The sequence below is a fragment of the Zonotrichia leucophrys genome, chromosome 2, assembly GCF_028769735.1.
Source record: "Zonotrichia leucophrys gambelii isolate GWCS_2022_RI chromosome 2, RI_Zleu_2.0, whole genome shotgun sequence".
NCBI lineage: Eukaryota > Metazoa > Chordata > Aves > Passeriformes > Passerellidae > Zonotrichia > Zonotrichia leucophrys.
Genome location: NC_088171.1, coordinates 118,756,909 through 118,971,023, shown reverse-complemented (window position 1 = coordinate 118,971,023; position 214,115 = coordinate 118,756,909). Strand labels below are relative to the sequence as shown.

Genomic DNA, 214,115 nt, shown 5'->3' with positions numbered 1-214,115 from the left:
GACTTGGAACACATCAGCCAACTCAGCCATGTCAGTGTCTTCAGTTTTGCTAGTATGAGTGGAATTGGATTGTTCTCCAGTGTCTTCCCACAAAACTGACTGGCACAGGAGAGCAGTGGGAAGAGCAAGGTGTGTGAGAGAGCCTCCTCTCCTTCAGGGCAATGTATCTGCCACAGGCATTCACAGCAGGCTCCAAAAGCAGTTCAGTGCAATAGCTATTGGAAAAGCCAGAAAAGGGAATTAAATGCTGTGACCTGTGGTTCAGAGTTTGCTCATAAAGTTAATTTAGGTGGAGCAAAACCAAATAGCAATTACCAGAGTCACAAGGGGTAGAATTGAGGTTATTTGAATTAATTGTAGCCTTTCCTCTTGGACTGTATTTTACTTGCTCAGTTTGTTGTGCTGTGCTTTAAACTTAAACTGCTGTGTTAGGCCGGACCTAAGGTCCTTGACAGTGACCAGTAATAATTTTTATGGTGAGTATAATGTGTCCCATCCTGTTCATTGTCTCACTCTCCCCCATGGCTTTACTGTTCTGAGACCATTGCCAGGGTGTCCCTGACACTGCTGCCCTGAGCACTGTTTAAACAGCCCCTGTTCCTTGTGTGTCTGCCCGATTGCTTCTACTCATCTGTGTTCAAGATAGAGCAGCGAGTACAATGAATTATCTAAAACCTTGGGCAGTTGGTGTTTTGGGGCTCTTTCTGGTTTTAAACCTCACTGCTTATTGTTTTGTTGTGTACTCCTCTTTAGTAAGGACATTATTCTTTTATAGCCTGGCCTTTTCATGCCTTATTTATTGCTCATGTGGAACAGGCCCCATAGCTGTTTAATTTTGGGTCATTGGGAGCTGAGCTTCGGTGTCATTGTAACTTCTGTGCCTCTCTTCAATGTTCTTGCAATGCCAGAGCAGCACCAGGTGTGCTCTGGGCATTGTGTTCAGCTTGCAGCTCTCTGAACACTCACATATAAGATCATTGTCAGAAATCTGGTTCTCCTTTAGTGATGTCAGCATCCATCAGGGCTGGGACTGCAGATAGATTTATTTTGCAGGTGAGGCTGTCAAGATAAAAGGTTAGGGAGGCTGAACTTTGGAGAGGCAGAGAGCACTGAAGAAAGATCTGGAAAGGGAAGATGCAAAGGATTCAGTGTCCTGGGTAGTGCCTAAGGGAGGGAAGCTGCAGGGAAGAGTGGAATTCATGGTGCTAAGGCTGCTGAGCACTGAGGCTGAAGTAACTGCAGTGGTTTCAGGGCACAGCACAGGTGAAGGAAGTAACTCAGAGGGGTTGTGCCACATCCTGGCCTTGAACTGGAGGAAAGGAATGCCCAGTTCTGATGGTCTGTGGCAGTTATGAAGCTTATTGCGGTGAAATGAGGGTGGCTTTTTAGGGAGACACTTCGGCTTCTCTCAGGAAAATCTCTGATTCAAATTAAGGAAATAATTAAACTGTGTGGGCAGTTAGATGAGGAAGAGAAATTCTGCATCTAGCCTGGAGTTGCTACAGTGAATGTGTCTCAAACTTCAACTTGTGAGGCAGCTGGAGAGAGCCCTCAGGGCAGGTGACAAAGTATAAAAGGCAGAAGGTGGACTTTGGCATGGGAGGGTGGTAAGTGTATGATTAGAAGGCATTCTGACAGTCTCGGGGAAGTCCAGCCTGAAGCAGCCTTGCAGCCTGAGGTACCTGCTCCAGCCCAGGTCAGGGATTGCCCAGTGCCCCTGCTTGAGTGGCCACAGCTGTCAGACCCACACTGCTGAACCTTCTCACTGCTGAGCTAGAAATTCTGGGTAAGAATTACCCTGGTTTGGCAAATCCTCTGGGAAGGAACGTGCTAAGCCCATGAAGCTCAACAGCACACAGGTTTGGAAGTACATCTGTGAGCAAGCAGTGCCTGCCCTCATCATGGAACTGCTGTAGCCTTCTGTCAGGTTTACAAAAGTTTGAAGGTGGCAATGTAGTAAAAACAAAAGACCTTGTAAAAAGTTCTTGTTTTCATCAGTGGTTTGTTAGGGTCATTTTTTCCCCTGTTGATCAGGTTTAGGCCTCTGGGTGAGAATTTCCTAACCAAAAGGAAAGTTGCAGCTTTACCCCAGCTTCACCTTGGTTGTGTAGTTCACTGAACTCCTAAAATCTTGCTCCAGTCCTTCTTGCTAAAGCTCTGTGCTCTTAGTGAAGAGATTTTCCATGTTTCCATGTGTTTTTATTTCTTTGGAGACAGCCTTAACACTCCAGTTTGTTCATGAGTAAATAAAAGCTGAAGCAAATAATAAATTAAGAAAATGGAAGTCGGCTTTCACAGTTTTTATAACAAAAATAATTTTAGTAACAAAATACTTTATTAACTCTTCAATCAGAAACATAAATATATTCAACAATATCTGTATTTTCAGCACACAACAAGTCAGGGAATGTAAGACACATTGTTAATAGTATTTTTTTTCCATGAAAGTGTAAGCTGTGATTTCATGCAGGACAGCCTTTATCCTGTATGAAAACCAAGTGTCCTTGTTCAAGTTACTCTTTGGGTAAAAACCTATTGCCCTTCTGCTCTTGGGCTGTTCTAATGCCAGAAAGTTTTGGAGTTTGACTATAAACCTAAAAAAATCTTTGATTTAATATCAAATTCACACACACCACACTCTGTTTCTGAGGCTGAAACTTCAGTTGTACAAAAAGTGCAAAAGCTGCCGAGCTATTCCTCCACGTCCCACGTCACGGAACAGAAAACATCCCTGCGCTCCACCTCCGTTCCACTGCAGCGGCTGATCCTTTATTATTGCTATTTGCAGTGACACACAGCTCCTCTCTGCACACGGGAGAGAGCTCTCCCTCCCTGCGGCATTCCCGGCGGGACCGAGCGCTCCCTCCCGGCGCTTCCCGGGCGGAGTCAGCCGTGCGCGGTGGAGAGGCCGTGCCAGCCCACGGGCATCGCGCTCTGCGGGGACAGCGGCCCTGTGCCCTGCGGGGACAGCTGCCCTGCCCCCGGCTGCTCCGCCAGCAGCCGCCGCAGCGTGGCCGACGTGCCCGGCCGCAGCCAGGGCTCCGTGTCGGTGGAGCTGGCCTGGGACTGGGCGCGCTTCAGCAGCTCATCCACATCCCCTAGGGAAATGTCATCACCTGAGAGAGGAGAGCAACACGGCTGTTAGACCGGACAACACGGCACGGGGCAGGCTTGGCTGCAATCAGTGCAGCAATAATGATTTAAAATTATATATATATATATATATATATATATATATATATGCATATATATGTATATATATGTATATGTATAAATGTATATATGCATATATATGTATATACACACATACATATATATATATATATACAAACACACATATATATATAAAATAATGCTTTAAAATTATATATATATAATGCTTTTAAATGACGTCTCTACTTAGCACACGTGTGCTGATGTTCTGGGGAACTGGGCCTCAAGAGCTCCTCCCCAGCAGCTCAGTGAGGGGATGAGGATACAGGCAGAGGTGGGTGGACTCAGCAGAGGGTTCTTGCTTTCCAAAAATCTTCTGTTTAGGGAGAATCTAATCTGTCAGTGCCTGTATGCATAAAGATGCATGTGAAATAAGGCCATTCCATTACAGTGGCCTGACTGAACCTTGTATAAGTGTAGGGGGATAGAATATAAGTAAATAAAGGTGGTATAGAAAGTAATCTTATCCCCGTAAGAGTTGCAGCTGGGTTCATTATTAAAGATTAGGAGCAGGCCTGATGTTAACAGGCCACAGCTGTAGCTGATAAGAAGAGTGTTATAAAAGAGTGGATTGGTTGGCTAAGGGTGAATTGGAGTCAGTTGGCTGCTGTGAGAACAAGGAAGAGTGAGCCCCTAGAGGAGCTGCCTACAAGAAACATCAAGGAGGTGTGAAACTCTGGCAACATGGAACCCCTGTAATGTAATGACAATAGAACTCTAGCAATATAATAACAACATATAAGTAGTCTCCTGCTGAGGAAGAATTGTTTTAACTTGGTTTAACAGTACAAATGCAAGTGAGCCTGTACATCACAGCCCAAAACCTCAGGGAATGTCATGCTGAAAGTGGCAAAGTTGGGAACTTCCAGCTACAAAACAAGCCCCACCTAACAAAAACCAGAACTGCCTTGCCATTGAACTTGGGGTTGTTATCACTCTGAACTCTACTGTTACTTGTTTCAGTTCTGTCAGCAATTATACATACATCTAATACCTTAAACAGATAGTGTGGATTATCAAACAACATACATTTTTACTATATATAAAAGCGTATAAAGATATTAGTTTCTCTGTGCTGTTCATTTTTTTTGCTTCACAGCATCTAATTTTTTACATACTTAAACAAACAAAAGATTATGCAAATCCCCTCTATCTATAACAACTGAAAAATGCAATGTTTTCCTCTTAAAACTGAATCGCGTCAATGAAGAGGTTCTAGTTTCTTGGTGATAAAGGTGGGCAGAAACATGTTTAAAGACTCTGGAGTAAGAAAAAAAAATCAACTTTTTTGCAGAAACATCCTAATTCAAGCAAAACAGAACTGTATATTCTTTAGTGATTAAATAATTAACCTAAGCAATTAATAAATGTCATGTAATTTTAGCATTTGGATGATTTTTACAAATTTCAGATTTTTATTCTGCAAAAAATAATAATGATATTTTTAAAAATAAGAATTTAAACCAAAGCAATGAGAATCTGAAGATTCACATTAAAAACTGAAAGTTAATGGTCTGAGCATGGGTGTGAAAGCCCAAGGCCTGGAGAAGCAGCAGGCAGGGGTGAAGGGAAGGACAGAACTGAACAACCCCACAGCCACTGGGAGCAAGGGCTGTTTCCCTCTCTGTTAGGTGGGATTGCAGGTTCTAAAACAAAATGCCAAATACTTTTTGTTCCAAAAGAACCTGGCAGGAATCATTAGTTCTGTCACATCACACAGACAGTGATCTGATCATCCTCCAAGCCCTCCCAGTCTGGTTAAAACGTGTCTGCAACACCAGAAGTGAGAGCAGACCTCCCTCTCTCTGGGGCCTGCCATCTCCTGGGCTTGAAGCTGGCAGAGTGAACCTCTTTGTCTCCTCAATCCTGGGTCACAGCCAATCTCTTGTGAGTTGGAACCCACAGTTTTTTGCATTTGTAGGTTTAGAGGGGTTAACAGCACACAGCAGGAAAAGTGATACCTAAAGAAAATAACTTTCTGTTTGCTGCTTTAAGAGATGATAAACAACAACTAAAATAAGGTTGCTTAGAGACAAACTGGGAATGTCCAGGCCAGGGGGCTGCATTTCCCCACATGTAACTACTTCTGCCTTTACAGCAAAGCCTTTAGATCCTGCAGATGCCAGAGGCAAGATCACAGTGCACATCACTGGATCAGACTCACTGGGTGCTGCTTTTAGAAAGCTCAGCAGATCAGCTGCACTGCAGAACTTCTTCATAATGAATTTCAACACTTCACACACTCCCTAAAAAACTGGCCTTAATTGGGACACACATCAAGACTCTGGCTAATTCAGTTTGCATGAGGAGGCTGAGGGTAAGGAAAGCTTTTCCTTAGCATGAAATCCTGCTTTAGAAATGGAATGGTATCTGGATTCCTGCAGAACACCAACAGCAGCACACCTTGTGTGCCCAAACCTGTGAGAATTCCCTCTTCTGCATCTGAGCCTGCTCTTGTTTATGCCCATAGAACACACATACCTTGCTTGACAGAGACTCCATCACCCAAACATTCACCAAGTCTACACTGATGGGGATTTTTTTGGATGAGTAAAAATGGAGAGGGCCTGACTCCTCTTGTCAAATTTTCCAATCAAGAAAACAATACTAGGATGCCTTTAGGATTCCCACATCAGTCCCATAGCAGAAAGTGAACTGCTGTGAACAGAGCCTCCTTATTGAATCAGATCAGCTCTGAATTTATCAAAGCCTGTGAATTGCCATCTCTGATCATTCCAAGGCAAGATAACCAGGTTCCTTAGTTATACATTTGAGAGATTTGTTTTCTCTCAGCAGTGTCTCTGAAGGCAGAGGAGAAATGACAGACCTGGCTGCTCAGAAAGCAAGAGGATGCCACAAAGGTTATTTCAGACTGTTAGGGAAAAGGAGTAAAAAAACTTGGCTTCACTCCTTTGTTCTGTAACATCCCTGAGCCAAGGAGGGAACAGGAGGGAAGCAGCAGTGCAGCCTGAACCATCTCAGCTGAGCAAGAGGATCTATTGCTGCCTTTCCAAGAGGCACAAATGCCAAGGATGAGTGATAAGTCCCCATGTGCTCCAGAGAACAAGCTACATACAGACATATAAATATATATACACACATATCAAAATTATATTTATCTAAAGGCTGAAGCTCTGGAGGCTGTGACAAACAGAAGGCAAGCAAAATAAAAAGTGCAGTGCATATGACAGGAGGTGAAATTATAAAAGAGGTGAAATACAATAAAGATACTGAAGTAGTAGTAGTTCATATAGCAAATATATCTGGGTGGAGTAAAATTAGTAAAGAGTTTATTTAGATTATAGAAGAAAATTAGTATGAATTGGGTTTATTTTTAGTGACTTAAAACCACAGTGAGATGGTTAAAACAAACAAAAAAAAAAGGATGAAGTGCTTGTAAGAGTACCCATAGCAACAGAATCAAAAATACTGCCAGCATCTGTACTCTCTCTAAGTTTATAAAAAGGATACTGATACTGTAATTGCCTAGACAGCATAGCAACTACCTCCCAAAAAAAGGGGAGATTTCAGACTCATATGAAAGAATCATTAGCACAAAGTGTATGAACTGGGTCTCAATCCATGTGAGAAATGAAAGGCCATTAATGGTTGCCATGATTGGTACTTCATACACAAAGGGATCTAGATCAGGCAGCCACCATTTGGAGATGCTCCAAGACAACTCCCAGCACCTGATGTAAGAAACTTGGAATGAATTCAAGTGTGTGTGCAGTGGAAGAGGTATCAGTATCAAATACTCACATACTCAAATACTAAATGATCATTCATATTAACAAACCACTAGAAAATCAAATTATCTACAAACTGAAGTACTTCATCATACACAGCTCTCTGGCATATCTTCATGCTGATTGCAGCACAGACATCTGACTCCCAGGAATGCCAACAGACTCACACAGGCACCTCATCACCATTCACCACTCGGGGGTTTCATTTCTTCCCACTGCCACTGCAGCTGTGCAGCTGGATATCCCCATCCTGCTGCTCACAGGACAAGCAGGAGTGGCTACCAGACAGGAATATGAGAATCTTTTCCTACTCTCCTCCTCTAAACTTAGTCTGGAGCAGTTGTGTTGAGGCGTGCTGGGGAAGCCCTTGTACCAGCTACAGAGCTCCACAAATAACCCCAGTGTTTGATCTGGTTGCTCACTGTTCTGCTACATGAAGCCTATTATTATTTGTTCCTTTAATTATTGTAATTACTCAGTGTTCACTGCATCATCTGTGCTACAGGGAGCATACCCAAGGAAGGAGATTTCTGCTGGAGCTCAGTCAGTCCGTGCAGTCGCTCCTCGTTCCTGCCTTTCCCCTGCTCCACGTCGAGGCTGAAGTTGGAGTGCAAGGAGAAGCTGTCAGGCTGCAGCAACGGGGTCTGCCCTGCTGGAACCTCCTCCTGCAGGGAACCCAAAAATGCACACATCCTTCAGTTCAACAGCACCCTTTTTAAAGGGCAAATAACTGCATGTGTGCTCCCTCAGGAGCCATGACACGGAGTCCCTGTGGAAGCACAGGAACTGGCTGACATTGCATCTGTCAGTTCTTACGTGTCCAGCACTCTCCACAGCTCTCTGCTTCAGTCTTCTCCTCTCCCTCGCAGAAAGTGGATGCTGTGGCAATAAATTCACTTCTTCTAAGGCAGAAAACATTTCCCCATTAGCACCTGGAAAAACAGGTGAAATCATTTTCAAACAAATTGAAATACCAGAGAGTGCTCCAACCTATTTATGTTTTGAAACAAGCCAATATGTTGTACGTGACTCCATCACAGGAGTGTATTCATTACAAATCTTGTTTCTACCCAGACCTTTAAGGTAAATGAGTACTCAAATGAGCACAGCACCTCTCCTTGAAAGAGAGAACACTTGGAAAATCAGAGTCATAAATAAATATGCTACATGACATATATAATAACATTACATGCACTGTGTTACATGAAATATGATAACAAAATCTATGCCTTAATCACACATCCTTGGTCATACCTCTGCCTTTTCATGTAACAAAATGTTACATTTTTCTAACAGAAAATGTATTCTTCTGTTCATACAAGAATAAATAACTACACTTTTTGATCATACTTGTATCACATCACAGTGGGAGGAGTTTAATCTTTTTTTATAATACACATGACCCCTAAGGTCATGTCTGTGCTTCACACTTGTCTATTTCCCCCTCTGTTGCTGACTCTGTTAAATCAAACACAAACTGTTTCAAACAAGTGCTTCTGTTTTTTCCTCCAGGAGAGCACCCCCAGCCTGGGGCTGGCTGCTGGCTTTGCTGGCTGCTGGTGCACACAGTGGGCTCTGTTTCCTACTGCAGCCCCTCTGGCATCCTCAGGAACAGCCCCAGGAAAAGGAAGGACTCTGCTCAACTCCACCGCCATCAACTACTCTTTGTGACAACAAAGTCATGGTTTGGTAAAGTGGTTAGTCCAGTATATCACATAAAATTAAAAAAAAAATTAAAGGACAAATGTATGTCAATTCTAAACATAAGAATTAAACAGTTCTTTTGATTGAAAATTGACATAATTAGGTTTGAAAAATAAATTTGATTGATATCAAACAAGTTCAGAATAATAAAAAGAAGTCTTTTTTAAAATTCTTTTATAGTGTCAGTTGTTTTTTTCCCTAAAAATACATTTTTTATTCTCCTCTCATCTTTTTTCCTCCCCAGTTTCACTAACAGTACTCATGCTCTTATCACTAATGTTTCAAATAAAAAAATCAAAGTATAATTTTGAAATGGTGTAAGGCTAACAAATCATGTATCAGAATTCCAGCTACAAGACCAGCTGAACTTCACTATATTCAAAACAGTGTTATTACTTGGAATATAAAAAATGGTTTAACAGTGTGAATTTGTCACAACAAAGGGCAAGCTTAAGAATTTATTTGTACCATTAGTGTATCATCAGTATCAGATGCTACCTGTTCCTGTGAGCATCCATCATTAAGATCCTACTTCACAGAGATGCTTTTAAATCATTACATTAACACTAATGGATTCTAGGGTTTCCAATGAGACAAAAAAAGGAAACAAGAAACTAATTTATTTCTAGCTGCCTCAAACACTTTATTTCTAACTGCCTCAAATTTCAGAGCCCTAGGAGATAAACTCATATGTAATGCTGACATAACAGATGTCAAAACTGAGTTGGATTTTAAACCCAACCAAAAAAAACCTCAAGCAAAACAGAGGGAAGTGTTGCACTGCTCTTAGGAAATGGCAAACACTGTGACCACAACCCCCTGTATTTCACCAAGGACCCTCAGACAATGTGAGCAGCACAACTCACAGAGAAGGCAGCCCACAGAGAGAATGACAGTTTTTATTTTTCATTTCAGGGATGGAAGTGACCAGATTAATATTCAGAATGTTAGTAGCTATTTCTAAAGCCCAAACAATGCAAAGGATAACATATTTTTAGTTAATGAATACAGCTCACTATTGAAGAACATGGTTTGCATCAGCCATAAATGATATGGGGGAAAAGGAATAAAGGGAGGAGGAATAAAAAATATGTTAGGTTAACTCAAACACCTCACTAAACTGCAAGTACCAGGTGGATGGGAAGAAGAAGGGAAAGGGTTAGAGGACTATAAATACCATGAACCCTAGGAAATAACCAAGAACACTCCATTACAGAGCTGGCAGCCTCCCAGCAGATGAAAGGACACAGCTCACAGAAGGCACAGGTTGGATATTTATCCACACAATACTGCTGATGGTGAACAGGGATTCAAAAATGCTAATTCCAGTTGGTGAAAAACAACCTGTGAAAGGCTTATGAAATGCAATCAGCCACAGCTCACTGGAAGCTGGAAGAGCCCTGCATGTGTGCCCTGCATCTTGTGTTCCTCTCCATGAGCCTGTCCTGGCTGAGATGGGATATTTGGCTCCAGCCTGGACTGGAGGGCTCTCCTGAGGCATCCTTTCACCACTGGGCTGCACTAACACACAGTAATGCCTAAGCTGAGAAGGAAGGTATTGCAGGGAGAACCAAATGCACTGAACAAGGCTGAAAGCCTCACCCTGTGCCACGTTCTACCCTGTACTCCAGGACTTGCACATTAACAGCATGGTTCAAATGAAAAATTCTGCTTTTCACCAAAGCCAGAGATAATAATAATCAGTTTACAGAAACACTGTTTCATTAAAAAGTACCTGCTTGACTCTACTGCATCTCCCCTACAGCAAAGAATAAAAACCTTGCAAGATGATTTCCCATAGATGACTGTAAGAAATTTCAAGATACTGAAATGGAAAATAACATGTAAAGGCCTGAGCTGGTTGGGTTTTTCTAGTAACTGGAAATAAAAGAGCCCTTTTACATCCACCCATATAAAGGTTGAATAGAGAGACATTACATGAGGCAGTCTATACAAAAATCTTTAGAAAACTGAAAATCTTCTGCTTCAGATGATGAATAAGTGACAATGTCTATGAGTGTAATGTTGCAAGTGAAATGAAATAAAATATGAGCAGCAGAAAAGTGACTAATTTAGCATGAATTGCTATTTTATACCCATATAATCATACTTAAAATCAAGCATGCTTGTAAATCAAAAGAGTAACCATGAAAAGAATTGCTGACTGTCTAAGACTTTTGTATTTCACTGTGGACAGACTGCAATTGTAAGCTGTGATTGTCAATAAATTATTTGCAGCAGAACAATAGAAAAGCATTGCCCGTGCTACCATTGTAACACATTTCCTGAATAAATATTGGCTTTTCCTTATCCAAAGCTGGGAAGATGTCAAAAAAAGCCTCTTGAAAGCCTCCCAGAGCAAGATGCTTTCTCATGAAAAGACGCAAGGTGGTAAAGAGCAACTGAGCACCATCATTAAATTTAGGTGTCATCTACACAATTTTGTTGCAGTGAAATTTCATAAATCTCTGCATTTTAATTTGGAGACATAACTTCCTAATACTTCAAACCAATCACCATAGCTACAACACTGCAATGTTTAAAACAATAATAATCATTTTAGAGACACAGCTTTAGACTAAACCACATGTCTGTACACCCACAACACAGTTATGGGGAGGTAGAAACTCACCAATAAAAGCACTATCCGATTCCAACAGGGAATTTTTCTGGAATTCATTAGATTTGTTCCTGAACTACAAAAGAAAAAGAGAAAAAATGGAAATTCAGAGGCTTTAATAAATTTCTGGGGCCAAATGATAATTAATGTAAATTAATTGCCAAACTTCTGCAAAGCAAAGAGCAGCTCTACAGTGTTAATGTTCTACTAACCCTGACTTTGTGGTTCTAAAAACCCAATAAATTTTTTAAGAATTCATATTCTTTTTAAGCATTAGGGTTTGGTTTTTTTTTCCTTTTCAGTATAAATCCCATTTGCTGAAATTGCCTACACATGACAGCTGTTGTGGTAATTTGTGTAACACAGACATTTCCATCAAGAAATTGATCTGTGTCACTCTGTGTAAGGTTCAGAACAGACAGTGCTCCAAGTGAGCTTTGCACTTAAGGTTTGTATGAAGTATTGACCAAATGAAGAATAATTTCTTATGTTTAACTTATCCCACCACATAGAATCTTTGACATTAAAGCATTAAAATAACAAATTTCTACATCATAATAGCAAGCACTAAGACCAATACTCATAGATCACATCACAGTTGCAACCATTTATTACAGAAATCCTACTGAGGAATAATTTATGTTGAAAACCACTCTAAAATCAAAGCAGTAGAAACTATCAGAGGAAACAGAAAAAGAGAAAACAAATCTTTTACTGCAAAGCATTGCTCTGAATGATAATTTCAGGCATTAAATTACAACTATAAAGTGCATTAATCTGATTATTTTTTCAAATAAAAACTGTTTCATTTCTGCATTTAGTTACAGTATAATCCTCAAGGTTAAAGTCTTTGCTGTTGCACAGTCTCCTGTTTTTCACTGCTTCACATTCCCATGAAATACAACTGAACTCTGTTATTCAGTATTTGGGGTTAGTGCAGGATAATTCTAATTTGATAGCACATTATTTTGCTCTTTTCACCAAGTCAGAAAATAAACATTCCATCTGAGAACAGATGCAATTATTGACTGGCAAATGGATCACTTAAACCACCTGAATTCAGAGCAACTGCTTCTGCTTGGTTTTTTCCACTAATTCTCACCCCCAGCAGCAATCTAACATCATATGAATATAAAATAAGCACCAATGAATATGAAAGGAAGAGAGTTAAAGAATCAGGCCATCTCTATAAGCAACTTGTATGTCAAGTTTAAAGAAGCTGTTGTTGGTGTGGACCAGAAAAAGAAGTAAATTAGTTTGCTGTCTTGTTAACTGTCATTCCTTTCTCCAAATCAGTGAAAGACACAATATTTCTCACACTTGAAAAAGTAATATAATAAAAAACCTTTTATTCTTACCAGGCCCATGGTTTGTGGGTAGCTGTCCAAAGCAGAATCCTCTTGATCATCAAAAGCTACATAGACAAGAGACAAAATGACAGGGTTGACATAAAAATAGTTAATAACAAAACATATTTCATCAGCTTATTATTGCAAAAAATGAAGATCAGTATGCATTACATCTTTAAATATACATAAATTGTGCTGAAGGAATGGGTTTTTAAAATGTTTGAATGCCATAATTATTCCAGTTTCCTTATGTAAATTTAAGTAGAATCAGAGAAATCAAACAGAAATCTGTAGTCTGTTACTTCTAATCTGTGTTTTGGCTCCTGGCAGGGAATAACAACCACAGCAGGGACTGCAGAAAGCCCCAAGAGCAAATGTACATTCAACATGCTAAGCACACCACACTTCCAGCCTTCAAAGGGAAGTTGATCCTGACAGAGATCATTTCACAGAGCAAAGTGATAAGAATATATAAGCTTTTATCTCAGGATAAAAATCTCAGTTCTGGAGAGCACAGAGAACCATCCTGAAAGTTGTGCTAACAGTGACCCAATGCATGCTGGAAATGCAAAGAAGCAGAACTGAAGTTACTTTTCTTATTTAGTTTAGATTTTCAAATAAATTATTTGATTAGATTGGTTTTGAGGCAGAGATGGGAGAAACACCACTTTATTCAGTGTGTAGCTGCCCTTCTGTGCAGCACCAGAGCACTGTCAGTCCTTCTGGCCTGAGCCCCAGCCCAGCCCTGTCACACTGCTCCAGGGTGCAGCACCAAACCTGCCCCTGGGGCTTCCCCTCACATCCCCCTGGATAACAATCATCCACAAGCCTGCAAACACTGCCTCCTTTATAGGGACACAGCTAGAATTTAAAATCTTGGCATATTTAAAACACTGATTTCTCAGTTTATAGTTTCATTAACAGTCAACATATTACTCTTTCACATAAAGAAAAAAACAAACATATTAGAGGGAAAACTGGATTAAAAGCATGTAAGGCAAAGAACACACACAGTGTGGGAAAGAAGGTAAGTCTTTGCCACAACAGCCCATAACACATTATTTCACCCACAGTATAAAAGTACATACTGCTTTAATTCATCTTCTTTCTGCCTTAAATCAGACAATAAAACCACTCAACTATTTTCAGCAAGAGGAAGGTGATGAATTTGTCTCTGAGGAAAATAAACTGGAAACAGAGAGATGGCAACTAATTCTCTTGCTAGGTACTCAGTGACAGACTATAAAGTTAAATTATGTTGTTAAGCAGTAGGAGAGAGAAAAAGCTGTTTAAGGAGCCTCTAGAAGCATCAGTAGAAAATACTTATAAAAATCAGCTGCCTGTCTATTAATTAATGTAAGTTAACCTGAACATCCTTTCCTTGGATGTCATCATGGAAGCCTACATTATCCATTAGCAGAAGTCTCAATGACTCCATGTGCTTGAAATTAATGGAAAAGGCAAATTTGCTTTCTAGATGGTGGAGGTTTCTCTGCAGAAAACATTAAATGAAAACTTTCTCAGACTGGTCTATTAATGGCAGAAATGCAGAACCAAGCTCCAGAGAGATCTCAGCTGAAGCCAGTGAATTATTTTTCAGCATTTCAGTCAATCTCATAAAGAGGAAGGCTGAAGTCAAGCCTATACATTCCATTTAGGCATTAAAAGATACTCACAACCATATAATTAACACAGCATGTGACACAGATGTGCTTATTTGCAAGTGTGATGTTCTATTATCCAACATGGCCCACATTGCTTGAACAGCAGCTCATCTGTCCAAGACAGAACAGGGATCATCTTTAACACTCAACAGGGAACTGAACAGAACACAGCTGTCACCCTTCACATCTTGCTATCAATGCTGTTCATCTCACAGGTCTGGCACCAGCTCAAAGCCTCAAAGCACCAGTGACCAGAAGAGGCACTCAGATTTTCCAAGGCAGTATGCAAAAGTGTAAATATTTTCCTTCCACGTGTGCTTGGTTTTATTTAATGCCCAACTTTCACCTAAGGCTAATAAAGTCTGAAGAGCTATTCCATGGGTGACTGTGGCAAGGTGGGGGCTGTGGGAAGATGCCAGGGGACACCTTGTGCTGGGCACAGCTGCTGCCATGATGGAGCTGCTGTGGGGGACAGTAGTGAAACATCTTTGTCATGCTTGTGATGCCTCTGCAAACAAATTAGAGCAAGAGCAAATCAGAGCATGGCAGTAGGACTGACAGATCTGTGAGAAGCAGCCCTGGAGGCACCAAGGCCAGAGAAGGAGGAGGAGGAGGAGGAAGTGCTCAAGTGCCAGAGCAGAGATTCCCCTGCAGCCCCTGCAGGACACTAAGGTAGAGCAGATTGAAAGGTGCCAGAAGACAGAAGCAGCAGAGAGAAACTGCTGTGTAATGGCCAAAATGCCCCTTCCCAAGGCTGACATCACTCACTGCATCACAGAGGTAGCTTGGTACCTCAGGTGGTACCAGGGGAGCAGGGACACTGAGAATGAAGGAGTGAAACTGGGCACAGGAAAGGGGCAGAAAAGGTGCAGGCTTCATGCTTTTTATTTTCTGCTACTCAAAGTCAGTTATCAAACATTTAGGCTTACAGTAACTAGGTTAATTTTCCCCAAGTCAGGTCTGTTTTGCCCACAACAGCAGCTGCTAACCAATCTCCCCATCTGCACCTTGGCCAACAAGCTTTATTCTTCCTGTTTCCCCAAAGGGCAGGAGTGAGGAGACATAAGCAAGAGAGCACTTGGGAGTCTGGCTGCTAGCAAAGGCTAAGCCACCACAGAAATAAAGTTACTTTCTCTTCAGAAATTTAGTTAGACCACTCTGAATTACAGAGGCAAACACTGTTCCAAGAAATCTGATTCTTTCACTCAAAACTGAGTTCATTTGTATAGCTTTAAGCAACTCTCATTATAATTTTAAATATTCTCTAAAACAACTGGAAATACTGCTCTTTCATGACTGTTTGTAAAAGATACCTGAATGAACCTTACATTTGGAATTAACTGTAGCCAAAAAAAGGGATATTACATCTACTTTCACTGCTTCTGCAATATGCAGCCAAAATATTTTTCATGTTAGGCTGCTAATGTTTACTATCTTAGGATCATCTCTATTTAGTGATACAAGCAACATTTTCCTTCCAGAACCTCCAAGTAGTTACAGTATCTCACATGTGGTTTCTAAAGCAAAGGCTTTTTATGGATACAGGTTTCTGAAACTTTAAAATAAATCAACCCAAGATAATGGAAATTAAAAAAAAATTCATCCATTAAAAGGAGACCAAGTTGAAGATACACTGGCTGTATTTTAATCCATTCACAGCTCAAAGTCATCCTACTTCCTCCATTAGAACTGAAAAATTGCTCCATGGAACTTATGTGCTAACACTTTTTTCACAGTTCAGCAAAAGTTTCACTGTTCTGTAGTTTTCTCCAATAAACAGCTGCAAAACCACTTTTCCTTTAGAATTTTTGAAGTATGAGGCACTAGTTAAATTACTTTCAGGGAATCAAAGAGAAGCAGTCACAAGTAATTGAAAAACCCCAAAACTAAGTACAAAACCACAAAAGCTCCCCCAAACTCTATCATTTTTATGTTTAGATTACAATAGACTTTCAGTGTTCTGGTGTTTTACTGTTTCACACTGCAGTGCTGACAGTGCACTTGAAAGAAGTGAAACTAGTGCTAGTGGGTTTCAATTCTTACCAAATACAAACCAAATCACTTCAAAGATTTTTGTTTATCTCAGAGCATTCACTCCTTACCTTCTGTTTCTCTCCTCATTCTCATTTTGTCAAGTTTCCTCTGCTGCTCCCTCAACAGTGCCTGCTGTTGAATCTCTAGAGTCTGGTCATCTTTTGGAGGATCAGGATACATGTGCCTCAAGACCATACGTGTTTCAGGATCTAGAGCATAGAGATGAAATTTACATTTATTCCCTAAATTAACATTTCTGAAAAGCATTTTAAAGAAATATCTAAGTCATAAAAAATTTTTTAGAAAATAGAGTCAGCAGCCAAGAGAATGAGCAACTTAGCAATGATTTTACAATTTTACTATATTAAAAATACATAAATCTTTTCTGGTAAAGAATAAACAGAAAGTTACACAGAAACATTATTTGTTGGTTGGTAAAAAACCCAGTCTATTTTCAGTAACACCATGATATCAAATGCACAAGAAGTTTAAGCAGCAGGGACAGGCCAGTGCTCTGAGTGATGACACAGCATTGTGAGGCCAAGAATTCCATGGAATGGCAGGAACAGCCCCACAGAGAGATACACACACACACACACACACAAAATATTGCCCACAAAGTCCATTGCATGGCCAGTAGCTCATGAAGAGCCTGATCTTTATTTTTGTCTTTAAACCCTGCATGCAATGGAAGGTGGAGGAGAAGGAAGATGTTTTCCTACCCTTCTTCATCAGTAACAAGAAGATCTACCTGCCTTTGTACTTAAGTTCATTAAATTCCCAGATATTCTGTATATTGACAGGATCTGGTGCCTCCTTCAAGGAAGGTCTCCGAGCTGGAGCTTGCAGACGAAGCCTGGCCATCTCAAATATGTCCCTTGGATTCTTCTCTCTCCTCCTGCTGGACAGGTTTGTAGAACAAGCAGAGAGCAATTTAACACCACACTGTTAATGAGTTGGATGGAAATATTGATAATGTTCAGATCTTTTATCTTTAAATAAAGCTATCAAAACAGGAAAATATATTTGAATGTAAAGACACTGCATACTGTGTTATAAAAAAGAGATAACCTACTTAAAATAAAAAAACCCTCATACTTTACAGAGTGGAACTAAGGCTGGTAATTAGATGTGCCATTTCCAGCTAATTGGTATGATTAGCTAATGCATTCTGGAAGTAAACCAAATTTATTAAATAAAGAGAATATGATTTTTCAGTAAGAAAGAAAGTACTTCCACAACAGTACAGTATTTATAAGCATATTCAGCAGCTGTAGTACTGCAGTTTGCAGGCACAAATCATGCCCTAGAAAAAAAGGTAATGAGATATAATTCTGCCTTAGACATCTGTTTTAGACCACTCTTCAAGACAGAGCACTGCAGCTTCTTATCTTACCAGTACAGCCACTCTTACAATAAATTTTAGCATGAGTCTTGGTAAAAACACAAACACACTAAAAAAAAAAAGAAAAAAAAATATTTACAAGTTCTACCTTGGTATTTTCATTCTACTCATGTATATTGGTCAGCTACACAGTAAGTTCCTGTGAAAAATCTAGCTTTTGAAAGAGAAGATTAAATTCTTACCGTGTAATTGGTACATTATCATGACTGGCCACATTTAGCAACTGTTCCTGCAGTCGCCTCTCTTCACTACGAAGCTGTTTCCTCATCTCTGACAATTCATTGATCACATTCTTCCTTTCCTCTGGAATTTAGCACAAATAATTTAAAAATAAAGCATATCAGAGCAACTTTGTTGTCTATATATAAACATAAGTAAAAAATAAAGGGAAAAAACAGATATGAGGAAATGTGGATTAAAAAAAGGATTGTACAAACACAAGAATCACAATATTTAATATACTAGAAAGATCAGAATTTATATTTTAAGACAGCACAAGGATGAGAACCCCTGAACAGCAGAAGACATACAAATGTCACTGGAAATGTTTCACTGTATTTAAAAAAGGAAAAGCTATGGGATACAAGTGGGTGTAGCCAGCAAAAAGGCTTAATTTGAAATATGCAAACCTACATAGTCCTCATATAACAGGAACTGCAGTGGTATCTGCAAGCACTCAGTATAACTTTTTTCCCTGACTCAAAAGTTGATATCTGTCTGCCTAGTGCAGATTCTCTTAAGTGGTCAAGAGTTCCAACTTCAATTTTTATTACATGCTTATGTTGACTTTTCAGACCTGCTTTGGATCTGTGCTTTTTTTTGTGGTCAGGACAGCATTCCTCCACAAGTTAAATCAGTTTCAGAAATTCCTCATTTTCCAAATAACATACTTAGAGCTGGATATTTGACTGACTTTTAGATTTTAGTGGCCAGAACTTAGCAGGCAAGTCTTACTAGTTTAAATCCTCAGAAATGAGACTCAGTTTATATGTCTTTATTTCTCTCTTGACAGAAGGTCTGAGTCAATCAATTTCCAAAGGCTGAATTAAGAACCACTCTGCTTTCCATTTAGTGGAAAATTCACAAATCCCTGGGATGGCCTCAGGTACTTTCTGCTGCAGGCTAGCACCATTTCTAGGCCATCACTAACATTTTATTTCATTTTACTTGCTGCTACATATACATATACAAGTACATTTCTTATATACTTGTAAAAAAAGTATCAGCAGAAAGATTACTGCTCTCCACCCACATATTGCCAGGATAACTAATATAAAAAAACCAAAGGAGATCCTTCCAGCACTTCTGAATTTTACAACAACCAGTGAAATCTAAGAGGAATGAGGAGAGGATCAGGCAGACTAACAAAGGTAGGTAGAATTTAAGGGTTAGAGCTGCAATGCTCTACACCCTATTGGTTTAATCTTTTACTCAGCCAATCCAAAACTTTCCCATTTTGCCATATTCTGGGCACAGTGGTACCACTGTTCCAAAAGATCCAGCACTTCCCACACAGACTATTCCATTACCAGAGTTTTTACAAAAACATGTTTCCTTATGATGACACATAATGAATGCATTTTTATTTTGTGTTAAAAACTCAGACATACCATACTAATACATTGATAGTACTAAGAGAGAAAACACCTAGACAGAAATGCCAACTTGAAAGGACTCTTCTTTTGCAGGCAAGAAAAGGACCTGTAACAGAGAAGGGGTTTGCTGTAATAGGAGCCTGCAATGAAGACAAATACCCACCTAATGAACGCAGCTGATTTCTTCGAGCAGGGACAGGTGGAGAGGGAGCTCTGGGCTGTGGAGGATCCTAGTGACAATCAATATCAATATCAAATGTCATTTGTAAAAGGAAGAAACTGCAGTACATTTTATTTCCTTATTGTACACTAACAGTCAGAACAGTAGCCTTACAGGATGTGAATGCCTAAGGTTTTTTAAATCTGATCTTTCAATGTATAATCCAAAATGACTATGACAATACCTATAATGCACTATTCAGAGTTCTAAACAAATCTATTCCAAGTACTACTAAAGAAATAAACTGACCTACCTCCAGAGCATTCTCCACTTTTAGGAAATTTAGGGAAAACAATGGTTTAAAGTGTCACAAAAAATATTCTCTAAAACTGCACTATAAAGTATTTAGCTCAGTTCAGACAAAGAGTTGGTAAAAACAAACAAACAAACAAACACTTTCTCAATAAAAAGACAAAAGTATAGCCTGAGATTCAAATATCATAAACAATTATTTAATCTACTCTCTTCTAGGAGAAATTTATTTTAAAAGCCAAAAAAGCCCCAGAGAAGACTATCAAGTAAAAGAAATGAGAGGTCTCAGAACCACTACTGTAACTCATTTGTGATGCAGAGAAGAAAGCAAAGCATATTGGGAGTAATAATCTCCTTGTACTTTAAAAAACATAAAGATCACACAAGAATGTCAGCAGCTACAAATCAACATTAAACTTCATGCCTGAGCAAAGTCCTTCTGTGAGTGAAAATGATGAGCTGCTCGATTATATGCAAACTTTCTTATCCTAAATCTTGAGATCATCAACCCCTGGTAAGGGTCTGGACAGTGTTATGTCCTCTCCAAAATGAGGTAGTCATTCCTACAGAAAATGCACATGCACAAAAAAAACGAAAATGACACATGTGCAAAAAAATTCTTCAATACTTGAAATAAAATTTAACCTTAACTTTCAGAGCTCCAAGACTGATTAATGTAAAGGCTGTCTCATTATCCGTGGCATTGCAGTAATAACTGGCAAACTTTAAAATCCTGGCATGATTTCATACCCATTCTTAAATAAAGCAGTAGAAGTTTGCTCTGACAGCCCTGTGCTCTCACATACTTGTGCACAGTAAGACAGACGGCTCTCAGCAGAGGGAATCCTCTCCTCTTTCCTCGCTGATTTGTTCTGCAGGGCGGGAATGACGGGTGAAGGTTGCCGTGACAGCTGCAGGGAGGAAACCAACACTGAAACTACATCCCTACAGCTTCTGAATGAAGTGTTCTTTTGGACAGGCAAAGTTTTGTTAGTGTTTTCCCTTTGACAGAAAGAAATGTTCCTAAGTGCATGAAACAACTGCAAAAATTATTTCATGAGATTTTTGTTTTCAACCTATAGAAATTTTAATACTTTTTTTCTATGCTGTAGGGTGGCTTTTTCTTAATTTATATTTCAGTTGTATATCTTTTTTCATCTAGACACTTCCTTTATATCTGTTTATTTTAGATAAATTAGAGAAATTTAGTACAAATTTTGTAAGAGAGTTTTAAAATTTACTTAGATTTTGTCCATCAGAATGCTATGTGATGGATTTTTAACATCATCCAGATGAAATGAAAATAATTAAATTTCCAAAAAACACCATTGTTTAAGATGAACAGTCCTACCAGTCCACCAATAAACAATTTTATTTGTATTTACACTTCAGCAAATGCAGGTCACAGTATTTCACAGCAGATATAAAAATCAACCATTGAGTGCAGATTATTAATCTTGCTTTTACTATTTTTAATGTAAATTTGATCAACAAGGTAAGTTTCTACTGCAGTATGACTGATTTTTCCATCAGCTGTTCTCTTGCATTAAGTATACTGCAGTTTCATAAATTGAGAGATGAACAACACTGAAGGTAGAGGCCTAAGAAGCCATGTGATTTCCTTAAAATCCAGTTATTTTTATAAGCTTTCTTAGCAAGTCACTTAAACCTACCATCTTCTTCTCCTCTTCCATCTTTTCTTTCTCAAAATATTGTCTAAGTTGTTCCTCTTGCTTTTCTTCTTTTTCTTTTTGTCGTTTTTCTGCCTCTTTTCTCCTTTCTTCCCCTAATTGAATTACTTCTTTATTTTTCAATCTTCTCTGTAACATAATTAATACATTAAAAAAGACTCAATTAATAATGTTTTCTTTCTCTTTGAGAAGCTAAAATTACACATCAAAGTGATTAGTATGAAATAAAAAAGCATATTTCATTAGTCTGACTTCAAATATCCAAACTCAAATATATCTCATGCAAACCTCAAATAGCAGCAGCCCTGGCTTTGCTAATATCATTAAACAGAATTCCTAATAACTTCTATAAACACCAGTGTGTGACCCCAGATCTGCCATCAGCTAAGGCTAAACTGTAGGAGTCATTTCCAAAAATTAGGATTCAACTAAAACATACTGCAGACATGCACCACACTATCACAAGACCACAGAGAAATTATCATCTGGTCTCAGTTTCAGTCCTGTGACTGTGAATAGCAATGACACCAGGTAGCTCCCAACTCTCTGCTAGAACAGCTCTGGTACCCAGAAGACAAGGCTCATCCAACTAATCTGCTCATACTGGGGAAGGAGAATTTAGAATGTAAGATAAATATTCTGTCTTAGAAATTTTCAAGTCCTACATCCTAATCTTATCTTCCATAATCCCACAGGGCACTAAAAGACTCTTCTTTCTCTAATGGCCTTGTGTCCTCTTCCTACAATTATTTATTATATTCTAAATAATGCAAATTTATTAAAAAATGAAAACCCAAGAAATAAAAATTTGGGGTATGAATTAAATCCATAGCTATTGATTTAGGTTTGAATTTACCTCCATGAAAACTACTCACTAGATCTGCTTGGCATTCATCAAAAACAAACAGTATTCTTATCTCTCTTGTCTCCTTGCCAGTTCTAAAAGTTTGTACAAATATTCCTGCATAGGTACATTTTTCAAATAATTCTATGAGAACTAGATTTAAGGCAAAAACTGGGATTATATTTTTTTACTTCACCAATTTGATAAAGCTTTTTATTGGCCTCACCACCAATTTCTTTTAGAGAGGAAAGCACCACTGTCATTTATAAAACTACAGGTTTTTTTCTTGAAAGAATTAACAATACTTCAAGTTTTCAGTATAGCACGAAGAGTGAAAAGAATGAGCAAGTTAATGCTGACAATCTTCCACCTCTCCTCTGCCTAATGCAGACCCATTTAAAAGCAAAGATCAATTCAAATGACACTTCTTGGCTTACCTTCTACACAACAGGTATTACAAAGGGTTAGTTTAGGATGGAAAGAAGTCAAAGTATCAAAATACTACACCTCCTCATCTTTCCTCCTCCTCTCCTCTAGCTCCTCTTCATATGCTTTTTGAATTCTCATCCTCTGCTCTGCGAGTCGTTTTTCCTCTTTTTCTTCTTCTATTCGAAGTTTTTCTCGCTCTGCTTCTTCCCTACGTCTCTTTTCCTCAATCTTAAAAATAAAACAAAGAAGTATTCAACTGTCAATAGCCAGTAGCAATCTGATTAACAACATTTACCACCATGATTTCTGCAGTACATACTTGCAAATCAAAAGCTATATGGTGCAACTGAAAGAATCCTAGAGCCTGTCCTATATTTCAGCTTCGGAACTCCCTTAAAACAAGATTCTATTTTCCCATTTCTTTTTTGCCATCAGAGCCATCCCTCTACAGGAAAATTATTTATAAACAATACTATTAAAACCAGAGTATTTCCTAACACTTGCTCTGTTCAAGAGGTGCTGGAGTAACACTTATACTCACTAGTTATATAATGGAAGATGGGAAACAAAAAAGATACGGCAATTATCTTCTTCTATTCCACTACTGCAGTATTATTAGACAAAGCTGTGATTTACTGAAGCAAAAGATCTGCCCATTCTTTAGTCTATTTGGCAGCCCTTTGCATGGAAAAAAACCTTAGATCTCTTCTTTTCAAGAGATCCACATCAAACAGTGCACAACTTTAGTAGTCTCTTAAATTATCTATTATTTCCTTGATAATGGTATTTAATTACACTGATATTTAATTCATGCAGCATAAGATTAAATGTCAAATATTATGGACAGAAGACATAAGCTGGTTGAGGACCAACCAGATTTTATATACCCATCAATAAATAACTACACAGAACTGATCACCATTTCATTTCGATGAATGTGCATTTTTGTCATGTAGACCTCCAGGGGCAAACATCTTGGTTTCTGTAGTCATTTATGTATGCAAACAGTTTCAGAACTCAATACTGTATTTAGAGAGCTGTACATAAAAAAATATATAGAGCCTAGATTATAGAAGCCAACTATTAAGAAATGCTCGTCTAAGTGATGCTATTAAGTAAGCCAAAATCCAAGAAACTCCACGGTATGTAGCTTTTAGTCCATCTCTTGTGTGCAGAATTGGCTGTGATAGCACAGGTAAGGTCTTTGGTGGGCAGTGATGATTTACTCTGAGTGCAAATCCTCTTTGTACAATTTATCTCACTGGATGATATCTGGCACAAGCATTCACCTGTAGACGCAGGAAGTTCTTGTAGGACTCCTGTCGCTTTAGCTGCTCTGGAGATGGAGGCTCAGCAAACACATTACCTCGAGCAAAAGGAGAGGCCTGTGCAAATGTAATACCTAAGGGAGGGGAAAGGTTACAGATAAAAAACAAACTTAAGACAGGAAGCCAGAGTGAGAAATGGGGAATCTGAGACACTTGTTTGAAAAGGAAGCTTATGGCAGTCGTAACTCAAGGCTATAGCTGGGCTTCAAAGCTCTTACTTGAACTGTTTAATACCATCCAAGTGAGCTGCATTTCTACAAAATAACACCTACTAAAGCCACCTATTCTAGTGTTCAATCTGCGGCTTAGCATCTAAGAACATTACCTGCAAATTAATTAGAATAGCAGATACTTTACACCTTTGTAACTTTACACCTTGTAACTTTACTGCTTGCAATCTTTTGACTTAGAACACACAGTTATGTTCCTCAGGTTTATTCACTCTTTAAAAACAGAGCATCCTAACAGAACAAATATTTACACAAAATAGCAAAGGATGCTACAAAACCAAAGCCCCAGACTGGCAAATAAAATTCTAAGCAGTCAGAAATCTGAATTCTGCCAGTATAAACTGGTTTTTGTACTATAAAGTTTGAAGCGTCAGGTTTCCTTTAGCCCTGAGTTACGACCACGACATAACCATACTGTCCCCAAAGCTCTAGATAGGAGGATTAATTCAGATACCACACAGAGCAGGTTTTGCAGAATGGAATCCCTACAAGAAGCAGAGGAGAAAGAAAGGAAGTAAAAGAAAAGCAGAGGAAGTTGTGTTCACTTTCCAGCTCATGCAGCATGTTCTTCACTCGCATCATGTCTGCTCTGAAGGATGGCGCCTCAAAGATGTGCAAGAGCAATAGCTCCACTGAGCTGAGATGAACATTACATTTCCCTATATGGTAACACCCAAGTCAGATGAAAGCATAAATAACACATTAAAGTATTCTCATAGGAATTCTCATGTTTACTGCTACAGCCTAGCCTTAGGAGGATATGTTTGCATACCAAGGAGTACACTTTGAAATTATTTTTCCTTACATGGAAGCAATGCTTGAATCCTACCAAAATCAAACTAAATTTACATGTGACTCTTTCATGATGGAGTTACTTACATATGAAAAAGCAGAATAAATTTTATATACCATTTAGATGGCATGGGTGCAAGACAGACAAGTTACTATGGAAAGTATCAAGGAAAATGCCTGCTGTGTACCAGCTACTATCCTGCAAGTTCCTCTTTTAACAGGGCAGTGTACCAAAAAAACTCCAAAAGTCCAAGTAACCAAACCCACCAAAACATACACAAAGCCACTCTACTACATGGCTGATCAAATTCAAGGTGCAAGACTATAAAGTTCCCATCACTGATCTGCACCACCTCCTGATCCCAAAATAAGTGATCTAAACAAGAGGCTCTTGGCTGTTTAACTTTATTACTTTAACAGCCTTCCTGTTTCACTTCTTACTAAATGGTTAAATATACAACCTGTGTATTGCAATACCATGTAATTCTTTATTAAGAAGTGCAACAATTCAAACAAGATAAGGAAAAGTACCATCTAAGCTGAGTTGAGAAGACCATCACCAAGCCTGGCCTTTGCCCATGCTAAACTAAGGACAGGTCTGGAGTAACACAGTGCTCTCATTTAGATGTCTCACAAAACGTTAGAAGATAAAAATGCATTGGTTTTAAAATATGAAAATAAATCAAAATCCTTAGAACTTGGAGGCAGTGCATAGGGCTCCATATGTACCCAATTTACCTGTAACTTTCAGACCTTGTTAACCTAATTACTGTACCAATCTCACCTGAACTTCTAACATCATATACCTGAAGATCTCCTTTTATTCCACAGTCTCACCTACTACACAGCTGTATTTTACTGTGCCATTTAAAAATAAGACAAACGTGTACAAAGATTTGATTAGAAACATCAAATCTGGAAAATTAATAAACTGATCCTGACTCTTCGGGGCTAAAACAGCTTTAGTTATCATGATGATAAGACAGATAAGATTTTAAGAGCACACAGTGACAGCAATGAAGAAATTTGGGAAATAAGCACGATACTGACTTCACAGGTAGAGAGCACTAACACTATATTAGGACTACCAGAAAGAGGTAAAGACTATGGAATTTTGATCACTAAGACTTATGGATAGTTAGAGGAGCAATACAGTATTCTTAAAAACCTGCTATTTTATTTGTAGATGCTTCTGAGTTCTCAGGTCTCGAGGAGGCCAGATTTAGGTCAACAATAGCCCTTTTATCTTCATTTGGTCTTGGCTCAGGATTATGATAAGCCTCTTCATTTCGCTTGTGCATGACAGTCAAGTCCGCTAAAGGAAAGGGGAAATAACTGTTTATAGTGTTTTAATCTCATCAAGGCATGCTCACTGTAGATTCTCCAAAATACAGGGGGTTTTGACCAGATTCCACTTTTCCTGAGCATATCAGCCATGATATGAAACAAAAAAATCAGGCAAAGACAAGAATACAGAGGCTAAGGGTGAGATTCTAATAATTAACTAGTTATTAATTAACAGATTAAAAGATTCATTTTGTCACTTTTCCTTTGTCAGGAATGATTCTTCACAACAAACCTCCCTTCTCCCCTGCCTCAAAATGCTATTAATTGGAAAGATAAAGAACTCAAAGACAAAATTGACTGTCAAGTCTGTGTTGAAATAGATATTTAGAAACCACCCTTTCTTCTATCTCCTTAAAACTGTAAAATACTTCTGAGTTTAGTATTGATATTTTAAGTGCTGAATCTCTCTAATTACTGTTGAGGGAAATAAGTGTAATTGAAGCACTGAAGCATATTTTGGTCTTCATGTCTTCAGTAATAATCCAGGTGCAGATTTCAATATGTAAGCAAAGCAACATTATGTGACACTTTCATCAAAATTTACATGGGGCCTTATCAAAGATGTTAATTTCAGCTGATTTTGAAATGTTACCATACTACACTTAGAAGGCTCATTTCAAAACAAAAAAGCACTGCACAGTTTTCAGATTACATTTTGAAATAGTGTTTCTGATAATTATGAATTACTGTAGTCATTTAAGCACACAGATTCCGAGAACTTTAAATTTCATGCCTCTCTGTAAAACAACCTTTGCATATATCAGAGTGTGATAAAAAGCTATTTACAGACATTTTTAAGAGGATAAAAAGACAAGTCACACCACATTAAAACGACGTGTCAGAAAGCATGTCCTGTTTCACAACACTCGACTCATAGCTTATACATCATGCTGCCAAGCTATGATGGGAAAAGTATTTTACATATTTAATTCAGGAAAACAAGGTAAGAAGCTTCTTTCTCTTGGTTTCTCATTTACAGACAGAGATAAACTTCTCAGCAGTTATGTGCAGGGCTCAGGTCAGTATGAGACCTTTACATTTCCAGCCACACCACTGCTGAAGCCTAGAGGAAGAAGCCAAACACATAAATACAGTGCCTGGAGTCAGGCAGTATGAACACCTCTATCTGCCCTGAGGATAAACACAAGCTTGGATCCTTAATACAAGCTTCTAAACTTTTAATTTGGCCACAAAATCTTTAAAAAGCATTTAAACTTTACTCACTACTCTCAAAATATACTATTAATTTTGACATGTTGCTCAGGTGTCATACAACTAAAACAAATTACTTTTGTATATAAACTGTTATCCAGTAAATATTAAACAATTTATTGGAAGGGTAGATTAACAACCTGGATTATAGCTATCCTCCAGCTCCCTACTCCCATCTTGTATAAAACAGCACTTGGAAAAAAGCAAGCCTTATAAAACATTACTGCTGAGTGCTCTTTATATAGCCATTTACCAGCAGTGTTACTTAGGGAAGTATAAATATTCCACTTAGCTTTGTATATTTATATAAACACATTTCCATTTTTCATATCACAAATAGAGATTTCTAAGCCTAGAAATCATTTTCAAAAAGAAAAAAAAAATCTAAAAACCTGTTTCCTAGGACATGCTTAAATAAAAAATCTTCACAACAGACTTTAACATATTTGTATTGCAGATAATTCTGACAGCTTGTTTTCCTCCTTCTCCCTTTACAACTGCATTGAGTCTTCACTTAAAGTTGACATATCCTGTGTTTCCCATTTTGTTTGGATTGTACTCTTTGAATGATTCTACAGAAATCAAAATAATAACTCAATTATTCCTGGAGTGCATCTCCTTGAAACAAGTCTTATTTGTCAAGGGCTACCAGTGTAACAAAACAAGGAATAACATGGCTGAATAGAGCTCTTACAAGAGCAAGAAAACATCAGCTTTGAAAAGACAACCCATAATTTTCACAAACATACTTATCAGATTTCCTTCTGCATCTTTGAGAGGAGCACCACCACCACCTCTTCCCCAGGGATTGTAATTCTTCATTTCTGCTTCTAACTTCTCCTTCTCCTCTCGCTCTTGCCTGCGTCGCTCTTCTCTCTCTCTTATCTGAAAACAATCCAACCAAAGTTAGTCCCACAATAATATCACTTTAAGTAGAAGTTGAATAAAAGTTAACAGAGCAAACTGAATGCTCTCATTATCTATTTCCTTTATCTAGAGCAAGAAAATCCAAACAGTTCACTGTCCACACTGCAGACAGTGCATCACGTTCTGTTGTGCTTGGTCAGTTGTGCATAATCAGAGAAACATCCTACACATCATAAAACTTCCAAGTTCCAGAAATGTCCACACGTGACATTTGCACTAGATCAAAAATTCCGTATCTCTGGATCTTTGATACAGATGTGTATACTGGCTGAAAATTAAAAAGGCAAAATTCTACAATATTGTTACACTTGCTTCTCTCAATCTGGTATGTTTTGTTTAACCAAAACTTAGACTGGAGATGACTCCTAATAATAAATGCCTACATAATTCCATAATCACTCATAATACAGTTTTCAGTGGTAGTTCACTATGATCTATGTGTGACACAAGAACGTTCATATGCTTTGTTCTTCTCTTTCTTCAAAATCATTTATGTAATTAAGTCTCCTAATTTATAGAATTTATAAAGTGAACAGCTGTTAAGAAGTCCATCTTTAACTCAAAGCTTTTAAAACATTAACTATTTTTGTATTTGAAATATCTTAATGTAATTTTCTTAAGTTTATTTCTCATGTGCATTAGAAAAACATTTCATTAGATAAATACAACTAGATAAAACACTATGAGGGTGGTGAGGCATTGGAACAGGTTGCCCAGAGAAGTTGTGGATGCCCATTTCTGGAAGTGTCCAAGGCCAGGTTGGATGGGGTGTCACACAGCATCATCTAGTGGAAGGTGTCCATGGCAGTGGGGTTGGAACTAGATGATTTTTAAGCTCCCTACCAACCTAGGCCACTCCATGATGCTACAATTTCCCTTTATCAAGTAATCCCAATTCCATAAGAGATATAACAAGTCAACAAAGCCCTTCAACTGTTTACAAAAACCATCAGTCAGGTCTATCTATAGCAAAAAGAAGAATATTCTGATTGCTTTCAACCATAACAACTATGAAAGGTTGTATCATGCCATGTTTATTAGACCTTTATGTCATATTGTGCAGTCTCTCATATCGCAAGGTAATACTTATTTAGGACTATAGTGAGAAAATGCCTTCAGAGAACCATATGTACAGTACCTGACACTATTCCTAAATGGTTATTCTATTCTCTATTTGCCCTTGGATGGCAGCCTTTCCTTTATCCCTTATGCATAAACATAATTAGAACGACAGTATTTTTATTGGTATTATTTACCTCTACCAAGGAAATACATGAAAAATCAGATAAGAAAACGTTAAGGGCCCCTGAACTGGGTACTAGGAAAATTTCTCCAAAAGTAACATATTTCATCATGGTCAAATACATTTTATAACTATAAACTCCCTCAAGATGCAGCAGTAAAAGGCCACTAAAGTGAGTATAGGACTAAGGTGTCTACTGGAACAGGAGACACAAAAAAATTGTCTAGTCTATCAAAAGAGAAGCTAAAAAAAAAATGAGACAATGCCTACAAACACACTGGAAATAAACATTTGGCAAACCTTTGAATTAGTGTCCAAATGATCATGAAAAACTTACAGAAATTAGACTGTTCCTAATAATTATAGCAATAATGGAATATCAGAACAATACAAGCCATTCCTTTTAAGATGCAGGTTCTTATCTTCATGAAAATAATTATATAAAGATACATGCCTGGAACTAATCTGTTTGCTGTAACATTCTTAACATTCTCTCTGCCTCTGACAAAAAATTTGAAGAGCTTACTGTCCACCTGAAGAGCTAAAATGAGCTAAAGCAGAGTCAGAGGAAGGAAGTGATGAAAGGAAGGAGAGTTAAAAAGCTTTTTATTTGTATGCTACATAAAGTTCTCTGAAAGAGTACTATAGTTAAAACCATCATATGCCAAAAAAATAAAGAATGAAGAGTTAGAAGCTTTATCACTCAGTACCTGCTGTTGTAATTCTTGTTGATAAGATAATGTTGCCTCTTTGGAAGGCTTTGTTTTTTCTTCAGAATACACTCCTATGCTTCTTTGTCTGTCTCCTGTATTCCTCTGTCCAATGTTGCTTCTAAATTGAAAAATCACACATATAAAAGGAAAACATCATAGGGTCCAGAGTGAGGTAAAAATTTTTTTAAAAATCCATTCCTGAAGTATTTAAGAGCTGTTGCTTCCCACAGCCTGGCAGTTTATAATCCCAAACATTTTCTTAAATCCATATGAAAATAGCAGTTGAATGAATTATTCTTTTATTGTCTAGATAGAAGTTTGAAGAGTTGTCATTAACACATTTTATTTCAAAGGTATATCTATTCTCAGCAAAATATTACCAACATACAAGAAAAATATCAATACAGATAAATATACATAAAGAATACAAATATAGATAATACTTACACAGGCTGCTCTACTGGAGCTTGGCCTAAAGGAGGATCCAGACTAGGTGTGGGTTGCATTCCCATCATTCCTGTACCATCTGCACAATAAAAAAACAGAACAAACCATATTTTAAATTTTGAATGCTCAGATAGAAATATTTTTCATTATCTAAAAGAACAGAGTTCACCAGTCAAACTCTGTGAGTATAGAACAAACAGAACTCTCAGCTTCTATAACAAACTCAGCTAACCCTTAATATGCCCTCTAAAGCAAGAAATACAATGCCAAGGTACAAATCTATTTCTTAAATTCAACTAAATCCCTTTAGATTTTACAAATTACCTCATCAATATATTCTATATCAAATAACAAAATTAAATTACTTGCTTAATGGTGACACATCGTCATTCTTTCCAAATGTCATTTAAATCAACTAGTAAAAGTGCTATTTTTCTAAGTTTTTTTCTCCTTTATTTTACCTTTTCTATGAAGATAGTACAAAAATTTTTAAAGTATTTCTGATTTTTTCTCTAAAAAAGAAAAAAATAAAAAAGATAAAAACGAACACCACATAATCCAGTCCCTCCCTACACAAATCACAATAAGTTTCAATCATGAAATCATCATGAAGTAAAGGACAGACAAAAAAGGAGTTCTTAAAATACAAAAGTAGACCACTTCATACATTATTTTAATATATTTAATGTATTAATAAATATCTTTAAAATATTGATTATTATATCTGAAATTGTAACAACACCTAAACATATAATTAATTATTATTTAAGTGATTTTAGGAAATAATGTTTTAATTATCAATATTATAAAGAAAATTATCTGGGAGAAGTAACAACAAAAAATCTGAGACTAGAGCTTGTTCAAGTGATGAACAAGATTTCAGGAAGTCACAGCCCGTTTTGTTGCTGGAGAAAATTACTTCATTCAAAAACAGTATTGGAAAAAAAATTTGATTCAATACACACCTTAAAAATGAGTTGAATTTGTTGTTACAAGTTCTACATTGTTCATAACTTAACTAGATTAAAAGCAATCATATGAATCACTCTAATAACCACCTAAAATCATCAACTTACAGTATGCAAGAGCAGGATCCAAGGGATTCCTAGCCCCATAAAAGTAATAAGCATCATCATAAGGTGTTTTATAGTTGTCTGTCAAAACTGGTGGTGGAGGCGGTGGCAACGGGGCAAGCCTTAAAGAAAAAAGGGACACAACTCCTTGGTTTGTTGCACAACTGAAAAGATATCATCAGAAGAAGTGGGGGGAGGAGAGAAGAGGGAGGGAAAGAGAATCAAGCAGGGATGGGGACAGAAGGAGAATTCATTATGGGAAAATTCTAGATTTAGTTCAGCTGAAGACCTCTCATTAGTGACATGCAGGAACAAGATACAATAAGTCTCAGCATGGAATTAACCTTCCCTGAGGGAGCAGTACATGAACCCAGACTATTCCAGAGATCTAAGAACACAAAACAAGCGCTCCTTCTTGAAGGGGCTCAGTTAATGGTACTTCCTGGCTGCATCAGTAGAGAAAACAAGGCAAGATCTGGTCAAAGGGTGAATAGCACAGCAGAGCTTCAGCCACGTGCCTTCTCTCAGTTTAGCCACAATCACAGCACCCAGTGGAAGCTGCCCTTGCCTACAGTGCATTCCTGAGCTCAGCCCTGGGAGACTGCTTAATTAATAGGAGCCAAACTGGTGCCACATCAGCCTTCTGAAAACATGGACTCTGCAGGGCATGGGCCCAAGCATTCTCACAACATGACTCAGTATTACAGACATGGACATAATTTCTACAGCTCAACCCTTGTCCTACACAAAAATCCACTATGAGACAGCTGCCTTCAGAGATAATCCAGCCTCCATGGATGCCTTCAAATAAACCATGAGGAAACTGACATTGAAAGTTTATTCCAGTACAAAGTAGTAAGTTTTCTGTTAATTGTCAAAATATTATTTCGACCTTCATCAGCTCCTTGGAGAAGGATCAAGAGTACTACTGAGCTCTAGCTCAGCAGTAATAACATGCTAAAAAACAATCTTATTTAACATGTAAAATGAACATGATGGTGAAGCACCTGGGAGCCACCATTTCCCCAAGACTGCTGACTAGACCCCTCTGAAAGTCCTTATCACTCTGAGAGTCTTCATTCACTGGAGAGGCTGAACGGGCTGGCATTGGAGTCTGGAAAGCCACCCTGGGCCTTTCAGGAGGTACCTTCTCTTCAAAAGCTCTTGCTGCGAAGCCAAACTGCTTCAATCTATTTGGCTGAAGGGGAAAAAAAAAAAAAGTAGTAGTAAGAAAAAGAGAGAGGAAAAAAAACCAAAACAAAACAGTTGCCTCATTACTAGGAAATATTCTGAACCTCCATTTACGCTGGGTTAAACACTTCACTGGATCTCAACTTTCAAATTTCAAATGTTCAAATTTCTAGTAACTGCATTTTTTTTCTTCCAGTGATCTACTGGGAATCCAGTATTACAAGGAAATTCAGAACTTTTATCAGAGATTTACAAAAAGCAACCTTGTCATTGGTTTCAGAAGTATATAAATCTAGTTAATGTCCAGAAAAAAGAACATGACTTTAGAACAGTTTATCTACAGCTATCAATTTTCCACAGTGACAGTATACTCATATTATGCAAAGAAAAGTTTCTGAAATCCCTCCCCCTCCAACCCAAGACTGAAATACCTCATTATCAGTAAAAACTAAAATACAAATACACAGTGGGACTTTTTCCAATAAACATTTCCTTCAATACCATTATTTTACTTTTAGAATTCTTTTGATCTTATTAATTTTTTTCAATCACAAAAATTACAAGTTTTTGGAGGGAGTTCTTTTTAAAACAGAAGTAGCAAATGTTTATTGATAACTGTCAGCCTCAGAAAAATGTCAAAAGCAACAAGCAAATAATATGAAGACATGCAAGTCAGTTTCAGAACTATCCTATCACACCCAGAAAGCCCTTACAGCAACTGCTCTGCATAACTATTCTAATGTTTGTTTAAATAAGGCAATAGAAGAATGGAAAAAAAATCATACACTGTATAAATAAAAGAGATTTTGTTCTGAATTTATTGGTCCTAATATTGAAGTTCTTCAACTAACATGCATTGAGAGAAAGTAATACCCGAAACCAGCTACATATTAATATCCACCAGAAAACCATATACCCTACAATATGGAAATATTTCAACAAAATATTAAATCTTTACCTCCTCATCATTTAGCTGCAAGACAGTGTATACAAGGCAGTTAGTACTCACCAATCAAGGAATACAGTGTTTAGACACAAATTCTCAAAATCTACTAGACATAAATATTTGCTTATAGTATTTAACTTCAAATGTCTAGATGTGAACACAGAATTGGATAACAGATACCAGCTAAAGCAATTGAATTTTATAAAGCAGTCTACAGACTTTTTGTCTTTTCAAATCCAATGTCTTGAGCTGCAGAACATTTAAAACAGCCTTTTTCACTAACAGCTTTAATATGAAAGCATTCCCAAAGTGCCCCACATTTCAGCTCTACTGCTGATTTCAGATGTGACTTCAGTACTCAGCTCATCCTGGGGATTGTTTCAGTTTAAACAAGCAGCACATACAACAGTCTACATTTATAGATTCTTAATCAGGCATTGCTATTTAACCAACCTGTAATTAATCAAGAAATGCACCTAATTAGAATCTCTCCCTGAGAGGCAATTTAAGGCTAACAGTGACTGATGCCTAATGAATGTAGCAATTCAATTTAATTGAAGGCTTTCAGCTAAATTAGTGCTTTAAAAACACTATGCATGCTGTGTACTTGCTCTGGATAGAATTCTGTTCCTACAACAGGCACTTTGCAGACTCTGACTGAGATGTGTATGGTGTATTGAGTGCTGCAGCACAGCATGCTGCTGCATAGTCAGCTTTGATTACACAGAACTGTTTACACTGACCTTGCAGCCTGCTGAGCCAGGAGAGCCAGCTCAGTTCTGCCTCCTGCCCTGCCTGCCTCCCAGCTGCACCCTCTATTCCTCTCTCTTTCACCATGTGAATCCCTGATCAGCCAGCTGACTCCTTTATACCAACTAAAGCAGCAAAAAAGATTCAGATTTTTGCCAGATAACCGAGCTGAAAGAGTTTGAAACAGGGACAATGAAACAAGCATGACAGACACTTTATGCAGTGAAGGCAGGAACATGCAACCAGACAGGTGTTTTTCTTCCTCATTTAGGAGTAAAAATTTTGATTCAGCTTCATTGCTTGTCTGTCTGCATTCTCAGTCTCCTGTCTCCCAAGTTTCATGGAAAGAAAGAAATGGCTTCACAGAATATTCAGAGTTGGAAGGGACCCACAAGGACCTGACTAATAGCATCTTACAGCTAGCTATTCATCCACCTTCATTTTCTAGCAAAGAGGACCTTCTTTCCCTTCTGCTGAACCCTCCAAAAATGGCACAAGTTTCAATCTGTGTCAAAGCATTCCCCTAAAAGAGCACTGGTGATAATTTAAACCAGTAACCAGTTACCTTAATAACCAGTCTATTCTTGCTTGAAACTTACCAGCCTACATCCTAAACAGCACATCTCCACCATATCCGACCTGCACTGGCTTTGGGCACATGGCAAGTACATGCAAATCACACAAGTTCTGTCAGTCTCTGCAGGATTATCAGTCTAATGTTATCAGATTATCAGTCATAATGTTACTAGTGCTGACAACCTGCTCCTGGATGCATGCTAATCAAAATTCTTCATGTAATCACCACCTTACTAAGAAAGTGGAGACAGTAGAAACTGCATTAAGTCTTACAAACAACACAATACCAAACAACTTGCTTTTTACAAAATCCTATAAAAATGCTTGTAATCCCAAGCAGTATATTGGATCACTTAAAAAAAATTACAAATTTTAAATTAAAAACTGTTGGAATGAGATCAACTCATCTGCAAAACAACCTTTTTTTTTTAATGGAGCGAAAGCTTTCTACAGCATACTTTGCATTTCCAAAGAAAGGTTACTACAGTGTGCATTTAAGAGGCTACCACTGGACACCAAGTAATTCTTTCCATGATACCCACTGTTGGTGGGTACCAAATTTCTATTTGGACACAGCAAAAGAAAATGTTCAATAATTTCCATGAAAATATTTTCCTCTGATGCTGAAAGTATGTTTAATGACTTACAGCCTGTGATGTTTCTGCCTGGGGAAGAGTCAATTTTTCCACAGTGAAGGGGGTGGGGGGTGTGGGGCTGTGTTTTGTATTTGTGCTGAACACAGGGTTGATAATACAGAGGTGGTTTTTCTATTGCTGAGCAGGGCTTACACAGAGCCAAGGCCTTTCTGCTTTTTCTGCTCCCACGCTGGTGTGGAGCCAGGGTGTGGCTGGGGGAGCTGGGAGGTGACACAGCTGGGACAGGCAACCCCAACTGACCAAAGGGATATTCCAGACCGTAGGACATCACACTCAGTACATAAAGTGGGGGGAAGAAGGAGGAAGGGGAGGATGTTTGGAGGGATGGTTTGTCTTCCCAAGATGTGTGATGGCTGAACACCTGCCTGTCCATGGGCAGCTCTGAATTAATTCCTCGCTTTGTTTTGCTGGTGCGTGCAGCTTTTGCTTTCCTTGTTAAACTGTCTTCATCTCAACCCTTGAGTTTTCCAGCTTTTACCCTTCCTATTCTTTCTTTCCCCAGTCCCACTGGTGGGGAAGTGGGCAAGCCGCTGCTCGTGAGGCTTTGCTGCTGGCTGGAGTTAAACCATGACACAGCCCCATCATCCTGGGCTTCAATTTTGTTGTACACTGATGCCCTATTAAACAGCCCAACATTTATCATTTTATAGAAACTCCACAGAGTTGTGTGACTAAGCAACCACAGTGTGCATGTGAGAAAAAACGAATAGGCTATATAGATGAAAGAAAATCCAAATTTCTTACCTGCTTTTCTGGGTCTTGAACTCCAGAGGCAGCAACTGAGAGCTCAAGTTCCTTCTCACTGTTTTGTTTTTGTAAAAAAAAGAATCAAATCAGAAAGCAATAACGACTATATTAATTCTTTCAAAGCACAAATTCACAACTCTGTAGTTAAAAGAACTCTAAAAATACAGGAAAACAGAAGACAATGATTCCACTTGAATTCTTCTGCAATCAGGGAAAGAAATTATATATTTGTAAATACAGAAAATTCTCAAGAAGTATCTGGCTATCACACATTTCACCTAGTAAAAATCCAACTACCATAAAAGGAGAAACCACTACAATTCTTATTTAGTACAACTTTTCAGGACATTCCTAAAAAATTGTTTTTTATTCACATTCAAGAAGTTAACATTAAACACATTAAAATGAATGATTTAAAAGTGCAGCAATAAATACTGTTTTGAAATTTCCGGGCTCAGGCATGTTCTGCATAGTATAATTTTTGTCACAATGAGTCAATAGTAACTAATTTTTAATTCCTCATCCCTTCTCTAATATTGCTGTGTGTTTTTATGTATTCAGATATAATTCAGTAGACAGTGACTAATAGGTAAAGAAGAATTAATATTTTATTATTCTGCATAAACCAGATGACCAAATGCTTTAAAAATGAAAGGTTACTTTCCAAAATTGGAGAGCAAAACCAAAATAATTTTCAACTTTGCCAACTATTTTGGAAATTCTGTACCACCAAAAAAAGATTACTTTAGTTAAAGCTTCTTTACCCTTAGGAAACTAAAAAAGCAGTTGTAAAAATGAAAAAGTATCTGGGTTTTCTTCGTTCCACTGAAAGCTTGTGAATATGTTCATTAAAAACGAAAGCTCTCATGACAATGAGTTTAATTAAATGCAATATTACTCAGCTGCCTGGAATCCCTTAGTTATGAAATTGCTTCTTACCACACTGAATTAATGGAATGCCTTTAAATTTCAGCCATTATCTTTTTAAAAGACAGTAACTTTCCATTACCGTCTCTTGTTCCGCTGCTGCTCAGCCATCTGCTCCATCAGTTCTTGTCTGTATTTCTCCTTTCTCCTCTGAAGAAGTTCTTGGTCCTGACCACCTAATGGAAATGACCACACACTTGTGTAAATGTTCCACAAAGTACACTAAAGGTACTGGACAAGAAAATTGCCTTTCAGCCAATTTAAAAACTGAAACACAGCAGACTGTACAAACACTGTATCTCTACTGACTAAAAAAAAAAAAGGTATCTAGCTTTAATAAACATTTTGTTTGGAGTATTGTGATCAAAACTACTAAAATTTTCATTACTATTTTCATTATTATTTACCTAGTTTTGGTAGGAAAATATAAATTTTCCTAATTTATAGGAAAAGGAAGCTATAAATTTCAAAGCTATTTGGTACAACAGCAACTATAAAAAGTAAACTAATTTTTTTTTAAAATCTAATATTCACCTAAGGAAGATACACTACAGCACTCCAAAATTATGAGGCACTGCTCTTTATAAAATTGAACATTAAAACTGAAGGGAGTCAAACCCATGGGGAGGAAAGTAAATGGTTCCAATTTTAGGATGGTTCCCATGACTACTAAGAAACAGCAAAGTACCGACAGATGTGGAAATGGTGATAACAGCTCACATCGATTTTAAGGAACACATAAAACTTTAAGTTCGTGGTGGTTCCTCCCCAGTAAGTGCAGAGGTCTTCTTTTATTTTAAAAACAAACTCCAAAAAACATCAGCAGCATCTTCTGTATTGTATGACTATCAGACACAAAGACTGTTAAGATACTCTGTACACAAACTGACTGGACTTCTGGTGAAGTAGATCTGAATAATAAAGAGAAGGAAGCTGGAAAGAATCTAAAACAAAAGCCAAATAAGGAACAGCAACAAAACCTGATGCATGACTAACTGATTTTTTAATTTAAAAATCAAATTTGTGATTTGTAGTCCCTGTTGTGCTGGGATTACAAAGTGACCAGAATGTGCAAGATAACCTCATGGTTTGTGAGTTTGGGAGAGTCTGAAATCACTTCCAATTTTGAAAAAATTCCAGTTTTAATTTACTTAATCTTTACACAATATAGTTTACAATACTCTTCTAACAAGGACTGCTAGGAGTACAAATTCACACCTCTGTGTCCTCAAGTTACTTCAATTGAGATGACTGGGCAGACCAGAGAGTGACCCCTATGACACCTCTGGTTTAATGCTGCCTTTAAACAGTTCCAAAAAACTGACCTGCTACATATAGCTTTGAAGATCAGGTCAATTCAAATGATAAAATTAACAGAAATTATTCTGACAACTGTTAATCTATTTTGCCATAATTCAAAGCTAGCTCGCCTTCAAAAGCTCCCATCCAAAGCACTACTAGAGTTCTTTTATTCTTGCCTTACATTTTCCTGAATTCAGCTAAGAATGCTATGTCTTCACCAGTATTTCTCTCTGTTACACTCAATACTAATGTTTCCTGTTAAATTTTCTGGCTACAGGAGAGATAACCAGAATAATTTTTCACAGTACCATTTTTCATATTTCTGAAATTAAAATTCACTGTAAACCTGTGTCTTTAACAATACAGAGGTTAAGATTTCTCCCATACTTCAATTTGTAAAATAATTTAATCACTTATCTGGGCCTTAAAAAGTTTATAAAATCTAAGAAAAAACTTGGGCTCTTCAAAATTAATTAGTAAGTCAAACATTAATTAGTAAGTTACATTAAGGGAGAAAAGGACTATGTTTTGCTTTAGCTTCTCTATGTAAATAACACTTATTTACCAGTCTTGGAGACAACTAACAGAAGGAAAAACAAATTCTCATTTTTCTAGTTTTTAACTATTCGCATGGAAAAATAACATATTGTCCTAGATTGCAAGGTAATGTGTGTATTCTATTTGCCATCTGTCAGAGGCATGGCAGTTATCTTCTGTTAATTGGGCAGTTTTCTTTATCTCTTCCACAAACCAATCCTCCCTCCAGGATATATCTTCTGTTACTGAGCCACTGAGTGTGACTGATAAAAATTGCAGCATCCCATTGTGAGAAGCTCTGCCCAGAAGGAGGAGCCAAGCATCCCTAACTGGATATAATCTGAGATTTTGGGACACCATTCCCAGAGAGCAGCTGCCTTTTCCACTGGATTTCCAGAGGAAGACCAGGCCCATCTACACCACCACTGGATCTTCAGAGGAAAACTCCACCCTTCTACAGGATCCCTGCTCCAACAGAACCACACCTGACACTCCAGGAGGACTGCAGGCACAATTCCTATTGGACTGCTACCAGCACCCTGACCAACAGGCTGTCAGGTTGTATTCTGACTCTGTCAGTGTTGTTTTGTATTACCACATTGTTTATTTTATTTTTATTTTCTTCCCTAATAAAGAACTGTTATTCCTGCTCCCATATCTTTGCCTGAGAGCTCCCCTTAATTTCAAATTTATAACAATTTGGAGGGAGGGAGTTTACATTTACCAGTTGAGGGAAGGCTCCTGCCTTCCTCAGCAGCCACCTGTCTTTTCAAACCAAGACACATATGCAAAGAAAGGCTAACTCAGTGTTATTAGTGAGGTTTTTATACATACCAAGAACAAGGCCTGTTGCATATCGCCTTTCACCTGCAGACTTGGCCTGTTCACTAGCTGAAGAACTAATCTGCATCTGATTTCTGGCAAAGACAAAAAAGAAAATGGAGTGATCAAACTCAAGAATTTCCTACACAGTCTGTGGGAACTATGACAGACTCACTTGCATCACTGTGTGACACATTTGTGACAAACAGTTTTCCTACAATCCAAAGAAATATCCCAAGCAAAAAAAGAAACTGCTTGGCAAAAAGGCATTTCTCACAATTCCCATTTGCCTGTGGTTTCTGAGGCCATCAGAAAAACTGCCTCAGTTGAGCACTTCACCATGCTGGCAGACTGAATGGTGCCAGTCAAGAGTTTATGTAAGGACTTTACAAGTGTTCTGCTTCCACCTCACCCACTTAGATCATTTCAGGGTGTGCAAAACCAAGACAAGAGGAAGAAAAGAAATTTTAAAACTACTATGAAAACAGAATTCCACAGTATTTGACCCAATAAAAGTCCTCTGTTGGAGAAAAAGTGCTCTATTAATTAAAAAAAAAAACTGGCATGCAAGCTTCAATGGCCATTTTCAGAGGAAACATGTCTTGTTATACTATATTCTAGCTTCAGGAAAAACTTTCAGGCATTTCAGACAATGTTTTGGGATTTGAAGTCAGCATTTTCATCTCACCATGATTTTGCAGTCCAATTATCAGAAAAGTACAGGGTATACCACACCTAGAATCTCCAGCTCTTGACAACGGCCGCACACGTGCTCTCTCCTTTAATTCATCTTCATAGTCTGCAGGTGCATCTCTTACCATTCCATTCAGATAGGGCCTTAAAGAAACAGAAAATACTCAGCTATGCTTGCCCAGAAACAGCCAATCTGAAATGGAAGGTTCAGCAGTTTTGTGCAAATGCATTTGCTGCCTGAATGCACACTGGACAGCAGAACCAGTCCTGAAAACATCACAAAATATTCTAGAAATAATTCACTTTGCTAGCATTGTCAGGGCAGCTCTCTGTCTGGAATGTGAATTCCCAAGCCTGCTTTCCTGCAGCCCTTATCTAATGAGTCTGGTTAAGAGTTTTGAAAGCTAAAGGGCTTTTGACACTCACACTGCATTAATTGAAACAGATCTTGCTGCTCTTAATCCCCAGGAGCCAGCAAAGTCTTCAACAGGTTTTGGCACACAGCTATTGGCTAAGTCTGGTGAAACAGCCAATTCAGATATGAAAAGCTGCTTCAATGGCAATCTACATTTCACTACACACCTGATAGACTTTAAAAGGGTGAGGTGACTGGCAAAAGACTGGCAACACCATGAACACAAAAATTCAGGAGCTAAAATTTGAGTCATCTACATAAGAAGTGAAATCATATGATAGAAACTCCAAGTAACTGCAGAGATGCCAAATATTGTATAGACACAAGAGATCTGTTCCTGAAAAGATCTGGGGTAGGAGAATTTGTAAACTTTTCTTGACTTGCAAAATAATGGCTTTATAAGGAGGACTTCAATTTATCATGACAAAAGAGGGTAAAAATAGGTATTCAATGAAAAACGAAGTACTCAACAAATGCTATCAAAATTATGCTTTTTCCAGAGCTGGAGAGAGCCATGAACTTCCTATTACACAAACAAACAAACAAACAAAAAAAACCCAAAAAAAAACTAGCTAAAAATAAACATGGGGAACAAAACCTCAATTTTTTTACATAAAAATAACCACAGCTCTGTCAATCCCTAATTTAAATAGAAGCCAATAATCAAAGGCAAAAGGATGCATGCTGGTTATTAAACATTGATCTGGCATCTTAACAACCCACCAGAACAACATGAAAGAGCATTTATCCTCTTGTCATAAAATGATCTTTCACAATGAAGTTCATCTTTATGACAGCAATCAATCTACTCCTTACAAGGCTGGTCACATAAGGCTGAAACACAGCCAGAAAATAGAAAGCCAAGTCTCCAGTGTAATGAAAGGATGTAAGAAGGAAGCAAAAAACAAACCTTGAAATTTAAGAGGTAATCTTTTTTTGTAAAAAGTAGCCAGCTTAGCAGGCAGGCCCAGACATGCTGGCCCAATTCAATCAAGAAGCTGCTGTCTCCTGTTTACAGGACAGACCTGACAGCTGGGGATGGACTGAAGCATTCCATTCCTGAGAGCTAAAACATTTTGCAATTCTTCTCACTTCCCAGTCACCACTTCTGTTTGTTGAAATACGTCACAGACCCTGCGCCTCCATCAAAACAGAAACCCTCCTGAAAAGTCCTGTTATGAATATCTGCCTCTCAAAACTAATAAACCCCATATAAAACCTAAGAACTTCAGTAGAGCAAATAAAAATATGCCTCCTTTTGAATTTAGTATCCATCATGAATCAAGTGTGTTTAAAGTTGACTTTGCCTGAAATGTAGAAAAAAATGCTAACTCTTCAGAAGCTGAGCTGTTAAGCTCCTCCTTGAAGAGAATGAATTTACTTCATAGGAGGTTAAGTGGAGCTCCTTTCAAAGGAGAAGGAAGTACTAGATTAAAAAACACATTTAATAAAGAAATACTGAAAATTAATTTTCAGTAAAAATTCATTAGTAGAAAATATACACAAAAACCCCCAAACAATCTTGTTCAGGAAATTCAGGTAATGGTCCAGCAGCTTCTTTTAAGAAGATGCACCAAGTCTGCCAACAGCAAAGATAAGACACTCTTCTGTATTGTCTTTTAATGAAAACTGGAGCTAAAGCAGTTTCAGAGGTCTCTCCAAATAACTCATGGGTTGCCTGGTGACATATTAGTCACAGATATTTATAAGCACCATCCATGATTTCTGGAATAACTAAAAACGAGTCTACTAATATTCAATATGATATCTGCTGTTAGTTCAAACATCATACTTGCTGATATTTTATTTATATAGTTCTGTATAAATTCTTTGTGAAACAAAGTAAACCCTTAAACATTATCAAATGGTTACTTTTATATAAATAATAGACTGTGTGTCCAACTGCATTAGACAGTGGCAAACAGCTACCTAATAAAAAGAGGACACTCATCCTTCTGAGTATTAACTAACACAGAATAAATACTGCTGTTAGTTTCAAAAATATTTTTACTGTCTTTGTCAGACACCAAGTTAAGCTTCTAACTGTTTTTATTTCTGAAAAGCTATAGGACAAGTCCACTCTATCCTAAAACCTCATTTACTCATTTCTACAAGTAATAAACAACAGAATGGAAGAAATTTTGAAGTTTGCAGTCTCTTCTCTGAATCTCAGCAGAAAACAGACAATCTTGTTCCTCTCATCTATTTAACCACTGTTTCCATTTGCTAGTCTTTTTCAGAAACACTGAGTGAATAAAAACATGCTTTTTAGAAGCACACCAGAACACACAGTCTGAAACATAGCAGTAACACATTTATTAGAGTCTGCCTCTCCCAACTACTTCCAGACATTTCATTTTTTCCACAAACTTACTTCCTTTACGATTACTTTTTTTAAAGACTGAGAAAGAATATCAAGAGCTATTTTTGGAGGAAAATTATTCTAACTCTCTTGACATTTGAAACTGGAAAAGAAATAGGAGTTCACTGAATTCAGAAAATACTTTTCTAGTTGAAGAGCATTTCCCCTCCTCCCAGTTATTAACTTGCATACTACCCAGAAAATTATCCCTGTAAACAATGACTCAAAAGATCATTTAAACCATCCACCAGCCACTAACAACAAAACATAATAGTAATATTCAACACTGTTGAGAATGGTACAATTTGTCTTTGTTAAGTGTTAATTCTAGAAAAAAGAAAAAGTGTTTATTTTGCCTTGCAAAGGAAGAACACTGGTGGTTCCTTCACTGAATCAATTGCAGGAAAAAAATTCTGGCAACAGGCTTAACAGAAATAAAAATAACTACAACACTCATGTTCCCAAGACCCAGAAAGGGAACAAATTAACACTTTTAAAATATTATTTGAAAATTTATTTACAATAAATTTACTGCTTTATTTAGCTGTATAAACAAATGTCAAGTTTGTTTATACAGCTAAATAAAGCAGTATTTTCACACCACAAGCCATCTGGTTTTAAAAGCAACCGGTTCTTGCAATGGAATACCTAAAGGTGGCCAGAATGCCAAACCCTGGATGACCAGGAAGGCTATAATTTCTTTTTTTTCTTTTAAATGAGTAAACTAGAAGAGAAAGATTAACAATTTATGTCAAAGTAACCCAACTGATGTATCAGTTAACATAGTAAAGACAATTTAATACTGAACAGTACATAGTATCAGTTTTCTCCCTGAATGATTTATATAAGACACCCTCTTTTGTTTGGTTTGGGCTTTCATAAATGCTTATTCAAACTGTGTAGTTATTACAGAGATTAGCACCTATTAAAACCATCAGGATTTGGTTCAACTACACAGACGTTTCAAGCCTGTCATTTAGCAAGACATGGATTCAAAAAGAAGATTTTTAAAAAATAGACTTTTACATTTTTTATACATAGTCACACATTCCAAAAATTGAAGCTCAAACCAATTTTGGAATCTGAACTGAATACTGACTTGTAACTGTAACTGTAACTATTACAGACTAAGGAAAAAGAGGTAACATTGGGTTCTCAGTGCAGGGGTTTGCTTTCAAATATATTTTCTGGCAAACCATTCTTCATAAAAATGAATTGTGGACTGCAGCTTCTGGGGTAATTTCTGTAGTATCCTTGGTTTGCTGTGATATACCAAATGCCTCTTAATACATGTATAGTCTTAGCAAATGATCTAATTCTTCAACATTTTTTCTATACATTATTGCAAAGGTCCTTTTGGTAAGTACAAAAGTACTTACAAAAATCCTGCTCTCACATGGGAATCTTCCCTAATATTTAAAGGGAGTAAACCATGGCCATCAGCAAGCACTAGAGAAATAAAGGAGAAAACAGAATGGCAGAATAGAGATAACAGAATTTAAGAATACCTTTCAGCATAAAAACCCCAGGGAGCTTTTCTGTCATAGGTGCTTTCAGATCTAAATCTAGGGTCCATTTCTGCATTTGCCTCAGGATCATAGTCCACTCTGTAGTATCTTCTACCAAAATCACCATCTTCATCAATTCTGTGATGCTTCCTAGTAGGAATTACAGATTGGCTAGTAAATCCATGATGTCTTTGATTTGGAACATCCAAATTCTCATCAAATCTTTTATTTAACAGTCAACCTCTCAATTCAGCCTCATCATCTAACCTGTGGTACCTGTCTTCCTCCATCCATCTCTTATTTAGCAGCTCTTCACAATGTTCTGTGGAAGTAAAAGCATCCTTCTTGGGAGGTTTTGCACCTGGATTACAGGGCTGGACTTCTGCATGTAATTCTGGCTGGAGCCTGGTAACAGCAATAGGTGCTTTATTCCTGTGCATCTCATTCTGTTTAATGGAAACAATATTGAGAGTTGAATATAAAGAAATCACATTGAGTAAAACCTTAGTTTTGTATTTCTTCAAATAAACCCAAAACAAGAAGAAAGTCAAGAGGTGAGCAAGGAAAATACTTCAAGTGCTTAAAATCTAGGGTCTTATTCATTTTTTTGGGGGGAAAACATGTAGTCTTCATTTTATCTAATGTCTTTCAGAAGAAAGGCTATCAATACTGGACAGATCTTTTATGAACTCCAATCTGACCTTCAGTTTTTGAGGTGCAAAGAATCAAAAAAACACTTCAAACTTTACTTCAAGAGACTAGGTATTCTCATTCTATCCAGATTCAGGCAAGTCTGTAATAGTTCTTACCTATAAGCACGGCCTTTTAACCTGAGCATTTCTTAATCTATTTCTTACTCCTCAGGAAATGTCATCATGAGAAAGGAGAGTGTGGTGGTGTTTGCAGGGGTCTCAGGATGAGGGAAGAGAAGAGAATCTTGACTTTATGCTTTAGAAGGTTGATTTATTATTTTATGATATATATTGTATTAAAAGAAAATTATATACTAAAACTACTAAAAGAATAGAAGAAAGGATTTCATCAGAAGGTTAGCAAGGAATAGAAAGGAATGGTAATAAAATCTTGTGACTGACTAGAGAGTCTGAGACAGCTAGACTGTAATTATCTATTAATTAAAAACTACTACATGAAACCAATCAAAGATGCACTTGTCACATTTTACAGCAACAGATAATTATTGTTTACATTTTGTTTCTGAAGATTCTCAGCTTTTCAAGAGAAAAGATCTTAACGAAAAGATTTTGCATAAAATATGTCTGCGACAGGATAGTTAAGCAATTAAAAAACAACCATATGACACTCTGGACTAGTATTCAACACACAGTCCTTAAAAACACAATGGTTTTACATAAAGATTAGTACATTTCTATGTACTAATCTTTGATCTATCCATTCCAGCATAGAATAAAGACAACACTAACTCATACTTTACAATAATTAATGAAAAATAAATTAGTGTCATGTAAATGACACCAAACTGGGAAGAAGGATCAACATCCTAGAGGATATGGCTGCCACTCAGAAGGGTCTTGACAAACTGGAGAAACATGCTGACAAAAAGCTCATGAAAATCAACAAATGCCAAGGCAAACCTCTGCATCTGAGACAGAACAGTGCCATGCACCAGGACAGGCTGGGCCCTGAGCACCTAGAGAGCAGCTCTGCAGAAAAAGGCCTGGGTTAATCATGGGCAAGCAGCTGAGCGTGAGGCAGCAGAGCATGCTTGCAGTGGTGACCGCCCACCACACCCTGGGCAGCAGGATCTGTGCAGGTCAAGGCAAGTGATCCTCCTCTGCTCAGTATTTATCTAATATTTAGGTTCTGTGTAGTGTGCCCAGTCTCTGCTGATGACCTGCAGAAAGTGCAGAGAGATGAGATGGTATCTGAGCTATTAAAGGAGAAGCTGACAGAGTTGGGTTTATTCAGCCTGGAAAAAGATTAAGGAGGATGTGTACAGGACAGGAGGAACTAGTAATTGCAGTCCCTGTGTAAAAGGTGGTTACAGAGATACCAGTATTCATGGTTTTCAAAGAACCAACAGCCACAGTTGCAGCAAAGGAAAATTCCAATGGGATACAGAGGGACAGAAGTTCAGATCAAGCAGTTAAAGCAGTGGAATGGGTTGTCCAGGACTGTGGATTCTCCATCCTTTCAGAAATCCACCAAATAAAGCCTGACCAGCCTAATCTAAACTGTGAAGATAACACTACTCAGAGTAGGATTTATCCTATGACTATCTAAACTGTTGGATCAAATTTTGGACATCACATATATAATTTGACTCTCACTCCAAGTTAAATACCCCTCAGAGATGGCATAACCCAAACAAATCCTAACCATTTTCTTCCTGTTTGTTCTTTTCTGATAGTAAAATTGTTTCCAACCAGAATAATACAAATGCAACTTAAAGGTCCAAGTAGATACAAATAAAGCAAAAAGAAAAACCGTTGACAGATTTCATTAGGTAAGTCAGCTTAGGAAATGTAAGTGCCCAAACATGCAGAAAAATTTTAGAGATTTTTAGATTCAGTTGCACAAAAATAAGCTACACTTTTGCCAGTATTTCCTAGGGATCACTGCTGTGTAGCACCTCAAACCTTGAAGAAGGAAGTAAGAATGAGATATTGAATTCCAACATCTGAAAGAAGCCTGAATGTTGCCTTATAGATGCCTTCACAAATTAAAACAGTTTTCAGCTATATGAAACTCAAGAGGACTTGAAGGAAAAGAGAAAGTTTTCTCTCATGAGAAAACAATCTTTCTAGAGATAGACAAGAAACAGTCTTCTAGACCAGAAATTACAAATACAGGGGGATTTGCAGTTGCCAACTGTTGTAAGGAAGATAAACTTCCATCTGCTTTGGGTACAAACACAAGATCTTTTACAGAATGCCTAGCTTTCACACTACTGTACACTTTAGAATTTTCATATTAAAAAGAAGTGGAAGGACTTCTTAAACCTTTCTTCTAAATCTTCTAAAAACTTTCACTAGATGAGAGTCCCAAATTATTACAGTCCATCACTAAACAAAAATATTTTTAAAAGGAAATTTACCTATTCTAGACAAAACTTTAAAGTTAAGATGATTTTACAGATCAATCTATTGCTTCCAGATTACTAAAACAAAGAGTCTCAGAACAATGTTAATCAGACCTAAAAATCCCACTGGCTGTTGCACTGGTTTTGGTTGGGATGAATTTCTTCATAGTAGCTTGTATGAGGCTATGTTTTAGATTTGTGCTGAAAACAGTGGTGGTAAAACAGGGATAATCTTATTCCTACTGAATAGCACTAACACAGTGTCAAGGGCTTCTCTGCTTCTTACACTGCCCCACCTGCAAGGAGGCTGCAGGTACACGGGAAGTTGGGAAGGGACACAGCCAGGATGGCTGATCCCAACTGACCAAAGGGATATTCCACTCTCTAGGGGGTCATGCTCACCTTAAAGGAAGGGGGATGTTCTGAGTATGGCGTTTGTCTTGCCAAGTCACAGCTGCATGTGACAGAGCCCAGCTCTCCTGAGCATGGCTGAACACCTGCCTGCCCAGGGGAAGTGAATGAATTCCTTGGTGTGCTTTGCTTTGCTTGTGTGAGCAGCTTTTAATTTACCTATTAAACTGTCTTTAACTCAATCCACACTATTTCTCACTTTCACTCTTCGGATTTTCTCCCCCTTCCAACAGAGGAGGGTGTGTGTGTGTGTGTGTGTTCCTAGCTGCTTGCTGCCATACAAATCAAAGGCCTCAGCTCAGATCTAAACCAGACTATGTCTAGTTCACTTTCAGCAGTAAAGACTTCTTGATTTTTATTCACAAATGTACAGCTCCATATTCTGTATGGCTGCTACACTTGCCTGGCTTTCTACGTGACAGAGGAAAAAAGCATCTACAAACAAAAGCTAAGGAACACTATGTGGAGTTCAGTATTTTGTTCAAGCAGATAGTTTTCTTGGATATCACTTTTATCATCAAAAACAACCCAGGGATTTGCTTCAGACACAGAAAGCATCAGAATAATGAAAGCATTTGCTTCAGAATAATGCAAATGAAAGCATCTTTCTAGCAGACAGACATGATGGAAGCAGGAACCAGAAACTGCACCATGTGAGCTGTAACCAGGACTTGCTTAGATGCATTAATAAAAATGCAGCCTAATTGAACAACATTATTTGTGTATTTTGTCTGACTTTGTATGTGAGTCAATGATAAAACTATAAAATTGTATTACCTCTCTGTTTTTCTTCCCTAATTTCCTTAGTCTTTCATTCCATTCTTCTTTATCCCTGAGATATTGATTGTACTCCTTGTTTCTTTCAAGCCGTAATCTCTCCTAAAATAGGCATTGAAAAGGGCATCATAATTTTGCATTTTTAGTAGCTTTTAACTTCAGAGAACTGCAGTACTAAATGAATAAATGCAAACTGTGTGTTTGCCTCCCCCCCACATTCTTTGTGATGTACAAGAAAGGCTTGAATTACTTTGTGGTTTTAGCTCATTTTCTCTTAGCATAGCACTTTCTCTTAATCTGAAATCTGTAAGTAGAAGTCAGCTTCTTGGGCACCAAGTCTAATCCTCAGAGACACTACTGTGTATCAAGGTCCATCTTTAAAACCAGACAGGTTTGCTCCTGTTAAGCCTATTCCAAAATTTACCAAAGCCTCACTCCAAGAATTAGGAATCACCTTCTAATTTCCAATTGAATGAATTTGCATCTGATTTTCAAACACACAATTTCTTTCTTTAACATTAGTTGTGATTTCCCCTCTCACAATTAAAACAGGGTAACAAATACAAGTGTAGACAAGATGTATCAATTACAATTTGAACTGCTAAATTCAAGCAGTTAAATGGACTGCAAAAAGTCAAAAGTGTGAAGAATGCAAGGAAAATCAAGAAAAACAGGACCTGTGCTTGTTGTCCTAGCTGCTTTTGCAACGTGATAACATTTATAATCAGCTTTCTCAGGTCTAAAAATATACATGAATTGTACATCAACAGCCTGATTATATAATATGAAATACAAAAGTCTCCAGATAAAGCAAATTTTAATTTGTATTATTTCTTGACTTCCCCATTTAGATCATGGGGTGTCTCTTATACTACCTCATTCCAACAATCATATAAAAGAAAAAGAGAATTATACTACAGTATTCTGAATGAGGCTCTTTTCCACTGCAGCATTTTCCAATAATAAAGCAAAAGTATTTACAAAATCTGAGCATCACACATAAATTTACTTTCTCATGAACAAATTTCAAATAAAAATAATTTATATCTCAACCACCACATAAATAGCAGATTACTAGAAATTTCACAGATTAGACTCATCCTCTCCAAAATCGTTTCATTTTTTTGGGTTTTTTTCCCAAGAAAAAAAAGTTTTCTATAGTTTTTCTAACAGTGACAATATACAGCATGTAGACATTTAACTGATGGCAAAACACTCAGCAGAAAATTCAATATGCTATGTGACTGCACATTTGACCTAATAAAGCAAACCAAAATGCACATGTTAACCTCTCAATATTCTGCCCAAAGGCCAACTGATTAACAGGGCACAGTGTGACACCTCCTGGCAGCTTTTAGGTTCTGCAAGAGCAGCAAACAGATGGCCAGAAAGGATACAACACACCTGCACAGAGCTGATATGATATAAACCCATCAATGATAAGACATGTTTCCAGTACAAATACATCATTAATTTCCACAGAATTAATCAAACATACTTTCTTTTTCACTGTTTCAGCACACATACTCGCAAAGGTTAATCTAAATTCATGAGAACCTGAAGCTAACACAAACTCAGTGCCTTTGCATGCTGCCCCTGAGGAGTCCTTTCCCCCTTCCTGGGTGTTTCATTCTTGCTGCCTCCTTTTTACACTTGTATAACTTGGAGTTTAGGGCTTTTTCATAAAAGCAATTTCCAATTTGAGTTCTCACCTGGCTCCTCCTACAGCCAAACCAAGAGCACCAGAAGGGCAGAAAGTTTAAGCACAAGGGCAAGGCCAACCCATGCCACAGCAGAATTCCTGCACCAGATTGCAGTGACAGCACAGTCCCAAACACTGACCAACAATGCAACTTGAAGGCAACAAAGGTTAAAAACAAAATAAAGAACCAACAAAACCTCCAAAAGTGCAAATGTCTGGTCCTCCTCCAGCAACACAGGTTATCTTATTGCCTTGAATCTCTGCAGTGCTATGACCAATCTTAACAACCAAAGAGTAGTATTTGTCACAAAAAAATTATTAATAAATTGTTGATAAATTACAATGTTTCTGCTAATTCAACTTCATGGATCAATTTACAAGCAAACACAAGAAAGAAACTGGGACTATAAGGCCAACAGCATGAGGGCAGGAGATCAGATCAATAGTGATTACTAAACAAAACTCAAGAGCAACCACTAGAGGTTTTGAACAGATCAAGTGCTCTAAAAGTGTGGATCAGAGGTAGCAAACCTCAAACTAGTATCAGTATACAATTAGATCTACATAATATAAACCAAATACCTAAAGCTTATGAATACAGGTAACCTAGGATCAAAATTTTTTTTAAAAATTGAAGGAACAGACTTTTCTGAGAATTAGTACTATTTACCACCTCCAAAAACATTCGTGTAAGAAAAAAAAGAAAAAACCCAACCAAACAAAAAAACTTACGTGGAAATATTTTTTCTGTGATAAGTTTTAACATCTAGGAACATTTTGAAGTTATACTCCATTTAAGTAATTTCCTTCATATATTTACCTTGGCAGATCTTCGCTCATCAATAGGAAGAGATAATCCCTGAGTATTTGGATCTACTTCATCAGTAGTCAGATAATTTTTCTACATTAAACAAAAAATATAAAAACATTCAATACATTTTAAAATACCAAATCTTAACTCAATCAAGAGTTGTTAGGCATTATATTTTCTGAAGTAATTTGATGAAATGAAGACTGAAGACAACTTTCACATTCTGAAAATGTAGGATGTTCTTGGAACACATAAATGAAGCGAAGTCAAGGAATGCAGGAAGTAAATGTGTTTGTCAAGTTTTAAGCTTGAGTTTGAAAGTGTTTGTCACTTCTTCCATGTTAAACTATTTCCAATATTATGTAAGTTAGTCTCCATATTAAAAAACCCTATTTTTATTCAAAGAAACCCCACTCAGTTCTTCTGTAGCATAAGCGTCTGTACAAAAATAAAAGGAATCTTCCAAGACACTTCCTTACTCAAGATCAAAAATTGCTTTTTCTAACAGCAGAAAACATATGTCTACCTCTTATTTGGACAGATGGAATTCATGCTAACAGAAGCACACCTCTCTCTCAACAGTGTTTTCCTCACCAGCAGTGCCCAAATTTCCCAGGATAATGACCCACCACCAAATCTGGTCATTGCTTATGGAAATCAGCCACTTTCAGAGCAGAATTTCCCATCAAAACCAGTAAGTTGTTGCTCCACATAGATCCCTGGGCTGCAGCTTGGGACCTGGGTGGTGCAGCAAGTCAAAGGACCAGCTCTTCAAACCAAATACCAGGGCTGATGCAGGCTGAGTCCAGGTCTAGAGGATTTGTCATAATCACTCCTTTTCTAAAGGCATATCCAGGCCATTTCCAGTCAATCATATGTTTTATAAATCTGATTAATAAAAAGGTCATCTATTTGTGTGTCAGGAGCTGAAGAGGGGAATGGTGAAATACAGTATTTCATCAAAGTATTTCACCAGCATTGCTTCCTTTCCTTATCTATGTTGCAATGTGGCCTAAATGCTCAGAGGCATGTCAGGAAGTAAGAGCTTGACCTGCTCCAGTACAAACCTACATCATTATAAATGATATTTCAAACTAGACATTAAAAGGTTTAAGGAACTTAATAATCATGCAAAGATATTTAAGCACCAAGACAACTAGATTTACTTAGAAAACCAAGTTATTTCTATTAGAAAAAGTAAATCAATTGTAATCCTCATTATTCAGTAATTCTTTGAATGCATTTTGAAGACGTCTCTAGAGAATACCTCTGATCTTGCAAATATCTTTTCCAAAATCAGAACCTGATAAGGAAGCTGCATTTTTCTACATAAGCAAGACTAAGCAAGTTATTAACAAAAAAATATCACTGAAAACTGCAAAAAGTTTCACCAGTTTTCTTTAGGTGGGAAAAAGAAATTATAGATTGCTATCTTAGTTCTTCCTCAGTCCTTACCAGCTTAATATAGCTAACATGTACCAGACACTACACATAAACAAAAAGGCCTTGTAAGCCATGAAGTCCAGTTGAGAATAAAACACTAGAAGTTAATGTAAAAATTCTATTATTTGGGTGCTTTGGTGATAATTATGAAACATTAAGTGTTAACATGATATTCTAACATTGAAAATAATCTGATGCTTTAAATTAAACAAGAAACAAAAATTATATAAGGAAGATTTTGGTTAGAGGTTAAGAAGACAGTTGCTGTTGCTAATAAAGAATTCTAGAGCATGCTAATATAGAAAATTTGTATCATATGCATGTTATTCAAAACCCCAGAAAAAACCAGAAGAGTGTGTTTCTACCACATTACCTCCTGGTCCTTCACCTAGGTTGCTCAATCTGAACAATTTGGATGGACAGCATTCAATCTCAAAATTATAGACACACAAAAGTAGAAAAATATTTTAAATTAAAATTAATGAAACAAAGCTTGTAAAAATGACATCAGAGGTGTTATTTTATTCCTCATAATGCTTGTTTGAATTCTTGCATTCTGGCCAGTAGGTGCTAAATAAATGGTTCTACTGCTCCCCTAAGCACTACTGATGAGTGCAGACAGGGAAGAAAAAAGCCCTGACTCTGGTTGTGATGATATATTTAATATTTATAGAAGTTACTATTTTATTCTAGGCTTATAAAATATGTATACCAGGAAAAAATCCCCAAACTCTTACTACCTACATAACTAATAATCCTTGAAGCATATGTCTACTAAAATAAAAACTATTGTAGAGCCAGCATTAGACAGCAACAATGGCAACTGCAAAGGGAAAAGGAAATCAGCAAGTATTTTAAAAACTTGTGAATGGAAAATTATATATGTAAGTAATCATTTTGCACAAAGCAAGCAATGCTGTTAGTCACAGCTAATCACCACAGCATGCATAAATGCATAAAGCACAAATAAAGTAATGATTTTTTAAATTCCAAGAGCATAAAGTTTTCAAACAAAGCAAAAAGCAACTAATTTTAAGGAAAAGAAAATATATATATTAAAGGCACCCTACCTTTCTTTTTGCCTGTGAAATTCCCTAAAAATCAGGGAAAAGATACTATTCAAAAGGAGTCTTTGAGTCAAAAATATTTGACTTAATAAAAGATACTTCCTTTCATAAAGCAAATCCATTAATTCATTTTAAGAACTAAAGACACTGGTAAACAGTATTTTCATAAAACAGAAATGATTTGGTTCCTTATTTTTTCTGATTCATGCAGAGCATCTCCAGAATATTCCCAAGATGACGATATTTCATACATACCATTTCAATTTTAAATTTATTGTGACACTTAGTAAATCATGTTATGCAGAACATCAAAGGTTTTTCTTTCTAAAATTGAAAAGAAGCTGTCAAATGGAGTCACACTAAGTACTTCTTACCCCAATTAGAGACCATAGAATACATAAGTACTTCAGGAAGTAACAGCTTTTAAATTCTTAAGAAAAAAAAAAAAACAAGGAAGAAGCAAAAATAAATCAATACAATAGAAAGTAGTGTATATGCAGTCACATGGCAATGAGATCTGTAGAAGCCTAAAATACATAAACAAAACATTTTGAAATTACTTTCACTCAAGTCTTCAAATTCAGCCATTGCTCATAATGAATGCCTCCTTAAAATTTTTTCTACATATATTAATCTACATTCAATTAAATGAGAGAAGAACTTTAAGAGACTCACTAAAGTCAAGCAACCAGACAAGACACTTTACCTGAGAAAGATATCGCCGGTAATCTTGTCGAAGTTCCTCTTTGAGTTTATGCTTTTTTCGTTCATATTCTTCTCCAAGAGGCAAACTCAAGCCATAGTCACCTGAAAGTTTAACACCATTAAATATCATATTTACTATTTTGCATCAATACAAAGCAAAAAGCTACATCTGGATTTTTATTAGACACAAGCAATAAAAAAAGAATTAACCATACAACCAGTAATTACACAACAGCTGAAAAAAAATCACCTTCTCTGTATGAGTAGTTGATGAAAAGCATAGAAAAATAGACTGGTATTTGGATAGTTTTCCTCTCATCCTTACAGTTTTTCTTCCAATTACAAAAAAAAAAAAAAAGCTGAATTTATTTGAATATTGTACATATTTCTTTTGCAAGTTTCCAAGGAAATCTCCTTTGACGTGTGAGCTTCTAAATTATTCCAATATTTTAAGCTTTGTTTACCACACAATAGTAAACATACTTCCCAAATGAAAGCAACAAGCTGTTTGTTTAGCACATGAAAAATTTGTTTGCTCCTACATAACTAGAGGGAATCTGACCATATGATAAAAATAATAATCATTTTTCTTTCCACCTCAGTAGACCCAAAACACATTAGGACTTTTCTGAGATTACTCATTGCAGCTCAGGTCTCATTGCAGCTGCACTCTTAAAATACAATAAAATATAATGCTATGCAAGCTGTTTGCTGTTCCCAAAATGCATTTCAAAGTACTTTATATTAAACATTCCCTATCCCAGCAGCCCATCTCTGCAGTCACTTTCACCACCCTCCACAGAGTAGTGAATTCCACAAAATCACACAACTAATGACAAAGGTTACAACTGGGAGTGAGTGTGTGTACTATTATTATTTCATACTGCTTCTCTAAAAGCATTTCTACATCTCATGATCCATGCAAAAATTAGTAGCAAGGAGTAAAAGGGGAGAGAGGAAATTCAAGACTCATTCTTAGATCAGTGATTTATTGCAGGGTAGTTTGGCCTGGCTCAAGATACATTCTGATTTGTTCTATCCTCATGAGCCAGGAAAACTGTGACAGGGAAGAAATGGCAAACAGGTGTCAGCCTGATACAAAGGACCCAATACCTGATTAAATATCTCCCATGCTATTCAAAAACAGCCTGCAGAGTCCAACCATTAACCAAAATCTGCACAGGAACTTCTTCTCCGACCTGCAAGTTCCTTTTCTCCTAATTCTGCACATAAGGTAAGTGTGAGTGCCATTAAAAAAATAATGTACCATTTCAAACTTCAGAAAAGGAGTTATAAAGCAGAATAGAATACAGAAGAAGAAATAGTTTGTTTCAGCTACTTGCTCTTGCCTTTTATTTTACGCCTAATTACCAGTGAATTAATTGTAGAAAACCAAGAAAAAGATAAAAAGCAACTAACAAGTTAGAGGAAAGACTAATTCAGTAATTTCACACATGCCACTGTAATTCAGTACCAAAAAAAAGGAGAAAAGGAGTGAGAATCCAGTGCTCTGATTCAAATATATGAAGTGTTCAAACAAAAGATGGTTTAAAGTTAATTTTGTTAGAAATAACTTTTTTCCACCAGAAAAGCACTGAGATAAAAATTATGGGTAATGATCTGGAGAATATTTGGAAACAACCCATTTCAAAAACTTACTCCGAGAGAGCCTAGCAGAGCAAAATCACTCGTGTTAACATGCATTCAACCTGATTTCATGCAAACTTTTTCTGAATTCTTCTGACAGAATAAGAGATATATCTTCCTTTTAACTGTTTTTTACTTTTGTTTATTCTGTATTTGTTGTATCTATTTGCTATTTCACATTCCATTAACCACAAATAATCACACTGACAATGATTGGTTTTAAATGTCACAATTTTAAATGCATTTCTACAAAAACATTTCCACATATGTAATGTTGAGAAATAACTGCAATTTTATTCAGTCTGAGCCTCAACATTACCGCTAGAACTATAAAATATACTTCATAACTACCAAGGAACAAGTCCTATCTGATTTAATCCACAGGAAATTACAGTGCTTTAAAGCAGAGCAAGCCAGTAATATCAGCAACCATCCATTTCAGCACCCAAATTGTTATTATAGAAAGTGCTGGGCTTGGCTGGGGTAGTTCATTTTCTTCATAGCAGCTGGTATGGGGCTGGTATGGAGCTGTGGTTTGGATTTGGGCAGGAAGCAGGGCTGATAACACAGGGATATTGCAGTTACTGCTCACTCACACTTCCTGCTTCTCACCTGCCAAGGAGGGCACTGGGGACACACAAGGAGTTGGGAGGGGACATGGCTGGGACAGCTGACCCCAGAGCATAGAAACATTCCATTCCATATGGCATCATGCTCAGCAGCAAGCCTAGGAGGGAGGCTGGGGGGATCTGCTGCTCAAGCACCTGAGCAACAGCTGGTGGTGAGCAATTGTTTCACATCTGCATCACTTGTCCTTTTTGAGGTTTGCTTCTTTCTCTTTGTCATTTTCCTTTTCATTACTTTCTTTTTTCAATTATTAAACTGGTTTTATTTCAGCCCATGAGTTTTTTCACTTTCAGTTCTCTGCCCCACCCTGCTGGTGCAGAGTGAGTGAGTGGCTGTGCTCAGTTGCAGCTGCAGTTAAACCACAACATGGCAACCCCTACTTTTCTTTTCATTTAAGATCACCTGAATGCCCCTCATCTGTAATACTTATTGTGTTAGTATATTCCGGTGTCAACAGTTAGGTCAAATTCACAGTAACAAACACAACAATTATAGCTCTCCAACAAGAAATAAAACTATAAAACTATTTTAATATTAATAAAGCTTTACTGTCTGCCACAGCCAGTGGGATACTATGTTCTGTTTTCTGTATCATATGTTTCCTCAGTCAAGAAAAGAATTACCAACACCAGGAATAACCTGCTGAACCAAATAAAACCACCAAAACTATGTGATAGATACCTTTTCAAATGCTGCCCTCTAACCAAGTTTATCCATTATCACTTCTGGAGGCAAGGAATATTCAATTATCATTTCAAGTACTTTTAAGTGAAGTTTTCCTCTAAAGGTCTTTGAGAAATTTGCCTTGCTGATGGCTGGAAGTTCTATTTATACAACATCCCTATAAAAACCATGGTTTTATTTATGCAGCTAAGACCACTTCAGACCACAGATTGACAAGCTCAAACTCCATCCCATTGGAAGCTGCAGAATTGGACCAGAATTACAGTAGGCACAGTAAGAAAATTAATGAGGTAACAGCCCAAAGTGTCTACACATGAAAGAAAAGAGTTAATTATCTACAAGAAATAGGGTACAGAAAAGCTCTAAAGCTCTCAGGACAAACCTGAGCTACACAAGTGTAACTAAGAAATAACAGTAGTGCCTGCAGAAGGGAGATGGTAGAGCAAGCAAGGAAAATTACCAATATTATCACACATTTTCAATCCAATGTCACAAAGAACACAGAGAAATTAAGAAAAAGGACAATATATAAAGAAAACAGATATTAAGCTGGTAGCCACATCAAAATAAATCTAACTATTTCACCTGGTTAAGATTTCAATCAAAATTAAGTACTTGTTCTTTCCTTGCACAAGGAATAACTATATTGTAAAAAAATTACAGAAGCAATAGGAACAGTTTAAATTGCCTGAAAGACACTATTTAAAAGAAAAATTAGTTCAGCTGTGTGCATCTTAGCCAGGTTGGAGTAGGACTCTTAAGAGGCTGAAGGAAACAGGCCCTGCTTCCCTGGAATCTACTCTTTTGCAGTAAAGTCCAGATGAAAAATGTGCTTTCAAAGATTTGAAAATACACCCAAATACAACAGGAAAGGACACATCACATATCAAGGACTGGCAAGCAAGTTTTTTGGGTTGTTCTTTTTTTTTTTTTTTGGTCAATTTGGGGTATTTTTAATGGCACTACCTTGCAAAAAGAAAGAGACAGCTTTGGGCATATTTTCCTGACTCCAAAAAAAATTAAAAAAAAAAAATCCTAACTACAAAAAAAAATCTCATACAATGCCAAGACTTTTGGAAGACTGAAGAATTATTATGCACTTGAATTACAATGATCATCCTAATAATTAAAGACACAAAGCAGTAATATCTTTCCAAAAATCGTAAAAGGTAATGAAATGCTACTTAAATCAAGAAGACATAATAAAAAAAATATACTATACCCAAAGGATAGTTCTGTTGACTATTTGGAGGTATATTTTCTTTAGCCATGGAGATTAACATCTTGCTAGTTCCAGAAAGCTTCTCTGATTCCTTATTCTGAAAGCAAAACAAAATGCCTTACTGCATCACAGAGTAGAGGAAATATCACATAAATGAACAACATTTGTAATGTAATTATTAGTATATTATTATTAGTGCAATTATGTATTGGAGAACAGAGAGACTGAAAGTAATGCTGGATTACACATTAAAATTACTAAAAGGAAAGCTATGATAAGAACAATTTTATTTTTGTTATTTGCTTTTTATATTTCATAGTTTTTGGAACAGAAATTTTGAGGATATTTATACCTTCCATTCCCGCTCCAACATCCAAGCTCTGGAGTGGGCAGAGGACAGATCCCTGCTAATCAGCTTCCTTAGGGAAGGCTGAAGGAGTAATAAAATCCATATACAAAACTTTTCTCTCTTGCAAAACACAAATCTTACTGGGTATCGCTGGTGGCAAACAGGTTTTTAAAAACCCACATAAAGATATGAAGTACTCAAGTTGGAAATGACTTTGAATAGATAAATCTTTAATACATTCTTTAACAACAAATACAGTTTTAAGAGCACAGTGAAAACAAGCTTCAGTCAAGACTTTGGCAACAGAAGTATTTAAATTCAGTAAAGCTTTTTAATACTCTTACCCTCATTTCCATGTAAGGTGGATCATTTTCAAGTTCTGCCTTATCTTGTGCCAACTTGGCCTTCTGATCTTCAATAAATTTTTCTAAATCATCTGCCATCATTTCTAGGTTACAGAAAAGATGGAGAACGTGGCATTTACATGGAGCCTCAAAAATGTAAAGTTCAAATACTGTTGCTTAAGACAGCAGTTAAAAATAATCAAATTTCTCCCTCAGAATGACAAGCCTTAAGATATTTGCTGGGTCAACAAAACAACTGACTTGGGAAAGCCATCCATGGAGGAGCTACTTGATGTTTCACAGAGAGAAAATTCAAAGATTCCAGATTACAATACTGAAGATACTTCTCTAATCTTTTTTCCCTAACATGGTTGAAGTATTTGGGGGTTGTTTGTTTTAACTGCAAGTCTACCAATGACCCTTCACCACACACTAGCACAAGCTAGTGAGCTATAAAATCAAAATTAGAAAACACAGAAAAGTAAACATGGGATGAAGGATGAAGGAATCACTAGAAAAACCTACAAAAAGTGCAAGATACATGCACAGTCTAAAATAAGGACCAAATCACACAATTAATTCTGTGCTTAACTTACTATCATGAGAAGAAATTGCTAAGAAAATTATGACCCTCAAATCACTCCATGCAGCTTAAGCAAAAGGATTGCTTATGCAGGTTCCTGAAAAATCCCATCACATCCAGTATCTAAATTAAGACAGCGGGGTTTTTTGAGGCTAATTCAGTATCTTTATGTGATTGTATGAAGTAAACAAGAGGCCAGTGATAAAGGTATATTAGAAAACAGTTTCAGGAAGAGGATTGAAGAACTTAAAAACAACAGCAATTAAAAAGTCCCAAACCACCACCTCAAGAATAATAAGGTGGCACAAGGTAAACATAAAAATAATGTGTCCAGAGAGACTGGGATAAATTCTCAGTAGAAACAAAATGGAAATAAAAAATGCACAAATTCTATAAGATAAGGTGAAGTAACTGCAGGCTAACTTAATTTAAGAATACATTTGTTGATGTATTCCTTAGAATGTACTCCTTTAAACTTTTTCTCCTTTTTGATTCATAATATAAAATTCTAATATTGTTACAAAGGAGGCAGAACTAGGCCAACCCATTTACAATTCCTAGTGGTAATACAGGACAATCAATGCCAAAAATAAATCCCCCCCATCTGATTTGTCCTAAATCTTTAATCTCATTAGTTTTGCACACTGATAAAGGATAAAAGAAATCTGAAAGAGGATAAGTTTCCAGGCATGGTAAATTTTATTTAGCCTATTATGTTACATAACAATAATGAAAAAAACTGTTCTGAAAGGGTGAAACAATTTGTCATACCAAAAAAATATAGAAGTTGGTCTCATCACCTACCCAGTGCTGCACAGTCATCAAGAAGAAAATTACCACATGTAGGAGGCACTGAGAGAAGCCTTTCCAAAAGCTCACTGACAGTAACATCTATATTTCCTATCTCTATTTACAACAGCATTTATAAACTCCAGCACTGTATCCAAATCACTGTATGGGAACGGTACCAAACTTATTCTGAGAGCTGGCATAAGGAAAGGAGTCTTTGTAGGGTATTTTCTAACTAGCATGAGGAACACAATTAATATTCCAGCATTCTGCACTCCTATCATATTGCTCAAAAGAGCAACATAATAAATTAAAAATCAAAGACAAAATTCAACTTCACACCAGTTGAATTTTCTGAACTACACAGAAAATTCAACTGGTGTGAAGAAAGCTGGCAACTCCAGGCCCTGGAGAACACTGAGCTGACTAATGCTACAGCACTGTTGATTCAGCATACCTTCAACACAGCACAATTGCCTGGAAGTATAGCCAAATCCTTCTTAGAACTCTCTAGACATTTTATGTCTTAACATCCTTCTACTTCAGTTGATGTTCTTAAAATATGCATGAGTGCAAACTTTATGAGATAAGCAAAAAGAATGTATTATACCAAAAAAGAAAAATTTCTTCGTTATTCTAAGTAAAAGAGTGACAACTTCCATGTGAAGCATACACTGTTAAGTTCCAAAAATATACCAGCATGTAAGCAAATATCCTACTGACTCTTAGTCAATTTTATCACCTACTGTACCATGTGAGGAGATCGTGACTAATCACAATAAAAATGAAGAACACATTTCTATCTGAGATGAGGGCTACCACAGCCCCCAGGCGTGCAGTGAACTGTCTTGGAGGTGACAGCACCAAACTCGCAGGGAACTGTCAACTTCACACTGGCTTCCCATGGCTGCACAAACACACTGAGGCACAGCCTGACACTGCAACACCAATTCAGAACCAAATCTTTTATTTTCAGTATAGCAATGCACTTGAATTCTTTTTGTGCATTTCTAGATCCTTGCAATTACTAGTAAAAGTAGCAGAATCAAAACCAAGCTGGGAGATATCGCTCCATGGGCATGTAGAGAGCACAAAAGGAAACTCAGAATATGCTGTAAACACTTAAAAATCTATCCATATGCCCTCAAAATTAAGAGTGTAAGCATATTTTTCTAGCTTTTTGGAAAACAGAGCATTTTGTGAATGGTATTTCTGAAAAATGTTTGAGAGAATGTATATATTAGCCTTTTTTTAGCTCTTGCAACTTTAAATCTTGGGTAATTTGTATTCCCAAAACAATGCATTATTCAAAGTGAAATTCCATTAAACATATTGCTGCTATATATTCAAGTACTATCTGAAAATGTCACATAAAAACGTGTTTAGACATTTTTTTCTTTCAAGAAGATTTTAGACTTTCATAACCACTTTTCCTTAGTCAAAGTTTTCACAAAAGCAACTCTAAGTAATTAGTCCTAGGTAGAGTTCAACTTAAGCAAGCATACCAAGCAATAGAAAGCATGCAGATATTCAATAAGAACAATAAGTCAAGTTTGAACACGAGATTTTTATTGGATCTATGCCCAAAGAGAGTTAACAATGTATGTCTCTCTATTCAAGGTATCCAAAACATCTATGTGCATATGTATTGTATGTACTTTATTTACCTATGTATTGTGTAGCTACTTTATCACCTGAAGCGATGTTTACTGCATTGCATTTTAATCTTTCCTTTCCCTTCCTAATTGTTCAGGGAAACTGCACGAAATTTAAAATCAGCACGTGCAAGCAGATTTCGTCTCTTCTGAGCCACCGTAATATTGAAACATCATCAGGCGCACCGGCAAAATGGCAATTCCCATCCACGTGAACCGCAGCACGGGCGGCAAGGAGGGAAATGCTTTGAAAGAGCAACTGTATGCCACGTTTAGTAATTGTACTTACAAGTTACACGGCCACTAATTGTGTCATTAAGAAACACTGCTTAAAGTTTAACCCAAACTTCCTAAGAAATCAGTACTGACTGCTTCTGTACCCTTGTGAATGGCATTTAGAATAAGCTAGAGACACGCTCCCTGTACTTTTCTTTCAAATTCAATGCTGGAAAAGCACAGATTCCAGGGTCTGGCCGTTCACAAATAATAAACTCTTGACTAAAACAACGCGAATTTTTCGCAACTGAGAAGGCAATCTATCCTCTGAACAACCAAGCAACAAGTTTCGCGAGTTACTTTCCCTCCACTACAGGCCTTATCTATTTTTTCAGAGCACGCTGTTTGATCCAAAAAGACACTAATTTCGAAAACTTTCAGACCCAGGAGATCAGGTTTATTTCTCCAAGAGCCACAGCTCGGGGAAGCGCCTCTCCCCGGGCCTGCAGCGCTCGCCTCCCTCCCTCTCTCCCTCCCGGGCAGCGGCTCTGGGGCGCTCCCGGAGGCTCCGCCGCCCCAGGGAGCAGCTGCGGGGCGGGCATGCGGCACTCGGGGCTCGGCCCCTTTCCGGATCGCGGCGCCGTTGTCAGGCAACGGCCGCACAACAAGCCGCCCCACCGGAGGGCCGGCACCAGCCCAGCCGAGCCCAACCGAGCCGAACCCAGCCGAGCCCGGCCGCCCCCGCGGGGACCCCCAGAGCCGGCGGTACGCCCCGGGCGCGCCCCCGCCCCGTCCCGGAGCCCGTCCCGCAGCCCGGCGAATCCCCTCGCTCCCGCCGCCGCCCGCCCGGGCTGTGAGCGATGCGGGCGATGGAACCGCCCGGCGGGGCTGCGAGGAGGGTCCCCGAGCGCCGCGCCGCCCCCGCCGCCCGCTCACCGGTACCGGCAGCCGCGGCTCCGTCGGCGCCCCGCGCGTTACTGCCGCCCCGGAACCCGGCGGGCGGTGCCGCGCAGCGCCCCCCGCTGCCCCGGAGGGCGGCGCGACCCGGCCGCCGCCTCCTCCCGGGCGGGGACAGGCAGCGGGAGGGGAGGCGGCGGCGGGCGGGCCTGCCAGCGTCCCGGAGTAGGGCAGTTCGAAAGGACCAGAGCGGGTCACCCGGCCCAACCTCCCTGCTCAAGCAGGGTTACCCTAGCGCACACGGCACAGGGTGGCATCCAGACGGCTCCTGAGTATCGCCAGGGAGGGAGACTCCACAAGCTTTCTGGGCAGTCTGTTCCAGTGGTCGGTCACCTGCACAGGAAAGCAGTTCTTCCTCGTCTTCGGGGGGAATTTCCCGTGCATCAGTTTTCTTGCCTCTTGTCCTATTGCTTGGCACCTCTCAGCAGAGCCTGGCTCCATCCTCTTAACACCTCCCACTTTAGATACTTAAATACATTGATAAGGCCCCCTCTCAGTCGTCTCTTTCTCGAGGCTGAGCAGGCCCAGCTTCCTCAGCCTTTCCTCGCGAAAGTGATGCTCCCGTCCCTTAAACATCTTCGTTGCTCTCCGCTGGACCCCCTCCAGATGCTCCGTGTCTCTCTCGTACTGAGCAGCCCCGAACTGGTCACAGCAATTTAAAAAGCATAAGTCAATAAACAAATGGATAAATAGTGAGAAAGGCCTGGGCCCGGCCGGGGTCGGGATTCTGCGGCGCCGCTTCAAGGGGCGAGCGGGTCGGGCCCAGCCGCGTGCAGAGCCGAGCGCGGCCGCTGGGGGCGCAGCACCGCCCGCGCCGGGCCTGCGCGGACCGTACCACCGTCTGTCCGTCCGTCCCCCCGCGCCGTGCTTGGTTCCGCCGGCGGCCCGGTGCGGCGGAGCGGGGCCGGGAGCGGGGCTGTGGGGCCGGGGCCCGGAGCGGGGCGATGGCGGCGGCGGGGAGCGGCGCCTCCGGGAGCGGCATGGCGCAGAAGACCTGGGAGCTGGCGAACAACATGCAGGAGGCGCAGAGCATCGACGAGATCTACAAGTACGACCGCAAGCAGCAGCAGGAGATCCTGGCGGCCAAGCCCTGGACCAAGGAGTGAGTGGGAGTGGGAGCGGGGCAGCGGAGCGGGCGGGCGGGTTGGGCGGGGAGCACCGGCCTGATCTGAGGGCTCTGCCTTCCCTTCCCTTGCCTTCCGCGGCCTCTGCGCTGCTGCAGCCACCATTACTTCAAGTACTGCAAGATCTCCGCGCTGGCGCTGCTGAAGATGGTGATGCACGCCAGGTCCGGCGGCAATCTGGAGGTGATGGGGCTCATGCTGGGCAAGGTGGACGGGGAGACCATGATCATCATGGACAGCTTCGCGCTGCCCGTGGAGGGCACCGAGACCCGCGTCAACGCGCAGGCCGCCGCCTACGAGTACATGGCTGCCTACATCGAGAACGCCAAGCAGGTAAGGAGAGCTGGCAGGCGGTGTCCGACCCTCCCCGTGTCTGGTGAGCTGCAGGAACATCCCTGGAGGATTGCAGGCTTCCTCCCTCCCCCGGTGATAAAGTGCCTGCCCCATTGTCCTGTCTCTCCTCAAGCATGACAGTAAGAACTATGTCAGCAGCACGGAACGCAGCGGCCTGTAAACATTTTCACATGCAGATTTCCCTGACTTGCTGTAGGTTATCAGAGGTTGGACACGATGATCTTGGAGGTCTTTTCCAACCTTAATGATCCTACAAAAAGTAGTGCTTACTCCTTCCCTTTGTAAGTTATTTTCATTGCTGAGGAAGTGTTTTTATGGCTGAGGCTGCTGGCTGTGTGAGAGAGTGTGTTTCTAAAATAACTGATACTTCTTTCTAAAAACAGTATACAAAATTAAATATATGTGTGCATTGGACGTACTTAGTATTTGTAGATCAGGATTATGACATTCTTACCTTCTTCTGAGGTCTTAGTGTATAGCATGCTGTTCTTTTCCATTAAAAAAAAAATATTTGTGAAGGAATAAGTAAGTTTCAGTGCAACTTAATTATTCATATTTATCATTTGGAAATTTAGATGAACAGACTCACTTGTCTGTTTCCAATCTTTGTCACTTTCTATTCAGAGATCTACCTCATGTTAAAGCTGGCTATACAGTGAAGTTCTCGTGTGCAGAAGGATAACAGAAACACAACTTGGCTCTGATGTGGAAACCAGCACAGCATATAAGGGCACTTGTTGATGTGCCTCTTCCAATACAGGACAATTCTATACTTATAACTTGAAATAACTTCAACTCTCCAAGCTCAAACAGTTTTGGTACCCAGTTGACCCACTGATTTTTAAACCAGCTAAAATTAGAAGCCCCTTACATACTAAGTGGATATAACAGAGGATTATTTGGGTTCTTTTGGAGAGTTGGACTTATATTCATAGCCTTACATAGTGTTGAAGGTCTTGAAATGGATGTGCATTAGGCTGAATCATAACATCAGCAAAGAGTAAACATAATGCAGAAATATTTATGTTCTGGGGCTTTTTAAAATAATTAATCCCTGTGAGAAAATGCAGAAATAATTCATTTAATCTAGATTGTTTTCTCTGAAAACAATGTTGTGATGCTAATACTCTTGTTGCATAAAGTAGGTAAATTGAAGAGACATCTTTGCCTAAAAATACAGTAATGCTATCTTTAAATACAGATATATTCATAGAATCCCATTCTTAGGTAGAAATACCAAATTTCAAAGTGCTAAGTATATAGCATAAAATTGTAAACAGCCTGTCTTATGTTTAAAACAGTCCAGGTTTCTGTAGGAGTTCTTATGTGACAGGAAATGTTTATTTTCCCCTAGTTTATGTTGTTCTGTTTTGTCTGTAGTTGGTTTCATTATTTTAAAAATGAACTTGTGTGCAAATAAAATAACTCAGCTTTCCTGGTGCTCTGGCAGAATTTTCATGCTGGCTGTTTCATATTTGATTTTAGCAAGCACTTGTTCCTAGAACAGTGGCACTTAGAACTATATACTTTTCTTTTTATCATTAGGTGTAATGTAATGCTCTTTTTATCATTAGGTGCTAGTTAATATATCCCCCTATAGAAATGCTTTATAGATGCTGCTGCTTCATTTAGTTGATTCTCCATGGACAGGATCTGATCTTAATGTAGTAAATGTATCATTTGGCTTTGAAAAATAACACACATTCTTTAGTGTTTTGTTGGTCTGTGTCATGAGAGTTGTAAAGAAAATATAAATATTCTTCACCAGTTAAAAAATAAAGTTGGCAGTTTGTGTGTTCTGTCTCATCATTACTGGAGCAGCCAGTAAACAATTCCTTAGAGATGATTACAAAAATTTGGTTCAATGGGTGTTTATTCTCCTGGGGTTTTTTGGCTTTGCTCCTTTCTCTTCCAGCATTTTTAGAGATAGCCAGGTGTATTATTTGGAAACTCCTATTTTGAGGTTTTATCTGATAAAAAGTTGTCAAAAATTCATCTTTTGGCTTTTAAACCTGTCTCCAGGCAATCATTTCTGTCCCTTCTGGTGTTTGAAAGCATGCCTTTGAAGTTATTTTTTAAACCTACCACTAATCTAATAGTATATGCCTGCGAGATATGTTACCATACTAAATAATTAATTCTCTACTGATGTTCCCTACGTTATATGAGGTTAGATATACTTGTGTTATATCACTAAGAAATTTCTCAGCCCTGCAGAGCAGCTGCTGCTCACCATCCAGCTGTGTGGAACCTCTTCTGTACTCCAGCCGTCACTGAAGAAGGAGCTCCAGGCTCCTTGAAGGCCTTTGTGCCGTGGCAGAGAATGCCAGTGCTACTCGTTTGGTTTCTAGGGAATATTTCATCAGGAGTGGCAATTCCCGTTTATCCTGGCGCGCCTTGCAGCGTGCTGGAAGTGCCGCTGGAGGGCAGCCGGTGCTTTGGGAACGGAGCTGAACGCCGGGGCTGTCCCTTCCCTGCTCTTTCTTAGGTGGGACGCCTGGAGAATGCCATCGGCTGGTACCACAGTCACCCCGGCTACGGCTGCTGGCTCTCGGGCATCGACGTCAGTACCCAGATGCTCAACCAGCAATTTCAGGAGCCCTTCGTAGCAGTGGTTGTAAGTACTGGCTGGTGGGGATAACCCTGCACAGCAAAGCATGTTGAGGGGAATCATTTTTGGATTTTTGTCTCTTAGCATTTTAGCAGTGTGTACTTTGTATGCTGGGGGTGTTAGAGCCACGCTTTAAACTGGTGCCACTGCTTCTGCTTTGCTGGCCACGTACTGGGCAAAGCAGTCATGTTGCTTGGCTAGACCATGTTCACTGCAATGTTTCAGTTATGGTATTGTTCTTAAGCATTATTTCCTTAGGAAATAAGGAAAATTAGTTTAAAAAATAATTCACTGAAGGTTACTGATACTCCCATCTTTTTAGAGAGTCTTATACCAACAGAAAAAGTACTGTTTGTGACAGAACTACAATTTGCATTAATTACATTTCTGAAATGAAATTACTATAAACTTGATTTAAGCCTGTAATAAATAATAAAATGTATGTAATGAGTATTACCTGTATTTCTACAGATTGATCCAACAAGAACAATATCTGCAGGAAAAGTAAATCTTGGAGCTTTTAGGACATATCCTAAGGTAAATAGCTAAAATTATCTAAAATGATCTAATGTGTGAACACTGAAGTGTCTTTAAATGATTGTCTGAGTTTGGTCTGCTGTGCTGTACTGAATGTTCATTCCAAAGGAAAATGTGTCCATACCCTTGTTTCTGCATGCCTTTTTATATTGGATTACATTTATAAAAGTTAACTTTTATTTTGGTTTTATTAGAGTTCTGGCAGTGCTAAATCAATTACACTGTCCAGATTGTGGAGCTGTCCCAAAATTATGTAGCTCCATATAGCTGGTTTTTAATGGATATAGTTGTAGGTAGTAGTCATCAAAATTGTTTTATGTTAGTTGTTCTCTGTTTATTTTTTAGACCTAAAACCAAATGTTAATAGCATGTTTAATATGTTGTAATTTGCTTTTCGTTTTAGAAAAGGAAGCTTCAAAACAATCTACTTAACTTTTTCAAATAAATCTTATGAATCTTCACAAACTAATGTACAAAAAAATAATTAAAAACAGTATGGGTTAGGCTTAAAACTAAGAAATCACGTCAGTATTGGAGATCTAGGTATCCAAAGGAATCCCCTCATGTATGCTTCCGGCTGTGCTATTTAATTTCAGTCCAGTGAGGTTCAGGTATATCTTTTAAATACCCAGTTATGAGTGACTCATCAAGAACTTCAGACAGGCATCCAATAAAACAATTACCAAAATTAATTGCTTAATAAAAATTAAATTTCGTAATTGACAAAAATGATTGTGAGAAGTCCAGGCATTATTTTTATGTTGACAAAAACATAAGATATCTTAGAACAGTTTGTGATTCAGGAGAATATTTACTTCTGTGGGCAAAATCTCTTGATTAATACTTACAGAATTTTGAACAGGGAGAAGAATCCTGTACCTGAAAACCAAATCACATCTGGAAAATGCACATGAGAAGCATATTTTTATGGAGTTCTCACAGTGGACTGCAGGCAGTTCTTGCTTAGTCAGTAGCTGTGAATGGCACCATCTTGGCTAAACAAGCAGCTGAAAGTTTTAGGTATCTCTAAGGCATATCCATGGATGTTTCTGCCCTCTTCTCAAATCTTCCCTCAAAATTTCCAAGAACAGGTAGAGAAATACTGTCTAAGAAGAAGTTTGCCCTTTCTTTGATCTAAAAAATGATCTAATCATAGCTACTCATTTGAAAAAAACTCAACTATAACCACTACTTTGCTTTGATAAACCTACAAATGTAATGACCAGTACAGCTCGTAAAGCCAAATGTCCTGAGATCCAGGAAAATTCCAAATTTCAGACTACCAAGGAAATGTCATTTTCTCTAGAAAAAAAAAAAAAAAAAAAAAAAAAAAACCACAAAACACAAAAAAAAAACACCAACGAGAGTTGCATAAGCTAGAAACTTTTTTGTAAAGTTTAGGCATTTTGAAAAGCCTCAGAATTACTGTGTTGTTTTTGCCATTTGTTAAATTTTTAGGGCTATAAACCTCCAGATGAAGGTCCCTCTGAATACCAGACTATTCCACTCAATAAAATAGAAGACTTTGGTGTACATTGTAAACAGTAAGTAACAAAAAAACCTACTTAAAAAAACTTTTTTTTGTGTGTGTTTAGGTTAGTGATTCAGTATGGAAAAATAAATTTCTTGTAGTGTTTCAAATCTTGAAGTTACTGTTGCTTTAGCACTCTTGTTTTTGTGGAAAAAGGGTTACTGGCATTTATCAGGAGACGTTTTAAGGGAGAACTCTGCAAAGACAAAGATGAACCTGGTTAAAAGCTTTAGCAGCTGATTTCTGAGCACTTTTAAGTAGTGATGCCTTGTTGGGTCAGATGTCTGTTGATCAGCAGGACTGGGGAGGCTGTGATCCCACTGCTCTTCTTAGTGGGGGCAAGTGTTGTGCACCTCCTTTTCTTGCATTACTGGCAGTGTTCATTTGTAACACCACTAAAGCCTGGCTTTCAAAATAGGTGTGGTAGGATGTCAGATTGTTTGCCTGTTTGTAACATTTACTGCTACCAGGCATTTCTCAAGAAGTTAGAAGTGATACATGCAAAGCTACAATCATCTGTAAGTTATTACAGTATTGAAAAACCCAAGCATGGAATATGTTAAGAGAGTAATTTTAAAAACTCTTTAAAATCTCATTTAACAGAACACAGCAGTTTGTGTGGGGATTATGTATTAAATCTACATATGAATTAGTTACGGAACATCATACAGAGAATTGGAACCGGCAGTAACCTTAAGTGCTTTGAATTTTTTAAGATATATGTCATTGTTAAGGATTTTTTGAGTTGCATGTACTTTGGATGTGACAGTCAAGCAAGACATTTTTAGATGGACACTTCTTTTGTTTGTATGTCTGTTTTTAAAGGTATTATGCTTTAGAAGTCTCGTACTTTAAATCGTCTTTGGATCGTAAATTGCTTGAGCTGTTGTGGAACAAGTACTGGGTGAACACTCTCAGTTCTTCGAGTCTGCTCACTGTAAGTACCACAGCTGTGTGCATTCATGAGTCTGAAAGCCAGGCCCTCTGCTGTAAAATGCTTAATAGAACACTGATAGATACAGACCCCACATTAAGAATCTGTCCAGTAAAACAAGAAGGGAAGGTTTTCTTAATCATAAATACTGAAATGTTCCTCATATCTGCTCTGTGAAAGTAGAAGGTGGGAATAACACATTTAATTTTACTGAGTTCTCTCTATACATTGAGATTTTGTCTTAAATACTTTTTTAATCTTGTATCTATAGAGCACTGCAATGAATAATGGCGTTTAATAAGTAAACACTTAAGAAAAAATAAACAATGGAACTGTTAAAACTAGGTTACGACAGAAACAGTGCAGGTACACCTTCAGTGTAACAGCTGAGCATCAAAACCTTCCCTTTGCAGAAGACAATTTTTTTTCTCTTGGTCAAAACTGAGTTTTACTTACTCCTACTTAACTTAGGGCATGGGTTGAAAGTAATAAAAAGAACTAGTTCAGGCTTTAGGGATTGAGCATTTATCAGATGTTCAACTTCTGTTCTCTTAATCAACCAGTCATGTTCTATATCACTTCAGTTGCACATATGGATTCAAATATGCAGCACTACACTTTTAAAACCGTTTCTCAGATTTGGTTTATTTTGTGTATAATTGCTTGAATTTATAGCTTAAATTCAAAATATTTATTACTTTCTTTCTCTTAAGAATGCTGACTATACCACTGGCCAAGTCTTTGATTTGTCTGAAAAATTAGAACAGTCAGAAGCTCAACTTGGAAGGGGCAGTTTCATGCTGGGTTTAGAGACTCATGACAAGAAATCAGAAGACAAACTTGCAAAAGCAACAAGAGACAGGTAAGATAACGCATCCATGTGTTCTTCATGTAAAAAGTATTATTTAGTTTTAAACTTTTCTCATGCCTGTAATAGTAACCTGAGAAGATTAGAGATAAGAATTACATTATAGATAGAAATTAAAGACTCCAGAAGTCACTAGTTGTTTTTGAAAGCTAATCTTGCCTCTATTAAACCTTCAATGAATTTTTAATTTTAGGAGATTTGGAATAAATTTAACTCTAGTTTATTAAACAAAAAAATGCTGTAAAATTCCATCAATGTTTGACAAACAAAACCATGTTTTCTGTCTAAAGCAAAATTGTAACTTTACTAGAAATTACACATTTTTATGGTTAATCAGGTTAAAACTAACAGTAAGTAAAATTATGGTATAGAACATGATTTTAAGAACTAGTGTTAACAGTCCAGTAAGTTTAGTTTACACTTGTCTAATACTTTTACTAATGTAAAAATTATGAACTCCTTTTTTCATATTTCTTAATTAATGTATCTTTTTTTAAGAAATAAGAAAAGGTTAGGATTTTTTTGTTGCTTTTTGTTTTTAAGAAGTGCCTTACAGATATTCTGGCCTTTATATTTAGCTACCCTGCCTGACAGCAAATACTTGCTGTTCTAAGTTAATAAACTTCTTATCACTAGGTGTACAAAGTTATTTCAAAGAAGTTGCAATATTTTCCCTCAGTTTTCCTTATGTTTATTGGTGATCAGCTGTGTTTATTTTGAGCTTTGAAGTACACAAGTTGCTTCTCAGTAATACTCACATCTCTTTCTCATTAGCCTTAAGAATTATATGTGTGCTCAGACTATATCATGAAAGTCACCATTTTTCCAAGTAAAATCTTTTAACAGAGATTAATAGTATCCAACAGCTCATACAGCTGGGTTGTTCAAGTTCATTGTATTTGGCAAATTTCAGACTTTGAAAACCAAGAAATACTGCACTTTATATGGTGGTACAAACTCAGGTCCTTCTGTGGAGAAGGCAGAACTCACCTGCATTCATCTTAGGAGTATTCTGAGTGAGATGTAGTCATTACATTGAATAAGGAAACAATTCTGCAGAATCCCTTGGAACAGAGGGCAAAAATTGAACAAAATCTGGGATATTTGCATTTGCATGTTTTCAGATGTTGAGGCTTTCTGTCCCTCTTCCCCATGACTTTATCTTGCTAACAGAACAGTTTCCTGGTGTTCTCTCCTCCTGACACACCTTTGTTTATTTTTCTGCAAAGTTAACAGCTCTTACAAGTTTCCTAACAAACATGATCGAGTTGGAGGGGGGTTGACTTTATAAAAATTAAATACTCATTTAGCCTCTTTTATTTGCAGAATACATTTGCAGTGGAGTTAATCTGTTGCTAGCTCATAGCAGCCAGGTTAAGTGATACCTCCCAGTTCCTGTAGGGAAACAGAATAGCAATGCTTCAAAGACATGAAGAGGAGGGAGTTGCTGATAAGTTTGCATTGCTGTCTGGAGTCCCATAAAACTGACTGCATTTTATTTTCCCCGTACTCTCACATGTTTACAGTTATTCTAAGAAATAGCTCTTTATCTGATCATGCTACTATATTATTTGTTGCAGCAGTTCTAGGCATTTTTCTTTTCTGTTTTTATTTAGTCTTCATCAGTAGTTAGTTTATAAATTGTAAGGGATTGGAAGGAATTGTTTTTGTCAAAAATTCTGCTTTCCGTGCAACAAAAGCTACCATAGTTCCCAAAACTGAGTGTAACACTTTCAGAGATGCATGTTTTTCTTCACTTACTGATCTTTCCTAACAGAAAATACAGTAGAAGGCCTGTGCAGACACAGGACAATTAATTTGGTGTCACCCTAAATTACTCTGAAGAAATAAGGCTGCAGAGATCACTAAAGGATTGTTAGACATACCTGCTTTGGGAAAACAGTGCTGTAAAGCATTAGCATCAAGGTGCTTCCACTGGGCTGTATGATAAGTTCTGGTACTGTCCATGCACACCTCTAAGCCATTTTCTAAGGGAGCACATGCATCAGCCAAGTTGTGCTCCAAGTCAGCTTGCTTTCCCTAGGATTCCTTTATCTGTCTAATAATTTGTCCCTGTTCTCCATGCCTTCTGTCCTGATTCATCTTTTGCATTTTTAGAGTCTGTTTTAATTGTTAGTTTGACACTACACTGCCCTGTGGCAGACACTGGGGAAAACTTGGATCAGTAGGAATCCTCTCAGCTCTTTGAAGTTTTGCACATTACATAATTTGACCAATAACTGATTTGTTTTATAAACATTTCTTTAATGTTCCATGTAAAGTTTCTCAGAGGAACCATGGTTACTGTACACTACTGTCCTGGGCTTGGGCAAAGGAGATAAAGGTAGAGAGCAGTGAGAGTCTGCAGGTATTGATAATACCATTGATAATACCAGCTGATAGCTCCATTCCCCTAAGGATTTTTTTTTCTTTGTTCAGATGACCACAGAGCCCACTTGCTATTGTTAATGTAAGATGTCATAAATTGCAAGACAAAGTTTCCTGTTATTTCTGTGTTTCTGTGTGTATAGTTCATTTGCTTTTTAAGTAACAAAAAGGTATTGGCAACAATGGCTAAATTGCTCTATGTGACTGTTCCTTTCTGGACAGTTTTTAAGATTCATGGGGTTATGGGCACCCTGAACTTCCAAAACAGCTGGATATCTTCAAGGAAAATGACAGTTTAGTTCAGTTTTTGTCCAACATTGAATTTATGCTTGTTTTTCAGCTGCAAGACCACCATAGAAGCTATACATGGATTGATGTCTCAGGTTATTAAGGATAAACTTTTTAATCAAATTAATATAGCTTGAAGTGCATTACCAGTTGATATGTATCTCCAAAGCAGAAAATACCATCGTTTCTTTTGCTTGGACTTGTTCAGTTTGGAAATGAAGCTGAAGCGGAAAATTATTCATTTAATTTGTAGTACTTTAATATTTCCCACCTGTCTGACCAGTTTTAAAGAACAAAATGTTCCAAAATGTAGTGCAACTTTTTGTTCTTTATCATAAACCAGTTTGCAGAATTGTTCCAAAGGAAAATAAATGTGACTTACTGGATTTTGCTCTTAGATATTTATCTCTGTTACCCAGCTGCAATAAAAGAATTTTGAAACTAAATGTGTGTTTTGGGCCTTGATATTTTTGGCAAATGTTTATCTTCTCTTTTTCTTATTGTTCTGTGGAAAAATTCTGTCTGCACAGATTAGATAGGTAACCTATGTAATGTAAGAAGTTTGTTTCTCAGATTTTAATATCTGTGCTTAATTTTAAGAATTGGAATCCCACTTGTTTATCTTTCAACAAGTTATTAAATTTAATGGAGCCTTTCCTGATTGAGGTTTACTGCTCCAGCCAGAAATGGTTTCTTTCACAGTAATGAAACATTTATGCGTGGTACAGCGGTGTTTTCCTTACAGCTTCACACTCATGATGGACATTTTATATTTCTAAATAGTCAACTATTGACCAGCTCTGCAGTGGAGCTCATAACATGGTTATATACCATTATTCTTCTCCTGTAACTCACCTTCTATTGCTTGTCATAGTCACTTGTTGCATACAAAGGAACAAAATGAAAAATTACCTTTGAAATACGCATTAGGCTAATTTCAGGCCACAGATACTAAATGCATTAATCATAATTTCTGGCTTACAATGTGCTGCTGCTGCAGGGCTGATCTAAGTTTGTTTTGGAGGCTTTCATTCTGCATTTCAATAATACAAGATGTTTGGATTCCTTTTAAGTTTTCATCTTTAATCCTGAGTTTCCTGGGGGTTTTGGAATGTTTACTTTTGGGATAATTTATGCTTTATACAATATGCCATTATGCTTTATACCTTAAGTAACTGAGTCTCCTTTTCAACCTTAGCTCTGCCTTGATGTGGATTTTGTTTTTGTTTTGGTCTGGAAATTTTAATAGCTATTACTCATTTAGGCCTTTTCATCCAAACAGATTCCAGTGGATTTGAAGTTAAGATGCAAGTTATACAATGAAAATTTGTAATTCAGCAGGGAAATACAGATACCCCGAAGCAGAAGTTCATCAAGAGTTTTAAAACAGCAGCATCCAAGTGTATAAGAAAAATATGTTTAATTGTAGCTCGTAAATTTGAGATAATTATCAGATGTGCAATTTGGTAGGAGAACAGTTTCATTCTTCTTTCAGCATGATAGTGGTGGTGGGGAGTCAGGAGAAGAAAGCTGTGGTATTTTAATAAGGTATTTATTTTCTTGGAAATGCACTAGTAGACTTTTGTACAAACAAGCACAGTGTGTAATACACAGCAGTTCCTTTTAAGTTCAAGGAAGACAAAGCAAGTGTACCTTGCCAGTGAACTTTTCTTATTTTATTTTCTTCCATAGGTCTTTGAGACTTTAAATTGAGCCCACAGCCATTATCCCAGTCAGTGTGTGTTTACACAAAGCACCCTGCTTTTGTGAGATATATTTCCTAATAGGTATCTCTGTTGCTACTTTGTAGAATTCTCTTTGCATGATCCAAAAGTTTTGCACATCTTGTATCTACCTAAAATATAAAATAATAGTTTCATCTCCTATTAGTCTATTACTGTATTTAAACTGTCCTTGTTTGTGATAGGAGTGAACTGAATTTTTCTGCATGTAGGCTCACACACCATGTTTTTAGACACAGATGGCTTCAAAATACCAAGTTGTTATATAAACTGTAGCAATATGAATGCTGATGTTTAAATGCTTGTGTGAACAGTTGTCCGTTGAGTTACTTGTCTTGTTACTTGCTGAGCATATGGTGTTACAACTCAGTTTAAAATTATACATGTAGTGGGGCTGTACCTGTTGCCTGCATAGGATCCTTTCTGCAGTGTTCAGGAGCCAGAAGAACAGAGCCTTTGTCTTTGAACAGCCATTTTTAATGTTAGCATTATTCCAAGTTCTGAGATCAGAATTCCATGCATTGAGGATCATTACCACAAAGGAGTCATCCCCATCTACACTCACAAACAGGTGTATCCTTAACAATGGAGAATCATTCATGGATAGATGCCTTAATTCTACCAAGTAATTGTGAGACTTCAAAAATATTAGTAATGAGGGTATCCTTGATAACAGTACATGTTGTTCAGATACATCGATTTATTGTTCCCCATTTGCAACTACTTTTTATTTAGAAATCAGTTTATGCAAATGAGTGCCACATATCAGGTAGCTGACAACTGAAGTAATGCAGTAAGTACTAAAGCACATACAAATGGGTTCTCTTTGGTAAGATTTTTTGAGACAGGCATGCATTCCAAAATACTGAGTGCCTTTTACATTTCAATAAATAAAAATCTTAATGAACACAAATAATTTCTTCATCTAACAGTATTTGCCAACATACTAAACTTACAGAATGCTGAAAATGCTGAACTGTATTTGAATTTCTTCCATATCCTGTTCTGGTTTTCTTTTTTGAAGCATACCTGTATGCTCACCTTTCTCATGCATGCAAATTACATTTTTAAATAATTCATACATACTAATACCACCAAAATCCAAAGGAATACGTGTGTATTTGTGACAATCAAATACAAAGGGCTACACTGAAATTCCTGATAGAATACTAGTTTGCCTTATTGCAAATGGGCTAAAAGCAGAGCCATTCAGATTTATTCTGTGATTACTGGGACAAAGATTATCCTATCAGATATCCTACATAGCTTCATTGTCCTATCAAATCTGCTACTTTGAAGTCCCCTTAAAATGTTTGGTAAGGAATGGGATTGCAGCTCAAATAAATTAATTTATTGCCTGAAGATTGAATGGCATGGCTTCTGTTGCAACCAAACAAGAGAAAAGACATAACGTTTTTTCTTGCTTTTATCATTTTTAAATTTACTGCATGGAGTAATGCAGCTGTGAGAGACTGGCTTCTCTGCTTGTTTTCCTGTTGCCCTGTCCCCCAGTCTACATAAATGAAACTAGGCAAGAGAAGGTGAGGGGGTATGGGAAATGCCCTGCTGATGGACCATCTCCCAAGACAGCTGTAGGAGGGCTGCTAGGGAGAGCACCTGAACCTGGCCACTTTTTACCTGTTTTGAATGGATCTAGTAGCTTTCTAGAGTATTTCTAGTTCTAATAGCATGGCATGGAGTGATTAACAATTTTGTTTGCTTTAACCTCCACCTTTATTAGCTTTCATCATATCATCACCTCAGCCTTCTCTCTAAATCGTTACATTTCAGCTTTTTTATGTTGTCATTATAAAGCTGCCACTTTACCCACTTGACAATTTTATTTGCTTTCCGTACATCCTACCTCCTAATTTGACCTTGACACACAGAGCCCAGACCTGCACTGTACTCAATATTTGGGTGCACCAAAATTTTAGGGAGAGGCAGAATAGTTCTCCCCCATTCCCTTGTCTTGCTTGTAAAAAGCTAATTAGGTGATCAGGCTATTTATTAGGGTCATTTTTTTTTCTAAATATGTATGAGCTGCATCCAGCAGCTCCATTTGTATCCTGAAGCACACAGATTTGCAAAACCTCAGCCCTTACTCTGAGGGAAAATGGGAGTTAGTAAATGTTCAGTGTTTGCCTAGATCTCTTACATTAGATATCTAGTGGAGAGTGAGCCTTTCTGAAGGTTTATACTAAAGGGGAATTTTAAATAAGAAGCTCAGTACACTGAAGGAAGACAAATTTTAGAATATGTTTCAGTCCCAAAAACTTTCTGGCACCATTAGCCACAGGTATCTGGGTTTTGTCACAAACTCTAATCTTTACTTTTAACAAGCAGCCTCACTCAAGTCAAGAAATATTTTTGCTTCAGAAAAAGCTAATAAAAAGGCTGACATTAAGCTTTTGCTTTTGAGCAGTGTCACAAGTTCTTCCGTTGTTCCTTACCTCACATTCATGCCAGGACAGAAGAAATATTCCTCGAGCTTTCCATAAATTATCTTTGATTCTAGTACTGGAATAACAGGCATCTGTGACCTGGTTACAAGAGCTCTGTTCACCATCTATCTTTGGTACTCCTTGAAAAACTTGCCTTACCCCTGTTCAGACCCTGTTTGACAAAGGACTCTCTCATTTTCCTTGCCTTTGGTGGCAGTGGGCACATGTGCTCAGCTTAAATAGAATGAGCTCTCTTAAACTTGTTATTTAGTAAATGAAGCACAATGTTCTTGCATTTCTATCACTTGTGCCTTTACAAAGTTTTGACTGCAGCTGGTTTTGAATATTTTGATTTTACCCTAACTTGTCCAGTGTTTCATGAAACTTCAGTGTGACAGATATATTTGCTTTAGAAAGTATAAGGTTGCCATGAAGCTGAGTACAGGATCACTCCCGCACAGCATAGTACATTGCCCCAAGACATGCAGTGTTTCTGCAGTAGTCCTCCATTTATTATGAACTGTAATGCCAGTTATTATTTAATGTTGATTATGAAAAGTTGAAGAATACAAGCTGTAAAGCTAATTGCTGACATGTTACTATTTTGTTTATGAGGTTAAAAATATAGTAAATATAATTAAACATTAATCATCTTACTTATTTTCTCCCTTTTGCTAAATTTTGTGGGTTTTTTTATTTTCTCTCAGTGTTTTGAAATAAGCTTGGTATGTTACTTTCTCTTTGATAAATATGCTATTTATTTAATCTATTTTTATGGCTGTGCCCCAAAAATTCCAAATCAGAACTGGACTCTCATTTTACCACTAAAATTTCTCACTGAGAGGGATCAAGCACTGGAATGGCTTCCCAGGGAAGTGGTTGAGTCACCATCACTGCAGGTATTTAAAAGACATGTATCTGTGGCACTTAGGGACATGGTTTAGTTGTGGACTTGGCAGTGCTAGGGCAATGATCTTTCCAATCTTAATTACACTATTATATTTAAAGTATTTACTGAAATCCCATCATAAGGTATTTTGTATATCATACCATAAACTAGGTTAAGATAAAAAGATAAAAACAAATACTTTAAAAGTAATAGGCCAGAAAAATGTAAATACTACACAACTGAGATAGCATAATTTTAAAGTACAAGTCCCTAAGAGTTGAAAATTATTAAAATATGGGGTGATAAAATATAAGATTAATTGCATGCACATAGAACTTTTTTTGTGTGTCAAGTCTTGAAGAACTGACATCAGAGAGTATCCAGTTAGTTGAAAGATTTTTCTTGAGTTAAAAACAATTATGCTAAACCTTTAAGGAATTAATGAAGTATCTTGTTCCTCAGGGTGTATTTTTATGAGCTGTAGTTTTACTTTTCAGAGCCTCAGAATAATATCCACAAGGAAATATGTAATTTAGGAAAGTTAATTTTGACCCTCAGATGAAACCTCTGGCATATGAAATATTTGCTGTGACGTTTGGTTTGTTTTTAATTATGAAAAATTGCTTCATAGAGGACTTTCTGAAAACTACAGTATTCTGGGAAGTAGTATGGTCCAGTGGATAGGTCACAGGACTGCATCTCAGGAGAATGGGCTTTTCTTCCTGGCTTTTCGAAAACCAGGAGTGCATAAACTTTAGCAAGGCATTTTTGCCAGAGCTAGTGTCTGTTTCCCTCTATAAAATAAGAAGATTGATCATTAGCCTTTTAAAAATGTAGTTGATAAAGCATATGTAAGTATTACTGGGTTTATATACGCTAACATAACATCTCTAGTTTGTCAGACATTACCACCTTTAATAACAATTTGTAACAATGTTGTTAGCAAAGAATGTTTAATCTGTTCTGCACAGTTTTTCTCTTCAGATGACCACAGATAGGAAATGGCTAAGCCCTTTGAGGGATTATGAATGTATTGTGTTTAGAACTCTTCATTTTCAGCTGAAACACACATTCAACCCCTATGTAAATTTGTCCATCATTTCCTGTGTGAATTTCTGTTTGCTCTAGCCCAGATTACCTTAGGGCTTATGTGCAACTGCAGTGGCATTACTTTATTATAAAAGGAAATTAATTTATATGCCTGCATCTAATGGCATGCAATCTTTAGTAATTACAACCATCTGAACTTTCTTCTCCAGCTGAAGACAAGTTGCATTCACATCATTTGAGGTTAGAATTAAGCTTATATTTTAAATCTGTTACTAAGGGAGGCATTTTCAGTCTGAGTTCTACAAAGATCTAACTAGAGAAAATGGCAGATACTGTTTCAACTTAAACAAGATGTATTTTATATGGTGATACAAGCTCCAAACTAGCTCCTCATTTTTCCAAGTTTGTGTGGAATTCTTCCTTTTCCACTTTAAAAATTCTTCTTTTAGGACATCTAGGTAAAACTCTGAGAGTAGCAAAAATGGTTTAACACAAATATTTATGTAAATCATCAGCTGGGGACAAATAACACATAAATAACATTTTACACTATTTAAGAATAAAGAATGACTGTGTGAGTACTCAGATATCTATACAATGTTTGACAAAATAATGCTGAGATGCCAGTATATCTTTGGACTGTTTCTGAATCATAGCAGCATATCATAATTTTTTCTTTCTATTGTTGATTCATCTGATAAACTTCATTACAAAATTTGTCAAACTGTTATTTCCTCTATGGTGAAAACTTGATGTTGGAAACAGGATTTTGCATTTCCCAAATCTACATTGTCATCTCTGCTGGAGGTAAGATACAATGTTTGTTAAAAGAAAAAATAAAAACACTACGAAGATAAAATGTTTGTCCTAACAAATATTTTTCTAATGATTTCACCTTTGTTTCCAGACTCCAACAGATTTTGATGCTGCAGATCTGAGATGCCACTTCATTGTCTTTGGTGACTGGAGGTGCTTCAATCCCAGTTGCTTAATTGTTCTGATCATGTAAGTGTGTAGTGCAGATGCTTGGGAGAGGTTTGTCCATCTCAGTGTGAAATTAGCTGTTGTAGTACATTGCATGAATAGAATCAGCCCTCTAAAACTTCAACTTCCTTGTTTTAAGTTAAGAGTTTTGCTTGCCCCAGCCTGCATACTGGTTGGGTTGCGCAAAGCAGACTTGAGAAACTTAACAACTTGTGAGGTTATAGGAGCTGTAACCAGGCAATCATGGTTTAATAGGATAAAAACTTTTACCTTATGTGAAGTTCTAGAAGGATCAAATGATACAAATACAGATCTTAACTTCAGACTGAACTTGCTCTATTGAAAGGCAGTCTCTTTAAAGATAGTTGAACTTTCTCTTTCCTCCCTTATGTTTTGTTGTTGTGTTTTGGGGTTTTTTAATTACAATAATTTCAAGGTATTAGTTTACTCCTCATGAACATTAAAGCCTTTCATTTATCTCTGAAATCATTTGACAAAGTTGTCTGGCTGCCTAGAGCACCAGGTTTTGCTTCCAACAGGAAAAAAGATGTGTAGATCTCTTGTCTATGCTGCTACAGAAGATCATCCAAAGAATTGAACTGTGGCCTCTTGTCAATATTGAATGTACTTTTGAATGCAATGCTCCTCCATTAAAGACTTTTTTCTTCTAACATGATTTGTTAGCTTTCTAAAAGGAGGTCTAAGGATGTGAATTAATCTTGCAAAAGGAAGGCAACATGAAATGTAGACTTTTCTCCTGTTCTGAACTTACAGCAAACCTTTGCAGAGGACTCAGTATTGTTGCTAAATAAATGTAGAACCACTGTACTGTGCATGGAAAATAGGGAAAGCAGGGTGGTGTGTAAGTGTTCTTGGCTTTAGGAAAAAGATATTGTGATCGATGACATCTTGCATGTAAGTAAAACAAGAAAATAACCTATCTCCTGTAATGATATTTAAATCATTTCAAGCCAAAATAATATAAAATCCCATTCTTTCCTCCCCACTTTTCTTAGGATGTGGGAACAAAATGCTGTGTGTTCATGTTGGTATGAGATGGGAATTTGAGATGGTGGCTTCAGGTCTGCAGACAACAGTGTTGAAACACATGAAGTGTGCATAGGAGGATGATAACACTGCCAATTCTCCATTTTTATAGATACTTATAGCATTTTGCCACTTAGAGGTCTGAATAACACAATTCCTAACAACTGTTGATCCAAAATGAATTTGTACTCCGTACAAATTTAGAAGCCAAAGTCCCAAGCATCAATATTAAACTTCTTGTTTTATGGTAGACTTTTTTGTCTAAAAATAGTGTGCTAGCTAAGGAATAGAATATGCAGCAGCCAAACATTCATGAAACATTCATGACTTTATCCCATTTATTAGTGTTAGGGCTGAATGGGCTTTACATAGCCACAGATATCGGTCTTGGGACCAGTCACTTTAACATCTTTGTTGGTGACATGGATATTGGGATCAGGTGTACCCTCAGCAAGTTTATTGACAACACCAAGCTGTGTGGTGTGGTAACATGCTGGACAGGAGGAATACCACCCAGAGGGACCTTGATAGGCTTGAGAGGTGGGCCAATGCAAACTTCCTGAAGTTCAACAAGGCCAGATCCACATGCACCCGGGTAAGAGCAATCCCAAGCACAAGTATGGGCTGCGCTGAGAAAGGACAAGAAGTCTGACATGACTCAGCAGTGTCCACTCATAGCCCAGAAAGCTCAACTGTGTCCTGGGCTCCATCAAAATAAGTGTGGCCAGCAGGATGAGGGAGGTGATTCTTCCAGTCTCGTGAGACCCCACCTGGAGTACTTATGTCCAGGTCTGGGGCCCCTAAAACAAGAAAGGCCTGGAGCTGTTGGAATGTGTTCAGAAGAGGGCCACTAAGTTGATTACAGGGCTGGAGCACCTCTCCTATCAAGTCAGGCTGAGAGAGCTGGGGTCATTCAACCTGGAGAGGCTCCAGGCAGACCTTACAGAACCCTCCCACTACCTAAACAGGCCAACAAGAAGAACAGAGGATAGGACAAGGGGGGATGGCTTTAGGCTGAAGGAGGGTAGCTTTGGATTAGCCATTAAGAAAAAATTCTTCTTTGTGAGGGTGGTGAGGTACTGGAATAGTGGTTAATGGCTGCCCAGAGAAGTTATGGATGCCTCATCCCTGGAAGTGTTCAAGGTCAGATGGGATGGGGCATTAATCTGGTCTACTAGAAGGTGTCCCTGCCCACGGAAGGGGAGTTAGAATGAGATGATCATCAAATGGATCTTTGAGGTCCCTACAGCCAAACCATTCTAGGATTCTACAATTCTATGATTCCTCAAGTATCGGAGCCACCACCACAGCCCCAAGAGCACAACGACGGCCAGAGCCCAGCTCTGCCACTGCAGAGTGGCAGTGGGGAGCAGGTGTCTCTGGGCCATGTCATCCTGCTCCAGTTCCTGCAGCAGCCGAGTCATCTCCTGCCTCAGCATTTCCTCACGCTGCCGCATGCGCTCGCGTGTGGCCTCATCCAGCTCCCTGTTGACCATCCACGGGTGATGGATGACGACGTTCCGCACCACTTTAAAGAACACTCGGGCAGCCATGGCCTGGATGAAGAGGGAGAGAAAGGGTCAAGCGGGTCTGGGAAGGAGCAGGGAGCAGGTAGAAGGGGTGAGGCTGGGCTGGCAGGGGCTTGGGCTCTTGATGCAGGGTGAGAATCCACATTTCTGTCCCAGCTCTCGCCCAGCCCAGCCTCCCCTCATGGGCTTACCTCTGGTCCAGGCCCTGAAAAGCAGCCCCATTGTGACCCATCCCCTAGGACGTCATAGGGCCAAAGCCCATCACAGACACCCCCAGCCCTACCCTGGCTCTGGCTCTGCAGCTCACAGCTGTCCCTGGCAGCCAGAGCCCTGATAGCCTCAAAGGACAGATCCACCTGGCAGGACAGTTAATAGGGGTAGGATGCAAGGGTGGCTTCTTCATACTAGGTGAGAAGATGCTAGAAGTTCCCTTCATGTCTGATAGAGCCAATGGCAGCCAGCTCCAAGACAGACTCACTACTGGCCAAGGCCAAGCCCATCACTGATGGTAGTAGCACCTCAGGATAACATATTTAAGAAGGGGGGAGAAAAACTTGTGCAACACTAGCAGCTAGAAAACAGAAGTGAGAATATGGAAGAGAAACAATTCTGCAGAGCCCCAGGTCAGAGAAGAAGGAGGGGGAGTAGGAGGAGGAGGAGTACCAGGCACCAGGGCACAGATTCCTCTGCAGTTCTTAGTGAAGACCATGGTGAGTCACGATGTGGCCCTGCAGCCCATGGAATTCTGTGGTGGAGCAGACAGACACCTCTGGATGTGCCTGAAGGAGGCTTTGACTCTGTGGGATGCCCATGCTAGAACAGACAACAGGGTAAAGAACCTCCAAAGCAGGAAGGAGTGACACTCCCAACAACCCCCATTCCCCTATTTGCTCTGCTCCATGTTTTTGAGAATCTTATATTTTCTACCTTTGAAAACATAAAACCCAAATTGAAATTAATTTGACCAAGTTATTTCAGACATATTTTACACAATAAAACCTGTCTGTTCCTAACAACATTTTGTGTCATTTTTCCTATAAGAGAAATGAAGTCATAATCTCAGTTTCTTTGGAAGCAAACACCCTGAACCTTCTTCAGACTGGACAGTCCCAGCTCTCTCAACTACTCCTTAAAAGAGAGATGGTTCAGTCATCTTTACAGCCCTCAGCTGGTCTCTCTCTGGTATGTCCCTGTCTCTCTTGTACTGAGGAGCTCAGAGCCGGACACTGGCACTCCAGGTGTGGCCTCAGCACTGCTGAATAAAAAGGGTATGATCCTCTTCTACAATTGGCAATATTCCTCTAGGGCAGCCCAGGATACAATTTGCTTTCCTTGCTGCTACACTGGACAGTCTGGTGTCCACCAGGACCTCCGTGTCATTTTCTGCCAAGCTGCTTTCCAGCTGGTCTTTGCTGTGCCTGGGGCTGTTCCTCCCCATGGGCCAGGCTTTGCTCTTTCCCTTGGTGAACTTCTTTGGGCTCCCCTTGGATCATTTCTCCAGCCTGTTGAAGTCCTTCCTCATGGCAGCACAACCCACTGGAGTATCAGCCACTCCTCTCACTTTTGTGTCATCAGCAACTAATTATCACACTAAAAAGTGTGATATAATTCATTAAACAAAATAAAACCAACAACCAACCAACCTAAATTGGAATAATGTTTCACCATAAAAAAATTAATTAAACATATTCTAATATGTTTTTTTGTAGAGCTTTGCTGTCAAATACAGTATTCATTTCATTTATAAAACTATTAACTTCTCCAATTCAAGGAATTGGAGGAAAAGGAACCATATGATCTTGGTTTCGCCAGTAGTCTATGCTCACAAAAAAAGCCTGACATGGAGAAAGAAGAGGCAACACCAAACAGAAAAACTGCTGGTTAACAAGAATTAAAAATACATAGCCTCATTAAGACATTAATAAAACAAAGAGCTTTTTGTAGGGGTGGGCAGTATGGGGGATGTTGTTCAAAGTCCATGTGCATTAACAGATTTCAAAGATTTCTTCTAGGACAAATTAGAGAGCTGGGCAATCACCAACAGCAGGGAGTTTAACAAGGGCAGTTCTGGATTCTGCACCTGGGATGGGCTACCCTGGATGCACATACAGACTGGGAATGAGAGGCTGGAAGGCAATGCCACAGAAAGGGACCTGGGGATCCTGGCTGAAGAAAGCTGAGTGTGAGCCAGCAGTGCCCTGGCAGCCAGGAGGGCCAACCATGTCCTGGGGTGCATCGGGCACAGCATCTCCAGCCAGGCAAGGGAGGGGATTGTCCTGCTCTGCTCTGCACTGGGGCAGCCTCACCTTGAGTGCTGTTGTCCACAAAAATTGTATTACTCAGTGTGCAACGAGCCAATAATAACACACTTCAGAGGAGCATTGATTGTTAATTTCAAAACTGCACAAGCCTGAGCGCCTGGTGGAATTCCACAAATCAAGTACACGGACTACCAAAGTGTTTTACAATTTATACAGTTTAACAGAGAAAGGAATTAGTGTTCATTAGCTAATAGTTACATAGTTTCCTTATGAATTAATATTCTACTACTGGCTAACAATTCTCTTGCTTCTTATGCTAATTAGTCCACATGCCCAATCTTTCTCTTCTTTTGGGTCAGTGGTCTCTGAGTTGGAAGCTGCAGATCTCCCCCTACTGGAATTACCTTTCACTCAGTTGGAGCTGATTTCAGCACAGTTGCTGAGTTGACTTTATTAGTTATTCTCTTATCTTCAGAGTTCTACCAGATGTCTGTGTAGGTCATAAACTCTGCATTCTTTGTGTCCAGTAACAGTCGGGATCCTTTTTCCCAAGCTTTGTTAACCTCCCCCTTGGTCTCAGATCATTGAAGCATGTCAAGCCCTAAACTTTAACAAGGTAATTCTACAAACAAGTAATTTGTTCTTCTAGATATCATAGATATCACAGATATTACCTAGAGTTTGCTTGTTAGCTGCTGTTTCACAAGTTAAACCTGCCTTGTTGATTGGACTTGAAAGTATACAAAGATCAAACATGAAATAACATTCTTTAAAAAGTTTTTACATAATCCACATTTTGCAACAGTCCTGTGCGCAGTTTTGGGTACAACAGTATAAAAATGACATGAAGCTGTTTCAGAGGGTCTAAAGGAGGGCATGGAGGGAGGATAGAGAAGGGTCTGGAGAGTGAGGAAGCTGTACAAGGAGTGGCTGAGGTCACCTTTTCTGTTCAGCTTGGAGGACACTGAGGGGAGACCTCATTGCACTTCACAATTTCCTCATGAGGGAAAGTGCAAGGTCATGCGCTGATCTCTTCTCTATGGCGTCCAGGGAATGGCCCGAAGTTGTGTCAGAAGAGGATTAGGTTGGTTATCATGAAAAGGTTTTCCAACCAGAGGGTGGTTGGGCCCTGGAACAGGCTCTCTCGGGAAGTGGTACCAAGTATTACCAAGGGTAATAAGAGTTCGAGAAGCATCAGAGCAATGCACTCAGGCATGTGAAAATGCCAATCACTTGTTTGTAAAATTTTAAAAGTTTAATAGTAATAAAATGGTTGTAAAAACAGTAATATAATTAGAGTAATAATAACTTGGACAATTTGAATTAGGACAATATGAGACAATAGAAACAAAGAGTTATGGATGTCCGGGTATCTTTTTCTGGGCAGCATAAGCCCCAAAAAGGACACCTGTTAGCAGAGGATTAACCCTTAAAAACAATAACCTGCTGCATATTCATACATCTCATACATGATGCATAAATTCCATTCAAACAAAGGATTCTGTCTGGTCATCGTCAGCTTCTTCCTCTGAATCCTAACGGCGTCATTCTGCCTGAGCGAGGGGGGAAGAAGTTCATTCCTCCTGATAATGGAGCAATAAATTCTCTTTCTCTGAAAGATTTAGGTGTCCTGCGGCTGCTATCTCACTGCAAGTCCTTTCTTTAGGAAAAAAAGTATCCTACATAGCATAGTTTCTATTTTAACATTGTTATAAATGATCAATCGAAAGACAAATTATCAAAAATGCGAAAATAATTTATCTTTTTCCACAACCAAAATACAGTCCTCAAAACCACCACAGCCAAAGAGAGAGCGTCGAGCCCGGAATGGCGCTGGGTGAACCTGGATCTGACCTCTATCGCATCGAATCCCCCTTCGTTCACAAGAGTCACTTCTAGCGGGGATGTTTTATACAGTTTATTGTGCCCCAGGCGAAGGAGTCCAAGTTTCTTTTGTAACTCTGCATATTCATAGTTGGTTCTTTCACTGTGCAGAGCTGGACAATTGCCCGTCTCCTGGCTGATAGCCAGCTTTGATTGTGAAGCTGCGTATTCACATGTATGTTCCTGGCGACTTCGGATATCTTGATCGATGTTATCATCAGGAGGATGACTGCTCTTAGGCGGTTTCTGATGAATCGAGATACCGGTGATCATCGCGTTGGGTGTGTCTATGAATGAGCTAAATGCTGATCGTTATCTGGTCACCTTCAGGAATTTCAGAGCTTGAACGGACATCCGCCTCTCAGGGTGCTTGTGGTCAGAGACTTGTTTGGATTTCACGATCTTTATAAAACACATTCTTTTATAGCATGAATTATTTCTAATATATTACAACATTTTGTTATAACCCAAAACTATATTTAACACACTACTTAAGCAAATTAATACAGCTATTATATGTTTTCTAACACAAAACATACAATATCCATTTTAATATTTGCGAAAAGCCAATCATAAAATACGCATTTTTTGACAGGCACAAGGTGTAACTTTTGGGGTGCCCAGTGCAGGAGCGGGACCCCGGGACCCGACGACCCACGCTGGGATATTCTCCGACTCGCCCAACATGGCCCCCAGCGCAGCCGGCCCGCCAAGCCGCGTGTGCAAACAGGCCCCGCCCCTTCTCTCTCTCTCCTGGGCGCTGATTGGTCCGAGGGGGGCGCGCGCCGCAGCCGGTAGCGAGCGCCCCGCCCCTCGGCCGCTAGCGTGCGGTTGCCGCGGCAACCAGGGGCGGGCGGAGCGCGCGGGCCGGGAGCTGAGGGGAGAGCGGAGCCGGGGCCGGAGCCTGGCCGGGCCGGGGGCGCTTCCTACCGGGAAGGAGCCTGGAACGGGTCTCGGCCCGAGCCCACCGTCAGAGCCGCCTTCCCACCCGCCGTGCTGGGAGGTGCTGGGTGGCGGGGCCGCGGGACGGGGAGGGCGCTGTGAAATCGCGCGGCTGTAGGTAGGAAGGAGCTGGGGGACCGAGGGAGGGGAGACCTGCCCGGCTGCCCCTCGCTTATTCTGCTGGGTTTGGAAAAAGGTCTGAGAAGGGGCTCTGAAAGGTGTTTTTTAAATAAAAAGTAAGAAACTGACAGTAGAAAAACAGGCAACCCAGAATGTCCTTTCAGCTCTTCTTTAAAATAAAAGTAAAAAGAAATCCCGTATGGATAAAGGAGAGCTACTGAGCTTCAGACTTGTTTACTAAGAAAGGAAGTTTCTTCTGCCTTCACAGCCTCGATCTTGGCTTTTCTTCAGCTTCTCCTGATTGTAATGCTGGCAGGGAGGATTCTCTGTGCGAGATGGTTTTTGCTGTCTCCTCAGTTGTTCTGACACACTAACGTAGGGCTTTTGTGTATAAGCTATAATACATAATATACATTGGTATATTTACTGGCTGTGAAAAATGCATATTTTATGATTGTCTTTTCGCAAATATTAAAATTAATATTATATGTGTTGTGTTAGAAAGTTATGCTGTATTAATTCTCTTAAGTAGTGTGTTAAATATAGTTTTGGGTTATAAAAAAAAAGTTAAAATAGAAACTATGCTATGTAGGATACTTTATTTTAAATAAAGGACTTGCAGCGAAATAGCAGCCACAGGACACATAAATCTTTCAGAGAAAAAGAATTTATTGCCCTCTTACCAGAAGAGACAAACTTCTTCTCACCTCAAAGGCGCTGTTAGGATTCAGAGGAAGAAGTTGACCATGACCAGACAGAATCCTGTGTTTGAATGAAATTTATGCATCATGTATGAGATGTATGAATATGCAACAGGTTATTGTTTTTAAGGGTTAATCCTTTGTTAACGGAAGTCCTTTTCCGGGCTTGTGCTGCCCAGAAAGGTACCTGGATGTCTGTAACTCTTTGTCTCTCTTGTCTCATATTGTCCTAATTCAAATTGTCCAAGTTATTATTACTCTAATTATATTACTATTTTTATAACCATTTTATTACTATTAAACTTTTAAAATTTTAAAAACAAGTGATTGGTGGTTCTCACACTGGCTAAACAGGTGGCCTTTCTATTCTGAGTCATTAAGTTATATCCACTAGGGTATCTTTATCCCCAGATCATTTATGCATCCCGTTCAATATTAGCTGCTGGCCTTCTTCTCTCTCCCCCATTCTGTAATTTATAAGCTCACTTATATGAGCCAGAGTTTGGAAAAAAAAGTTGGTATTGTGAGAGCCTCTATAATATGACTTAGTGGGAAAAACTCACAGTTTTTGACTGTGCACAACATGCAGTTGTGTGCATGACAAAAATGCTGTGCAGATATAGAAAGAGTTCTGGAGCTTAATACCACCTCTCACAGCCTGTAAAACCTGTTACAGTCTCCTGTATTTTCTAATTTATAATCAGATTATGAGCTTCCATTAACTAGCTACTGTGTGTGAGAATTATGCCTGCTGTGGAGTATTGTGCTCATATTTTGTATGAAAAAGACAAAAAACTAAGATATGATATTCTTAAGTGAACTGAATCCACAAATCAAATAGAAAAATTGTTTTAAATATTTATTAATGCACCAAAAACTTGATAAAATATCAGCAATAAAGAGGTAGGATTTTGCAAGCAACATAGTATCACTGTAAATAAAAAGAGTGTTGGTGAGGTTATGTCAGATTTGAAGTACACATGAAAGCTTTGTTGAAGATCTGGGGTACAAGTAATATAACATTTTCCTTTTTGTTTTTAAGGCATTCTTTACTACTGCTTAGAAGAGCACGTGGAATACAGTATTAAAAGAAGCAGTAGAGCAGCTTGACCTATTACAGAACCATGGTTCGACTAACAATGGACCTAATTGCTAAAAATGCTGGTCACAAGAACCGTAGTGAAGAGGATTTTGGACAATATGTGCAAAAATTAACTCATCTGAATTTATCAGATAAAAATATAGATTCAATTGTAAGATTTGTTTTTATTATTCCTTTTAAACTGGCTACTCTAATGTTTTGTAGTTACTGTTAAGATGAGGTGTTCATTGTTGGAGAGACAAACATGGAAAGCCAAGTTTTACAAATTTGTAAACTCTCAGCATAATCTTTTCAATCTATCTGTGATTTATTCCTTACATTTCAGAGGAAGTCTGAGAAAGGAAAGGAGAGTTCAGGAACAGGAAATAACCCGAGTGAGGTTAACAAATTAGGACTGGTGTAGTGGCTTTTTCAAATTAGCCAGGTTAAAAATATACTTTTTTTTTTTTAATTGCTCCCTGGGGCTTACTCATTTAAAAAATAATCCATGAGCTTTTCGTTTTCAAAGACTAAACCTGCAAACCTAACCCAGTCCTCCTTCCTCTGAGTTTAATAATAGGAAATGTATACAGGTTTCAATAAGTTCTGAGTAAATTCAGATCCCCTCAAGATACTGAGTAAGTTTTGAAACTGCTGAGGCCTGAACCAGCTGCATTGTTGAATGTGGTGAATTTCAATTTCTGCTCTAAAAGTGTGATTTCATTGAAGAAGAAATTGTTTGTTCTGTGTGAACAGATGCTGCAAGCAAACAGGTTTATTCAACTCCTATGCACAGCCATAGCAAGTTAATAATTGGATCAGTCCATTGGATGGGGTCTGCTTCATCAGCTGCCACAGCAAAGTTTTACAGAAACCTTCATGGAGAGTGGTCTTTTAGTTGTTTCATAGGAAAATGTTCAAGAAACTCAACATTTGAGTGTAAATTTGAGTTCAGAAACATATTAAAACAGATTGAAGTGCAAGGTTTTGTAAAAACCAATAATTCTTTGCCAAGAACTGGTTTCTAGTTACATCAGCGCAGTTTAATGGGGACAACTACACAAAAAATTGTGCTTTTCTGATGTGTGATGAAGACAGGGAAGGGAGTGAAGTCACACTGGATGTGGAGTATTTACTGGTGATGTCTGTAGTCCTGAGATTCTGTAGGGCAAAATAGTAATGACAGACTTCAGTCTTTAATCTGTAGATAACTGACAATATATAATAACTCTGGTTTTCTAGCAAAAATAGTTTTAAGAAATGTTTACTAAAGGTGAAAATTTATAAATCATGCATCAGAACTTAAATATAAGAACAATCAATAGCTTCCAGAAGCAGGCAGTCACTGAATGTTAAGTAGCATGTTATTGTTTATTTCAGGGTGACCTCTCTTTCTGCAGAAATCTGAGAGTTCTGTATTTATATGATAACCAAATCAACCAAATCCAGAACTTGGACTTTGCTTCAAACATAACGCACCTTTACCTTCAGAACAATCGTATTTCCAGTATAGAAAATCTCTCACCACTGAAAAAACTTGAAAAACTGTAAGTTGAAAAGAATGTATTTATTTTACTAGTAAAAAGAATAGTTATGACACTTAAATTGTTTAAATTATGTAGCCATTAAAGTCCTTTCAGCTCTTAAATTTTCCTTTTCAAATGGAAGTAATTGCTTATATTTTTTATGAGATGTTCTGTGATAAAAGGAATATCATCTTGACATATATTTGTATTTAGATGATTTTATTTTTTCAGTCGAGTAATATTAATAATAATAGCACTAGATAAAACTGCAAAAAACTGCTTGAATCAGTTAAGTGTATATTCTACTTGTATGCTAGGTTATTTACTTTAGCTATCATAATTTCCAAGTATTATTCAATAATGCTTGGAAAATATTTTTCTATATATATTGAAGCCTTGTGTTTGCTCTTACTTTCAAAGAATATTAAATCTACTTTGTGTTCTGTTCTGTAGGTATTTAGGAGGCAACTATATCACTGTAGTGGAGGGTTTGGATAAAGTAGGAGAACTGAGGGAGCTACATATTGAAAGTCAACATCTCCCTCCTGGTGAAAAGCTTCTGTTTGATCCAGTATCTCTTAACTCCCTGGCAGTAAGTATATTTTGAGAATTACAATGAGCCAATTATCAGGAGATCAGTATTTTTAGGAGAAATTATTAGAGTTGATCATTCTGTGTTTTCCTCCTTTGCCAACTGGTGGCATTATTTGAAATTCTACCAAGAGACTGCCACCCTAATTCTCTTAAAAGGTGTCCCCGAAATTCTACTTCATCTTTTTTTCTTTATGAAGAATGAAAATGAGAATCAAGAGAGAGAGAGGAAATAAGGAAGTATGTGGATGCCCTGTACCAACAGAATGTGAATTAATTAAAAAGGAGGTTGGAATTTATGACTTAGTTAGCTTAGTCTGTTTCATTTGTAGTGAATTATTTTGTTGATATTTCAGTGATTTGATTGGTATAGTTGTTTATTTATTGCCATTTGTATTTCTGTAGAAAAATGGAATGGAAAAAAAAGGCACAAACAGATTTTTCTTCCTGGATATTAAGAACAACACAATCAAAAGCATCCAGTTTTAGTTCTGCAGTTCTTCTATGTTGTGTTATGTCAAGAGTTCAGGAAATCTCTTTGAAGTTGTCTTTCAACATGTTAATTGCTCATAAAACATATAGTTGAAAAGGTTAAAAAGTAGGATTTATTTGCTAATGGATGTAGTTCTGTACTATAAAAATTCCTCTTGTGGTATCTCCCATAGTGCAGTCAGGGCTTGATAAGCCTCTTTTTGTGAAGATGAAAAACTCACTAAAAAGTGAGTTCTTTTGTTCACATGTATATCATAAATATTTGAGCTAGCTCTATTTTTTCCTGTTTTGAGATTATGTAATCCAAGACATGCATTGCTGTTTTTCTTTAATAGAGATGAGTCATTACTGTGAGAGCATTTGTACTTTGTTCCTTCTATAGTGGAGAAATTATCAAAGTAAAGGAAAGTTTTACAGCTGTAATCTTCCCAGGATAATAATGTATAATAACTTCTTCCATGTTTTTCAGCAGCCTGGTCTAGATTTTGTTCTTTGTGGCTTTTAAGGCCTTTTGATGTGTTGGTTAGGTTGTTTGGGTTTTTTTTTGTTTTGTTTTGTTTTGTTTTGTTTTCTATGAAACAATTTTGCATTCTTGATAATACAACATCTTTTGTGGAGGCTAAATGTAAAAATGTTCTATTTTATCCTTTAAGTGTTAAGTGTTTGGAGCCTTTTTAAGGCATTGCTTTTTACTTCTTAATCTGTTTCTGGCTCTTTTAATGGTGTCAGAGGTAAAAGAGGTAAAATCATGAGGCTGTATAGCTCTGTGTGTACCACAGGCAAATGTTTGGATGATGACAATGTCATGAACCTGACTGAGAAGATTAAGTTTATGAACTGTGTTTCTGAGGATGATACTGGTAATTTCCATCTGCAATGTAGGTCTTGATCAAATTTTTGAAGTGGCTTAGTTTTCCTGTATAAACTGCTGAAATAGAGATTTTTCCAAATCATGGTAAATCTTATTTCTTGTGTAATTCTAAACTCATTGGATTAGGAGTCGTTGTCATTTTCTACAGATATAAACTTTTTCCTTTTATGTGCAACTACATTAGTATTTCCCAAGATAAACAACTGAAACACATTTAGATTTTTATCTAAAATGTAAAGATCTCTGTAACTATTATCTGTTACAAATGGCAAAGTGCAATATGTGGCTCAGTACTGTTCAGAGAAGGAGTAAGGATCAGAGGTATGGATACCAAGAGGTTTGGAGGATCAGGCCCGAGAGAAAAGCAGTGTAGTCCAGCTGTTAAATGAGACCACGTGAGTAGCACATGTGGGCCTCAGCTCTGCAGTTCAGATGCACTCTTGGGGCCCACAGTCTAAGAAGAACATGGACCTGAATCTTGGGGCCCACAGTCTAAGAACATGGACATGTTGCAGCAAGTCCAGAGAGGGCACAGAGAGGATTAGAGAGCTGGAGCATCTCTCTTATAAAGACAGGCTGTGAGATTTGGGCTTGTTCAGCCCAGAGAAGAGAAGATTCCAAGGACACCTTATATCACACTCCAGTACCTAAAGGGGTTTATAAGAAAGCTGGAGAGGCACTTTTTACAAGGGTGTGTTGTGAGAGGACACAGGATCATGGCCTGAAGCTGAGCAAGGGCACGTTTACATTACCTGTTAGGAAGAAATTCTCTGCTTGTGACTGAGGGGAGGCACTGGAACAGATTGCACAGAGAAGCTCTGGATGCCCCATCCCTGGAAGCGTTCCAGGCCAGGTTGGATGGAGCTCTGCACAACCTGCTCCAGGGGAAGGTGTCTCTGCTCATGGCAGGGGGCTGGAACTAGATGATCTTTAAGATCCCTTCCAACCCAAAACTTTCTATGATTCTAAAAAATGCAGTCAGTTTCAATGTAGGTTTCATACTTCAAAAGTGGAGTTTGTAGCACTTGCAGAACTCTGTAAAGAATTTGAAGGTGTTTACAGAAACCCAAAAATTCTGTATTTACTAAGAATTTACTAATAATTGAGAAACAATCTTACTTTGGTTTCACTTCAAAACCAAAATAAGTTACATTTTAGGACAAGGTGGAACACCAACATAAAACAATCTGTATGGTGTGTGGAGGTGGTATTTGCATGTTTCTTCTCCATATGTTTGTTCATCTTTTAAGATAATTTTGTATAATAATTTACAACTTCACTCATACATGGCATGAAAAAAATATTTTTCTGCTTTTCTTCCTTCAGAAATCTTTGTCTGTATTGAATATCAGCAATAACAACATTGATGAATTAGAAGAACTGGCAGTTTTGGAAAATCTTTCTTATCTTAAAGCAGTCGACAATCAACTTAAACATATGAAGGTATTAAAGTAAATATTTGTTATTTTAACAAATGGGTGTTCAGGAATTAGCCACGTTCATCCTTATCACTAAATATGTACATATAAAGAAATTTTACTTCTGCAGTTACTAAATCTGGCTTGTCAAGCATGCTCTCTTTTCTCATATAAAAATATTACTGAGAGTAAAACTGGAGAAGCATTTACCTGGGATGTAAAAATTTATAATTTTATTAATTAATACTGAAATGAATTGGATTAAATAGTAACCAAAATCACCAAGACAAAGTCTTGATTGAAATAAACTCTTTATTTTCTGGTTTGCATAATCATTTTATTTCCTTAGTAAACTTAACTTTCATTGCTTAGTAGTTATTAAAAAAACTATTCTTATTACTTCTGAGAACACAACATATTTTTAACTGATTGTTGAGGGAATTTAGCAATTCTCTTTACTAAAGAGGAGATTGCAGTATTTTGTATGCATAACCTATCAGTTATCGAGATGAATTTACTCTATTTGGACTCTTCATTTTTTTACACTATAATATTAAAAATGTTGAATTATGCCCTTCTTTTTTACTACAGAACTATTAATGCTTTGTATTTGAAGTCCTGGCTGGCAGTTGTGATTGAATTTACATCAAAATACAAATCATGTACGCTTTTGCTGAGTAATTAAATTCACATTGAATATGTTGGTTACATCCAAATAGCAAAAAGCTTTTTTCAAATAGGCAATTTCCCCAGATCTTTCCTTTTTTAAAGGAATCAATTTCTGAATAAAACGTATTAAAAAAAATTTGATTGGCTCTTTCTTTCTTATAAATAAAATATACTTCTGTTGTGATGCTTTTAAAAGAAAATTATCATAGCCAAAGAACCAATTAATTTTAAGAATGAGGCAGCATTTTCAGTATCTTAGAGGAAAAACCACTACTATCCTCTGAAACAGAATAAGGAGAGGACAAAATGACTGCATTATTCAGTAACTGTGTATATGTTATTTATTCTTTATTAAATTTCATTATTTAATCATCAGGAAAACCAGAATTACATCTACCCAAACCAGTTAGACCTGAAGATTTCTATATAGTCACAACTGTTGAAAAATTATACAATTAGCATTTGAGTCTGCTATCCCTTACACTTGTACTAAGCTCCAGTATATTTTGAAAGTGACTGTTCTGTGTGTTTCCTAAACAATCTCCAAGTTTTGAAATATATGGAAGAGGAAATGTGTTTCTATTCATATCTTTGCAGATATGTAAAATTCAAATGTGTTTAATATACATTGTCATGCAGGTAGATATTCAACTTTCCAGCTACAATTACTGAGTTTTAAGGGATTGCATTTTGGTAGTCACTACTTATCACTAATATAAATTCTTAAATAAATAAAAACCAAACTGTTCAAAAAAGCAGTAAGCCATGAAAAGTATTTTTTACAAAGTCAGTTTTAACTCTGTGTAAGGCTTTAGCTCACAGTGGACATCTAGCAGGAGAACAATCTTATACAGCCACTGACTGTTCAAAGAAATAGCTGAGGGAAGTTTTGAGTATATTTCAATATTTTTTGCAACCCTGAATTTCATGATTTCACAGCATGCATTGTTCTACAGCTGTGAAAGCTGCAAGGATTTTAGGGGTGTACAGTTCTATACACTTAATTGGTTCTGCTGGCTGAACTTGTTCCATGCCACACGGTCTGCCTCCCTTCTCCTCCCTCTTGCCCCTCTGTTATCAAACTCTGATGTATCCCTCTTTTTCATGCCAAAAGCACTACATCCCCTATTTTCCCTTTCTTGCTTTGCCATCACTGCCATCAGGAACTTCCCCAGGAATGTCCAGCACTGATCAGAGATCGTGGCAGGGAAGTGTCAGAGAACTCTGTACCCAGCTGTATCACCTGGTGGGGAGAGAAGCTGTAGAGGAGCAGGTCTGGTGAACTGCAGGAATAACATGGAATCTTTGAGAAACAGGAAGATATGAAAGGCATAAGAAATCATGAAATACAATCTTATGTAGACTTTCCTCACTTTTGTGTACTTAGTAAAATTATTTTATATTTAAAATTTCAGTTTTTTCACTTTATTATGAAAACCCATATTCCTTTGATTTCTTACCTATGCCACTTTGATTTCAGCATAGTTAAAAATTAGGACTAATAAATTCAATAAATTCAAGCATTTAAGGTCGTGGCTAATACAGGGCTTTGTTAGCATAATTAACAGACATCAAGGCATATGAACTTGTTTCACTTGACTGAAGTTTATATAATGAAGTCTGAACAGTAGACAGATGAAAATCAAGTAATTTTTCTGAATTCATGCAAAATAACTGTGATTAGCTACCACATGCAAAAAAGTCTCAGGTCAGTTATCAAAAATATAATTTATTTTAATAGAAGTGGCTTTTATTTATTTTCTATTGCTTGCTACTTCATTTATCCATCGTATTAAGGTTCTGGTTTGCTTTAGTCAGGATCACAAGGTCTTCTAGACTGCTGTGTACTTGGGTTGGAATTAAGGAAATTTTTTAAAACACTATGTCCATTAAAAAAAACCCCACAACTATTCCTTTTTACAAAAAGCCAGAATATAATTTATTTCTTAAGTTCATTAGTTTTGGAAATATTATGAATTGTGTGAGTCTTTGGATAGATAGAGAAAAATATAGCTAGAATTTCCTGGAAAAATCTGTATTTCCCAAGTCTTTAATTTATTCAACCTCTGCCCAATATTGATTATGACAAGAGATATCACAAAAGATGAATTAATTCGCTTTAGAATTGAGTCAGGAACAAGAGAGAAATTATAGATTTTCTCAAATAGATTATGACAGGTAATCAAACTGGTGACAAATGGCTGTCTGTAGATGTGGCTGGGGCAGTTGGATTAGACGTTTCCAATAAAAACTGGAGCATACTGGTCAAATACCAATTCTTAAATGGCCACTGTTAATTGGTAAGAAAGTTACTGCCAGCACTACAGCTGCCTGCTCAGGCACTTGCCCTTCCCCCTCCCCACCCTCCCCGATGGAATATAATTTGCTCGTCAGGATTTTGTAGCAGACCTCAAAGTGATAGCATGACATGATCATTTATCAAACGGAGCCTGCCCACAAGAGTGTCTGGTCCCTTTAGTACAGCTTATTGAAAGGCTGGGAAGTGAAAGCACTTTATTAGAGACAGGAAGGCAATGAACAACTAGAGCGTATCGAAAGGGTAATCATATTTCAGCACAGGATTAGTGTGCTCTTAGATAAACACACACTGGAGTAAGCATGTTCAGGGTCATTTATCAAGTAAGTAACAGCTAACAAAAATCTGCAGGACTCTGTATACATTCATCAAAGTTAAACTGTATACATTTTGTTTCAGTCATAGACAACTTTTTGTTGCAAAACTATTACTTGGAAAAATTCTTTCTAATGAAATCTCGAACACATTATAGACTTCAATGATAGTATCTGAATGCTTAGGTAAGGATAAATAAATATACTTGCTAAATTATTTTTTTAAGTAAGTCTAGCCTAAAATATTTTGCCCCTAAATTTAGTTTGTGATTAAGTGTTAGCACCTAAACTGTGGGGGTTATCACGTTGCTATCCTGATACATACTGATCAAGCTTTGCTGAATAAAATTACAAAAATTATTAACATTTCTTCATGTGGACTAGTCCTCAGAGTTTCTTTCATTGTTTTATCAGTCTTGATCCTCACAGAACCAGACTTTTGCTCTCCAGTTTTATAAAAATACATTTTTATCACTGAATAACAATAGATGATATCACCATCACCATAGATAGACCAAAGTTATAGGGTTTGGAGGTATGAGGCTGTGCTGCCACTTTCTCTTCCACATGATTTTTCTAAACATGGATTATATAACTGATAGAATATTTCCAGGAGGATTTTCTACTACGGGAGATGAGCCAGCAAAAGCAGAATTCTCCCTGCTTGTGTTAGCCAAGCAAGTTTCTAAATTTGAGGGAGCTAAGAGATATCTACATTGCTAGAGATTTCATGGTGGGCAGCAAGCTACAAAGTTTTACACCCTCTGCAGTTTAGAATCCATCACAGCATGATCAGTAGAATTTTCCAAATTATTACAACAGCAGAACATAAATCCTCTCTCCTGTTTATACCTATTGTCTTGAATCCCTCCTTAAGCTTTTCACACATACAAGGAAAACCTGTCAAGAGTGAAAGTTAAATGGAATTTTGGAAAGAAAGTATTTCAGAAAGTAAGGTGTCTAGTGGAAAGGACCAATCTGATAAAGTCTGCATGTTTTCAACTTGGATTTATTATATTTGAAAGACAGAGTAGTTTCATCTAGGTCATACTGCCCCTGGGTAAGCAGACAGAAACAGAGATGCAGAAAGGTATATTTCACTAATTTCACTTTGTAGGCCAATACTGTAACTGACCACCCACAGTTAGGTAAGGGGGGGATTACTGTTTCTCCTGTAAAATACAGTTCTACAGATATAAAAAGAGAGAGGCAGTCCACTGTGGATTGCATGATTTTTAGTTTTTTTTTCTTTTCGTCTGTACTTTATCTGTATAAGGTGTTTATTCTTCCACACAATGATATTCTTAAGGGCTCTTTTAGACTTTGGGGATGCACTAACAGACATTGTGTATAATACGAATTTTTTCATTGCTAGTTCCAAGGTTTTGGGTGCTTATCAGTGGGATTGAAATGGTAATTTTCCATAGCTGGCATTACTGTATCCCTAAAAATGCAGCATCTTCCAACATCACTGTTTTTCTGTGCAATTTTGATACATTCAGAGGATGCTGTGGACCACTCTGAAAATCCACATTCTGAATGTACATAATACAGGTGAATAGTCTCATTGAAGTTATTTCTGTGTGCAGGATTTGGGCCTGGCTGAACAAATCACATTACTGTTGAATTTTACTCTGGAGGGGGAAACATAATCACAATGTTCTGTTGTTCCAATTGCAGGACTTGGAGGGTGTATTAAAAAAATGGACAAAGCTACGCAGAATAGATCTTACAGGAAACCCCATCTGCCAAAAACCAAAGTACAAGGATAGGATTATAGTACAGTCACTGACTTTAGGTAAAAAATTCAATCAGTAGCCCACCCATAACCCCCAGTCTTTTAGGAAACAACTGAAAAATTAATTGTTCTTGCACTCTGCATGTAAACACAGTTACTGCTATAGATATTTATGTCAAATCATGAACTTTTAATTTATGTAGAAAGGTAATATGGCTTATGTATCAGCTTCACAAACCATCCTGCTTAGCTTTTGGTATTAGTCATAGTAATCATTTGTTTTATAATAGATGATTGGTGAGATTGTTACAAGACGGTTTTTTGTGTTAATATTCCAGATGTGAAACTGATTTTCAAAGATCAGTTTTATCTATTCCCCTATCAATTTGTAGTGGTTGCTAAAGTGTTTTTGTTGTACAGTGCCAGTTATGCAGATCCCACCTTACTGTGTTTGAATTTGTCATATAACATTAATCCTTAAACTTATAAGCAGTTCACACTTATGTTGTGAGTGTATTTGTTAATCTTAACACTTAAGGTGCAGTTTTTATTATCATTTTGCATAAAATCTTAGCATGAAAGGAATAAGCTGATTCTTCTGTATCTAAATATTTATACTGTAGAAATAAGTTTTAAAAAATCTGCTTCTTTTTCCTTTTTATTGGATAAAGATGGTGATTATTTTTAAAGTTATAATGACAGAACTTGGTTTTTCTCATAGCACAAAATATTGGCCATTTAGAAAAAGAAAAATCCTTTCTGCACAATGAAAATAACAGTGCCTTAGGACAGTTCTAATGCAACCTAAATTTGTGGGCACATGAGGTATTTCATTTGGGCTGACTCAAACATGCAGATGCAACCAATGAATCATAGAGCATAAGGTTTATGGCACCTAAGTGGGTAAAGTTAATCTTAGAGAGGCAAATCTCTGGGACTGTCTCCATTATCAGTAGAATTCCTTGATTGCTAAGATGTGCAGTTTCCCTCTCCACCTGGATTTCTGCATCTATCTATACCCTGTGTAAAAGCATAACTTTTCTGCAGAATGTTATAGAAAGTCTTGCATGTTAACAAAATGTGAAATATGTATATTTCCCTTGAAATTTATTAAACTGTAGATTTTTATTTTTTTGTAATTCAGACATGTTAACTTTCTTGCAGCTTGAATATGAATATCAGTCTTTATTGGGTATTTTTTTCTTTACCAAAATACTAGAAAAAGGAAAAAAGACTTGAAGAGAATTAATATAGAACAAATACACATTACCTACAACTTTGTATGATCCTTTAGTTCACTTTGTATCACAGAAAATGTTCTCTTTTGCAGAATCCCTGGATGGGAAAGAAATTCAAGAAATGGAAAGACGTTTCTTAATGAATTGGAAAGCCTCCAGAGCTGCCAGGCAAAAAAGCAATGAAAGAAAGACTGATGAACAGGCAGCCAAAGTAGAATCTTGTAAGCAAACAAATCAATTACTTTATGTTTATTTAAAACTTACACAAATCATAAAATTACAGCTAAAAAGAAATATACTAAGAATTGTTTATAAGACACTTGTACCAGTGATGAGTCCAAAAGACTTGAGCAGAAATTGACATTTTTAAATATAAAATTTAATTTTAGCACTAGTTCATATACAGTTTTTTTTCCTCACATCCGAACCACCCAGAGTTATGGAAAGGGGTAGCTAGTGCATTTTGATTGTGTAAATATTCACATTTACATCCATATTTTTAAAATGTTGGGCATTCTAGAATGCATGAAATGCATAAAATATATCAGACTTTTAAAATCTATTTGCTTATACTTATTTGATTTCTGTATATTGTTAGTCCTTTAAAGGCCTTTGCAAGATACATGTCTAGCAGAAGTCCAAGTTTTTAACTTGGAAAAAAAAATGTCTGGGAGGTAAAAATGAGGTTAAAAGGCAACCTGTTCTTCAAGTGGGAAAACAAATTAGTTTTGAAACTCAAGCAAAGCCTGAAATAAACTTTGATGTTTTTTAAAAAATGGTGGGAAGGTGGTGGTTGTTACAGAGTTGGCTGCAGATTAAAACATAAATGACTTAACAGCATGTCTTGCTATCTTGCAGGACTTGGATACAGACATTAAACTTGAAATTATTCAAAATTGCTTGAATTACCACATTTATAAAATAAAATTGGGGACATTTACACTGTTGCTTTCAGAAAATAAATTAATATGTTATTTTTGAAGACATGAAGGCTGATGCTCTGCATGCCAGCACCAGCCCTAAAATAGTTGGAGTCTGCTCATTGCTTGGAAGCCATATGTAAAAGGCAATGGTTCTGAAATGGTCTTCTGAATAACTACTGATATAAGAAGGTGCTATTGAATAATAAATGGTCTTCTGAATAACTACTGATATAAGGAGGTGCTAATTGAATTTACTCCCTTTCAAATAACTCTACCTGAATGGGAATACCTGTTTTAATATTCACCTTCATCAGTGTTTGCAGCACTTTCTATAACTCCATTCAAAGTTTTCCATTCTCAGTTATCAAATCTGAGGTATTATACCTTAAGGTTCATTACATTGTTTTCTATAATGAGATATATTGGAACCTGTGATCAATCACACTGAATATATATGGTTTCACTTGGGATATTGAATTAATCCTTTTTTTTGTTGTTGGTGTTTTCTGCAGCTGACTTTGAAGCACCTTATTTCACAATTCCTCTTCACCCCAGCCGCCCTGTGAAAGAAAAAAAAGAAAAACCAGATTTTTTAGATTTGGCTCACAAGCAGAAAGGTGAAAGAAAACCTCCACCAAGAATCCGTGAAAGAAGAAGTCAGACAAAAACTCAGGTGTGTTTCTCAAACAACTTCCTTTTAGTTATGTTGGTTATTGCTTGTCTGAAGTTATTTTTTTAAACCATGTTATATTTATTGTCTTTATTTCTTTGAAAGACAGGATAATAGATTTCAGTTTCTGGTTAACAAATCAATGGACTAGCTAATAGCAGTAACTTTAGGGTTACTAGTTTCTGTCATATGCATTTAATTGTAATAATTTTCCATAAGGGTAAAATAATGTTGAAGTTAACTCTCAGAAGTAAGTTGAGGTGTGAGAACCATTGGTGAAGGGTGATGCTGTGGATGGAATTATCTGGAGAAGAAGAAACAATCAATTTTCATCATTACAGCTTACTTCTAACAGCCATGCTCCAGTTTCACCTGTGGCAATAGTATAGTCAAGTATTTGGAACCTAATATCACTCCTTCCAGATTTTCAATGCTATTTTTAACCTAACAGTTTTATTACTTATCAGCTGAACTAGCCAACAAAAAACCCCACATCATTTATACAGTGCTGTCAATAAAATAAATAAATGCATGCAACTGACATAGGCATTTTTTGTAATTAAATTAGTACATGTACTATTCTATTTTACATTCAAGTTAGAAGTTATTAGTATGTTTGACAATTCAACTAAGCAATATTTAATGCTATTTTATTTTTGACACCTTACTTTCCATTCTATGAGTTTTGCTTATTTGAATTCTTTGTTCTGATTAAAAATAGCTGCTTTTCTGTTGAGAAGGGAAGAAGAATTGCAAATCACAAAGCTCCTTTCTTTCAAATAATAATTTTTATTCATCACAGGCAATGGATATATTCTGGTGTAAAGGAGAAATTGAATTTGTCAAATATGTACCCGTTATTGAACTTTTTTCTTTCTCAGAAAGCACAAAGCAGTGGAGCAGTTAAAAACAAGAAGTGCAGAAACAATGTACTCATTATTATAAAAAATAATATTGTAAGTACTTCTATAGTAGTACACTATTATTTTCCAGTGAATAGTACAGGCTTCTTAAATTTGGAGGGATACAGACTATACTCATGCCATATAAATGTTGGGATTTTTAAAATTCTATTGTAAGATGGATTTATCCACATGCTCAGTGTTCTGTCAGCTTGCATGTCATTTCTATTAGCATCCTGTCTTTTGGGCCAAGCTGAGTAAAACTGTGCTTTGCATTTACCATTCCCCTTAGTCCTAAAAAAGAATGCAACATGTGTGTACAAAGTCTTTTCTCCTGTAAGACTTTCTGCTATTCCCTTTGAGGCAAAGCATTCTGATTCTGCTTTACAATGGTAACAAGCTGAGCTTTGCTTGGCAAATATTTTCCCAGTATTAAAAATCTGGAATACAATCACGGCTCTGTTGAAATCCCTTTTGAGCACAGAAAGGCAAAGAGAGCACCTTCCATACTTGATTGAAATAAAATGTCTATATTTTTATTAATTTACATTTGTAAATTAAACAATTTAAGTGATTTTTTTACTGGTAATTAGAAGATTTTAGCCTGATTTCACAGAAAGTTTAGATGAAACTGCAGTCAGATGACATGCATTCAATATTTTCAAAAAACTTCAAAATGGGACTTTCATCTTAGATGCTGAAGGTTACTGTGCCTCACAATTTCACGTGTAATCACTGATCCTGAGATGTATTCTAATCTTGTTAGTAGAGGAATTCCATAGAAACAAAAGTTTTAAAGTTTTGTGAATTTTTAGAACAAATATTGGGGAAAAACCCCAAAACCTCAAAAAATAGAAATATTCGTTCTCAGAGCCAATGCAGATATGAAAAAATGACAAATCATAGTATTCCCTTGCCAGATCCACTAATTAAGGATATACATGAATGTGCTCACAAGTAAAGGAAGGAATTTTTTTCAAACTGAACAAATACCTGTATTGTTTAATTGAAATTCAGTATCAGACCAAAGAAATTAGTGGGTCTTAATCCTGTGTTAGTCAAATAAATTATTCCAACAGATGTTTCCTCTTTCCCTATACATACTAGGTGATGTTTGACCTTGGCAACTGAAAAATAGGCATTAAATACCTTTCTAACATACATCTAAGATCCACTGAGGATTGCATGTAGCTTGAACAATGAAAAAAGCCACTTATTACTAGATTACTAAAATATGTCATTAATCTTTCCTTTTTGATGATATGAAAGCAATAGCAATTTTATATTGAATTTTAAGTTAGTTTTGAACATTCAGAGAAAATTATGGATATTGGCAGGAAGTAATTAAAAGACACCAAATCACTTAACTATTTTAAAGATACCTAATACCTTCCAATGGGATACACCATTATTAATGTTCCCTGAGTAGAGAAGTTGTTGAAATTTTGATGTTGTAAACTTAATCTGTAACCAGCAGTTTCTACCCAGATTGCCTTACTCATGGAATTAAATATTGTGGTAGGTATTTGTAGCAATTCAGAATGTGGTGGGAAAGTCACCTTTTGTCCCTCCATTGTATGTTATGGGATTAGCAATGTGGAAATATCTTTAAATTATACAGTCAGCTTGTAATAAATATGCTGGATTGTGCCAGCTAATCATAAGCCACTCTGCTGCCACCATGCACATCATGAATATTTCAAGTTCTAGTCCAAAAGGAAGGAACTTGCAGTGAACAGTGTTAGTTCTCCCTCTTCTTAGGCAGATGCTTGTATGAACATTGCATTTAATTAATTAAATATTTATCAATGCCCTGAGTTGCAGTGATGTGTGTGGTCTGAAATCTACACAGGATAGTGTATATTTGATAACAGGTAGGAATGTGCATGTTCTGCATGTATACTGGGTTTTTGTTTTCATTAATCTAGCTAGCATCATAATAAATAGAATCATTACAGCCTATTATATGACAGGTTTTTGGGGCAAAATGATACTGAGACTGATAATGGTAATGATGTACACCCAAAACATAAGCTTTGCAATCATACACTTTGCATTACAGAATGGAGCTCTTTTATTTGAGAGAGAGGTGGGGAAATATGTTACCTCTGGGTGACCTAATTCTTGTTTTCTTACTGAATATCAATTTCAGCAAACATCTGAAAATTCAAAAATAAAAAAATTATCCTCAGTCTTAGCTGCAGGAGAAGGAGAAATACAGATTTAAGATATAAACCAGGGCAGTTTTAGCTGTGCACCCTCGAGTTGGTTTTAGCAGCAAAGAGCTTGCAAGCACTCCAAATGTATTCAGAATTAGGTGCATTAAATACTTAGAGATAGCAGCTGGAGCACTTTGCCAGCGCTGAGAGCATGCTTAGAACAGACAGGGAGTGCCTTTTCTCTCTGCCCTCTCACTGCCTTTCCTTAGTGATGGTGTTGAAGGAAAAATGTAAACATTTCTTAGTGAGGTCTACAAAGCACCAATCAGCATTTAGTGCTGAGGGCTGTGGAAGAGAAATGTAAGGAATTTGCTTGCTGTTGAATTATTCAGCCATGACATAGGATATGAAAGGAGTCACCATAATGCTAGATAAAGTGTAAGGATAAAGAGATAAAGTGAAGTTCTGAAATTAAATAGGATTGCTGAAGCAGAGCCATTTGAATGAAGGTCAGGTATTAGAAGTTTCTGGTTACTGTGGCCCATGTAAGGTCTCAGCAGGCAATTCAGCCAGTTTTAGTGGTTGGTTCCCCCTTTTTTTTTTTTTTTTGTTAAAGTGAGTGTAAATACTTTTGCAGAGACATAATTAATATTATGGTAATCTGCAGCCTAGTGGTATTTTTGGTATCCATATTTACAGCCTTGCTGAATATGGTGCTGGATGATTCTCCCTGTGATCGTTCATACTCTGTTCAGAAGCAAAAATCTAACTGTCTTCACAAACATACAAGACACAAACAATGGCATTGTCTTCTGCCTAAACTTCTTTCAGTAGTGTAATTTTAAAAAACCAAGAAAAAGTAGGTCTACTATATGCTAAAACTGTAGTACTTAGCAGTGCCATGTCATCCAGTGTCCTAAAGGCAGTGACAAAGGGCATCCCTTTTTCCTGTGCCCCACTGCAGTTCCCTGTGCTGTGCCTGTGCCCAAAGCTGAGGAGGAGTAAGGATCTAAACTGTGCTGGCAGAACACGTGCACAGAGCCCCTGTGCCCTTGAGGAGAGCACATTCTTTCAGAGCAGAGAGCATGTTAGCTGGTGAGCAGATTGCCAGCTAGACTGAGATACTCCTACATGTCTGGCTGGCCAGATAGAGCACAGGCACGTTCTTGCTGGGCAATCTGGCAGCAGCACGTTTGCTTGCAATAGCTGCTCCCTCTGCCAGGAGATAGGGGCTGTTCCTGGACGTTTAGAAGACCAAATGGCACATGTGACTTGTCAGCAGCTTACCAGGGCACATCTGGGGCTGCAGGCTGTCAGAGGCTCTCAAGAACATCGAAACCCAGACTGTCTGAAGCCTTCTGCATAAAATACATGAATATTTAGAATGCTTTAGGTTGGAAGATCATTGAGTCCAACCATAAGTCAGCAACATTTTAAACAGAATGCAGAATGAGAGGGGACTACTTAGTGATGTTAGTGTGAGTTGTGTCTTGTAACTGGGTCCATCAAGACTGTATCAGGAATTAAATACTATTTTAGGATGATAAACAAAAAGCAAACTCAGATCTTTGCCTATCTATTTTTCAGGTCTACATGCTCACCCTAATAGTTACTAGATAAATGAAACATTCAGTATGCAGTATTTATTTTTTCCCCATCCTTAAATCTTTGTTGTCAGTACTTTTAGAGTACTGTTGAGATAAAACCTCAAAACTTCATAACATTTTTGATCTGCTGTATTAGCATTGCACATTTTTTATTGTGTAACTGACAAAATTATAAATATCCTTTTAATAACAAAAATGTGAATCTAATTAGAAAATTGTAAAAGAAGTAATACTGTGGTTTTAGGTTTTTAAAATACATAACTACATGGGAGTTGGAAAAAGTAATTTGAGGTTTAAATAAAGACTGCTGCTTGAATAGGAATATATAAATAAATTCTGTCATTTCAGTATAATTCTGTTGAAGTCAGTTCCAATAATCTAATTTACTGCAATAATATAAACACTCTTTCAATATTTGCCTTCCTGTACCCTGTCTCACATAATGTAGGCACACTCCCCTCTCTGAAAAGTTGAAAGCAGCTGCTTTAACAAAGTTGAGGTGAAAACACAGTCACTGTGCCCTCATCTAGCAAGATGAGCTGCTACATTTTGGAGGACAGCACTGCAACCACCAATTCCTTCGTAGCAGCTATACCTCCTCAAATTCACTTCCAACCCCTTGGGATGTATCCCATTCAGTTGCAAAGTCTTGGATATGTCAGATTTGCCTTAGTGGTTCCTAAATCAATCATCTACTGTTGGTAGAATTTCTCCCCACCAGAAAGTAGGACCTAAGAGGTGTGAGACCAGGCCTTACCAGTAAAGATTCCAATGCTTTTAGAGCATCCACAGTACTGTTGGTGTGTTAGAAGTACCAAAAGGAAAATAAATAGACATCATTGCCCAAATACCTTCCTTTGATAATGCTGTTACCATAATCAGAATATGTGTAAACACTCAGTGTTTGAGTTACTGATCTAAAGCTCATGTTTGAACTTTCAACCCATAACCAATGAAAAAATCCTATTTTTTTCTAATGCCGTATTATTTGTTTCTATATGCAGGTATAAAGCAGCACACAGCACTGCCTGTGATACAGCTTTAAAAGGCATACAGTTCAAAAGTCCTCAGATAGACAGGGGAAAAAAATAGCCAGAAAGCTGTCAGTGTTCAAGATGTGCCCACTGATTTTTCAGGATGAGGATTCAGACATGATCCATTAATATGGGATAGTTATGTGATTGTATTCAGAGTGTAACTGGTAAAAGTTAAGTGCAACTGAAAGGCTCTCTTCCCTGTTTTTATTATTTTTTTTATCTCAGTGTGGTGTGCAAAGTAACTATCCTGACTAAGAGAGTTCTGAGGCAAAATGATTAATTATGTGAACCTGATTATTTACAGTCACAAAATTATAAATGCTATATATTGTAACTGGAAACAATGCTTTTTACTTTGCTAGGGAAAAAAAAACAGTGATTTTTTTTTATTTTAAGTCACTTGGCCTTGAAGAATTCTAGGAATTCACTGCTAAAAGAGTTGTATTTAAGCCTTACCTCTTCAATCAAACTACACTGTAACCAGACACTACAGAAACGACTGACTACATCTTTCTGTTCTCTTAATTCTGAGCAGAATTAATTGCTGCATCAAAACCAAGATAAATTCAAGCCAGCTGTGAAATGATCCATGTAATAGACTAATACTTTAAATCAAAAAGAGTTTTTAATCAATAAGCTCTTCCTTTCTTGGAGAGTTGATATGTTAGACTGCCATAGTAACCACTGATTACACGTCCAGTAAAGTTGGGTATAATCAGTTACATTTAGTTTGTAGGCAAATATTTGGGAATAAAAGACTGACTCTTAGCTGATTTCATTTATATGAGAAATTGTTTTGATTATTAATAAGATTTTTTTATTATAGGACTTGAAAATTAAAGTATTTGATACGCATTTACGTAGGAAAAAACGTTAATACCATTTCTGTCCATGGAAAAAGTAATTTTTGTAATAAAGGGATGTACAATACCCCAAATAGACAGATTCTGTCAATTCAGAATATTCTGGTTTCAGGTTTGGCATTGGGAAGAAACACAAAAGGGCTTTCACTGCAGCAGCCAATAATCTTGCAATAGTTAAAGATCTTTTTTTCTAATCAGCAGCATTTGATAACATTGCTTCTCATTTTTATAGAAATGCTGAGTGCTCCCAGGAAGTGTAAATGACAACGGGTGCAATAGGTGCTTTTGTGGGGCTGTGACATGAAGATCTCACCTGTCTCCTCTCATCTCTCTGATGTAGGTTGAGGAGGAATCTGAAGCAACAACATAATTGTTTGAATTTTAGAAGCCAGAAGTTACAGGATGTGAAGATTTGGCCATTATCGATTTTCTTTTTCCTTTTTCTCCCTCAAAGCTTACAAAGAAAGATACTGGTGTCCCTTTGGATATGTTGCCTGTGTCTTTTTAATCTCCAAACCAGACAAAATTAAGTATGTTGAACTTAACACTGCTTTCTAAGAACATTGGGGAAAAAAGGGGGCCTGCCTATTTATTTAGAAGCAATGCTTTGTCTCAAAAGCATGTAAAAACATCAGCACGTGCTAGGTTAAATTGGTTGCCTAATTCTTAAGCTTCCTCAAGAAATGAACTGGTTTTAGCCAGTGTCTAGCAGATGTTTCTTTCCCTACGTGGCACCCAGCAGATGTGCAGAGACGTGTTCACAGCAGTCATGGAGTCTTTAAGGTTGAAAAAGACCTCTAGGGTCATGCAGTCCAACTGTAAACCTAACACTGCCATATTCACCACTAAACCATGGTGTGGTGAACACCAAACCACACATCTGCACCTTTTTTAACATTTCCAGGGTTGGTAATTCCACCATTTCCCTGGACAGCCTGTTCCAATGCTTGACCACCCTTCCAAAAAGAATTTTTTCTCAGCCCTAAACCCTCCCTGGTGCAACTCCAGGCCATTTTCTCTTGTCCTGTTGCTTGTTACTTCAGAGAAAAAAACAGCCCCCACCTGTCTACAACCTCCTTTCAAGCAGAAAAAAGCTATTAGCACATGATTTTTGAGAAGATCTGTAGTCCTAAAAACTAATTTCCATCATTTGGATTTTTCCAAGTTCTGGTGAATATTGTGGAGCACTTAGCAGAGGAGGCACGAGAAGATTACTGATGTCTGTGTTGATTAATTTTTTGATTGGGAGTATCATTCATTAATTTAACTTCAAATTCTGCTTGTTTGGCAGCTTTGGACTAGTTTGAGTAATTAAATAAGTACTTGAGGCTTGAGAGATATAGGGAAATTCCAATCCTACAGGTAAGGGAAGGAAAGCCCAGATTACAAATTGCCCCACCTTTCCTAATGCAGTTTCTCTGTGTGAATGGCAGCTCAGCAGCTTGTGCTTACAGCCCTCTCTGAAATAAGAAAAGAATTTATCCTGAATAAGGAAATCAGGATCTGTCTTTTTGCATGGAATGTTTTGTGTATTTTGTGAACATTTATATTTTGGTAGAGATTATTAAAATACATTTAACTCCTGCATGCATTCTCCCCTTGAAAAACAAGATCTTCATCTTCATTATAAAGAACAAGATTTCCAAAGCTAAGACAGTAAATGAGTGGTGCTGTAACTCTGAGGTGCCAGTGTTTCTGTTAAAGTGCTGTGGTTTAACCCCAGCCAGCATCCAAACCCACACAGCCACTCACTCACTCCCCCCATTGGGACTGGGAAAAGAATAGGAAGGGTAGAAGCTGGAAAACTCATGGATTGATATAAGGACAGTTTAATAGGGAAAGCAAAAGCCACACATGTAAGCAGAGCAAACCAAGGAACTTAAGTCACCACTTCCCATGGGCAGGCAGGTGCTCAGCCACTGCCAGGAAACCAGGGGCTCATCACATGCTATTCTTGGGAAGGGTAACACCAAACATGCAAACATCCCCCTGCTTCCTCCTTCTTCCCCTAGTTCAGATACTGAACATGATGTCATATGGAATGGAATATTCAGCTGGGGTCACCTGTCCCAACTTGCCACATTGGCAGTTCCCATGTCCCCAGTCTCCTCACCAGCACAGCAGTATGAAAAGCAGAAAAGGCCTCATCTGTGTGTTAGCTCTGCTCAGCAATAACAAAAACATCTTTACAGCCCCACACCAGCCACTGTGAAGAAAATTAACTCTACCCCAGTCCAAAGCAGCATATAAGGCTGGTGAGTCATTTGCCTACAAAATCAGAACATTCCAAACACGAAATAAAGCTGAGATGTGTAGCTGTTAGTCCCTTACTGAAATCACTACTAACCAAGTACTGATACTTCTTGTTCTAGCTGTAGTCACAATGATATTCAGGTTGAGAAGGACAGACAAGCATACATTAAAAAAAGTTGGTTCTTTAAGCAATTTCCAAAGAAGAATGTCAATAGTGTTGATGAGCACATTCAGAGTGTCAGCTGCTGATTGCTGACTCAAAGCAGCACATGAGGAAGTCACTGCCTGATCTCTATATCATGGTGTCACCTTTGCATCTTACACTTCCCTCTGCCTTACACACACCCATTTAAAACTATTTAATGGTTTATGACTATTTGTTAATGTGAGTTATGCTGTGTAAGCCACCTGGAGCATCGCATACTTTTCATAGGTTCTGAGTATGTCTGGATTAAAGATTTTAACTTCTTGTATGATAAATAAAACACTGAAGACCTGAATTAACTACTCCCAATGCACCATGTGCCATGGGGTTTCACAGAGAGAATCCCACAGCCAAGCAACTCAAGTCAAAATACACAAAGCAAAGCCCTAAGAAAGTCGCGATACCCTTGTCTAACACTTGTGTACACACACACACACACACACACACATACACAGAATGGACCCCTTTTGATACTACATATTTTAAATATATTTTTAAAGTAATTACTACTGAGAAAATGCTATAAGAAGTGTATTGACACACTGTAATCTGGCACATTTAACATAACTGTGGAATATGCTATGGTTCTACAGTACATTATCAACATGGCATTTGAAACAAGGGGGGGAAATTATTTAATTGGAAATCTTCAAAATATTTGTTTGGATCTGGAATCCATTATGCTAAGGTTTCCCCAAGACGCAAAAATTGTGAACTACAACTTATTTTCATTCTCCTGTGGCTGTGTCCTGCCTTTGATTTGCTCCCAGGCTACAGCTGGAATCTGTGGGACCTGAGCAGATGCAATCTGTATGTGGCTTCCTGACAGAGCTGTTTTACTCAGACAAGCAATGCTTCTCTTAGTTTCTGTCAGAAACACCAATAGCTGCTGAACCATACCAGCAGACAAGGACACTTGAGAAATCCTTATACAGAAATGGGAATGGGAGAAAATTAACAAATTGGAAAGAAATACCCTGAATGTTTGTGCTGAATTGTAGCCATAAAACCAGAAACTAATTTGACATAAAGGGAGCAGAGTGTACCTGGAAGAACATCGTTCTGTCTCTGGTAGAACTTCTTCTTACCTAAATCACACTGGAAATCTGTGACTCTGGCAGTTTTCAGATTTGAGATATACTGTGGACAGTAAAGCAGGAAAAGTAATTCTCAGTCATTTGTCTGGGAAAGAAGAAGAAACAGCTGCAGCCATTTGTTACAGCTTTAGATTTAAACAGTGACTTGGTACAAGAAAATAATCACTGGATGTCTTTGTGCTTATAACAGAGGAGGTGTCATCTGATGGGAGAAAGTCTTGATGGAGCAAAGAACAACTATTTCTACATTTCTATCTCTTTGGGTTGTTAAAATGCATTTAAAGCACCCCTTTTTTGGTAACAAGGCTAGCAGCCAGAGTGGTGCCTCCAAACACTGCTCAATTTCTTACTGTGCAATCTCCCTAATCGCACTCTGCAGTAAGGTGGATTTGGTGTTGTCTAAAGATGGTAATGGGAGTTCCACCACCACTTCTCTTCCATCGCCTTCCACTGGATTTCCTGCACTGAGACAGAACTCTGTGTGCCGTGGGAAACTCCAAAAAAATAGTGTCATTAATCCAGTCAGAGCAGAGAGGAGCACAGCACTCACAATCTGCTAATTTAGGGCGGCTGGGAAGTCTCAGGGTGTTGGGACACCTGCTGTCAAGTTCTCTGTCAGTGACACAGTTGAGCATCCCATGGCCTAGTGAGGAGAAGTCCCCCTTAAGCAGGCATTTCTTAGTCCTCCTTAGTAGGCCTTTTCTGGGCAGACCAAGAAATCTCCTTGGGGTGTGGGATGTGGGACAGCTGGTCCCCAGAGTTGTATGCTGGAAGGCAAATCTCCCTGCTCCCTAGGGAGTCTGGTATCAGTTTTTCCACATCACATCACATCAGATCACATCACATCACATCACAGAGTCAGAGTGTTTTCAGTACAAGCTTAAGGACATGTTCCTTAAGCAAGAGCTGCTTGTTTGAGCCCCAGAAGCTGATTGAGCAGAGGGATGTGTGTTGAGTCCATTTTTTAAGAAGTTTTGACTGCAGAAATGATTCAGCAATGCTCACTTACTGAATTAACTATTAATTCATAACTGAATTAATAACCTGGAGGCAGCCCTGGAAACCTTGGGGCCAAAAACCCCATGGCTTATCAGGGCTGCTGCGAGGCTCCTCCACTGTCCTCCAGAGAAGCAGTGTCTTCATTCCTTTGCACCCTGGCGGCCAAAGGATGATCTGTGATGCCGCTGAACTCCATCATCGTGCCCCTACTCCACCATCGTACCTACTGACAAGAGTAGCTTTTGTCAGAGTGGCTCCTCATGGCTGAAGGGAAACCCCCACCGAGGCTGCCAGCACCAGGCAGAGGTAAACGTTGAGGCACAGTTTCAGTACTTAGAAATAGATAATTAATCTAAGTACTTCACTTAGAATTTAGTGCTTCAATTCAGAACCGACAGCATTCCTTGCCATCCAGCCCTCTCGGCCCGGCGGAGGCGGCTCCTCAGGGCTGTGGGTGTCAGCCGGAGGGCAGAAATCGCGGCGGGGCCGGGCGGGGCAGGTCCCGCCCGCTCCCGCAGCGCGGCGCTGGTGGAATTCTCGGGCCGGGCAGTTTGACTGGGATGCGCGGGCGCTGCGGGCGCTGCCGGGCCGGGCCGGGCCGGGATGGAGGCAGGTGTCCGGCTCCCTCTGCGCCGCTCCCGCCCCGCCGGGTCTCACCGGGCTCCTGCCTTCCCGGGACTTCTAATTATCGCTAAACTTAAAGTCCTTAATTTTCTTGGCGGCAAACCCGGTAACGAGTCGCTCAGACTTTGTTTTTCCACTGCTCCCGAGGCTTGATTTATTGTGTCTCTCTTATCGCACAATCGGACTTCGTTCAAAATGTTATGCTGGGCTAATTCCATACCCCGGTATTTATTTTGACTGTCCCTTCTCATTAGCGTTACTGATTTCTAATCGCTCCCCGTTCCCGGTTAAATCCCCTCTCTCTGCCCGCCCGGGCTCGCCTCTTCCACCCCGTTGGTGTTTCCATCCCGTGCCCGTCAGCCAGGGCCCGCTGCCCCCGCGGCTGCGGACGGAGCCTCGCCCGGGGGAGCCGCTCCGCCCGGGAACATCCGTGAGCCGGAGATGCGGCGGCGGAGCGAAGAGAAAGGGCTCGCTTTGAACAGGGCATCGCCTGAGCTCCCAGCCCAGCGATTAAATTTCTCTCCTCCAGCAACACCGTTACTTTATCCTAAGAAAAACAGCGCGAGCGGGGCGAGCGGCGGCGGGACCCGCACGGAGCCGGGGCCGGGCGCGGGGGAGGGCGGGGGTCGAGGGGAGCGGGAGGCGATGCCGCCCCGACAGCTCCGTGATTGATGACCCACCCGCCCGGGAAGGGGCGGTCGCTGTCGCCCAGGCTGGAGGGGGGAGCCCGGGGATCAGGTGCGACACAGCCCCGCCGCACCCACCGGCCGCGACGGCTTAAAAACACCGCGGGACGGGACGGGACGGAGGCGCCGGAACCCGGCAGCGGGCGGGAGCGGTAAGTTCATCCCGGGCGGGCACCGCAGGGTCCTGCCGGGCAGCCGGGATGCGGGACCGGGATGCGGGACCGGGACGCAGCAGCCGGCGGGGCCGTGGGCGCCGGTGCTGCCCCCGCACAGCGACAGCAAGCTCCTGTTTCTCTGCTGCGGAGAAAGGGCTTTCGGTACTTGTTACCGGACTTACACGGAGGGCAAGGCCTTTTTAAACCCGACGCAAAATAATTCGGTTCACCGTGTTTTGCCGCCTAAGGAGCAACGGAAAAGTTTATCTAAGGTTTCCACCTGTTTGTTTTCAGTTTGTGCGCTCTGCTCTGGCGTTTTCCATCTTTTCCTTGTCTGCGTGGGCAGCTTGCCTTCATCGCCATTTCATTCACACAGAATATAAGACTAAAATAAATGTTGTGCTGGGTTTTTTTTTTTTTGGTAAAAGATGTCAAACCAATCATGTCTTTGTAGTGTCATGTAAAAACACAAATGCATCTGCATGCATTAGAAATAGTGCACTAGAAGTGCTTTAGAAACAACATACAGACTTTAACTTACTTTCACAGCCCTGTCCCCAACTCTCTCAGCATACCAGGTGGCAAGTGGGTGCTTGCAAAAATTACTGCGATTATTTTAAAAACCAAACATTTTTCTTGTAAAATTTAAAAGGGAAAGTGACTGTTGCCCAGAGGCTTTTCATTTACTTTAGTTTTTAGCAGCATTTTTTGGACCATGAGGTTTTGGCAATGCCTGAGTTTGAAGCACCTGGAATGGATGTCCTGATTACTCCGGGAAGAAGAGTGATGCTGCCCAGTCCTGGAGAGCATCAGAAGTGATCCTGGCTGTGGATCCAGGAGCCACCATGATTTGGCTACACTTATGTACATACCTACTGCAGCTCCTTTGTTTGGTGTAGCAGATTTTCCCAGGCCATTTGCTGTTTGTGTTTGATGGGAAGCCTGACAGCAGAGAAATTTAATTCAGAGTGAAATCTCTCATTTCCACAGCTGAAATTTTGTACTTTTTTTCCACAGGCCCAGGATTTTATCAGATATAGATGAGGAGATCCTAAACCAGAAACTCCTATTTCCAAGGGCACCCTAGGAGATGAGGTTTTTAGGTATGTGCATTACTATGTACTGTATGTCACTCAATGTAATTTCAGTTCTAAATGTGAATATACACCAGCACAGCAAAACCAAAGTGTGTGTAAAGCAGCCCTAGTCCTGCATTTCAGTAGAGGAGCAGGTATTTTTGCTAACCCAGTCTGTCCCTATCCTGCTGTTAAACATAAATTGTTAGATTCTTTTTCTTAGTGCCAGTGAAGATCACTGTAATTATCTGAAATGATTGTCTTGGTGTCCATTTCCACAATGGTAATTATTTTTTTAACTAAAATGCATCCAGATCCGACTATGCCTTAACACAAACACCAACAAAAAAAGCACATAATGATTTTTTTTAAAGTTAGAGACAATAGCCAATGTAAAGACCATTTTCAGCCCTCACTCTCGACAAGCTCATGGAGTTTTAATGTAAGATTTATTTTATACTAATCATAAACACCACAATAAAAAGAATAGTAAATTTTTTTTTCCTTTGGTTTAGAGTTATAATGTGCATAGAATATTTCACAAATAATTTCAGTCTAAACTGTACTGCTACTGAAGAGACCATTACATGATAATACTCTGTGGGCCACATTAATAGCAAATTAATCACAATTAATTACCCAAAATGATAACAATAACAAATATCTCCTAAATACCATCAAATTGTAGCATTGCAAAAAGGTTTATTTAGAAACCTTTCCTTGTCTTTGATAGAATCTTTAACCTCAGTATGCGCTTGAAATCCTCTGCAATATCAAGAGCTAATTCTTGTAAATGTATATATTCAGCCATTTATGTGCATCAATGTTATTTAAACTATTAATTACACGATATTTGGATGAAATGAAAAGGTTTAATAACCTGTTCCTGCCCTTGTCTAGCCAGGCTGTCACAGGAACAGACACTCCTAGCACGTGAAAGCCAGGATCTGGGACACCCACAAGGACTGCTTGGCTGAGGACAACAGGATCAGGTATTATTCCAGCTAAGAAGTGCTGCACGTCGGGGAATATTGATTGAATTGCATTTTTCTGTGGAACTGAATGAATTAAAAGACTGTGAGTTGTATTACAGGCAGAGCTGACAGACCATCCTCACAAAAAGCTGAAAAAAGACCTTAAGGTCACTGTTTTCAGCTTTTCTTTAAATCTTTTTTTGATGTTTTCAAAAGGTTATTTTGGCCCCCAATGGCCAAAATACATCTTACAAAATTCTTTTGAAGTTTGAAAATGTAGATGAGAAAGGATAAGCATGCAATTTCTTTAGTAAGGTTAGGGGTGGGAGGACAGGAGAAGTCAGTTCCTGATCCTTTAAAATTATGGGTCAAATTTTGCCCTTCAAAAACTGAGTCCGTGCTCTGTAGCTTCACTTATTGACGCATTTGAAAATGATATTTTTCTTTCCATAGTCCATGGAGCACTGATCACCTGTTCATAAAATGATTGCAGTGAAAATAGAAAATACAGAAAAATATAGTATACATAGAAAATATACTAACAGTATAGAAAATATAGAAAAATATAGTTTATATGGAAAATATACTAAGAGTTCCACATCCCAAATCATAGAGTTTTAAAAACTGCCTTTAGCGTAATTTTTAGTTGATTATAAATGGAAACCACTGTGGCAGTGCCTCTGGGTGGTGCCTGTTGGGTTTTCTCAGAAGTCATCTCTGGGCTATGAGTGACTCCAAAAAGTTGCTCTGTGTAATCTTGCCAAAAAAATCAAATACTAATTGTTGCGGAGATTTTAACTTCTGTTCTGTACCCCTGGGTGATGCTGAATTTGTAAGCAGCGAGTGGGAAAGCGTCTCACAGAGCTGCATTCCAGCTTTTCCTAGCACGGGCAGTGCCTGCCTTTCTGACCATCCTTGTTTTCAGAGTGTGCTGGCTCCAGCTCACCGCGGCATCTTACTGTGGAGATGCTCTTGTTGCTTGCAGGACCCTCCCTGCCGGGGATGGACTGCGGACACTCGGCAGAGAGCGGCGAGGAGATTTCCAGCCCGGGGGCCGAGCCCGATTCCCCTGCCGGCCGCAGCACTTGCTGCCCGCCGCTGGCGGCCGGGGCCGCTGCCGGTGCCGCTCCCGTTCCCGGTGCCGCTCCCGGTGCCGCTCCCGCTGCCGGTGCCGCTCCGGGCCGCCCCGCCGCCGCCAACGCGGCCCGGGAGCGCAGCCGGGTGCAGACCCTGCGGCACGCCTTCCTCCAGCTGCAGAAAACGCTGCCCTCGGTGCCGCCCGACACCAAGCTATCCAAGCTGGATGTGCTCCTCCTGGCCACCACCTACATCGCGCACCTCACCCGCAGCCTGCAGGATGAGGAGGAGTCGCCGGGAGAGGGCCTGGGCACCCTGCGAGGGGATGGATACCTGCACCCTGTCAAGGTAGGGAGCTGAGGGACAGCCACCACCCTGTGTCAGTGGGTGAGCACGCTGGCCTTGGACACGCAATTGAAACTAAAGATTGCACGTCCTTTTACCTTGCCTAGAGAGATTACATGGAAATTTTGTCTGGACTAACTGCTGTGCCCAGGTCTTGGGGGTCTGACGGAAATATTTTGGAGCTTTGTTCCTCCAGCTTCAGGAACTTTGCACCAAAATATCAAATCTTGTGTAGATCCAACCCTGTTTTTTGGAAACGAAGGTCAGCACCACAGGAGTCCTGGCACCTTCTTGGTCCTTGCGTGGAAACCTTGATGACCCTGAGGGACCCCAATGGATCCTGCTGTGGGGGGTGTATGTGGTGAGGTGACACTGTCCCAACACTGTCCCACAGCTGTGAGGATCTATGTGGGGAGGTGACACTGTCCCACAGTGGTGAGGGGTGTATGTGGGAAGGTGACATCGTCCCAACACTGTCCCACAGCAGTGACCCAGCACGGCTGGGCCTGCTTTGGTTCTGCTGCCCCACCAGCCCCGTGCCCACAGCGGCGTTAATTACCAGCCATGTGTTAATTATTGCATGAAAGTGCTCTACTGAAGCATTTCTCTGGTTGGTATACACTCTTCCCTTTGACAAACACAGGGAATCACAGCGATGCAGAGGGGATGAGAAAGGGGAACTGCTCTTGGAGAGGACGGGCTGGAAACTGTTTCCAAATGCAGCGCTCACTGACTGACGGGGCTCAGACACCGCCGGGTATTTTCTTTGGCTCTGCTCACAGGGAGTGAGAGCACTGGAGTGTTTGCTTTTCTTTTTAAGAGTCTGAATTTCGAATGATTTAATTAAGATTAATTTGTGAAGTAATCTCTAATTTCTAAAAAGTGCCTAATTCACAGAGAGTTCCTTGTTCACAATGTTGGTTGCTATATTTTACAGTATGATGTGAACATAGGCTTCTGAGGCCATTTAAATGATTAGCAGACTCATAAAGAAAGCAAAACCTCTATATCAATTCAAAGATGGCCATAATTTAAGTAAAAAAATACTGTGATGTATTTCAAAATTAGTTCAAAATAGTTTCTGTTACTTCCCTCTGTCAGAGTGAAAGGACACAGGTCTCATGGTACTTTTTATCCAGCTGCCAACTACTACTGGCAGAAGAATACTTTTGAATAGTTATTACAGCAGTTAAATGATCCAGATGCCCATTTCCCAGGCTACTGGAAGAGACTAATACTGGATTCACTTAAGTAATTATTTTTTAATGAATATATTTGATGAATGTGTCACAGTCAAATCCTAGTATGTGCTTCAAAAACCCCAAAACGCAGGATATGAGACAACCTTTAGAGATAAAATCTTTAACTAAATGGATAGATTAAGCATAGTAAATGCAAATAGTGAGGAAAGTTAAATATTCAAGTACAGTTGTGTGTACACTGAATGAAAAATATGGTTAATGACTTTGAACTTGGATGGTTTATTGGTGACAAACTCTTAACATCACACTTGAAATGAAATTGCTGAATGAGATCACACAGTCTTTCTAAGTGAGGATATCCTGCTGCTTTAGGTCTTTGAACAGAAGAGCTGAGATTTATCTGCAGTATTATTAAGTGCCCTTTACCCACAGGAAAGGTGCCAGTCTGTTCCCAAAAGAGTCTTTAAAAAACTGCATTCTTTTGGAACAACGTGCTGGCTGTATTTCAGGTATTTTTGCATTCAGTGTGTGTAACAAGTTGTCTCTTCAAGCACTCACCTCTCTGATAGTGACCCTGGCACAGCAAACAGAGCTGGATGCTCCCTCCCAAGTTCTGGGTGCCCGGCTGCAGCCACCTGCACCACAGGGCTGCTTGCAGTGAGAAACCTGCTGGGGTTAGAAACTCGAGCTGTCAGAATAAATATTTAACACCAAGACCAACTGATGATTCCAAAAATCAGTGAGTGTAAAGATGAGCTGTGCCATCTGAAATAGCTGGAGCTGACAAGAACAAGATGCTGTGAGTGCTGAAGACTGCCAAGGTGCCATTACATTGAATTCCCTTGGACTCACAGCCTTCAGCAGCAGCCTCTGTGGTGCTGTGGGGCCCAGCCAGCAGGGATGGCTGTGCACATGGGGCTGCAATCCCTGCAGGTGCAGGGTATCCCTGTAGCATCCCTGGTGCCTTGAGAGGGAATTCTTTGTTTTGTTCTACTAACAGAACATCTGTGACACAAACTGAGCTTGGCTGACTGACCAGCACGGCCGGCTGGGGCATGGCAGGGTTGGGAGCTGTGCCTCACAATTAATTACCAAAGCAAATATCCAGGCTGAGCTCCAAACAAGCTCCAAATGTTTTTCCATCAAATGGCAAAACAGGAACTGTTTGGTGATAGCAAGAGTTTCCTATTTTCTCGTACTGTGATTCCATCAAACCTTTGCTGACAACTGCAGCTGGAGGGCAGAGATGCCAGGTGTCTCAGTGCTGTGCTTGTCTCCTCTCTTGCAGAAGTGGCCCATGCGTTCCAGGCTGTACATTGGAGCCACGGGACAGTTTCTGACTCACTCGGCACAAGGAGACAGCGCAAACCATGGGGAAACATCAACATCTTCACAGATCTAACCTCCCTTCTTGCTTTGAAAAAAATGGTTATTTATTACACCTTATATAAATATATATTTATGTTAAAAAACGGTATCTACAGACAAACTGTAATTCCTGGAAGAAATGCTGTTTGTAGAGGAGAAGGAATTGATTCTTAAATGTAACTAATACCTCGTTAAGTTGACGTGACACATCATTGGTTTCTGTCACTGCTGCCATCTGAATGAGGGGAGCTGGAGGTGACTGCAGCCAGCACCAATCCCAGCAGCAGCAGCAGCAGCAAAGAGCTGCCAGCAGAGTCAGGTATCCTTGTGCTCTCTGGGACAAGCGCTGAGGGAAAGGAGAGGAGGAGTTATGTGCTAGTGGCCAAGTACAGGGCAAAACAGGCTTGGGTGAATGGAGAAGGGCAAGGCTAAAAATAGCAGCTGTAATCCCACAGAGACTTTCTCCACTGCTTAAAGCCGATGCAGAAATCCCCTGACCGCAGCTGTCAGGTCAGGGCTCCAGCCATCGGAGAGTCCTACACGTTTGTAGCTATTGCTGGGAGTATGGATGCATGTTCATGGAGTAAAAATGTGCTGAGAGGCCCATTCCTCCTGCACAGAGTGCTGCAGTTTGGCACTGCTTGTACCCACCCCGGGACTGTGCTGCATCTTACACAGGGCTCAGCCTGTGTTTGCTCCCCCGCACAGCCACACCTGCTCACCACACCACGGCTCATTTCATTTAAGGGGTTCATGTGCTGGAGCAGGTGAACCCAAAGTGTTGGCTTGTTCACTTAAACATCTGTATTTAGGCAAGAAAAAAATTGAAACTAAATGCACAAATGTCATCCTTTCTATCTGTTCTGTAAAACACTGTACTTCTCATATGGTTTGTTATTGCTGAGGTAAATGTTCTATTAAATATTATTCAGTGAATATCATATACTTTGAGTTGCAAAATCTGTTGTCAGTTTCTCATTGTACACGATAATATTCTAAATTTATAGATGCTGTCTTCTTTCTGAAAGCTTCATGGTATAAATTTAAAAATTGTATTTAGAAAAATGAAATCATTAGTCAGAACAACTTTCATAAAAACAGTATGGTAAAATCTAGAGCTCTCAACTGCCCCTGCAGCATTCTGAGCTTTTAACAAGATAATATACCTGGAAGGGACAGTATCCAAGAACAGGAAAAAAATTAAAAAATATTCCTCAGTGTTTTTAAAAGGCTTATTCCTTTAAATGGCATTGAAAGATTCTGTCTGCTTAACCAAGAAGCAGGGGGTCAGTTGGACATCAGGAGGAATTTCTTCAAAGAAAGGGCTGCTAAGCATTGGAATGGGCTGCCTGCCCGGGGAGGTGGTGGAGTTGCAGGTGGTGGAGTCACCATTCCTGGAGCTGTTCAAGGAAAGTCAGGAAATGCCACTTAGTAGGTTGATCAAATTGACAAGGTTGTGATAAGTCAAAGGAGATCAGTAGTCTTTTCCAATCTAGTTGAATTTGTAAGAATGAAAAATGCTTTAGCAATAAGAGCTAAAACCATGGAAAGTTATTAATGGACGGCACAGAGAATACATCTCAGACTCAAGCAAGCTGCAAGGCCTGTATCAGTTTCTCATTGTACATGATAATATTGTGAATTTATAGATGTTGCCTTCTTTCTGCAGACTTTAAACTTTAAAATTACATTTAGGAAAAAGGGAAAACAAAAATACCAAAAATACTACCAAGAACAACTTTTGTTAAAAAAGTATGGTAAAATCTGGAGCTCTCCACAACCCCTGCAGTGTGTACAACTAAATATTGACAATGCTCTGCAGACAGCCAGAGAATCAGAGCAACAAGCACTGTAGCTACTTACTGTAGCTGTATCCCTAAGACTTTTTCAGCATTTTATGGAATTCTTACAGGCCTGTAAGAACATGCAAAATTACAACAGCAGTTTTTCAGTTCAGAGTTCCCCATATTTATGAGTGGGGATTTTTTTCCCCTTGAGATTATTCTGCATCAGAATTATGCCTTTCCTTCCAGAAGACACCAGCTTAGGCAACACGCTCCTTTCGACCAGGGCAGGAGCTTTTATTTTCTAGAAATTTACACACCAGGGTAACAACTTGGTGTTCTGATCCTCTGAACTTGCTGGCTTCAAACCTGATGCTTGGTTCCGGTGCTACATTTCCTAGGAACAGTTAATATCCTCGTGTACTGAAACTGAAGAGTCTGGCATTTAACACTAGGAATATGCACGTGCCTAGGAAGACAGCTGTAAAATGTTTACACACTGCTATCAAAAGCTGGCATTCTTCATGGGGGAAGCTAAAAGATCTCGGCAAACTTCGGTCACTGTCATCACAGCCGTTCCCTCGGAGGGATGGGACAGGTGAATTTCCCGCGGCCACAGTAGAAGCAGGGATCTCCCCTCCGGGCAGCTCGCAGCCGGAACTCCAGCACCGCCTGCGAACCGGGATAGTTTCCCTTCCCATCCCAATCCCGCCCCCGGGCGCTCTCCCTGTGTCCCTCTGCGCGCGCAGCCGGAAGGCGCCGCTCCCGCCCCGCCCCGCCCCGGCGCGCCGCGTATTTAGCGGGATCCCGGCGGGAATCGGCCTTTCCCTTTCCAGCGGGGACGCAACTGGAGCGGCCGCGCCTGCCCGCCTCTGTTCGGGGTGCGTGGATGGATGTGGCGGGGCCCGGCCGCGCCTGCGGGGCTCCCTTTGGCGGAGGAGCCCCGGGCGGTGGCTGGGAAGGGGAATGCCCGGGCGTGGGACGTGCCCGTGCTGATCCGTGGCTTGGGAGCCGTCCCGCCGTGCCCCGGCCTCGGGCGTGGGAGCGGCCGCCGAGTCTGATGAGTACAAATTGAAAGAGGGGAAATCTGGGTTGGGTACGGGAGGAAATTCCCTACTGTGAGGGTGGCGAGGCCTGTGGAACAGGAAGGCTGTGAGCGCCCCAAGCCATGGCGGCGTGTAAAGCAGCCGGGCTGGATAAGGCCTCGAGCAGTCCGGGCAAGCGGGCGGTGTCCCTGCCCGTGGCGGGAAAGGGTTTGGGCTGGATGCTCGCTAAGGTCCGGTCCACATCTTTAACATCCTGTGGTTCCGCGATCCCGCCGTGTGGATCCGCAGCGATCCGTGTGGTTCCTCAACCGCCCGACCCCCGTCGTGCTCCTTGGAGCAAGTCCTGCCTCGGCAGTCCGGACATGTGCTCGTTTGGAGCAGTCGAGTGATTTCTGCCCTTCTCGGAGGAATTAGAAATGGTCCCGGGTTGTTAATGTGGGAAATCGGGATTTTTTGACATGGCTGGTCAAAGCAATGGCTGTAATCTCAGGAACTGCAGGGATGGTTTCGGGTGCTTTTCTAAACAGCCAAAGCTGTCACTTGAACGAGGAGGGATTGTCACACTGCTGTGGCTGTGCCTGTGTTCCCCTGGGCGCTGGGGTGGCACAGTTGAGGCTGACACTCCAGCCACAGGATGCCCAGGAGAGCCGGTGCCGTGGGAGACGAGATGGACCTAATTACGGAGTGCCACGTGGTGGCTGCTTGGAGCTGTCTCTTGGCTCATCAAGTCTTGAAAAGAATGACAGCTTGGACATTCAGAGACACTTGGTTTTGCTGACAGATCGTTTTCATCAGCAAATGCCTGTCATAATTCAAAAGATAAATTACCTTTTTTTTCCTTTAGGGAATTGGGCAAGGGCTGAGGTGACCCAGACTATGCCCTTGTTTGGGTTATAGGCACGGATCCAAACTGGTGGGGTCTGGCAGGGACAGGGCCCCAGGAGTATCAGCAGCCTCTGGGATAATGCTCTCCTGCCTTACAGACTGTGGTGTGTGTGCTGAGCTCAGTTCAGCTGGTGGTAAAACATCAGTGAGTTCCCCAGAGTGTCCCATGTGAGCTGGGGTTAAAGGCTGCACCCTGCCAGGGTGCTCCTCTCCCTGGCCTGGCTGGTCATTAGGAGCACTGTACTTGTCCTGCAATTAGTCATTGGAGCTTGTTGTATGAAAATGGTCATGCCTCTGCTTAACCTTGATCTCAGCTGATGCTCTGTCCCAGGTAATTACAAGGAGAGCATGGGGTTCCTGTTTCTTGGACTGGCTTACTGTTCCCAAAGAAGTGTTAATGTTTTCTGCTGCTGGCTCAGCAATGGAGCTGTCTGAATCAAATATCTTCTTTTCATTGTTTTAGGCAAAAAGTGAAGGTCAAGATGAGTTTGCTGCTGGCTTTGGGAATCCTCAGTCTGGACTCTGCCATGCCTTGCAAGCAGAAAGATGCCACGTGAATTCTGGGGCTACAGAAGTAAGTCTTACTGTACTTAAAGTAATCCATGCTGGCACTTCAGCTGTGTCAATCTTGAAATATATTGCAAAGGGAAAGGTGGCTGTGGTAGTAAGATTCACCTGTAGAAAGATAATCAGCATCTGGGGCTTGAATGTAAGAAAAGGGGCTTGCATTTTTGTGCCCAGACAGCTGTTTTTCTCTTGGATGTACTCAGTCTGTTTTGTGCATAGCAGTTAAAATGAAGGCTCTACTTCACCTTATGGAAGTACAACTCTTGAGACAAACTGAACCAATTCCCTTGTATTTAGTACCTGGAAAAAGCAGCCTTACATAGGCAGGAAACTGCTGGCATCGTGATGATACCCTTTGCCGTTTACCCAACTGAATGTTGTGATGAGCACTGTTGTATATCTGATGTGCCAGCTAATCAGTAGGGTTTTCCACTTTGATTTGCTCCTGTCATTTCTGATTTTGTTTATTTTTTTCAAGGTTCTGTGACATCAGATGATCACCTCCACTGTCTTCCAGCCTTGTGCCAGCAGGAGAGCCCATCCACTTGTGGAAGTGTGGGTGTTTAAGGAGGTCAGTTGCTTTTCTACTGTCACAGTGCTCAGGCTCCTGCAGGCTGTACTGCCATCCAGGGAAAGCCTGTACTGGCCATGTTGGCTACCATCCTTTCCTTGTGGTACTGCTACAATTCTTCCAATTTGCAAGAGCTCATGGGAGAAACTGGGGAGAAGCAAGGATAAAATGTTGTGCTCTTTCTGCAGAAAACCCCTTAATATTGCTTATATAATAAATAGTGATTTATAAAGGAATTCTATTTCAGTCTACCCTTAAAGAATAATTTTTCTGGCATAATGATGAGACTTTTGCCGTTTACCCCTCTGAATGTTTTTTGATGTGTATCTTGAGATCTGAAATGCCAGTGAGGGCAATACCTTTGTGTAAGATTAATTAAGGGTACAGGAAACTAACTCATTATTGTTATTGTTCTTAGCTTGAAAGCAGCAGCCTGGAAGGTGGAGTTCTAATGCACTTGGAAATGCTTCCATTGCCCTTCCTGCTCGTCAGAAATCCTGCTTGGTTCCACAGTACGGCAGGGAGTAGCTGTTCGCTGAAAATTAATAATCCTGGAATGAAGTTTGGGGCAGAGTGTCACTCTAGAAAGAGAAGCGGCCTTCTGGGCAGTCTGAAGACTTAGTATCAATTTTTGAGTGTATCAAATAAATGGATCAAAAGTGAATAAGGCAAAGATTAAAATGTGGGAAAACTTGGTGCTGTCTAAATGAGTGTTTACAGTGTTAGTAGTAGGTATGAAATAAAATCTTGGATTTCTGTTTTCAGTAGCTTATTTTTTAGTTGAGGCTATGGGAGCAGTAGCACTCTGATCCTGCTGGATGACATCCTGGGCATGAGTAGCACAAGCCTTAATTATTCAGTTTGTCCAGATTTGACAGAAGTCTGGACAATTTTACTGCAGCTTTTTATTTAAGGTGTATGTCTTGGATGCAAGGCTTGCTGAGGATTATGCCTAGTGCTGTATCCTTACTAGGAAGATGAAACACAGGAAAGCCTGTAGCTGGGGAACCATAGGGTGCTCCAAAAACTCATCTCCTACCACATGTTCTTAATTTGTTTTTACAGTGAGGTATACAGAGCTGAACTCACTGAGCTACCTGCTTACCAGGTTGTCTAATATTCTTTTACCTAACTGCAGCACTCTGCTATCCCCTGCAGTCTATATAACATAATGTGGAAACACTGGGTTTTGCAGGTTGGGGTGGTTTGGTGGGTTTCTTTTGTGGTTTGTTTTGTAGACTTTTTTGTTTTGTTTGGGTTTTGGCTGCAGGAGCATCTGGCATCCTTGTCTAATCTAGTGTTGCTGTAGTGTAAAAAAAAGACAGAACATGAAGCAGTATGATCATACTTTTATACATTTCAAAACCTATACAACATGAGTAAGTAAACTTGACTTAGCATACACCATGACTTAAACTATGAAAAGAAGATTTTTAATGTTTTAAAAACTCCTTAACCCTTTGGGTGGGTGATACATTTGAAAGGAAGCAACAAGAAAAACTGCTGAAATGAAACATTCAATTCTGAACTGGTGGTTTAATTCATAGTTGTAATCTTATTAAAAATCCTGAATCCTAAATTACTCCTTGCTTGGAGTGGTAGCCAGGAAGAGACTACAGGCCCCTGGTTGGGGCTCTATTCTGAAGCCAAGGCTTTCCAGGATGAAGACATCCCTCCTGCATTCAAATAACTCACAAAACTTGTAATTCAAGTCCTGTCAACTATGCTTTATTCCTTGGTAAAACATCACTGAACTATCTTCTAAGTCTTTAGTAATTTTGGATTTCTAACTGCAGCCTCTCAAAAAACCAAAGCCTCAGGCTTTACTTGGAGTTTTTACTCTTCATTAGTGTTAATGTGAATTCCTGGGCTGTAGGCAGAAATAAACTTTAGCAGTTGATGGTGGCACTGCATGAGGTAAATATCTCTCTCTTGCAGGGAGTTTTCATCACTGAGCTCAAATGGAAATACAGGATTTGGTGCCACACATAGTGGAGATGTGCCTAGGCAAAGAAGAAATTAACCTGTAAGACTTGATATTTGCCAGTACTTTGGGGGAAAAAAAGAGCTGTGATGCAAATTATGTAGCAATGCAATCCTAGGTCATAATTCTTACCTTGCTTCCAAATCTGTGTGTGAACAAATAATGGCTGATGCTTAAAAAACAAAAGTAGTCCAGTGTTTTTTGTTTCCCCAGGGAGGGAAATCTGTCCTTGGTTTAGCCTGAGCCAGTGTTAGAAGAGCAATGCCTTAAACAAACCGGTATGAAGGACAGACTTGGTGCTGGCCTGTGGCCTCATTACATACTGCACTGAGACAGACTGACAGACTTCTCCAGTACCAGTCTTCAGCAGTGGGAGTTCTGGGCTTTGATTTGAAATTACCTGCTATTGCAATCAATGGATGTAGAATTTGCTCAGACTGGCAGATGTGCCAGTGATGCACCCAGACCTCAGGAACTGCTGTGCATTATTTACCGTGTTTCAGGGTCAGCGATGACTCGAGCAACAAGACCGCAATCACTGCATCTTCCTCAAGTACTCTCTGCCTTAAACTGAGCTTGGCATGAGCCTTAGCCAGCGAAATCCTAAGAGATCAATAGAAGCATGTCAGAAATAAAAAATAACTGCAAGCATGAATGCAATGTGTATTGCCCTGTATCAAGCACTTTTGTGAATTAAAAGTTAACACTGGGGTGGTTTTTTCATACTTCAGCTCTGCAGTTACACTTGCCACTGACAAAATACATATTATGCAGGAACTAGAAAGTTTTATATATTATGCATGCTAAAAAGTGGAACTTGGCATGTTATCTTTTTCTCCTCCCATAATAAAGCTGTACATATTTAAATCCCTTTTTTTCTAGATAGCTTTAATAATGCATGTTTTGTAAATAGCTGGGTTGTTGATTTTTTTTTTTGCCTGGCAAAGTTGTTTGAACTTGGGTTTCTTTTAACAGAGTCAATATATAAAATAAATTGCATTCATAAATAGTAAGATTGTTTATGCTTGAACTTTTCAAAACATGAATCTTACGTAGCTTTTTATTAAACAAGCTCCTGAGCAGATTAGCACAGTTTCTCTTTGAAAATGGGAAGTAGGACATACAGAATTTTTAGAGCAGAGGCTGATAATGTTGATCCATGAATGGAATCTCTTCTCACCCTACGACTTGCAAGATAATAGCCCTGAATGAGACTTTCTGCTTCTGAACTCAGTTCAACATGAAGATTCCTAGCAAACAAAATAAACTAGAGAGAGGGCATGAACTTTAAATATTTAACAGAAAAATAAGGAATTGACCTTTTTTCACACCTTTTAATATACCAGTGGCATAGTAATACAGGCTGGACAATATATTCTACAAACAGCTTTACTAGTAAAGATAGTCGTCACCATTTGGCTATACTGAATAAAAAAAAATATGAAGGATAATAATAAGGACACATCTTGGATAGTAAACAAAATTATAGAATAGTTTGGGTTTGAAGGGATCTTAAAGGTTATCCTGTTCCAACTTTACTCCAGTGGGACACTTTCCACTAGACCAGGTGGCTCAGAGCCCCATTCAGCCTGGCCTTGTGAACACTTCAAGGGGGAATCATCTGTTAGTTATGCTACAGCTATTGACAATTTAATTAGAATTCAATGTTATCTTCTACTGATGGTTGTAAACTTTTTGGTCAAAAATAGATACTGGAGATCTGTTCTTATATGAAAGTTAACGTGGAATGTTTTCCAGAAACAAGCTCAAACTGTATTTATTACACTGACCCTTGTCAAGATCTGAAGCTGCTTTTGTCAATGATCCTAAGAATGCTAATGGAAATATGGTGAGGGAAAGGGCAGAAAGTGAGTATTAAAAGTAAGCAGACAGCAGAGAGAACTTTCTGATGCCAAACCCAGTATGATATTCAGAAATATAATGCATTTCTAAATTATTGTGTGTAATTTGTTACCTCCTCATAATCCTGTGTTCTGAACTGCTGTGAAGCTTTGTACAGCATGGCTTCAGGATGAATGGCTTTTTTCAAGGTATGATGTACAACAGGAGAAGACAGGCGACAGGAAGGAAACTCATTGTAGATCAAAAGCCCAAAACCATCTACAAGGTTAACTGGAATCAAACTCACATCCTAAGGAAAAGATCCACAGAAAGAAAACATCTATATCTTTATTTTGGGGGTTTGACTTGGAGAAGCATCATAGTGTTTTATATCTAAAATATCCTATATCCACTTATACTGCAAAACTATCTAATTAATTACCTGTACTACTTGGTAAAATGTTGTTTGAATGACACTTACTTTTTTGGGAAAGCTATCTCATCTTAGAAGATACTTGATTTAAAGTTACTTAAGTTGTGACTTTCTGGGAACTCCTAACAAGTTTTATTGTTTTCATTATTTTATTGGTGGAAATAAACACCAGTGACAGCTATAGCACAGTTCCTCTCAGAACAAGGCATGTGCTTTACCATCTGTCCTATTAGAAAGTTCTCCTTGTGTATATATTTCTTTGAGGAAGAGTCCACATCTACAAAGGACCAAAAGTTGGTCTGAAGTGAAACAGTGACTTGTTGGTCAGCCTCTTCTCCATACTTCTTCCCAGGAATAAAGACTGTTGTTGTTCTGCTCTCTAGCACTAGGATAAGACAAAATTCATCAGTTACATGATGGATTGAGCTTAGCTATAAATTCTAGTCCCACACACATCTGAATTCAGTCATGATTATGATTTTGCTGATTGTTATGATTAATGAATTTCTGTAATGTAGCAGATTTAAGTTGACAGGACCTTGGCTTTTTTGTCCTTGTGTCCTACACAGCCCCATTAAAAACAGAGCACAGATTTTTGCAGCATTTGAGGGCCATAAACTGGGGAGCAAACCTAGCCTTAAATCTGCATATTGTTCAGTTCTGTCCTCTCATTAGGAGTGGGAGATTACCAGACTGTAGAAGTTCAAGTTTATCCTTTTTATATGAACTTAAGTCTCCTATGTAACAGATGCCACCCTTGGCAAGCACAGCGCTGCAGGCTTGAATACTGGCACTTCCAGTTCCGTGTTTATCTTTGGACACAGAGGGGAAAATGTCACTGGAAGGTGGGTGTCGTATGCCACGGGGCAGAAGACATAAGCTGTAATTCAGAAGCCTGGAGGATTAAATAATTCTGTCAGTCATAAATTGTTAAATTATTAGCCTCTAAAAAAACCTTGATAAGTATTAAGGCTCACTTAGAAACAACAACAACAAAAAATCCTTAACATGAAACCAGCATCAAAACTAACTGTTTAAATACAAAAGGTTCAAGCCTGCTTTCTAACAGCTGCCATCAAGACACTTTCTTATGGATTAAACATCAGGCAAATCATGGGTTGCTGAAGTAAATCCTAGGAAATCAAAGATGTCTCATCATTTAACCCCACATTGTTAACTCTCTTTTTATTCTACAGAAACTTTTCCAGTGATTTAAAATTTTAGAGGATTAGTAATTCTGGCCATCTGGGAAAAATGAAAAGGCTGGAACTGGTAAGCTCTGCCTTCCTGAGTTACACACTCCCCTCCAATTCTTTTGAGAAATATAAAAAATCTTTTTCATCCCCTGTACTATGTTCTTTGGCACAGAGAGGTTGCAAATTGTCTGTCTGGTTCCACAATCAATGCTTCTTAATGATTTTAAGATGTCAGAACATGGTTTGCCCCACTGTTATGACCTGGGAGAAAATTACTAAGTAAAATTACTAAGTAAAATTAGTAAGAATTAGTAACTAGGGTATTGCAGCAATGGAAATATGTAGGAAATGCCTACTTTGACAGGCTGCTGATAGTGAACACTGTGCTAATGCAAAATAGTACAAATTACAATATCAATCATGATTTACAATGTGCAACTGTTTAAATATCAACCAGATGTTTTGATTCTTACAACACAGAACTGCTGTTTGTCTTAAGAAATCTTAACCTGTGAAAAAAGAAATCTTGCAGTTCAGGTTTTTAAAAATTTGAACTAATTCCTACAACTGTTAAATTTTTAAAAGGTCAAAGTTTTGGGATGTTTTTCACAACAAAATATATTAGTGAATTGGTTGAATAAATTCCAAATGAAAATAAAATTCAGGCCCCTTTCAGAGATCTTGAGTTATGACAGGAGAAAGTGATTTTGCTTAAATTAATGTAAATCTGAGCATATTGTACTTTTCTGCAGTGCATGTAAGATTATGTCAATAGTTTATTATTGCATGAATAGGTAAATACATAAAATTTATAGTGAAAAATATTTAAAGGCTACAAGCAGCAGATTTATGATTATGTGTAAAGATGCATGTGAATTCTGATACCTTATATGAATGGTTTTTATGAAAAAGAGATAAAAATGTAAGTATCTATTTATACACTGGTTATTTATTCAAAAGGCTGATAGCTGGGAATCCGTGATGAGAGAGCTTAAAGTGACACAAGGTTTGAAAAGTTGAGCCCTTTGTTTTTGTTACCAGCTTCTGGGACAGCCTTCAGTTTTGGTTTTAGAGGAATGAGCTTTTATCTGAACTCTGCAAACCAGTGCTAGTGTTAAATTTTTACCGCAATCTTACGAGAGTTTTCAAAAGTTTTATAATTAATGAAGTTCTGATCTAGAGTTATCATGTGGAAGAAAAATGTCCAAGGGATAAAAATTGAGTATTTAACTAAGTTGGAGCCTTGTATATTCTTTTAAAATAAAGTCTGTAGCTTTTCATGTCAGACCAATCCTATTATCTTTAAAAAGACTAGACTTTAGGTTCTAATTTCTGTGGGAAAAAAGGAATCTCTTTACCTGTCAATTACCAGTGGGTCACTAGTCATAATCAAGAGATCCAGATAATCTGAATTTTCTTGTTCACATGTCTGTACTAGACTCAGCAATATTGCAAGTTTAAGAGTATTGTAAGTGCCTGGTGGAACAACTTGAGAAGCAAAGATGTTGGCCAGGACAGCAGTAAACCTCCAGCATGAACTTGAAGTCAGTGAGAGCAGATACTTAAAATTCTCACTGACAAAAGAAGGACCTAATGGAAACAAAGTACAGGTGAACAAACACATTGAAGAGACCTGTGCAGGTAAGTTAGAACAAATCACCATTGGAGTCTTCATACAAAAAACTTACCAAGAACAAATATATCTTTGTATTAAGCACAAATTCGGAATGTAAGCATCTGACACTGTTAATTTTACTTCTAAAAAGGTGGCAGACGTGATCTGTTAGAACTCATGCAATAAGAAAGGAAAAGCAAACTGAAATATCAGGTTCATTTTATATGATTACAAAGTACTTTCCAATGGATAGGAGAAGATGGAAAGAGAAGTTGAAGATCCACTACACAATTAGGGAGTTTCTCAATGCATGGAAAGCAGGCAAAAGCAGATACTCTCCAATAATAGCAAGTACACATTTCACGCTGTAAGAGGAAAGTCCCCAAGTGGTTTTGTACTCTGGACCTCTAGATAATAAAAACTGAACCAATTATCAAGATTTTTTCCAGGAGGTTTTCCAGGGTTTAAGTCAATTTTTAATGGAACTTTCTTACCATTTGGTTTGTAGAGCTGTACACTATTGACTTCTATACATGCAGTCATTTGTAGGCCATTTTGTACACAAGCTGGAATTCCTATAATCCTGTAGTGGTTTCCTATTGTCATTTTATTGGCCAGTTCATCTGCAAATAATAAAAAACTAAGTGAAGGGGGTAAAGCTACAGATATGTTAGGGCATGGAAACAGTTTTAAAGACATGGTCAGAAAACTTCTACACATTCTGAACATTTGATTTTATGATTTAACATTGGCAGAAAACAGCTGGAGGCCAGATTGATAATGGACTAGAATAAAATGAAACATACAATTTTAATTATTTAGTGCAAAAGATAAGGAAGGCACACCAGGTTAGGTAAAATAGATTTCATGAAAAAGAAAATGGACAATGTATTTAGTCCTGCATAGAAAGGAAAATTAATAATTTTTTGCAAGTATATTTCCTACTCTAAAGTTTGTGGCATCACCATTATCAGTCACTGTCCTATAAAATGTCAGGGAAAAAACCCAACACAATAAAAAGGAGATACAAACTACACAGATTTCAAAAAGACCCACAAATAGCTTTGTGAACCTTTATATTCTTGTGCACCTTAGGAAACCAAATCCCACTTATTTTTTGAAAATGAGAATTAGATCCAACCAGATCTCAATCTCAGCCTGAGAAACACTGGAACCACACTGAGCACTAGAGCCAGCAGAAATTTACTGCACGCAACCCTCAGTATCTTGACCATAGATTGTTCTATAAATTTTTATTATAATTTTAGTACTACTAGTTCTTTCTATTTAGTTTTCAATAAATGAACCATAGAATTCCCCAGACTTTTAGAATGGATGAGGATTTTTGTTGCTTGTCTCTGTGTTTGTTTGGGGTATTTTTAAGAATGGAAGTATGTTGCTGAGTTGTGATTTTAGTTGGGTATTAACATTAGAAATCATGTAATGTTTGTGGTGGAGGTAGTGGTAGTAGAAACCAAAAATCCTGATGGAATGTGGAAAACAGCTGTATTGAGTAAGGATGTTAAATATACATGAAGTTAGTACAGAACAGCATGAGCAAAGGAAGTAGAAAGGAGGAAAAAAACAAGCAACAGTTGTAGTAAGGCACTGCTGAGCTGGGCAGGGGATTTTAATTAAATGGAGGTGTAAAAGTGACACGAGAATTTTGCTACGGACACTCTGCAATCACCTGTGCACACTGCTTTGTCACCTAGCTACTTTTTATAAAACTTAGAAGGGGGAATACAGAAAGAACAGCAATATAAATAATGACTTTCACCATTTTAGCAAAAAAAAAAAAAAGGAGCTACAATTGCAAGGGATTCTTATAGAGATCAGTTCTAAAACATATCTGACAGAACTCCAAAGTTCAGCTTACCTCTCAAGAACAATGTAAATGCTTGAATCCTAAAATGTGATTTATCAATGGAATATCCTTTCAAAGCATTCAGAATTTTAGCATCAATCATTTCAACTATTTGTTTATCTTTCAAAAAAAGGCAAAGAAAAAGGTTAATTCTCTTGAAAATATCTCTTTTTAAAAGACTGGTGTATTTTAAGTTGGCTTTTCCCACTTAAATATTTTGTTTACTTATTATATAACAGAAGTAGGAAACTACCAGATCTAAAAGTAAGATTACATAGATCCTACCACCAAGTACTCTAAATTTCATGTCTTCCTGCAGTGGTGAGGAACACAAGCTACACACAAAATCAGTCCTCACTGTAGCAGACTCTGTGGCTCCAGGGCAATGCACTCTGATGCACCGAAATCCTAAAAAAAAATAAATTACCAACCATTTAAAAGGAGGGCATAGTTCTAGTTTTAAATTTCCCAGGGAGAACAGAAGCAATTAAAATACTGGACAGTGAAATTCTAAATTTATTATGTGTTTCTTCAGATGAGCCTCCCTTACATATGGCACTAAAATAACCCATGTGATTTATTGTGTTTGGCCACGAGATGGCAGTTTCCCACTGCACATTCCCAAAATGAACAGCTTGGCCGGGCTTTCTTGAGGAGTGAGCCACTGCGGCTTCTGCCTGCCGTGGGAATGACACGGGATATGGATAGTCCTCGTAAAGATGTCTGGGTGACTTAATCTGCTGACTCCAAACTCTGGGATTTGTATCTCTTTTATAACTGTATGGACTCTCTTACAGGAGCAACAAAAAACAGCCTTAAAAGTACTTAGGGCCTGTCTCTGCAAAGTACAAGCAGTTCAGTAAGACCCCTCAAAGCAGTAGTTCCACAGAAGTCAACTACTCATCAAAGCACCACTTGTTCTGTGCTAGGAGCTTTTGCCAGCCACTTAAACGTATTGCCCTGTGGTGTTTTTTCATAGACAGTTTCACAAAAAAAAAGGTATGTTACTAGTTTAGCTAATTTACTTTTGAGATATTTTGTTGTTATTTTAGATATTTAAGTATTAAGTTATTTAAGATATTAAGTATATTCAAGTTATACAGGTGACTTAGGTTTTCTCCTATAAACTAACTTCAGCATTAGGAAAAGGGATTGCTGGCATAGTTTCCAAAACATTTCCATGTTCTTCCAAAACATTTAATAATGCTGAACAAGTCCACTCCTTTCAATTAACAAAAGTCCTGCTGTGTTCATTACAAAAATGTATGCATATGTAATAAAACTATATAGCAAAATACCTTTGTTAGGCTAGGTTTTAATGTCTTATTACCAAATTTATTTAAAAGCTTTTGAAATAGTACAGATTAATTTTTGTAATTTTTACTACCTTCAGAGAATGGACAGGTTTCCTCAGTACAAAGAAATCTTGCTCCTTGTGTGTATTTTGTTACAGTTCCCATTGCAATCACTATCCCTTCAGACATATAAAATCTTTGAGATGTGTAATTAAAGGGATATGCAGAAAGACTCAGAACATAACTCGGTAAAGGTGGCAAATGTGTTGGTTTCAGCAATATACTGATCTAGCAAGAGACACAATAACATTAACATAAAAACATATTTTTATTTAAAACTGCTTTACTTTTTATGGACAAACACACCATGTGATACATAACTGTTAAAAAAAATCAGAAACACATGAAGAGTAACTAGGTTTCATATTAATTAACCTCACAATTGCAATGTGGTAGGGTGAGACTTCCAGCTATTTTTAATTATTAATAATTTAAATAATCCTGCAACCAAAGGGAAAATGAAAACTTAATACAACAGTATTTGCTAATATTTTACTATACTTAGAAGATTCAAGATCTAAATGGAGAAAACCAATGGCGACTCACCTGGGCTTCTGTCTGCAATTGTTCAATTAATGATAGTGTCTTAATAGCTAAAAAGCATACCTGTGATGGAAAAATAACTTCATTTAAGAAAGGAAAATCTTGTTAAAATTCAGATGATGCACTTTTGCCTATTAATCTGTTATGCACTTACTGACTGAAAAATCTGTGCAGCTTGCAGAGGATTATGAAGAATATAGTTTCCCAGAGTTGCATCCAATTCAGCAATGTCAGAAGGATTAATTGAAATAATGAAACGATAAACAGCATAACTTTGTTTTGAGTCTGTAAGAGCAAAAAGTATTTTAAAATAATGGATTTGTTAACATAACACTATGTATCAATTCAACAGACTATGTATTGAGTAATACCATTATATTCTTTGCAATCATGCACAAATTTCTGAAGGCCACCACTCCTGTCAAGGTAGACAAGGATAACTTCCCTCATTTTCTGTATTTCAGGATCCATCTTCCAAGATCTTTGCACACTTTATCCAGCTGTGGGAATAAACTATGAAGAAATGATGGTAGCACTGGCCATGCTGTAACAGTAATAATAAAGGTACATACTAACAAAGCCACACAAAATTAAAATAGTCTCTTTTTGTAGCTAGGCAATTCTTGAAGGATTTTAAAAATTCAGTTCAAAGCTCTTTCCAATGACTGACACATACTCTATTTCTAGAGTAAATTTCTGAAGAATGCCCTAGTGTTTTCATTTCCTTGGTGAATTATTTCACTCTCCTAATTCCCTAACCCATGAAATTAAAGCGTCTGTTTAATTTAACCTCCCCTGTAGATTTTATAATCAGTCTATCAAGAGTAAGACTTAAAATTTTATCTCCCTTATTTGAGAAGTCTGTCATAGCTGTTAAAAGTGTGAAACTGGGCAACATCCCTCTTCTTAAAATTTGACCTTCCTACCCTGCTGTGATCTCCTGTAGCACCTACTTAAGGTGATGATCTTGCACTTACTTCCATGCATGTACACAGATGTTCAATTCTGATTCCCATTGGCAAAGCTTTTACAACTACAGTTTTGGTTTGGAGGCTGATCTTGCTCTTTAGTGCAGTTTTCATTGTGTATTACCCACATCTCTTTCTATTTAATTTTTTTTTAAGAGCAGAGTCTTGTACCATGAAGCACTACTTTGCAGAATTTAGAAGGAGAATTACTAAGGCCAAAATATGGTATCTGGTATATATGCATTTGTTTCAATGTCTTTCATTGAAACATTTTCTTCTGCAAAATGTCCATAGTTCTCTCTGTAGACGACCAATATGAAACAACACGCAAATCTTCAAAAATAAGACTTACCCACCTTGTTAAGGATAGGACATGGAATTACTGAGCTGATGAGGGATCAAAGCTCACAGCATATGAGAGATTCCCTGTAGGAATGCACAGAAATGACTTTGGGAGAACAAACAGATCAACATCCAAGGGGAGTAACCACATTCCAGCACAAATGCAGTGTGGCAGCAGCGTAAAGCCTGTGGCCTGAGACCTGCACACTGTGGGCTGAAACGTGTTTAATGCCTGAAGTAACAAAGGCACAAGTTAAAAGACAATTTATAATAGGGATTCCCCCCCATAAAGAGTAATCTTTGGGATTACTTCTGCACGATTACTATTCCATCCCTTGAAATATTCAGCAAGAAGGGGTTAAAGAAATGTACACATATAGATCCACTGTAAATCCCTGGAGCCTGTGTTACCCGGGCTGGACACGCAGGACACCACATAAGGACTGAGCTATGGCCCCGCTCATTGTGCACTGAACAGCCAGCACCTAAGCTCTGGAAAATAAAGCCTGACCAGGGTGATTGATGATAGTGTTCACCAGTGTCCCCACAGCCTGCTAACCCCACTCCAGGTGTGACTCGGCACATCGGCAACTCCTGCTTCGCTGCAGCTTCCACGCCACCGGCACCCCTGCCTCACAGACCTCCCCACCAGCTGTTCACCAGGCTTCCTGCGCCCCGTCCTCCCCCGGCGCTGCCGGGTCTGCAGGAGCGGGCACCGCGGGGCCCGGGCTGCCCTCAGCCCCCGAGGCCGCTCCCTGTGCCCGCGGCGGAGGCAAGGCCGCCCTGTACGGCCCGGCAGCGAGGGCCCGGCAGCGGCGGGACGGTGCTCCCGGAGCCGCCCCCTCAGCCCCTCAGCCGGCGGCGCGGGGAGAGCCGCGGCCCGCAGGGTTCGGCCGCGCAGGGGCAGCGACCGCGCTCAGGGAAGACAATTCCCAGCCCATCCCACACCCACAGCCCCAGCCCCGCGGCCACCGCCGGGACTGGCGCCTCGGCCCCACACAGCTCCTGCCTTCACCCACGGGCAGGGCACCGGGCACGGCACCGGGCACGGGGCATGGCTCTGTCAGTGTGCAAAGCACTGCGGCAACCTACTTACAGAACCATTGTCTCTCATCAATACACACTGCACATTTAACTGTTGCCTTTAGCACGGCAGGCACTCCCAAACTTAGCTCTCCGGGAGAGCACCTCTGAACCCTATCTGCGTCGTATTTCAGTTCACATTTTTACAACCATCGTGCTTTTCAGTGTTTCCTACGGTCTCTCGTTCCTCCCCCTCAGGCCGAGAGATCGGAGACCACAGCAGCACGCAGAAAGGCCGGCTCCTCATGGGCTGCTTGGGCTCCCTCTCTGCAAGGGGAGCAACAATCAATCCTCTTCTGCTACAGACAGGCAGAACAAAAGCCCAAAAGCCCAAATTTTGCCTCCCTCTATTACCAAACCAGGAAAGGAGTAGCACAGGTGGTTCCTGTGCAGGTCCACTCTCTCCTCTAGGGTTTACCACCTCTTTCAGGTATCACTTGTCACAGCTCAGCCCTGGGCGAGGCAGCTACAACACTCCAAACACACGAATTACTTGGAAACCATCCTCATGGGATGCACAGAGATGTGGAACAAGAGCACAGGGCACAGGAATACCATGAGGCTTTATTGCCTGATGTTAAACAGTCTGTTAACCTTTATTTCAAAGAACTTAAGTACTTCATTCACACTTTGCCAAAAAGGCAGACTCTGCAGAAGGAAAAAGCTTAATAAGCAATTTTAAGGTGCTCTTCCAAAAATAACTTCAACCGCCACACTATTTTTTAAGAACTGCTGAATTCTGATTAAAAAAAAAAAAAAAATCAAAACCCAAAAAACAACAATAACAAAACTCTTCATCCAAGTCAGGCAGCTAGGTATGAACATCTTAGAATTCAAGGCAAAAATTAAAAAGGGTGCTAGTTCCAACAATAATTTCTGAAGTATTTACTCTCCTTCCCATCCACTGTACCTCCTTGCCATAAAGAGAAGGTAGTTACAGTAGCCACATAATTACACAATAATTTCAGGAGCATACAGACTAAAAATTCAGTACAAGAATGGATACTTCCTTTCATACCACTAATTTGTTTCCCAGTCCATTAGCAAGCCATGTTAAAAAAAACCCAAAACCAAAACACAAAAACCAAACAAAAAATCAACAAACCAACCAACCAACCAACCAACCAAACCAATACACAAAAACTCAAAAAACCCAAAACCCAGAACAACTGATGACCGCCTCCCCCCACCCCTAACCAAAAGCCCCAGGGCTTTAACTTACAAATTATATTAATGCCAAAGAAACTAATCACATAGTTGTTGGTTGTCCTGAACAGCTTTTTTCAACCCTTGCAGAAGAGAACTATGGAAAATAAGTGCCAAACCACTATTCTGCTCCCACAAATGATACAGCTCCTTCCTTCCACCCCTGCCAATGTCAATTCTTACTTTTTACCCAATCACTCCTTCCAAAACCTCATATAGCAACTGCTAAGCATCACTTAACCACTGTGCAGGAGACTGTGCTCTAGGAGATAAGCAATGAATCCTGTTTTACTTTCCACTTTTCTAATGTATTGACAAAACATTTATTTCAAAAGACTTATGATTTGATACTCTCTCCCCCTAGGTTCACAATTCTTATCAGATCTGGACACAGTATATTTATTTTAGCTGCTTTTTTTGCCAAAGCCAAGGTGACTTAGATACTGAAATTTATGTAATATTCATTCAATTTATGTATCATTATGATGCATCAGTATCTAACCAGACTTCTCTCAAATCAAGGCATTTAACTGAATCTATTTGTGAACAAAAAACACTGAACGTTTTTGGAGTAACAGACAAAAATAAGTTGTTATTTACAAGTAATATATATAATAAAACTACTACCATTATATGCCTTTTATACACTGTAACTGCAGTCAATTTTTGCATTGTTTAAAAAAAATTTCCTTAAACAGAAATTGTTCAGAATTATGTTTGTCCATACATGTGTATGTTATGAGAAATACAACAGCTTTTCACATTTTTTAAATTATCAGTGTAATTTACATTTTTCCCCCAATATCAAGTGAAGATTTTAAAATGGTTTAAAATGAAACACAAAGACAAGTAGCTATGAGCGCTGAAATACAATTAATTTGGAACATAAGAGTGTTTTAAACTACCAATCTGTGAGAGAAATCCCTAATATTTGGCATGATCATCTTACCACCCACCCCCAAAATGTCAAAGCTAATTGACTTACTTTTAAAGTAACCATGATTATTGCATATTAGATCTTTGGAGAAGCAGAGCTTTAACCAAAAATATTTTTAATGTAGTTGAAATATAGACATACTTAGCTTAGGGAAGAAAGAAAAGTAGAAGACGTAATAAGTAATGTTATCAAATCAATCCAGTTAATTTTTTCTGTCCTTGCTTTGAGTAATCCCCCATACCTCAGATAATCCAGTTGAGTCAATGGATACTCCAGCAAGTACAAGAGCAACAATCCAGTTTTATGTGACCAAGTTTTCATTCTGAGGAAGTTCTTTAAGAATCTTGATCCTTAACATGTATCATTTAAGTGCTGACAGGTAAATTAACACATATTCCAAACTGTTAACAGGGAAAACATTTACCTTTTTTTAAACCAGGATATACAAAAGACAATTTGCATAGTTACAATTCAAGCACAAAGTCACTGTAAATAAGTACAAAAGCATTTATAAATTTACTAAATTTGCTGCTGTTTGTGCCAGTCAAATTAGATAGGTATGAATGTAAACTTGAAGGGATTGAGGAGAACAGTCAGTGTTTTTGCTTAAAAAATACATAGAGAATGCTTTTTAAAGGTTTTAAAAAATATTTTCTGCAGCAGGAACAAACAGTTCAAACCCCAAAGAAAGCCATCCAAAATGCCCACATTCTTCCTATACAGCAGAGAAAGTTTGTTCATAGGTTTCAAACCTACATACAAGACGAGGCACTATTTACGCTATTTTGGAATGTGTCCATACCCTAACATTTCAGTCCAAACCACTCTTTGCTAATAAGTCCCTAGGAAAACCCATCTTCAGAAGGTGGTGCATAAGAAAATCCAACAAATGCATCATCTGCCTCTAGGACACTGGCATTAACAATGTTGTAGTCAGAAGAAACACAAACTGAGTATGGGACCATTTCTTCTGTGAACACTGCATCAAAATTCCCAATATCGTCTGGTCCAACCTAGAGAACAGAAGGATCTGTCAGTTATCAAATTAATACAGTGTTTTAAACTTGTCCTTGTCCTTGAGATTCCAAATTTAACTCTCAAAGCTATCTATTTTGTTGTTATATTCTATTTAACTATATAAATTTAAGGAAGCACATCACTCTGTCTCTGAAAATAGCTATTAAAAAGCTGGGGTTTTTTCATTGAGATTGGAGTTTTGACCAAACCCTATATTCTTAATGATCCAATAAACCTAAAAAAATATGAAAAAAGTCTCTCTTAGGGAGATAAGCTCAGTTGGTTAGAGCATGGTGCTTGGAGCACCAAGTTTATGGGTTCAGTCCCCATATGGGGCATTCATTTAAAAGCTGGACTTGATGATCCTTGTGGGTCCCTTTCAACTAACTCAGAATATACTGTGATGTGTGATCTGAGATGCATACATTACCACCATCACCACTCCCCAGGCACCTACCACATTAGGATTAAATGGTGGTGGAATCTTCTTCTGAAGAAGATCAGTCCAGCTGAGAGATTCAAAGAACGGGTGCTTCTGAATTTCAAGCTGTAGCAAATAATAAAGATTTTAGATATTTCACAACTCCATCCTGTGCATCATAGTAAACATTACTTCATCCTACATGTACATAGGGAAGTTCTTATGTGCACATCCTTATCAGTTTGTTTATTCACAATTTACTTTGCAATAAAAGTTGTAGTCGGTAAAAACAGCAATTAAAATCTGTGAGACTGCCTCTATAAACGGTTTTCCTTATAAAATCATACTTTCTGCTTTTAAGCCCGAAAATCAACAACCCTGAAGTCTACTCCAGAACAAGAATGTCTTCTGTTGACATCTGTTCCTGCCTTAAAGTTTTGTTAGTTTTTGTAAAGCACATCACTGTCCAAGAAGCAGCTGCTTCAACAGCTCTGCAATATACTTACTATTCAAGAAGCAGCAAACAGCTATGCTAAATCCTTGCATTTCACTCAGTTACAAGGTCCACAGACTAACATAAAGACTGCAAACCAAAGACTACAAAGATCCCACCCCTAATGGATGGAGGACATCCTCTAGATCATTCCTCATATCGCACAGTTTTGAAGACGTGTAACCTTCCCACATCAACTTTTTGCGAACAAAGGTTTTGTTGCTACAGTGGGGAAATGTCTGCTGTGATTTTAAGGCTAAAAAAAAAAGCTGCTGTTTGCATGGAACTAGTGTTCCTCTTCACCTGAAGACTGGTTTCCAAATTGTTAGTATTACCACAGGACAGCCTTTTCTTTTGATTATATCCCAGTTTCACTATGAACAGTGAAACCTAGTTCTGTGCACCTTAGTGACTGCTACACCAGCAAGTGTTTTTCCTTTGCTGGCAGGTACAGAAGCAACCAAGCTCAAAATACCCCACAACAATCATTGCTCTCTTATCCCCAGCAACTTCCAGGGACAGACCCCACTGGTGTCTTTACCGAAGAAATAAAAAAGAGGAAAACGGAGACAGATGCAGCAATGCAGTTTCTATCTCCAACTATCAATCCTGTGCTGTGCACATTAATTTGGTGAGTCCCTTTAAGTGAAATAGGGCTTGATAAATTAGGACATTACTTACAAAGTCTTCCTTAGCTCCAAGTCTGCTTTGCCGATCTTTCTCCAGAAGCTCCTCCAGGATAGACCAGGCTGTAAGACTGATTCCTGGGCGCAAAACCAGGGGCTTATGAAGAATATTATCATACATCTCAGCCACATCACGGCAGTAAAAAGGAGGCTGAAAAAAAATACAAGTTCTACATTAACTTGAAGCCACATGCAACATTGTCTCATGTATTAGGTATGATCAGTAAATGATTCTCTTAGACATGTAAGACTGCTAGCAGTGAAGCAGAAATCTCCTTTTTATGCACTGCTAACTTCTAATTCAGTCATCACCACTGCCAGAACTTTACACTTGATAACTTCCCACCACCCGCCTCCTCTACTCCTATTAGTGTTCTCACTAATAAGTAGCCATAGATGCCATCCAGCTTCAAAGCTCCCACTGAACTTTCCTGAAAAGAATCTGAGAATGGCAAAACAAATCCATCTCCCTATTCAAGGTCCTATGGGAAGAGACAGAACTCAAGAGAAGTAGAAGACCAGATTCTTACTGGAGTAATTACATATGACTAGAAGAAGCATAGCAATATTTTTTTATTCTAATGCTGTCAAAAGCTAGGAGCAAACCTGGGATACCTAAGTAAAAGAAAAGTATTTTAACTTTATTTATTGCAATATTTGACAAAATTTTACTTATAAGCTGTTTTGTGTTTTTTTGTGTATTATCACTGTTGATTCAGTTTACTCTCATAGTCCCTCAAAGTGATGACTACTGATTTTGCTGATGTCTCCGATTTTGCTTTTCCATGAACTGTCAGATACCAGGGGGCAATGTAAAATCCAAAAGAGAAAAATAAGTGCTATGTAAGTACAAGACAATCTGTTAATCTCCTTAAATGGAGTATTCCAATATTATGAAAAAGTTAACATCTTTAACAACACTCAAACGTTACTTCAAGTAAAAGGGGAGAGGGGAGGAAAACAACCTTTACATATCAGGTACATACCAGCCCATAAAGCATTTCATAAAGAACTGCACCAAGGCACCACCAGTCTACTGTGTTGTCATAGGGCTGCTTTTTAATGACTTCTGGTGCAAGATACTGAAATGAATAAAAAAAAGTTCTTTAGAGAATTAGACTCTCATGGATAAAACCTATGGTTTAGTCACTTCACAGTAAACACTTTCAAGAAAAGTTGCTTCATAACAATCAAATGTTTCAGCTAAATACTACACCTCACTCATCTTTCACTGTATTCAAAAGTCTTTCCTGTAATTTAAAATATGTTTATCAAGCTACCAAAGTTTCTGTTACCAATCCTCTGTTTGGCGAATCTCTCATATGTGTTCAAGCCTTCTACTTCTATTCTAAGTTTTCCAGTGCAGTTTTCCCAGTAAAAAAACAAACAGAGTTCAATAACTCAGTCCGGAAGTTCAAAGTTTTTTGCATATGCAACAGTTTGATCGAGGCACAGATTAATTCCCTATAAACTTACTAAGAATCAACGGCAGGATATGGTAAGTAGATTCATACTGACAAATCTGTAGCAGCTGTTAGACAAGGTAATGGTTTTGTGTCTACCCAGCAGTTAGGAGACATGGAAGAAAACAGTATTTCAAAAAGGGTGGAAAAACAGAGGAAGGAAGAGATGAGTTAAGGCCATGTGGGTAGCAAGCAGCAGACGCTGCATATTAGTAAGAAGAACAATGAATAGATGCATAGGGAGCTTGTCTTTGGGTTGGTTTCGTCTTTCAAAGAATGCAAACCTCCCAGCAGTACAAAACACAGTATCTGACCTTCCAGCTACACACATTTTAATAGTGATCAACAGTCATTAATTGCTGATAAAAAACCCATGAAAGCTGTCCACATACTTCTGGGGTCCCACAGAACGTTGCAGTGGTATCAGAAGTTGCAATCCCTTCTTTACAAAGTCCAAAGTCTGTCAAGACAACATGACCCTGTTTAAGAAAGAGTGATAAGTTAAAAGAGAACATGCTCAACATGTGAATACACAGAAGTGTCAATTTTGTGTGAGAACACAGAAAACAGAAATAATCTTGCATACTTACTAGTGAATCTAGGAGAATGTTTTCTGGTTTTAAATCCCTATTAAAAAAGAAAAGGTAGTAAACCAAAACAGCAGTCACAAGTGTGTCAGAGGCAAGGGGTTTTATTACTCTAGCTGAAAGCTTGAAGTTTTTATGAAAGTGTTATGTTCAGGTTTCCTGTAAGATGATTTTAATTTGGTAATTTGTCCTATTTTGAATTTCTGCAGGACAAGGATACTTTTCAGAAACTTACCTGTAGACTATATTTATGGAGTGTAAGTAGCCCAGTGCACTGGCTATTTCAGCAGCATAAAATCTGGCTCTGTGCTCAGGAAAGGAACGTTCTCTTTGTAAGTGAAAGAACAGCTGTAAATATGCAAATAGGAAATAAGATCATTACACAGACAAAACAAGTCAGGTCAGTAACATGTAATTTTACAGTGAAGAGTAATTTATTTTGCTGTCCACTTTTTTTTTTTTTTAAAGCACAATGAAATAGAATTGGTTTTTTTGCATGACATAGTCATTACTTTACTCTCTTCCCTGCGTCTCTTTTGTGGCTCAGATGGATAGGTAACTCAAACACATTCCCTTAAAACCAGGACTAGGCAAAAGGAGCTAGAGTAAATCACTAAGCTGTGAATAGAAGTTGGTAAGACTAAATCATGCAAGATTGCCTCCAAGGAGAATATATAACCCAGTGTCAAGTAAGTCATCTTACATTCCTGAAACTGTGTGTATTCAAATATTTGCATAATTATTTATAGAACTGTATTCTGAAATAACCTAGATGTAGATCACTGTGTGAGATGTATATTCCAAGCTCTCCACTACAGAGAATTGTCTAGCTGCAAATAATTTGAGAAGATACAGAAGTCTAGACAAATATTAAATCATAAACATACAGATTCAACTATAATACAGACTTCACTAGTAAAGATTTTAAGAAAAATGAAATTTTCTGGTTTCTGCCTACAAAGTTCAGGAAAAATAAAAAGCCACCCCAGCCACCCTAGCTTTCCATTCAATTTGAAAGATGCTTTGAACTGTATTTTAGTTTGCCTGAAACAATACAAAACTAAGTTCTGACCACAATTCAGGGCAAACCATAATACAGTCTAAGTAAGGTACATTAGACAAGAGAAATGCCCTTCTTGTTCCAACTCTGACACAATATAATAAATTCAGCTGTCAGTTTCCTTTCTTCCCTTTTTGAAATATCAGCATCTCAGTTAATGCACATGCAAGAGGAAGCCAGTGTTCCATGGTGAAAAAGGTAAACATAAGATTAATTTATAATTAAAGTAATTTTATGTAACTGTAAAATACAGTATTTGTATCTGACAAGCATGAATAAATTTGGATTGAAGTTGTCAATAAGAACAGGAACAGGGTCCAAATAGCTACAGAAGTCTGTAGCAACAGCAGATAACAACAGAATTTTCAAAATTGGGAGAATGTGGATCACAGCCCATTGTAAAGAATCACTTCACTCCTCCTACCTAGAATTAGCAGAATAGATGGACTACAATGCAAACAAAATCACCACATACCTCTCCTCCATTAACAAAATCCAGGACAAAGTAAAGCTTTTCTGTTGTTTGGAATGAGTAATGTAGTCCAACCAAAAATGGATGTTTCACATTTTTCAAAAGCACATTACGTTCAGCCATAATATGTTTTTGCTGCAAGAAGTAAGAGATCAATAAGTAAACAGGAATGACTTTGTAATTAAGGGAAAAAACAAGGGAGGTGGATGGAAAAAAGACTATTTCTCTTAACCTCTTTCCTATTGAGAACAATTTTTTTCTGTAACACTTTGACAGCATAGTATTTCCCATCCAGTTTTCGTTTTGCAAGAAGAACCTGTGAAATTCAAAAGAAAAGGAAGAAATTTGATTGTTGCAGTTCACATACTATGGGTAATATTTTATCATTTTGGCCTAACTGGAAGGGGTTCATGCTATTTTTTTCACAATACAGTTTCTTTGCTTTTAATACAGTCAGTCAGCAATGTAGCTGCCAATAGAGTAAGCTTACAGTTCAGTAAAAACTGATCACAACAGTGGTATCATGAAAGATTTAATTGTAACATTTGTTTTCCATGACCTGCTAAATGTCTATCAAGATTAATTTCAGCTTTTTGGGGATAAATTGCAGATAATTGAATGAAAAACAACAACATAAAAAAGAATTTGGAAATGGAGATTTCAAAAGGGATTTTACTTTGCATCTTTGTAAAATATCAATACTTAAGTCACTTCTCAATGTGCTGTTGCTCACACTGTTCCACAGTATCAGAGGTTTCACAAAATAGTCCCTGACAACAAGAGGAAAAGCACAGCTTGTACTCCAGCTGCTGTATAAGCACAGGGGTACCTCCCTTCCTCCCTGGGGGAAACAGAGGATCCCAACTGCCCCTAATGAGAAAGGGAAAATCTCCCTTTTTTGAGTCCCAACAAGTGGCTGAGGCAGCAGGGAAAAAACAGCAGGACCACAAATCATCAGCAATGAGGATCCAACAGAACAGTTTATGGGCCACCCTAGAGCAACACCACTTCTGGAACCTCTGGCCAAGTCACTGTGCATGAGAGACCAGAGAGCATCCTTGCACCACCATAAGACACAGGAATAAAAGCTCACCTTGCCAAAGCTGCCTTTCCCAATAACTTTCAGGAAATCAAAGTCTGTTGGTTTAGCACTGAAAGATATTTAGGAAGGAGACAGGTCATCCGGGTAGAAATGACAAGCCTTATAGCTGTACAGCAGTGTAGTGCAGCACCCTCCTTTTCTTTGTTCCACCCAGCACTGCTTCTGCAGACCTGTCCTCAGACACAACTCCTCTTCATTTTGCAATTCTACTTTCCTCTAGAGAAAGTGTTCAAGTTGCATCCTCTGAGTTTATTTTATTTACTAAGTTTAACCTTTTGATGTAAAGGAGATGTAAGACCATTCTTTCATTCTCCATGGTCTAGTTTTTCATAATTTTTAAGTCTCAATTTCCCCATGATGTCTCCTGGAGCTTATTTCCAGTGGTCCACATGGATTCTAAAGCTTACATGAGGAAAGGAAGGACCAAGTTTTTTATCTGTTCCCTCTTATTTGTTCCATTCTTCCCTCCACCAAATCCTCCCTCGTTTTAAATTTCAGTAAGAGGAGGGAGGTCCTAACACCTGCCTCTTGGTGTTTGCATGAATTTGCTCTCAGTTTTTCCATTTCCCACATCACCACTCCTTTCAGTTTTTCCCAGGATTCCCTTACTCTTTCCTGAATACAATTCTGTCAGCAAAACAATTATCTGTGTTTTCAAATTGCAAAACAAGTTACATCACCATACACCTCTCTATTTATTGCCCCCGAAGGGAAGGACTCTTGTATTTCATTTCTTACTGCAATCTATTAACCACTTCCTCCTGCTAGCCCAGAACAAATCTGTGAGGAAAGCAAAACAAAAATAACAGTCATCTATCAGAGGAGAAAAGCAGATTCACACAGAACTGAGAACAGAAACTCTGCAGAAAACACCAAACAGAGACACAAGTTACCAGTGCAGTAACTGGGTCATAGCACCAAGAGGCAAGCTGCTCCTTTGGCATGCAATAAACCAAACTTGTTTTCAGAAGCTGTGGGGCCACTCCCCAAGTCAGTCTAACTTCACAGGTTTTCAAATTCATTTTAATCCCATTTAATTAAGTTTTAAATTTACATTAAATTGAATTACATTAAATTCAATTTAATTGAAACCTACTGAGGATTTCCAGATGGTCCCAGGTTGATATTCTGTGAGGTAGAGTTTAACTGTTGGGAGAAACAAAGAGGTATACTTGTAATACTTTTTCTTTTCTCTAATCTTTCAACCAATCTTAGTTTCAAAATGCTCTACTGATCTGCTCAATCCATACTTTTACACTTGTTACATTAGAATTTTAAAGAGATCTAACATCTAGATTGGGAACTGAAATACCTGGTCATCATCACCTTGTCACAAATTCTTTCTACACACATCCTGTTCCAAGATGAAGGTAATAAAATATCTGTGTTCATTCAGAGAGGAAAAGATCAGAAATAAAAACTGAAGAGTATTTCAATAAACAGCTTGTTCCTCATTCAGAACTTAACTCTTTCTGTACTTGCATCATGAACATATTTCCTACCTTTTAATCCAAATTCTTCAAGATCTTACTAATACAATAATTTTAAACCCACACTGTTTATCTAAGAGTAATTAATGAAAGACACAGTGCTTTTAAAAACATGGAAGTGAACATTCTTTCAACCCCAAGAAAAACATTACCAACCTTTTCTATCCTGACATTAAAGGTTAAATAACTCAATTCCTGGAATTCCATGAATCCTACTGGTACACACCCAGTCAGAATTTGTAAATTACAGGGAGCAGAGGAAGCCACTGTCATTTAGGTGGTTTTCTCCATTTTGTTTTTGATTTAGGAAAGTGGTCTTTGTACTCTCATTGTGATTCTGGAATTTATCAGAGAAGAATAAACTGCACACAGATACAAGTTACCTGGGGACAGGCTGCCAGGCAGCACAAAGCAGAACTTCAGAAGTGGAAAATGGTCTGACAGCAGCAGTGGATGCCACTACTGACTGAAATGAGCCAGTGGTGCTGGAGGGTTTTGAAAGAGCTACTGTAAAAAAGATTTTTTTTTTTTAGGCTTTTTTTGTTTGTTTGTTTCTTGTTGTTTGGCTTCATCATTTACAGTAACCATAAGGTGAATTTTCCACCAAAAATATGGGGCCCAGGCCATTATGCAGTGGCTCTCTTTTTGGAATTTGTTGTAGGTCGACACATCATTAATTTTCCAGAGATGGTTTATATCATTCCACATTACTTAAAATACCTTTCATAGGAGGTGGAAACTGGTATCTTAAACTAGTGACTTTAAAACGAAACTTTCAGAACACACTAAATCTCCTGTGGATCACACACAAACTGAAACAAATCTTACATCTTTAACAGGGGCTGAATAAGAAAAGAAGTACTAAAATCACATCTTTATGCCAAGTAGTAAGTAACAGAGGACAAGCTTAATATGGCACTTCTGCCTTCCTAGAAATACTCCTTTTTTCAACAGCACTGTTTCTGGAGGCTGCAAACTAATTTTCAGAGAATATATCCAGCTATATAGTGGTTTTCTTGACAAAAGAAACAAAAGAAGACCTCACACAGTGTTATATATGAAATGAAATTAAATCCATCCTTCCTCCTAAGTGAATTTTAGAAAGGTTGCATTTTTTCCCCCTGAGAGAATTCTATTTCTCCCCATCTTTAAAAAAGAACACCACACAAGCAAACAAAAAGACAATTAAACATTCAATCTCCCCGCTCCTTGCCAGATGTTCTTAGCAAGAGCTTTTGAACTGACTGCAAAAACTCTGACAGCTAAGCTATGACTAAAGTGGTGTTTCTTTAACCTGTATAGTAAGGGGGGAATAAGCAAGACAAAGCCAGCAATCACTTTTACTCCTCTCTGCAGTTCACACCTGACAGAAAAATAGCTTACAGCCCACAGTGGAACTGAGTTGTTTAAAAGAACAGGGAGGGGATTTATTGCAAAGTGTACCAGTAGTTTTCAGTAAATAATATAGCTAAGAAGATTGCCCTCAAGTAGCTAAAATTTAGAAGACTGTTCTACTTCTGCTTTATTACCTTCCGACTGCTCCTTTCATCTTCATCCTCAGATGGATCTGACTGGTGTTTTGGGTTATCCATCTGAAGAAATGCTCTGACATCTGGGCTAGAAACACAGTTAACTTCATTAGCACACCAATAATCTGCATGATTTCCAGCCATAAACACAGAGCATAGGACTGAACAGCAGCATACAGAGGAGTTACTCATCACTGAGTTTTACATTTAAGTTCTGGTAATTGAGAACTGTGTACAAGCAATACTTTCTTTTACAGCAACATAATTCAACTGCCAAGTGTATTATACAGCACAAACCTTTTCACTTGCAAAAGCCTGACATGTTAAAGTATTTGTATATGAAGACTTCAGAAGGAAAACCTGCAGAACTGCATTAACAGATAATTATCAGAAGAAAGCATGAGTTCTAACTGGCTAGCAGACACCAAGAAACCAACTTCTTCCCAAAAACCAAAGAGTTTAAACTTTTGTTTTCTAAAATGAACTGAATTGTCCAATACAATAGGGAATGAAATACATCATCTGTATCCCAAGGGAAGACGTGTTCCAAGACATACACAGCATGTTCCTCTCCCCATTCACTTTAAAGCAGAAGATGGTGATCCTGTATTCAGAATTCCTTCTGGCTGGACACTGTCAAAACAGTGCTCAGAAATCCATTCAATCAGCTGCAGGACACAACTGCTTCAGGAATTAGTGACAGGCCTCCCACAGTACCTAAAGAGATGCATTTTATCTTCAGCAGCATTTTCAAGCTCTGTCTTGGTGGGGCTGGGGAAAAGGACTGAGAGAAAGGTGAGGAAGTAAGAGAATTCCAAGAATTTCTTCTTCCAGAAAGAAAGGCTTGTCCAACAGATCAAAAGAATGAACTTACTGAACCACAGCACAGTGCAAGTAAAGAATAATGAAATACAACTGAGGAAAAATTAATTCCTAAAAAGATGGGTATTGTGTATATCCTGTATAAATCACTTCAAGAGATCATTTGAATCTTTCAAGTTCCTTCAGTTCACTAAAAGGCAACCTTCTTATCAAGGAATAAATCTTTCCTGCATTTCAGAGACAAAGCTGTTTGAGAAGGACTCAGGGCAGTCACTGATAGGAAACTCCACTGAGCCATTCAGTACAAGAAGGGCACTAGCTTACTATGGAGCTGCTCTTTTTATCTGTCCCTAGAATATATAAAATAGGGTAATTTTAAGTAAGAAACAAATGTACTCCCTATTTTCAATCCATTCACCCTCCATCTGATCAGTGAGGATCAGAAGTGAGAGATGAGCAGTTTCTGACACTTCTCCAGCTCCTGTGATTTCCTGTCAGCACTACTGAACCTACCTCATATCCCAGGCTATCTGAGGCTCCCAGTTTTCATCACCTACATTCTGTGTTCCTAAGTCCTATTTGAAATATGTTTCAGTTAACTCCAGCCTTTCAGGTTTAAAGCACAGCAACAAGACTGTTCACATAATTTCCCATCATTATTTTAGTTTAATACTGCCCATTTTATATGAGCTCCAAATTCTGATCTATTTCAGCATCTGTCTTGTATCCTGAGGCCAGGAAGACAAAAATCACAGTGGTTTGAACACTGTAGTAATACTGGTGCAACAACGACACAACAATTTAAATTTCAGAACATTTGGATATCATAAAATCAAGAATAAAAAGTTATGGTTAATGCTTTTCACTAGAGAGAAAAACAGAAACAGACCTTTATTACCTTTCAGTATTAATTATTCTGGACAACTGGCTGATTAAATAGACCATGTTGTCATACATCCAAATAGTTACTATAGTAACTTTGTTCATGACTGAATTCACAGCAGGAAAAACATAAAATTATCAATTCACAGGAAAAGGCTGCTGTACAGTTGCAGGGTATCCCACAACTCCACAACAGCCAGAATTGTAGCTGATGTTACAGTGTTCACATTTGCAATTCTAAAAGCACTGCAAAGAACTACTGATTAAAAATAAAAAAAAATTATGTACCATTTTCTTAGGCAAGATTGCAGCATGTTATGCAAAATGCTATACAGATTGATATGACTTTTATCCTATTAACTCACACAGATTAACACAATGTATTAAGAATACATGGAAACTATTCCTAAAATAACCTCACCCATGAAATCAAAAGGGTTGAGAAAATCACTTCAAAAGGGATACTCAGTATGCATTGTACATATGCTACCAGCAAAAGTTGATTTTGTCTGGATTTTTATGATTGATTGAATAAATTTATTTTGTGGATTATCTCTGAAACACACAAAAGAATGTCAAGCTCTGCTTAATACTACTGCTTATGTAACAGTCATTTTGCATTAGTTTTCCTGCAAAAACAATATAATACCACACAAAAATTTTGGATGCATGCAGAAATATGAACAAACCCAAAAGGTCACACAAATTTTGAGGCAAATCGGTAAAATTAATAGCCACCAACAGAAACTTAACATTTAAGACACACTTTATTTAAGTAACAGTGTCCAACTCCTCCCTCTTCTTAGCACATTTTCTTAAAAAGTAAACCACTTTTATCTTTCTTTCAGAAAGCAAGGTTCAAAAAGCCCTAATACAATAAAGCACAGCAACACTTTAAAAGAGGACAATAACACAGTGCAAGGTTTACTTTCCCCAGCATGGACTGCAAGATTCTACAATTCAGGGGTTTCACATTTACTTTTATATTAATCAGATTTTGAAATCAGAGAAAAACTGTGACTGACTTTCTTCTAAGGAACACATTCAGACCCTGCTTCTCACTTACAGAACTGATAACTCATTTCCCCACAGGTTGCAGAGTATTGTCATCCTTGAGTTCTCCAAGTGTTATGCAAATGTTCTCATTCTCATTAAGGAGCTACTTTGGACTATTTAAAAATAACTGCATTATATCTTTAATGCATCCTCTATTATACAGTTTTTCAAACAGGTTTTCTTTGGACATGTTCTGATAGACGGCAATTAAATGCATTAATACTTCAGCGAAGGCCTACATCTGAGGGGGTGAGCAGCCCACTTGCAGGAGCTGTGCAGTGTTTTAGGGAGGCTCCCAGTGCTCACTAGGAACAAATTCCCAGCTCCTATTAAGGACAGCAGTCAGCAAGGGGGGCACATTGTCAGGCCTCTATCCTTTCTGCCCTTTCTATCCCTACCTTTTCTTGGAACACCTGCATTCCACCTGTGGGAGCAAGCTGTCTATCACAGTAAGTTTGAGGAAATGCAGCTTGAAGTTCACCCACTTAATTCCCAATCTGGACTAAGCCAGTGATCTCACCCTGTATTCCACCTGGCAGTGACTGCAGGGGTCTCTCTCTAAGCACTCCAATACACCTTAGGCTTTTCTTGGATTTTTTATTGAGCAAAAAGGTCAGGCTTTGATACAATATTCAAGAAATGTGTCAGACCCAAGGAAAAAAATCCACTGATGGAAAATAAGAACACAATGCTGCATGTTTCAAAGAATAATGTAAATATTACCATCTTGGACACACTGAATCTGACATTTGTGCTTTTCACTTCAGGTGTTCAGGTGCCTTCCCATCCTTGGGAATGAGAACATACTGAATCATCCTTAAGCTTTTAGTGAAACAATTCTCCTAAGCAGGACTTAAAATATATGACAGGCTGACATTGGTTTTAATACTTAAAAGATGCCATGGAAGGTGAATTTCCTAATGGTTCTGTGAGGATACACAACCCACTAAGTCTTCTTTGCACATCACTAACTTTACATAAGTTTTTTGACCTAGTTTCAAATTTAATTAGCACATTAAAGCAAAACTAAGAAAGCAAGGATGGACTATCTGTGAAGACTCAGTCACCACAAATCCCTTGAGCAGCTTCCATCAGATTTTATAAAGAATTCCAAGCACCCAAGATCAAAGATTTGGCATTTCTTCTATAACAACATTCACTGGCACAAGAGAAAAGGTGACAGATTACATAATTATAAATATGATTTGTTGCAATGCAACACTGCAAAAAGTAAAAAGTCACTTCAGAAAAACAATCACTTTGCAGTGATTAAAAGAGAAACAACACAGAAATTACTACAAAATTAAATGCTTTTGCACTGAAATGTGGATTAAAAGCTGTGTACAGCTTTTTCTCCTGCTTAATTCAGTATTTCTTTCAGGGTGGGGTAGAGGAGAATAGTAAAAGATAAACTTTGGTCTCTATTTATTGTTTTTATTGTAGAACTCTGTTTAATAAGCTTATTATTGAACACACTCATCAGCACTAAACACTATCAGGCCTATGTCTTAACCCTGGTTTAAGTCAGTTTAATGGATCAGGCAAGATAAGTGCCATATTAAAGAATATTGGTTCTTCTACAGTCACATTCAAGCATCAAACAATTTTAAAAGCTCACAAAAATTTAGGAAGGCAGGTGGATTTGAGGTTTGATGACTTTTTTTTTTTTAGGCACACTATTTTATGCTGTCCATAACAACAACTAAAAAGTACCATTTTACCTCTGGAGAACAAATATTGTATGTTTTGAAACAAAAATATTTGGTAGTTGGATATATTGAGAGCCAGAAGAGGAAATTGGCTTAAATAAACCAATTTATTTGTTTCCCAATTAAACAAAATAGATTGATTTTCAGTACTTTGTTATATTAAAGTGCTTTTTCTTATTTCCCAAAGAATAGTACCATGAACAAAAACCTCATAGTGTTTGCTCTGGTGGAAAGGTATCCTTCCATAAAGACTTTGTTACTAATTTTTTTTTTTCACTAATCAAAGGAAGGATATTTAAAATGCTCCTATTTTTATTTTTCTAGAAAGGAAAGGAAGCACATATTTCAGGTTGATAGGACATTAAATAGTTCATTTGTTATGAAAAAAGAAAATCTGACTGCATGCTGCAAACTGCTGTGATATTCTGTTAGAGTTACTTTTTTCCTGTGGGAAATAGGCAATTTCACAGGCTGTACAAATAGGCTAATTAAACAAAGCATATTTATTAAAGACATTTCCTCAACACTAAAGCTAAGCATAGAGCTTTATCATGTTACCAGTTCAAGCAACCTAGAAAGCTGCATGGACTTAGCTGAAACTGATGACAGCTTTGGACTGAAAGAAGGTGCCTGTTTGCGCTGCAGTGAGTTCATGCACAAAGCGCTGCTCTCCAGATTTAACTGGAGCTGACTCTGTCCTACACCACCTCCCATTCACCTCTGGCAGTGGTGAACACACTTGCAGCTCCACAACAGCTGGGAAGAGTTTAGGTACAAGCTTATCCTGCTGGGAAGAGTTTAGGTACAAGCTTATCCATCATTTCCTTTGGGCAGCTCAGTTTGGCTGCCCCAAACCACCTCAGGAAGCCAATTAAGGCACTTGGTTACCGTGCTTTAAACATGAACTGCCCTTCACAAGAAAAGGATGCAGGCAGTGACTGCCTGCCAGCAACACAGCAGCAGGTGACAGCAGGGCTCTCAAACAGTACAGCCACTGGCAAAACAAACACCTGCCCAGCACAGAAGCAGTTTACAGTGGAATCTCCACCCCTGGAATTAAGATGAGTTAATTGCCTGCAAATTGATCTGTAGGTTGGTTTTCAGAAAACAAAAACACTTTCATACTCCTCAGTCTGTAGATTTTTCCTGAATGGACGGCCATATATAGTGGTTTTTTTATACTGAAGAGCTCTGAACAGGTAAAATACATTTTCTGGTTAAATACTAATTTGCAATTTTGTATTTAACATATCTTTTCATCTCATGTCTTTTCAACAGCCCTTATAAAACAGAAATGAAACTACTTACTGGTTGCATAGCTCTGGCTGTCTAACTAAATTTTGAATGAATTCATTCAGTCCTGCTCTTCTCTGCTTAATAAAATCTGAAAAAAACAGATTTATTAGAATCATCAGTCAGCTTATTAGAATCATCAGTCAGCTTATTTTCTTACTCAGGTTTTTTAGGATTTAAAACAGCAGTTAAAAGGAGACTGGCCCATGACTAATTTAGAACAGGATTGGTTCTACGTATGAAAACTGCAAGCTTTAAACATTGAACTGAGCTGAGAGAATAAATTTCAGCATCTCTGTAACGCTACTTAAAAATGTTGAAAGCCAGGTGGATTAGAAGTGCCACCCTAAAACAATGTGCAACTGCAGTGAAGGCTGCACGGGTGAGCCCTTCAGCACCTGATTCCACAGAAACAAAAACCCCAAGAAGCCACAGGCAAAACCTGCCATCAGTTACACAAGTCAAGTTTTTACATGAACAGTCCCACCAAGCAGCATATTTCCATAATGTATGGATGGCAGGGGGAAAATTGCACAATTCATCCTGCCAGCAGGCACTCAGATAAAGCCATCGAAGATAACAAAATAAAATACTTTCCTTTAGATTTTGGACATCATCTCCAACATTAAAATGAGATAATCCTCAGAATCCCTTCCCTTGTCTAAAGCTTAAGACATGTAACTATTCTGCAGTAACATGGAAAGACACACAAAGGATTTGGAATAGAAATTGAGTTCTAACATAAAATAAAGCGTAAAATGGAATAATCCTATCTCATTCACTCATATCAATGAAAATTTGTATGGAAAAAAGAATATTTAACTCCAGCACCAACTTTTAAGGCATTTCAAGGACTGTCATATCCAGATTACTGACAATTATTAAAATTTTAAATTAAAATTAAGTTTTAATTAACAGCTGTACTTAAAATATTAAGAAAAATGTCCATATTGTTTCAGAGATATAATCCCTGAACCTTCCTAGGGTATTTAATAATCCCAAATTACTGACATCTAACAGAAAAGTAAATTTGCATACAGATATTATGGGAGTGAACAACATCAGCAGTTTCAGTGTGGCAGATGTACAGCATCATCAGTCACTTTAAGCCTACAGGGCTATCCATGCTGGTGAAGATAAAACACCTGTAACATCTGAAATTTTCAGGTTCTATATTCTGACTGGTTTCTGTTCCATTTTTTCAAGTAAAAACAAGACCAATTTTAAAATAACCTAAGTGCCAATAAAATTGGAGCATTTAAATATCAGTTTAAATGACAGTATTTTTGGCAATTTTGGGTAAAAGGATGTAAAGGTCTCACTCTGCTGCATTTCAATGCAATAGTACAATGCTGCATACCCATGGATGGATTACAGAAGTAAAATACCTTTTCAATATTTGTAAAATATGTAGCCTGTTTCAGGAGCCAGCAGAAACATTACATCAAAGCTTCAATAAATCAGTGTTAAGAAAAAGAATTATTTACATAAGCATCATGGCTCCATCTCCACCCTGCCTCCCAGCAAGAAACATCTTGAGAACTACTGGGTTTCTCATGCTTCAAGGATTTCAGCGTAGTTCATGGAAATTTAAAACAAGTTTGAGGACTTTGTTTTACATATATAATTTTAATTAAGTTTTAGTTGAGGTTTTTTTCCCCTTTTAAACTTCAGTTTCCTAAATTTGGCTCCAAGAAATCCACCTGCATATTTGCCTGTACAGCAAACCAGACTGCATGGCATTCTCTGGTCTTCAGCCAGCTCTGAGAATCCCAAGGTCAGAGAAAAGGAACCAAAACTAAACAAAAAATCCCTGTAGACAAAATACATGTAGAACTTTTGGCAATCGTTTACATCTTTATCAGAAGAGAACATCAGAGCTTGGATACTCGTATTTGATTATTCTAATAAAAAATAAAAGAGCACTTCACATCAGGATCCAGATGATTAACTGCAACTGCCAAAAAACTAGGTTTGTTTGTCAGAACTTTAAAAAACCCAAACATACACATCCTATGAGTTCAACAGTTTTGGATCAATTTGTTCCTCAGCAAAGGAGAAACTGAACAATTGAAACAGGTGGAGATGAACCTACAGTCTGACCACATCGGCAAGCAGGGGAAGGCAGGAGGGGTCCAAAGGGAAAAGCCTGAAGTGAAAATGGCTTGAATGAATTGTACAAACATACAGAGCAATGGCCTGGCCTTCCCATTTGCCTTTTTATTAATTCATCCGTGGTGCCACCCAGGCCACTTCAAGGGAATATTCAAGTGACTTTCATTTGTATTTCACTGTGTACAGAGCAAGTTAAATGGCCACCTATCACTGGTATCTGGAGCACAACACGTTCATATCAGACAAGCTTCCTGTTGTTGTTCCACTTATAGAAGAAGTTCATTTTCACCTGAACTGTACAAGGAAGCACATTTAGATACAGAGAGGTCAAAAGTCCTCAAAGATAAATCCTTGTGTTATTTCATTTTCCAGAGATGGCTGTGAGGCATGTAACACAAAGAAAGTTCAAAATGGACTACGCATAATGCTAAGGAAGAGTTTGAGGTTTGGCTTTTGCTTTTATAGGAGAGAGGTCACATGTGACAGTTCAGAATGAGAATCCTGAATATAGGAGGGCTGGGAGGAGCTGTAGCCTTCACTGCAAGAGAGGCACTGGGCGACCAAGCAATGCCTCGTTCACAATCACAAGGTAAAACACCTACCCACGCTAGTTCCTGCTCTTGACTGAAGCATGACTAAACTTTGCTTTAGTCACTGTTTTGAGGACCGCTGCAAAACTCATCTAAGACAGCTTCTTGTAGGCTGGAATAGATCAATTTTCATATAAAGAAACTGACAAAATGAATAACAAGATGATGACATACCAGGATCAAAATTATCTCCAAATATTCTTTTAGCTGGAATCTTCAGGTTCATGGTGGGAAATTGCTTCTTTAGCTGAAAACAAAACACATAAAATTGGATTGTGCTTAGACATTAAAGTACCTAGAAATAATTGCACTTTGTTTGTTTTCTGATGAACAGGTTGAACACCTGATTATTAGTAATTCTGCTCCGCTGTGCCATTTCCTCAGCTCATACACAAGGGGAAAAAAACATACCCAGAACAATCTGTACTCAGTTTGTTTGCAATAGGCATACCCTTTTAAATTCAAAGGCCATCTCATCTTCATTTTACAGACTACCAGAGCAACAGTGCAAAATTATTTGCCCCAGGTTATAAAACCAAATTTCAATGTTCTTTTTTTGTTTTTCTTCCTTCCTCCATCAATTCTTTATCTCTTTTGGGTTTGTTTTTCTTTTATTTGCTTGCCTGCACAGAGCTCTATACAGGGGATACAGGCATCTGTGTTTTGTCCAAATTACATTCTTTAAGCTTTAGAAATCACAGGTGGTCTATCCCTACATCAAAATTACAAGTAGATGAACAGTCTATTTTAGGATCCTGCACTTGATAATTCAATTAATATTTCACTTGATAAACTGACCAGAAGATCGTACACAACAACAGTGAATTGTATATTAAGAAAACCCCAAACCTGGCACTAATCAAGCCTCAACTACATTTACTTCACCTTCAAGTGCTCCAGAAGAACAATTTTACTCTCATCCTTTTTAAGAGAGTAGTTTTCTAATACAGTAGCTGGCAATTCTTCCCTTAGCAACACCACAATTTCTTTCAGTTAGCAGCACGAGTTCTTTTGGTGTATATATTGTACAAATTTCTGAAGAGAAACTGGAGTAAATGTCCTCCTGGTTATGCTTCCTCAGGACCACACCTCTGCCCATATTAGAGAGACGAGGGCTGAACAAACTTCAGCAGAGCAGGCCAATTCTAATGGCAAGAGAACACGGCAAAGGAACAGGATCACCAACACTCCCTCTGAAAGGAGGATTTTCTGTTTTCACATCCCTTACAGGTTTATCCCTGCAAGATGCAGGCAAAGCACAACACAGTGAATCCAGGGGCATTTCAGCTCAAACATTTCCAAGCTCACAGCCTGTGTTTGAAGACCACTGCCACATGCAAATCCATGCACAGGGAGGCAGGAGAGAGAAGGCCTGACTACCTCCCAGAGAGACAGTGGAAGGGAAGGCACAAATAAGAAGCTGGTAATATTTTAGTATGGGAATCAGAGGGGAATTATTTCCTCTTTTGTTAAAGCAAAAATTGTGGTCTCTAAACACAAAAAACTGGAGGAAAGTATGGGTACAGCACACATAACTCATACTCACATCTGAACAAGTATTTACCCCACTTGCCCACGACACAAAAACCCTCTTCTAGCAACAAACACAAGAAATCCATACTTAGTTGCTGAAGGGGGCTATTTTTTTTTGGAACACTGACCACATTTTTTTGTGCAAAGAATCATACCTGCTCTGAAACTGCAGGTGTGAAGTGCCATCAATGACTAACTACAAAATTTCCATTAAGAAACAAGGATTTGGTCATTGCTTTCAATACTTCAAAGAAAAACACTGGCTTAGGAGGAATGTATCTATCTAGCTGTTTTGTGGGGTTTTTTATCATGAACAAAAGCACATTTTGTATGTTTTGACAACAACTAAGCTGGAAGTTTCATCGAGCTATGATGCCAAGGAACTATAAAAAACTGTGACAAATAAGTGGATTTTGAGTCCGAAATTCAAACAAACCCAAGTTTAAAAAACCCACTCCATCATCTTCTTTAATTAGACTCCTATGGTTATTAAATGTTGACTCAAACTCCTCAAGAGAGGATTAACTCAAACCATAACACTGCAAGTGTTACTCTGCTATTCTGGCATGATTTCATAGCTTGCTTTTTGCTTACCGTGTTGTAGAGTTTATCAAACTCCGCATACCGTCGAAAGACAAACCACTCATTTCTGCCAACAGAGACCAACACTTTGTAAACCTGGAGGAACAAGGACAGTGTTATTGCCCACAAAGCTTAGTAAAACTTCTCAGGTTTAATCTCCTGGTGAAAGTTAAGGGCAGGTTGTTAAATTTATTGTGTAAATGCACTTATCAAACCATGCATTTCTTATAGCTAAGTCACACAGATATCAACAGAAATTATTAGAAGAACAAGTAAAAGAATCTGGTACTTTGCAGAAAATTTTTTAAACACCAGGTAAGCGAAAACTAACACCAAAACTGATTTAGTGGAGTTTCATAAATCAGTTAATATCCAAAAAGAGCACCTGACCATCAGATAGTCTGTTAAAATTTAATATGAAATTTGTTAACAACTCAATAATTCATAATAAAGATGAATACTAAAGAAGCAAAGCATTTAAAATTACCAAAGACTGCCTTCACCAAAACCTAAAGAGAAAGTACATATGGAAGGTATGAAGATAACTGTTCATTTGAACACCTTGAACACAGAAGAATCCTGGCTGATGGCACAATTGTTCAGGGAGGAAGAAGTGGTGCTGTGGCTGAAATACAGCCTGTTTAACATAATACACAGCACTGTGATGAAGGGGGGTATAGCTGAACCCACTGCACACTTCAGGCCTTTCACAGGCCATGCCACAGACAGACTGTCAGTCCCTGGATTCATGAACCTGGCTGGCAGCTGTGTGTCCAGCAGGCTTCTCCTGTCTCTCAGGCAATAGCTGTCTTCACTTCTCTACTTTCTTGTACTTCCAGAAGGAGCTCAGCTATTCCTTCAGGGAGGAGGATGGGCAGAGCAAGGAAATGAGTGCAGAGCGCTGCTAATTCCCAGTGCAGACTACCGGACCAATGCCCCAGCCTCCCTCCTGCCCTGCAGCAGCACCTTGGCTCCCTCTCTAACTCCCACAGTGGAAGTGGCAGCCACCACCATCAGCTCCTCAGCCTGAGGGCTGCAGTCAGGCTCTGCTAACTGCTCACATCAGCTGTTCTCAGTTCCTGGCCCTGGGGAGCACAGGAAGCTGAATGGAAGCATCCAGCAGAATGCTGATGAGACTTTCTAAGAAAACCCACTTTGCCTCATGCTGCTAAACAAGTGTTAGCACAAAACCAACCCACTCCCCCTCTAGAGTCTCCCTACGCTGTAGGCAGCAAAAGCTTCAGCTGCAAAACTTGAGCACTGTCCTCGTGAACTGGGTCACTTACACAGCAATCAAATCCTGCCAGCAGTGCTCAATCACAAAACACCTCTGCTCCCCATGACTGCACAGCACATCAATGCCAACACACTGAGCAGAGGGCCAAGGTAGCTGGGCAGAAGCACAGAGAGCAGAGTGCACAGGCAAGCAGAACTCAGGATACGAGATGATATCCACCTCCTTGGCAACCGCTAAATTTAAACAGTTTTGTTCTCAGAGTAGCTACAGAACAATGACACAATCAACATTTTTTACACAAGAGAGCATAGAAAAACCTGTATGAGGTCATCCAGTTCACACAACAAAGCTCTTGCATGCCCCAACTGAGGAACAGCTTCAAGTCCAACAGTTATGGGCACACTGAGTGGTAAGAAAACACACAATATCCACTAAGAATCTGATAAAAAACTAAAACCAAGACATGTCAGGGCTGTCTTACTACTCTCAGCTCTGGTGTAATGATTAGAGGGATGTGCAATGCTTATTTGCAGAAAGGTGGGGAGGAGGAACGTAGACTTACTTAAATAATAACCTTTTCAAGTCTAATTCTTCCTAATCCAAATTTGGTCTTAGAAAACTCCTTAAATATAGATATGATGCATCACAACTCATAGTATGTGGGTAAAAACCACAAAGCTTTGAGAAAAATAAAAAGGAAGAAAAATGAACAGAATTCCTAAAAACATCACCATAAAATGTCTTCCTAGATACAGACAGGACAGGATCCAGCTATTTCTGGATGCAGTAGAATTTCTTCACAAAAGAAGTCACTGAAATTAAAAGCCTTCAACTCTGTTTGTGTAGCTCTTGCTCCTGGATTAAATGCTTGATTTTTATTAAACTAAGAAATAATAAAAAGGTAGGCTGTTTTCCAATTTTGACAGAGCAATCATTGAGAAAGTAAGGAAACTATTTATTGTCAACAAATAAAAAAAAAAAAACTCCCAATTTCCACAGGGCTGGGGATTAATATTATACATCACAGGTCTGAGACAAAGTTTTCAGATTTAATCAGACAAACAGCATCCTTGAAAGAGATTTTTTAATAAGCCTGTATATGATCTGGGTGTAAAGGGAGATGAGAACAGGTCAGAAGAGAAAATTAAGCCTCAGACATCAAACAGCATAGGGATAAAAGTGAGAAACCCAAAACAAAGCTATTTGTCAAAACAGGCAAAAGAATGACCTAATATGCAGCAAGGACAGAAAGCAATTAATATAGGCTAGATATGGTCCAAAACAAGGAAATACTTTACTCCTTTTATGGAGAAAGTGAATGCTGAATCTTCTGAAAAATGAGGATCAGCCTCTATGGATTTACACAGAGGCTGTTGCCATGCATTAAATGGGAGCAAAAAAGTTTCCCTGCCAGAACCCAAAAATTGCAAACATATAATCATTTGAAAAAAGAAAAAAAAAAGTAGTAGTAAATATATCACAAGTATGCAGTATTTCACAAAACCAAATAAAATATTCAATAAAAGATCATGAAAATGATCAGGAGGTATGAGAATTTCACTTCCAGAGACAAAACTGAAAAGCTCCTTTAATTATCAGAATGATGCCTGCTCAGAGACATGATTGTTTTTAAAAATGCTTTTTCAGAGTGTGAGGGGAAAAAGCAGAGCTAGCAAAAGCTAAGTTGCACATACTTGTCTTGTTTCCATGCCAGCATAAAGTGAGCCATTGAAAGGTTTGAGCTGAAAATCAGTTTCTGTTCAGACCAGGAAGATTCCAGAAGAGTCTCAGAAGTAGCAATGAAACACTCTGTGAGCAATGGTAAGGTGAAGACTATACAGACACCTGAAATCTTTCCTAGCCTTTCTCATTCTGACCTTTCTTCTCACCCCAAATGAAAACCCTTCTTACTGCTCTTTACAGAAATGGCACTGCTGTGGCTATCAGAAAGTCATACCTACCACAAATTTGCTATGAGCTGCTTCCCCCTGTATCCCTTTCTCACTCCCTGCCAAAGTACTGATGGGATCCTGTCATTACAAACAGCTACAGCACAGGGGACACAGAAACAGCACTGACACATGCTGGAATTCACAGTTTCTACCATGAAGTTTAGTATGACCCTCACTTCTGTTACCAAATCCTAAAATATATGTGATAATATTCGAAAGCTTGGTTGTGAAAGCACTTCTTGTCAAGCTGCTAATTACTCCCTGGCACAGAAAGCAGAAGACAGCAGGACAAAGTGTACCTCTGCACAGTGTAATCTAGGCTGGATTCCTTCCCCTCTCCTCTCTCTGCCCCCCATTTCTGATGTTTCATACTCCTTTCTCAAGGGCACGCCCCAAGAAAGTGCCTGTACACTGCCCAGGCTGTCTCACAGACCTTCAGGTAAAATGACCTGGACACCACAGCATTAGTACATGCTCAATGTACCACACTGGCAAATTTTAACTGCAGAACTGAGGCAACAAAACAGAACTGCTCTGCTCAAGATTAGACTTTCACAAAGGTTTTTCTGCTCACCTGAGTTTCACATGAATGCAGAGGTTTAATGAATTAGTAAAGTTCTCTTTTGTTTAAAGTTCCCTTTACTGGCACACTCCTTCCCCAAGCTACATCCTGACACACTTGCAGAATCAAAGAGCACTGTTCTACTGTTCTTCTCCAAAAAAAAGGAGGTGAAGAGGAGAAGGAGACAGCATAACTCCTAGTAAAACATTGCATTGTTGTATTCTTCAGCAACTCCATATTGTTTCCACAGTGTTTGCATTCCTCATCTGAAGAGTGACTAACTCACTCAATGAAAAAAAAAATCTTAGAGGAAGTTGCACAAGAACACCGAAACAGTTTGAGCCTTCTGAAGGAAGTATTTTGATCTTGTCATTTAGGGTTATTTAAAAGCCAAACAAAAATTCATACCACACTACTTTATTTTTCACTATGCAATGCAACAAATTTCCCACACAATAGGAAGACTTCACAACCAGAAAGTCAAACTAGAAGGTAAAGAAAGGAAGAGGCAGAGAAATGACAAGGAAATGGAACGGGATAGGAAAAAACTCATAAGCATTAGAATCAGAAACAGGAAGGAAGACAAAAAAAAGGTTTTGAAAAAAATTGATGGTTTATATTTTTTTTCATTTCACACCAAAAAAAAATTACAATAGTATAATAGGATATCTCGGAAAGAATGGATGTTCAAACAAGCCCCCACAAAGAACCAAATTCAAACTTTATCCCTTTACAAAATAAATGTCTTCATAAAAATCATGCAGAATGCCAAAAATGGTTCCAGAATATTTTCTCTGTACTTGGATACTTAAATATTTTATACAAGCAAATGCAGCTATTTTGGGATAAAATCAGCAGAAAATTGTAAAGGCAAGCTCTTTATGCAGCAAACAACACAGGTAAACACTGTAAAATATTCACAACTTTTCACACTGGCCTATGGCCACTGCTCACAAGAGCAAGGAAACTGATTTCCATAAACCTATTGAAAATAATACGAAGCTTAGCAGCAGAAGAGAAGAAATCTGCTAGACACCAATAGTCTATGCCTTTGGCCACAGTGCGTACTCTCCTACATACTTACAGTAAATCTCTTTTTCTTCTCTCTGTGTTCATCAGAGCTGGGAATGCTAACGCTTGGGCAGCTCTCTTTGAGATCCATTGTGTGCTTCTTGTGACAAATTCCTCACAGGACCCTGCTCTGGGTGTTGCAGTCAGGAGGTCTCGTCAACGGTACTGGTCCAACATCCGCAGCTTTTCTTGAGAAAATCTGAATTCCATCATGTTATCCTAAAGTGAACATAGAAGGAAAATTTAAGTACAGGAGCTCTTAACTCACATTGTTGAAAACCTGTGTGACAAGAACTTTTGCTGGCAGGAAATGCACGTCAATATGTACATATAAAGCCACAATCATGGCTATTTTGTAAACTTTCATGCTTGTAGTTCTTTGTTGTTTCACTGAAATCACTCACATTCTCCAAAGACACAAGCGCATCCAAAAGCTCACTGAGCTGTGCAGACATACTGGAAACAGATTTGGGCCCACTGCAAAGAATACTTTGTAGGAACAAAGGGCATGAAGAAATAATTGAAGATGACAACCTGGTATCAGACATCTGAGAAATGCCACCAACTTTTACATTCAGAACAATTTATTTCAATACCAAAGGTCTTCAACTGCATGAATCTCTACCAGAGGGCACTTCAGATTTGTCAGAACATGCTGAGCGCATTTAAATGTCACTTCAGAGATGAAAGACGACATGAGGAAAACAAATTCTTCATGTGAGTTTTAGAGAGGGACACAGGCAGCATCATGTGTCTGTCTGAATATTTACCTTCTCTGTCCCTCCTTCCCCTTACCAGGCGTACTTTGTGTTTGGCAGAACACAGGGTGTAAGGTCATCCTTTCCCTTCAGTGGAACAGTTAAATTTCCTTGCAGAATGTGAGAAGGGCACAACACAAGAGACTAAGAATAAAGCCATCAAAAAGGCAGAAAGCTTAGTGTCAACTAGATGCCTCTTTACTCACAGAAGGACAGCCTTTTCCTCACCTGCCCTCCCTGAGAACTAGCACATTATTTACTGGACCCCACTGATAACAACAGGAGCTTCAGTAGCGCTTATAGCAGCCAAAATTAACATTGCATAGCTACACACCTCTGTTTGGGCCAGCACAGCACAGCCATCTGAGCTGCTTCACTGAATGCAGCACAGCTTTAGAGCAAGATGTGTCTGATCAACTCACAAACATGAGAGAAGTGGCTTAGAAAGAGCGAGACCTCATCTCTTCAAAATAGCCAAAGGAAAAAGGAGTGCCCAGTTCAACACTGACTCCCTATTTTCTTAAAACAGGGAAGTATAAAAGTAAACTCTATATTTCATATCATAAATTTCCAAAAAGCACAAACAAATCCCATGCAGTTCTGCTATTAGAGAGACACCCATATTTATGTTGGCACAAAGGCCAAAGCTCCCGGAATCCAGTGAAAAGATTTGTTCTCGATACTCAACTAGTCTCAGTCAATCAACTCACTATTTTTCTTGCTCTCAAAAGCCAGATCATCAAACTTCATGTTGTTATTTCTCTTTTTGCCATTTAAAATGAAGTTAATTTTCAAAGACCTATCTGATGACTTGAACAAAAAGGAATGTTTACAACATTATAATCACAGCTAAGTGATAGATCATCCCATACTGCAAGATACTCAGAAACTTTTTTTTAGCTACAATTGCATTTCCTTTAATTTGATTGTTCCCTACTTCACCAATTAGATAATTACTGTGTTGAGCAGGGTTAAGCTTCTCCCCACCTTTATTTGACTAGAACACAGTTCATTCAACACAGTTACACAGACCATGGGTTTCAAATTGGTTTCTCTTTTCCTCTGGAAAGCTACTGTTAAAAGCTTTGTTGCAAGGCACACCTTCCACAATTTTATACCAGAATGAGATTAAGAGTGTTTTCCCACTGACACACACTAAAACTGAGCTGTAAAGGTTAACTGAGCTCTTCCCCATCATAATTGGTCCACTAAAACAGTCAACAGGCACCACTTCCAGTAAGTGCTTCACTAAGCTTAGACTTTACTAAGCACTTGTGTCAACCTTTATCTACTTCAGGTCCAGTATCAGGAACTGAGCATAAGCCCCTGTGTTTTATCTGTCTTACTGCTCATCACAGAAAAACAAGTAAAGCTTTAAAATGGATTAGGTGTTCCCTGATTAATACCACTCACTGTCCTTCTCCTCTTGTAAACCAACGTTTGTTACAAAGGTTTCCAAGATGCCTGTAGTCATGTTCACAATACAGTCTGTATTTCTCTCATCCCTTCAGTTTCTTATTTTTAGTGTCTGAGTTTTAAATGCCAGAACAGGAGCCGTATGGAATAAAGCTGTAGTCTTGGAAGACTGAGCTTTATTCCATATCTGAAGCTGAAAGACCTCTGAAAAACAAAAGGAGGAAGTGTCAACCAGATTAATTCAGGAAGAATTTATTCATCTTACTGGGGAGATGAAGAATAAATCATCTGAGAAACCAAAACTGTAATGTTCACATTTTGTTCTTTAAGCTGCCTGGAAGATCACTGGCTGTGATTATTTTCTTTCCCTGAGGCATCTCCTCTGAGCCGTGCCTGGGTCACCAACACTAAGCTGAACTGACAAACTTGGAAGAACTGCATTTTCACTCTGCCACTAAGCTCCAGTGGATCAGAGATTTCTTTCAATTTCTATTTGCCTTGAGCATGTCAGCTCTTGAGAGCTTCTTACATCTGAACTGTAGGTCTGACTACAGAAATAGGGACAGACTTGCCTTAATCTTTACCGTGCTGCAGTTAGGAACACAGCTGTGCTTTAAACAGCAGGTAAAATCACTAATGCTGTGATAACTACATGAAGTAATAATGGACAGAAAACAGTACAGACATTTTAACCCACAGTTTCGAAAGTGGAAATTGCAGAATTTTAAAGGATGCCAGGTACAAGTGAGTTTAACAGACACAGCCAGCAGAGAATCTCTACCTCTGGTTACAGCATTTCCTGGAACTAAAAACAAGCAGCCCCTCGGTTCAACTTTGATAACAGACCAAAGGGGAAGGGAACTTCAGAAAAACCCCATATCAAAGTAAGTCCCCTCAAATCAAACTTGGCCACCAGTGAAAGATGTAGATAATGTAGATAACCTGCAAGACAGATTAATGCTGAGACCAGTGTTGTCCAGAAATAGCTAAAACTTAACAAGGCTTACAGGAGCCTGGAACAGGAGAAAACACAAAAATGTTAGAGTAGATCAGAAGCCACCAGTCCTCCTGGCACAGTTTCAAGCCTATCAACAGCTACACTGTCCGTTCTCTCCATGGATTTATACAAGCCAGCAGGATTTTCACTGTTTCCTGCAGGAAGCCACAACAACATCAATTTTCAGGCTGACCCTTGCCTGCAGTAAAGAAAGAGCATGGCAAGAGCAGAACCCTGACACCACAAGAGCATACACAAATCTACTACACCCACAAATGAATGCCTGACTATAAAATATTCAGTACAGCTTCCTCATAGCTGCATGCAAGAGGCAAATACAACATAGTTTAGCAGTGTGTGGCATCCTCCTTTTACTCTCTTCTATATAAGAAAACTGTATTAGAAAAGGTTTCTGAAGTTTAATCAGACTGTTTTATTCTGGACTGAAACATTTTCTCTTCTTTTTAAAATGGTAATGGCCTAAAGATGGTAGCACTATAACCAAAAATTTTCTGGGTGCTTATGCTTCAACCTCTGCCTAGAATGTCCAAGGCTAGATCAGGTAATTGTGTACTCATATGGTGCCTCGCTAGCTGCTGCCACATCGCCTTAAATACCTCTACGGCCAGGGCAAATCACACTCACTCTGAGTAAGACAAGGGAAGCAGGGACAAGAACAGACAAAACCCCCAGGAGACTCTCCCTGCAAGCACGTTTGGAGGCATCACCAGGATCCATATCCATTGGAACAGCATATAGGCACTTTCCTATACACCAATCATCTGCCCTGAAGGACTTAGTTTGGGACTGAACCATCATTAAACCAGCTGCTGAAAATCTCACCTGTGATTCCAGTTACAGAAGGAGCCTGCATTTAAAGAGACTGAAAGCAAGGCACAGGAGGCACTCCTATCGTTCACTATGAACACTACCCTATTTCTTCTAACTTTAGAAAAAGTATCACTTTTGGCATGCTTTTCATCACTTCCTCAGTCTTCTCCACAAATGCACTGATAATGGCTCAACATATCACTGGGCCTTACACAATCTTGTAGAAAACCCAGAAAGTCAACTTTTTCTCAACTTCTCTATGGAGAAATAGCGTCCCATTCTTGTTACCAGACAGCAGCTGACACACAGGAAATGGCAGACGAGATATTCAGAATCCAGTGCAACAGAAATACAGGATGAGGCACTGTATGTGAAGTCAAGGGGTTCATAAAAAGCCAAAGGCAAAACACAGATTGCTAATCTCTAAAGAGAAAGGGATGGCCAGAAGCTGTTCAATAATAAGGTTCTGGAGAAAATAGGTTTCATTCACAAAAATACATCCTTTTAAATATCACACTACATACAATTTTTAATACAGTAACACTAGACACCATGGCAGACCTCTAGCAAGACTTCACCTGAATTAAAAAACAGAGCACTAACCAAAATACTCTAGTCAGTCCCTGGCTTAACTCCACAATCCTTTCTAGAGTATAATTTGAGAGAGTTGAGAACTGAGCCACTACTATAAAAGAAAAAGCTCCCTGTTTACACATCCACCCACTACCTAGCAGTTTTAAAAATTTCTAGTAGCACCACTCCTCTGCAGCAACATGGGCAAAGTCCAATTCAACTGAATCTTTCTAGTTACAGAAAAGGACTGCAAATAAAGTGAAAATGCAACCAAAGGAATGAAATAAGTAATCACCCTCTTTTTGTCTCTATCAAATTTCCTTTGGAGAAGTCAGGCAAACATTACCTTCCCATGACTGTACTGCACCCAAGAACATCCTTTCTGCCCCACTTCCCAAAAGAAGCTCCAGTAAATTACTCTTAACTGGCCTATAACAAGATTCGTGGCTTGGATTAGACCTATTTGCATTCATATTTATTACATGACAGAACACAGGTTCTCTGCTGTGGTAAGCAAACCCTGAGTAATGAAACAGGTCTTAAGAACAAATATTGCCAGTAAGAGGCAGTTGTCTTTTAATCCTAAACACATCTCCATAGTAATTCCATTCTCCAGTAATTCCATTTTGCCTGTGTCCATAGTACCCACAAGGATCACTGTGTCTCAGATGGTACAACTTCCACAAACAACAGAGTATACTAAAAATATCCAGTTTGTATTACACTTGCTACCTGCATATTTCTTGGTGTGCTTTCTCAGTCTGCCTATACACCAGGTCCAATTAAATTTTAAATGTAGATGCCTAAGGACAGCACAGCTCAGGAGCTGCAGCAACAGCACCATAAACAACTTTGAAGAGCTCTTAGAGACAGCTGACAGCAGCCACCTGCAACATAGTCAGCTCTACATAAGAGGGCAGTCAGACTTCAGTAAACACCAGGCAAACAATCCAGCCTCATTTTACCCCTCTGGATGAAAATGAAATGAGAGAACACCACACTTCAATTCCAGATTTACTGGACACATTCTTACACGATCTTCAACAGAAGTCACCAACAGCTCTCCCTCAGTTTCACTACATAAATGCAGAATTCCAATCTGTTTGAGAGGGATGTTACTGCTAACACATGGAACATCGAGAGAGTTCCAGGGTTTTATGTACTGTAATCAGCAAAAGGTAAAATCCATATAACAGAATATGGCTGGATAATAATATAATGGAATATGCAAATCCAAGTTACAGGCCACAATCCAGAAATCACTTTTGAAGTCTGGGCTTTACAGAATTGATGGCTGCCTAGAACCATAAAGGTGTTGGATAATGAAAAGGCAACAAATTAAACACTGGAAATATAAGAAGCAAGCAGGAGAAAGACCCTTTAGCACTATACAAATTGCCCATCCAGTTCATCACCAGGTGATTCATCGTGTTACATCAGTGCAGCCACAGCAAGTATTCTACACCATTCTTCAGGAGAGTTTACAGACTCCCACAGGTGAGAGCATGCACTGAACTCTCACATATTTCTGGGCTGCACAGAGAATGAGAAGGCTGAGTTCATAAGGATTCACAGATTAGTGGCTTATGTACAGAAAACAGAATTTAGTGCGACAGCATCAGATGTGGTGAGGCTGTAATTTACATCACAGGTGGGAATTCGAGGCTGGAAAGCAATTTTAACACATTATGTTGTTATTATTATTATGTTACATTATCATGTAATCACTAGTGCCTACTTCTTCAGCTTTGCCAAGGTTTTTAAAACAACCAGTACTTCTCACTGACATGGGCAAGTCAATTGTGCTGCATTTCTGATCTAAACGAGAATCTCAAAGTATCTTTTAAAAAACAGGTCAGTTTTCTAGCTTTATGTTACAAGAAATACCATGCATGGAGACTACCTTAACAACACTGAACTTTCCAACATGCTTTCCAAAAGCTAGTAATAATTTTTCCTGAAATCTAAAATATCATAAAGCCTTCAGGAAAAGTCTCCTCCATATGCAGCTTCTGTTTTTACCATTAGTTCATATTACAGTCATTGAAGAGACTGATGTGCAGGTGAAGGAAAAAAAAAAGGTCAGAAATATATTTAGACACTGAGACTGAAACAACACTAATGTTAGAAGACTCCAAAATAGAGTAACATCAAGCCTTAAAAATACAGTCTCATTCTATGTGTGTCTATAAAACCACTTGGAATGTCTGAAAGAAGTTATAAACAAACCTTAGCTACAAGGACACTGCAGCAAGTGATATTCACAGAATTCTTCAGTGCAAGAAGAACCGTAAGGGCATTCAGGTGACACTGCTGTGCTGTGATGAAATGCACTACCCGCATAACAACGCATCCTAAGTTCAACGGGGAGTAAGAAAGGCGCATTCCATCCTGCAAAACTACTGCACGTTCAGAAGCAGCACTTACACCTTTATGAGCTGCTAGAGGAGGAAAACACACATAAACACACACAGACACAAAAAAAAAAAAAAAAAAGGACGAGCTGTCAAAAGAGCTTTAGCCATATTACTTTACAACAGCCTTTTAATTAACCTCCACAAAATTGAATTCCTCAAGGGTACCTGAATTTCGACAAAGCAGCGTTGCCTAAGACGCTTCAGTGCTGCTCTTCCGAAACAGCAGCACATCCTGGCTGCGAACCATTCGGAGAAGGAGAACGACGGCGCCGAGGCCGCCCCGGTTCCCCTCCCTGGGTACCACGGACCCTCACCTACCTCCCCTACCTCCTCCTGCTGCTCTTCCTCCCCCTCCTCTCCTCACGGGCGCAGCCACCGGCTTCACGCACTGCGAGGACCTCGGGAAGGAAACCCAGCTTCTCTCGCCTTCACCCCAGCAACTATTTCTGGGCTCCTCTTCCAGGACTTGTAGGAAGTTCAGGCGCTGTTCCTCCGGCTCCCGGCCCGGCTCCCGCCGCCGCTGCCCGGCGCGGCCATGGCCCGCCCCCGCAGGGCAACGCGCTCGGGGCTCGGCGGCGGCGAAAGGGAAAGGGAAAGGCGGCTCCGCCTGGGCGCCGAGGCTGCGGCCGCCCTCCCTCTCTCTCTCCCTCCCTCCTTCTCTTCTTCCCTCCCTGCCTCTCTCCGTGCCTGCCTCCCGCCCCTCCCCGCCCGCGGCGCCAGGCTGCCCGCCCGCCCGCGCAGCCCTCCGCGGAGCGCGGCCTGCCCCGGGCTGGGGGACGGGGCCGGGAGGTGAGATCCTCTCCCCCTCCCGCCCTATCTATATCATCTATATCTATATCTATACCTATATCTATATCTATAGAGCCACACTAAAATAAAACACTTTTAAACCCCACATTTTGTTTTAGGGGCAAGTTTTCACTTCCCCTAATCCCAAGGCTTCAGTCCCCTCTCCTCTACCCAGCCCCTAGGGGGATGCTCCTGCTTCTGCTGGGCGGCTCCCCACAGAAACTCTGGAAAAACAGCAACGCTCGGGTAAAAATAACTTTAAAACACCCCTGCGCACACGAGGGGTGTCACTTTAACTCTCCAGTGTGCCCAGGGGTGCCCACAATCCACCGGCAAGGCCGTCATTAAGCCAGCCAGCCGCTGTAATGACAGCTCTCCTGCTGTATGGGCAGGAGCAATAACACAGGGGAAATGAGATAGGTTTGTGTGATATCTAGCACTGTTTAGGGAACTATTTCTGCAACCTCTGAAATTTCAGGGGTAAGTTTCAACACCCCCACTAAAATTCAACCAGACGTCTTAAAATTATCTGTAACTTGCTAAGTTTTCCTGAGCAAATTGAGGCCATAAAACAGTTATAAAAATATAAATTATAGGGGGGAGGAAAAAAAGCTCTTTTAATGACAGTATCACTCCTCACTTTATTTTGTTAACGAGACCTAAAAGTGTGAGACAAACAGGAGTTAGCGTGGATTCTGTTTAACAGAAAAGACCACCACACCCATTAAGTTAAAGCCTCATGTTTACTGAGGATCTGCTATGCTTTCAAACATTCAGAGAAGGCTTAAGAGTCAGGGAATATCTAATGCAAATGGTAACACTTAGGATGAGTTAACAGCCTATGCCATTTTAGCTTCCTCCCCATAAATACCTGAAATGTTTCTTGGGATTTCAAAGGCTATGCAGAGAATGAACACAAGTGTGAAAATACTGCAGCCCACTCTAGTGTATTACCACTGTAACACAAGGGTGTCCCCAAAACCCCACAAGCTGTCATGAGGACCTGTTCCATTGATTATGGAGAAGCCCCATGTTCTACAGGCCTGCCTTCACAAGACTTGTATTGGGCCTGACAGGACATGACGGTGCTCATTTCAACAGTCACAGGTATTGGCAAGTATCTGGCAAGCAGCAATTCAGGAGATCCTGTTTCTGAACAGTGCTGCTGCTGAAGTATTCCTGCATAATGCTACACTCATGTGTCAGGCACTGACAGCCATCCAAGCATTCTCCAAAAACAAATCAGGGAAGCAGTCTGGCAGTTTTTAAAATACGTCAGTGTTCGGATTAGGGTGTTGTAACTGTGTCCACACAAGCTACAAGTCAACTGGATCACAAGCTTCCATTTCAGTAGAGTCCACACAGGAAGAAATGAGGAATTTTACCATTCTAACCTGCCCTTTCCTGATTTTGGAGCTTTGTGGTTTTGGAAAGGTACTGCTAGATATTGAGACTTGGCATTGTAGCAACAGCCTTCTCTGCTCTTTCAGATCTGCCAAGGTATTTGCCTCTGCATTCACAGAGAGGATTTAAAGAGGCTTTGTTAGGACTTCTCGAGGTGAGTCCCAGACCAGAATGCTTCTGAACTTCAGTCAGCTACAATAACTCATTGGCAAATAATTTAGTCAGGTAATCTGTATTCAAGAGCTATTTTACTTTGCAGTTGTTTAGCAGTGTTCTCCTTCTGTCTGCCTGATAGTTTTCAGTTAATCATTCACTTGTCGGCAGATCAGTTAAATGGAGCTACTGGACTGATTTACAGTACAGCCTCAATCCAGGAAAGGTGAGAAGATGACCCTGGCTTGGAGATAATTTAACTCTCTCTCACAGTCTAAGCCCTAAACTTTTGACTAAAGAGCAGCTTTTTGTCCTTCCTCACACTGAACATCCCTCTGCAGACTGGACTGTCGAGCAGTTAATTTTATACAGTTCCTCTCCCTATTCTGGAGTAGATAATTAGAGATTAGCAACACGGTACATATCCTTAAATTGTAATTTGCCTGAACGAATTCCACAGTACATTCATCTGTCTAGTGCATCATGCTATGCAAAACACTGTTAAGGTCCTAAAATTTAAATAAATTGTAATTTACAGATTTGCTTGGTGAGCTTTTAAAGGCTAATATTCTAATGTCAAGGTAGATACCTGGTGGTTAACTGCATAGCACACAGAGAAATGCATGGAACTCAGCTTGCCTTTTAGTGAAGTTAAAGGTCAGCATTCACTCTGACATTTTTGTCCCCAGGAACTCCCTTGCATTCCCCATTTATGTTTTCTGGGCAGTAATACACACAAAGAACCTCATTTCCACCGCTTTGCAGTACTTTGCTTCTAAGGAATGTTACAAATCCATGTAGTGTGCTGCCATCCCAACTATTTTAAGCCTTTTCTCAAGGAATATCAGTGATTGGGTGGTGGGGGTGGAAAATATGAGAAAACAGAAGAAAAATGAAGGACCCATCTCAACTCCACTGCAAATGTGAGAGGTCACAGAAATGCAGAGTACCTTTAACATGTTAGTCCAAGCCCAGGAAGAGCAGGAAGCAACAATATGAACTATTCAGTTCTGGTTTTACTGAAAATGTCCTTGAATTAGTATGAAAACCTTGTCCCTGACCAAAGATCAAGTCTCATTTTATAACATCAAGAGAACTATACAGAAAGAAACAGAGCATAAAAAAACACTGTAAGACAAAGACAAGCAGGAATACAGATGACTTGTTTAAATGCAGCCAGGAGTTTTGCTAGTGAATACTGTTGCATATAAATATATCATGAAACTTTTGTATACATTCAAATATTCACACAAAAAGCACAGCCCAAACCACTTGACAAGTGTAGTCCAAGAATTTTAGTTACTTCTAAAACACAGCAGGTCATTGAACAACAAAATCATTACTTCACTATCAGCTTCAAGCATTAACAGTACAGCTCTCCATCTCAGTTCTTGCATCTTCAAAGGAATATCTTAGCCTATCTCGGTTAACACCAAGCTTTGTATCCTCACACAAAGGAAAACACAACCTCCTTGCCCTAGAACAGACTGTTAATAGTCAAGAGATTTGGACACTAAGATGAGATGGTGTCTGGAATTAAAGCTCCTTCTGTGGCAGTATCTTGCCAACTGTTAACTCCAGTTAAACCAAATGTGTCTGTTCAAAACCCTCCAAACATGATATGGTAATAGATATGAAGCAATCTTTTAAATAGTTATTGTTAGCCTTTAGCCCATCAAGCCCTGGACTTAGACTTCATTCAGGAAACAACTCATGGCCACTGCAGTTAACACCACATGTGCCAATGGGTGGGCCTCACAAAGACACAGGCAAATGGTGTCTAACAGGGATTCTGGCTGCCACAAAGACCCCATAAATGTATGAAGACAGATGTGCACCTGCCCTGTTCTAAGGGTTACTCTCACACTGCTTTCCAGCCTCCTGTTTGGCAGCTAATTGGGCCATGCTCATACCCCACTGCCTGATTAGGAACTGAGGAGGTTTGGGCGGGGGCCAGTGGGGACCTGGCGTTCAGCCCTGCAGTGTGGCACCCGAGAGCTGTGTACTGGAGAAAACAGCGTCCTGAGAGACTCCCTGTGCTCATGAGATTACCAGAAAACACAGGCTACCATGGACAACATCAGGTAAGAGAAGCCACTGGGTGGGAAAGTGAACCAGCTGAAAGCTTCAGAGTTAAAACTGTTGAAGAAACACCAGCTGGCAAGATTTAAAGCTCACAATGCAGGTGCAAGCAACAGTATCACCAGGTAACTGTTCTCTACCAAAGCTGGTTTTGTAACACTTAATGAATGTATGCATATTAATAGATTTCATTTAACTCATTTTCATAGTTGCATGCATGTGCTTATTAGAGGAGTCTGAGTAATGATTCAGTTTTACATGAGCTGCACAGAGGAAATGGTTTTTTCCCTACTTTCTTTTTGTATGCTAGATCAGCTACAGAATGTCTTCACATGACAGTCTTTCAATTTGAAGGAATGAAATGAATACTTAAAAGACTGATTCACTGCAAACATATACTTCAACCCCTTCTCCCAAGCAAACTAACCAACCCACCAGAAACCACCCCAAGCCTCCTAAACACAGCTGAAAGACTTAGTATTATCTTTTGACAAAGCATAAGAATTTGGCAAGCAAAAGGATGCTTCATTCATAGTGACATAGTGAACTGCAGTTTTCCAGCACTCCAGACACAAAGATGATGATCCATGAGTATTACAAGAAGAATGTCCTGGAGCACAGAGGTTAATGAACATCCAAACCACGATCTGCAACAACACTACATGGACTCTCCCTCAGCACAGCAAACACCACAAATCAAAATTATGGAAAACTATAGACAAACCATAATAAACTGCATCATTTCATGAACATCACAGAGTGTGTATAACATGCACCAGAAAAATGACAGCAGCACCACATCAAAGAAATTCTTCACAGAAGCTCAGAAGAAAACTGGTTTAAATCAACTGAAGCATACTAAAGCAACACTAGTACACAAGCAAGCATTCTGCCAACAGCATAAATGAACGATGAAATTTCAAAGTAAAAATGCAAAATTGGGCAGTGAAATACCATATCTGCAATTTCAATACATGTATCTCTGTTTTCCTGATTTCATCCTCAAGTACTTTCCTCATGCACACACCAAAATGTATTATTGCTGTTTTACATGGAGTACTTTTTCTCAGGTTGTTTTCACTTTTTTCAATGATTAGTTTCTAAAAATTACTTAGCATGTAAAGCATTTAAAGTGAACGGTGAATTCCGTGCACATGAACTGTCTGACCGAAACCCTTCTGTTTACATCCTATTCACTTATCACTCCAAGAGCTGGCAGGGTTCCACCAGGAGATATCACCCAACCATAGCTGTGTCCTTAGGAGAAGCAGAACTATCAGAAGGCACATGGTCCCTGTATCTCCTTTTGCCCTGCAGCTGCCCTCACTCACTGCAAGTGTGCCCAAGTGAAACCTCCAAGAACCAGTTCAGCTTCCAGAAGAAGAACAGTGTGAATGCTGAGTTCCTGATAGCCCAGTTTACCCTAATGATCAGTTATCTCAAAGACCCACAGTGTGGATGCTGCCTCAAGCTACCTCCACTTGCTCACATGCAAGCTCAAAAGATTTACATGGGTTCCAAGAATATGAGGAAAAACAGAAGCACATTGGACCTGGCTTCCCACCAAGGGTGAATACACACATAACAAAAGGGAATATATAGATAACAAAAGGACAAAGATACCCAGCTGCTTTATAGGCATATAGCAACACATGTGCTTGACATGTCACATATACAGCTTATTGGTACATGCTGACATGTTCTGGGACTAGTTTCAGCTGACATGCACAAAACACAGTGATAAATTACTGCACTGGTAAACACTGTGAAGCTGAAGTTATCAAATACAGCCCATAAAGTATAAATTGTCAAAAAAACCTCCCAACTGACAGCACTGTATGACCTGCATTTTGCTCTCAACAAAGACTCTTTGGAATTCCATTTATAAATACAGTTCTATAAAATAGGTCAAGTCTCTGAGTTTCCAGGAGATCTGAGTGATTTGTGCAGGAAGGTATACCAAAGCTAAGTAAAAAAGAAAAAAATCTCTCTAAGTGGTAATTCTGTATGGATGTTTCTTATTTCAGCCTCCTGAATCCCAGCTACAGCACGTTCTGCTAGAATTGCAAATACAGGCTGGGGTGAACAAACATGCTTTGGTAAACAAGTTCTCTGGCACACAATGTTATGTAGGTGGGGTCTACCCAGAATGTCAAGAGTTCTTCCTCAAATTGTAGAGATGAGCAAGAACACAAGGACCCTGTTTGCATTTTCAAGCTATTTACTGGTATTCTAGTCAAAAGAAACTGAACAAGGGCTTTGGTTTGGGGTGTGTATGTCCCCTTGCAAAAGACTCACAGCCTTTTTCCAAAATAAAAACATTTTAAAGGCAGCCTAGGATCTACAGAATTGGCCAGATTTGTTTTTGCTATTCTATTAATATTTCCAACAAACTGTTTATGGCAAAAGACACATCAATTCCACTAAAGCACTGTTATGCACCAACTCAGAGTAGAAAAAAGGTAGCAACAATGAAAAAAACCCAACCTACCAAAGCAAGAAGATGTATCTTAAAATCCAAAAAGGACACAGATTTAAGACAAATGTTTCAAGAGTTTATTTGCTGACCTTACTTTGCTTACTTGTTTATCTAGCCATTTCCCAGGTTTGCCAGATTTCCAATGCTATTCCTGACCCACAGAGAAGATGTACATTCATCTACCAGCCAGAGAGTCTGATTTTTGTACTCCAAGAACATTTTCATTCTCACATTTTCTGTCCTAGGAACTATGGGTCAGTGTTTGAAGGTACATGTGAGTCTGAACTTCTAAATGAGTTTCAGAAAGAATTTATATAAAGACACATCAGCAATATTTTACTTAAACATGCATATGGTCCTCTTATACCAGGTAAAACCAATACAACAAGCAGCAGGTACAGATCATCTTCTGGACTCCAATAAACTAATTTTTTCTTTAACTTACCTTTCTTTTTATAATATTGCAATCTAGCAGAAGCCAGGTAATGGAATATTATAAATCTAAGTATGGAGCATAAGCAGCAAGTAAATAAGTCCATCTAATCTCAATACTAATTCAACACCACTGTTCCATTTTGCAGCTTTAAAAAGGAACATGGCAGTATTTGAGGTCAATAGTTTTTTGATGTTAGGTGTTGTGGTGTTGCAGGGTAGGGACCACATGGAATGAGGCAAGATATTGTAGATTACAGCATGAAACTTGACTACCAGGTAGGAGAAATTACCACAAAATTGTATCTATTGACATTTAGCTTTGATGTACATACTTTAAAAGGGACAGTAAGAATCAGATTATTTAAAAAACATGGTATTTTCTTGAAGTCATTGTTCAAATTACTCAAATGTTTCATATGAAAATGTCCCTGCACACAATCCAAGCTACTCTTGGATATATCAAGAGCAAGTCTTATTCCAACTACAGTTTTCTCCAACAGTGCTGTACAAATTAAAGTAGTTTTTGTAGATGACAGCACAATTCTAAGTTTGCACAAGAACACAAAAGAGCAGAATGTCAGAGTTTTCTAATTACATGGCAATCTTTGTGTCAACCTGGTTCATTAAATGTTTTTATAAATCTTTGAATTGACGAAAAAAATCTTTTTCTAGAAAGGAGATAAAAGATTTTGTAAAGCCATGAGAACTTAAGATACACATCTCCTGCACTATAGCTCTTGATAAATCCATTGGTTTTGCATTGGTACTACAATATGGGCTATGTATGGAATCTGTATAACATTCAAGAAGCTACCAACAATCAATCTCTGTTTGGATGCAATTGCAGCGGCAGTGAGGATCTCCTAACTGGAATGTGCACTGTGCTAGTGGATAATAACAGGAACAGTGTTGGAGGGGGGTACTAATATCTCTCATTCCTGGATGGTCTGAAGCACACCCCATGCAAGCACTCAAAAATCTCTCCATGTCACAGCAGCTCTGTTTCCCCTCAGGTCTGGGATGAGTCAGCAGCAGTTTGCTACACCAAATTGCTTCCGATTCCAATGTACCTTGCATTTATTTAAAAAGTGTTGCGGTAACAGCCCTTCAAAATACCCACTTGAGAAATAATGTTTCATTGTTCACCTTTATGTAACTGTGGTTCTCCCAGGCCTACGCTGCTCTTTTTTTTGATTTGTTTGTCACCAACTTATGCCTTCCCGAAAGCGGCTGTTGCCACACCAGAACCTCAGGGAACCTCAGAACCTGCGGTCACCTCCCCTGGGGAGCCGGGAATGTCCAGCCAAGGGTCCTCACCACACACCTCTGTTAAAACAAAGTCGGGATAATTGTGGACATTTTCATCCTTCACCCATCTACCTCCCCTGATTGATGTAGCAGCGAGTCCAAAGTCAGAAAATACAACCACTGTTTATTTCTCACTCTTACAGGAATGATGACTAATTTTGAGAAGAGAAATGCAGAAGTAATCGGGATTTTTTTAAAGTCACAGTAAGGAGGTTGGCTGTTTCTACTGCTGACTCCTATTTCCAGCTTTCCTATGCACATAATTGCTAAACAAAGTTTTTCATATACACTTTATTGCATACATTGTGAACTGTCCTGGTTTCAGCTGGGATAGAGTTCATTTTCTTTCTATTAGTTGGTACAGTGCTGTGTTCTGGATGCAGTCTGAGAACAGTGTTGATAACACATTAATGTTTTAGTTGTTGCTAAGCAGTGCTTACCCTAAGTCAAGGGCTTTTCATGTTCCCATCCTCTGCCACTGAGCAGGTGCACAGAATCTGGGAGGGATCATAGCTGGGGCAGCTGACCTGAACTGGCCAAAGGGATATTCCATACCTTAGAGCATCACACTCAGCATACAAACTGGGGCAGTTGGCCAGGAGGCACCAATCCCTGCTCAGGGATGGGCTGGGTGTCAGAGCATGGTGAGCAATTGTATTGTCCATCACTTCTTTCTCTTGGGTTTTATTCCGCTCTTTCCATTTTCTCCATTATTTTTATTGTTATTGTTATTACTTTTTTTTCAATCATTAAACTTTTCTCACCTCAACCCATGGGCCGTACTTTTCTCCAATTCTCCCCTGCATCCCACCAGGACAGGGAAAGCGAGCGAGGGCCTGGTTGCCTCCTGGGGTTAAACCATAACATGAACCTGCACAGTTAAACTTGTGCCACATCTTCAAACCTGTTTTATTGGAAGGATGTCCCAAGTCACACAAGTCAGAGCAATTTATGGGATAAACAAGAGGCAGTAGAACTTCAATCAACTAACAAAAGAACCAGTGGTTGAGTGACACAAGTGACCAAATAAAACATCAAACACCAAAGAAAAATACATTTTGGATATTTCACATAAAAGAAAATTTGAAAGCATTAATATGCCTACCATGATGGACAGATAGAGCCAAACTATACTTGTATGGCCATTAGAATTGTGGAAGTATGAAAACAAGATGTTGGGATTACTTATTTAATTTACATGGGATTATGTTCAGCTTTGTTTTATTGAGTGTCCAGGAAAGTTGAGGGGAGACCATGACTTCCTGTAGTGTCTGGAAGGAGAGAGGAAAACACACAGAACTTGCACTCCTTTACTTTATAACTAAAATAATAATTATTATTTTGAGATTTTCTTTGAAAAGAAAGAAACCACCCAACCAAAAACCCCAAACTACTTATATGCGGGGGGGGGCAGTTGGGACAAATTTACTACAAAAGTAAGTAAATCAGATACTAACAAAAGATTATTCCGTAGAATAATTGTTAGTATCTTCTGAACACATAATTTGTCTTACATTTTAACCAGATCCTTTTCTTTTCCAAGTGTGGCAGCACATGTCACAGCCTTAATTCAGAGGAAGTTCCAAAGTGATGGGCTTCCCACAGCAGGGTAGGTGCCTTTGCCACCCACCCTGGAAGTGAAACAAGTCAATGGTAATCCTTCAGCATCACTGCTGCCACCAAGGGTGAACACCCAAAGGTTCAGCTGTCTCTTGGGAGTGGACTGCAGCACAGCATTCCCCATTCAAAACAGCAAGGGCAGGCATTTCAGTTCATTGCTGAGGTCACCCACGTCAAGCAGCTGCTCGTCCTGATGAAATGGTTCAGTTAAAATGTTCTACTGTCATTGCTGTGATGAGCCATGGAGAGAAATCCATGGTTGGAGGAGTCTGGATTCAGTGTCTGACCTTTCTACAGTGTCAACAACTTGTGAAACAAAATCTGGACCATCCCATGAATGGGCTGAGGTTACAGACCAGAAATGGAGACTAGGTGATCTTTAAGGTCCCTTCCAATCCAAACCATTCTGTCATTGTGTAAATCTGAAAGGATACACTCTCCTTAGGTTTCAAATTAATGTCTCCCACTATGGTAGATCCACTGTCACAGCACAATGGCAGACAACAAGCACAATGACAGCCAGCAGAATCTGAAGCCTTGCAAAAACAAGCCATTTGCACTGACAGGGCTAATCAGTTTAAACAACAACAAAGCCATTAAAAACCACCTACAGCACCAGGGTTATTTGTTTGATATCTCAAATCTACACATCAAACAGCTAGCAACTTGGAAGTAAAACCAAGGAGCCTGAACAGGGAATCTACTACCATGTGGTATCTCAGCAGTCACATGGCATAGGGAGCAAAGGCCTGTGAATTGACAGCACTTTAGTTTAGTTTAGACTTAAAGTTCTTTTACTGAAAATTAGATGTTTTTTTACATTTAAAAAAGGCAGTGGATCCTTTAGACTTGTTTCTAGACAAATGGAAAGCAACCAGTTCAGAAGAAAAGTTGACTAAATGTCATTAAATGGGAGGTGGTGGAGCCCAGTAATGAAGCTAAGAGAATGTGAACACAGGAGACACCAAGGGGCAAGACAAGAAAGAAGCAGCAATTCCTCTACAAAACAATACAACATGATAATCTGTGCTTGTGCCCTGTAAAAATAAACAAAAGCAGCAGAAGATTTATTTGTTGAGACAGGTACAGAATGTGAAAACATAGTCAAATTGCTAGCAATAAATATAAAATCTGCAAAAGTACATAGTTATGAGAATCAACGTGGTTAAGGTAGAATTATAATGCAAAAAAACCCCAAAACCTAGCAACAAAAAGAAATCCTTATTATCAATATGTTTATAGCCTAAGAGCCAGAAAAACCTTCTGGCCCCACAGAGAGAAAAGCTGATGAGAGATGACACCCAGGAGACCATCATGTCTAGGACATCAGCCTACACCAAGGGGGTCAAATGCAAGCAGTGATTGGCATAAACCACAGTAATGACAGGTAAGATTTCAGGAGGAACAGGAGAGAGAGAATGTGAATGGAAGTGTATGCATGTCTGCACAATGGAAAAAACCCCAAGTAAACAAACCAAAGCAACAAAAACCAGGTAAGAATATTAAAGACCCAGTGAGTCAGTTTACCTTCAAATTCCTGGAGAAAACAATCCAAAACAGATCAATTAGCAGCACCTGGAAGATAATCCTAAGTAACAGACAAAAGAGATTTGTTAAATCAGATTGCTAACTTCCTCTGACAGCCTTCCAGAGAGGTAGGAGAGAAATCACAGATGTCACACCTTCCCTTTAGAAAAGCTTTGAAACTGCCTTGAGATATTTTAACAACCAGGTTACAGAAGCAGGAAGAATAAATATTAATTCTAGATGTGAGAAACAGAGGTTAAGTATATCATCATCAGGACAGGGTAGTGATCTGGAAGAATGGAGTGAAATGTAGCAGATTATATGCAAAATATTGCCCACAGGCAGGAAACATTTAATATGGAAATACAGGATGGGAAACAAGGCCTCAGACTACAGCAGGTCACAATGACAAATGTCATGCAATTCTAAGACAAGTATTGCTGTGAGATATAAAATAAGAGTGGAAAGCCTGAGCATAATCTGCTGAACTCAGAAAAGTCATTCTACTTCAGTCTGTTTTTGTCTGAATATCTCCGGCATGGTGGTCCTACCTGTGCGGGTCTGGGGAACAGAAATAAGAATGAAAACTGGTCTGGAAAATGTGACTTATGGGGAAGTGGCATGGACAAGCTAGTGTGGGGTGGGGTGGGGGGAACGCACTTCAGGGGTAGCTGTTATCCTGGAAGACTACTTCAAAGCGAAGGGAATTGTCCCTTCAGGACAAGTCCTAATGAGCTTAAAAAGAGCACAGAAAAGGTTCAGGTTAATAAGCACTGGATGAGGAGAGACAAGAACATGAAAAAACTATTGGAAGGGTAGTGAAGTAATGGAAGAGATTTCACCAGGAAAGAGCTTTAAAAAGAGCTGAAGCAAACACTTCTTCATAAAACACAGATTGCATCTTTGGGGCAGAGATCACTTGAGACAGACCTTATGGCTGGGAGCAATGGTTGAGGAATGCCATGGTGGCAATCAGAAGTGAGGGAAGGAAAAAGTGGTTTAGAAACACAGAGAGAAGCTCTGAGGGAAGTCAGGTGACAGGAAGGAAGCTGGGAAAAACAAAGATTAAAAATGAGACTGCCATTTGCAGGGAGAATCATTTCAGAGGTGTGCTACACTTTAATGAGCAATGACTTAGAAGGATGCACCTGAAGTCAAGAGAAAAGATGGGCTCCAGGTGCTTGGATCTACTCTGGCTGCAGTTTTGGTTTCAATGTCTTAGCAAATAATGCAGTGCAAGAAAAGCATATCCACAGAGAGGAAGAGAGTTGATGCTGAAGATGCAGCACCACACGACCCATGTTGGCATGGCAGGCTGTGTGTTTTGCTTCAACCCAGTTTTAGCCTGGTCCTGTGCCTGGATCAGTGCTAAGAGCACACTGGAAGAACATCTTCCAATCTTACTTCATCTGAAAAGAATCCAGCTCATGTTCCCCAGGATTCCCCAGCAGAGTGAACCACAATGGATGTAATCCAAAAGCTTGCTCCTGAACTGAACTAATAATGTAAGAGAGACGCATCTGAAGCCAAGCCAGAGGAATCCAGGGACCAGCTGTGACATCCATGTGGCAGAGACCAAAGCAGGACACAGCAGCCACAGCAGAGCAGAACAACAGTGCTTTCCTCCACTGTTACATTTTGCAGCAACAAGCATGACTGGAGTGACAGTGTTCACTCTCTAGACACCAGGCACTGACTGATTTGAGACAACATATTGACAATTTTAACTGACATCTGATGTGACATATGGACATCTCTGGTAGATCTGTAAATACACTGCAACAACTATCACAATATTTTAACTTAGCAACTGCATTTGCTTTAAAATAACATTGCTAATAATCTGTCCTATTTTTCTTTCTTTCTTTTCTTTAAATGAGGACTTATGTCTAGGGACTTTCTGACTCATAATTAAAACAGCAAAACCAAAACAAAGGGCCAAGCACCCAAGTCATCAATCTTTTCCAGCTGCCGAGTCATAGAGCAGTAACCAAGACAAAGAATGTTCTAGCTTCTCCCTGCCACTTCCTAATACCAACATATTTTCATTTCATAAACTTTCTTTTCCTAAAGAAGTGTCAAATTGTGCACATGTCTGTGTGTGTCCCCTGTCCCTGTTTAGATTCTGAGCTTCAAGGCCATCCTCTGTAGCTTCTGAAATATTCAGCCCCTTCAGATTCTTTCTCAGGGACTGTTTTGTTTCTTACTCTGTGCACATCACACATCCAACATGGTTCCCTGAATAATTATCCAGGATTTGACTGGGCGGTTGATGATAAAATTTCTTTCAGGTCATTTCAAGTGACGCTCCTATGCAAAACAGTAAACTGATTTGTGCATGCATTGACAAGACTGCAGTTTAATTTTTGAGTAAAACCCTGTAAGGGTTATGAAATTCCTCCTTCTGCCTCTATTTCCATTCTTTATAAATAAACCCACATTTTATGTGTAAAATCCTACAAACAATCTCAACTAATATCAACAAATACAATTAAAGGATTTGCAGAGAAATTCAAGATACCTTTTAATACATGAGAGAAGCTACAGAAATCTGGTTTTATTCCCAGATAATTAAACAAGGGGATAAATGGCTGAGGGCGTAAAACATAAGAATATCTTAACTGAGGATCTGAGCCAGCTTGTGTTGCAGACAGGCATTATTTACACATTCTGGTGAAGTACTCCACAGATTTAACATTTTAAGGCAGTTTGTGAATTTCTAATGTCAATTCACATAAAATGTGCTTAAATACCCAGATGCTATGACCAAAACTAAATGAGTAATAAATCTGAAGTTCATCTGAACTGGCGAGGTTAAGTCAAGTTTCTAGTTTAAATTTATATTGCCTTGGATGTGTAAATTAACATCCAAGCAGCAAAATTTACTTTTAATTGGCTTGGACCGTAGATGAACTCTTTCCTTTTTAGTCTGCCTTCTGATTTTAATTGGGTAGAAAGCTACTGTAAATATTTTCTTCTTTCTCACCCCTTCTTCCCAAGGTTTTTCATAAACAAGTGAGGTATTGTTTAGCTGCTGTGCTCTAGACCCCACACACCCCAAAGCAAAACAGAGGAAAAGTATGTGTTCAGATTGCTACAGGGCAGGACTTTATACATTTTTTCATCACATACCAGCAAACAACTTGCCTTCCTCCAAACAAATTGATCAATGCAACTTATAGTGTCTTTTTAGCTTTGCTTCTCATCATCTGTAAGGAGAGAAGAGTAGGCTTGGAAACTTGGGCAAAGGAACCTAAACAGATTTGCTCAGCAGTCTCCAAGTCTCTGGTCAACAGCTCTGTGCTGTTCAAAGCCCAAGTACAAGTGCATCACTGTTCTCTCATTTAAATGTAGAATAATTCTAGGATTCATGGCAATGCCAGCTTAAACTTAGCTCTAAAGAAACCCTTTGTTTTCAAATAAATCAGTGCCTGGTTTTAGATAATTCTATAAAGAATCCTATTCACCCACCACGTAACCTATTAGTTAACATGAAAAGAGCACCAAAGAGGCAGCCAACCTCCAAAAAATTGTGAAGAAAAGTGAAGTTAAACCAATCTATCTGGCATATGCCTTTGGAGTTACATATAATGTGTGTGGACACACACACAAGATGTAAAACCTCATTGCAAACAGCACTGTTCATTCTTGATACAAACACTTTACACAAAGACAGCTGAAGATTTTGTAGCACACATTCTCTCACCAGAGCAAGGTAATTGTCTGGTTTTCTGTCACTGCTCAAAGTGTCACATTATTTTCAAGGGACAACTTGAAGGACAGTTTTGGGGTTCCCTGACACAGAAACTCCATTTGTTTATTATCAGGGCTCTGAAAACAGAAAGATGGCAGGCAAGAATTGTTAGTCCCAAATACTCCAAAGACAACAGATATTCTCTTACCAAAGGCTGATTTGAGAGGATGAAACTTAGAAATTAAAATAATAAAATGCAGCTTTTTCACTAGTCTGAAAAATCTGTGACCCCTTTTAAAGAGCAATTGATGAAAACAAGTTAATTATTTACAAGATATTTACCATGAGTACTGGGAGATTAAATTAGCAGAATTACATTTATTGCTTAAATGAAACAGGAGGGTCTAGAATTTGGAAAAAAAAAAAAAAAATCAGGAGGCTAATTGGATAATTGGATTCTAGGCTATCAGGATCCACTATGACCCCAAATAACCCCCTTCTGTTTCACTTCTTACCTGTCATAAAACATTGCTATATAGTCCTTAATGCTACATTCTCTTTTTACTTATCTTTTTATGAAAACATAGCTTTTTGCTTTCTCTCTCTCCCCCCCCCCACCCCCCCCACTTTAATAAATCCAAGTTGCACCGCTGCTATGGCAGCAAGGAAGCAGAAGTCTCCTAGTTCTTTGATGCACTTGTCTTCAAGGCATTTGACAGTCTGGGTACTTTTGCCAGGTAGTTTTTATTTCTGAATTATGCTAAGTTTTCTCTGTTTTGTAGTTTTTGGCAGCATTCCAAACTTGTAGACTTAATGCATCTTTCTTTTGCAAAGTATGGTTAAGTCCCATCCAAAGGGAGTACAGGAGTTATTTTCTTCTTTAATTACCTCCTGTCCCTCCTCTATGCTCTTTCCAGCATTAAAGCAGAACACATACCATAAACTGGAAATTCTACCATGGTTGACTAAAAGCATTCATTTTCTGAATGCTCAGTCCTTACTTATTTACTAAATTTAGTATAAAACATATTTTAGGGTTTGATAGTGATCCCAGTTCATAAATACCTAACACTAGGAATCTACAAACAAACAAACAAACATTTAAACCTAAACTATTATAATATAAACACACAGTAGTTCAGAGTCATGCAGATCAGGTACACTTGCATCCTAATGCATCCAACATTCCTTCACCTAAGCAGGAACTACACAGGGTATGGAAGAGGCCAAAACACAGCCAGCCATGGGCTGCAGCACATTCTCTAGGTGAGTTGGAGGTAAGTGGATTTGTTTTGTGAACCTTGAGAAGAGGCTTGAGGGGCACCTAACAGCAGCCTCCCAATGGCTTGGAGAAGAAGCCAGACTTGCAGGTGCATTGCATGAGAAGGAAAATCCCCACAAGGATAACTGACCACTAGGACAGGGTGTCCAGGGGGGCTGTGGAGCCTCTGTCTTTGGAGGCTTTCAAAACACAGGCAAACACAGCCCTGAGCAGCCCTGTCTGAACACTCAGGGTGAGGAGTTAACTCACCACCTGCCAAGGCTCCTTGTAACCAGAACAGCAGCATGATTTAAGATGTTTAGCCATGAACAGCACTTACCCCTCCAGCTTATCTTGCAAGCTGAATCCAGAACTATCACTGTAATGCAATATTATGTACAATACCATGAGACAATATCTTCACAGGTGCCCATTTTCTCACTAAAATACCAATTTGAGCACAGATTAATTATGCAAAGCTCTAAAATAGCTATCAAGATACTTACTGAAAAATAGATCTGTGTTTCCAACTCATGCCTTGTTTTAACAGCAAAGTTACAAGGTCTCAATAATTGGCACACAGTTTGCATATATTCAGATATCAGATTTTGCATCCTATATTATAGATAAATAGTTGGGAGTTACTTCAGTTGCACGGCTCTTCAAAAAACACTCACATGGGGGTACAACTCCGTGGGGCACCTGCTGCATTTGCAACATTGAGTCCAGGATGGGAGGCAGAGCTTTCCTTGGTCCAATGTCTGTCCCAAAATACTTTGCAACTAACAATATAGTGAAGATGTTTTCAATAGTTCTGTTTCCTCGGTTATTTCACAACAGTGAGCAGGAGATGGAGAAGTACCATTGAAGGAAAATGAATCCCAAGGGCTGGAAGAGTCAGCAGCAGCAAAGCAGCGTGATGGTGCCTGACAAGGCAATGGAAACATGTTGGTCCTGCTTCTCTTCAGAGGCAAAGGATCAGAAGTTGGTACCCCTTTGGTTTACTCTCAGAGGAACATGAGTCTGTAAAGCTGTGCAACTTCTGCACTGGCAGTATTTTGCAATAGTATTTGGCAAGACACTCAGCACTAGCAGCTTGCCAGTTGCCCTCACTGCTTCAAACAAGACTGCCAAGAAGTAAGATGCGACATCTCTTTGAATAAAGGAGCTGGGAAATAAATTTAGACATCAATCTTGCTTACCCACACTCCCCCAACCCCCAGGTGCTTTCCTGCCCTAAGCCACAGAAAAATTGTAGTTGCAAAGCAAAGCATTTCAAATATGAGGGAATAAGGAAGTTCCCTCTCCTGCTCAGGTGATCTTCACAGGGTGTCTGAGAAACTGGAGTGAAAAGATCACATGAAGATACAACCCTACTTCTTCCTTTGCTAAAGAGCAGGGAGAAAGAATCCTAACACAGAACTGGGCAAGGGAATGGAGTTACAGGTCAGGACACCAACACACATATCTGTGGCACAGAACATGAAAAACACCACCTAAAAACCTGCATAATATAAAACTGGCAGGGAGACATTTCTGACAGTGGTGGGCCAGGATGGGGATTCCTGCACTGGAAATGGGGCTTTCTGGAAGGAAACACTGGACGCTTTCCCTACTTCAGCTTGCAGGTTTGAACTTCTAAACTGGGATTACAATCAGCTGTCACCACCCACTCCAGATCTCTGAGCTCTCTGAGATCTCTGTTCTCCTGGGCCCAGTTCTCTCCCAGAAAAATTAGTCAAGTGGTGATCCTCTCTTCAGACACAGAGGATGCCATGGAAATGCTCACCTCTGATAATCATCACCAGCAAGCTACCACCAGATGCCAGCCCTCCTCCCAGCAGGACACACACTGTTGTGACAGAGTCACAGTTCTGCTGCTCCCTCGTGCCAGCCTTGGGCAACCTGCTGCATCTTCCAGCAGCTGGCAACACAAGGAGCCAAGTGTGCCCTTCTGCTCGCCTCCTGCAGCCTCTCCAACAGCTGCAGAGGTGACAGAAGACGTGGGTTTGAAGCCCTGAGGCACAGGAGGCCAGGTTTCACCTACCAGAACACAGCCTGCTGCTCAAACCCCAGCAGCAGCTCCCAGGGAAGGCTGAGCACGGGCTCCTCCTTGGGCAGTGCTCCCAAGAGGAAACACACAGCTGCACTTGGAGACACAGCCGATCCATCAGCGCGTGTGTTTACAATGGCCTGCCAGTGCCCTACTTTCTTCATCTCCTCAGGGCTTTGATGCTCAACTGCAGCAGCTCTAGATAAGGTGCTTAAGAACTTTCTGCTCAAAGAGGGAGACCCAATATGTTTAAGATACTTTCAGAGTCGGGCAGACACAGTGCTAGGTGGTTTGGAAGACTTTGGGGGAATAAATTCTGTTTGAGAATTAGGAATGCAAGCAGGAACCTGATTAACATATTTTATAATGTTCTTACAGCACGTGGAAGCCCTGCAGTTCTACTTTGGAAAGTGTGTTTACTTTGTAGGACATTTTACCATATGGATACTACTTAAACTAGAACAAAATGAATCCTTCAATACAAACACTCAAAGAGCTAACTTTAAATAAAAACAACATATTGCTTTACTATGGCTCAGTCTATATAAGTACATACATTATTTACATTAGTTTCTAGTTCCTTGGTCTAGAGAAAAAAAATCATAGCAGAATAACTCTTCAATGATTTAGGGATGTCCAAAAATGAAGTCACAAAACCAACCACCAATGACTTTCCTTTTGGGAAGTGCACATTCCTTCAAAATAACATTCTTCTGAATGACAACTTAGACAACCAAAACAAAAACATAATTTGGAACTACAAAGATGTGTAATCTGAGCTCTATTTCCATGCAGAAATGCAGAGTATTTGTGTATGAAATGGCTTGTAGCCATGGGACAAAAAAGCCCTAGTTATTACTTGCATGCAAATTATAAAACTGAAACCATCTGGAGAATGATCTGGGATATAGGGAGGACAACTCAGGAGAGAACTGATGTGTGGATGTGGGTGAAGGATCACAGCTTATTAGCAGCTTATCCTGTATGGATAGGAAGGAAAATAGGATTTGACATACCCTCTTATAGTGATGATTAACATGAACCTGCAATTAGCATGCATGGCATTTGAGATTGACAGATGATTTCCATCATAAACCCTAGATCCCAAGAGAAACAAGAGATGCTTTGCATCTAGTTTTATTTGCTAATACCTGGGTCATTTTATTTAATATACTTTATTTTTGGCCCTCAGCATACCCTACTGAAATATTTTGTTGCTGGGTCAAGTCAGCTTTGGAGGCTTGCAGCTACTCCAGCTAGCTAGGCTGAAGCAACTCTGCATATTAAAAACCACCCATCACTATTTTAAACACATGCCATTACAGTCAAATTATCCACCTACTTGTGGATTGACTTTAAACAAGTCAAAAACTGAACAGAGTAGTGATTTTAAAGTGCTCACATCTTCAAACTTGAACTATTAGCTCCCTGCAATACATTATTTTATAAGCAGAGTGGACAAGGAACCATCCAACCACTGAACCCCCATGAGTCTTCTGAAGATTTCTGTTCAATGAGATTTGAACATCATTTGTCAGGCTTCTTAGAAAGATACCTGTCCCTGGAGAATGAGAATGCACACACTGATCATAAAAACAAACAACTCTATGGGTTGCTGATTATCAGCATGAAGATCCCCTCAGAACAACACAACCAATGAATTACACATCTTGCAGCACTCTGGATGCAGCCCATGTATTCACCAGTCCGCATAACTTTCCCTCAGGAAATGTTTAATCCTCTTTGAAGATTACAATAGATACTGAATTTATTAAATTAGCATGAAAGAAATTAAATGCAAGGGCTGTCAAGATCTATTTTGAGTGTCCAGTATAAATGTCAATGCTATTTCAATGCTTAGAGCTCATAATAAAGAGGCTGCAGCACTTACTGGAGAGAAATACAGAGATCACTAACTGGTTTTTGCTGCCAACTAGTGCATAGTTGAAAGCTCTTCTGCTCTTCATACAACCTCAAAAATTAAGGGAAAGAGCCTGACAGAATTCAGATTTAAAAAGAAAAGCTTTGCAGGAGCATATAAATCTCAGCAAGGGGATGCCGAGGAGCTCTGACCAATGCTCACAAAAGCACTGAGGCAGACAGCCTGCAAGTTACAAAGTCATGCAAGGGAATATTACTGGATACTCCTTCAAGCTCGACCACTTCTCTTCTTAATTCAAATCCCTCAAGTCTGAGTCAGAATTTTACCTTCCCATTAAACAGCTGTGCAGTGATCAACTACTGCACAGGAGGAGGAAGCATTATTTTAATTCTCTCCCTGCCTCCAACCTTCTCTCATGCTGAAGATATTTAAACGAGTAAAGAGACAATTCCAGCCCTTGCCTCTCTGGCACGGAGACCACCAGACAGAAGGACTGCAGACCCAACCTGTGCTCACTGCTCTGCTTCTGCAAGGCACAAAGCAAAGCTAACCAGGGTCTCCTCATCCTGCGGGGGCAGAGGCAGAGGACTCTGGAAAAGGGCTCTTTCACCTGCTCTAAATGTAAATGCCCAGCCATTCTTCATCTCTTAAATGTCTGATTCCAGCACAGCTTTACTGTCCTTATGGAGTTAAGAAGCGGAACTGAAATGAAGTTTGGTGGTGTCCGTAGCTGCAGCCCAGAAAGCAAACCCTCCCACACCGAGCCAGCCATGCAAAATAAAGCACAACGCGTAAAGCTACATATACACGCAGTAAAAACATTAGGGCAAGAGTACTAGCAGGAGTCAGTAACACTGCTGGAGAAGGGTGGGAATTAAAAAAAAAAAAAAAAAAAAAAAGAGAGAGAGGAGAATATGAAACACTAAATTACTTTAAAACTTCTTTGCAAATACAATACCTAAAATTACAGCGGCGGGGGGAGCAGAAGTTTCTGCAAGTTTGTTTGTTTACTCGCCTGCGAGCACTTTGCCCCCTGTCCGTGAGCGGATCCCGGAGCCGCCCGCCCACGCCGAGCGCCGCTTTCCTGCGGGGGCGCCTCCAGCCCCGGCCCCTCCGCAGGACCCGGCCAGGGCCGCGCCGAGCGCTGCCCGGGACCGCCGGCCGTGTGGGGCGGCTCGGGTGCAACAAAAGGGAACCGAAACGTCCCCGAGTCCCGTGCCCCGGGCGAGTTGAGTCCCGTGTCCCCGGCTGAGTCCCGTGCCCCCGGCTGAGTCCCATGTCCCCGGCTGAGTCGAGTCCCGTGTCCCCGCGGCCGCGGAACCTCCGCGGCTCCGGACGGGCTCCCTCTACCCCGGCCGTGGCGGGGGCACGGAGCCCCGGACGGCTGCACCCCGCGTACCTGCCTGCCTCCGCCGGCCGGGGCGGGCCGGGGATGTCCGTCCGTCTGCTTGTCCGCCCGCTGGAGTTGCCGCTTCCTCCTCCCTGCCGCGTCAGCCGCGCTCCTCCCGCCGCGGCCGCGGGATGACGGGCTCCCCTCACGGGGCTGCGCCCACCCCGGGGCGGCCACGGGCCACCGCCGCTCCCCGCCGGCGCAGGCGGGGCCGCTGCCGCTGTCGCTGTCGGTGCCGCCCCCGCCGCCGGACCGCCCCGAGCAGCGCCCCCCGGGCGGCGGCAGCGGCAGCCGGGGTCAGGCGAGGACGCGCAGCCGGCCCCGCTCCCGGCCGGGGCCCCGCGGCTGCCGCTGCCCGAGGGACCGCAGGGCCTGCGGCTGTCGGCTAGCGCGGGATGTACGATCCAGGCACGGATTACCGCGATCCTCCCGCTAAACCGGGAGCTAATCCCGGGCGATGCCGTCCTCCCCACAGGCGGCACCCAGCGGGCTCCGGGAGCCGACGGTGCTGCCAGGCCGCCGGCAGGGACTGTGCCCAGCGGGACATGCACGGAGCCTGCCCAGCGCCGGGCCGCTCCGTCCGCTGCAGAGCTCTCACACCCTGGCACAGAAAGCAACGATGGTTTTAGATGCCGATATTTTATCCACCTGGGCGCTAAAACTAGATCAGTCGGGCTGTATGAGGGACAGGGACACAGGAGACATCAGCTAGGGTGCAGAAGCATCCTCCCACTCTGTCCTGTAGGCATTATTTTGACTTTTTTCTCAATAATCACCTTGTGCTCATTTCTCACAGCAGGATGTGGTAAAAATAGTTATCGGTTTGTCTCAAGCAACATTTTTTTATCTCTCTTTTGGCTGCTTCTCTATGCTTCCTGGCACACTTTCTTCTCCACAAGTTACCACAGGATGCATCACAGCAAAACTCACCTCACCCTTAATTTGTGCAATCCAGCCTCAAAACACTTCTGTCAGATTCATGGTCCTGGGTATGGCCAACTGAGGTCCCTACATGGCACACTTTAGGAGATGGCACCAGCTTGGACACTTCACAAAATGATGAGAATTTCCAGGAAGGCCTCAGTGAGAGGGTGTGAGATGAGGGAGATTTTTCCAAGCACAACCAGGCCACCAGTGATTTTTTTTTGAGTGGTAGTAAGAGGAAGGAAAGAGACTACTGAGGACAGAAACGGCTCTTGCATCCTGAGATGCTGGAAAGACAGAGACTATAGTATGGACAAAAGTGAATCCCAGAGAATGAACTTAATGTGATGGTCTGGTATAGTTAATCTGTTGTCATAGTACATCCTGAAAGAATGATCCCTAAATTACAATGTTTCTTCAGTACAGTTTGGGTAGTTCCTTCCTTCCCAGCTTTCAATGAAGCCAAGGAGTGAGATGAAAAAGTACAGCTAAAAGCCACATCTTTAGGAAAGGTAGGTATCAGCAGGTCTTGCCAAGATGGTCATGTCTTCATGCAAACTTCCTCTCCTCATCCAGGGATTTTGCTACCATGTTTTAGTGGCAATACTGTTTTAACCCATCATTATGCCCAGTCACCTGACTGCACCTAAAATTCATTTAATCCCAAGGGTAGTGGTCAATGCTTCAACCTCTAGGTGAAGATCAGTGGCAAATGATGTCCCTCAAGGATCCATACTGGGACCATGCTCTTCAGTGTCCTCACCAATGGCATGGACAAAGGGATCGAGTGCACTCTCAGCAAATTTGCAGATGACACCAGCCAAGTGGTGCAGTGGACAGGCCTGAAGGACAGGATGCCATCCAGATGGACCTGGACATGCTCCAGAAGTGGGCCCATGGAAATCTCATGAGGTTCAGCAAGTGCAACACACTATAGCTGGGGCAATCCTTGGTATCAGTACAAGTGGGGGATGAATGGATGGAGAGCAGACCTGTGGAGAAGGACTTGGTGTGGATGAAAAGCTGGATGTGACCCAGCAATTTGTGCTTGTGGTTCAGAAAGCTGACTGTATCCTGGGCTGCATCAAAAGCATCAGGGCCAGCAGATTGAGGGAGGGGATTCTGCCCACTTCTTTGCTGTGATGAGATCCCACCTGCAGTGCTGCACCCAGCTCTGGGGTCCCCAATAGAGGAAAGGCATGGACCTGTTGCAATAAATCTTTGTCCAGACAAAGGAGGTCCTTAAGGATGCTCAGAGGGCTGGAGCACCTCTCCTGTGAAGACAGGCTGAGAGTTGGGGTTCTTACAGGAAGGTTGTTGACCTTATAGCACCTTCCACTCCCCAAAGGAGAGCTGTAAGGGATCTGTAGAGAGTATTTTTCACAAGGGCAGGAAGTGATAGGACAGGGGATAATGGCTTTAAACTGACAGAGGCTGGGTTTAGATTAGATATAAGGAAGAGAAATTTTACAATGCAGTGGTGAAACACTGGAACAGGCTGCCTGTCTGTGAGTGATAGAGTCCCCATCAGTAGAAACATTCAAGTTCAAGTTGGATGGGGCTTTAAGTAATCCATTTGAGCTGAACATGTCCCTGCTCATTGCAGGCAATTTGGACTAGATGGCCCTTAGAGGTCTCTTCCAACCTGAATTATTCCATGATTCTGTGTTTCTGTGATCATCCAACCTTATGTTTCTCACAAGGCTTGCACACATTTAATATTAAGCACACGTGGGTGTCCTTGATCCATCTTGCATGTGTAATTATTTAGAATACAGTCACACAGAAATCTATTTTCAGGACAACTTCCAAAAGGCAAATCTCCAGACAAAAAGATTATGCAGTTTGACCCATTCAAGAGACCCACCCCTGTTATGCAGAAGTAATGCTAAAAAGTGATGAGTGATTCTAGCTGTATTATTACTCTGGAGAAGGGGTTTGATTAACAAAACTAAACATTTCCTGTAAGGCCTAGATTTTCAGGAATTAATCTGTCAGTATCAGAACCCTATTTCTGCATTGGATTAAATTAGCAGTGACAGAACTGAATAATAGATGTAACCATTCCCTCCTTCCCCTTGACTCCTAAAGAATCTGAATGAGGAAAAAGTCCTGAAAGATCTTCTCCCATATCAGGACAAAACTAAGAACAAAAAATGTTCTTTCCCCTCCCTAAGAAGGAAAAATCTGTTCCACCCCAAAGTAGCTTACAACCTGATGTATCATCTCAACATATTTGAGCTTCTTAAACCCTTAAAAAAATGCCTACAGAATTCCTATTTCCAAAGCTCTAACTAGGCACACTTGTATTGTTAATTCCTTAACAGAAATTAAAAAATTCTAAAACCATCCATCTTGAGTGAAATCCACTTCAGTTAACTAACAATAACAAGAAACTATTTCTAGAGTTTTCCTGGTACTTAAAAGGCACAGAGGAACACAAAAGGTCAGCTGTAAATAGAATATTTTATCAGTTGAGGAGTCTGAAGTGCTGGAAGTCTCTTCTAGTCCTTTTTGTGTGCATGTGTGTGTAAAAACACTACAAATAATTCTTTGGCCTGATATAATTCATTTTTTCCTGCTTCACATACTTTGGCACAAACTAGGCACCTGGGGAAAGACATGGTCCTCTTGCAGGTGATGGGTTGCCATGCTGACAGCCTGGGGAAAAGTTTCCAGTCTAGACCACAATGAGCAGATGCAGCCATGGTGGTGGAGTTCCTGAGCAACTGCAAGTTCATGTTCTTTCCAAGTTTATTTCTCTCCACCAGACACTTTTCTATCACTAGTCAGGATATTACACTCCTGCACAGACACAGCAGAAAACTTAAATATCAAAGAGAAAATTAACCATCTCCATTTCAAGGTAAGGAGAGTTCACATATAGTAAAAACCTGCTTAAAAAAAAGGAAACAAAGGGAAAAGTGACTTGCTACTACAACCAGCCTTTACTTCCATCTTAGTTTTCCTATAAAAGCGGCTTTTTCCTCCTGCTCTGGTATTCCACTGTGAGGACACAAGTACACCCTCAAGGTCCCTAATGCCATGTCCTCTCTACTAGGAAGCACTAAACTTAGACAATCTTTAAAAGATCAGTCTCAGGCCGGCTGCTGAGCAAACGAAGCTGATAGAGGTGCCTCATTCGTTTCCTCATGTCTGCTCCACTGTTTGTTTTCTTCTCTTATGCATATCCTTCCAGACAGGTTGATTTGTTTAACTACACTCAGGTCAACGTCTGAACAGCACACCTAAGAGCACCACCAATACAGAAAGAGAAAACAGTGGAAAAACAGATTGCAATGATGACATTCTGCTTTTAAAGCACAACAAAACTCCTGTCAATGTCAGCAGTCTGGTGCACAGACTGAGGTCAAAATAAACCGTTTGTGTAGTTGTGGATATGATGCATTGTCATCTTACTATAAGAGGCAAAACAAAGGGGAGAAACATCTTTTGTGAGGTCACCAGGACTTCTGCCTTCTTGCTGTACTTGCTTTCATTTTCCTTCTTACTTCAGCTATTTGCATGTCTCCACCCTTCATCCCTTTGCTCTTCTTTCCCCGTAGCAACTCTGCCTTCATACACCCTACTGCTGCCTCCTCCCACATGAAGAAGCCACGTAATAGCACGGGCTGAACTTCAGAGGGGAATTGCAAAGACAAATGGCTGTTAGCTGATGCAGACTTGTAGCAAGCTCTCTAGCACTATGGGCTATGAGCCAAAGTTGGGATGAAAGAAATAGAGACTGACTAAGGACAAGTGGAATAAAAGAAGTTTAAAAAGTTTGGAAGTAGAGAGCAGAGTTAAATAAGGTGACCTTTTACCTTGGCTTTCTGTTCAGCAGACCTGACAGTACACGCTTGTGCTGGGTAGATCCCCCACAACCACATACTAACCAGGCAATAAATCAATGATTACGTATCACGAGAAGGGCTTGTTGTGACATGGATTCATCTGCCCCTGAATCCATGCTCATGAACAGGCTCCTATCTTCAGGCACGTAAATTCCCATCTTTTCAGAGCAAGTTTCTGAAGGAATTATAAAGTTCATCTTCAGGAGGCTAGCTAACAGTTCATATTTCTAATTAGCTTAGAGATTTACAAGGTATAGTGCTGAAAATGCCTTTCCTGCAATAAGGTAGTATAACACATTTTATTGAACATTTGAAACATGGACAACAGCAATTAAGATGAAATTTTAACACAAATGTCAAATAAAAAGAAACTTAAATGCTTTATGGAGTTCCAAGGACTTAGTTAACAAATCACATCTGGGGATCTCTCATTGAGCCTTCAAGGAAAATCATCTTCTACCAAGCACTGCCATTAGGCTTTCACATCAACACCCAAGTCACAACAGGTACAGAGGAGCAGAGTTACTCTTCTCATAGCCATCACTTCAGGCTGGTTATGTTTCCTCCACTGTTGCACGCTTTGAGTTTCATACTTTAGTTTGTACTTGTCAGTGTCGTGAGTAAATCTAGATTGGATTTTTGCAGAATTAGAGTTCATGGACAGATATTCAGATGAGTCTAAACAGAGGCATGTTTCCTAGTCTTAGTTGTTCTTAAGTAATGGTCATTTGCTGTTTGATCCTGAGACATGATGAACATTGGTGCAAGATGCTGCCAAGTTTGTGGGTGATATTTCAGGACATGCAAGCACTGTTGCTTTTCCCCTAAGTAGGGGCATCTTTCAAGTGAGTAAGTGCAGTTCTTTCCCTGGAATGGGGAGAGGTGTGCAATTAAGCATCATATCCTCTGTCTAGGTAGGTAGTAATCACACTTTATTTTCTTTCCCTTCTTCCAAAACCAAAATTTGTTATTCCTCAATCATATCCTCTTACTCAACTGTTGTGACATATTGTGTTGCTATTTCATACTTTAGTGTGATCTCTGTAAAGTTCAAAGTTAGACCAGATGGTTAGCTGCCCTTCAGCTTTTGTTGCTGGATGCACTGTAACACCCATCCCATGCACAACACAATCCTGTTAAATTTTTGCATGCAGAGCAGAGTAAGTTTTTTGCATTCAGGATCCCTGCTGCTGTGAACTGTTTATCATATGAAACATCAGTGATGTTTGCTACAGCATCTAAGAGTCAACCTCTGCAAGCACAATTAGCTAAAATAATAGAAGACAGCATATTTTTCAAGTCTGTGAAAAACTCTTCAAAATTATTTTTAAATTTAAATTAGTTTTTAAATTTGAAACTATTTATTTTAAATATATTAAATAACAATTCTTAAATATCCAGACAAGAATTATAAGCTATTTCTCTACAAAAAGATACAAGAAGAAAGGATAGTATGGTATGTATTGCAAAGGTGAAACATAATTGTTATATCAAGATCCCTCCAAATAGAAATCTAAATAATACAGCAACAAAAACCATGAGAGGACATATAATCATCTTACCCAATAAAAACTGTAAAAATTAAGCCAATGATTAATTAGAGACCCTAAGTCTACTTTTGCTTCTTAACACAGTTGTATAAAAGGGAATTGGGATTAAATCTTAATGGTATAGGAGGGAAACAACTGTCATGTGATATAACAATGTAAGTTTCCGAGAAGATGAAATTGAATTAATTTACCAAAGTTTCAGTTCAAGAAAATATTCTGCTTAGAAAACAAACTCATTTAATGAAATGGTTTTTTTGTTTCTTCTCCTTTTTCCTTTCTGTCCTAGCTGTGGTTGCCCTTTTGGGGAACAGGAAAACCCCCTGCCTCATGTGTTTCCCATGAACTATCAGGAAGTAGCAACAATGAGTCAATAGCTTTCACAGATACAAAATCTCAAAACCTACCACAAATTCATGGAGGTGTTCCTATATGTATAGGAGTTAGGGTCTAAAACCTTTAAAAGAAGAGAATAAGCCCTTTGAGTGGGCAAGATGACAAGACTGTAAGGGAGCTGTAATCCATCTCCGAGTGATGTGCAAGGGTTACTAAAGTTTCTATATGTGAATTCTTTTATATACGTGTCAGCTGGAAGTGTTGTTACTTAATGCTTACTCATCATTAACAGGCAGTCTTTCCAGCTCTGCTGATAGCAAGAGTACTTAAAAATGAAATAAAATATTTGTTTTCCTTCAGTTTTGTTGTTCTGCTTTCTTATCTTTACTGTCTTCTGTTCTATGAACTTTTCTGCCCTGTAATGCAATTCAAATGCAACCAGACTAAGGAGATGGATGACATCTCTACCGTAGGGCAAAATTGGAAAGAACTGAAGTAACTAATTTTTTTTTTTTTTTTTTTTAAATCTTGCATACAGACATAAGCATAGTGAAATTTAGTGGGCATGCAATGAAAGGGTAGTTGAACTGTACAAGTGAGTAAGAGATATCTACAATACTCTGGGGTCTTCAGTGTGCTGTAACTCTAGTCTAAAAGCATCCATTTTGTAATCAACTTTTGCAGAGCTCCAGCAGGGAAGACCCAGCGAGTGTCCCAGGTGTTCTGACCAACAGTCCATGGATCTGCTGTCAGTAGAGCATATTTCCAACCACCAGTAGCTTTCTGCATCTGACGTAGCCTATATTCGTTGGTGGGAACTGCTGGAAGTTTATGAGAAATGCTTTGGCATACAATAGGAGATGGCTGCTTACAAAAAGTCTGTTTGGAAAGACTCTGGAGTCTAGGGAGTGACTGAGGCACAATAATTAAAGTAGAGGTTAGATAAACCTAAATCAATATTAAACCAGTGGTAAAATTGGTTCTCCACTTCAGAGAATTTTCAGATCCTATCTGTTCCTAAAGATCTATTTGTCTTTCCTACACCTAGACTTGAGAGACAGTGTTTTGGGTGCAGTTACATAATCCTCTACTTTCTCCTCTGTCTTATTCTGTCTTCTCTGTCTTAACCTATTCAACTATAGTAGGTTTACCTGTGGAAGGCCTTCTTTGAGGGGTCAGGTATTGTGCAGCAAGGAAGAGGGATTGCTGGGATTCCCTTTCTGAGGAGCTGGTGTTTCCCACTTTGCCAGACAGCTTAGGTATTCCCTCTATCAGAGGTTCCACACACATTTCTTTCTTCCCACACTACAGAGAGCCAGTGAAGTTCTTTGTAAGAGCCAAGTTGGGAATAATGCTCTTGGAGGGGTAACAGCTTCAGTCAAATATTCTTCTGTAGGTTACTATAGCACTAGCTAAATCTTTCAGTTCTGCTAACCCCTATATCAGAAGGTAATCCCCCAGTCTCTTTCTCAAACCATCATTTTGCTTTTTTTCTGCTTTTCAATGTAACATGGTTTTGTTTGTCTTCGTCAAGGGCAGTCCCCAAAATTTCACCTTGAGTGCTGGGCTGGATGCTTCTGGTGTAAACAGGAGGTGAACAAAGCTTATCCATCAGAGAAGTGGATTTATCAAACATATTCACAAACAGAAAGCTAGAAAAGGGTTGTGAGTAGAGCAGACTATTTTTCATGAAGCCATATTATCTCTAACATATTTTTCTGATTTTCTCTATGTCTGTGTCATGATTCTTTACTGAGATCTTGACTCACAGTTTGTGTGTTACCTGCCTCAGTTACCTTGCTTTTGCTTGCTTACATGACAACATCCATTCTTTCTCTCAACCTTATTTTTTCTAGATCATGATTATTTTATTGTTGATTTAGTTTAGACCTTTCCCTGTTTGTTCTCATGTTTCTTGAAATGAGGAACTTACACACACTGTGCTTGCTGCAAGTTGCCATGTTGATCCTTTTGTATCCCTGTGAGATTCATTCACTGAATCCTTTAAAAGGCTTTGCTTTTTCACAACAATATGACGTGGCTGATTCACAATCAGTTCGTGATTCACTGCCCTGATCCTTTCTGAAAAATGTTTCCAATAAATGTACTCCTTTATCCTGTGATTATAAGTAAGAATAAAATATTATATATGCTGATTTCCAATCTTATTTATTTCACTAGCTTGTCAAGAGAATTTTAAACTATACATTTCTCCCTCAAATTGCTTGCAACTCTTTCCAGCTCGGTGTTTCCCACAAGTTTGATGAGTATAATCTTGCATGTAATTAATGGACAGACTGAGGACAGATGCCTGCATAACCTCATTTTGATATGGTTTTACAATTTGGTAGTGACCAGCTGCTCTGCATATGCTGTGGTTACGTAAGTTTGCTATAATCATGGCTTTTCTATCTAGCACAGCAGTATCGGATCAGTACGTTTTCTGCCAGCTGGATTGTAAACTGCAATGTGAGAGGATACAAAAACTCGCGAATGCCAAGGTCAGACAGCTATCACTTCTTCTCCTGTATGTGCTCTGCCCTCACTGAGAGAAAATAGGTGACCATATTGGGCTGGCATTGCCAAACATTCCCGACAGAAATAATACATTCACAGTGTTCTCCTTATATCCCCTTTATTACATCTTTCTGCTTTGGCATAATTGGAATTTTTTTCCCCCCATCCTGCTTTCTGTTTGGTAATTTGTTTTAATGGACATTTTTGCCATGTGGCTTTTGGTGGTTTTTTTTGTGTTTTGGAGTCAAGGTCATTGTTTAACTGAAGTGATTTTTCTTCACTTTGCTGTTCCTTGGACCGAGATGGCTTGGGCTCATGTAACCTCAGATTTTTTTCTGAATGATTTTTGATTTTTACTTCCTTCACATTCAATATTATCTAGAAATGTGGACAGTTCCAAAGATGCTATATCAAAGTTGTCTTTCTATCACTCTCTTGTTATTTCATCAAGTTGTGCAACTTGTTTGACACTTTATTTTACTTATCTAGATTCGCCCTGATTTAAATCTAAGAAGCCTTCCCCATAGGATGCCTGACATACTCTATATCGACAGAATCTCTCTCCAACTTTCTACCTGTGAATGAGCTTTCTCTCGCTCTTAATCTGAGTAGTGAGCTTGCCTTTAGTATGATTTTATTTGAAAAACCTGTCCTTAAAATTTTACCCCCTGAATCATCCCTATGCAGTGCTCTGTAGTAAAGTCGTACCACAAGGAGGATCTTTCCTCTGCAGTTACTTGATCCGCTCGCCTGAAGAGTTCCGAACCTCAGAACAGGCACTCACGTTCTCAATGTGCAAATCACGGTGTCCTGTCATTCTCCAGCACAAAATGTTCTTCGAGACCAGCACCTGTCTTGTGAACCACCACGTTCGCTATGCAAATGATTTATCAGTGCGTAAGCAAAGCCCCACCTGCTCGTTTGCTGCGGTGTGCAAGCACGTAGGATGCTCAGCAGCCGGACCCGCTGCTTTTCGTTATTTGGTTGGTCAGAAAAAAGCAGCAGAGTGACAAAGCAGCGGTGCCTTGCGGCGCTGATGTCTGATCCGGGCAGCGGCGCTTGCCGGGATGATGGGAAGGTTCCCTCGGTGAGCTGCTGCTGACACCTACTGCCAGCGCCGAACCAGCACAGCAGCGCCGGGGGAGGCACCGAACCCACAGCGAGCGGGATTCTGGCATGGAGCTTTGGCTTCGGACTGCCAGTGATGTATGGGAAAAGGTTAAAGCCACCCATAGTTTTATGGAAATAAGTTATACAGACCAGAAATGGTAAAGTCCCCAAGAGCAATATGGTGGGATTTTTGTTTTGGTTTGGGGTATTTTGTTTGCTTGGTTTGGTTTTTGTTTTTGTTTGGTTTAGTTTTTTGTTTTTCTTTGGGTTTTTGTTGTCTTTTGTTCTTTTTTTGTTTTATTTGTTTTTTGTTTGTTTTTTTTTTTCTGATAAAATTACTGAAGGACAAGAGTTAATTGAAAGTTGCTTTATGCATTTTCCATTATAGAAGCCAATGAGTTTATAAAGGGAAAATACTTCTCAAAGATAAAAAACCCCCTTTTTTTTACTTTTTTTTCTTTAAATAAATGGTACGTCTTCATTGTTACTGTCAGTGGTTTTACATCAGATGCAAGAAAAAGCTGTTCTTCAAAGACATTCCTGCCCAGTAGTAGGCATCTGCTTATTTAGTTTTACAAACCTCCTTTTCACTTATTTCAATACTTAGAAATCACATCCAAGACAAGGAAGTGTAGTAGAGGATGCCACTTACTGGAAGGTTATTAGCGAACTGCAATGAATCAATGAACACAAGAGCTGTAGTTTAGACCTTTATAGGTATATAAAGGACCAAGAACCTTCTGAGATATCAGAAAGCTAGAAAGTATTAGAACATTCAGCTACTGGTGGTAAGACTGTGCGTGTTGGAAGGTGGGGTATTATGCTCAGCTCAGTTGCCGAAGAACAGGGAAGAAAACCAGTTGGAAGGGTTCATCTGGTTTCAATTTGAAGTGTTATAACATCTAGTTTAAAAACCCTCAGGAGAAAATTTAAGGATAGAGTGGATTTGTTTTTCTTTTTTTCCAGCTTGCTGATCCACTCCTGCCATTTTTTATTTGTGTATCAGGTTCTCTCTTCTGTCCTCAACTCTGAAAAACACAGGCTCTCAACCTGTTAAATACTTGCAAACTTGAAGCATAATCACAAGCCAGGTGTCACTGCCATATGCTCTCTGTAAGAAGCATTTGATGTCTTTGTCCCCCATTTATATCCTTGACTTGGCAATTCTTCTGTACTGGAAATGCTGCTCATTCTTTAAACGGAGTATTTGCAGAGAGAATCTCACTTAGAACCAGACAGTTAATTGGGATGCTTAAATACATGGGATTGTTATACACATTGAAGTAAACCTTTAACAGCTGATGAGGTCAGTGACTGCATGCACTGTGAACATACAAATCAATAGGGCACTGAGTGTGTTAGGTGCTCAACCTATTTTATTTTGAGGCATTTATCTTTTAGTGTAATGGGATTGTACCATTCGTTCAATTTGTATTTGACAGAGCACTGTGGAAAGCAGATAAACATTCACAGTAATTGCCATTGAGGCTTCCATATAATCAGGTTATACATCTAAGCTAGTAACACTTACATTCTCCTTTTTTATAATGGTCTACTGCCCTAAAGATTGATTTTCTATTGACAGTTCCTGAACACTGACAGTCCTGATGAATCCATTTTGTTTGCCAGTTCTGCTGACATCAATTCGCAAAGCAATATTCAGAGTAAAAAAATGTGGGGCCTTAACTTTGCAGAGGAGTTTGCATGTGAAATCAATTTGAAATGTTTTCAAGATACGGCCTCAGAACTGGATTTTGAGCCAAGGAATAAAAGGGAAGCATAGGTAAACAAACCCAAACCAGTGTTGAGCAGCTTGTCTTGGATGCTGAGATTGACCCAGCATGAGAGTCAGCAGTACAGCTGTCCTCACTGGACTAGGCTGTACCTGAGCCATCATTGGGAACATTGATTTTGCTGCAGCAAAGCCTTTGAGCAGGTTATTTGAATGGTTGTAATTAGTACTGGAAGCTCTGCCCAGTATTTCACTTTCAATATTGTTTTCCTAATGCATTCATGTTTTGCTAACACACATTCCACACTTTGGGCAGCCAACATTTGGTCTCGTGTAGGAATGACATCAGTGTGAACAGAGAACATCTAATAGTCGTGTGAGTTGCTGAACCTGGTGCAATGGCAGCAGTTCAAGCTCTGATTCTGTAAAAGCACTGAAGGAAAACATTTTTTCATTCTGGCAGTCATTGGAAGGCAGTAGAAGAGTGATACGGAAGTAATTAGTTGGATGCATCCAGGACACGAACTACCAGCCCAGGCCCCCAGGACAAGTCAGGTGCTGTTTTCTGACTGCCGTTGACTAACTATTAATTAACCCAAAGGCTCATGAAAGCCAAAGCTGCTCAGTGGTCATTCCTGTCCTTCCAGAACACTGCTGGGCTGCATGCTGCCTCTGAGGACCAGGAGATGAGGAGGCCTGTGACCAACACCCCTCTGGAATTCTGCAGGTAGCATGAGGGTGAGCGCCTGGGCTTTTAACAACTCCTGCTTGGGTGATGCGCAAAATAAGATACAGAGGTCAGCAGTGGTCAGGGAGTGAGTGCCAAACTGGCTAAACAGGAGCAAGAAGTAAAGAGCCCACACAACACTCAAAGCTGCTCTGTGCAGTGGAGCACATGCTGTTGTTCTCTCCTTGTATCTGGTACTGCTAACAGTACTTATGATAGCATAAGTACTATCCAGTTGTGGATCTACACATGTTTTCTAGATGCTAGGTTGTCACATCTAAATTTTAAAAAATGTTGCGTTCACTGTGGGGCATGATGATATTGCCCTCTTCCCTCTAGCTCACACTTGTTTTCTCTCTCCTTTTTTCTTGAGTGTACACATAGAGAGCTTTCAGAGCCAGGTTAGGCTAAACAGCTTATCTTGCAGGCTAGGCAGAATCAGTTCTGCAAGGGTTGCAATGAAGAAAACATCAGATTTTAGCTGTCCTTTCTGAAGAGCATGCTGAGGTGTAGCTGAAGGCTGATAATAACATTCACTTATTGACAACACAGACCATCTTCCAGTTTATCATGATCTGTTCTTTGGCATGCTGTACAAGCCTTTTGTTTCTGTTTAGCTGGAAACTTCTGTCATTGCTCTTCCAAAGAAACAAGTGCCTATGAAAAATAATTGCTTTGACCTGGGAATGACCCATTTCCTGAGGGTAAATGACAAAGAAGAGACAGAATAGCACCGGGTGAAGATCAAACTGAAATTTTTACATCTTCCATCCTGGGCCTGAAATGAATGCCTGGTACTTTGACTGTCAGTGCTTGGTTCTCGTCAACAAAGTGGCACGAGTTCAGGTATGCCCTGTTGCTGACAATTAATCACTCTTCTGACCCGTTACAAACAGACTTAACTTTGTAATCAGTGTGATCTTCAATCCCACTTTCTTGACTGTGATGTTGTTGTTTGCCTGTGAAAATAGCATGGCTCTTGCCATGATCTCTGGGAGGACTCATTGCTACACTCTGCAGGGTAGAAAATAACCAGGCAGACACTGTATTTCCTGAATTTTCCTTTAAGGCTGCTTAAAGATTTAGTTACTTGTGTAATCTGTATTCAGTCTTACAACACAGAACTTCCTTATCCTGTTTGCCAGATACAGTGTATAAAGCTTGTAAATAAAGATGCATTTAATTTCCATAAATTATTAGTTTGCCAGAGAATTGTGATTTTTATCAAAGATTCTGTAATGAAAGTTTATTGTTGCAGAAATTGCTTGGGCAATCAGTCATGATCGTAAGTCTGCATATAGCTGGAAAACTTATAAATGTCATTCATCAAAAACATCCATGTTAATTAGGGTCAAGCCACCATAAAAGAGAGATTCCTCTACTGAATATAATTTATCAGTGAAATTAATGTAAGGAATAGAAAGGAGAAATGATTTTGACTTTACAGTCAGAGTGCTTTCATAAAAACATCTGGTTGGGGAAGTAAACAAAACATCATAAGTTCCATTGGCTTTGACAGTACAAGTGAATTATTTCATCAGAGTGCTCTCTATTATTGACTACAAAGTACTATTAAATGGTAACAGAAGTGTTTATTTCCCATATGTGAAAAATTGGATTGCTCCAGAGGCCAGCAAAAAATTCTTTTGACATTTCTTCAAACTGCAGGCCGGGTTAGCACAGGATTGTCACCGGCCGATGCCCTGAATGGTGCCCATTCTCAGCTGCTGCCACACAGTTTCACAGAGGACAGAGCCTTCCCTATTTGCATTTTTACTGCGTTCCTGCTCCTTATGAAGGGGAGACTAAGGAATGAATGGGCACAGACTGCTGATTTATCCCCAAGTACAAGGCACATTGGCAGGATTGTGGAGCTGGTGATGCTGCTACCTTACTGTCATACACATTAAAAAATATTAGCAGCAGGCAGGAATGAAAATCTGCCTCATAAATTTAATCTTTTCTTCTTCAAACCTGCCCCATATTTTAAAAGATCAGATAAAAAATGGCACTGTGGAATGCATACATTTACACACACGCACGTATTTTCTGTGCTTGACAAATTACTGAAACTCAAAGGGAATGAGCATGCACAGCTCAGCTGCTGTCACTGGAAGGTGGCAGTGCTCAGTCTGTCACAGGGCCAGGCCCGGAGCCATTTTTTTCCTTAAGCTTGTGATAAAGCACAGAAACAGATTTTTTTCTGTATGTATTAATCATCTGAATCTTTATAATTTAAATGTCAGATGCAGAAATTATTTTCCATGGATTAATGAAAATTTTCAATCCCTTTGTATTGGAAAGTACAAGCACAATACTGTCTCTCTGATTCGATCTCTATGATTTTTATTCTAATTTTAGATCATTTGAGTGACTAGAATAGGTGAGGCCTTAGGATGTAAATTCCAGGTGTTTGGTAGAACAAGGGTGATGGAGGAGGGAGGAAGTGATCTTTTTTTTTTTTTGCCCTTGCGAACAGGAATAGGTCACGGGTACTTGGAAATACCCTGTGAGGTTTCACCTTGTCCTCCAACATTCAGCTTTTGTTTTCCTTTATTTAAGCATAAATCTTTATCTGGAATAGCCTTCAGAGAGCTTAACTCCTCCGTTTGCTGACAGTATGCTTCCTTGAGTTCTCCACGTGAATACGCTGCCAGCCCTGCAATTAGGTTGGAAGTTGTGACCATTATTCCATTTCATGTTGGCAAAAGTATCGTTTCAGACGGCCACTGGAGATAACGTAAGCGTCAGCTCCGTTCCCTCATTATCTCCCTACGTAGCACCAGCTGGAGGGATCACTCGCGCTAACAGCTTGCTCTCGCGTCCCCGTGAGCCTTGTTTTGTCGCTATCAGCAGCCGGCAGCCGGGGAACACCTCCGCTCAGATAGCTCACCCCCGGACCAGCAGCCCGGCGCGGCTTCTCGGCAATCGAAACCCCGGCGGGGGAGTGCTGAGCTCCCGGCTCCCCGAGGAGCTCCGAGGGCAGGCACAGCGCGGCCGCCGCCGCCCGGGCCTGCCCGCCGAGGCTCTCGGGCAGCGGCTGGGGCAGAGCCCGTGTGCCCGCGGCTGCAGGCAGTGCTGCC

The 214,115-nt window shown here is 39.3% G+C and overlaps 6 protein-coding genes and 1 long non-coding RNA gene across 15 annotated transcripts; 4 read left to right on the top strand and 3 right to left on the bottom strand.

Annotated features, from left to right (window-relative positions):
- Window positions 1-2,296: 2,296 nt before the first annotated feature.
- CSPP1 (centrosome and spindle pole associated protein 1) lies at window positions 2,297-64,631 on the bottom strand. Of its 4 annotated transcripts, none has more exons than XM_064706186.1 (32): window positions 64,543-64,631; window positions 60,364-60,467; window positions 59,671-59,767; window positions 55,492-55,592; window positions 54,789-54,812; window positions 52,285-52,365; window positions 49,763-49,864; window positions 45,781-45,959; window positions 45,514-45,663; window positions 41,271-41,372; window positions 40,548-40,630; window positions 37,957-38,050; window positions 36,945-37,002; window positions 33,089-33,279; window positions 32,085-32,203; window positions 31,009-31,087; window positions 30,559-30,679; window positions 28,428-28,563; window positions 26,288-26,434; window positions 24,059-24,171; window positions 22,848-22,997; window positions 21,479-21,625; window positions 20,612-20,716; window positions 19,497-19,563; window positions 17,921-18,041; window positions 17,089-17,234; window positions 16,402-16,542; window positions 12,645-12,700; window positions 11,299-11,362; window positions 7,779-7,894; window positions 7,477-7,627; window positions 2,297-3,116 (listed from the first exon to the last, which is right to left on the bottom strand). In XM_064706186.1, the coding sequence occupies exons 2-32, from the start codon at window positions 60,463-60,465 to the stop codon at window positions 2,887-2,889; spliced, it is 3,573 nt and encodes a 1,190-aa protein (XP_064562256.1). In that variant the 5' UTR covers window positions 60,466-60,467; window positions 64,543-64,631; the 3' UTR covers window positions 2,297-2,886. The 4 variants fall into 4 exon arrangements, with proteins under 4 accessions (XP_064562256.1, XP_064562257.1, XP_064562258.1 ...); XM_064706187.1 differs by having other exon boundaries at window positions 45,790-45,959; XM_064706188.1 differs by lacking the exon at window positions 54,789-54,812.
- Window positions 64,632-65,429: 798 nt separating this feature from the next.
- COPS5 (COP9 signalosome subunit 5) lies at window positions 65,430-75,644 on the top strand. The gene is made up of 8 exons (XM_064706190.1): window positions 65,430-65,665; window positions 65,786-66,020; window positions 68,530-68,658; window positions 69,124-69,189; window positions 70,648-70,733; window positions 71,546-71,657; window positions 72,368-72,516; window positions 75,251-75,644. Exons 1-8 carry the CDS (start codon window positions 65,508-65,510, stop codon window positions 75,333-75,335), a joined length of 1,020 nt encoding a protein of 339 aa, XP_064562260.1. The 5' UTR covers window positions 65,430-65,507; the 3' UTR covers window positions 75,336-75,644.
- Window positions 75,645-89,975: 14,331 nt separating this feature from the next.
- On the top strand, window positions 89,976-111,670 carry PPP1R42 (protein phosphatase 1 regulatory subunit 42). Of its 2 annotated transcripts, XM_064703537.1 has the most exons (9): window positions 89,976-90,088; window positions 91,834-92,044; window positions 93,253-93,419; window positions 93,852-93,990; window positions 96,679-96,795; window positions 101,751-101,868; window positions 103,139-103,267; window positions 104,482-104,642; window positions 111,548-111,670. In XM_064703537.1, the coding sequence occupies exons 2-9, from the start codon at window positions 91,916-91,918 to the stop codon at window positions 111,575-111,577; spliced, it is 990 nt and encodes a 329-aa protein (XP_064559607.1). In that variant the 5' UTR covers window positions 89,976-90,088; window positions 91,834-91,915; the 3' UTR covers window positions 111,578-111,670. The 2 variants fall into 2 exon arrangements, with proteins under 2 accessions (XP_064559607.1, XP_064559608.1); XM_064703538.1 differs by lacking the exons at window positions 101,751-101,868; window positions 103,139-103,267; window positions 104,482-104,642; window positions 111,548-111,670 and adding an exon at window positions 97,362-97,497.
- A 5,375-nt stretch (window positions 111,671-117,045) lies between these two features.
- Window positions 117,046-124,136, top strand: TCF24 (transcription factor 24). Of its 2 annotated transcripts, none has more exons than XM_064703535.1 (5): window positions 117,046-117,223; window positions 118,244-118,329; window positions 119,207-119,294; window positions 120,262-120,701; window positions 123,189-124,136. In XM_064703535.1, the coding sequence occupies exons 4-5, from the start codon at window positions 120,279-120,281 to the stop codon at window positions 123,300-123,302; spliced, it is 537 nt and encodes a 178-aa protein (XP_064559605.1). In that variant the 5' UTR covers window positions 117,046-117,223; window positions 118,244-118,329; window positions 119,207-119,294; window positions 120,262-120,278; the 3' UTR covers window positions 123,303-124,136. The 2 variants fall into 2 exon arrangements, with proteins under 2 accessions (XP_064559605.1, XP_064559606.1); XM_064703536.1 differs by having other exon boundaries at window positions 119,203-119,294.
- A 1,673-nt stretch (window positions 124,137-125,809) lies between these two features.
- LOC135444475 (uncharacterized) lies at window positions 125,810-129,648 on the top strand. The gene is made up of 4 exons (XR_010439223.1): window positions 125,810-125,933; window positions 127,447-127,557; window positions 128,029-128,121; window positions 128,540-129,648. It is a non-coding gene; the product is annotated as an uncharacterized LOC135444475 (long non-coding RNA).
- A 261-nt stretch (window positions 129,649-129,909) lies between these two features.
- Window positions 129,910-139,640, bottom strand: MCMDC2 (minichromosome maintenance domain containing 2). The gene is made up of 14 exons (XM_064706185.1): window positions 139,328-139,640; window positions 139,111-139,241; window positions 138,960-139,019; window positions 138,446-138,641; window positions 137,344-137,466; window positions 137,071-137,178; window positions 135,686-135,814; window positions 134,935-135,166; window positions 133,070-133,275; window positions 132,599-132,765; window positions 132,081-132,257; window positions 131,230-131,372; window positions 130,599-130,708; window positions 129,910-130,124 (listed from the first exon to the last, which is right to left on the bottom strand). Exons 1-14 carry the CDS (start codon window positions 139,425-139,427, stop codon window positions 129,958-129,960), a joined length of 2,049 nt encoding a protein of 682 aa, XP_064562255.1. The 5' UTR covers window positions 139,428-139,640; the 3' UTR covers window positions 129,910-129,957.
- A 3,478-nt stretch (window positions 139,641-143,118) lies between these two features.
- On the bottom strand, window positions 143,119-198,483 carry SGK3 (serum/glucocorticoid regulated kinase family member 3). 4 transcript variants are annotated; one of them, XM_064706184.1, is made up of 18 exons: window positions 176,527-176,884; window positions 176,021-176,232; window positions 169,230-169,435; window positions 164,407-164,490; window positions 162,454-162,526; window positions 159,590-159,665; window positions 153,813-153,900; window positions 151,890-151,939; window positions 150,785-150,842; window positions 149,924-150,007; window positions 149,695-149,826; window positions 148,395-148,507; window positions 148,163-148,199; window positions 147,965-148,051; window positions 147,096-147,191; window positions 146,105-146,260; window positions 144,967-145,056; window positions 143,119-144,505 (listed from the first exon to the last, which is right to left on the bottom strand). In XM_064706184.1, exons 3-18 carry the CDS (start codon window positions 169,305-169,307, stop codon window positions 144,335-144,337), a joined length of 1,473 nt encoding a protein of 490 aa, XP_064562254.1. In that variant the 5' UTR covers window positions 169,308-169,435; window positions 176,021-176,232; window positions 176,527-176,884; the 3' UTR covers window positions 143,119-144,334. The 4 variants fall into 4 exon arrangements, with proteins under 4 accessions (XP_064562254.1, XP_064562251.1, XP_064562252.1 ...); XM_064706181.1 differs by lacking the exons at window positions 176,021-176,232; window positions 176,527-176,884 and adding an exon at window positions 198,295-198,483; XM_064706182.1 differs by lacking the exon at window positions 176,021-176,232.
- Between the last annotated feature and the right edge of the window lie 15,632 nt (window positions 198,484-214,115).

What these genes read in the sequence shown, in the direction of transcription:
- CSPP1 (XM_064706186.1), bottom strand. Translation starts at nt 60,465, where the DNA reads ATGATGGCAGATGATTTAGAAAAATTTATTGAAGATCAGAAGGCCAAG. An exon ending in CACCTTACATGGAAATGAGG is followed by an intron (nt 59,768 to 60,363) that starts GTAAGAGTATTA and finishes TTTTGCTTTCAG; the next exon opens with AATAAGGAATCAGAGAAGCT. An exon ending in GCTCCAGTAGAGCAGCCTGT is followed by an intron (nt 30,680 to 31,008) that starts GTAAGTATTATC and finishes TTTTCAATTTAG; the next exon opens with AAGCAACATTGGACAGAGGA.
- MCMDC2 (XM_064706185.1), bottom strand. Translation starts at nt 139,427, where the DNA reads ATGGATCCTGAAATACAGAAAATGAGGGAAGTTATCCTTGTCTACCTT. An exon ending in CTGCACAGATTTTTCAGTCA is followed by an intron (nt 139,020 to 139,110) that starts GTAAGTGCATAA and finishes TTTCCATCACAG; the next exon opens with GTATGCTTTTTAGCTATTAA. An exon ending in AACCTGTCCATTCTCTGAAG is followed by an intron (nt 137,467 to 138,445) that starts GTAGTAAAAATT and finishes ATTTTTTTTTAG; the next exon opens with GATTTCGGTGCATCAGAGTG.
- SGK3 (XM_064706181.1), bottom strand. Translation starts at nt 169,307, where the DNA reads ATGGATCTCAAAGAGAGCTGCCCAAGCGTTAGCATTCCCAGCTCTGAT. An exon ending in TTGTTCTCAATAGGAAAGAG is followed by an intron (nt 149,827 to 149,923) that starts GTTAAGAGAAAT and finishes TACTTCTTGCAG; the next exon opens with CAAAAACATATTATGGCTGA. An exon ending in TTGGAGCTAAGGAAGACTTT is followed by an intron (nt 145,057 to 146,104) that starts GTAAGTAATGTC and finishes TATTTGCTACAG; the next exon opens with CTTGAAATTCAGAAGCACCC.
- COPS5 (XM_064706190.1), top strand. Translation starts at nt 65,508, where the DNA reads ATGGCGGCGGCGGGGAGCGGCGCCTCCGGGAGCGGCATGGCGCAGAAG. An exon ending in AGCCCTTCGTAGCAGTGGTT is followed by an intron (nt 68,659 to 69,123) that starts GTAAGTACTGGC and finishes GTATTTCTACAG; the next exon opens with ATTGATCCAACAAGAACAAT. An exon ending in GCAAAAGCAACAAGAGACAG is followed by an intron (nt 72,517 to 75,250) that starts GTAAGATAACGC and finishes CTTGTTTTTCAG; the next exon opens with CTGCAAGACCACCATAGAAG.
- PPP1R42 (XM_064703537.1), top strand. Translation starts at nt 91,916, where the DNA reads ATGGTTCGACTAACAATGGACCTAATTGCTAAAAATGCTGGTCACAAG. An exon ending in CTGAAAAAACTTGAAAAACT is followed by an intron (nt 93,420 to 93,851) that starts GTAAGTTGAAAA and finishes TCTGTTCTGTAG; the next exon opens with GTATTTAGGAGGCAACTATA. An exon ending in AGTACAGTCACTGACTTTAG is followed by an intron (nt 101,869 to 103,138) that starts GTAAAAAATTCA and finishes TCTCTTTTGCAG; the next exon opens with AATCCCTGGATGGGAAAGAA.
- TCF24 (XM_064703535.1), top strand. Translation starts at nt 120,279, where the DNA reads ATGGACTGCGGACACTCGGCAGAGAGCGGCGAGGAGATTTCCAGCCCG. An exon ending in GATACCTGCACCCTGTCAAG is followed by an intron (nt 120,702 to 123,188) that starts GTAGGGAGCTGA and finishes CCTCTCTTGCAG; the next exon opens with AAGTGGCCCATGCGTTCCAG.